General features: G+C 43.0%; 15 protein-coding genes across 28 annotated transcripts; 10 read left to right on the top strand and 5 right to left on the bottom strand.

Moving 5' to 3' along the window:
• The first annotated feature begins 9,571 nt into the window (after nt 1-9,571).
• STEAP3 (STEAP3 metalloreductase) lies at nt 9,572-36,289 on the top strand. 3 transcript variants are annotated; one of them, XM_063400933.1, is made up of 5 exons: nt 9,572-9,714; nt 24,136-24,619; nt 25,076-25,603; nt 27,151-27,315; nt 33,084-36,289. In XM_063400933.1, the coding sequence occupies exons 2-5, from the start codon at nt 24,137-24,139 to the stop codon at nt 33,372-33,374; spliced, it is 1,467 nt and encodes a 488-aa protein (XP_063257003.1). In that variant the 5' UTR covers nt 9,572-9,714; nt 24,136; the 3' UTR covers nt 33,375-36,289. The 3 variants fall into 3 exon arrangements, with proteins under 3 accessions (XP_063257003.1, XP_063257004.1, XP_063257002.1); XM_063400932.1 differs by lacking the exon at nt 9,572-9,714 and adding an exon at nt 12,282-12,664; XM_063400934.1 differs by lacking the exons at nt 9,572-9,714; nt 27,151-27,315 and adding an exon at nt 12,250-12,664.
• Nucleotides 36,290-41,698: 5,409 nt separating this feature from the next.
• C6H2orf76 (chromosome 6 C2orf76 homolog) lies at nt 41,699-55,121 on the bottom strand. Of its 3 annotated transcripts, none has more exons than XM_063400931.1 (6): nt 54,990-55,121; nt 52,785-52,937; nt 51,029-51,079; nt 47,525-47,562; nt 47,311-47,392; nt 41,699-44,288 (listed from the first exon to the last, which is right to left on the bottom strand). In XM_063400931.1, exons 2-6 carry the CDS (start codon nt 52,915-52,917, stop codon nt 44,212-44,214), a joined length of 381 nt encoding a protein of 126 aa, XP_063257001.1. In that variant the 5' UTR covers nt 52,918-52,937; nt 54,990-55,121; the 3' UTR covers nt 41,699-44,211. The 3 variants fall into 3 exon arrangements, with proteins under 3 accessions (XP_063257001.1, XP_063256999.1, XP_063257000.1); XM_063400929.1 differs by lacking the exon at nt 54,990-55,121 and adding an exon at nt 54,551-54,614; XM_063400930.1 differs by lacking the exon at nt 54,990-55,121 and adding an exon at nt 54,161-54,376.
• On the top strand, nt 54,764-57,881 carry DBI (diazepam binding inhibitor, acyl-CoA binding protein). The gene is made up of 4 exons (XM_063400928.1): nt 54,764-54,916; nt 55,011-55,128; nt 56,821-56,883; nt 57,584-57,881. Exons 1-4 carry the CDS (start codon nt 54,908-54,910, stop codon nt 57,655-57,657), a joined length of 264 nt encoding a protein of 87 aa, XP_063256998.1. The 5' UTR covers nt 54,764-54,907; the 3' UTR covers nt 57,658-57,881.
• Nucleotides 57,882-65,514: 7,633 nt separating this feature from the next.
• TMEM37 (transmembrane protein 37) lies at nt 65,515-70,412 on the top strand. The gene is made up of 2 exons (XM_063400927.1): nt 65,515-66,185; nt 67,025-70,412. The coding sequence occupies exons 1-2, from the start codon at nt 66,165-66,167 to the stop codon at nt 67,595-67,597; spliced, it is 594 nt and encodes a 197-aa protein (XP_063256997.1). The 5' UTR covers nt 65,515-66,164; the 3' UTR covers nt 67,598-70,412.
• Nucleotides 70,413-72,610: 2,198 nt separating this feature from the next.
• SCTR (secretin receptor) lies at nt 72,611-92,994 on the bottom strand. Its single transcript, XM_063400925.1, is given in 15 exon segments — nt 72,611-75,009; nt 76,011-76,052; nt 76,231-76,369; nt 76,459-76,550; nt 79,148-79,217; nt 79,753-79,813; nt 79,904-80,057; nt 80,861-80,993; nt 81,981-82,078; nt 82,362-82,465; nt 86,348-86,458; nt 89,183-89,309; nt 92,770-92,868; nt 92,871-92,927; nt 92,929-92,994. Coding segments are annotated over 15 exon segments (1,530 nt in total). The 3' UTR covers nt 72,611-74,832.
• Nucleotides 92,995-96,289: 3,295 nt separating this feature from the next.
• CFAP221 (cilia and flagella associated protein 221) lies at nt 96,290-116,777 on the top strand. Of its 4 annotated transcripts, none has more exons than XM_063400911.1 (24): nt 96,290-96,432; nt 98,120-98,304; nt 98,653-98,753; nt 99,747-99,833; nt 99,939-100,034; nt 100,738-100,838; nt 102,540-102,643; nt 103,576-103,735; nt 104,149-104,269; nt 104,356-104,467; nt 104,687-104,795; nt 105,521-105,608; nt 106,700-106,789; nt 107,647-107,742; nt 108,956-109,046; nt 110,438-110,565; nt 111,010-111,090; nt 111,504-111,611; nt 111,729-111,884; nt 113,335-113,493; nt 113,884-113,978; nt 114,496-114,585; nt 114,790-114,900; nt 116,452-116,777. In XM_063400911.1, the coding sequence occupies exons 2-24, from the start codon at nt 98,166-98,168 to the stop codon at nt 116,579-116,581; spliced, it is 2,553 nt and encodes an 850-aa protein (XP_063256981.1). In that variant the 5' UTR covers nt 96,290-96,432; nt 98,120-98,165; the 3' UTR covers nt 116,582-116,777. The 4 variants fall into 4 exon arrangements, with proteins under 4 accessions (XP_063256981.1, XP_063256982.1, XP_063256980.1 ...); XM_063400912.1 differs by having other exon boundaries at nt 96,291-96,704; XM_063400910.1 differs by having other exon boundaries at nt 96,292-96,604.
• Nucleotides 116,778-125,523: 8,746 nt separating this feature from the next.
• Nucleotides 125,524-164,275, top strand: ESYT3 (extended synaptotagmin 3). 2 transcript variants are annotated; one of them, XM_063400915.1, is made up of 24 exons: nt 125,524-127,219; nt 129,964-130,123; nt 140,502-140,543; nt 141,364-141,498; nt 141,979-142,055; nt 145,298-145,364; nt 145,952-146,041; nt 147,056-147,111; nt 149,580-149,700; nt 150,657-150,830; nt 151,344-151,426; nt 151,829-151,877; nt 152,506-152,595; nt 153,442-153,504; nt 153,599-153,667; nt 154,891-154,956; nt 156,312-156,398; nt 157,215-157,364; nt 157,884-158,320; nt 159,355-159,444; nt 159,965-160,096; nt 161,534-161,639; nt 162,192-162,241; nt 163,127-164,275. In XM_063400915.1, exons 4-24 carry the CDS (start codon nt 141,400-141,402, stop codon nt 163,161-163,163), a joined length of 2,193 nt encoding a protein of 730 aa, XP_063256985.1. In that variant the 5' UTR covers nt 125,524-127,219; nt 129,964-130,123; nt 140,502-140,543; nt 141,364-141,399; the 3' UTR covers nt 163,164-164,275. The 2 variants fall into 2 exon arrangements, with proteins under 2 accessions (XP_063256985.1, XP_063256984.1); XM_063400914.1 differs by lacking the exons at nt 125,524-127,219; nt 129,964-130,123 and adding an exon at nt 134,366-134,743.
• A 134-nt stretch (nt 164,276-164,409) lies between these two features.
• CEP70 (centrosomal protein 70) lies at nt 164,410-175,374 on the bottom strand. 4 transcript variants are annotated; one of them, XM_063400919.1, is made up of 16 exons: nt 175,239-175,374; nt 174,697-174,796; nt 174,423-174,546; nt 173,923-174,103; nt 173,448-173,617; nt 172,326-172,385; nt 171,543-171,642; nt 171,072-171,160; nt 170,654-170,731; nt 169,516-169,618; nt 168,722-168,892; nt 168,023-168,169; nt 167,343-167,511; nt 166,009-166,123; nt 164,997-165,076; nt 164,410-164,619 (listed from the first exon to the last, which is right to left on the bottom strand). In XM_063400919.1, exons 1-16 carry the CDS (start codon nt 175,245-175,247, stop codon nt 164,552-164,554), a joined length of 1,764 nt encoding a protein of 587 aa, XP_063256989.1. In that variant the 5' UTR covers nt 175,248-175,374; the 3' UTR covers nt 164,410-164,551. The 4 variants fall into 4 exon arrangements, with proteins under 4 accessions (XP_063256989.1, XP_063256990.1, XP_063256991.1 ...); XM_063400920.1 differs by having other exon boundaries at nt 170,654-170,728; XM_063400921.1 differs by having other exon boundaries at nt 174,697-174,793; nt 175,239-175,330.
• On the top strand, nt 175,321-183,017 carry FAIM (Fas apoptotic inhibitory molecule). 2 transcript variants are annotated; one of them, XM_063400924.1, is made up of 5 exons: nt 175,321-175,402; nt 177,559-177,694; nt 178,055-178,283; nt 179,713-179,762; nt 181,165-183,017. In XM_063400924.1, exons 2-5 carry the CDS (start codon nt 177,584-177,586, stop codon nt 181,312-181,314), a joined length of 540 nt encoding a protein of 179 aa, XP_063256994.1. In that variant the 5' UTR covers nt 175,321-175,402; nt 177,559-177,583; the 3' UTR covers nt 181,315-183,017. The 2 variants fall into 2 exon arrangements, with proteins under 2 accessions (XP_063256994.1, XP_063256993.1); XM_063400923.1 differs by lacking the exon at nt 175,321-175,402 and adding an exon at nt 175,403-175,542.
• PARP9 (poly(ADP-ribose) polymerase family member 9) lies at nt 182,944-192,424 on the bottom strand. The gene is made up of 10 exons (XM_063400916.1): nt 192,305-192,424; nt 191,885-191,924; nt 190,336-191,171; nt 188,800-189,018; nt 188,507-188,719; nt 187,687-187,747; nt 186,887-187,261; nt 185,946-186,094; nt 185,051-185,216; nt 182,944-183,850 (listed from the first exon to the last, which is right to left on the bottom strand). Exons 1-10 carry the CDS (start codon nt 192,317-192,319, stop codon nt 183,531-183,533), a joined length of 2,394 nt encoding a protein of 797 aa, XP_063256986.1. The 5' UTR covers nt 192,320-192,424; the 3' UTR covers nt 182,944-183,530.
• DTX3L (deltex E3 ubiquitin ligase 3L) lies at nt 192,393-200,117 on the top strand. The gene is made up of 5 exons (XM_063400918.1): nt 192,393-192,637; nt 193,068-193,294; nt 195,194-196,729; nt 197,416-197,633; nt 198,903-200,117. Exons 1-5 carry the CDS (start codon nt 192,460-192,462, stop codon nt 198,970-198,972), a joined length of 2,229 nt encoding a protein of 742 aa, XP_063256988.1. The 5' UTR covers nt 192,393-192,459; the 3' UTR covers nt 198,973-200,117.
• A 210-nt stretch (nt 200,118-200,327) lies between these two features.
• Nucleotides 200,328-217,562, top strand: LOC134552326 (protein mono-ADP-ribosyltransferase PARP14-like). Its single transcript, XM_063400909.1, has 19 exons — nt 200,328-201,070; nt 201,174-201,280; nt 201,369-201,402; nt 202,340-202,414; nt 203,113-203,310; nt 203,487-203,771; nt 204,682-204,918; nt 205,787-208,035; nt 208,892-209,125; nt 209,398-209,619; nt 210,594-210,675; nt 211,570-211,719; nt 212,257-212,319; nt 213,323-213,490; nt 214,348-214,566; nt 214,666-215,253; nt 215,749-215,894; nt 216,446-216,620; nt 216,851-217,562. The coding sequence occupies exons 1-19, from the start codon at nt 200,758-200,760 to the stop codon at nt 217,138-217,140; spliced, it is 5,835 nt and encodes a 1,944-aa protein (XP_063256979.1). The 5' UTR covers nt 200,328-200,757; the 3' UTR covers nt 217,141-217,562.
• A 2,768-nt stretch (nt 217,563-220,330) lies between these two features.
• Nucleotides 220,331-239,402, top strand: LOC134552325 (protein mono-ADP-ribosyltransferase PARP14-like). Of its 2 annotated transcripts, XM_063400907.1 has the most exons (17): nt 220,331-220,649; nt 222,076-222,215; nt 222,307-222,340; nt 223,418-223,654; nt 224,202-224,438; nt 225,552-227,797; nt 228,290-228,520; nt 228,753-228,974; nt 229,397-229,460; nt 230,413-230,562; nt 231,276-231,338; nt 232,961-233,128; nt 233,247-233,453; nt 233,537-234,145; nt 234,671-234,816; nt 236,225-236,399; nt 237,995-239,402. In XM_063400907.1, the coding sequence occupies exons 1-17, from the start codon at nt 220,427-220,429 to the stop codon at nt 238,279-238,281; spliced, it is 5,439 nt and encodes a 1,812-aa protein (XP_063256977.1). In that variant the 5' UTR covers nt 220,331-220,426; the 3' UTR covers nt 238,282-239,402. The 2 variants fall into 2 exon arrangements, with proteins under 2 accessions (XP_063256977.1, XP_063256978.1); XM_063400908.1 differs by lacking the exons at nt 234,671-234,816; nt 236,225-236,399; nt 237,995-239,402 and having other exon boundaries at nt 233,247-233,461; nt 233,537-233,730.
• A 1,006-nt stretch (nt 239,403-240,408) lies between these two features.
• LMLN (leishmanolysin like peptidase) lies at nt 240,409-255,725 on the top strand. The gene is made up of 17 exons (XM_063400905.1): nt 240,409-240,585; nt 240,911-241,008; nt 241,100-241,130; nt 241,640-241,722; nt 242,164-242,281; nt 243,131-243,309; nt 243,926-244,031; nt 244,277-244,371; nt 245,145-245,262; nt 246,047-246,154; nt 246,856-246,932; nt 247,517-247,627; nt 248,289-248,421; nt 249,025-249,184; nt 249,971-250,101; nt 250,733-250,943; nt 251,532-255,725. Exons 1-17 carry the CDS (start codon nt 240,430-240,432, stop codon nt 251,624-251,626), a joined length of 2,010 nt encoding a protein of 669 aa, XP_063256975.1. The 5' UTR covers nt 240,409-240,429; the 3' UTR covers nt 251,627-255,725.
• Nucleotides 255,726-255,778: 53 nt separating this feature from the next.
• LOC134552324 (glycerol-3-phosphate dehydrogenase 1-like protein) lies at nt 255,779-270,445 on the bottom strand. Its single transcript, XM_063400906.1, has 8 exons — nt 270,292-270,445; nt 266,496-266,673; nt 264,520-264,660; nt 263,184-263,322; nt 261,423-261,535; nt 259,599-259,832; nt 259,342-259,448; nt 255,779-257,934 (listed from the first exon to the last, which is right to left on the bottom strand). Exons 1-8 carry the CDS (start codon nt 270,330-270,332, stop codon nt 257,838-257,840), a joined length of 1,050 nt encoding a protein of 349 aa, XP_063256976.1. The 5' UTR covers nt 270,333-270,445; the 3' UTR covers nt 255,779-257,837.
• Between the last annotated feature and the right edge of the window lie 11,148 nt (nt 270,446-281,593).

Here is a 281,593-nt window from a genome sequence, read left to right as displayed (position 1 = left end):
GCAGATTCTTCTAACACTCAGGGCCTGGCTTAGAGGAGGCTCCTGAACTGATTCTGTCAAAAAGTGTTTGCATTTTCTTCAGGGCAAGTTAGGAAAGGGACAAAACCTAAATGCGTTTTGACATTTGTATTTGGAGTGTTATCTGTCAAATATGCCAGGACCAGAGCACAAATTTCCTCAAGATTGTCGTGGCTCTCCCACCTATCAATAGCAATCTGGAGCTCACACAGGATGCAGGCAGAAAGGCACTCTGATGGAGTGCAGTGAGAGATTTAACATTAGGATGGAGGAGGAACAGGGAGCAGCCAAAGGCATCTTAAAAACTGCACATGGGTCTTCTCAGTAAGTGATGTCTGACAGGACAGTTTGCAAAAACCAGAGAGGGAACAGAAACCAGAAGGCTGCCCAGGGCCAGGGCTGCCCTACCTGGAGCTGATCAGTGGCTGATCACCACATGAGTCCTCATCCCTTTTCATCCCCTGTGTTTTCTGAGGCTCTCGGCAAAATTACTCTGCAGGAAGCCTTGACCCTTCACTTCCTATTTATATGTTATTTTAGAGCAACTCTTCCAGTCCCCTCTACTCTGAAAGCAGCTAGGGACATAGGGACTATGCAGAGAAAGTCAAGCAATGCCACTGGGGCTGAGGGATGCTGAGGAGCAGAGAGGCCCCAGGATGGGCATCCCCACCTCCTTCAGAGCCCCAGTCCTGGGGAGGGCTGCAGCATTGGCCTGGGTACTGCTCTAGCAGCACAAACAGCACCTATGCAGGACATCCAAGAATAGCTTTGGATGTGCCTGTTCAAAATCAGTGGCAGCAGAGGAGAGAGGCTGCTTAGATTTTACATTGCTTCACCCATTTAATCCTGCAGGTTGGTTATTGATTCTGCAGGTGACATTACACAAAAGCCCCCATGGACTATATGAGCATTCAGGACAATTTCTGGTACTCCAGCACATCAAGTTAGACCTTTTCAAGGTGATCTGCCAGCTCTGCCCCTCCATCACACAGCTCACGGCTGTTTCCAAACACCCTATTCTAATATTCCAGTTTAATACCATACGGAGAAGAGATCTGCAGGTCCCATTATCATATGAAATTAAAATTCACTCTGTGCTGGTTGTATTCTTAGGTTTAATGTATTTGCACTGTTAGCAAAACTGAGGTACCACGTGTTATATCAGCTACACTGATTTGGGGATGAGGAATGCACAAACTGGTGGCACATCATACCCCAACATTAGAGTGAAAATGCCAGTGAAATGTAATGCTGTGTAGAAGATGTGGGCTGTTCCCAGGTGTATTTTTAGTCAGGCTGAACTGAGGGGAAAAGGTGTTGGTCTGTTTGCTGCTGAATGTTTTTGAAATCCCATGTTGTGAAGTGGTGCTGCTCTGTTTGCCCACAGGTGATGTTATCCTTAGCAAGGGCATGCTTGTCCCAAGGTTTCTCAAGGATCATCAATACCCTGAGTTCTGCTACAGTTGCTGTCAATTATTTAATTACGGATGTTTAATCACTGGTGATGAATTAGCCCCTTGTCCTCTCCAAACACCAGCATATACCTGTAGCAGAATCTGATTTTCATCCCAGACAGTGAGCTCACAGGTAGCTTTGATTTTCATAAGGTTGTCCTTGCACCAAGAATTATTTTCAGTCACATCCAGGCAGACAGGCATAGGCTTCAGCAGGTGTTTGCTTCTCACACTGTGAATCCTTCCTCAGAGCCAGGGCAGAGCCCACAGGATATATTTGGCAGTGCACTGCATTTTTCCAGGGTTTGAGATGTTGCTTGCAGTGCAACATTGCAGGAGGCACCATAATCCCCTGTGCCATGGACATGGAGCCTTTTGCATCTTCCTTCTCTCCAGATTTCTGGGGAAGATGCTCTACAAAGCACCAGTTCTTAAAAGTAGTTGATGCTGAGCTCCAGCCTTTCCTTTCCTCCCATTTTCATTCCAGTCTGGTCCTGGTTGCTCCTGTCCCCACAGTTTCTAACTGCACACAAAGTTTTTGTAATTCCTCCTCTCCAGTGGGCCAATATATTAATCCCTGACACTGTGAACAGGAATCACTGGCCATTACAAGATGGATGAAGTCCCTAGAGGCCAGGTGGGACAGCGAGGTGGCACGCAGAACGACTCTTAATATAGCTACCATCTACTTCACAGCATTTCTAGATTTGAATATGCTACCTACCTGAACAATTTACTAAATTTAAGGGAGTTTTAATACCTATGTTTTAGCTATAATTTCACATTTCTATCAAAATCTAATGTCTTCTGAATCCTATATCACTGCTGACATAAACAGCTCCTGTTTCTCCATTCAAAAGAGGAAAAAATAACCCATCAATAATAGGGAATATAAAGGACAGATTTATTTTTTAGCATCACCAGAATTTCAGAGCCAGGATATAGAAATGCAAGGATGCATTTCTAGGATCCAGGATGTAGGATGCAAGTGCTATGGTGTGGCCCCATCACCTGTGCTGCTGGGGAAGCATCATTGCAGAGCAGAATAGAAACAGTTCCTTATTTTGTTTATTTTGGAATCAGCGGGGTTTACAGGCATCATAACCCTTGGGAATAAAATGTCCATGGAGTAAGGGCAGTTTGGAGGCTTAGCAGGAGCAGCTCTGGAGAGGAGCAGGGACACTCACTGAAGTCAGACTGCCCTGGGCAGGAGCAGCCCAAACTCTGGAACTCAGCCCTGGATCTAAACAGTGCTCCTGCTCCACAAAGGCTCTCAGCTCATCCCAGCACAGCCAGAGGCCCCCAGCCAGCCCTGCCCCTCCCAGGACTGCCCCAACATCAGCCCAGCACTGGCCTCCCAGCTCACCCACACAGACCTGTGAGATGTGTGCTGGCCTCCAGAGGGATGTGTCAGTGGTGGGGAGTGCACACCAGCCTAAAAGAAAAGCCAAGGCCAGGGCTGCACATTTTAGGACTCCTCACAGTCACTGAACCCAAATACCATCCCCTCCTGGCTGCAGCAATGGCCCCATGCCCGAGATCCCAGGGTGCAAACTCTGAGGAGCAGGACTGATCCTGTAACTTCAGGAGCTCCTTTCCACAGAGCATCAATCAGGCTGAAAACGATGCTGACCACCGCGAATGCTCCATGTGTCCTTCTGTCCACCTGCAAACAAACACAGTACAGGTTCCCTTCAATTATTAAATAATGTGAATGAGACAACTCCAGAAAACCTCAGCAAGATCATGCCAGGACATGCCATAACTACTGCCTTATTAATGGGTCAGAAAAATATTTAAATCATGTATCAGATTTTTCAGTAGCTACTCACAAAGCACCCAGATCAGTGGGAAACCTGGGCTCTGCAGCCCCTCAGGGGGATACCAAAAAGCACAGAGCTTTTTCCTGAAAATGAAGAGGTGGAAAAGACACCAAAGGGGATGTCACCACTGAGCTGAGCTGGGGACTCACAGAGGTACTTCAGCATCTGCTCAGAAATACATTAAAGCCCTTCCTCTTGATGGACACATTTGCAGTATAAATAGTTGTGTCCTCTTTATTTCACTCTGAGGTTTAATTAATATATAAATCAAACGCTTATAAAACTCACAAATGCTTGGGAAGATGTAAAATTTAATTAGTTTGCCCACACAACTCCATATGTCAACTGTTAGCTCAATTACTCTTTGCCATGAAATACTGACTGCACTTTCCCATATTACTAATTTCCCTCTATCTCAAGTCATGCTTAATCAACACCCTGAACTCAACGCACACACACTGGTGCTAAATTAAATATTGAGCACAAGGAGCAGGAGCCTCTTTAATGAAACCACAGCTGGATTTTGCTCAGAAATGAGATCCTCATGCAATATTGGGGCAGAGGATATCTGGGGTAATCCCTGGGGTGTGGGGCAGGTTATCACCTGCTCTGGGATGTGCTCCCAGACCAGCTTGCAGGATGTGCACCACCCTGATTGTGTTCTTCCATGGAGCACTGGAGGAAATACATGGCTGTCTGTGTTTTCTTTGGAGGAAATACATGGCTGTCTGTGTTTTCTTGGGATGGAGCAGGTGCTGGTGGGGCAGGGGCTGGGAATGGAGCACACAGCAGGGATGGGTGAGGAGGGGCAGGCAGTGGATGCCCTGTGATCAGCTCAGGTGTGTGGTGTCAAAGTGCAGGTGTGAGCTGCTAAAGATGGGGATGAGTGACCCCTGTACCATTAAATATGCATTAAAAGCACGCTCAGGTCAGCCCCCAGTCTAGCAGTGACAGTCAGTACAAACGAGCACTGACGCTGCATTTATTCCTATTTCAAACCCCTCAAGAGACAACAAAATGTCAAAATTATCATCTGGAAAGAGTCCAACAAATTCTCCATCCTCCTGAAGCCCCTCCCTCTCCCCCATCCCCATCCCCACTGCCAGGATGAGGCTCTGATAGCCCCTTGGCCGGGCTCTGTGCCCTGCTGTTGTGCCTGCAGCTCTCTCCTGGCCAGCCGTGCCACAGGGGGACATGGAAGTGACCTCTGCTGGCTCCTCCACAGTGCCCAGCACGCCCAGCTGCTCCCAGCACAGAGCCAGGCTGTGCCTCCACTGGGTTCCCAGAGGAGCCAAACCGCAGAGGATGGACCCTGCCTGCCTGTGAGGAGCAGGGGGACATGGCCATGATGGTGTCACCGTGGCCAAGGGGACTGTTCAGTGAGGAGGAGGATGCTGGTGGCTGGAAACGCTGTGGCAGAGGGTGCAGAAGCCAAGTGGAAATTAAAAAAGCTGCAGGGGGATGCATTAAACCATTTTGCCACTTTGAGGAGAACTCCCTTGGAATAAAGATGCTTATAACTCTACAAAAATACTGTAAATTAAGCTCTTATTTTTCCCATTTGTGCTACTTGCTGGTATATAATCTTCTTGTTTGTGCTGTGAATACAGGCTATTCATTTTCCCTCAAACTATTTCCTCAGGAGCTGGTGTGGGAGCAGAGCCTGGATATGACCACTGCACATGAGCTGCCAGCCCTGCCTGCCCCTGGGGCTTCTGCTCAGAGCCACTTGCCCCAGGCTTTGACACTCCTGGAAATGTTCCTTCCACTGTCCTTCCCAAGGCAAGAGTCCACCTGTGACTGGCCCCTGGTTTGCTCCCAGGGTTTGTGTTTTGTTCCCCTCCCTGTAAGGTGGGAGCTGTAAGCCTTGCTACCAGACCTGAGGTGATGCTGGGGAACTCTAAGTCTTGGATCAAGTTCTCCCATTTACCATCCATAGCTCAAATCTCCCCTAAGCCCATGAGATCAAGTAAGAGCCCCATTTCCCTGTGACCATCTCAAAAAAATTGCAATTTCAGTGGTAAAACCACTTTGAGGGTGGAGTTGGGGATTTTTTATGAGCTATCCTATATAAGCAGAGCTGGAATCCATTATACTGGAACCCATATTATACAAAATAATTTTAATCCTCCAACTTCTTTCTTCAGGCAATCAGCTTGTTTCTTTAATTCAAATTAGATCTTCATATTCAAGTCTCATTCTAGTTAATCATATTTTTCAATTAAATTCAATTGTCTGTGATCTCCCTAACTTCCAGTGCTTCCCTGCATCTCTAATACAGCCAAATTTTGCATTTGTTCCTTTTACTTTCCTTTTTTTCTTTTTTTTCTTTTTTTTTTTTTTTAAGCTAGTAACATTTTGCTTAACAAGACCAATTTCCAGCAATGGGATCAGAGCAGAGCCATGGTTTGGTCTGATCATATTTCCATTGCCCATACACAAGTGATGGCTACTAAAACAACACTGCTGGGAGGGAAAACCTGTTTTTTACAGGCCACCTGCCTCTGCTGGATGTCAGGATGCTCATGCTCCCCATGGTCAGGGAGGAAACTCAGTCACAGGGCAGCAAGCCTGGGACAGGCTCCTGCATCAGCAGGTGGAAAACCTTGTGGTTAGAGGTCAAGGAACATCCCTCTGCTTTTTTAAGTATGCCTTCAAAACACAGCCTTTATGCATTTACCCCTTCTAAAGGGAGAAAAGGAAGTGTTCCTTGGGAAGCATGATGCTAAACATGGGTTACAAGCACCTGGAGAGCTCAGAGCAAGTCAGACTGCTGATTTTGTGTCTGACATTCAGTGCCTTGCAGCTCAGCACTGCAGACACACGAGCACAGCTCACTGCCTGATGCTGGACCCAAACCCAGCCCTCCTGCAAGCCACGGACCAACTCTGAAATCCCACAAGGCCTCTGCAGTCAGGCAGTACCTCCTGGACAGGATGGGGAGACCTGGGCAAAACCAGGGCCATTCAACAGACAGGGAAAGCAGCTGACAAAAGGAAGGAGAATTTTCAGGACACTTTCATTCACAGCTGTAAAGCACCCAGGGAGCAGAAGAGCCACATTGGTGGTGAAGTTGACACTTCAAGAAAACTGCTGGCACTGGGCAGACTTCAGACAACACTTAGTAAAGAGGTCATGGAAGAGAAAATCACAGAATGGTTTGGGTTGGATGGGCCTTTAAGGATCATCTTGTTTCAAACTCCCTCTCATGGGCAGCGACACCTTCCACTAGACCAGTTGGCTCAGAGCCCCATCCAGCCTGGCCTTGAACACTTCCAGAGATGGAGCATCTACAGCTCCTCCAGGAAATCTGTTCCAGTGCCTCAGCACACTCACAGTAAAGAATTTCTTCCTAATATCTGATCTAAACCTACCCCATTTCAGGGCAAAGACAGGAAAGCCACAGCAGCCCAAGGATAAACCTCTGCACGTGGAGGTGATGTGTATTATCAGCTACATCTTTACCTGGCCAGTTCTCTGGCACAAGAGTGCAAAAGGCAGCTGGGGACACCCTGTCCTGCCCAGTAGCACGAGACCTGGCATTTGCAGGGAAAATGCTCCTGTAGGATTTACTCAGTTATTGCATCAGGGGTGTTTTGCTGCTTTCATGCTATAGCAAAGTCTGGCTGTTTCACCATCAGTGTCATCATGATGCTTCCAGTGTTTCTGGAAAGGTTACAGGAACCAGAGGACCAGAGATCAGGTGAGAAAATCAGTTTCCCTTGCCTTTTTTAAATACTAATAAATGCTGGTTATGGTAAAAAAGCCAGAAACAGCCCCCAAGTGTATTTTGAAGATGGAAAGACCAGCAGGCAAAGAAAAAAAGGCCCCCAGTTTTATTATTTTGTATAATCAGACTATAATTGGAGGGCAGACGCTGTCTGTAGCACACTGCCATTGGGGACTCTGGTTTTCTAATAAGAAATCCATGAGGGAATTAGATGCAGTTTCAGTGGTGTTCTGGCTGATTTAAGTGAAGCACCTGGAGCCAGAATTCATGCCTTCAGTTGCTGTGCTTCACCAAAAGCAAAAAATGTAGGTGCCACTTGTAAATCCCTGCAAAAATTGGGTCTGCAGTGGCAACAGTGAGAGCCCCTTAATTATAGCAGTGCTTTTGGGAGCTGGGATAATTAGGAGTTTCCGGTGTTCTGGAAATCAAAGTGGTTTCTATTCTCTTCTTTAATTAATCCAGGCTCTTATCTATGAAAGTGGAGATGAATTAAGGTTCTGCTCTAGGCAAAGGGCAATGATGTTTGTGCAGTCCCTGGCAGGGTGAAGCCACTGGACCTCCAGGAGCTGGGTGACATCCCTCACACTGCAGCATCCCTGGCCTCCAGTTCTTCATATTTTGGGGGATGAAGGGGAAAGACCAGAGGGTGGCATGCCTCAAGCAGGACTCACCACAGCATGCACATATCATGAGAAGCCTGCTGCACAGGGGTGTGCAGCCGTGTATCCATGGCAGGGGACACACTGCCTGCCTGCAGGAATTCAGCAGATAACAGACACCCAGCATTTATCAGCTCCCCACAGGGGAAAGGGTGAGCCAAGCTGCGCAAAAATCGCAAGATTGGTCTGAAATCGTGGGTTTATTCTTTCTGTTCAAAGGAAATTATTGTTACAGGCCCCTTTTGTTCCACCCTGGGAAGGGTTGATTTGGGGAGGTTTTCTAAGGCTGGTAAATCACACTGAAAATCCATGTGACTCTTAGAAGGTGACAACAGCAGTATGGGATTTGTGGTAAAACATGCAATATGAGCAAAGTGAATGCCTCCATGATGTGAACTGTACATGCAGGGATGGCAGAGAGAGGTCTCCAGCTGTAAGTAAAGCCTCCAGCTGATGGGATGACCTCAGTGCTCAAAACAGGAGCATCTGTCACCCACCAGGGCAGAAGGCAGCATAATGCAATTAACCCATACAGCTAATTAATCAATCCCAGCCCCGACAATGTTATCAAGGAGCTGCCTGGAAATGATTCTTTATGTCAAATTCTATTTTTAGATCAAATAAATCCAGACCCATCCTGCACAAGCTGTGCTCCAGTTTGGGGCATCTCCACACTTCATCATTTCCCGGCAGTGAATTCTGCTGCACGTACCCAAACCACGGGCTCAGCCCTAGAGCCCTGCCCTAGAGCAGCTTTGTGTTGGATTAAACAGCTTTCCCAGAGACAAACTGAATTTCCCCATCCACCTCCCTTGACTTTTGGGCTGTTTTCTCCTTTCCCTACTAGATGGCGCCTGCATGACAGGCGGAGACGAGCCCCGGCGGGGAGCATCTCCACCAGGTCTCCTCGGTGAAGGGCCGATAAATGACATTTTTCCCCGAAAAGGCAGGCAGTTGAGAAAGAGAGAACCTGCCGGGAGCTGATTAGCAGCAGGAAGCTGTTTTCTGGTAGCGCCACGTTAACTGTGCTTCCCGGGGGATGCTGCCAGACCCCCGGGAGGGAGGGGGATAAGAGGAGCCATCCAGAAGCTGTACCCAGCCTAGCCCAGGTGTGCATTTTGAGCCCAGACATCCTGCTGAGCACCCTGGCAAGCACGATCGTGGCAAGGAGGATGCTGGGGCTGAAGTGTCTGGCACGGCTGTGCAGTCACCCACACTCACAGCTCACCTCAAAAGCCCAGTCAAAAAAGCAGGCATTTAATTGGCATTTCTGGATCACCAGTAGGAGACATGCAACCCATGGCATGATTGGTGTGGCTACAGACCAGACTCTTAGTGCCACACAACCACCATTGCCCCCACACAGCTCTCAGGTGGGAGAAGGGCTTTGGGGCATCCCTTCCCACCTGGGATACCCTGGGAGGGACAGAACAGTGCTTTGTCATGCCTGAAAACTGCCCGAGGCTGCTTCCCCCTGTCTGCTCCCTCCTGGCAGTTCCATGAGGATTCAGTCAGAGCTGTCAGGTGTCAGCATCACTCCCAGTCCTTCCAGATAAACCAAGGTCGAGTGACAGCATGAGCTACCACTTTTTCACCCAACAAAGACACTGTGTGCCCAGCTCTCACTTCACAGAGCCATCACATCTCCCCACATCCCACCTTTGCAGTCCCCAGCTCATTCCCCTACACGCGCTCTGTTTTACAACTGTGCCAAACCAACTCCTGGCCTCTGCTCGCTGGCAATAATTAACCACACATTATCTCCACACTCCACCTCTGTTGTACATGTATATTGTACGTGCTCCAGCCTCTCAGCTCCTCTCTGAGCTTGTGGCATTTTCGGCAGCCCTGGGCCATGTGCCAGTCCGGAGCAGAGAGAACCCTGTTGTGCTGATAACCCAATTTCCCAACCCAAACGGTGCCACCGGGCCTCAAGAAAGCAGATTTCAGCCCAAAACACAGCTTTGGGACAGCCAGAGGAGGAGCTGCATTTACTGACTGCCCTGCCAAATAGGTTTGGTGTTCCAGTGGTAAGTTTGCCATTTACTACCCCTGGATTTCGGGGGGGAGCTGAGCCATTCCCTTGCTGTGACACTGCGAGTGGCAGGGCAAGGAGGTGTCCCCAAACTTTGCTCTTGTCAAGGCATCTGCTCAGGGGCAGCCACTGCTGCCCAGAACTTCTGCATCCTCAGTGGCCTCTGGGTGCACAGCAGCCCTTGGAGAGGGCTCATCATCACACGATGAGCCCAAGGGAGCTGGCAAGGGAGAAGGGGCACAGGGGGGCTCAGGGACCTATGTGTCTTAGTACAGCAAAGCCTGGCCATGCCCTGGACCCCCCTTATTGATTGGGTGTGGGGCAGGAGCTGAGCTGGCCTGGTGCACCCCTCCATACTGTCACCTTGGATGGCTCCAGCCCCAAAAAACAGTGGGGACTCCCCATGGCAGCCAGGAGCTGTCCGGGTTCACCTGCTCACCAGTGCCACGCTGTGCCAGCACACATTGGGTGAGCCTGGCAGCCCCAGCCCTGAGCAGATCCAAGGCAACTCCCTGTCCCCATGGAGGGGAAGGACAGGGAGGGGGGTGCAGGTGCCAATGCAGCTGAGGGGACAGCAGGACACTGCCAGGTGTGCACAGGGACACAGATGGTGCTGCCAGAGAGCTGCAGCTCTGACCAGCAAGTGATGGGCCAGGAAAGAGGATTGCTGGGAGAAGAACAGTCCAGATGACACAGAGAAAAGCCCTTGCTCAGGACCAGCAAGGAAGGAGAAAAAAAAAACCAGAAATACACCCAGAAACAATGGCCAAGTTCAGCACAATGCTGGCACATTGGGTCTCTCTGGGTAGAAGAGAAATTAACCCAACTTGCAAGCCCACACCAGATCTCTCATCAGAAACACAGTTCCCAAGAGAATCTTTTGAGCAACCAAGAAAGCCAGTCACGGGCTGGGAGCTGGGGAAGCCTTAGCTGCCTACTGAGATGGCTGAAGAAAAAATGGAGCTGCAGGGCTCAAACTGTCCAGCAAACAGGACAGGGCTAGGCACAGGTTTGAGAAGAGGAAAACAGGCATAAAATTTGTGTTCATTCTGAGGCACTTCTCTGTGACATAAATGTGGAAAAACAGAGGGTGTTTCAGTGAAAAGTTTGCTAATTTACAAAAAAGGAAGTGCAATCTAAAAAAGGAGAAGTTGATTTCAGTGCTTCCAGAGGGTTGGTCATTGCTCACAGGAGTGATCATACCTCCATGGCAGCAGCCTTGCCCCATGCAGGAAAACAGGCACAGGGGGAGACCCACACAGTGCAGAGAGCTGAGAGAGCAAAGAGGAATCTGTAAGATGAATTGCAGTGGCCAAGGCAATGACGACGGATTTTGTCAACAAATTTAAAAGCAAAATTTGTCCTTTACATAATGTGGGGGTGCAGGTAACAAGATACAGCAGGTGCAGGACAGTTCAACGATTTCTGTCCTTCAGTCTCCACAAAGAGCTGATTGTGGCATATAAATTATCACCAAGATAGGCATGAGGAGGCTGGGGCCACTACAGGCAAGAAGGGGCTAAGGAGTAATCTCATTCTTCCACATGCATTTAGTCACAGATGGCCTGTGCAGAGGTGTGATGAAGTACAGCTATCCCAATGATCCTCCTTCTCCTAACCATGTCAATAGATTTTCACACCTCTCCAATATTGTCCAGTACCCAGGGAACTCACAGCATCTCGAAGTTTGCAGCCTGAACATCCCAAGCCTCTGGAGCTCTCTTATCCCGAGTCCAGCCACTGGGAGTCCCCTACAGGAACTTTCCCTAGCAACCCCACATCTTTGCTGAAGCCTCCCCACATCTGCAGGTTTCTGTATCTCCCACCCCATGGATGTGAGAGGTGACGAGTACCCTTGCAAGCTGCGACAGTCCTGGCTGGCATCTGGGCCTGTTCGCAGGCAGCACAGAAACTGCAGAAGGGGGATATCTGCATAGGAGAGTGGTGAGAATGGGCTGAGATAGTTAAAATCACAGCCTGCCCGAGAGAGGAAAAAAAGCGGGGCTTGTTTCATCCACGGAAGACATATCCTGTGTGCAAGGAGGACACAGAGGAGATGGCAGCTGGCAAAGATTAGGAAAATCCTCCTGAGTGCAGGGGCGGTGAAGCACGTAGGGCTGGGTTCAGAGGGGCTGCACATCCCCCTGCCCAGGCTTCAACACACACAGCAACCGCGTCCCCACGCTTCTGGTGGATGAGACAATCCCTTCAGGTGTCTTCCCTCCGTGCTCCTCTCCTCTGCTGAGTGAGCAAACCAAAGCTCCAGAGGGATTTGTTTTCAAGTCCCTGTGGGTTTGCCCCGCTGCTTTTGCCTGGGGATTCTCCCTTTGGTGCCAGCTCCGGCAGCTTTGGGAGCGCTGCCTGCGGTCTGTGGCAGCGGGGCCGTGCGGCAGGGTTGGGTGTTTGCGGCAGGACAGCCTTTGGCAGCGCGGGGGGAGAACTATTATCTGCTCCACGCCTGGCGGCACAGCTTTTCACAGCGAGTGCACGGCCCCTGATAGCAGGGGCAGAGGCGCACCCGCCCATTCAAATGAGACACCGGCTGGCTTTGAAATGAGTTTATAAACAGAGAATTAAGGGCTGCCTTCGACTCCTGTCTGTAATGGGCACGGCGGGGCTGCCCTGGCAGCGATGCCCTCCTGCCCGCTCGTGTTTAAGCTGGGCACGGCAGTGACGCCCGGGCAGCACTGCGGGGACGGGGCTGGGGGTCCCAGCGCCCCCGCGCCCTCACCCTGAGCCGGGCCGGGCCGGGCTGGGCGCTGAGCCGGGCCGTGCCGAGCCGTGCCGAGCCGTGCCGGGCCGTGCCGTGCCGGGCTGTGCCGAGCCCGGCGCTGCCTGCGGCCCCGGCGGGCACATGGGCAGGAGGGCGGGGCCCGCGGCCTGACATCACGGCTCCGCTCGCCGCTCCCGGACGGCGCCGCTCGCCCTCCCGCCGCCGCGCAGAGGTGAGGAGCGGGGGACGGGCACGGCGGGGCACGGGCAGCGCCGAGGGACCGCCACCGGGCTGGCACCGCCACCGGGCTGGCAGCGCCACCGGGCTGGCACCGCCCGCGCCGGACGTGCAGGGAGGGGAGGCTCGGCTCGGCTCGGTTCGGCTCGGTTCGGCTCGGCTCGGTTCGGCTCGGCGCCGCCGGGGCTGTCCTGCCCGGGGGAACGTCCCGGGTCAGCGGGGCTTCCCCGCCGCCGAGCCCCGGCCCGGGGTCCCCGCAGTCCCCGGCTGGCCCGCTCAGCCCCGGGGCTCGGGCAGGGGCTCCGGCCCCCAGGGCGCTTTCGGACGCGGCCGCCTCGGTGCGAGGGTTGATGTTGGGGCTGGGGCCGGGTCCCGGGCGGAGATTTCTGCCGGGGCCGGTGTGTCTCGGTCCGGGTGGTCACTGTGGGGAGGTCGGTGGGATGCTCGGCCCCGGCAGGTCCGCTGGGCTGCGGTGCGGGGTGCCCGCGGGAAGCGCTTTCCTTCCCATGCCTGCTGGACACATCCGTGCGGGGACTCCGGGCACAAACCCCCGGAACGGATCGGGCTCGCTGTGCCGAATGATGCGGTCCCCGTGAGCACAGCAGGGACGGATGATGGATGGATGGATGGATGGATGGATGGATGGATGGATGGATGGATGGATGGACGGACAGTCGGATGTTCAGGCTGTGCTCCTCAGGGAGCAGCACTTGGCGCTTAGGTTTCACTTTTCATTCTCAGCTCGCTGAATGCTTTCAGGAGATGAGTGGCTTCTTCCAGCCAGGGAGAAATCAGCACCGAGATATAAAAAAAAAAAAAAAACTTGGGGAAAATCTTGGCCAGGGCCCAGGATCCCTCAGAGGCGAGCAGGGAGCGGCTGTGGGGTTTCTGAACCGATGTAGGGACTTTTAAAAGCTACAAAGGTTGAATGCTTTTGGGGAGGGGGCTTCAGCATTTGATCCGTGTAAGAGTAACGAGGGATGAAAGCTGTGAAGGAATTGTAGAGGTGACTTTGTAGCAGGGACATCCCACAGGTGATGGAAGCGGGGATGGGACTGTCCCTGTCCTGTGGCCCTGTGCAGGGTGTGACATCTGCCCATGATGGATGGACACCGGGGAGCTTGGGGGAGAGTTTGTGTTCATAGTGCCTGAGCTGGGCAGAGGGGTGTAGAGGACCCCAGATCATTTCCATCAGAGCAGTCGAAATAAAACTAACACACAGAGAATTCTCCTGTGGCAAGAAACCAAACAGAGAGACAGCAGGAGAGGAAGGCTGTCGCCTACAGCATCAATACTCCTGTGGGCTGAGGAAATACAGGACTAATAAGGTTTAAATGCTGCATCAAGCTTTTGATTTTTCTTCTTCTAAAATCACATTTGCTATGAAACAAATTTACAGTAATATAAGATGCACTTATATACATGTGCAGTTACTGCACATATTTGATTTTCCCTGTGATTGTAAAGGAGAAAATGTTGATGACTCAACAAGTCTGTGTTTAACAAAACCACATCAAACCCCAGGAAAACATGCTCTTTGACAGCATAATAATTTTTTTTCGTTTATTTTGCTTTTTATTTTTGTTTGGGGATTGTTTTGCTTTTTATTGTTAAGAACTATGCTTTGACTGTGATCTTGTAACATCACACCCATAAATAGAAGTAGGTTTAGATTCAGGGGAAACACATTTTTTCCGATGATGGAAGAAGTAGGCCAGCCATGCCAGCTCTCTTGAGAGGTGGGAAAGGCAGTGGCAGTTGTGATAAGAAATATCACACACCAGGAATTAAAACACACCAATTTGTTATCTATAAGTTTACCATCACTGATTAGAGTTAGCTTTTTTTCAACATCATAATGGAAAAAAATGACATTCGAATTTAATGCTTCTTCATAGATTTTTCTATGCAGACCTACAGTGGATTAAGCAGCTTCCCATCTTCATTTAAGTGAACTGTCACTTAACTGAAAGTAAAAAGCTTCTGAAAGTATGTCAGTGATGTGGGAGCTCCCAACACATTTCCAAAAGCCTTTACATACTCTGGGGCCTAAACAGTTTGAAAATTTTCCTGGGGTTTAAGGTACTGAGACAGAAATTCCTCCTATCCTTTTTGCAGGTTCTCAGATTTTCAGTGAGTCTCTTTAAAGCCTTGGTTGTGGCAACACATGGATTTCCATTTAGTATGAATACACCTCTGTAGTCTTTGGAAAAAATGTCCTAAGAGCTACCCATGGGATGTAGGGTTCAAGAATTGGGGTCTGTAGATAACATGTCCACCACTGAAGGAGGCTGGTACCAACTGCTGATCATGTGCAAGCACTAACAGGTCATAGAGCTGCAGAGTGGTTTGGGTTGGAAGGGACCTTGAAGATCATCTTATTCCAACTCCCACCATGGTCAGGGGCACCTTCCACTAGACCATGTTGCCCTAAACTCAGTCCAGCCTGATCCTGAACACTTCCAGGGATGGGTGATCCAAAGCTTCTCTGGGCAATCTGTGCCAGCACCTCAGCACCCTCATAGTGAAGAATTTCTTCCTTATATCTTATATAAACCTGCCCTCCTTCACTGTAAGGACGTTCCCTGTTATCCTGCCACTACAGCCCTTGTAAAAAGTCCCTCTCCAGCTCTCTTCAGGTACTGAAAGTTGCTCTAAGGTCTTACTGGTGCCTTCTCATCTCCAGGCTGAACAACTCCAACTCTCTCAGCCTGTCTTAATAGGAGAGGGGCTCCAGCCTTCAGAGCATCTCTGTGACCCTTCTCTGGATTCACTCCAGCAGGTCCACATCCTTCTTATGTTGGGGTTAGATACAGGACAGAACCTGTGCCAGTGCAGCTTGGCACAGTGGTGACATCCATGGTGTTTGTACTTGTCCAGTACACGGGGGTCTCGCTAAGTCCTGGGGGCCCTGAGGGAAGCATTTTGTTCACACTGCACCTATTTGTCTCTCTGGGCTGACCTGCAGGACCCCTGCCAGCACAGGGGAAAAGGTGAAGCAAGCTGGATCTGCTGTGCAGGATGCTGGACTGAAGGGAAATTGTGTGAGAGGAAGGGGAAGGCTGTGGGGTCCTGGCACCTCAGGGCAGCGAGTTGATCTCTCTCCCACCCATCTGGATCCCCAAAGATGAACTACCTGGTCAGCCAGTTGTGTTTGCCTCTCTCCCAGGAGCTTCCCAGGAGCTGCTGGGAAAATCAGAAGAGGCAGTACATGGCCCTACATTCCTTGCCTTTCCTGTTCTCACCACTGTGCTTATTCAGGGCTGGCTCAGAGCTACCTCTGTACTGTGTGTCATGCCTGTGCTCCGTGAAGGGGGAAAAACAGATCAGCAGGAGATGAGCTGGCCCTCTGCCATGGGCTGTGGCTTCACCCCACACTGCCTCCCAGGCCATCCTCTCCCCGTGTGGTCCTGTGCATCTTCTGAGTGACTGGGTGAAGCAAAATCAGAGAGGCAAGAGAGTGCTGATCTTGGAGACCCTTCTGACAGGCGCTGCGGCACGGGAAGAGCCAACACAAATATTTCCATGCACACGAAGCACAATTCCTCCATGTCTTTCCTGGAAAGAAACAAAGATGTTTTAAAGAGGCTGCAGCCTGCCAGCTCCCTGTGGTGACTGCTGAAGTCAGGTCCTGCCATCTCTGTAGGCCTGGAGAAGGGTGGAAGCCCCAGCTCATTTTAGGCAGGAACACCTCATCATGTCTGCCTGCAGGGAATTACTAGATCTACCTGAGAAGCTTCCACCATCCAGGCTTTGGGTTGCTTTCCTGCTCTTCTCACACTTGAGAAAGAGAAGGCCCAGAAATGGGTGAGTCACTGAGTTGTTAACTTGGTAAGAGCAGCAAGAAAATGAAGACCCCAAAAGGAAGCAAGAGAGGCCATATAAGACTTAAGTACAGTGCCTCAAGTTGTTGTAAACCACCCCTTTATGTCACTTAACAACTGTGAGATGCTAAGCTGAGAAAATAACCTTCTCATTCAGAGTCACTTCAGCCAGATCAGCTCCTGTGTGCTGTGTCAGCATCAGCACTGCTCCAGCAAATTCCATCTTGCTTCAGGTCTGTGCCTTCCACGGTCTTACAGTGAAACCTCAGGATTTCCCAGACTTTCACATTCCTGTTTCATGATGTTTTATTACAGGGTAGGTCTTTCTCAGGCTTCTCATTACTCTACCAACACAGTGGGCACAGGCAGCAAGATGTTTTTGCAGAAGAGCAGAGGAAGTTCTTCAGACAAGGATTTGCTGCAGAGAAGTGGTACTGCAAATGGAGGCAAACTTGGGGACAAAAGTTTGAGGATGTCTGTGGCAGAACCTGTTGGTAACTGTGCTTTAAAGTACATCATATTGATGAAAACAGGCCAAAGGTTTGTTTTTCAATTGTTTATCATAGATAGGTACTTTTCCTGCACAGCATTAAAATGGAGGGTTAATCCTTGGGGATAGGATAAACTGCAAAGTGATCACGGGCTGGTGCTGTTCTATAGGAGAACTGTAGCCAAAATGTCTGAGCTTGTGTGGGAAAAAGTGGTTATTTTGTCCCTGTAGGAAATTCTGGTAGCTCTTTCTCCTCTACTTTCCCCCATTCTAAAAGATATTTTTGAATTTTGGTCCTGGTGAAGACCATCTTGTGGTCAGGGACATGGACATGCCTTAGGCTTCACTGCTGGCTTCCAAAAACAACATTCTCAATATTTTTCAGTGTATAAACCAGAGGGTGTATGGAGTTGGGAGGGTCAGTGCTTGTCAGGCCGTGTTTTCATTAGTGTATGATGGAGCAGGGAGGCACATACTGAATTTGTAGGTGACACTGAGCTAGGGGGGACTGGAAACTCTTTAGAGATAAGACAAAGAATTGAAGGTTGTGGAGAGCTGGTTTAAAAAAGCAGGGCACATGTTCTGTCCTCTGTGGTAGGACTGAGTGACCGCCTGGACACCGGGTGAGCGACCAGGCAGACAGTGGTCACGGGCAGCCAGGGGACAGGGACACTGTGCCCCATGAGTCAACAGGGGCACACGGTTGTGCAAAAGCAAACAATCTTCTTGGGCTGAAAAAAGAGAAGTGGTGCTGTGGGGAAGCAGCCGCTCTGCTCCAGGTGGTGCCTTTTAGGGGCTCAGTTGGAAAATGCAGTTCTGGGCATCCTCCAAGAAAAATGAGAGCAAGGAACAGAGGCTGGGTTGTTGGGCATTCGGTAAATAACAGCTCTGATGAAAGAGTTGGGTTTCACTTGTGCAGGAAAAATTGAAGGGAGATGTGAAACCTGTCTTCCAAATACAGAATGTGTCTGCAGAGGAGAAGGCAAATCATTTGCCATGTCCTTTGGGGGTAAAAGAGGACGGGATAAAGTTAACTGGATTGAGAGATAAAGAGGAGAGAAAGCAAGGCTCTGCAGGAGCTTATGGAAGTGGTTTTAGCAGATAAATACCTGATAAATGAGGTAATCAGATAAAGAGCTGCCCTGGGGCAGGAGGAGGGATGAGGACCTGTGAATGCAGAGTGCATCAGGGTGGAGAACAGTTGCAGGGGGGCCGTGTGGCAACTCCTGGAGACCCCCAGCAGGTCTGGGGTCAGAGCAGCCGTGCAGGTCCCCTGGCAGGTGTGGGGTCACAGCAGCCCTGCAGGTCCCCTGGCAGGCGTGGGGTCACAGCAGCCCTGCAGGTCCCCTGGCAGGTGTGGGGTCAGAGCAGTCCTCGGAGCCCACAGCAGCTCTGTCCCCGCTGCATGGCAGTGCACACAGCCAGCACCCCGTGATGCCAGTCAGGGCAGGACCAGCTGCTGCAGGTCCCTGTCCCACCTCCCCACCCCAGCACCCTGGGGTGCACAGCCCCCCGATCCCTGTCCCCTGTGCCTGTGGGTGAACGGGCTGGAGGGCAGCAGCGGGGACAGCCCAGCTCCCAGCATTTCCTCATTCTCACGCCCTGGCTGGCAGCCCAGGTGGGTTTGCAACATGGCTTTTCTGGAAGGGTGAATTGCATCCTCTGCCAGTTCCTGGTTTGCGCCATTCGGGAGATAACTCTGCTTTGAAAAGAGAAAGAAAAGGGGCAAGCAAAAGGGCAGCAAGTGTGGTTTCCCTGACTCTCTTCTGGGTAGAGCCGGGGAAGTCATTTCCAGTCAGCCTGGGCAGGACTGAAAGGGCTCCAGAAATGTGCACCAGAGCTGAGATTAAAGCAGCTTTGGATAAGCTCTTTTATTACTTAAATCTGTTCCAGTTCCAACAGGTTCAGGTTCATGGCACTTGCTGTGCTCCTGGGAGGGATGCTCTGTGTGTGAGAAAGAGGCTTAAACATTTGATTTTCCCTGGAAATAAAATGGTGGTAGGAGGAAAAAAAAAAAACAAAAAAAAAGTATTTCTGCCCACAGCAAGACCTGAGTGGAACACTTCAGGTGCTGAATGCTCCTCTCCAGCTGGGGCTTTTGGAGGGTTAACACAGCAAGGGGTGCTCTGCAAACAGAGGCTGGAGGGCTTTGGCTTCATGGTTCAAAGGTCTCCCCATGTAGCCTGGAAGTCCCCTGGGGACAGAGATCAGCCCTGTCCCTGGAGTGTGTGTGTTTGTGGGACCATGGCTGGCAGGGCCCAAAGGGCCCTTCCCAGTGCAGAAATCACAACATTCCTCTGCAGAGCCCTGACCAAAGGCTCTGCTGCATCACCCGATTCCTCATGTGCCTTGCTGGTCTTTCAGCCCTTGTGCTCGTTAAGGAAAATGTCTAATAATCATGTGCTTTATCTCGAGTAGCACCCAAGCAGAAGCTGAAGCACAGAGACGCTCTTTGATGACCTGCACGGGTTGAGTCCACAGCTTGTGCAGACTCAGTTGTGGTCAGTCCAAACAAACACTGACTTTGGGGGAAGACACAAAAGCAGTTGTTTTAGCCAAGGTGGTGCAGACTGAGTATGTGAGGCTGAGCTCAAAGATGAGTTTCTGTGCAAACAGGAACCGGTTTGGTTTCACTGGACAGGGCATTCATTGGAGCTCTGTATGAGATTGCTGCCATATTCTTCAGCAGTTTAAAACACTGCCTTTTTATTAGAGTTATGGTGAAACTAAGTTGTGTTTTATCTGATAAATCTGAATACCAGGGCATTGAAATGAAGCTTGATTTTTTTTGTCCAGAACTGAACCAAAGCTCACGCCTTGCCACCACAGGTCCATCCTTCTTCAGGGTGTGCAGCTCCAAAACCTCTGGACTGTGAATTACAGGAACTAGCTAAGCTATCCTCCTGCACCAGAGGATGTGAAAGGGGCCCCAAAAGATGGTCTCATTGTTAAAGACGTGGTCAAAGATATCTGAGTCACCCCAGACAAACTTGCTGGAGTCCCATCATTGTTAGTATCTCCTTCCCCCACGTCTGTTGAAAGAGGATAACAAATGTGCCCATTCCCCTGTAGCTGCAGGGGATGATCTGCTCTGCAGATTGACTCTGCTGTGAGCCCAGGGACACCTGAGTGGGCTCCTGCAGCCCAGCTCCATCCAGAGCAGTTGTCCTGCTGCAGAACCTGAGTGAGGCCTCTCAGTGTGGGCAGAGAGGCAGTAAAACCTTGTTTGCCTGGCACCGAGCCTAAGCTAACAGCCTCTGCCAAGCCTCAGGTGCAAAATGCGTAGAATTATCCCTGGTTTTCTTCTGTGAGAACCCCTCCCTCCCTCTGCCTGGGCAACAAAGACTTGACTGCTTCATTTCATGCAGCTGCTGTCTGTCTGATCCCAGTTCTTGGGGCAGAAGTTGCCTTCTGGACAGTTTCTGTAGCATGCCCAGCTGAGGGGAGCTCCCCATCTTGCTCACTGCCTATCCCTGCTATTGCCCTGCAATTAATAGCAGTAATGGCAATGCAGTCACTGAGCTGCACATGGGAACAAGTGTGCTGCAGCTGGACACAGCACTGATGTAATGAACGGACCAGCTGAAGGGCAGCTGTGCATTGCATTCAGTATTTTAGTTAGGGAACTGCTGCCCAGTTAGAATTGGAGCTTGTTTGTTCCCACTGGGCTGTGCTTTAAATCATCTTGTAGCTTCCTTGGTAAGAAACCGATCTCATTGGATTACACGTGCTGTAACTCAGCAGGGATGCAGTTTGCTTGGTAAGGAAGATCAATAAATGGGGTTTATCTAAGTCTGGAGATGCTAAAGATGTGTCCAAGCACCATGATATTCACTCATCGCCTCCTCTGCCTCTGAGTGACTCTGCAGCATCCTGGCCATGGTACTTTGTACCAGCTCTGGATGGGTTGACCTTGCTGTGGTGAATTAGCTTTGGGAAGGAAAGTTTCAAGCAGGTGACATGTTGTCCACAGGTGCAGAAAAAGCAGCGTAGACACAGTAAGTCAGGGGTGGTGGCAGGGGGTCTGTGTGCTCCCCAGAGATACAGAAGTGAAAAAAAAGCTGTTGCCTAATCAGACAGTCGATTGCCAGGCATCTGTCAGGCAGAGACCACAGTGTTTGTGTCAGTGAAATGTGTTTGTGGTGAAAGAGGGACGTTCCCCTCCTTTCTCAGGAGGATTTCAGTGCATGGCAATGAAGCAATGCAACCCACAGGCAGCAGCCAGCACCAGGGACCATCCCACCAAGGGCTTGCAGCAGGGATGAGTCCTGCTCCAAAGCCCCACCAGTCAGAGCATGACTGAAATAATCACACCAAAATTCACAGAAAAGATTTTGAGTCTTCCTACTTTGTAACTATCTTGCTGACTTCAAAGGCTGTTTAATTCTGTCATCCCTTTTAATCAAAATAACTGGAGACAGCAAAGATGTTTATCTCCAAACGTTGCCAACATCTCTCTACATGTTCAGTGGCAGCTGCAGGACAGGGGAAACACATTGTAAAAAAAACTGCTTGCAGCAACATTTATATCCCAGTGGGACCACAGAGAAAACTTTTGAGGTGCCTTAAATCGATTATGAATTGAGTCTGTGGGTAACAATCACTTTGTCACCCTGAATGCTGATTTCTCCACCCATGGCTGAGAGCCAGAGATATGTTTCTTTATTTTGGGCTAATATTTTGTGTGCACAGGTGGTGAAAAAGGGGAGGGGGGTATGGGAGAACAAGCTAATTATTCTGAACAATAGCATTGGCCTTAGAACAAATAGTTCTGGACATGAATAAATTTAGATGAAGCAAGGTTTCTACAAAGTAAAGCAGTGAGTGTGTGATAAAGCTTCTGTTAAGAAGAGACAAGGAAAAAAAAATCTTTGCAGACAGAGATCTGAGTGTCATCCTTCTCACTTTTTCCCTTTTCTATGTTTATTTCACCTTTTTTTTTTTTTTTTTTTTTTTTTTTTAGTGGAATAAGCAGAACTGCAGTGTGCTGTTTGATCTCTGTATTTATACAGCGGATATGTGTTTTTATGGGGCACCATGCACTTCTTTGCACTTGTTTGCACTTCTTCCATGAGCACACCTTTTAGTCTCTGGGACAAGGTGGTGCTTGGTGAGAGGCAAGGAGATCAGGCAGACCTCTGCCATAAAAACAGTATTGTCACTGAAACCATGGTGGGTTTCTACGAGGACAGTGAATTACAGTTTCAAAGTCCATCTGCTGAAGGTGATTTGCAGGCATTCAGTGAGGAGCAGGATTGAGATCATGGTTGCTGTGTGAGAGATCTCCTCCAGTAACTTGGCTGTGCTTGATGTTTGTCTGCTAGGGGGCACCAGGCTGGTGTTTTCATACTAATGTGACCCTTTGATCATTTTTCTGAGTGCTTTTAACAAATTTACAGCTCATTAAGTGTATATATGGTATGGGGAGTTTATGCCCACAGGCAGCTCTTGCCATGTCTCTCCAGTGTCTGTAGTGAACTTTGGTGTGCAGGCACTTAGAATGAGGAGATCCTTTTGCAGATTCTTCACAAGAAAGATTGACTGTCTTAAATGATTTTGAGTCAATATTAGGAAGAAATTCTTGAGTATAAGAGTGGTGAGGCACAGGAACAGGTTGCAAAGAGATCCTGTGGATGCCACATCCCTGGAGGTGTTCAGGACCAGGTTGGATGGGGCTTTGACCAGCCTGGTCTAGTAGAAGGTGTCCCTGCCCATGGCAAGGGGTTGGAAGTAGATGATCTTTAAGTCCCTTCCAGCCTGAGCCATTTTATGATTCTGTGATCACTATGCATGAGTTCCATCTCCTCAATATTCACTCCCTTTCCCAGATCACTTATGAGCATGTTGAACAGCATAAATCCTCAGGGAAATCCCTTGGCAACCTATTCCCATTATGAAAATCATTTATTTCTTCCCAGCCTTTGTTTCCCATTGGTAACTATTCATGCAGAAGCACCCTTCCCCTTTGCACCACTACTGTGCCAATCCCAGAAGAGCCTGGGGTGAAGGATGTTTCCAAAAGCCTATGAAAAACACACGTGCACCAGGGATCAGGCCACCCCATCCAAATGGTCACCTTCACTTTGAAAGAACTTGACCAGGTACAAGGCAAGACTGCACTCCACCAAAGCCAATTTGTCTCCACCCCCAGTATGCCACAAGTCTGTTAATTATGGTCTCTATTTTAATCTCTAGCAGTGTGCCAATACGAAGCCAAATGTCCTGGTGTGTAAGTTCCGTGTGCCGCCTTCTGAACCCTTTAAAAATCTCACCCTTGGGAATTTGCTATTCCTTTAGGGTAAATTTGCTGTTCCTTAAATTGGGAGGCAGATTTGAGCCACTGACAAAGCCCATGAGCAGTCTGGCTGTTCCCTGCCTGAGTTTCTTCTGACCTCCAGGTTCAGCTGCTGTGCTGCCTGTGAATTTATTGATCTGCTTAAACCCTCTCCATGCCCTCAATATCTAATCTGTTACAGGGCAAAATTCATTAACGTTTGTAAAGCTCATCAAGATCTTTCATGAGCAAATCCCATCATGTTTTAATATATTTTTTAAATGTCACGAGTAAGGTCTCATTACTCATTAAAGAGCTGAAGCAAACAGCGCTTGCCAGACCCAAATATTGGAACAGGCAAGGGCTGCAACTCTCTTCGTTTACCACTTTTAGGACACTTTCATTTCAGTTGACTTCCTACCTTGATTCTGCTCTGGCAAATCAGAAGCACCCCTCCAGCTTTTCCAAATGTAGTCTCAGGGATCTTCATGGACCCCTTCTTTAGGAGACATCTGGTAGCTCCATGGGAATCTCAGAGTTTCTGGTCCTGATAGCTGTTAGTGTTGGCCTGGCTTTGCAGTGTGAGATGCCAGCATGAAGGACAGCAGAGGATGGATGAGTACATCCAGCAGGAGTTGGATCACACAACCCTGGGAAACCTCTGTAAAACCCTTCACCTTCCAACCCAGCGTGGTGTTTTGTGCCCCTCCAGTGGTGCCTGTACATTACTGCACATTGGCAAATAGGTTTGGCTAGTGGGACCAAAAACATATGTTTAAGTGGCCTAAGTGGCATTTTCCCCTGTGACCTCACATGTGGTCTGGGTCTCAGCGAGACCTCTGTGGTGAATTTGCATTTCTCCTTGTTTTCCCTGCCAGGATGTCCAGAGGAGACATGGCCAAGCCTCTGCTGGGCCATGGGAGCACGGAGGGTGAGTGCAGCCCCCCGGCGCCGGCCGGCCGCACCGTGGGCGTGCTGGGCAGCGGGGACTTTGCGCGCTCCCTGGCCGTGCGCCTGGTGTGCTCCGGCTTCAAGGTGGTGGTCGGCAGCCGCAACCCCAAGCGCAAAGCCAGCCTCTTCCCTGCTGCAGCAGAGGTCACCTTCCAGGCCGAGGCCGTGAAGAAGGCGGACGTCATCTTCGTGGCCGTTTTCAGGGAACATTACTCCACCCTGTGTGACCTGGCTGATGTGCTGGTGGGCAAGATCCTGGTGGATGTCAGTAACAACACCGAGATCAACCATCGCAAGGAGTCCAACGCGGAGTACTTGGCCTCCCTGTTCCCAGCCTGCACCGTGGTGAAGGGCTTCAATGTGGTTTCTGCGTGGACGCTGCAGTCAGGTGCCAGGGATGGAAATAAGCAGGTATTGTTTTCTTCCAGCAAGGGCTGAATCCCAACTGTTTCAGCAGCTGAGGTCTGGCAGCATCAGCAAATGGCCTTGGGCTCCAGAAGGAGTCTTGAGTGCTGACATCCAGAGATCACCCCTTAGCTTCTGCATTTGTTTGTCCAGAAATGAAGTACCTTCACTCAGTTCACACTTTGTAGTCTTTGGAGCATTTGCCTAAGTGAAAAGTATTATTCAGGTGTCTGTTTATCTACACAGAGCCAGTAAAACAATATGGCAGTGCATGCATGAAAGGAAACCTGTCCAGGAGAGAGGTTTTTTTCAGCCATGGTAAATCCCTGTCAAAAAGCCTGCCAGGAATTGTGATGCTCAGTGGAATAACGTAGGCTCCCTGTGACACAGAATCCCTCCCAATGCACTCGATCCCAGCCGCCTGATTTCTTTGCCCTGTGTGTGTATTTCTGTTCTTTGCAGGTTCTGATCTGCTCAAATAACCAAGAAGCCAAGCGCACCGTAGCAGAAATTGCCCAAATCATGGGATTCACCCCTGTGGACATGGGCTGCATGTCCTCAGCCCGTGAGATCGAGAACATTCCCCTGCGCCTCTTGCCAGCCTGGAAAATCCCCGTCTTTTTGGCTCTGGGGCTTTTTCTTTGCTTCTTCACCTACAACCTGATCCGGCAGGTCATCCACCCTTACATCAGGGAGCAGAAGAACAAGCTGTACAAGATCCCCATCGAGGTGATGAACACCACGCTGCCCTGCGTGTCCTACGTCATGCTGTCTCTGGTCTACCTGCCCGGGGTGCTGGCAGCCTGCTCCCAGCTCTACTACGGCACCAAGTACAGGCGCTTCCCGGACTGGCTGGACCAGTGGCTGCAGCACCGAAAGCAGATCGGTCTCCTGAGCTTCCTGTGCGCAGCCCTGCACGCCGTGTACAGCCTGTGCCTGCCCATGCGCCGCTCCCACCGCTACCTGCTGATCGAGACGGCCGTCAAGCAGGTAACGGGGCTGCTCAGCACCTCCAGGGATCTCCTCAGCTCATGCAGATGTTGGGTGGGGGGCTTAATAGCTTGGTTTTTTCGTCTGTCTTCCAAAGCAGGTGTGGGGCAGTGGGAAGAAGGTGTTAGCTCTACGAGCACTTCCCCCACAGGTCAGCCACACGCCACGGACTGAGCACTGACCTGTCTGTGCTGAGGACCTGCCATCTCCCTGGATGCACAGCTCCCTCTGCATTTACAGCCAGGGATAGGGTCAACCCCCATGCCACTGCTCCCCAGAAACCCTGGCAAGCCTTGGAAAACAGCCTTGCCTGAATCTGGTGTGTCTGAGACTAGGTCGGAGGCAGGAAAAATGCTAGGAGAGGGGAAATCCAGTGGTAAGAAGAGCAGAGATCCCTCCAGCTTCCAAAATCGTGGGAGAGCCCTGTTTGTTCACACTGATGTTCATAATCATGCCTGCTGGAGTAACCAAATCATAACCCAGAGTGTGTTCCGTGTCCCCATGACCGTGTGCCTGCAGGAGTTTAACAAAATGGTGGTGAAGAACTGGTTATATAGGAACAAGGAAATGGAGAAAGACTTTATTGCTTTATGGACACTCTCAGCAGTGTTTATCCAGTGTGAGATTGCTGCCTTCAGGCAGTTCAGCCAGCTCTGTAACTCGGCAGTACCATGGGAAGATGGGATTTGCTCTTTCCTGCCCCTGACTTCTCACTGCTCCACACTGCTCCCTCCTGGGATGGCAGAGGCTTCCTGCAGCTGAGGGGGGAATGGGGTCAAGGAATTACCCCACAACCACTCTGCTTTCTGTGCTGGGGCATATGTGTGAGTGACTCCAAATATTTGCCCCAAAAAGGAGGGAAGGGGCTCTGTGGGGGCAGAGCAGAGCAGGATGGCTGGTTTTGGCAGCCGTGGCTGTTCAGAGCATCCATCAAACACCATTCCCAGCCTCTCAGCTCCAGCCTTGAGCAGGTTCTTCTCAATTGCCACAGTTGCACATTAATCCCAGGCAAGCATCCTGTGTTCATTTCCCCTCCACCTCCTGTTTTCTAGCAACATCTTTGTTTAGTAAATTAAACCCATTTAATGGGCTAAAGAGGACAGTTCTAAATGTTCCTCTTTGCCATGCAGTATAAAACCCATCTTCCCTTCCATTAGCATGAACAATTTCCCCCCTAAATGCACTTAAAACAAAGGTTATTAGGAGACTACTGCATATTCAAGCATCTGTATTTGTTTTCATGGCTTTAAACTGAGTTCTCATTGTAATTATCCTTCCAAATGTGACTTTGGGGCTTGCTGCTGTGGTTACAGGCATGAGAGCATTCAGCAGTTCTTCCCAGCAGGCTTCAGATCAGGTCTAGCTTTGGCCAAATGGCTCTGGGATAAGACAGCATTTCCAAATCTCCCAAACAGGCAAATAATGCTGGAGGTGTGACTAGGACCCAGTGCTCATCCAGGAAACCTGCTTCCAAAACCAAAACAGATAAAATTCAGTTCCTCTGTCCCTAAGCGCCCCGTTTTAACAAACCTTCATTGTCATGCCAGGCTGTGGAGAAGAAGATGACAATCTGGGTAGAGGAGGAAGTCTGGAGGATGGAGATTTATATCTCTGTTGGAATAATTGCCCTGGGCTTGCTGTCGTTACTTGCCATCACTTCACTTCCATCCATCGCAAACTCTCTCAACTGGAGGGAATTCAGTTTCATCCAGGTAAAGTTGACATTTGCTGGTGCCAGAGAGTTCTGCAGGATCAGAGTCAGGCCCTCACACAGCAGGGCAGGGGCTGACCTGCTTTCCCAGCACATCCTGCTCTGGCATGGCAGCTGTAGGCTGTGCCCTGGTGTCAGCACAAAACTCCCCTGCACCCCAGAGCCACAGAGGTGAGACCCAGGGGCAGAGAGGGGCAGAGGGCTGTGGTGTGTCCTGGGGTTGTGCTGCTCTCACACAGGGCTTGTCCTAGCTAAGGAAGGTGCTTTTTCAGGAGAATGGAGAATGCAAGGTGTCATGGGCATCCACAAGGGGATCAGCAGCAGCAGAGCTGCTGCAGGGAGCTCCAGGCTGTGGAGGGCAGGCAGGGAACTCGCTGTGGACACAGCTGGCTGCAGGACACAGATCTGCCCTTACTTCAGGGACAGTGAGCTGCTGAAAAGGAGAGCACCAGGGAGGACAGTGCAGGGGAAAGGCAGGTTTGGCAGAGCTGGCATGCACCCATGTGTTCAACAGACAAGTTTAAAAAGGCTTACAGCAGTCTGTAAACTGACAGAGGCCACACAGTACAGAGAACTGGGTATGGTTTCAGTGAAAAGGCCATGTCTGATTCTAAAAACTGAATTAGTAATGTAGTTTTTCCCCAGTGGTTTAGGAGCCTTCCTCACTTGCAGTGATGGCCAAGCTCCCAAGGGCCAAATTCCCTTGGTGACCTGAGTCTGCCCCATGGGATGTTCACAGACACCATGTTGAGTGGCTGCAGCTTTTCCAGGGATGCATTTGGAGCCAGGCTCAGTACTAATTAATGGAGATAGCAGAGAATGAACCTTTCAAGTATCCCCTGCACAGTAGAGCTGATTTTGAGGCCAGCTCCCACTCACTATGTCATATCCCACAGCCCTAAAAACCCCTGGTTACTTGTGCTTCCCTCACCAGGGCTGCTCAGCATGCACCAGGCTTTGTGTCCCACTGCAGTAACCCCTGTGGCACCCAGCATGTGTGAGCCCCCCAGACCCCATTCCCCTGCAGCTCCCCTGTCCTTTGCACCACCCTGGCACACACCTAACCCTTCCAAAGGGGAGGGCAGGGTTCAGGGATGCAGAGGTGAATATCTATCATCCAGCCTCTCTTAAGCTCTGCTGAAGCTCTTCAGTGGTATATAAATAATTCAATATTCATTAGAGCAGGAGTTTGAAGTCTGCTCCCCTGCTTCTCCCACGAGTGCTCCGACCACCAAACGAGCAATCCAGTTTGTCTTCTTTCCCCTCTTGCTGTGGGCTAGCCAGTAATTATTTACAGAGTAGAGGAGCTGCAGCAGGAGAGCTTGACCCCAAGAGATCATCCCTTGAGGAGAAGGGAGAGCTGGCTTTAAACCTCTCTTTCGGAGTGGACAGTAGGAGCATAGGAATTCTCACCACCATGTCTCAGGGGAGGGCTGCAGCTGCTGGGACAGTGGATAAATCAGTCCTGACTTACACATCTCATACCAGGAATCCCAAACGAAGGGAAGTATCTCCTTGCAGCCTGGAAGGAGGCTTTGAAACCTCCTGCACTTCCCTTTGGCTGCCCAGGCAGCCTGGCAGCTGTCCTGGAGGGTGCTGCTGTTGTGTCCTGTAACACAAACACTGTTGTGGCAGGCAGTGCGTGGAACACAACTGTCCCATCTGCCCTTTGGGACCCCTTCCCGAGCCTTTCCAAGGGTATATCAGCACTGGGACCAGACAATTCCGTGATGGTCGGTTCCAAAATAGCTCTTGGCTGCCCCACATGGGAACTGGCTGGCTTAGTTCATGGAAAGATACTTGCACCTATTTCTGTCTGCATGGAATGAAGCATGACAGCGTGACACGAGCTCCCAGCTGATCACATGCAGGAGAGGCACGGCTGGTATTGTGCCTTACTGTGGAAATACCATGTAAAAAGAGCAGGTTACAGATCTCCTGGCATGTTAGAGCCCATGTTATTTTTTTTTTCAAACGAGGGATCTTTTAAATTATTTACTCCTCAATAAGTCAGTGGTGCCTTCCTTGAGGAAATTAAAAGAGCAGCTACAGCTACTGCTTCCAGGCTCCAGAGGTTACACTCACATAGGTCAGCATGAGCCTCCCTGAATTAATGCACAGTGGCACAGTGTAAATATGAGAGGTGAAGCATGAGGCTGCTTTCTCAAATATTTGGGATTTCTAGCATTCCACAGCATAAAAGAGGTGAAATGCAGAGTGCAGACGCCCCAGCCAGATGCCTTCCAGAAAATGCAAATTGTTCTCATCTCAGCTGAACTGGATGGTGTTTGAGAGATGCTGTACCAAAAGCCACATGTGAGGCAAATCCAGGAGTCATTTTAATCCCCTCCTTACCCAGAACTTCCCAAGTGTGACATTTTCCAGCAGCCAGTGTGTACACCTGTACTAGTGCCATATACTGCCACAGTATTAAAATACACATCTGTTGCCTGACAGGTGGAAAATCCCATTTGTATTGTTGCCAGAGTTATAGGAAAAAAGGTTAATTTTCACAGTAGCTCCTGCACATGCACAAATTTCAATTAAATATAGTTAGACTGGATACACAGTTCCCCTGTGTGTCCACTTTTAACAGAAAATGTACAGGATCGAAACACTGGCTAACAGGAATGATTTGTATGTAATTCAACTTATAGGAGACATTTTTAATGTTCCCCAGTGATTTACAAATCAACTCTAATTGCCTGAGAAGTAAAAATGTGTATGATTGCCTTTCCCTTCCTATCCTGAGAAGCCCTCCTGGAATCTGAAGGTTGAATTGACCTGATTTCTTTCATAGTTCGTGTAGCATAAGATGTAAAGAATCTGTAATCAGACCTTTCCTAACCCTCCTGTTGAGGCAGTGTGAGGGGCCAGAGCTCCTTCCATTGAGTTTATAATTTCATAGTACTGATGGCTGCACAAGTCAGAATATCTGGGTCAGGAAGGGACTCTTTGCTTTCAGTGCTGCCTAAGCATTTCTAAATGAGCCACATGTGACTGGATCACCTTTGCTGATGCATTACAGGGAACCAAGGAAATGGGGGAGGTAGAAGAGTTAATGCAGAATAGAAAATACATGCAAAGCCTACATCAGGAAGATACTGTCTTCATAGAGCATCTTTCAGAGAGGTTTAACACCCTACAGGGCTGCTGGCCCCACACTCCCCATGTTGTGACAGTACAAAAAAAAAAAAAAACCTCTGTTTAAAAGAAAACCCAGAAATATTTCTTAGCCAGAAACTGCACAGAGAGGATCAATGAGAGCAAAGGAGTGGTATCAGGGCTAAAAGCACGTTGGCAAATTGGCCTCCTGGGGTGCTCAGCAGGCTCTGCATTGTACTGCACTGAGTGTATATTGAGCTGTAAATACTGAGCCAAGCTGCAATCAGCAAAACTTTGGAGTTTGTGCATTTACAGACCTGCCTGTGTGCAGCGGGTGCAGCCATGGCTCCTTCAGCCAGCAGCAGCACTGGGAGCCTCTCTGCTGGCCCCAGTCACTCCTGGTTAGTGCTAGAAGTGCATCAGCCCATTGCTGCTGTCAGAGGAGCTGCCAGCCCTGTCTCCAGCCACCAGCAGCTCAGCCATGTGTTTGCTGCAGTGTTTGTTGCCCATTGGGCTTTTTGTTTCATCCCCGCCATCCACACACAAAGGTGGGTCAGTCACAGAGTGTCTGTGCTGGTTTGTCACCTTTTGTCCTATTAATTTCCTCTTCTGCTCTCCCCCAGTATCAGCAGCTGTTTAAAGATAAACTGTAGAGGAACAAGGTCATTATCTGCAGTTCTGACATCTCTGCCATGCAGAGCCCTGCTCAGGCTGTGAATGCACCCTCTGCCCAGGGCAGACAGCATCTGCTCCTGGATTCACCCTGTCCCCTTTTCCCTTCCCTGCTTTGCCAGACGAGTCCTAATCTGGTACTTCAAAACTTTTGCCACCCTGGGTTTTTTTTGCCTGTTGGAGAGAATGTTAACCTATAAATGATGGATGATCTACGGTCAGGTCCTGCTGTAAGGTTCAACTGTGACCACGGCATATTTCAGCAAACTCCTCCCTAATTTTCCAAATGCAGCTAGTCTTGACCCTGGTGGGTTTGCTGCTTGTTACCACCTTGGTTTAGGGCATGGACACGGCTTCTGGTAAGAAGGACATCTATGCCTGAAAGAAAGGAAAAGTGTGGGGTTGCACACAGGACTGAGCTTCAGTTCCCAGTTCTGTTCCCAGCTCCTGGCATGACCTTGAGTAATATTCAGCTGTAACACAGAGAAGAGTTCTTCCCTGCCTTGGCAGGACTCAGCAACACCCACATGACTGCCTGATAGATACTGTAAAAGTGAAGTACCTAGTTCTGGTAGCTCATTTTAGAGCTCCCCTTCCCTCCCTTGCCCAGTCCCCTCAGCTGCTTAAAAGATTAGCTCAGAAGTTTAGAGGAGTCTTGGTCTGGTTTTGGTAACAACATGGTACATTCTTAAAAGTTGTCTGGGTTTTTTAATTGTTTCTCAGCAATCAAAAATAGAAGGGGAAGCAATGAATTAAGTAGTTCTTCAGCTGAAACTGTTTTTTCAAAAGACAATGAGTCCTTCCTCCCATCTTGCCCTGGTTCCTTATTTCCCTGCCACGTCCCCTTTCCTGGACATATCTTCAGGAAGACTGCGTTTCTTGCTGATCTCTGCACCAAGACAGGTATTTTGGCTTGTAAAGGCTTTCTTCCCTAAGTTAGGGACATAAGCACCAAAATTTTCCCTGTCTAGGCATCTTGAAATTTGGTTATTTCAGGCTTAGACCAAGCATTCAAAGTAGGGCAGCAGAGCAAGATGCTACATGTGTGCTTTTCTCTGCAAACACAGCAGCAAAGGCTGTACAAAGGGAAACACAGCGAGTGCCCAGTGCTGCTGAGAGCAGCAGGCAGTGGGAGCTGGCAAGCTCAGGAGCCACCACCTCTGGTGCTGGCAGGAAGCCATCAGTGAGGGAAAACAGTTTGAAACCTATCTTTGACAGCAACCCTCAGAGGGAGCTGGAAATACTCAGGAGGAGATGTCTTGGTGGGTGCTTGAGAGCGTGATCTCAGCTGAAAATGGGGGAAGTTCTTGCCCATAGAACAAGGTCTGGGTTCTTGCTGCCTCCCTGAGTGGATAAAGGGCTCTTGACTCCCCATTCCAAGGGTTTAGCCTATCACACAGCCTTTGAACCAATACAAATCTCTCAGACAGAGGAGGAAACCCTTGAGCGCTGTTGCTCACTTCAGAACAGAGCACTTCTGCCTGCACAAGCTCCTTTTCCTGTAGATGACACCAGTCACCTGAAGATGTCTTTGCTCTGTGTGGAGCTGTGGCTTCACCCACTCCCAGCAGTGCCAGCTGTGGTCCAGAGCCACAGGACTGATGCTTCATCCTGCTGGTCAGAAGCCTCAGCCAGCCCTGGCAGGAGCAGACCTTGGGAGGAGCCCTTGGGAGCTGCCTGTGCCCACCTGCTCAGCAGGGGCTGGGGGCTCCTGCTGCTTCACAGGATGCAGGAACCCTCCCCTCTGCTGAGCTGGCAGCACTTTCTGGGAAATTCCTGCTAATGTCAAACTTAACCTCTGATTAGACAAAGAAAAACGCAGTCTGGCACACTACCCAGGAAAGGTTTCCACCCATGTTTTATTCTGCCCAGGAAATGCAGGAGTACCCGTTTCTCTGTGTCATGTACACTTAGAAAATAATGTCAAAAATACAGGAAGACAGCCAGGCACAAGGTCCTCTGCTAACTGGTGTGTGTTTCTTTTCCTTTCAGTCCTCCCTGGGATTTATTGCCTTGGTGCTCAGCACTCTGCACACACTCACCTACGGCTGGTCGAGGGCCTTCGATGAGAACCAGTACAAATTCTACCTGCCCCCAACCTACACCCTCACACTGCTGGTCCCATGCACTGTCATCATTGCAAAAGTCATCTTCAGTTTGCCCTGCATCCAGCACAGACTTCTGCGAATCAGGAGGGGCTGGGAGAAGAGCAGATACGTCAAATTTGTTCTGCCCAGTGCAACGGGGGAATTTTCAAGTGGGGAGACCTCCAGTAATGTCTAACAGCCCCAGCTGGGAGGATTTCGAAGCACTATCAACATTTCTATAAAGGTGTTTCTTTTTCTTAAATGTATGTATGTTTTGGTATAATGGTATTATGGATAAAAAAATAAAATTTGGTGACTCTAGAAAATGGATGACCCTCAAACTAGGTTAGACAGTAGTAGTTAAATTATATTGCTGATTTGCTAGGACAATTGTTGCCTTAAAAATGACTGTGAGGGCCGAGCTAGCAGCACGTGGGAGACTGATGGACTCTGTTAGATCAGTCACTTGAGGTGCTGGCTGGCAGCTCCCCAAACCAGTACTTCTCAGTTGCTTTCCTAGCTGCTCTCATAAATTTCAATGCCTTTGTTTTTTTAATACGAGGTTGCACAGATTTTCTGGGGTTTATGACAGCAAAGATACCCTGCCTCTTGAATGTATGGATCAATCAAGGCAGTGAGGTTTAGAAAGATCAATTGCATCTGGTTTTGTTCTCCTCAGTGAACTCTGTGGACAAGTCAGAACAGCTATATTCATGTTATTGTGACAGCAGATTTTACTAAAATCATCAAATCTGACAGCAAGCCCAGTATCCCTGTTCTCTCAATATATCTTCTCTGGTCCTGGAAGTAGTGCCTGATGCATGTTTATAAGCTGAGGAAATAAAGCACTTTTTCCAGCAGTATAAAAGCATTTGAGAGAGAGACATCCCCAATACCAGACGTCTGGTCTGCACTGCTGGCCCTGAGATGACAGCTACTGCTGCATGTTCTCTGTTACACTGAGCCAAAGTTTCAAGCAGTATTTGATTGAAATAGAGCGAGGATAATTACTGGAAAGGCCTGCTGCTCCACAAAATTACATGGAGAAAACCAAGGCCTTCCAGCTGGCCTTACATCAAATAATAGGGTGAAGCTTTTAGAAATCACTGTCACCTGAACATTCCCATTTAAGCAAACAAAACAGCAGCTCTAAACCCACTGGTTTCATAGCAATAATGAGATCTTTGAACAGTCCTGCAAAGGGATCATCAAGTCTTTACCACAACATGAAAACATGGCAGTTGTACATTTTGGGCACAGTCCTTCATTGCCTTACACCTTAAAGAGTCACTTGCTAGATCACAAAGCAGGTATAAAATGTTCTTCTGACTTCACACCCACTGTGGACAAGGCACAGGGCAAAGAAGATTTCTGCCCCAAGTTCATGTTTCACCTGTCACTTTCTATGAAGTTCCTACTCTTTATCACAATAACTCTTTAGGTTTTGGACATCCAAATCACCAGAGAATGGACAGCCATTCACTAAAGCTCATTTAAAAGCAAGCAATCAGGATGACACGAGAAGACTACCTCATCAGGGTCAGGTACAAGGACATGCCTGGAAGAGCCTCATTCTCCTACAGTAAAGGAAAAGACACCCAGTGTTTAATATTGCTCTGAGAAACAAGAGCTGGCAGCCCCAAATGAGGCACAGCTTGTGGGACAAGGAATTACTCCTTACCAGACCAGTTCATAGAAGGGGCAGGAGGAATTTTCAGCTTTGGGGCACAGAAGTCCTTCTACAAGCCAATGTTGCTCCCATAACCTGCAAGAGTTCTACACACAGAGACTCATAAGAATTAGCCTGTTTAGCCTCAAGTAACTACAGTGAGGAATATTCTCCAAATATTGCTCATGTGGCCAGTGGTGATATTGAGTATTAGTTCTTGCCTAACACATACAGTAAAGTCTCCAAGTGCTGCTTCTTGTTGCTGAATAAAAATACACTGGCTTGAGGGGAAAGCCTAGATTTCATAATCAGGTGATTTTTTAGTTGTTGTTTTGATGGGGTTTGGACAATATGGTGGATGTACCATTCTTTACCACTGTCCCCCTCAGCAAGCTGAGTTTATTAGGTTTACCCATCCACCTCCAGCATTTAGCCCCAGATTGGCACCTGACCAAATCACTCTCCAAGCAGACTGATGACCCAACACTATTTATTTCTGGTTTAGGTGATAGGTTAAGTTTCTACAAGGATTTGAGGCAGTTTCACCTGAATATAATTCCACCCACTCCAGTTAAACCCATCCTTGAGGGAAGACTGGATTCATCAAGCCTAGTTTTTCAGTTGTCTTTTCCATTTAATCATCAGGCAAAGACAACATAAAAGCACCAGTTTACACGCTTTATGGTGTATTTGAATGCCTTTTTTTCCCATCTAGGTTTCTTTTCACATCCTTAGTTTAGGCAAGACTACTGTCTGGCAGCCAAAAAAGATTAGGAAGCACGGAAAGAGCATTACACAGGCTCGCAGGATTTGTCTTCAAGGGGAAAAAATAATGGTTTCTTTTGAGTCACAGCAAGGTTAAAGACTCACCTTTCTGCCTAACAGAAAGTTTGCACCCTTGCTTTGTTTACATGTCTTCCATGCCTGCAAACCCTTTCCCATGGCAAAGGGACAATTCCCATGAGCAGAAGGGGAGTCAGTGAATCAGCAAGGTGCTTTTCAGATGGACTCAAGCCCAAAGGGACAGACAAGCCAGCTCAAAATCCCCACAGCTACTGCAGCTCTACAGCATCTGAAAAAAAAAGCTGGTCTAGTGTCTCCAGGTATTGCCTGTGCCAACAGACTGGCCAGCCAGCCACCATCCCTCTTGGAAACCTAAACCAATTCGTGCAAAGCCCTCTGTATGTATCTGGTCCTTACATGTGACACAACAGTTTGAGTCGTTTCTTCTGATTTTGGAATGCTGAAAATGAGACTAAGGAATTTTTCAATTATCTTTTCCCTAAGCATTTTTGATGTGCATAGGACATTCAGTGAGATTGGCTTAAAATTTACCATTTAACTAGTTTTGTACTTGAAGTTTTTTTTTCTCTCTGTATATATGTACACACACACATAAATATATGTATCTTATTGCAGAATATATACCTTGAATGTAAAAATCTTTGTATTTTTATTTTCTGTACTGCCTATGTGCCTCTGGGATATATGAGAACCAAATGAAAAGCTGTAAGAGCAAGGCCAGTTTTAATCACTGGCCTCTGTAGTTATATAAAGATATTCTGAACAGGTCTACATAATTATATCAGAACTCATGTGTGTCTTTTTTCCCACCTCCCCCCAAACAAAACCATTACTTTAATGGCAGCAGTAGAGGAGTGTGATTATCTAGAATTTAAACACTAAGAAATAAAACCACTACAGCCAGCAGCTTGTAGAATCTCATTATCAAGGTAATAAAATGATCATTGCAGTGACCCATGGTGCCAGGGCTCAATTACAGAGTTCCTATGTGTGTGAGAGGGCACAAGTGTGTACAGACATATATTTCATTACATTATATTACATTACTGATATTACACAGCACTTGTAGCACAGGATCAAACAAGCTTAATTCACTAAATAGAAAGTGCAGTTCAAGGAAGAAGGAGTTCCAGATGGGGGACTGCAAAGAAAGATGGAGTTTTAATATTATAAATTTGTTCTCTGCTTCTTAAGTCACTTTTTCATACAAGTGGCATGCCAGATCAACCAACTTCTGTATCTGCGGCATTGCATTTTAATGAGCTAATTTGTAAGTTGATTTTAATGAGTTCATTTAAATTCCTGAGCTGAAGATTAACCTCTGCAGGTACAGTTCTCTCACTCCTTCAGTTTTGTAATACAAGGCTTTAAACAGTGCAATTGGTTTCTTGCTCTTGAGGGATTTACTCACAAAGTATCAAAGTATAGTTTAATCTTTTGGGGGATGCACTTGCTTCAGCACCTCTGTGCAATATATTTCCTCCAGTCTCTCCACGATGGCCAGCACAGCTACAATCAGCAACAAAACCTGGTGTTATTCTTGAGCTCTAAATTTCACACACTGAGCTAGTGGGATTTGCAGTCTGTGCCTTGGGTTTGAGGAACGAGATTTGTTACACTAGGACAGTTTTCTTTCATCTATTTATTGTGCCTTAATAAGCAGTGTCAGTTTTGCAGAATTTCTGCACAAGTTTTTTTGTGTGTGTGAGAACCACACACATATTAAAGCTGAGCACAGAATACACAGATACCATCTATGATTAGAGACAGTTCTTGTTAGCAGAGCATGTACAGGACGTTCATAATCAAAGACTAAAAATAAGCATTGTCTGGGGCCACTCAGGGGGATCACATATCACAAGCCACAGTATTACTGAAACCTTTCAAAGACTTAAAGTGGCACAAGCTCATCCTCCTAGAAAGATAATCTGCTTCAGATTTAGAAATCTCAACACTGGAGGATGCACTACAGCTGCTGTTCAGCTGGTTACTTACTCTTGTTACCTGTTTCCCATATCTGATCTGCAATTAGCTGCCTTCAGCTGCTGCATGCCAGCCTGCTGCCTTAAGGAGCTGTCTGCAGCCAGATGTCTGCTTTCAAGTAGCTGTCTCCTTCAGCAGTCCAAAAAACAACGTTGCTGTGCAAGATTCAAGTCTGTGTTCTGCAAAACCAGTTGTATTTGATTTGGGAGGGATGGGGCAGGGGAATAGCTGTGAAGAAATGGCCATGATGGCAACTGCTGGGATATAAAGCTATCATGGCTGGATTGCTCTTTGACTCCCAAGCCAGCTGATGCCCTCCAATTGGGTGGACATAATCACAGAAGTACAGAAAAAGACCTTTAAGATCACTGAGTCCAATTGTTATCCCAGCACTGCCAAGCCCATCACTCAACCATGTCCCCAAGTGCTACACCTACACGTCTTGTGAATCCCCCCAGGGCTGGTGACTCCATTTCCCTGGGCAGCCTGTTGCAAGGCTTCACAACTCTTTTGGTGAATAAATCTTTCCAAATATCCAATCTAAAGCCTCCTCTGGCACAACTTGAGGACATTCTTCTTGTCCTGTCACTGGTAACTTGAAGAAAGACACCAACACCCAAAAACGAGCAGAGAGGCAAAGATGGGACTTCAAAGTAGTGTAGAAATCAGACCAACACTATGCCTTCCATTTTAAAAATCCTGGTTCACTGAAGAAAAGGGGCTTCCCAAACTGTTCTTAAAGCATATGTTCCATGGGTTTTATGTTAGAAAGCAGAATTAAACCTTCTCAGGTGTGCAGTGAGAGCAGACAGCTACAGTTCTTACAGTACTCACTGACATTCCTGATAAAACATCACAAGTCACCTGCCAGAGAGCAGGAATAGACAAAGGTAAATTCTCACATTAATCTGTCACACTGAGCCCTTTAATGTATTCACTACCAACTCAAACTCCCACTCTCTGGCTAGCTGCTTCTGTCCCATACAAAGGACTGAATCTATTGGTATCAGAGGGAGAGGATGATAACAAAGAGAAGTTACAATCCATATCTGATCAAAAATACTACAGCTACAGGGACATAAAAGCACAGTGCCCCATCCTCTCCTCCACTGGATCACCATCCTAAACACCCACCTCTCATCTCATCTATCTGCAATGTGTGCAAAACTTCCAGACAAGGTCCTGGTCCCCAACAAAGCAGAACTTCGTGCTGTGCAGAAGGGACAGAAGCAAGAATAACACCTCCCAAACAACCTGCACACCACCCTGGCTGCACCCATGCACACCACAGTCTTCCCCTGCACACAGCCCAAGACTGCACAGCTGCAATTTCTCTTGCATCACCTCCAGAGTGTGAACAGTGTTTGAGGGTTCTAGTGATAGTCTGGAATTGAGAAGCAGTTCCCATACACAGCAAGCTGTGGCACAGCCCTAATATGACACCAGTGTGATGAGGCTAGAAGAAAGGAACTAAACAAGCAGCCCAAAACAGGAGGAAGGAATATTTACATCACCCAGGCTCTACCTGCCACTTTAACATCTCTCTCTCTGACACCTCCCTGGCACTTGCAAGCTGCTGCAAGAAAAGTGATGGGAATCTGAGCAGAAAGCTCTCTCACACCTTGTCCCTGTGCAAAAATTCAAATTTAGCCTTTTAACCAGGCAGCCTCTATGCATGCTGTAATCACTGACAGCATAAAGCTGTGCACAGTGCTTGGATTTGGGCTGCAAAACTCAAATCCCACCTCAGCTCATCCCAGCTCAGGAAGCACGGCCCAGAGAATGCAGTACCAGGTTTTCCTTCAAGGAGGAAATTTAGTGGGAGCTTAGGGTCAGAAGCATGGAGGATACATTTGTTGTGTGTTTAAGCTGTATTGCTGAAGATGTTTTGCTCTGCTTTGCATGTGTGTCTGTTCCAGATGGCTTTCCTTGTGTTTAAAAGAAATAGGCATACTTAAAATCTACTTTACAAAACCTCAGCAAATTAACACTGATCTTTTCCAGACAATTCTTCAAATGAATGTTCTGCAAATGCCTCCTCACAGCGTGCAAAGATTTAGATAAGCTGGGAACCGGCTCCACAAAGGATGCTCTTTAACAAGAGGAATTTAAGCACTGAAACCAGTTCAATTTGCCGCTTTTTGATTTTAATATAAAAAGAAATACTTTCTGCAAGGAAAGACTCGGCTTTCATCACCAGAACCCTAGCACAGACTTCACAGGCTAAACCAGTTCACAGCTAAGCACTTTTCATAAACATGACACATCTCTTGGCTTACAGAGGTTCTGGAGAAGCAAAGAACAGGCTGTGCTGACATCTGGTGGCTTTTTCTGCAGGCAGAGTTCATGGCAAGAGGTCTTGGCTTTTCACTGCCTTTTGTTTTTTTGCTTTCCTGATGTAACTCCTTCATTTCCTTACAAGATTCCAAGCATTATGATAAAAACATTTTTGTTTCCACTGACTGGTGGACAGTGCTGTCCTGTGCAACTCTTCCTGCAAAGCAAGAAAAGAGCCTTTGTTGTGCACTTGAAAAAGTCTCTATTTCAAAGCATATTTTTAATGAAAAAAAAAATTTAAATGTACATTCACTGTCACAGGAAACACTGCTATTGCATATCAGATGAGGTGCAAACCTCTCCATTAAAGCACTGCAAATCAGCAGAAGTGCAGCAAGAAGCAAAGGGAAGTGGTTGGGGAAATGTCTAAAGCTGTGTCTGTTTCTCTGACTCAATAGGAAATGGGGAGTAGAGAAAAGTCAATATCCTAATAAAATGAAAAGCAACAAAAGTTGTCTGCTGGGCGTTTCTTGACTCATGAATCACTTGTAAATCTGTGCCAAGTAGTGCCATGGAAAGGAAGCAGTGGAAAGGGGATCAGGTGCCAGCCAGGGAGCCTGAGCTCAGTCCAAGCTGTTCAATGAACAAAAGTGTGCATTTGCCTTGAGCATTTGTAGTGCCTCCAGTCATCTGCCCTGCTCTGTATCTGGGATCCTATCAGTCACAGGAGACCAAGAATGAGTATCCTGTGTTCTGGTTTTAGCTCCTTGACCTTTGGGCACTCAGGATTTCTGTGGCTATTAGCTTCCAAGGACAAGGCCCATGGATGTCCTGTCATGGCTGTGGGAACTCTTGGACTGCTACCTGCAGGCTCATTTTTAAATAAGTGATCTGTCAGGGGATGTTAAATACTGCCAGGGAGTAAAAGAGGAACACCACAGCTTACAATGTATTTCTGAATCACATTAAAGTCACAATGTTTACATCAGATAAAGCAGTTAACTGTAAAAGTGGTGCTTATCAGATCTTTGAGTTTTCCTTTATGCCACTGGTCAAATCAGCTGTCCATGTCAGCAGATTTTTCTAAACTCTTGCTTCTTCAAAAGGCAACACAGCTACCTCTGGACGGAAAAAGAATTAAAACTGTTGGATGCAGAAAGCATAATGTGACAAAGCCAAAAAAAACCCAGGATGCCTGCTGGAGCAGTTAATTAATTCAATTCCAAAATTATGAAAAAGCACCATTTTTATACATTTAGTTGTGTGGAAAGCAGCACTGCTCTGCTATCTCTGCATCAAGAGTGTTGCACAACAAAGTTACCTCTTCTTCCTATTTATGATAATTCCTTTCCAAATTTACTCTCTTCTTCTTCAGCAGCAATGCTTTCACACCTCCTAATCAAAACTCCAGTCTCTCTGAAGTGATTTTTTTTCTCCAACAAACAGCCAAGCCTGACACACCACCCCAGGGTTCCAGTTTGACTGCCTTTCCCTGCTACAGTGTTATAACCCAGGATAAATTCTATCTTATTTCAGAGTCCTCTCTGGATATTGTTCTTTTGTTTAACAAGAAAATGGTCAATGATTCCCAGAACATCCCACTGTTACAAGAATCCTTATTAACCCCACAATGCCTAAGACCACTGGCAAAGGAGTATGACTTACCCCACTACACCTTCAATTAAAAGCAGCTGCAAACAAATGTAGTTTGTGATTTCTGCCAGGATAACAAACCACAGTACCAGCTCTGTGATTTCCTTCAACAGAAAGAGGATTTCAAAACAACATGGGCAAAGACATCTCAGTTTTTATTAATTTATTAGCCGGTGTTCAGAGATTTCATACAGTACTCAACAATCCTGGAAACAAACCTATTTTGGTACAAGGCTGTACCATATCCCACCAGAAAAATGTTGGAACATCTTTCCAAACAAGTTTTCCGTTATTTTCTGTAGTTTTGTGGGGTTTACTTGAAAGAAGCATTACTGGAATTCCCACTTAAAAAAAAAAATTTAAAAATTAATAATAAAAAAACCCCACAGTAGAAAAACCCTTCAGGAAGAAACCAGTTTACAAGTATGGCCATTGAGAGCATTACAAAAGGCTCCACTGTACTGCTGGAGAAAGAAGCCAATGAAGTGCCATTGCCAGAGCAAAGTGAGCTCACAAAGCAGTAGTTTAACTCTTCCCTTAGAAAGAGAAGTTAATCTGGAGTGCCAGTCACACCATTCTTGAATATTTGCAGTAGAATATTCACAGTTTTTCTCACTGATGCTGTAGAATTGCTCTTCCACTGTACCACACTTGATGTGACACTGCAAGTTTGGAACCGTACAAGCTCAGAAAGGACAATTGTTAAAATGTGGTTACTCTTTCAAACACAAATGCTTTAGAGAAAAGGGATCACAAAAGTAATCCAAATCTGTCTGAAAGGGCTGGAAACCAAATTCAAATCCCCAAAACAGGAGGAAAAGAATGGATCTCAGTCTGAGAGCCTGCATGTGCTGACAGGCACCATTTAGATGCCTTGGCAGGCCAGCCTGAGACACTGATGCCTCTGGTACACTATCTGTTCTTACAAAGTTACCTTCATTATTGTAAATTTGGCTCAACAGAGGTGAGATAGTCTGGAGTGCAATGCATCAGCTTGAACTGTCTGAGAAGATGAGCACAAACTTGCATTAACCACATAAATCTGAACCTGGGCCCATGTTTGGGGAGCAGGTACCAGCAACAGAGAGGCTGCCTGCACAGAAAGAGAAGGCAGGAGGTAAATTCTCTTCCTAAATTCATCAGGGCATGCATAACAGCATCTGCATCCCAGGAGAACATAGGTGACTTCAGTGACACAGGACTCCTCCTTACAAGATCAAGTTACAGTAATTTAATCACAGTGGTAGAGTTCTTTCACTAGAGAATAAAACTCTGAAGCAAAGCTGTTGGTGAGTCAAACAGCCTAAACCAGAGAGTTGTCAGGAAGGATGAGGAAAATGTGGTGGGAACAATACACAGAGGGTTTTTTGACCCTACATCTAAACTAAAGGGAAATTTTACTTAGATACTTTGGACAGCACATGTCAATAAAAACAATAACCAAAGCTCTAGGAAATGGTAGGGTTACTCCTCCAGAAAGTCTCATGGATAGAGCATTGTCAGCTCTCACCCAGAGCTCAGTGTAGATGTGTAGGTCTGAAGCAATTGCACGTGAGGTCTCATTCAATTTAGCAGAGCTTGTGCCAAAAGCCTGCTAAGGCACAGAGCCAGCATCATTCCTACTTCAGTGAAGGAGGCTTAATGGCACACTGTCCCATGCTGGTACCCCCTAAAAAGCATTTCATAAGTGATGTCTACCTAAAGGCACTTTATTTGGTCCATAATTATTTCTATTATTCTTAATTTGGTTCATGTTAGTAGGAAAGCCTGGCATTCCCAAGAACAATCACACAGCAACAGAGTACTTGGCTCATGGAAAGCATAAAGGAATCAATTCCACTCTTGAAGACATGTGGCTCACAGACTGGGCCTCTCCTTGCAAAAAATGCAATCATTCAGGTTTTATTCCTAAAACTGAAACCATGAGCTTTCACTCCACTTGGGAAAATGCCCAGCTCCTACTTAGGCACGCTGATGTCTGGGCAGAACTCGAGCTGCTACCCCTAAGTGAAGGTGTCTCCAGGAAGCAAAGCTAGAAACAGGCGACACAAAAGCCTCCCAAGAGACATTTGTCCCTTTCAGCATGCTAAAGAGGGCTGAAGAGAGGATAATGGAAAGCATTCACCACTGAAAAGCATGAAACACTGGCCAGTCTGCACTATTTAAACAAAAGAGACCAAACAGAAAATGAGAGAATTAAAGCTGTGACTTGAAACACAGAGATTCTCTTCTCAAGTTCTTTAAAATACCCAGTGATTCGGTCATAAAAAACACTTCATTTCATTTGAAGGAGTTTTCACTTAATTTTCATTAGAAGTTAGTACAGTGATGGGATCATCCTGTGCCTTCTCTAATTTCCATATGCAGTTACTGTCTGCTGTGGGATCCCACCAAGAATGTGTGTCACGGGTCAGGGATGGCACTGCCCGAGGCTCAAGAGCCAAGCACAGTAAAAAGTCATTTATGTCCCCCCGTTTTTCTTCTCTCAGCCTTAGCATATCGACAGAAATTAATTTCTATAGGAAGGGAATTGCACCGTTTGCAAAGAAATCCTCTAGGATTTATTGATCTTTAAGAAAAATCTCATTAAGCAGAATCAGGAAAATTTACAACAGGTATGGGAAAACAAAACAATCTCTTGGGATCTTCACCAGGCCGAAACAGGATTAGCTCTGTAGTTTCTGTAATCTTCCTCACAGAAGAATGCTAATTCCGTCTCATTTGCTGGAACGGATAAAAAATTAAATATTTAGCACACCAGTAAATGAACCACCAACAGCCAGCTATTTAGAATCTTAAAAGACAATTAGCAACTTCGTGGTCAAAGACAATTATAAATCACCCCACACTTTTTTTTCTTCCTCGCCGTATTTTTGAAAAAGGCTGCCGGTATTTAAAATGTCATTTAACCCCATTAAAAAACACCCCAAACATACAAAACCACCAAGAACATGATTGTATAGAAATAAATATGTACACAATACCCCTCAAAATTTGTTTAACAGAGTCTTCAGAATTGTTTGTATAAGCATTCAGTAAATTAAGTGATTGCATTTCTAACACCTTCGAATGCTAGGGAAGTAATGAAGTGTGATACACTCTTTTTTGGTGCATTTTTCTGTTAGGAAAGGGAGAAAGAAACTTCTTTCTTCCATTAAATTAGCCTGTAGGTATAATAATTTAATACTTAGAGGATCAGTAGAATATTTTACAGATCACTTTACATTCTCCCTCATGACCCATCAAAATATGTGTCTGAAGAAGTTAATTTTTTGCCCTGCTGATGATTAATTCATGAGGCTTCGACAATATGCAAAGTGAAAGACACAAATTGGCTTCTCCAGCAATACCTTCAAATACCTCTAATTATTCACAGGGGATATGGCAGAGCTAAAGGACCCACAAAGGTTCAGAACAGTCACAATTCTTTCAACCCAGTAGGTCAAGGACTTCTTCTTCTAAAACAATAAGTCAGCAACATTACTAATTCAGAACAGAGACAAATCTGATGGAATGCCTTCACAATTATTAAACATGGAATTCTTTAAGGTGCTGAGCCAATAAATTCCACATTCGTTTTTTAAATTAAACCTCAAGTTAATGAAGTCTGCCTGTCTTGTAAAAAAAAAAAGAAAAAAAAAGAGTAGAAGGGATTTTAGAATCTCAACTAGAAAACAGACAAGACTATTTGTAATGAATACTGAACACTTTATTAACATGCACCCTGCTTTAAAAAAAATATGCAAGCATTAACTTTGCTGACTGGATAATAACTATAATAATAATCACTACTACAGAGGCTTTCCTGAGGATACTTATCTAATGTCCTCATAATTTATAACTCTCTAGCCCAACCCTATATAGTGCCAAGGGCAATCAACTGCAGCTTAGGAAAAATGTTCTGCATGTGTCAAAATTTCTCAGCTTTTCTAACCGTGATCCTGATTGTTTTATTCTAGTAAATCTTATCCAGATGATATGCTGGAAAAAATTCATATCTTAATAGGAGATTTCAAATTTTCTTACTGATTTAAAGAAAGAAAATTATAATTTTGTACAAAATGAGGACCAGTGGTGCATGATACATGATATCACTTCCTTGGCTTACTCTTTTCTGCTTGTTGAAAGAGAAAAGTAAAATCTTCAGGATTTTACTACAAAGACCCCACTTCTAACTTGGCTAATTTTCATGTGAAGATACACTAGAACATATTCAAATTCAAAATGACATAATGGCACATTGCATTTTCCAAAGAATGTGGTTTCCTGTACTATCACGAATATACTCTATATACTACTGACTAATAATTGCTGTTATTCAGAAAAAAACGGGGGGGGGGGGGGGAAAGCAGCTTTAAATTATTTTCTGCCCTAAATAAACCACCCATCCCTTTGTACAGAGACACAGAACAGGCAGCTGCATTGCTGTTTCCTTTCACTGTAACATTTAGTCTGATGTTTTGACACTTTTTCTGAGATCACATCCAACTGTTGCACTGCTGTAGCCACAAACCCAGTTACAAAGACAGATAATATGTACAAATACTTATCCATACCTTTTTGAAAGAAGACAGTTTTGTTGTTTCTAATTCAACATTTGGCACTGTCATCAGTCCCTCTCCTGAACTGCACTGCCCCTTATGCCTTACATAGATAAAGATCATGGTTAAACAAATCTCCTGCTAACTAAATTACAAATCTGTAAGGCTTGGGTACCAGTAATCCTCACTTTTTTTTTTCACCCCTGGAGACAAAAAGACCTGGTGTAGTAAAAACTATGACTCATATTACAAGAACACTCAAAGACCTTTAGGAAAGGTATACTGGGACCAGCTGCAGTTCACACCAGAAAAAAACATTGAAGAGACATCCCAAGTCACTTAAAACCAGAAAATAAATCGCAGGAAACAGGAGAGCCAAGTAAACTACAGGAAAGAAATCCCATTCAGTAGCTGGGGGGCAACCAGTGAGCACCAGGAGCAGGAGGGAGCCTCCTCTGTGAAGCCCCTGCACTTAGAGCACAGGCAGCTAAAGCTCTCCAGGCAGGCAAATCAGATTCAAATGAGCAAACTGGCCATATCAAGGTGGAATGCAACCACATCCCTTAAGTATACTGCTGCCACAAAGTCATTCAGCCACATTTATGAGAAGCCCAAAGGACATCCAGGCACCATCAATTTTATCATGACAGACATTTCTTTACATTATTACCAAAAGACATGCCCTATATGTAGTCTCCTGTCAAAATGTGAGAAATCAGGTCAAGTTTCAACTCTTTGCTATGTTCAGCACATTCTCTAAATGATACTGCTCGAGCTTTCCTGAGCAATCTGCCTATCAGGCACTGTATGCTGCACATTAAACAAATCTAATCTTATTTCATTATTCCATGCTGGTTCCACTACTTACATTTCTAACCAAAACATCAGTTTAAATGTTACTGATAAGACTAAGCAGACACGGTACTAATAACCTATCTGTCAATCATTTAAAATTACTCTCAGCAGAATTATAAGCATACCCTCTAAAAATCACAATTTGCATTCTGAACATTTGGAGTGCAGATACCTGCTGCCCTCAGACCAATGATTTGAATAATTCCTTCCCTGAATAATTATCAAGTCGTGTAAAGAGCATCAGAAATAGCATTTACTTTTCGGCAGCCTGTCCAAACATAATCAGGCTGTTATCAGTTTAATGCTACCACAAGGAACAGCATCTTCAGTCAATACAAATGTACTCCTACCTACTCCAGCTGCTTTCAGCGTGCTGTCTTCCTTCAAAATCAGTTTGTCATCATCTTCCAAACTCACTACCAGCTCACCAGTCTACAAATCAGAGAACCAGAATACAAAGATAAGAATTTACTGATTTCCTCTGCTCCAGTCTTGTTTGACAGTGCAGAGGATCTGCCTTAATCAAAGCATGCAAAAGGGGAAGAACACAGCTAATAATCTTACCTTAGATTTGTGTGCTTGGTGAATAATCTTCATTGTATCTGAAAGAAAACACAGTGTTTTCCTAAAATAAGGATTAATAAACAGACAACGCTGAAAACTGTACTTGGGGAAAAGCAAACAAAGAAAGGGGGAAGCTTCAAAATCTTTTGTTATTAACAATTTTGTGTATTCAACCAGAAAGAGGAGAAAACATCTTAATCTCACAGTCCTGCAGCAGTCAATGCAACATTAAGGTACCACATCCTATTGGGTTTCTGTGTGCTGGCTGAATTACAATAACCAGCTAATGACCATCTCAATTGCCAGTCAAAACACATCAATTTAAATGCCACTTAGGATGTTTTAATAGGTTTTACACATGCAATTGGGGCAGGACCAGCAGCATTTATGCACTGTCAACTGCTGCAGCTAAGTTGATAGGCAGCAAGTGATTAAGACACAGTAACCTGATCACTTCAGATCATCCCTTGAAATTTTTCTTCTCATGAATACAACACCCACCATCCACGGCATAAATTCACTTTACATGAACACCTACAGCCTCTTATCTTTAATGCTATACCTTCTTCAATAATTTTTATCTTACGTTTTTGCAATGTAGTGGCTTTAGAAATTTTTTTTTTTAAAAGTACCTCTTTCTTCTGGCAACATGGGCAGGGCTTTGCTAACAGAAGGGGAAAACAGGGGAAAATACCACAGTCACTAAAGCAACTGGATCAGGGCAAAGATCCAGAGGGAATGGCGTAAGGCCATGCAACACTAAAAAAAAAAAATGAAGATTGAACTCTGATGCCTCTGTGTTTGAACAAATTTGGAGTAACACATCAATAATCCTTTCCCAGCAAAGAAGAAAAACCAGTTCTGCTTGTCTGCTCATTTTCTGTTCTAGTTTAGCTTTGTGCATTGAGTGAACATTACATATTGAAATAGTCTGGTAAGAGAAGGATGTACCAAAGTCAACTATTGGCTAAACCAACTTTCAAATTATAGGAGCAAGTATTCAGATGTTCAGAACAAGAGAGATTACATTCCCACTCACAAGTTTGCTTCCATACCATTCTGGCCCATTTTGAACACTATTTAAAACACTACATAAAATAAGATGTACTCTGTATTCTCACTGCAAAGGTCACTGAGAAGGCAGCCTTGGCATGTTGCAATAACTGTGGTATTAGAAGCAAGACAGACATTAAATTGCAATTACCAGGATCCATCTTGAATAGAAACATTACAAAAAGACCAAGCAATCACAGAAAAAATACATTGCAATCATGAAACCTTTCTACTACAGCAAATAAACCCAGCCTGTGCCTGTTAGTTCTAAGTTCCTCTTTCTATTTTGATGTATTCTCTTTTCTCCAGTCTTTGTCCAGTTGTGCCCTGAAGTATTGTCTGTTTTACTTGCTCAGAACTCCACCACTAGCACCCAGCAGTTTACAATGGGTACATCTGAGCTATTAAATGGCTTCTTTAACTCTGTTACAGAGATGAAACTATAGTCTCTCCTCATAAGCTAACTCCTATGACTAACCTTTGCTATTTCATCCCCATTTGGTCCCACTCAATCATAATGCCAATTTTTTATCTTGCCTTTTCTGATAAGAGGCCTATCATACTGATAAGATACCACTTTCTAAGTGATTTTATGAACTACCTGCCATACTGCTCCACATTCATAGATGAAAGAAATTAAACTGAGAAGCAGCTTATGGAACTGCATCCAGACTGCCAACATCAGTGAAATGATGGTATTAACAAGGTACTAAGATAAGACTGACTCAGAAGAGTTCTAGACCAAGAACAAGAATAATCCAAAAAAGAAATGAAGAGAAACTGGAAGTCAGAAGCTTTGTGATGTGAATTGGAGCACTAATCCAAGAGTAGAAATGTGATGGCACTATATATGATGTTAAAACAAAGTGGCGCTGAATTCTGCAGGGAAGGAAGCTGAAACAGGCAAAGTGAGAAAAAACCCTTCTGAGATTTCTGGCACTGCCAAACAAAACAGGAGGAAAAGTCTGGCTCTTAGTGGCACTATTCATGCAGAAGTCTCACTGCCCTTTCCTCACAAAAACATAAGAAAGGCAGCAGAGCACTGTAGAGACAGCAGAGATGCCAAAAACACGAGCCTGGATGATTCACAGCCTGAGGGGAAGGTGAGGAACCTGGCCTTGATCTTCCTGTGTGAAAATTTTCCTGCAGTTAGCACCAGCACAGTAAGAATAGGCCACCAGTAACTGGTGCAACAGGTTTTAAAGTTATACTCAGTCCTACATGGCACAATCAGGCCCTCAGATATGTCCTGGGAAAAGCTAAACTGATCTCCAAGTGATGAAAGAACTGGGATAGGCAGCACCAGGGATACAACTGAGAGCAGCAGTTGTAGACAGGAACCCCTCAAACCTCCAAAGCCACAGATGGGGTGAAGGGCACCTCCAAATTCAAACTTACACTTACGGATGTTAAGACCTTAAGTAACACATTAAAAATAATAAAAACATTCAAATCTCTGTCACTGATGTAACATCAGTCTTAATCCTTAACTCTTTTTCTGGCTTCAGTTTGCACTCTGTTTCACCATCAGCAACTGCACCATTTTGAATCCTTTGCTTTTTTTTCTAATAGGCAAATAGAGTTTATTACCCTTCACATGCATTAAATAGATCTTCACTCAGTTCTTTGAATCACCACAGAGAAAGGAGTTTGTCAACTACAAGAACATGGGAGGCAGAGGATCACTTGCAGGAAAACTCCAAAGGAACTTTGAGAATTGCCAAGTTCAGGAAAAGAAATGTGACTGACATCCGAGTTTACAAACTCCAAGAAAGGAAGTAATTTAGTCTATTGAAAAAGTTTTCTCTGTCCCAAACAGATGAATTACACATCTGTTCAAGCCAATTTGCACAAAAAGGGAATATACATATAGCTTTACATTAGAGGATAAAGTCAGCTTAAATTTCACATAATGCTATTTCATACCATCAGCTTGTATTTAAGAGCTTTCATATCTACTTGGAGCAAAGTTCCCCTGTTTCTCTTATATTGTGTAAGCTATTTAAGTATATAAGTCTTAAGCATTTTCTACTTCTTGCCTTCAGCTTCTGCTTCACCATCAGTAAATAGATATTGAAGTACATAAGCACACAGAGGACTATCATTTCAAAGTGTTTTCAAGATCACAAGCTGCTCATTAGGGTAAAGACAGAGTTAAAAGGCACTTATAAAAGTAATAAAAAATTAATATCAAAACCCATTAGTTTCTAGTAGCAAATAACGTAAACCATGCAGCCTAATTCAAAGATTAAAACAGATCTTCAAAATAATGGTCAAGTTCTGCAGACAAGATCCCAGTGGCATAACTGGATAGAGCTGCAAACGTAGGCAGGCACTGGCACCAACATTAGTATTGCACAGCAGTTATCTTTTAAGTTGTATAAATGCTGGTGTAAAATATTATGTGGTCATTTGATGGTAACTACAACAAGAAAAATAAAAATCACCTACCATACTTGTAATTTTTAAAAGGAGGAGGAAGTCCTGTTCTTGAAGACACATCTATTAACATAAAAGCACAAAGTTAAAACAAAGTTCTCTTTTTTAATTATTTCCAATACTTCATTTTCCATTATGGTGCAACGTATGCATCCCCTGGGCAGCCTTTACATCAAAATAAATCTACAACACAGGAGACTTGTTTGAGCATCAAATGCTAAAAGACAACCTTTGGCCCAGATTCTATAGTGACTCCATATGTGAATAACTTCATTCCAGCATGAAGTCCCTCTGAACAAAACACCCCACGAGGACAGTCAGTGCAATTAGGGTATGATCATGGGAGTCTGATCCTTCAGAAATCTGCCAGGAATATCCTTTTAGTGGTTTGCACAGCATTTCTCTTTACCTTATACAAACAGCTGACAACTGTCATTCAGAACTGAATCGTTTGGTGAACACACATGAGAACCAGCCACGAAAAGGAAGCCAAACTGTAGAAGATGAACTCTTCAGCTGCTTGCTGGACACAGCCCACATGGAACTGCAGGAACATTGTCACCTTCCCTGGTGCCAGTGCTCCCTGTGACTTAACCAGGACCTCAGAAGGCCCAGCCACCTGGGGGGTGCCCAGCAGCAAAGTGGCTGAAGCCATGATTTCTTTGGTAATTTAACATTTTCTCTCAAACTGCCTCTTCAAAACAGATTGCAGTAAAGGAAGGAACAGGGCTTTTGGACCCCTGTGGAAGGAGGTTCTAAAAAGCCTCATTCAAGACATTGGCTTTGTCTCAACAGCGAGTTGCAATATTGCACACATCAAAAGCAAGTTTCTTAGCATTGTTTATTTTCTTCTTCATAGCAGCAGCTGTGCAATATGTTCTGAAAGTGCTTGCAGTTTTCTAAAACATCCCAAGATCTTGTCATGCCCATCACTGTCTAGAAATGTGGAAATTGCCAAACACAAGACACCCATGAGTCCCAGGGCAATGTCCTAGGAGTTGCTCAAATGTCATCATTTACAACAGCTCAGGACTTGTTAAGCTGACTTCATGCAAAAAAAACAAATTATGTTATTTTGTACCCTTTGAATGTCTCCATTGAGGTATGTGGAAATACACCTGCAGGATTAAGGGTAACACCCTAGTTACCAAGTCACTGTGTGGGCTGGTCTGCAGTACTTAACTTTTACATTCACTGTCACTTTCAACCAGGCTTCTAGAAGAGAAAGCCTGCAGATGAATAAATCTGCACCACAAAGCTCAAGATGGAGACACAAACTCAGAAACAAACATGCACAGTGAGACCACACAGTGTCAAAAATAAATTTTCAACATTCTCTCTTCTCACAAATAGCAAACAGACTTGCGTTCCCACATTCCACATATTTGTGTAGTTAGGATCAAAGACTTTCTAAACTCTATTAATTTATTCCTATTAATTTATGAATATTTGCCTGACAGCACCACTCAAGGAGCCTGAGGCACTGAGCCAAATGCAGTAATGTCCTTGTTTCCTTTAGCCTAAATGTGGGGATGTGGGCAGGAGGAGCAGTCCATCCAAATTCAAGCATGACACACCAACCATGGAATCTCTTATTAACTCCAGACCTTTCATCTAAGGAAGGAAAGCACACAGGGGATGTAAACACAAATACGGCATCTCTATGAAAGCCACAGAATTCCCACTCATTTGCTCTCCCCCACTTTCTTGTGCAGGGACAGCAAGACTTGGGACTGAAGCAAACACAAATGAGACAACCACACCTTACCCTTCTTCACAAAAGCAATGAACTCCCTCACTGTCTGATCCAAGGGAACTCCATGGTACACCACAGGTCTGAAATTCCGGTGTTCAAAGGAGCGCACAAGACGAACGGTGACGGTCGAACTTTCAGCTGACATGAGAATTAATTCTGAATAACCTGGGAAACATCCATGGGAGGAATTATTGCCCTTCCCTCTGCTCATGAGCACAGCTGGAAAACAAGGTGCAAGGGCCTTGTGCAAAGAATAAAACACGGGGAGAAATCCAACAGCATTGTGCCTTTCAGGATTTCACTTCTATGATTCCTACTGGAGCAATAACAGGGTCTCAAAACAAACAGGGCATTACTGATACTGCACACCACACACTCCAGTATCTGTGCTGTAATGCCACACCAGACTCCCTACTGAATATGCACAAGTGCTATGGATAAATGCAAGCGTGTTGTGTGGGATTTAAGTGACTGAAGACTTTACCTGCTGTGCTCTAGAAAAATGTCCTAATATGAACAAACCCAAAGTTTTTTTTAACATACTTATGTTGTAGAGAGTGTAATACTCTGAAAAATGCCTAAGCTGTTACGCAATGCTCATTTTCACCTCCCCAGGGAAAGTGAAAAACCGCCCCCACATACACAGGCAAATAATTTTCCTGGTACACTTATGCATTATTAAGGGATTTAATTTACAATAGGCAGTCTCTAGAATGGCTCTGTGAGCTTAAACTAGAGAGCAGAGCCTAAAACAGAGCGGCCTTGTCAACCCAAACCCCTCTTCAAACAAGTCCACGCATTGTTCCGTTGGGTTTTTTCTCTCCACAGGAAAATAAGCTCTTTTCTACCTTGACAAACTTCTCTATTTTTGGCACTGGGCATCCCTCAGCTTCCTGGCCACGTGGTGCAGTGCCATAGCTGCTGCAGCCCACGTGCTCCAGCATCAGCACGACCTTTGCACCTCCCATCCCTGAGCAGGCATCTCAGTCACCACCTCCAGTCCTGAGAGGGAACCTTTCACCTACTCATCCCCTTATGTTCTTTCTTATAGTCTTCTTCTTTTTTTTTTTTTTTCTTTTTTTTTTTTTTTTTTTTTTTTTTTTTGCTGTGGGGTTATTTAAGTGCCCCACAATCATGTAGGTGCACCGCAGCCTTGGCTGTATTTATCCCAGCCGTAGCCTGGCAAAGCAAACTGCCAATATTTTCATCAAGTGCTATCTTTAGAGTGGAGGGGAACAAAGATCTTCCACAAGGCAACTTGCTTTTACACCGCCTTGGTTAATAACCCCCAGAGTTCAAATTCCATTTTAAATGAGCTGTGTATATCACACACCACACAACAAACACATGCCAATCAAAAAAAAAAAAAAAAAAAGCATGCTTTGCACCTGAAAATAACTCGATTTATACTAAACAGCAAATATGAATGTTTTCTTGGTGCTGTTCCACATGGGCTGGTGACTTGGGGGCTGCGGTAAAGGGCACAGCATTCAACTCGCTGCTAAGCAGCATGGAAAAACACTGTGGGAACACAGAACCGGGAGCTCAATCAGAAATCGCCCATTTTCACATTTACTATTCAAACCGATCACACGTAGGGCTGGGACCGTGTAGTACCCCGCGCCTCCCGGGGACAAGAAGGCAGGTGGGAGGCTCTGGTGGCCCATTCCTCTGGGAGAGAGGGATCTCCCCGGACCCGCAGCAGCAGCAGCACCGGCACCGCCGCCCGCCCCGGCGCCCCGGCCTCGGCCCGCCGCCCGCCCCACCGGGCCCGTTACCGCTCTCCGCCGGCACTTCCGGGTCCCGCCCCGCCCACCCGCTCCGCCAATCGCGTCCTCTCGGTGGCACCCCCGAGACGCGCGATTGGCTGCGAGGGCTCCGTCCCGCGCCCCTCGCGCCGCTGGTGTCTCCTCATGCCCTGGTGAATGGGAGGCACCCGCACCGCCTCCGCATTGGCTCCCTGCCCGCCCTGCGCCCGCCCCCGGCCCACGCTGATTGGTTCTCGCGGGGCCCTCGGCGCTGCGATTGGCCGGCAGCCGGTCTGGCGAGGACTGAGGCGGGCGCGCGGGGGGCGGGCGAGGCAGAAGCGGCCGAGGCAGAAGCGGCGGGGTCGGGACTGCGCTGAGCTCGTCGCAATGACTGAGGTGCGGGGTCTGTGGGGAGCCGGGGGGGCTGGGGGCCTCCAGGGGGAGCTCCGGGTGCCTTCCCCTCGCTCACCCGCTGCCGCCTTCCCCGCAGGCCGCGTTCCAGAAAGCTGCAGAGGAGGTGAAGCAGCTGAAGTCGCAGCCCACGGACCAGGAGATGCTGGACATCTACAGCCACTACAAGCAGGCCACGGTGGGCGACGTGAACACGGGTAGGTGCCGCCCCGGAGACGCTTCGGGAGGCGAAAGCTTTCCCCTGTCTCACTTCCCTCAATCCCGCGGCTCAGCGAAAGTGCCTCAGTGCCGACTTGGCACGGATTTGTGTGCGGGAGGGCACAGGCTGACCCGATAGGGCTTTGTGCAATTCGTGGGTTTTAGATTAACCCGGCTGCCGCCGTCTGTGCCGGGCGGTGAGGGCCTGAGGATGCTCTGTGTTGGTTTTGTGCAGATATCGGGATTGGGATTTTTGGAGACCTCTGTCAGTAAGCAGCTGCTCAGGCCGAGGGGTGCTGCTTTAATGCAAGCACTTCTCGGTTATACGGACTTAAACAGCCAGGCAAACGATACAAGGGGGGAATTGCAGCACTAGAGAGAATGACACGAACAGTTTATTTAGACTGGATTGGCTGCTAAAAATAGTACTGGAAAGCAAAACCAGGGGAATAGGCGAAAACTTTTATAGGAGCTGCAATTAAATACACTTCAGAAAGACTGTACCAAAAATATGACTGCAAGTACACAGTGCAAAGTGTTTCTGGGTACTTCTCTTGCTACAGTGCTGTCCATGGCAGCTCAGCCTTTGGAATAGCATTCAAAGTGAAGTGTGTCTTTCTTGACCTTGTGTAACACTGGAGTAGCTAGAATTAGAAAGGGAAAAGGTCAGTTCTTAGGAGTGCTGGCCTCCTAACCCAGTAGCTGGCAAAGTTTATTGAGTGTCCATTGATTTAAAAGCTGGCAGTGAAGTGTACAGGAAATAGTAAGTAATTTAATCTCGTTTTCTCTGAAGTTGGCAGCGTGAGGGAGAAAAGAAATTACTTTGGGTTTCAGATGTGATCCTTTTGCTGTGGCTGGACCTCAGCATTATTAGTGCTTGCCAGGGTGAAAGGGTGCTCCAGAGCTGTGAATTTGCCACCATTCCTGCAAGTGCCTGCGCTCCTGTGAGGCAGCTGCCCACGTGAGTTGGCTGGAGAGGCAGCCTGTGGGAGGGAGACTGCTGGGGCTGGGCTGGAGAGAAGTGGAGCTGCCAACTGGAGCTGCAGGTCACTGTGCCATGGGAGCTGCACAAGGCTATTTCTGTGGGTACTGCCCAGATCCATTTGTGAGTTCTAAGAATTGTCTTTAAGAAGAGAGAGGAAGTAAAACCACAAAGGGGACTTTACACATGTCGTTCACTTTCTACTTGGCCACACTACAGCCTGCAGTGAAGTGAGTCAGATTTTCAATGTTTCCAAATGCAGATGTAGAAATATACGTTACAAACACACCACTGGCTTGATGATAATGAGTTCCAAGCTGTATGTTACTACAAACAGCTGTCTATTTTCATGTCTCTGCCTGTAATGGTCCTCAGGGTATTTCTGCTTTACTTTAGAGTTCCTTAATTAGATAGCTCTTAAGTGACAGCAGGCTCTTCAAAAAGTACGACTAAAGCAAAGCACAATAGTTGGTGCTCTTCTACTCAAATACTGCTGTATCAAGGGAATTTGAAAGAGTATTTCTGTTGTCACCAACCATGTTGTAAGAATTCCCCTGAGGTGATCTGCTGGCTACAGGTTAGCCAGTAACAGCTGCAGGGATGAGCCATTGGATTTAGTCACAGTTAAGAGCTAACTAAGCCTTCAAGTGGGTATTACCTGTAGCCAGATCACACAAACTAATCCTGCTGTTTATCCTGTCTCTCTCAGAGCGCCCTGGTATGCTGGACTTCAAAGGCAAAGCAAAGTGGGATGCCTGGAGTGCATTGAAAGGTAAGTGTCCAATTAAAGAAATTAATAAAATCACCACTGGCAAACTAGTCAGAAAGACATGTGTAGTTCAGCAAGAAACAGAACAGTGTTGCCTTTTAATACAAGAGTTCTAGAGTAACAAACTTTAATTACCTCTTCCAAGCAGAGGTAATCCTGAAAAATATGACCAGTGTGAAAGAGAATTTAGGGTGCAAAATTCCCAGCTGGCCTGAGATGTTAAAGAAGAACAATAACAGCAGCAGAAATCTAAATTTTGTTTTCCTGATCTCAGTCTAGTACCCCAAAGACTGAGCTCTCCCTCCAGCTGTTGAGTATCCTCCAGTTAGGAAAGCTTTGGAAGAAACAACTGAGTTCCCAGCTCTAAATGAGGAGCCAAACAAAAGTGTTCTAATCGATGACAATGGGTCTTTTTTCTGGTGCTGTGAGGACTAGCTTTCCTGTAATAATTGTCAATGACAGTAATAGAACTAATACACTGCTTAGTTGCTGTCTGTGCAAAAACAACTTTGCCTGGAAACATTGCTTTTTCATGACTGATGGAACACATTAGTTTAAAACTTTAGCAGTGGATTCACAGCCAAGTGACCTTCCTGGCTCCTTTGCTCTCTGGTGGCATGGGCTACAATGAGGAATTGTGGCTTGTAAAAGGCATCTTAATCTGTGAAAGGTATCTGACTGCTTCCCGTGTTCTGTCCTTCAGGAATGTCCAAAGAAGATGCAATGAAAGCTTACATAGCAAAAGTGGAAGAACTAAAGGGCAAATACGGCATCTGAGGACTGGATAAATCAGCTACGTGCACGCCTGAAACCTGCCTTATTTCTAATTATGTGGAAACCTGGTTTCTAAGAGTAACTTTAGATACCTAATATGTCATAGTCGGTTCTCCTCATGCCTGTAGTTCAGGAGAAGTCATGTACCTGCCTAATGTACTGATAACGGTATCAATTCCTCCTGGGAACAAAAATCGGGAACTCATTAAAGTGCGTTTGGTACTTTAGCTGTTGTGCTGGTCATCCCTTGCGGTCACCGTGAGCTCCTCCCTGCCGCGGCCGAGCAGAGCCGCCTGCCCCGGCCTTGTGCCGCTAGAGGGGGTCGGTCACCTGCGCTCGGCACTGCCGGCTCCTTCCAGAGCACTCCTTTCCAGGCAGGTGAGTGGCAACCCGCAAAAGCTGGAGCACCGCGGAGCTTATCTGGAAAGGGTTATCTAATACTGGGTGTGCTAAGAGCAAGGTGCTCGATACTTGCTGCCTGGAGCTTGCAGAGACTTAGTCAACAACTGCCAAATCATCTTTCATAAAACTCTTCTGGGACGTGTTATTTCCCAACAACAATGTTGGGCTTCTAGAGAAAAGGCAAATACTGAACCCCAAGCCTTCCCTGGGAAAAGGCAGTGGAGCTGATTCAGGAGAATCAACTTGTTGCCATGCAATTGGCTGCAGTGAGGGGTGAGTCACATATAGACTGGCTGAACACTGGCAAGACTGCTCAAAGAGAGACTTACAGTGATCATCAGCAAAAGTTCAATTACAAAACACACAGTTGTGATGGTCTCTGGTAGGCTAATTGTTCTGATCTGCCTAGTGTAGTCTCTTGGAGCTGCTGATGATGGAAAGGAAAGATCTTGCTTTTAAAATGTGACATTGAACTATTCCAGCATAGAGCATTTGAGAACGAAATCACAATCTTATATAGGAATAAGGAATATAATTCCTGCTGAACTGGCTAGCATCTGAATAGGTGAGGACTTCAAGCACTCTTCAGATAAACAATTGATTTAGAACTACATAGTGATGAAAACTCATCTGTCTAGGTAAATACAGTTTTGTAGCTAGTCATACATGGTGAGTAGTAGATTTAGAAATTATTTCACACACTTTCAAAAATTTTAACTTCCCCCTTACTACTTTTAATGGGAAATGCTCTTACAGCTGCTTTTAGTCCTTTAAAATGTATTAGGATAAAGAGATAAAAAAAAGGCAATTTGTTCTTTTTCTTGCTTGTTCTTCTGGGTAAGTAAAATAAGCATTTGGAGTTTTTTACCTGCTCTTGTATCCTCTGTTACTTGAGATTGTCTTAATTAAATTCACCTTGCCAAAGAGGGCTAAAAGCAGATGTTCACCACAAGAAATGCTTTTACCTCTTCTCTAGCCCTAAATTCTGCATCTTCCATAGCTCCATCTAGGCAGCTGTATTTTGTGAAGCTGGTTATCCTTGCAGGATTCTGCCAATCTTCGTCAGAACAGAGCTCAAACCAGCAAATGCTCCCATATTGCTCTTGTTTGCCTGGAAGCTGATGCACTGTGAGTATACTGTGCTTTGCCAGCATGCTTTCTGTCAAAACTGGTGTAGTCAGAATTTTTGACTGCTGAACTAGTGGAGTTCAGTCTAAAAGATGAGCTGCGAGTAGCAAATTCTATGTCCCAGTCCTCATTTGCATTAGTTTCCCCTGTGACAATTAATTGCTACAGTGCTGCTCTCCTTTGCTGTACTTCTAGTATTAGGAAAACATCACTTTGTACACAGTGCTTATCCCAAAGAGCTCCTAGCCAGGCTTACAAATAATGCTATTTGTCAAGTAATAGGAGTAACTGAGAATGCTACCTTGTATGTCTTTATTTGGTTACTTAATATTTTACTGTAGTAACACATTTCTGCTTGCAGCTTCACCATCCTTCAGAAAGTAACATAAGTGGTCTTACTATTTAGCTTGCCTTTTGGCAGTCAACTGTGTCTTTCAGGAGCAAGCTGAAAAATCCAAGATGTGGAAATAGCTCTGCAGTAAGTGGCTACAAAAGGCACGAAGGCAAAAGCAAAGGTACTGGTGGTGACTGCACACAGTGTTTGTGACAGGAAGCAGCAACACAAAATTTGGCTGGACGAGTAGTAGCTTGAGTTGAAATAGATTGAGAGTTGAAATAGACTGAGCTAAGGGGCGCGTTGTGGATGTCTAGCAGCAGGATGAATGTCTGTAAATGTGTAAGGGTGCTGGGCTGCCTGAAAGTGTTGCTGGCCTAGTGACCGCCTAGTGCTCACAGGTAAGGTGTGTGAGGCACCTGGGCTGCATAAATAACACTTGAGCAGCAGTGACAGCAGGGCAGTGGTGGTTTAAGGGCATCTGTAGATCTGTAGGTAGAGGTAATTGCTTTTATTAAACTAATAAGGTGGTAAAAATAGGCAACCATTGTTGTATACAGCCTTGAGATCAGAAAGAGAAGCAACAAGCCTCAAACCAAAATGTACTCCAGAGCCATTGCTCTGCATGCAGTAAGGTACTGCTGGTGGAGGTCCTGATGCTTTTGATGGCTGGGCAGTGCTGCAAAACAGGATTGTTCTGACACCCACTCAGGGAGTTGCTGCTATTTCCTCTTTGTTAGATCAAAGAAAGGCCAGCAACATCCTGATCCTGGCAGTGCTCGGGAAGGAGGAGAGACGTGCGCTGAAGCCAGCCCAGCACGCAGGAGGTCAGAGGCCAGCTGGCACACACACTCTCTGCTCTGCTCTGCTGAGCTTGCAGTGTGCAGGACGGAACCTGGACTTTGGATATGGCAATAATAAATGTTAACTCCTGTGTGTGATAAGACAGTGTTCCTTCCATTGCACTTCTGTGATTAGCTCTTGCACAGAGCAGCCCAGCTGATTGGCATCCACTGCAGCTAGAGATAAGAAAGGGGGTGATGTTTTCCTTCGAAATCTCTGATGGGATTTGCTTGCTTTTAACAAACATGTGAAGGTGCAACACTCCTAGCACAGACTTGACAAATCAGTATTGGTGTGTTGCTTAAGGCCCATAGCAGACTTTTCAACCTTGTGAAGTAAATTTTTCAGTATGGTTAAAACGCCCACCAAGGCTGACTGCACTGTGCAACCAACTCAAAATTCTTTAGTACTCGTTTGGAGTGATCCTGTTTCACTAGGAAAGCATTTTAACCTTTGAACTTATTTGACCCTGATGATACTGCTAAAAATAAATGACAATTGCATTTGCTGCTGCTCAAAATATTTGCTCCTCCCCATGAGGGTTCAGAGCAAACAGTATTGGGCAATACAACTTTGGCGTGAATTAGCCATCTAAGCCATCTTGTGAGATTTATTATAAATTTGGAGGACAAAAAAGAAAGTATATTTTGGTTTGGACAGTTTACTAAATACCACAACTGTCGCCTCAGAGGTAGGTTACAGTCTTGCAAGTTGTCAAAGCTGTATAGCAGTAAGAGAAGTTGATACTACATTGATATAAGATATTTGAGTGCATTCACAGTAATAAACTCAGAAGGGTAGAAGTTAATAGAATGAAAATAGAATCTCATTTTTTTCTCCTCCCCACTAGTCTTTGAAGTACCTTCCAATCTATGAATTAGCCAATCTTCAGCTGGTCACTTAAAGTGCAAATAACATCAATCTGTTACATGATCTCATCATTTAGAGAATGAACTTGTATTTCTTCTAGAACCAGAGTATCTGTGAAAGTTATACACAGCTTAGTTGTGTTATCTTTAGAACAGAGAATTCACCTGGAGTTTGACTGCAGTGATGTTTTAACTTTCATTCCCAGTTGCTCCCAGTACACATACATTTATGAGCTGCACCAAAAAAAGCATCACCACATGGTTTCTTTCCACACCTTGGAAAGAAAAACAATTATATTACTTGGCCAACACACCCAGGAGACACCTTGTTTGTCCCCACCAAAATGTGCAAGGGACCAACTTGTATTGTGTTCCCTAGAAGGCTGAGATCATGGTATGTCATCTCCTCCTAACAAACACTACTCCTCTGAGTAAGTTCTGAATCTGAGAGATGGACTCACCAGTTTAATATATTTGTCATTTTTAAATCCACTGATCTAACTTTTTACTGGGAGAAAAATTTGTATGTGACAGATGAGAAACTGAATTATTTCTCCCAACTTATGTAGTAATGAAATATAGACCAAAATTTTTTTAGTAATGCTAAAAGACTTAAAGTTGGGATGGTTTGGGGTTTTCCTCTTGAATGTATATTTCAAAGCAGAATTGTCAGAATGGTCAGACACAAATATTTTGAGCTATATCCTAAGCCAGTGTAACTATTGCCAGAGATCCTTGAAAAAGACTCAATCTGAAGCAGAACAAGTGAGCACCCAGTGTTGGATCTCTACAATGTGATGCTGAGGTAGGTCCAAAAACCCCAATTCTTTCTGGGGTAAAATATCTGCTTAAAATCTCTCTTCTTAGACGTAACTAAGGTGGGGGATAAAATCATTGTCATGGACTCCCATATTATCAGCATGTTTCTAACCCAGCTCTGGGTCCCTCAGCAGGTGCTGTTTGATGTGGGTGCTGTGTGTTACTGGGTACTATTGCCATGGGCAGCAGCCCAGGCCTCTCATGCACAGCAGCAGTGAGTGGCAGAGCCTGGGGCTGCAGGGACATGTGCTAGCCCCTGTCTGGTGGCCAGTCTGCCTTCCTGTGGCACAGCAGAGGTGTCTAGGCAGGAGGCAAAGTGAAACCATCTGGCCCAGGAGCTTTCTCCTCTTTACGTGCTTTTACATGCCAGGATGAGTTTGTCCGCTTGGCTGCAGCAGGATGGGAGGAAAATCCTGAGGTGAAGTAGTTGTGATAAGGGGCTGGTCTGAGCTGTGAGGGCCTTGGCATAACCCAAACCCCCTTTTGTTTGGTGCTGCTGCCTGGGGCACGATTCACCTAGGATGACTGCCTGTGTTCCCAGAAGCTGCTGGGCTTGAGCAGCTTGCCAGCAACTTGCTGACTTTTTGCCCCATTCCAGAAGCTCTGTTTCAGCCCAGCTAGGCTGAGCCCTGGATTTTCAGTCTACTACCAGGAAAAAGAGAAGGCAAGAGAACGGTGACAGGAGCCAGTTATCCTCTTCCTTCTTTCTCTTAACACTTTCTACATGCCCACTGCTTTAGAAGGATACAAAAAAAAATTAGTAACATTTTTCCCCCCATACAAACCTTGAACACCTCCTAAAGTCTCAGTCTGCAAGATACTCAAGATCTATTTGTACTAAGGATTGGATCCAATTCTCTCTGCAGAGACAACTTGAACTACGGACCTGACAAAAATGAGGGTTTAAATGCCTCATCAGGTGTGTGGGGCTATGCCAAGAATTAAAGATGTGATCAGTAAGAATTTTATTAAACAGAAAAATGCATTTATGGAATAACCAGCTTCAAGATCAGATTAAGCTGGATTGGTGGTGCCTCAGTCACTTGTGTTCTGCTTCACCTCTAGGTGATTTCACTTCACTGGGCAACTGTTCCCTAAGCCCCTGGTGCTGCTCAGATTTTGGACCTGAACCTTCTCCAGGCTTCTGCAGGAGAAAAGCTGGAACAGATTCTTCAGTGTTAAACTTTTCATGGTTTTAAATGAACCCAATGAACCTATTTCTGTGTTGTACAAGTCTCTGGTAATTTCCATTATTTGTGAACACATTTCCCCGAAAACTTTCTCTCCAGGGAAAGGATGTGAAATGCCTACTTAAACAATAGAGAAAAGGGACTTTCTAAACAAAATAATGAAACTGGCAGTATACCAAGAACTCTACATTAACACAACCAAAAATACTTCCAAGGTGCTTTAAAGGTCATTTATTCTGTTGTTATTATATAGGTGATGTATTTTTCAGACAAAAAATGGTTTTTCTTTTATGGCCCTGAGCTCTTCTTTATTGTAAAATACCATTTTCACATATGCCTTTCAAAAACAGTACAGAGGCATTTTCCCACCTTTTTTTTTTTTTCCTTTTAAAGTCAGATAATATATTTGGCTTGTTTTGTAATGAGATAATGACTCATTACCTTTGAAAAAGGTAATGAGTTCTCACAGGTTTTCTAAACCCAGACACTACCAGAAAGTATCTGTAGCCAGGCAAGCACAGAAATTAAGCACTCGCTGTTACAACCATCCTCTCTGGGTTGACAAAGAAAGTGACTTTGAAAGTGCCTATTCCATGCTGATTATAATTCCAAATCCACTTTCATTCTCGTTTATATTTGGAGAAACTAAATTAAATACAAAACATTAAGACAAATTCTTGTTTGCAGAAAAAGTACCATCCCCTACCCCCCCTTTTTCCTCAAAGAACAGTCTTGCCACATAACTATATATTTACTAAAGAATCCAAGTATGACAGGGGAATGACTTTGGTTTAAAAGTAACCACTTTAATTTCCTCATTCATCAAGGCTTTTTATGCATGTTTTTACTCATGTGAACCTTACCATGGGCTTTTACAGAAAAAAAATTATCTTGCTCAGCAGAATACCCCTCATCGTTAAAAGTTAAGATTTTTTAACTGCTGGAGTCGTTAGGATGCCTCAGATGTTTTAAATGCAGATCTATGCTTAATGATTTTGCTAATTGTGGGCCAAATTGCCTAATGCTTTGCAGGATTGAGCCAATGTTACAGAAAGCATAACTTAGGTGAGGTTTTTGCCAGATAAGAGTTGGTAATTTTGTCTGGTCCAAGCCTGCATTTGCTCAGCCTGGTTACATGCAAGCAGCATTTATTCAGCTCTTGCTACAAATGAGACAAGACCTGTTTGTGCTTTTCAAGCCAAAATACATATATATATTGTTGAATTTGGAACTTTGAGGTGCAAGGGTATAACAGCAAATGAATGCAATCAGTCTGCGCAATGCAATGCAGAAAAGCTGTTTAACCTGTGGAATAAAGAGCCCAGGATGTTCATAAAGTTCTTCTATCAACTGGTGAATCCCTAAGATGAAAGGGATGTTGCAAGCATCAAGTTTTCTAGCTTGGATAGCACATTCAGAAAACAAAATATGTTGCTGACTACAAACTCACAAAATAAGTTTTAACAACAGACCTTGCAAAAATTTGCCATGGGTTGCGAAAGAAGAAAATCTCAATTCTGTGTCTGATAGAAATATAATCTAACATTGTATACAACGTTGTAGAGAAACATTTAAACAAAAGATTCTGCAGGAGGAGAGAAATAAAAAGGTCAGCATTTATCATTAAAAGTATGAAAACTGAAGTAAATGTTGTTGAGAACACTCACTCTTGCTAGAAATAGTGTTACAGAAAACACCCCCAGACAGATCACAGCAGACATAAATGGTGTTTTAAAGGAAGCACAGTAAACCCTTATGAAATTGCATAGAGATTAAAATAATGAGACAATCTGTATAGACAGATGATTAGTACAGAAATGGAAGCTGCAAGAAGGGTGAAGTAACAATAAATTCTACCACCCTATATTGGAGAAGGAGATCCTTCCAACTCCTCTTTGCTAGAAAGGGAAGGGCCAAATTCTGACCCCTGTGAATATGAGGGAGACCCAGAACAACGACCCGTGGGGCTGTCCACTGGACCTCAGACTCTCTGCTGGAGTCAAAATCAGAATCTGGCAGTAAAACAACAATTTCTGATGACACAGCAACACTCAGCTTTCTTGAGCTTTTTAAAAGCTGTTTCAGACAAAAAAAAATGTAGGACAGTCAGTAATTCATTAGAGGATGGCAAAACATGAGTGAGAAAAAGAGCTAAGGCATAAAACTTTATGAGCAGAGAGGTTTTCGCTGACACACAGGTAGAAATAGGTAAGGTAGAGCAGGCTGGTCACAGATAAGAGCGTGCACACAGCCCAAGGTGCGAGGCCACGGCTGCACCGGAGCCGAACGGCTTGGGGAGCACAAACACCGGCGCAGTCACGGCGGGGAGGGCAGGACGGGGTGTTCCTGTACCCACAGGCGTCTCCGGGGCTGGGTGTCACCGCAGCCCATCACTGCAGCCCCGGAGACGCTCCAGGGGCTCCTGCGGCGTCCCGGGCGAGCGGGCAGGGCTGGGGCAGCCTCCCCGTCCTCCAGCGCTTGGCACCGGCGCTCCACCACAAACTGTTCCCGGCGGCAGGAACACACCTGGAGCCCTCCGGCAGCCGGTGGCACGGCAGGACCCGGGACGGGCCGAGGCTACAGCGCGGCAAGAGGCATCGCCACCGCCCGGGACACCTCCTGCCCGGCAGCCGCGCTCTACAGCGGCTCGGGCGAGTCCGTGCCCCGGGCCAGAGCAGCGCTGCCCCCCTCGCGGTGCCGGGCTGTGGGGGAGCAGCCCAATCCCCTCCTCTCCGCTCGACTCGGTTCGGTTCGGCCCAGCCCGGCTCCGCCCGTCGGGGCCGAGCTGCTGACTCAGCCGCGGGGGGGCCCGGAGGGCGCCCCGGCCCCGCGGGCGTGGCGGGCGGGGGGGGCTGCCCTCCGCCCTCCGGGGAGATAAAGAGCGGCGGCCGCAGCCCGCCCGCGTCTCTCGGCGCCGCCGGCAGCATGACGGCCATCGGGGCGCAGGTACGTCCGCCCTCCCTCCCGCCGCGGGGCCGCTGCCTCAGCCCGGCTCTGCACGGCCGGGGTCGCTCCCACCCTTCCCGGAGCAGCCCCGACCCTTCCCGGAGCGGCGGGGCGCAGCTCCCCGGGGATTCCCTTTCCCGCCTTCTCCGGCCGGCCGCAGCTCCCCGGGGCCGCGGCTCCCCCCGCCCGCCGCACGTGGCGCTCCGAGGGCGCTGGGGGCTCTCGGCTCGACCTTCCATTACACCTCGAGTCACTCGGAGGGTTTCACTGAGGGGGGAAATGCGTTGCCCACGCGGGTCCGCGGGGGCTGCAGCCGAAGATTCCTCCCCAGTCTCCGGGATAGCTGCACCGTGCGACCCCGGGGTGAGGACCGAGGTGCGGGCCGCTGCTGCTGCCGGCCGGAGGAGCAGAGACCGGCTGGCTGCAGCTCAGGAGGGCAGCGCTGGGAACTAGGAGCACCCCCAGCCCGCTGCTGCCGCCTCCCCCGGCCCAGCCACCGGCCTCCATCCTCCCAGGGGCCGGCGGCTTCCTCCAACCCTGCCACAGCAGGAGGCTGTGCTGCAAGACCCTGGGGCAGGGACTTGGTTCAGCCGAGAGCTTTTGTGATCCCGGTCCCAGGCCCTGACGTGGGAGCATTGTTTGTGCAGCCAGGGAACCGGGAGAGCTTCACCCACCCTTCCTTTCTCCTGTGTACAGCCTTCCCCTGCGAGAAGGGGTTTGATGTGCACAAGTAAATATTTTCAAATACAGAATCCCACAGCTTTGTCCCTCTGGCTTCATTTCAGCCTGAAGTAGCACCATTAACTCTGTTACATCTTTTCCTCACGCTCTCCTCTCAGGCGCAGCAGCTGCTGGCACACCGGAGACCGCGGAAATCCTTCTTTGAGACGCTCATCAGGAGCCTGATCATCCTGTGCGTGGCCATTGCCGTGGTCTTGTCGTCCATCTCTGTCTGCGATGGGCGCTGGCTCTTTGCGAGGGGGCAGCTCTTTGGACTGTGGCACTTCTGCACCGTTGGCAATGACAGTGTCCTGAGGTGTGTCACAGACCTCAGCCTAGCCCAGGTGGAGGGACTGAGAGTGGGCGTCATTCCCATCAGGAGCATGGTGGCCTTTGCTGTTGTGGTTGCCATCTTTGGGTTGGAGCTGCTGATGGTGTCCCAAGTCTGCGACGATGCCAATGCGAGGAGGAAATGGGCAATGGGCTCCGTTCTCATCCTCATCTCCTTTTTGCTGTCAGCCACTGGTGTTCTGAGCTTCTCCATCCTGGTGAAGGATCACCTCACCTTCACAGGCTTCACTCTGACATACTGGTGTGAGTTCGTTGCTGCCTTTCTCTTCTTCCTTAACGGAATCAGTGGACTTCACATCAACAGCCTCACACACCTCAGGAGCAGGGTAGGCAAAATCTAGGCACCAAGGATGTACCTCTGCCTTTGTGTAATCAGCTTTGCCAATTAGACTGGAAAAAAAGAGAGTCTAATGAAGTCTGAAAAGGATGCCCTGTCTTAATTTGTGTGCAAGGAGGGGAAGCATGAGTCAGTCTTGATGCCTGTAGAAGACATAAACACCCACTGGTCAGCATGGAGGGCTGTGCAACACCAGCCAAGCAGAGACGGACTGGCTGCTACTGCAATGTGGTTTTCTGGAGGAGTGGATTAAAGCAGAGGGTGTCCTGTTGAACGTGCAGAGATTTGGAATACTGCAATCTATCCCGTATGTTGATCTGAGGCTTGCACAACACCTGTACTGCTGTGGGTTTGGTGTTGCTGTCTTTTCCTCATATTCTGGAGACTGTGAAGAGTGTGATACAACTTCGGTGTGTCTCATGGGTTTGTTCTGGCTCAGGGACAGATGATTTCTGCCTGACCATGCTGACTGGTGTGGAGAATTGAAAATCTTCACGGGATCTTACTCCTTCATTTTTCTTTCAAAAGAGAAGGCACACAGAACTTGATCTGGTCACAGGTTTTGTTTCCTTCTGACACATTCTCTTTATCTGTTCTTTTCTGGGTCAGTTTTTTCGGGGACACTTCAGACAGAGGTGCTGACCTGGGGCCAGGGGTAGGTGTTGGGTGATGTAGGTGTACAGGGAAGGGATGTGATGCTTTCCTCAGGCAGCAGTGCATATCCCTGTGTTTGTGGCCTCTCCCCAGTGTCACCACTCTCCTGCCATCCCTGAAGGACATGTGCCAACTGGTCAACCAAACTGGCTCCCTCACAACCCTTGCAAAGTTTACAGTAACAGGGCATTGCTTTTGGTGGGGTTTTTTTGGGTTTGTTTTTGTTTTTGTTTTCTTTGTTTATTTGGGGCAAGAGGGACAAGTTCTGCAAAGGCTTTGTGGGGTGTTGTGGCTGGGCAGACCATGCAGAGACCACCATAGCTTCTGAGATGTGTTTTGGTTATCACGACTTCCACTGGGTCAGTGGAAAATCTGCTTATCCTGTAGTTGAGTCTCCTGTAGCATTTCTTATGGGAGGAGAAAGCCCTAGATCCTCCTGAGCTCCTTTTCTTCCTCTGACTAACAGCGAGCCTGGGAGGAGAAGCAGCCCATGATTGCCTAAGGAGGGGCTGATGGGTGCAGCTCTAATCTGTCACCACCAGTAGAAATGTTGAGAGACCTGGCCAAAATTATTATACTAAGGCAGGTCTTCCTTCTGCTAATGTCTTATTAAAGTCAGTTATTTAGAGTCAGGATCTCTAAAATTGCTACAGCTTCGAAGTTCTCCATGGTGTCTTATGTAAAAGGAGAGAAAACCTCATTTGTAGAGTAGATTGCCCTACATGTGTTCTCCCTGTCCAACACACAGCACACGATTGCTCACAGTTTAAAATGTCTTTGGAGTGTTTCAGGGTTTGTGGTTTACTGTTTGCTTTGTATCCACTGGTAAAGCCACTTATATCCTTGTTCTAGAACAAATGTTTCTACATGTTTTATCCCTATACCTTGTCTTTTGAGCAAGGTTTTAGTTTCCTGTGCAACAAGTTTGAAACAGTTTTTCACCTGAAACAATTGCATCCTAGCACGGAGGCCAAAAAGCCTGTGTAGGTGAGTCACAAATAAACAGTTTTGTCTTTAAGAGGTAAGGATCTTAAGCTGTGCCTGAGCTGAATGTGCCACACTTTGATGAATGTGCTCCTGTGGACTGGCTTGCTTTCAGGACGGTCTCCATTCCTTCTTGGACTTCTGTAACTTCTTAAGACAACACTCCTAGGCCCGTTTTGCAATGCAGGTTCAGACTTGGCTTGTTCTGGACAGTGCCAGTTGTACATCTGCATGTGAATCTGCTCATCTTTCTGTCAAGATGATGCTGAGCTGTGCTACCCAGACAGCTCCTGAAGCTCTTGTAATGTTTGGGGCTTTGTTGGGGTTTCTTGGCTCATTCTCAATGACAAGGAGTTGTGCCCTTAACTTGTCTCTGGAAAACTGCACTGTGACTGTCTGTGAAGGTGCTTTTGATTTGCTGAACAGCACTGTTGAAGACATCCTGCTGGGCTGAACTTGCAGATGCTTGTGTGAGCTGTTGACTTTAGCAGAGCCAACTAGGCAAAGAGACCCTGCAAGGTCTGGTCCCAAACTGTTGCATTTTGGTGTGACCAGGCATACCAGGAGTATCGTAACTAAGCAATGATGAAGTTGTGGTGCCCATGGATGCCTATGCCAGGCAGGACAGTTCCCCTAAGGGTGTCTGTGGCTTGTTTAGAAACATGAATGTAACTTCAGAGTGACACTTTGGTGACATCCAGACTTTGAAATCACTTCAGTGTGTACACTCCCTCATGCTCATGGGAGGCTGTGCCTCCATCCCTTTCCTTGGAAGGCAGCCATAGCCAGCCTGGGTTCCAGGCTGGTGCCTCCTGCTCGGCTCAGAGGGAGGCTGGACAATTGGCCATTCAGTTCACCCTAGACATGGTGCAATTGTGAATGATTTTAGGATGCCCTCTGCTAGCTGAAGAAGAGGCCTTTTGTTGGGGGTAGGGAATCCTCTGGGGAAAATAGAGTAACTTTTTTTTCCAAATGGTTTTGTGTAGTACTGCTCAACGTAATTACGCTGGGGAAAGAAGCATTTTGACAGCTAAATATTACAAAACAGAGTTGATTGTCTTGGAGACGTCCTTATATAGAGCAACCTTTGTGGCAGTGGGTCACTGTTAATTTTCTGAAGCCTGTGGAAGTGTTAAGCAATATTCCTGAAGTTTGTTAAATAAATTGATTTGAAATAAGAACTGTAATTCACTCTTTTTATCTTTAGATTTAAGGGGATGAGTGGGGTTTTACATAATCTCCCAGGCACCATTCCGTGTGTTTACCCAGCTAAACTGATGAAGAAATGACTTCTTGGTGTTCTGCCAAGCTCTGACCAAGGGAACTGAGGCCACTACATGCTCCCTTCTCCTTTTCCCTCCAGTGTGTCTGCACCAGCCCAAGAAGCCAGCACTGCTTTCTTGTCTTGCAAAACAAGAGGGGCAGTCAGCTGTGTTGCTTCGTGGGAATTTGAGATAACCTTGTAGGCGCTTTAATGATTTCCTGCTGCTGCATGTGCTCTGTTTACCAGCTAAAGAGCTCTTTCCTGTGTCCTTCACCTTCCTGTTCCCACACTGCACCCCGTGTCAGAAGCATCCTTGCTCTTTAACTCAGCTCTCATTGTTTGGCTTGCAAGAAGTGGTATCTCAATACAAAGGTATTATGTATTTTTTTCAGAGCTCACTGTATTAGCAGGTTTAGTTAAATGTCAGGAAAATAGCTGCCCAGCTACATCACTGAATTAGTTTATGTAATCTCAAGTTAATTAGCACCTGGTGTTCTCTTTCCAACAGGAGAGGTCATTGGCCTGTCTCAGTTTAGCGTCTCTTAAAAGAAGGGTAATGAGCATCGCTTCTTGTTAATGAGCCGTTTAGACTTAGTAACTAACTTTAATTGGACACTTGCACACAAGCCATTGCCTGTGGATAAGAATAAGGAAATGTTGATACAGGGCATGCTAGCGAGGGAAATATCCTGCCTGGACTGTATTTTTCCAGAATCTCAGAATGCTTAAGGTTGGAAGGGTGCACTGGAGGTCATCTAGTCCAACCTCCCTGCTCCAGCAGGGTCCCCTAGAGCATGTTATTTTGATTTTAAGTCTCCGGTACATTCATCAGTTGTGCTTGTAGGGACACCAGGAATGGGGTTTAGCCTTTCATGCTTTTGTAAGCTACAGAAAGCTGATTACAGAGATAGATTACTTGAGTGTCCTCACCTGCTTTCTCTTTCCCTCTGCTGGGGCCTATGGTAAGCTGATAATGGCCCTTCTCAACATTCTAAGTCAGCTGGCACCTGCAAGAAGGGCTTCATTTCTGGAGGAAAACAAGGTCTGCCCCAGGCAGTGTCCTGGAAGGGGTGTTGCCTGAATTCCTGAAGCCTCTCACCGTCACTGGCCCCAACCCTTCTGAAACAGCCCATTTCGGCTCCCCTGCACTCAGCCATTGCACAATGTAATTATTCACGGCACAACTATTGGTTTTTACTTCTGACAGTTTTGCTAGGAACTTCCTCGTTGCCGTGTTGGAGACAAAATCCATTAATGACTCCCTCTTAAATTCATTAGCTCTTAGGCTGCTGATGCTCAGCTGCTGGAGCTGCTGCCTGCTGTGCAGGCTTGCAGAAGGACAAGTGGCTCCTCAGGGCACCCGGAGTGAATAGCCACAGGCTGTCACCAGTGTCCCTGGACAATGAAAACTGCTTGTGTGAAAGGTGGTGCTCAGGTCCTATTGACTGGTAAAACCACCTGCTTTACATTGAATACCCAGCAGCGAGTGCACTGAAAGGGAAATAGGTGGGCTCTGTGAATATGGAGTTTGTGTTCACCCTCTGGGCCTCCATCTCCTGCTTTTGCATTGCTCGCTGAGATGTGCTTTCCTGTTCCTCTTCATCTGCTTATAAACATGTCAATGTCCCCAGAGCTAAGCAGCTCTTTTCTCTGGTATCCTTCAGCACAGCTAAACAAGCAAGATCCCCAGCAGTGCAGGGAGCCCTTGCAGTGCCTGCCCAGGAGATGGGGGAGGTAAGAACCCATTCCCCTGTGGTGCCCAGCAAGAAACCAGGACGAGGTCACAGCATCGGAACTCCAGGGGCTGCCTGCTTCTGGTATCTTCCCAAGTGGATGTGTTCTTCCCGAAGAGCTGAGGAGTCCAAATTCCAGCGGATAGCCAGGAGTTTTCATGGAGCCTCAGCTCTTCATACAAGCAAGGCTTGTGCTTGACGCCTGAAGTGAACATGTTATGCAGAATCTGGGTGTAATTCCTTTTTCTGGGTTGTTTCAGGCAAAACAAATAAAACAAAAATGGCCCTGTAAAACAATAATTTATGATAGATCTGGGGGGTTTTAAATATAAAAACCAGCAGCATTTTTTTCTCTGACCTGTGGCATGCTCCTGTACAAACAGGTACCGTGCTTAGCCTGGGCTCCTACCAGTCTTGTACTGGTCCTAACTATGCACTGCAGGGGTGAGCTCTTACATTGGCTCGTGTAAGAGCCAATAATTGCATCAGATCTAATTAATTACATGTTATTGTATCTCTGAATCTGTATTTCTTCATTTATACTGGAAGGAGGCACTTGCATTTAAAACAAACATCTGCTTTGGCTTGAAGGATGAATGTTTAATTCTCGAGAGAGGGAGCATACAAGTTGTTTCACCCTTCTTGGTCTCATTCATAGGCCAGAGAGAAAATTAAGGTTACATTTTTTCAGAAGTATCTGACTTGCTAAATGCATTGGGACAAAGTGAACCCTCGAGAAGTTCAGAGGCTCTGCTTGGCCTGGGTGAGTCAGCAAGAAGTGAGGTCTTTCATTCCAGCCTTCATGGAGGGACTTTCACTTCTCCTTTGGTCATGGGACTGATCCTGCTTCTGTTCCTCCTTCCACTTGTTTTGGCTGATTTTTAAAGGACAAAACCATCTTGAAATATTGCTTCTTCCAAAAATGTAAGTTTAAAGTAATACCTTGAAACACTTGCCAGTTTACAGCATTACATCTCACAGTTTTTCCCCCTGGTCCTAAAGAGGTTCAACTCTCCTACTGCTGGGTGACCTGCATGAGCCAAGAAAGCCAAGCAGGGCAGGCTGGAGCAACCACGAAGCTCTCCCTGCTGCTGAGTGCCCTTCCTCCCCTCCTGGCTGCTCTCTGTGTGCTGCTGCCTGCAGCACCTGCTGCACCAGGGAGGGTGTGGGATAGCTGTCAGCACTGCCAGTAAAAAAAAAGACCTTTTTCCTGAATCTCAGAGTTTCAGACAGAGCTAACAGCACTCAAAAACCTGCTTTGGTACAGGTAATTTAAGCTTGAATGTACCCTTTGAACTTCTCTGCGTGTTTGTCTCCTGATAAAATGGCAGAAGCCTACCATATAGGCATTTGGTGTGACTAAAAGCTTGTTTTGGCAGAGGGGGTTGGGGAATGCTGCTCAGGCAGCATTTGACATGCCATGCATGTTTTGCCAATGTCTTGTAAGTGATCGGCAGGAGGGAGAAGTGATAAACACCATTTGCTTTCGGTTCAATCATCTTTGCCCTTGAAGAAATCCAGCCAAAAATCATCCCAACTAGGGAAATGTGGATACAAAACCAAGTAGGAGATTTGATTTCCTTTGTCAGATGAATTATTTTATCCCTTTCCCATTCAAAACAGGGAAATTTGCTTAACTATGTCCTTAAGAGCATAAAGCTGTGATAGCTCAGATACTTTTTGACAAACTATTACAGTGCACAGCCTTGCAGATTTCAGTACACTGAGGAACTGTAGACTCTAAAGAGATTTTTGGAAGCCGCTATGGTATTGTTTTTTCACCAGATACCTTCTACTGTCCAGTTCAATTGAGCTTTTGATGTCTCAAGAGCTTTCATTTCTTCCTTTCAAATACAAGCTGGTCAAGTCTCAGAGGTGCAGACACAACAGGGATGAGCTATCTTACTGAAGATATTTTGGTCACCCTTAGAATATGTTGTAATAGCTTTGTTACCATTTCAAAATGATAGAAATATGCAAATTGGACCACTGTTGTTTCCAAGGTATCCACTGTTGAAAGAAGCAAAGGCAAAAACCTGCCTGAACCTGTCACTGTCACTGGAGCAATGGATATGCACTCAGAGAAGGAACTGGAGCTCAGCTGTGCCTTGTGTTCCCAGTGTCCATATCCATCACCACAACAAAAAGGCTTTGAACCTTGATAAATTCTAGGGATTAATTAATTTGGCATTTCAAACCCACGGAGGACGGCATGTAACCTTCATCATATAAAATTCAATGTCCTCCCAGTTTCTGCAGCAGAAGAAATAAAGAACGTCAAACAATCACCAGCCCGACTTAGTCTGGAACATGTTGGAGAGCCACATGGAAAATGGAAGGTCACATTTAAGGTAGAACTAGCAGCAGGTGTGGAAAGAAACACAAATCACCGTGGCCAGAAACTCAAGGAAGAGCATAATACTTTAGCCCCTTTTGCTTTGCAAAATAACCATGGTGCTGCACAGGATATACACGAACAGATGTGCTCCAAGAACTGCTGATCTACGGCCAAGTCCCGCTTTGGATGCGGACACAGGGCTCCAGCTCAGTCCATGGACTCAGCCATGTGTATCTGAGCATGGAGGCACCCTCAGGTGCACGGGGCTAAAGCACACTTGACCTTTGGAGGGTTCCTCTCCTGTGCTCTGGTGGGCTGGACCTCACCACCTGCATCTCTTGAGTCAAGCCGCTTCCTCCGTTACTCGCTGAGGTGCTGAGATGCTGACGCCAGTGTTTGCTTAAATGCCACTGCCTCCATTTTCTCTGAACTTCCAGCTGAACCTAGGGAGAAAGGTCACAAAACACTTAGTCCAGCTGGTTTATGTGGGAACCCTGCACTGCAGAGAGCAGTGTAACAGGAAAATGAGAGCGGGTTACCTTTGTCAAGGCTTGGATTTATTTATTTATACCCCATTTTAAGCGGCTAAGGTAGGGCCTGTTTCTTGACACTTCTAGTGATATTGTTGTTGCAGCCACACAACTTTCTATTTATTTGCAGGTGAAACTGTTCACAGAATCTAGCTGGCTTTAGGAAATATTTGGTTTAGATTTTCCAGATTTTTAATTTTATATATAAAACCAGGACATTTTGGAACTCTAAGGTTAAAAAAAATGCAGATTTTCTTTTCAAAACCATTTTTTCTGAACCCTGTTGAAAGATCAGAGTATTTCAAAACCCTCCTTCTCTTCAAAGTGACTTTTTCGTAGGCACTTGTTTGCTTTTTTTTTTCCTTCTAATTAGTTCTAGATCTTTCAGGTTTCTATGTTTCCCCCCACCTCTACCAGCAGCAGCATTTCAGAGTGCAAGTTCTAGCTCAGAAGCCTGGAAGTTGTTGTGCAACTACAAAGGAAATGGTCTCTCTACCAAAAGCTTTACCTTATAAGAATCCTAATAAACTTGGACTGGGTATAGTTTTTGATAAATTCCCTCCTAAGGATTGAGTAAATAAAACGGCCAAGGATGGGATGGCAGATAATGGTATCATAGGTCAGAACCAGTCAGCTGTCAGTGTGACTGTGTGAGGGATCGTGCTCACCCTCACTTCCCAGACAGTAATAATGTTATCTGATTTATGAAAGGGTTGCAGTACTTGAGAGGTGAAGTTTGCATCTGGCATACAATTACCTAGGCTTGCCAGGTCTAGGAGGAATTTCACCGGTGATGTTAGGTAGCTGGGAGGAAAATCCTCAGACAAAACATCTAATTCATTGGGGGATGTATCCCACTGATTAATGAGGCATGCATCGGCAATAAAAAAGAATGTTATACACACAAAACTCACCTCACCATTAAGAAAACAATAAAGCACAGCCACAACAAAGCCCTAAAAGATAAAAGAACCGTGGTCACAGGACAGCAGTTTCAGCTTTTGAATGGGGATGAGGCATCTCAAGGGAAATTAGACATCTTGGCTCTGCCATTGGAAACTCAAGCCTGTTTCAGAGTTATATGTTCTACCTCTTCTTCTTATTTTAAAGAAATAATAGCTTGTCAAATATTACCTGGAATGATCCAAGAGCTAATTCAAAAAACAGCTGAATTTCCATTGTGCCGCTGCTTGCATCCTCAGGGAAAAAAGCAAAGATGATATAGTGGACCCCAAAAAGAGGAATGAGGAGGAGTGTTGACTTTGCAAGTCTCCTGAGAATGAAAAGAGGGGGGAAAGCTAGTGTAGAAGGAGCAAGAAATGGGTGGCCTTGAATGTCTTATAAGGGATGTGAGGCACATACTTGTATTGGTTGAAATCACTGCTCCGTTTTTCAGGGGATCTGAGCTTCCTCACCAGGATTCTTAAAATGTTGACAAAGAGAATGAAATTAATCTGAAAAAAAAAAACAAAAAACAAAAAACAAACAAAACAAAGTAAGAATGCAAAAGCAACCCATCAAACAGCAAACCCAGTATCCACTTATGTAACTGGCCAGTGTCAGCAGGGCTATTTTGGGGGGTTTGGACCAAGCAGAAAGAATAGAGGGGTTGGGGCTGGCCTGCCTGTGTCCATGTTCCCATCCCAGTCCCTGTTCCTGCTTCTCCAGCAGAGAAACCAGGAGCATGGGTTTGGTCCCGTCTGGCTGTGGGGTTCTGACAGCCTCTGCACAGTCTGGCCCCACTTTGGATGCCAGCAAAGGGGCAGCTCTGGAGCTGTCATTGCTAACTGAGACTACAAGTGCTCCTTGTTCCCTGCTGAAAACACTCCGTGTGGTTTGGGACCACGAGGCTGAGTAGTTAAAAATGGGGAAAAGAGAGAGTCAGAGTTGGCACTGGAGTCCTCCTGCCTTTCGCATTTCCCCCCTCTCGATGGGTGCATATCAGATTAAAATGCTGATCTGCTTAGTTTGGGTGCAGATGAAGCAATAGCTGTTCCTGCTCGTTTGACCCTCAGGCAAAGAGAGGGAGTTGCAGGGGAGGTAGAGCCGCCTGAGCTTGTCTGTCTGTCTGTCTGTCTGTCTGTCTGTCTGTCTGTCCCGCGGCCCGTGGGGAGCAACCCCGGGCCGATCTGCCCTTGGCTTGCCCAGCCTGCAGGCGTGGTACCCCTTTTGCAACACCCTGCACCGTGGCAGGCCCTTAACCCTTCCCTGAGCCGGGAAACACCACGGCAGAGCTGCATCCTCTTCACGGCGGGTGTGTGTGCCTGCCCTGGGGCAGGGCTCTGGGGTGATGGGTGCCCCTAAAAGAACCGGGTCTCCTGGAGATGGGACAGACACAGCGAGTCCCTGAGTTCTTTAAAGTTACTGGATGGAAAGGGAGCAGCTGCGGCTGCTGAGGGAGTCTGGAAGTTTGGGGAAGCTGGGGAGGGAGGAGGAAAGGAGTAGAGTTGGGAGAAGATAGAGGTGGAGAGCATGAAGGAAAGAAATACTTCAGGGGTGATGGGGAGCAAAGGAGGCTCAGATCTGGGTATTCTGGGATTTTTAACCCATTAGGCCAGGGAGGAGTCGTGTAGGCTGAGCAGGACTTTTCACTGATAAAAGCCACAGGGGAAGGGAGAGCAGTGGGATTCCTGCCCAGAGCAGCGCAGGAATGAGCGAGCCTGCGAGCACGAAAGTGTTTATCAGTGCTGATGTTCTGCCCTTTGAACTGCTGAAGGCTGCGAGGAATACAGAGATTAGATCTGGGTCCTTAAGATCTGTCTGTTTGTTTGGTTATGAGCTTGAGTAAAACCTCTTTTGGGGAAAACCTCCAGAGTCATGCAGGCGGCTTCTGTCTTCAGGAGCTAAACAAGGCAGGATCAGCATTCTGAGGACACTTGGAAGGTGATAGCGGGTGGGGGCCACCAAAAGATAAACTAAGGTTGTGCTTTTTGTCTTGCAGAATGCCTGGGTTTTGTTGGCTTTTTTATATTGCTGAGGGGCTTCTAGCATGAGGGTTGTTTCATAAAGAAAAATAAAGGCCATGGCCTGGTTAAGTTGATCCCAAATCTTTTTTTTTGCTCTGGTGAGAGCACACTCTCTTCACACTTGTCTTGTGAAGAGGCAGGATTGCTCACTGGTCAATAGGAGCAGAACTTTAACCCACCATCTCTGCTGCCTGGGTTTCCGAGCAGTGTGCAAGTGTTGCACTTTGTGCTTTGCAAACACAACAGCTCTTACTGGAAATCTGAAAACCTCAACCAGCCCTTGGGGTCTGGCTTGGAGTGTCAGCAGGGTACTTGAGAGTAACCAGCAGCTCACATTTCTGGGCTAGGATTTCAGACCATTGCAGCATGGTCTGACCCAGAGCATCTTCATCGGGCAGAACAACCACCCCAAGCAGCAGCTCCAGGTACCTAAGGCTCTGAAGAAGAGTACCAGCAAATGCTCAAAACACAGGTGCTGAGTATGATACCCACCAAACTGCTCTTGTCATCACTACTGCCTTGCACTGGGCAGGCTCACGCTGGGTTTCAATGCCTCTGCCTTAATTCACGGAGCAGTGCCTCAGTGCTGTCCACTAATATGGGGTGCGTGCAACCTGTGAGCTGTTTTCATTACTGAAAGAAAATGCCAGTGGTCATGTAAGGCAAGTTGGTTTTGGTTTTGCTGAGAGAGGCGTTGACCAGCAGACACAAAAGTAACTGTACTGAAATGTACAGCCACTCGTCTCTCCTCAGGAGCTTTCCTTGAAACAGTCCAAAACAAGCTTCCACAAAACAGCCAAGTTCATGTGAAATCAACAGGATGTGGAAACATGATCTTTTTCAGGCTCTTGCTTCTTGGGAGGACACTCTAGCTTTTCTTGTGAACTTAGCTTTGGGACGTTAGTTACTGACTAAGTCCTGCTGAGCAGAAGTTGCTTCAGCAGTAACTCATGGGTCACACCAGTTCAGACACATGCCTAAGATCAGTTCATTAATACACTTCTAAAGCATCTTGAGTAGATGAGCTCTGACATCACAGTATTTGAAAATACAGTTTGAATCTGCTTGTCCCAGAAAAGACTTACAAAAATAGACAAAACTATGGGGCCTCGAATGATCCACCAGGTATTGGCATCAGTGTTAATGTCCCAACACCTGTAAAAATAGAAGAGAAGGTGCAGTCAGTGATCAAAACATTGGTATGTTTTAAAACAGATTTAATCTGGTTTGCATCTTAGATGGGCTCCTATTCTCTATAAAACTAATTTCATGTTCTCACTGAGTGGTACAATGTGTCCAACAGAAAACTGCCCACCTGCACTGGACAGAAATAGGTCCTTCCCTAAAGTACAAACACTGTTCAAAATTTTGAAAGGGAGAAGAAAAAGAAAAAAGTTTAATTGTTCAGAAAGTTAAATACAGATACTGAAAATGTTGTGGTCTGAATTCATACCTGAAGTCTACCTCCTTCCCTTGAAAATGCTCAAATGGACTTGGAAGCTTTTTCTCGTGTTGCTCAGCTGTAACTCTACTCACACCCACACTAGGAGCCAGACTCACACCACAGCAGGATGTTGATTGATTTACTTGCTTCCAGCAATTAGAAATGAGCAGGACCCCGTGGAACAGCCTGCACAGGGACTGCATGCTCCCCCTGGCATGCCAGCTTCCCCCACTCCATACCACTTACCCAATATTTTCATGGAGTTGCCTAGCAGTTGCCCATGCAGCCACAAACACCATTGGGGCACCTGCAATTGGAAAAACCAATTACTGCTTCTTAAGTGCATCCCAAAGGTAGAAAAAAACCCAGTTATTCTTACTGAAGGGAGAATCAGTACCCCATCCAAGGGCAATGAACCACCAGAGGAACTTCCTTTCCGAGAAGAAAGAAATCACCAGGAGAGTGTGGAGGTACAGCCCTTCCACCAGGAGCCAGCTGTAGTTAGACATGATGCAATACTGAAAGAAGACCATGGTGAGCTTACAGCCAGCCTGAGGAAAGAGAGGATAATTAGCTCCTGCCTGAGTTTGTGCCTACCTTCTAACAGAGAGAGAGAGCTGTAAATTAATCTTGGCAAATAGAGATTTTACAGCAATTAGGGGACTAAATGGGTGTCCTCGAGACAGGGGCTCACATGACAAGAAAGCAGAACTGCACTCCTAAATGCATTAATCAACTGCCTCACTAGAAGAACTGAATGTGTCATGGACACTTGGATTCAGGTTACTCTCTCAGGGGAATTTCACTGCTACTACCTTCTTCGTACCAATAACACTAATATCACCTTAGAGAAGCACATGAACGTATTTTCAATCCTTTTTTTCCCCAACAAAAGCAGTTGATAAAGACAAACTAAAATGCTCTCAAAATGTTATTTTTCTGCAGCAAAAATCCAGCAAAATCAATTGGATAAAACAAAACAAAACAAGCTTATTTTTGTTCCTCTCTCTAATTCTTATCTTTTAATTTAAAGCATTGACCATCATCTCCAGTGTTGCTCACCCCTCCTCACACCCAAATTTTTAAAATAGTTTGCTGCCAATAAAAAGAAAAAGGCAAAAACATTTCAAAATCTCTGAGTGCAAGCCCTTATCTTACTTTCAGGTCTCACACTGCAGTGTAAGTTAGCAATTTTTAATGTGTTCTCAGAGAATAATTCTCTTCTCCCATAACCCCTCATGATGAATATAAAGCTGGGATGGAGATTTCCTTCCCTGTTAACCCTAACACTAAACCCTGCTAGGATCCTGCTGGGAAACTGAGAGCTGGAGCAAGCTGGAGAGCAGAGGGTTACCGTGTATGCCCCACAGTAATTTGTGTCTTCAGAGGAAAACAAGACAGCATCCTTGATGAAGTTGGAGGAGGCTCGCAAAATGAACGATGTGAAGAGATGCATGTGGATGTAGTTCCTTGTGCAGCGAAGTCTTCTGCAAAAAAAAAAAAGGGAGAGAGATCCAGTGAAGCGACCTTCCCCACCAATGTAAGGAGCCTGTGGTTGTAAACAGGTTTAACTGCTGATAAACTGACAGGTGATAAACTGGCAAAGGAAGAACAATGTTGTTCTGTCTGTGAAAGGAGGACTAATGCATCTCCCAAGAGGGGTATCCTAGAGAAGACCTTAAAAAGCTACAGTCATATCTGCTCCACTGAGGTACTAAAACAAGCTGAACATTGCCAGGAAAATTGTGATTTCATGCCAATATGCTTGTTCTAGCATCCCTCCCTCCCTCCTTTCTGGAGTTACATGAACCCAAGGTGTTTATTCACAACTGGATGAATTTATTTTTTCTGCCAGCACAGTGCACTTGTGCCTGCAGTGTTTTCTGTATTAAATCTCCACATAGTCTATGTCCAGAGGCCATGCAGCCTGAATATAAATTTTCAAAGTAGTTGGATTTCCTTTTGCCCAGTGGTGCCGCCCTGACATTTACTGTAAGGGAAATTAATTTCACTGAATAAGCAGCACAGTACAAATTCCAGGTTACAGGGATGAGTGAAGATAAGGATGAGTGTCAGATTGCTAATAGAAACCTGAAGCACCCTGCCAGAAGTCAGTGCAGTTGCAATTAGAACAAAGTTTTGGCCACAGTCTCAAGTAGGGAAGAGAGCAGCACGGGGAAAGACACTCTGCCCAAGGGACACTGAAATTACAGGAAGACCTCAGCAGAGAGTTGGTGCAAATGCCATTTGCAACGTGCATCAGCTACGTTTTGGAAAGGAGGGCACAATATAATTAGCAGCCCTGACATTTTCTGGGAGACAAGATCCAGAGATAAATTTTGTCACTGACTTCTGTGAAGGTTTTCAGATATACTTCAATATTTAGTTCACCCAGAAAGTCAAAAGAAGGGTTTGTGTCAGCTGAGATGACCAGAAGTCCTGGCCAAACACAAACCAGAGATGCTTCTCCTCACCTGAAGGAGGCCAGGACCACTAATGCTATCATCAGAGTCACGAGGGAGGTGCAGTATCCAATGGTGTACATGGTCTTCAGGGTCATGAAATAGGAACGCTGTAGGGGAACATAATCACACTTTTACCTTGCCTGCCTGGCAGAGATCAGCCCACACCAAAAGAAAGATCTAGATCCTTCTTCCTATTTAATTAATAAAATTTCATGTAAAATCAGCTACTGAAATTTCACCCAGAGCAACCACTTCCAATCATTTGCCAGAAACCACCAATAGCAATAGCCCCACCTGGATTAAACCACAACATCAGTCAGTCTCTCCTGAAAGTGTTTCTCCCCATGGCCCCAGAGCAGCTTATCTGTGGTCATGGGCACTCGGACTCACTCTGGCCTCGTTGGTTGTGTCGTTGACATTGTAGCCACAAGCGATGTCAGGTCTTGGGTACGGGTCTGACCAGCCCTCACTTGTACAGTTTCGGTACACAAAACCTGTGTGGTAACAATAAAAAAAGGACAGAATGGGGTATGACCATTTCCAGTTGTATCTTTGTCATCCTCGGGGTTCAGTCACCACTTAGGGTTGCTCCAGGAGGCAGGAGAGCATGCTGCCCCAGGCAATGCACTCTGCATAGCTGGAGGCGAAGTGCAGCTGAGCTGATTCTGTTGATACTTGCCCAGTGCACTTGTGTGGGTCATAATATTGTTTACCCACTCAGGGATGACTGTGATGGATGTGTTTTTATTAATTGCAACATAAATAATACTGCTCAGTACATCTAGTGTTTCTTGGCCACTGTTCCAAGATCAGCAAACACATGACTTGTTCAATCACAAATTCAAACTCCATGCAAACCTGATACTCTGCTGAATGCTCCCACCTCCTCAGTGTGGTTTGTCATGCTCTAAATAGAATGCAAAATTGTAGATGGTCACAGATTTTCAGTAAGATTTAAATGAATACTAAAAGTCTTTTCCCCACACTGGGCATTATTTTACACTGTTGATTTTCTTGCTTACTTGCAAATTAAAGGTTAGGAAGAAATTCCCCTCACTTAAGCTCAGCTTCTGGAAAGCTGAGTACTTGGGTCCAACTCTGTCCCTTGTGGCTGTCTTTGGAGAAAAATAGACATTTGCAGAATTCAACTCATTTTTCAGACTAGTATCTGCAGAGGGCAGTTTGTCTGACCCTCATCTGCTGGGATGTCTGATTTTCAGACTCCTAATGCTGAGTGAGATGAATGCCCAGCAAGTTGCACATGGCTGAATAGGATAGTTTTGAATTTGTCCATATTAATGTTTGGCCCTAAAGTGGAAGTGGGAAGTCATGCCCAACACCACTTACAATGTCACTGGAAGAAAGTAGCCCTAGCAGGCATATATGTTATGTGCTAAAGAGAAACTTTTACAAAGAACTAAAACCACTGTCCACTGTCCTAATCACATTAATCTGTCTGGTAAGAATCATACTTTAGAAACACGGAGTGAAATCCTGGCTTTGTTGCAGTGATGGCAATGCTAGCAGGTATTTAAAGGGGACATGAAAGCAGCAGTCCTTAGTACAAGCCTTGCCAGAGGGCACCATAAAAGCCTGTTTTCCCCCAACACGTTTAGCCATGAGGACTTTAGGATGTCTGGCTCTTGCAAAACATCCCTGCAGTGCTGAGGGAACTGAGGGAGATGCATATGCAGCAGTGTTTGGCAATGGTTTATCCTCTTTGGAGCCCTGCTGGAATTGGCAGGACAGAGTCAGGACTCCTGCTACCTCTGGGCTAGTGCTGGTGACCTGACAGCATGCCTGCACTTGATTTGAACTCACCTCTGTAAACCTGCAAGGCAAGCAAACATGGGTAGAACCCTGAGTAGGAAGAGCTCTGGGTGTGTCCTTATCAGACTATTATTCTGATGCTTTTTCGAACATCTTGTTCCAGCTTAGTATCTTTGAAAGAGCCAGGCTTGCTTTATAAGCCAGGTTTTCTATATTTTGCTGCAGTGCAGCACCAACAGAAAAGAAACAGCTCTCCCAAAAGGTTCTCTTCAGCCTGTCTTGGCACCCAGCAAGGGGGTGGTGTGGTGGCAGATTCTCTACTTCAGCATCAACTATTAAGACACACTTACTTAACTTGGAGCAAAGCCCTGTGCTTGTAAACATGTCTGTGACTGTTTTGTGCTCGAGGCTGTCAAAGCAGATCAGACAAGAGGAGGTGGAGTCCTGTATTGGTGTGCACATGCTATTGCATTATATGCAAAGCACAGGAGATTATGCCAGGCACATCATATGGATGGACACAAGGGAAATTTTAACAGTGCTCCTTGGTTATGGGTGACACACACACTGGACAAACTGCAGCATGCCCCACCAGAGCACACTGGGGGTCTGCAGTTAGTCTAAGGATTTGGCTTGGTGTTTACTGGTACTCTGGAACTGCCTTTGCACAAAGGAACTCTGGCTGAAGGGATGGCTGTGGAACTGGGGCCAGCTGATGTGGCCTTTGTCTCTGGATCCTCACAATTGTCACAGGTTCCTTCATTCCTTGCCTAAGACACCATGCTCAGTTCTGTTCCTTGGTTCCAGATAATTTTGTTTCTTTGGTCTGTTATGTAGAAAGGGACCAGACAGTCTGGGCTGCAAATGCAAGTCTAGATGTGAGCACAGAGACAGTGTTTGGGCAGAACACAGAGCCATCCACAGGGTTTAACATATGGGCCTTTGGTGTTTGTGGCTGCCCATGTGGTGTTTGTTGCTTTGTAAGTGGTAAGGAGGGTAAACCTTTGCTTTTCCTTTGAAGAAAGCAAATCTTTGTTTTTCTTTTTCAAAATTGTTTCAAACAGGGCAATGACTGTAGCAGTAAATAAACTCTGGAGTCACAAGCTAACCACAGTATAAAATCAAAGAACATGGCCATGAGAATGAGGTTAAACTATTGCTGACCTTTACCCAAAATGCCACATGCAGAGACTGAAATAAGATGCTAACGATGATGGATCAGGTCTTGGGGTTCTGTCTTGAACACTGTCACTCTGATTACTGTTTATCAGTTTCTTGATAAGGAGGGCAACCAAAGTTTAAGCTGACTACCTCGAAGATAGGGCAGAGAACATCTGAGATGTAATTATGACCTTCGGATGTACAAATTCCTGCTTTCTTCCCCGGTGAGAAGGCCAGAGGCAGGGAGCAGTTCCCTCTAGTGGCTGTACCAGCAGGGATTTCAGTGACTGCATTTAAGGGCCGGGATCACTATGCTAAAGATGTGGGTGCCAGACAGATGGTTTCTTCAGCGATCTATGCCTTTGTGTAGTTTATCCTTTGGCTTTAAACCAGATTAAAGGGCTCAAAGGGCAGATAATGTTCGTGTGTACAGAAAGTAGCAAGGTTTCTATTTTAATCTGAGTGGCTCATGTCTGATTTCATTTAAAGAGCACTAAGTGCTTCTCCTCTGAGTTGTGTAATCTTTATTAGACGATCTAATACTTTGTCTCCTGTTCCTCCCTTCATAAAATGAATCTGTCTGCTTTTCTGTAAGTACTGGACCTCATTAATCTGTGCCCTATAACTGAAAAATGCAAAACCCTCTTCTCATTTGAATCATTAACTCCTTAAAGAGAAATGTAAACACATTTCTTAGGCATTACTGAAAAGCAGCAATGAACAGAAAGCAGGCTTACTTAATAGCTCATGATTACTGCAGCCTACTGGGAGTAAATTGCACTTCATTTCTAGTTTAGATATTCCAGAAAAAGGGCAAAAAATTCAATTGCTTGAGCTTGCCTCTGAGTGAATTGTTTGGTGAGCCATGAAACCTGAATTTCCATGAGATTGTGCCACTTGTATGGATCCTGTCACAGGCAAGAGACAAATCCCCAGTGCAGATTTCTTCTTAATTAAGATAAAAAAGGAGATATTTTCTGCCTGCCTAGCTGGATGTTTTGCCAAAACTCCCATGAACCTAATGCTGTGTGAAGTTTTGTCCCCATCAAGCTCCTCTGTGACCAGCCATGGGCTCTAGGAGTTATTGAAAGGGAAATACAGAAATAAACACAAAACCTGAGCAGAGAAAACCCTTTTCCTTAAGAAACCACGTTAGAAACCTGCTTTTCAAGATAGTATTTAGTTCCTGCATTTTTTTCCATCTGGCTAGAAAAGACAAACACTTAAAAGGTCTTGCTACCTTAATTCCAGACTTTTTCATATTTAGCTTACTGTTGGAAGCAGAGCTGCTAGGTAACTATCATTCTTTAAAAGGAGGGAAAAAATTTCATTTCAAATTCAGACCTGAGTGTGGCGTCTTTGTAAATAAATAAAAAATAAAGTCTTTAATAAATAAGTGCTTAATAAAAAACACCTGGGCAAGAAAAGCGTCATTTTAACATTACCTTTTTTCCCAGTCAGCATCTGGAAGAATTCAGGGCAGTGAGCATTGACAATCTGTCCCACAGTGGATGAAGGCCAGCAGCTCATGTTATCCCACATTCCAGCACATCTGCCTGGGAGGGCAACAAGGAAATTCCATACAGCATCTCCCAGTGACATAACACCATGAAAATTCCTCCAACAATGAAACACTGGGAGACATCTCCAAGCAGCACAACACCATGCAACATCTCCCACAGACCAAGGCAGCTACAGGAACAAAGATGCTCAGTGCTCTGAAAAGCGAGCTGGATGAGACAGAGCAAGTCCTGCCAAGACCTGGATAGGGCAGAGCAGGTCCTGATTGCTTCAAAGCAGCCCCAGCAATCTCCCAGACCTGTCCCATTCTTGTCATTGATCCCACTGGTCTCTACTAGACGCACAAATAGCAATTAGGGTCATTCTGAACTTCACATCAGCCCTTTTGCTATTTAACCATTTGCTGGTGACTATTGAACGGCCTTGGAAAGATGAAGGAAATCAGATAGTAATTTTTAAACTTATTTTCAGTCTTTCTAAAGCTTTCACTTTGAATCATCCTAATGTTTCCTATATAATATTTTTGTAAATAGGAGAAAATGCAACTAGATAACCCTTCTTGAGCAGGGAGGTTGGACCAGATGATCCATTGGTCCCTTCCAGCCTCACCCATTCTGTGATTCTGTGACTAGGAGTTTAAACAGCTTCAGGGTGGTACTTAAACCACAGATCACTTAAATCACAGACTATTCTGAGTTGCAAGGGAGAGTACAACTCTTAAGTGCATGGCCCATTTGGGGATCACACCCACAACCTGGACATTATCAGCACTATGCTCTAACCAGCTACGCTAATCTCATCATACTGGGGAAAGGATAGAGAAGAATAGTATCAATGTCTTCCTTTTATCACCATAAATACTTCTCTCTTTCACTGTGTTCAGGCTGTGGTGAAGTGAAAAATGCCAACAGACCACTCACACCGTTTCCCTCAGTTAGGTGCAAGGGCTGCTTATTTTAGGGATGGGTTTTATGGAACCCTGTCACAGTCAGGAAGGGAGGGAGACTTTTCCAGCTGCACCCTCAGCTTGACTGTATTGCCTTTTGGCAGGGCTGGTAGAGCTGCATCAGGGAGCTCCCATGGTGGCCAGTGGAGCAGAGTATGATGGTGATCTCTACTTAGACATCTTGCTTAGGTGCTGGATGCTGGCATAGATTAATTTTGGCCTGAGGTGCAGAGTGTTAGTGGAGAAGACCTACATTTGATGCTCTTTGTACCAAAGGGAAACTGGAATCCTACCATTTCTTCCTTTGCTCTTCTCCAGATGCATGTTGAAATCATTCAGACTCATTCTCTTTTGCCTCTACTCCCTGTCAAAGATTTTAGCACAGCCTTCTTTGAGGTTTCTGCAACATAACAGGGGAAAAAAAGGCCACTGGGGTGTGTCAGGACTACCCTGTGCCTGCTGCATCAGGACGCATGGGGAGGAAGTGCTGACCAAGCACACTCCTCAAACATTTCATGCTTTATAAGGCCAACCTCCATTAGCCTGACAAAAATATTTACATTCCTAGAAATGTATTGATTTCCTCCTGTGCAACAGTCCCAGTGCCTGAAAATACAGAGCTGTTCACAGCCAGGGCAGCACTCAGCCCTGGCGTCCTCCCTGTGCCAATGTTTATAAGTCTTGGAAAGGATTTACTTCAAAGCAAAGGTTCAAAGGCAAGCAAAACTTCACCTTGGGTAATATTTATGACTTAATGTGCTGCATTATTTGGTTTATCGAACCTTCATGCCAACACCACAGGCATAAAACCCCCAAATCAGACCCAATGCACAGAAACACCCAGCAAAATTATGATGTTGAGGAAGAGAAAACAAAAAACCAGCTGAGCTATTCCTCCTGCAGGTGGGCTTCTTGCCACTCCTCATGGATGAAAGCCAGTGTCTCCCACCCCCAGCTAGATAAAGAGCCTCTGGTTGGAGACAAAGCACAGCAATATCTCCCTCACACAGCCCTGTGGTCTTTGAGATCTCCCTCAAGCAGCACTCAGCATTCTCCCAGGAGCAATACACGGTGTCACCATGATCAGGGGTTCCAGGTCTCCAGTAGCTTCCCTGCCCTGCTCCTTGCTCCCAAGAGAATTTTCTTGTCTTCACTCATGCACAAAAAGAGCGTAACTGTAGCTTGGGTTATGTTAATATTACACTGCTCGCTTTCCCAAGCTAATGTTATCATAAGGGCAGAGTCTTGCACATGACCCCAGTTGCTCAGCTGTGAAAGCAAAGCTGTCTACATGATGAAGACTCAGTACCACAACTTTCCCAGGCCAAAAAACTCCTTCATATGATGATAAATCCTCTCTGAAATTCAAGAATTCTCTTGGGTGACAGTAACTTGGAACAAGGAGGAAGCAATGAGGACATTTAAGTCACGTGATTTAAACGTTGGCTGCTGGTCTTCATTGATTTTTAAGGTAAATATAGTTAAGTAAATTTACACTTGCTGGGGTGACTTTTTAAATTATGCTTGTCCAAGAAGAGATGATTGCAATTTGCAATATTTTTTTTTGCTGGTGTGCTCCCTAGTTGTGAGGATTGCAGTCAAGCAACTGGATTAGAAGGTTCCCACAACTCTTCCTGTCACAAAATCTTCCTCTCAAAGCCTTGTAACAGATCTTACCTGTTTTTCTGCTTCTAAAGGAGAGATGTATACTAAGTGCATACCTCCTATGGGAAGGGATATTGGGGTCTCTGAGTTTGAGTTACTCAGTTCATGTGAGAGCAGCTTTTATCATGTGCATTTGTTCAGCCTTTACCTGAGCTCAGGAGTAGATCATTTTCTGTCGTTCTGTTCCTTGCCTCCAGGGAAAGAATCTCCATACACTTTTCTTCCTCTCTTTTCAGGACGCTCAGAAGATCACAGATGGGTGGAACAGCTTTGGTCTACAAATTTTAAAAGCAGTAGAATCACTTTTCCTCTTAAACCTCATAAAATCTCAACAGAATTTACCCTTTCTATGCTCATATTCCCCATGCAAATCTATCACTTGATTGTAGGCAATATTTCCTTGAAATACAGACAATTTTCTCAGTTAAGTCTGCATTTTTGTGGTAGCAGCAGGCAAACACAGACTGAGTTTATGTCTTCTCCCTTTTGCTGACATTACTGACATTCAGAAAAATGTGTTATTCTGCTAAATTAAATACATGAACAGGATGCTCTTTGAAAGACTGCAGAAACATCCAGGACACTGCTGGAGTCTGCTAGAGTAACAGAGAATTAATCACTCACCCATGGCAGTGTTAAACCATACACCTGGCAGGTCATTTTCCTGGGCACAAGTGATCCAAATATGCCCACTGGTTGCAGACCACCCAAGCCTGTTTCACTGCTACCATCTGGTAGCTGCAGGAGCCCACCTGAAAGCAGAATCTCACCCAGATTTTTGAGAGAATCTAGATGGTAATTTGTCCTAAGGTCATTTTCTCGTCTTCCCATCCTCCTTTCTCATAAAACCATGTGGAAATGTTAGTGTTCACTCAATCCTGATGTAGCACTTAAATGTGTGTTTATGTATTATGCAGCTGGACCAAAATGAGTAAAAAACCCAAACAGCTTCAGACCATTAAAAAGACAAGAAAATCATTGCAAAATTATTTCCAGGACAAGGTCTTAACAGTTATGTCATTCAGAAAAAAGTACTTTTACCTTTTCTGTTATTTTACCAGTGTCTATTCTTTTTGACACAAGAAATCTGAATATAAGAGGATGCCCATTATAATGAATTATATGATTTCTCTCTAATGGATAAACCCAAAATCTCTATAGATTCTCACTATGGAACTTCTATGTACCTATATATAAATGTATATGTATGTATACACATACTGAAGAGATTAAAAGCCAGTCATCAGGCTCTATTAGTTGAAAAGTATCAGATAGAATTTGTTTATGTTCTTTGTTCAAGACAGTTGACCCCGCAGCATCACATTACTGCTCAACCTAATAAATCTTGTAGCACTGCTGATCATTTTCAGATTAGATTTGGGAGAAAGAACAATCCCTGAAAAGCTTGTAATGAAGACTATTACTTTTCTACAATTAAATTTTAGCATACCAGACAATAGAGGCTATATTCCCACTATTGTGGCTGGAATTTTTTTGAGTATTGTATTTCTGAACAAAGTTTGATCTTTTCAGCAGTGTATCATGCCTCATCTAATTAGTCTGGTGTGTTTAACTTCAGTATCTTTCTCCTTTGTCTTTGTCTGTCATGAAATAAAGGAACTAGAAACCACCAGGTTTTGCACAATGTAATGAATTTTCTAAAATCACACATGCAAAGACTTTATATGAAAGAAACTTTCTTCTGATGCCAGGATTTGAATGCTGAGCATTTGAGGTGGCCAACATAACCAGTCTGGTTTGCATGCGGGTTGTTAAGATGATACTGAACACATGCAAAAATAAATGTTAGGAATCATGTTAACAGTGATCTCAGGAACAGGGGAGTACTCCATCTTAAAAAATCCTCTACATTGTGTGGGCACTGTTTTCCTTTAAGGAATGTGGGTCTTAAGAAAGTTTTTGTTTTAGAGAGATTTAAATTCTGTGTTATTTGTTTATGGCTAGAGTGAGGCCACACACTTTTGGCACACCCAGTTGTGAAGATCACCCTGATGACCTGACACAGCATTACTTTCTTACACTAAATGTGTTGTTCAAGCAGGAATCCAGTGTAGATAGTGCGTTACAATTACTGTTTTACCCCCCAAAGTGATACCCACCCTATTCTTCTAATCAACTGGATACCACTTCCTGGTAATAGATGTGCAACTAACAGGATTTTAAGCCCAGGGAGAGCCTCCAGGTGCAGGTTTAAGACCTTGCTTTCCACCAACACTGTCGCTGAGCCGATCTTTGCCAACACTGGCATCCGAGGGGGCAGGCTGGGTGTGAGTGCTCGGATGTTTGCGGAGCGATGCGAAATCCGCCGTGGCCGGATAACCCCACTCTGCTACCAGCTGTGCTCAGTCTCACTTGTGTTTACCATGCACAAGTGGGAGCAAACAGCCTGCCCCCGCTGCTTGAGAACCAGCAGGAAAAGGGGCTCCTCTACGTGCGGTTTCTATGTCTCCTCCTAAACAGCTCCCTGAAACAGTTTGGGTCTCCTTGACACTTCACCAGCTGTTAAAAGGATAATTAACTCTATCCCAACTGAAACCACGACAGAGAGAAAGACATCCTCAGATTTTATTTAAAGACAAGATACCAAACCCCTTCCAAACAGAGATAACTGTGATAAATAGATCTCCAGAATGGGCAAAAAGCTGCAGTATTGATAGCAACAGACAACACAGTTTTCAAAGTGTGAAATTAATGGATCTAAACATTATTCAGAATTCACAGCCATTTAATTTTAAAATAAGTCGATTTAGTATAATAAGAGGATTTAAGGAGCAAAAGTTGCCTGGCAACATCAAAATAGGTATTTTGAAAGATTAGAAGAACCAATAGGAGGTGCCCTTGGGGACACCCTGAGCAATGGCATCTATTTGCAGAATCCTTTAAGTAGTACTAAGAATAAGAAACCAAAATTACAAGAAAACCATCACAGTCAAATTTTTGTTGCAGAAGATGATCAAAAGGAAAAAGGTTTGAAGATTGCATCCACTCTGCAATTAAAATGTCTAGGCAGAGCTCAGGTTTTCTCACATTTGGAACCAAATCCCCTGCTGGGACAAATAAATTGATTTTTCCATTTGTTTCAATGAAACAGTGATTTGATTCTTTCCCAACTTCTCACACCCAAGCTGGACATATTTCACCCCTTGTTTTATATGTATTCATAATCTGAATAAACTGAGCAGCACTTGGAGATCACAACCCAGGTTCCACTCTCCTTTCTGACTGATCCAAGTGCCTGGAGCTCAGCAGGGACAATCTGCCACATAAATCTCAGTAAAGTGATAAAGCTAAAAAAAAGGGAAACCAAACTTTGTGGTATAAACATCACTTTACATTCCTTTAATCTGAGTCCAGGCAGGCACTGCTAGACGTGGGCATTACCCCTCAAAGGATTGATTGCTGGTGTAAATCAGTAAAGCTTCTCTGAATGGCGTCAAATCTTTTCTCCTACATCACAGCACCTGCTGTGTATGTCAAAGTGAGTTAGTAACACTGCTGTCTTTATAAAGGTGGGGGAAACTGAGGCATCCAGCATCTAGTCACTGTCAATTAGTGAAGGAAGCAGCAGAAGCAAAAATAAAATTTAAAAATCCCAGGTTCTATGCAGATATTTTTAAACAGAGGCACCACAACTTCATGGAATAGAGGTGCTCAGAATTACTCAGATAACATGTGATTCCATGCAAATGGGAACAAACAGATCTGAGCACCTACCGGGACAGCTGAAATCCAGAAGATCACCCAGATGGTCCACATAGTCAAACACAGTCTGTTTTCTTCATCCCTCATGCATCAGAGGTCAGCAGGCTGTTTGTATGCTCTCCAGCGTGGCTCGTAGCTCTTTTTACTTCATCCTTTTCCCTCCTTGCTTTTTTCCCTTCCCAGCTTTGACCATCCTTAGCCAATGTTTCTCTCCAGCTGCTGAGCTCTAGAGAGCATCAACAGTGACAGGACCCCCCCCCTCCCCAACCCACCCTGCAAACTCTCCTCCTCCTCTGCAGAAGCGTCCTGTCCCAAGAATTACAGCACCTCTCTTGAGCATGTTCCTACTGTTGTCTGCCTCCCTTCCTGGCTATTATTCACTGTTATCGACGGGTGTCGCTGGGGAATGATCATTCCTCATGGTCCCACGATAAAGGACCAAGCAGGACTCCCCTGTAAGATGTCAGCCCCACAACGACAGGGGCAATCAATCACGGGGAAGTACAGCCCTGGAATAAGTGCTCTGCTGAGAAGCCGAGTTGGAGGAATGTGATTCAGGCTGCCTGCACTGCTTCTGCTCTCAACAGCTCTGCACATGCTTCCCACAGGGAGCACACACCCCCGAGAGTCAGAAATCAGGAAGCTGGCAGATCCTGCTGCAGGTGAGCCTGCTGCCTGCATGTCCCACCAAGCCCAGGTGAGCACAGCTGCCAGAGCCAAAGACAACTTCTAGTCTGGGATTAACAGGGAATCTGTTCTTCCCTTCCAAAGTGGACTCCAAATACTCCCTAGGCTTCATCCTCTTATCCAGCATCTGAAGAAACAACCAGTCTGCATTTCATCCCAATGCTATAGGCTGCAAGATGTCATTGCATTTGGATCCTGCTGGTACCTTGTTGTTGGGATGTAGATTCCAGACATCCTGGGTTTCCTAAAAACAGTTCCTTGGCAGTCCCCTCGCCTGTCAGCAGAGCACACTTTGTTGTTCCTGGTTTTGTTCTGTGGCAAAACTGTTGTTAAGGGCTATGTGCTTAGCTGGGCATGAGCTTCCAGCTGCCAAGGCAGAAACTCCAAACCCTTGCTTGTCACATTCACTTCTAGCACAATACAGAATATGGCTTCAAAAAAGAGCCAAAGTTTGCACTGTGTACCAGTGCTCTTTCTCAAAGCACGTCAGTCCTCAGCTTGTCTCACAACATCTTTTACCACCTATTCCAATTTACCATCCTCAGACAGGTCAAATTTAATGAAGGGCTGCCCAGAAGACAGATGTTCTCCAGGTTTACCAGTAAAGTCAATGACTAGGAAAAATATATGGCTAATTGCCTATGCACTGAAAATCCTGCCACTGGATTAAACAAGTCATCCGCTGAGCAGCACTATGAAGGAATTTGGATTTCCTAGCAAATGCTGCCTTTCCTATGTCCATTCTGACTTCAGCTCATCTCTGTATGTGTTTATGAAGATGGCTGAGTTGCAATGCTCCCTCTTTCCCTGCACACCGCCCTCATCCCTCCCCACAATCCCACAGCAGCAGTCAGGCAAGTGCCAGCATTTGCTTAACCCCACACTAACTCTTTGCTGATCACCCTCCACACTCACACAGCATCCTTTCCCCCAAAAATAGCAAATGCTTCGGTCTTCCTTGCCCCAGTCCACACTAAACTTATAGTGGTTTTCATTTCTTAATGACATCTGCTTCCCCACAGAGTTTGGTTGAAAATATCAAAGGGTTAAACAAACTGTTGAAAGGGGGTCTGAGAGGCAGCCAGACAATGTCACTGTAGTAGTCTGAAGAAACCACACTGACAATGCTGCATCATCTCGGTGGGGTGCCAAGACTTTCTCTTCCTTTGGCTGAAGGAATATTTTATTATTCTATTTGTATTGCAGCATCTTCCCCTGAAAGCCAGCACTCTTTCTTGCATTTATGTAATTGAGAGAGCTTTGTTTCTGAATGTACTTTGGAGTGTGGGGCTTTTTCCAAAATAGGCCCAGGAGCCTGGAGAGTCAATGTTGGATTTAAACACCAACAGTGTGAACTAATATTTTGTGATCCTTCCATTTTATTTATGTGCAGGCTGAGGGTTTGAAAGAAGATGGATGCAAAAAAAGCCCTGGGAAATTCTCACCTGTGCAAACCATTGCTTGACTCACAGCAGATGTCAGCCCAGTGGGACACACAGGGAGAGCTGGGAAACCTAACAGCAGCAGCAGACTACAAAGAATTATTACCAAGAATTCACAGAACCCCAAATGAGATGTTTGTTTAATTAAACAAGAGCTGCAAACAAATGTGCATTTGCTTTTATATCTACTCAGTACGCCCCCTGTAAATTTGTCACAGCTGGAATTTTTTTTAAGCCTGATATCTAAACCAGGAAAGAAAGCTCTGAATTTGTTCACACAGTTTTGAAAAACTTTTCACTTTAATTTTAGAAAGTAAATAAAAGAAATTACGTTGCTTTGTATTATTCTGATTGTAGGATTGTTTACTTATCAAACACTAACCAACTTAAATTGTAAATATTTATTTATCAATACTTAAAAATTCCATTAGTCCTTGAAACAACTAAATTTTCTCCTCCCTTTGCTAAATAATTAAATTGTTTGCAATGCTTTTATTACAGCTTGACTATCAGGCCACACATTTTTCATTTGACATTTGGAATACAGAGATGGAACTGAGGCAAGAATCACCTAATTGAAACACTGGTTAACATTCTTTATTTATGTCAGCCTTCCCATGGAACATATAAGGGGAGGATGGAGGGGAAAGACAAAAAGATTAGGTTTTTAAAATATATATTTTTAAATAGTGTAATAAAACTTTCAAAATCTGTTTTAAACCAAGTAAGAACAATTTAGGTGTCAACAGATGAGAGTTTTTAAAGGGAAAGAAGTGTCTCTGCTCTGTCTGCGGCCACACTGAAAACGACACTTACTGAAGATGGAAGAAAAAAAAACAAAAAGAAAGGAAAAAAAAATAAAAGAAAAAGTTTTTTTTCTCTTTTTTTTTTTGGCCTTTCGCCATCAGAGGAGCTGGAGTGCCGCTGTGGGGATCCCGCCCAGCCCGGCCGCGAGCGGCGCGGCCCAGCGCGGCTGCCCCGTTGCCGAGAGACCGCCGCGGGGCCGCCGTGAGGGCCGGGCCGGGCCGGGCTGGGCCGCGGGGCCGCCGTGAGGGCCGGGCCGGGCCGGGCTGGGCCGCGGGGCCGCCGTGAGGGCAGGGCCGGCGGGCTGGGCCGCGGGGCTCCGAAAGAGCTGACGGGGGGAACCGGGCTGTGCCGGGACTCCGGCGGGGCTGAGAGAGGGAACCGGACTGTGGCGGGGCTCCGGGAGGGCTGAGAGAGGGAACCGGACTGTGGCGGGGCTCTGGGAGGGCTGAGAGAGGGAACCGGGCTGTGCCGGGGCTCCGGGAGGGCTGACAGAGGCACCGGGCTGTGCCGGGGCTCCGGGAGGGCTGACAGGGGAACCCGGGCTGTTCCGGAGCTCCGGGAGGGCTGACAGAGGCACCGGGCTGTGCCGGGGCTCTCTCGGGCTGACAGAGGCACCGGGCTGTGCCGGGGCTCTCTCGGGCTGACAGAGGCACCGGGCTGTGCCGGGGCTCCCTCGGGCTGACAGAGGCACCGGGCTGTGCCGGGGCTCTCTCGGGCTGCGGGGCTGTGGCAGCGGCAGGTACGTGCTGTGTGTACAGCGATGCCCTCTCCAGCCTGGCGCAGCTGTAATGGCTTTGCACCGCATCCTTTGGTGCGGTGAGGTGTGAGCTCCGAGACACACGAAGGGATTAATTAGAAAGGCCAGGAGCTGACAAGGAGAGGGGCGATAACCTGGTCTAAGGACGTTTGGGGTGAGTTTTGCCAGGGTTTCATAGCTCTGTTGGTGGCTTCACCCACACTGAAAAAAAGTCTCGATAGACACAGCTGTCCTGGAAAATTTAAGAACCTCAGGTATTCAGACATTCCAGGACCTTAAGGTTTGCCCTGTGTTAGCCCTTTGAGCAACACGCAGTGTTATTGAAGTTGGTGAGCCATGATGGCATCATCACTGTAAATTATCAAAAAGGTTACACCAGGAATCCTTTGAGCAGGCTTATGTCTGCCTACACCTTTTCCTCCCTTGCATTTCCACTGTGGAATGCTTACCAGGAGAAGGAGGGGGGCAGTGGTATAAATTAAAGTTGAAGAACACAAGTGGAAAAAATGTAAGCCTTAGGCTTATGTTTAGAAATCTTTTGCAGTGGTTTTTTTTTTTTTTTCCTGAGTTTGGTTGGTCTCACTACCTCAGAAGAAATTTACTGTTGTGCTGTACAATAAAGCAGGTCCTCTTACAGGTTTTCTGTTGGGAGTGGAAAATTTGTCCTTGGAGTTATTGAGTGGAAAATATTATGAAGGCCAGGGTCCTGGTTGCACATTATTTTAAGCTTCTTGCTTATTTATTATTTAATACTGCACAAAGCCATAAATCAAAACAGCACTTTATGAGCTTGAAGCACCTCTCAAATTGTGCCTGAAAGATCTAAAGCAGAGTGGAAAATCAGACAAATACCAGAGATGAGACCATAAAATGTAATGGGGGAGGTGGAGTAATGATTCAGCTTTGAAACTGTTGAGTGCTGCCTGCTTGAGTGCTGAAAATCCCAGCATGGCTTTTGAATTCAGTACTTGTTCCAAAAGTATTGTGTCTTTTTCTGCATGCAGTTCTCCAGTTCATACCAGAGCCAAGGGCTTTGCGTGCTGTATTTATGAAGATAATTTCTGGTGGATGGACCATGTCTGGTGTCTTTATTATACAAAATTTACACTTGTCATTAGAGAAGTTTGTATTGTGATAACTGTGCATACTTAACAGAGGATCTGTAATGCCCGTGGCTTTCTGTGTTTACAGTTATCTTCACTGAACAAATAACCCAGATGTTGTTATCGAAACGAAAGATTCAAATGCCAGTTTTCTTATCCTTCATATTAATATTTAAAAAATAAAAATTAATCTGCAAGTTAACAACTCAAACAGGAGAGATTAAAAGAACATCTCTGCAGACATCAGATAGTGAAATTAACAGAATCTGCTCTCTTCCTCTCTGCTGGAAGAGATGTTATGAAGGAAGAGAGAGATTTTTTACGTAGATCTGAAAGGCAAATGTCTCCAGCAAGCCTTAGAACAGATTCCCAAAGTGCTAGACCTTGCACTGGGAGCAAGATCAGTCTGGAATTGTTCTCTCCTTATACTTTGCACACATAATCTACTTTAGCAGGGAAAAAAAGTAGCTCTCTCTCCTAAATGCTTTTAAGCAGCTTTAGACAATGGATATTACCAGTGTGAGAGAAGATACTTTGATCATTATTTTGTTTTCGTTTGACCTCAGGCACTGAGGAATTTTAGTGCCACTGGGAGCCTGTGTCTGTCCTAACATGGATCTGGTTCAGTCAGCCTCCCCAGACATCACGGTCGCTCGGGGGTCCTTCAAGAAAGTGCCCAGTGTCCTGAGCAGCCTTGTGGAGGAACCTGAAAAAAGACATGCTTATGTCCCCAATCACCTGCTGGAATCAAGTAAGTTCCTGCTCTCTGACTGTTCCCAGCCTTGTGGCAATTCTAGGACACACATGGCTGTTATTTCTTTTTTTGCAACTCCCATCCTGTTGGTTAAATTGCAGCTTCCTGAGAGCCCAAATAATGGGAGGGGTAGTCAGGAAAGAAATAGTGGCTATGCTGATCCTGGCTGACCCTGAAGTTTTGGAGTGGCTGTGTATAAATTCATGCCTACTTAAAAGGAGAAATAATATATTTTTTTTTCTTCCTTAACAATAAATCAGTGTAGCATAAGTGGACTGCATCAGTGTAAGTACCACTCATCATGTGTGTTTGTGGTCTCTTTTCTCCCTGTTTTGTGATCTATAGAGATTTATTCAGAACGTCAGAGGAGCAGGGTTGTACAGGCTGAGCCTGCAGTGTTACACTATGGAGGGTATGAAGTTGGAAAACATCACAAACAAATGCTGGTAAGTTTTGGAGCAGGGATTCCCTTGGGGCTCATAGAAGGACAGCAGAATCTGAGTTGACTTCTTGTGGTCATGAGACCTTTGCCCTAAAGTTCTCTAAAAAGCAGCACTTAAATTCAATGGTCCTGCAGTAGCAAAAGAGATGAGTGCCAGGCTGTGAGCATCACCCTCCTTTATATTCCCTGATTCCCATGTCTGCATCAGTACTTGTGATATGTGACTTACACATCATGGATGAAGGATTTGGGCTTTAACTCCACAAGACACTTGTTTTCAAATGTCCTTGGACTGTCACTGTGTCTGCAAACATGTTCACTGGTGGGAAAGTTCTGAAAGCACCTCTGGTCTTTTGCCAAGAACAATTTATTCTGAGAAAGGAAATTCTGTGCATAGGTTTGATTGCCTTTCCTTGTGAATGGTTTGGGTGTTTCCTTTTCTACTCTCTGCTTTCTCTTTGCCTGCCTTTGTTATTGGTGTTTTAAGTGTGTTGAGACAGAGGTTGGTAGTTATGTTGGGCTGGGTTCCCTGAATATAATGAAAGTAAACAAATGCAGGAGGCTTTGCAGGCTGAACTATCACTATCCCAAAGTTTGTTGGTTGTACAACAAAACAGAACCATGAAGTATTATGTAATTCCTGTTGTTTCAGATGTCACTAAAAATGATCAATAAATTGTTTCTTCCAAATAAAATATTTGTTCCTTTTGCACATAAGCAAAACAGCATTAACATTTCATTCATTAGTAGCATCTTTCAAGCAAGACTGTTATTCCTTGGTTAAAAACTGTAACTTGTTTCCAAAGAATAAAAATGCAGGATGTAAGTTTTGCATAATTTTCTTTTAAATTCAGAGTATATTTAGAATTATTTCTGCGAAAGTAAAAATTATTACTTCTTTGCTATGGAAGATTTTACAAAAAGTACAGTTGGTATTCTTAAGTGACGTCTTATATTGTAAAGTGTTTTGTGGTTTTTGTGTTCTTTTGTTCTCCAGAAGCTGATAAATATTTCTACCAATGCAGTAAACCTTCACATAATACCACCCCAGACAGTGTATTTTCAGATCAAATACAACAAAACAGTAAGTCTCAGAAAGTCTTCACACTGCTCTTTGCATGCAGCACAGGTTTTGTGCCATATAAGCAGCTTTTACATGGCTTCTATCTTGTTTTGGGTGATTTTCTAGCACCGGCTTGTCCCTGGTCTGTCCCTTGTGGCTACTGTTGATTTTTGCCCCGATGAATGGCGGTATTACTATGACTGCATTCGAATTCACTGTGAGGTGAGGATTCATTGCAAAACATAGTTAGAGTTGTAATGGAATGAAACAAGTATTAGAGCATGATTATAATGATAAAGGTATAGTTAATCTTCTAGAGACACATAGATTTATTCCCAGTGAGTCTTGGAGTATTTAACTTAAAGCATTATTGTTTTTTCTGCAAAGATCCCGGAGCTGTAAGTAAGGTTGTAGAACACACTCTGCTATTCTTTGCCAGTAGATCAGTCTTTGTGCCACACTGATGGGGTTATGTGTCTTAGCTGAGCAGCTCTGAGGGGCTCTAGAGAGTTCCATAAAGTATGGAAAGAAGGCTACTGAAAGCAGGTAGACTATTAATATTCTGAGGTACAACACAGTGATATCTTGAAGATGTTTTAGGCCTGCTTACTGGCCAACTACTAGAGAAACTTTCTACTTCCACAACAGGCTGAGAGAGTTGGGGCTGGGGAAGAGGAGGGTGCATGGAGGCCTCATAGCAACCTTCCAATATCTGAAAGGAGCTACAAGGAAGCTGGAGAGGGACTCTTCATTAGGAGCTCTAGTGATAGAACAAAGAGTAATGGGTGCAAATTGAAAGACAGGAAATTTAGGTTAGATATTAGGAAGAAATTCTTTAAGGTTCCTTCCAACCCTTAACATTATATGATTCTATGATTTACTAGTTGTGAGATATAAATATTTGCACTTGTTTGTTTGTTTGCAGGGAGATGATACATTAGTTGTTCCCATGCATGCTTATCCTACTGTGAATGCTGTAGAATTTCCATCATTTATAAATCTGTCTGATGTATCAATTGGTCAGAGGTGAGTTAAAGACACACATTAGTCTACATTTTGCGAGACATGCCCAAATCCTGAAAAATCCCATTTTCCTCTATTTATACAACATAATGTCTTGAAAGCCTTAAGAACTCTTTCAGGTGCACATTCACCGTGAAGTAAATGCTGTGCAAGATAAACATATATAAAGATGAAGCTGGTTTTGTTTTCTTCTTGTATTTAAAAGTACTTAATGAGCTGGTCATTTATGGTCATTATGGTCATTTGTGTTAGTGTAAAGATCTGAGTGAATTCTAGGAAGTGAAAGTCTTAGCAGGTGGTTTTGTCTTAGGCTATGAGTTGAAAGTAACTCATTAATTTTACTGATGCACAGAAATATGAATAGGCTAGGCACATACAAGAAACATACAAAAATCTGGGGTACAAATGAGCCCAGCCTGGCAGAGTAACTTTTGTGTCTGTTTGTTTGTTTGCTTGTTTTTCTAATGCCCTTTAGTCTGTTAAACTTTAGTGAATCATAACACTGTGAGTTTTTCACAGAACTGAACATAACTCCTGACATTCTGGGGGCCTTTAGGTATGAAGTGATCCTGTTATTTGCTCTGTTTTAGTGCTGGAGTATTTTCATATTCTCAGAATACAGAGAAGATATTAGAAAGAGAACAAAATATGATTTTAAATAATGGGATTTTTTTTTCAATGCAGCAGGGATGCTCAAAGATACTCCTGAGGAAATTTGGAAGAATTCCTGAAGACAAAAATTGTGGTTTCAAATCTTAATTTTTACCAGTATTTTTCAGCATTAAACTATTAAAATGTATCTAAAAGTGAAAGCTTTCTGAGATAGCTGGTACTTTACAGAATCTGAGAGAATTTGGGCTCAATCCATAGCCCATGAAGTCAGTGGAAAAACTGATTTTTACTTCCATAAATGTAGGATAAAATCTATATTCTACCACCCACCATTCTCCTTAGGTACAGAAGGTCCATCAGGCAACAGGTGGCATATTTGTCTTGCTTTTAAGGCACTTTGGTTGCTGTTCAAGCTGCACTATACCCTAAAACCAATTGCCTGCCCAGTCTGCATCTTCTTTGTGAACAGGCCATAGTAAGGCAGAGAAAAAAAGAACTTGGCTATGATGGCTTATTTTTTTAAGCATTTTAAAATGTACTTACCAGAGGAACACTCCTCACACAACCTGCATGAGACATAAAGGGCTATTCTGAAAATTAGACCTCAGCATCATTATTTCTACAGTGGTTCAGTCATTCTGATGTGTTGGAGTTTTCAACACTTTCTTTTCTTATAGTCTTTCACAAGCAGGGCCATGGGAAAAGGCTGAATTCTGGTTCTGTACTTGTTGCTCCAGTTTGCATTGTTTGTACTTCCTACATATTACAGTCTGTAAGAATTTGAGGATGCGCATAAATAACTTCCAAAAAGGTTTTTTTCAGATTTTTCCATAATCAAATTCTGTATGGGTAGAAAAAAGTAATGTCCAGCATTCAAATCAAGATTTAGCTCTTATTTCCTGGGGGGATGAAAGATCTGAAGTATTTTGCTATTTTGGAAAAATGACAAATTATGATTTTCACATTAATAAGTAACTCACCCCTCTGAATGCAGGTAATTTAGTGCATGGTGTGTATAATACAGTTTCCCAGCTTGTAATTGATGAACAACTGTGCTTTGATTAATTTAATTTTTCCTTTGTCTCTTTTCAGTAAGGAGTATGTTATCCCATTGCAGTGCAGCTGTCCCATCGATTTTGAATTCCACATTGATATTATTCAGCCTCACAGAGCCTTCACTGTCCAGCCAACATTTGGTAGACTGACTTCTTTAAAATTCTAAATGTTAAATCTGTATTTATTAAGTGTTGTTACTTATGACAGTGTATTCAGTGCTGTACAGAAAAAACCTTTGCCTCAGGCAAAGCTTTTGCAGGTAAATGCTGCCAGTCATTTGCAACCTCATGGCCAAAAGCCATCTTGGCTGTAAGTTTCTTTAGACAGTCCCCAGCTATGACAAAATGCCAGCTCTGACAAAATACAGGGTGTTCCAAATGGTCCATACAGTCTTTATCTTCTCAGAAGAACGTCCCTGAAAAAAGGGTCATCCCAGTAGAACTTAAGTCAGAAATTTTGGTAGCCTGGAACTATGGCTGAAGGCCTTCTGAAAAGCACAAAAAAGTTACAGCTCCTACTCAAAGCCTTTGTAGTCAGAGTAGTCATAGTGTCATAGAATCACTTAGGTTGGGAAAGGCCCTGAATGTTCAGGGATATGAATGGTGGTTAAAGTGGCTGAGAAAATAATGGAATAGGTAGTAAGGAAATAAGATCAAGCAGAGACGGGTAATGCATCAAATCCATATGAGTCCCCTAGCTTGGAAGAGCTTGGAAGAGCACGGAGGAATATGTTTATAAATGCTTTGCCCGTGAAAGCAGAAAGTGCCAAAGACTTAAGACTAGCCAATGCAAGAGAAGAATTTCTACATATAAACAGGCAGTCATTTTCACAGTAGTATGAAATATTATAGCCCTACTGCCAAATCTCTCCCCTATTGCAAAGTATCTTCTATTATCTGGCAGCAGACATAGTTTTTGAAAGGTGTTTTTAGAGCTGAAAGATTTTCCGTGCCTTCTGCCATCCACTCAAACAATTAGGTTGTTTAAAGAAAAGTAGCCCAGAATCAATTCCAACACACTTAAGTGGGTTCATGTTATATGGACTCTTACTGTTTTTCTCCTCCAACCACAGGAATCATTCCAGGCAATGGGAAAACCAAAGTAACTGTGAAGTATTCTCCACTTGAATATGGAACAGCACAAATGGCAATGCAGTTACGGATTGCAGAGTTCCACTCAAAACCCTACGTGTGTGTATTCACAGGAACATCAATACCACATCTGGCCCTGATGTATGTGTGGCTGACTGATCTTTGAGTGGTTTTGCCCAGTTCTAAAAGATATTCATGTGACAGGATTTCATACCATTTTGCTATGATCATTTTAAGCATTGGTTTCTTTGGAGATTTACAGTGCACTGATGTATTTCTACTGTTGATACATGTACCTGCTATTTTACTCTGTTTGTTTAGAACATCTTTAATCTTTAAACAAAATAAATATAATGAGAAATTACATATCATTAAAGAAATGTTGAGCATCCTCAGCTTCTATCTTTCCCACCATTACTCTTATTGTTGAGGCCTTGCAAGTTCCAGGGGGTTTTGAGCTTTTGGGTTGTACTTAATTTTTTTGTAAAAAATTTGGACTTATATGCCATTTAGAGAGTACTTATGAAAAGAATATGTGTACTTCTGACATCTAGAAAAGAACATTTTGATGAACAGCAAAGTTATCCAGAGAAAAAAGCTGTGTCTGGAAAACCCGTGTTGTGGAGAAGAGACCAGTTCAGCCAACTGCAGATGAAGCCTATTCAAAAACTAAAGGTGTGAAAAGATAATCATTACAAGTACCTTTCTGAGCTGGAAATCTTCCATGTTTCTGTTTCTTCCTATTCATTTATATTTTATAGGAAATTGAATACCAGAACCTCAGATTCCCCACAGACTTGTCAAATCCGTATGCTGTAGCTACTGTTTTGATTCAGGAACCAGGCAAATTGAAGTTAAAGGCCATGAAAGAAGGTAAAGTAATTAAGCAGCATAAACTTGGTCGTAGCATTATTTGTAGTTCTGATGAGGAGCTTGGCTTCAGAATTGCTGAGGTGATGTGACTGTTGTTTCTGTAAGAACTCTCACCTTAGCTTTATGTATTAATGAGGACAGTTATCTTAATGGATGATTTTCACAATTAAAAATCAAATCTAGACTGAGGTGTGGTATGGCTTTCTGATGTTCCTGCAGCCCTTTCCCAAGGCAAAGAAGGAAAAAAAACCAGACAGATGAAGGATGCAATATTTCAACTAAAAGTCAAACAGAATGTTCAGGAAGACAAAGCAAATAATCTAAAGTGGTAAGTGTTATTTATTCATATTAGTTAACAAGACTGGGATTTGTTTAACCAAAGCCTCTATGAATGATGTATGTAATATCCACTAGTGCAGAATGCTGCCATTTTTCATCCCAATACATTTGGTTTAAGCCTAAATTACTGTTGCTTTATTTAATTTTTTTCTCTCCTGCTTAGAGCCGACTCAGTAGTAATCCATAATAGTACCCAATGAGGACTTTGATTGCCTTATTGTTCCACTCAAAAAGAAACCTACTGAAAACCTGGTTTGCCTAACCTTGTTCTCAGGCATCTCATCTTGTACCCTTAAGGGCAAAGGAAGATTTCATCATGGCTGTCAATAAATAGAGGCTAAAATGGCTAATGGAGTAAAAGCAGAATTACACTTGAAAGTGTTCAAAAAACATATAGATGTAGTGCTGATAGATGTGGACATAATTAGTGGAGTGTTAGGCAGTGTCAGGTTAATGGCTGGACTCAATGATTTTGGAAGATTTTTCTAACCTAAATGATTTCATGATTCTATTGTAAATTAAATGGTGCAAAGCAGAACACAGTTGGATCTGTAAGCACATCATGGTTTCATTTCAAATCCACAGATCAGCTCATACACTGAATGTCATGGACACCTAGGCATCTCAGGAAGCTGAGAGTAAATCTGTTAGCCTTTGAATAAAACAAACTGTGCATTAAGTAAAGCAGTTTTCTTGTCTTCACTGTAAATGCAGGCAAGTTCATAAGGGAAGTGATCCAATCTCTGTGGAGTTTAAAAAAGAGATTATTGAAAGCCGGCAAAGGGAAGAAGAACAATATAAGGTTAGTCTTTGATGTTTTTTCTGTGAATTTAAAATCAAACTTATGCTTTCAGAGTTTACAGTGCACTAGTGAATTGTATCAAGCTCTCTATTTGAGAGCTTGATCAGTTTTTCTTCATTAATCAGTGCAAACCTGTGCTGGTTGTGCTTGTTACTGCAGTCATACCTTTATTGTGCCTGTGCATCACTGTTTCAGGGGTAGTTTCATCTTGAAGGTAGACAGAGAGAAGGGTAAGGTATTACCAGAAATGTGACAATATTTGCCCAAATGAGCAGATTTTCACCCAGCCACCCAATCTCATCAGAGTGCCACATTCCTATCAGCATCAGGGTTATATCCAACATTCTGTTTGTATTGTACCTCCGAGGAGCTGCTGTCCTCACATTCAAAGAGCTATATGTAGTCAGTACTCCCACACAGAGCCATGGGGTGATAACTCATCACATTGCACTTCTGCATCTTCACCCCCTCCCTCTTTGGTTTCTTTCAGTCACTGCAGATTGCTGGTCCTCTTCCACAGAGGTGACAACAGCAATAAGGAGTATTTGGTGGTAGGAAGTTTTTCCCAGTGTGACACAGCCCTCAGGGACAGGTGGACCCTGTCCCTCTAGTTCTGCCTCCTGGGTATTCAAGTAGCTTCTGTCATCCCACTGACTTCCAACCATTTGTGGAAGTGAAATTATTTATACATAGAGTAAAGGCTTGATTTATACATTGAATTAGGCAATATAAAACATTATATTTAATACTAAAAAGAAGGAAATGGGTGAAAAAAGGATCAAAATTGTGAGATTGATGTATCACAGAATTAGATGTAGATTAACTTTGTCTAGAAGCACATCTTTCCTAACCTGCTGATTTGGCTATGCAAAGCAAACCATGTTTCATTAGGACAGAGATTTGATTGAAATTCAGACCTGAAAAGACTTTTTTTTACTTTTTTTGACTTGCTTAAGGCTTGCAATAATCACACCCTAAAAGGGAACAAAGTCTGTGCTTTGTTAAATACCTCTAGAGTGTTACACTGTAATTATAATGGGGAAAAGAATTCACTGGACGCTTTGTGCTAATGTGATTTTTCTTTGAATTAGCTCCAAAGAGGAGATCCTGTCATAGAACAGGAGTTTCAGAGGGAGGAAGTAAAAGTTTCCTTCAGACGTGTTACCCGGCATGTTGACCAGGTTTGTTCATATGTTTTTATAGCCTGCTGTATGCATGCTAAATTACCTCCCTAGCTAACAAATAGCCATAGGTGTTTGACACTGAATACTTTTCCTCCTGATATTCCTATTTCTGTGTCAGTGCCTTATTTCCCATTTTACTTTTAGGTAGGACAAGCACCATGCTACATGCACAACTCTTCTTCTAATGTTCTGATCTAATATGAGAGTCAAGTGCAAATCTGCAGGCCTGACCTGAGATTTATATTTCTTGTTTCTGAAAGATCTCTTAGGAGAAGCTTTCTCATGCCTCATTGTAAGGTTAAGCATATCACAAGATTTCTAACCTTTACCTGTAGGTCAGATTGACAGGAACTTTCTGGTACTTTGGTTTTTTTTGCCCTTCTCTTTGGTGTCTTTCACTCTTCTTTGGGTATGTGCCATTATTGGAGAAAAGATACTGGTTTTGCTGGGCACCTGTTTTGAGTCCTTACGGGTATTTCAGCTTCATATCTGTGCAAAATAAAATGTGTGTTTGGTAGAGCCCCTGTCCATTCTCTCTGCTGTCCAACTGGAGTGCACTGAAGTCTGTGTTGCTCATTTGTGTGGATGCAGACCATGCCACTTTATCTCTGCATTCCCCATGCTACATCTGCAAATACTTGGTGATTACCTCCCACTAAGCTCTGCAGTGATGGCTTCTGGTTAAATGCCAATGCTGCAAATATTTTCACTAGACCTAATTTCAGTATTTAGAAATAACACACAGATTCAGGCCAAAGAATGGCTTGGGATGGAGAAAATTTCTCCTTTATCTAGTTGTAAAAAGGGTTGTCCTTTTTCTTTTCTGTTTCCTTTTTTAAAAATACACCATGCAGCAACCAAGTGTCCATCCCACATTTGACTTGCTCCAAAATGACCCTTGGGACAGAAGAAAGAGGATGTTCAGGAAATTCCAACAAGCAGCATACAAGGTAAAGTGAATAACCAGAATACAGTGTGAGGGCATGGCACCTGGGGAACAGCACAAAAGAACACTCAACCAGCACGTAAGGAGCGTTCACAGCTAGCTAAGGATTTGGAATTTTGGTAAATAAGCCCCTACCTCACCAGGAAATAAGGATCTGGAGTAAGTTTTGTATTCAACTCATCTTTCATATTGCAATTCATACTCAACAAATGCAGATAAATTCAGATTTTTCTAAAAGTAAAAAATATTCCTGTACAAAAAAGAGGATTTGAAAATGCACATAGAGTACTGCATCCAGTTTTGGGCCCCTACTACAAGAAAGACTTTAATAAGCTGGAGTGAGTTCAGTGTAGAGCTACCAAGATGTTCAGGGCTTGGAGCACTTACTCTGTAAGGAGACACTTAATCTGGAGAGGGAAAGTAGAGGGAGAGAGCAGCACCTTCCAGCTCCTCTGAGGTCATGGATGATGGAGGATCTTTGCAATGGTACATGAGGAGCATGGGAAACAACAGGTAGAAATTCAAATAAGGGAGGTATAGACCTAGAAACTAAAGATCAATCAGTAAAATCACCTTATTTCATTTGGTTTAAATATTATCTTGCATCACCACTGCTCTTTCCCCAGTAAATTTTAATGTAGCAAGCAAGATGGAAATCTCCTGCTCTTTTAGTGTCTAGTTTGGATATTCTTCAATCTATTCATAATACTGAGGTATTGAAATTAAATGCTCTTTTCTGTATTGTACAAATAAAGAGGTGACCAAATGGTCCCATCTGGTATTAAAACCTAGGACTCTTCATTTTTACCGTGTAGGGTATGAGCAAAAACATGGTGCAGGTTGCTGTTTACTCTCCTCAGTCTCAGAGCCACAAATATTCAAATGGCCCTGGCTGACTGTTCACCCTCTGTTTAATCTGCAGATGCCAGTAAACACAGCTGAAGGATTAGGACCTAGCCAAAAAAAAAAAGTCTGATTAACTCATAAGACTAAATTAAAAATTTTAAATGTATTTATTGTGTAATGTCATTATAGAATTGAGATCCATTCTACATCTTTCCTTCCCATTTTCTCCTGAACAGAAAACTATATTAAAAATTCTCAAATAGAGATGTCTGAGTGAGCTCTGGAGAATAAACACAGGTGTAACATATACAGTATTTCTATGGCTGTAAATCTTAGGGTGTTTAACTTAAATTTAAAAATCATTCTCTCAGATTTTGGTTCAGATTCGTCTAAATCGTTTATTGCTTCTGTTCCGTGGACTGACCAGGGAGGCTGGAGGTCTGGAGGAAGGGTCTGTGACTGGTAAGGATTAGAAGAACGAGTTGATCTTTTGGCCATGGGCTATGATAATTCAGGTTGTGCTGCAGTGTGTCAGATGCATTACATATAAAGATAAAGACAGAGTCCTTCAAAAGAAGTCTTCCAGAAAAAAATAGAAGTGTGGGATGGTAGAGGCATAGAGTGATTTGGGTTGGATGGCCTTTAAAGGCCATCAAGTTTAACCTCCCTGCAACGAGCAGGGACATCTTCAGCCAGATAAGGTTGCTCAGAACCCTGTCCAGCCTGATTTTAAATGTTTTCAGGGATGGAACATTCACCACCTCTTTGGGCTACTTGTTCCGGTGTCTTGCCATCCTTGTTGCAAAAAAGAAAAAACAGCTCTTCCTTACATCTAGTCTAAAACTATCTTCTTTTAGTTCAAAACCATTGCCACTTGTCCTATGGCAACAGGCCCTGCTAAAAGGTGGAAATTCCTTCAAGATACATCTATTTTCCATACACATTATTTACCATGTTTAAGAGATGTGATTAACTACTCTTAGGAACCTTTATTTACTTAATAACAGGGCAGAAGCTGTGGATACTCCATCACTGGAACTGTTCAAGGCCAGGCTGAGTAGGGCTTTGGGCAACCTCATGTAGTGATTGATGTCCCTGGCCCTGGCAGAGGGGTTGGACTTGGTGATCTTAGGCAAGATGTCTGAACTCAGTGAAATGAGATAGCAGGAACCATGAGACACATGGCCAGTACTGGCTTGAGTTTTTGTCCTCATTGTTTTCTCATGGAAGTGTTTTTAATCAATTGCTGTTGTTGTTGTTTTGTTGGGTTTTTTTTAACTGAAATGAAAGTGCTGGTCTGGAAAAAATGGCTGGTTATTTAACATCATAGAAGAAAACTGGCTTTGGGTGGGAGTCACAGTTGGGTAAACGGGAGACAGAGAAGAATTTGAGTCTCTTATTTTCCACTCCCTTGTAGACACACACAGTTTGACAACTCCTGAGACACATGGTTCCATATCAGGCCTTTTCCTGCTTCTGCAGATAGGCACTTTTAATTCCAAGGATGCAGGAGATGTGGCAATGCTGCAAATAGAAGGTGTAATGACATTTAATGTAAGAGAGGCCTCTGAATTGTCTCAGCCTGGCTGAGAACCATGCTGGAAAGAGTAGGCTGTAATGTCTTTTTAGAAAAGGGGAAAATAAATCTGTCTGCTATTCAAGGTATTGTACTCATATCTTGTAGATGTGACATTTAAAGTCTTTAGGAAGTATTAACTTACTTTTTATATTAAAAATACTAGACATCCTGGTTTAGGAAAATGTTAAATACATTTTGTGACTTGATTCTATTTCTGAAACCGTGTATTAAGATGTATTACAAAATCTTAATATTTGGTTTCCACTCATGACAGAAAGCAGGAGTTTCAGCAAAGCAGAGAAGAGTGAAGAACATAAGGACTTTTCTTCCAGCATATCTGAAGATCGTATATTGCCTTTTGAATTCCCCTATTACAGTTCCCATGAACTACACAGTTGTTTGGTGGGTACAGTAACTCAAAGGTTAGCCAGCACTCTAGATAAATTTTTGTTGAAGACATTGGCCTCAGGGCTGATAGTCCTTTTATTAATATTTCACACTGTCACTGGTATTCTGGGGTTCTGACAAATTAATTCAGGACTTCAGGTTTACTAAGGGTTCTGCGGAAAACAATAAAAAAATCTTTTCATTCTCTTAGTTGTATCCTAAAGTTGTGAGCAATACATTAATGCTCAGAGTTAGTTAACATCTATTTTTCAGAGGAAAAGAAAAAAAATAACTGAGATGCTGGAGTCCAGGGAAGAAGAGCAGAAATATCAAACTATATAAAATAAATATTTGCATAATTATTTCCATGTATTTTCAATTAGCTGTTCTCATGGATTGCTGCCAATACAAAACAAAATGCCCACCATATTACTGGTTTTAAATACTGTTCTATTTCAGGCACCTGATGCTCTTGGCCTAGTTCCTATTGAATCTGTAGACGTGCAAGTCGAACACATTCTTCCTTTTTATGACTTGAAGGTGAGTCAGTACAGCTCCCTCATGTTTCTCTTACCTGTCCAGTTAAATGTTTCCAGCCTGATTCAGTGGCCTCTGCACAGCCCAGTAAAATGTTGCCTTAATAAGGCTGTATGATTAGCATGCTTTTATTAAAACCAAATCTCACCAGTTTCCATAAGTAACCAGCTTATAGCCAGCGATAGTCCCCTCTCTCCAGACAGAGATGAATCACCTCAGCTGAATTTATTGTATCTCAAAAATCAAAATCCTGGTGAAGTATGACTTCTCAAAGTTTTGGTTATACACCATGTTCTGGGAGACTGTTCCAGGTGTCTTTTACCATGGAGATGTGATGTGTCCACATCTCCATTTATGAGTTAACTGGAAGTTATTATTGTCATTTCCTGCAGCACATCTTTTTTCTTTGCACTCAGGTTCCTCAGCACTGCAACATTATGAAGTATCAGCCATTTTGTACACACTATGCAGCTACAAATTACAAACCTGTGAAACTTTCCCGCCCACTGAGGCAGGGAGCCCAGGTAACTAAGTCACTCCCAATGCTACATTTCCACCGTTATTTGATTAATTTTGCCTCAATATTTTATACCAAAAGATTTACTACACTCTGAAAATTTTTGATGTCTGTGTTTTTCAAGGATGAATTGACTCAAATAGTTCCTTCTCCTGAGAGGCGGTTCTCTCAGAGGACAGATTTTGACAAAGAAAAAGCAGAAGGGGATATCAGCCTGTTAAACCTGGTTCCTCCCCAGGCTTTAGTCCACCCAACAGAGGGCAACCCACTTCGCATTTTTGTAAGTAGGAGTTGGCTTCCATAAGAACCTAGGAAAGGAGCAGAAATGTGCTTGTTTCATCAGAAGCCTGATGTGGAATTTGTGGGCGTTTTTCTTACTCAGACTGGTTATGAAACTATCCACAGTGAGAGTAATCCTTCATGGTGCAAGCTCTGATAGATGAGTCACAGAGTTCATCCCACTGAGGGGAGCACCATTTCAGTTTAGGGTGGGTTTTGATCAGGTGTGGGGAGGGACAATAAGACAAAACTGCAGTGAAAGCAGAGAACTGGAGGCTCTTCCAGTCTGACCCTCCACAAATGATCAATGATCATGGGATTTCTGGGAACACCATGGAACCCCTCCTTCTTCTCCATTTTTTTTGCCATTTGAATGTTAGAGGAAAAGCCATGATTTTAGCATCTCAGTCCTTCTGTAACCTCACATTCTTGCCCAGATAGGTAGGACAGGTGCAGTCTTTCCCTGCAGTTCAGCTGGGTGACTGCAGATCTGCATAATCCTTGGGTAAACTGAGAAAAATGAAGTCAAGCTCTGCTCACGTTGCATTCTGCTGCCTTACAGTTTCTAAGAGTTCTCACAGCATCCCAAACCACATTTCCAAGTTATTAGGCACAGAAATTCAAAAAAATCACTACCACTTATATGGGAGGGTTTTCTGTTACCGTTGTCATGTAGATTGTGCTGCTTGTGCTGCAGGAGGCATTTCCCACAGTGCAGCACAGCCTGGAGGTCCCCGAGGTGCCTGTGGGCAGGCAGAGACAGCTGTAGGGCTCAGTGCAGGGCTGTGCATGGGCACAGGCAGGGCTCCCAGCCAGCATGGCACTGTGCCTGCCTTGGGTGGCTCTGGCTCCCAGCCCTCCCTAGCTGCCAGGGGCCAGAGCCCACTGTGCTAGTCTGGTGACCTTGGCATAACATCTATGGTGTAGACTTGTCCCCCTTGCATGCAGCCAGGACTCCAGTGGAGGTGCTGATGGGATCCTCTGTGCATCTCTTTGATCCCTCTGTCATATCAGTGTAAGAGCCAGGCACAGCTTGATCCCACCCTACCCAGCACTGGGCTTTATCCAGAAATAGATGCTAGTGCAGGGAAATGGATGGCAAAATGTTCACTGGCTTCCACCACAGCAAGTCCATTTTCCCTTCTTAGGTTCTGAACTATTCAGAGAAGTAGCAATGGATTTCAGAGTACTTAGGCAATAGTTTTTTCTTCTTGGAGACAACAGCTAAATTGCTGTATTTTAGACAGTAGGGATCATGAATAAATCAGACAAAATTGTAGGATGAGGGGAAGAGACAGAAAATGAAGGATCATACCAAACAGAACAGTCACAGTGGGACAAAGCTGGGAATCTGGGCATACTACATTAGTTGTAAGATCTAAATTTTCATTAATTTGATTTGATATGGTACTCAGAACAATTTATTTAAATAATCTCTTCATTGTTTTTAGAACCCCATTCCAGGATTAGTTCCATTTTTACGTCCTTTGGCCTATTGTGAATCAAATACTGAATATCATCTTTGTCCTCATCCAAAATATACCGTTACCAAGGAATGTTCCAAAGGATCCAGTATTCCAGCCACACAAAAGAAATTTCTGGATCACAAGGTATGGCCTTTGGGGTTGATTGTATGAGTGCCTATCTTGGGTGTGTTCTTCCTGAGAACTTGCTCCAAGGAATAAAAATGGAAGGTGGAGTCATTCTAGATAGAAGATATTTTCAAATATAAATTATTTATGCACCTAAATAGTCAGTACATGGGTCAGAATAACTAGTTCTAGTTAGGCTTTATCCATGTATCTTATTTATGCCTAAGTATTTCTTTGCTCTTCCCATGTGTTCACTGTTGTTTTTTCACATCCTTACAGTGATGGAAGGATCTTTGAAATATTCAGCTCCCCAAATTCAATTCTCAGCCAAGATATTCTGTCCTGCAAGTCTCTCTCCCCACAGCATTATGTATTAGAGGCTGATTGTTGTATCACTTGTCATTTCAGGAGGTGATTTGTGGAGTAATGGAATGGAGAAAATTCTCACCACTGCAGTATTCCACTTTTTCTAACATTCCCACATTGACAAATACAGCTCTTAGGTAAGAAAGTATTTTGAGTATACAGTGCCTCTATCCTGCACTAGTTTCTGCTGCCTGTAACTATTGATCAGTCACTAGTCCCACAAATGAAAGTGGGCCTACAGGTGAAATTAACTGCTGCTCAGAAATCCAAAACCAACAGAAAAATCTTTTATAGAATTCCTAGAAGGGTGGGTTAAGAACAATATCATTAGAAGAAATGCCTAGCCCAGGAAGAAGAATTCCAGTCTTGGCTTCGGATAACATCTCTCCTGAAAGCTTGTTGATTCAGTCCTGGAAAACCCCAGGAGGTACAAAGTGTCTGTAAAACCTTTCCTTTAGGAACACCTGCACCCAGTGGTAGCCAACATCTCTCAGGCTCACATTCCCTCATATCACAGCAGTTTCTGGTGCAGCCAGATTTTCCACAAAGATTTAAAAATACATCATCTTTGTTGTAACTGCAACTGCTGTGAAGCTTCAAAATATGAAAATACCATTAGTATTAATACCTAAAGTAATACCATTTCCACCACAGGGATCCTTACAGTTTAGATATGCTTCCAAGAGATGTACCACCAGTGCTGCATGACTTACCTGAGAGAGACAAAGAGAACATAACTGACCAGTAAGTTTCTCCTCTATTCTGTATATGGTGTTATTGATTATGTCTAAACCTCTTGTATGGATGTGTCAAAACCTGTCCCAAGAGATCCTCAAAGGCAAAGGCACAAAGTCTCTTTTGCATAAAACATACTTTTGTTCTTGTTGGCTAAAAAAAAAAACTTTCAAAAGGACAAAGGCAAATTGTTCATCATCTTTTACTTTTTAGTGAGAGAGATGAAGCTGAGTTCAACATGATTCTTACTCCAGAGATGGTGAAAGCTGAATTTCCACAGGTTGAGGGGACACTCTCAGTAGAAGAATTAATAAAAAGAGAAAGGTAAGTATATTTTGAAATTAGGAGAGAGAAATGGAATCTGAGGTCAAGCATGCCTTTCAGAATTGCATAGAAAGTAATACTGAGATGCTCTAGGGGCTCCATCACAAGTGGGATGCAGGTCCAGTACTTTGAGCAAATTTGCACTGCAAATTCAGTCTCTGGATTTTACTTCAGAAAGCAGCTGTGAACATGATGCATTGGCCTGGACCTCTCTGACCATGGTTATATCAGTGTGATCTAACACTTGAGGCAGTTTGTTTGCTTTCTCAGAGATGTTCAACATTCTTGGACCAGTGACTTTTGCTTTTCGTTGACCCTTTTGGTTGGCTATTTATTAATGCTGGCAGAGAAAAGGACCCTTGTATTTCCCCCTGGCATGGTGCTTTTTTCTCTGGCTTTTCTTAGGAGTGTTTCATGTTTGCTCTGCCCAAGCTCCACACTCCCCCAACACACATCTCGGCAGGCAGTGTGGGTGACAAGCGACTGCAGAGCAATGCAGGTGAAAGTGCTGAGTTCTAACCTTGGAGCAAATAAATTCATTTCTGTCCAGCAGTTGTCCCCTCTTTAAAGTGGTCATGATATGGCTTAGATCCCAGGATGTGCAAGATAACCTGAAGCTTTCAGAGCTATCAAGAAATTTGAATGTCTACTTTACTTTTAGAGGGGAATAATTTGATTGTCATTGAAATCACATTCAGCTGTCAGCCATTAAACTTTAAAAGAGTGCTTGATATTGTGAGGTCTCTGACAAAACACTGATTGCTGTCTAGTGATTACTGCAGCACAGATTGAAAAGAATTTGCTGTAAAAATACAGATGTGTTGCACTCAGTGCTGGTTTTTACATTTTATGATACTGGTTGTCAGAACATGGGGATTTGGGACAGCTTGTGTAACTAAAGAGTGAGCTTTTTCCTCCACAGTGATTCAGAGCTGCATGGTGCTTCTCCTGGATGAGTCACTTTATAACCTCAAGTTTCTTTCTTTCTTAAATCTTAGATGTTTTCAGAAAAAAAATTAAAATAATTTTCAATATTCGACAACTCTGGGTATTGATTTTCACTTGTTGAAATCTTCCCTATTATTTTGTGTTGTGAAGAGGGAAGCAAAAATTTCTTAGCAAACAATGAAGTCCCAATCCTTTATGTTGTCACTGAAAGGTTCTTTGTTGTTATTGAGGAGATGGTGTTTCACTAGATGACAGAGAACATATTGCTTCTCTACAGCAGTTTCAACATTTTTGTCTTTAAGGCAAATCAGGTTTTCATGTGGCTGCTCTCCTTCTGGCAATCACAGCATGTCTTCCTACATGGATAAAATGTAATACTCAGTTTGTGTTTGCCTGTCAGATGGCTAACCTTCCTAACTGGCCAAGCCAAGAGTTAAGTGTTCTTTCCACAGTTTCACTACTTTTCCAATTCTGCATAAGTAATGGAATATCCTCTGTGATCATGATGAAAAAAGAAATCGCTATGGCCTCTTTGGATTTTGAACACATTCCTAAGTAGTTTCCCTGATTGTTATAAATACAAATGATGCTCTCTTCTTGCAGATACCCACACAATGGCCCAGATGGACATTTTCAACTCCAGAAACACGGGCTCAGAGAGAAAGTTCGGAAACACATGGAGACATTGAAGGAGAAAGCACTTAATAAAACCCTTATTCTGGGATATGAGTAATTTTACAAAGTCCATGGCTTGTTCTGCTTATCCTGTTAATGTGTGAGGCCTTCCCTGTCCCAGCTACGTTTACTTTTGTTAAGTGAGGTCAGCAACTTTTTATGCAAAGAGAAGAGAACCACCAGTATTGCCACCTCTGTCAAGGACTCTCACTGTGCCCACTACCCCAAATGCAATAAATACTCCAGTGAGAAAACTCAGCCTTGCACCTGCTTATTTTGTTGTGGTGTAAAAGATGAGAAAACTCAGTACTACCATGTAAATAGTTTGATAATTAATTTACAGCCCACAGTTTTCAAATAAAATGTGAAAAGACCTCATGACAAAAATCTCCTGATTTTGTTTTTTTTTTTTTAGTTATGACTTTGAATTTTTGCAGGTAAGTTGCTAAATATCAGACTTGACTTTACCCATACATTTGATATTTTAAAGGAAAAGGAAGCCTTGAACACCATTACTGTCTGCAAAGACAATGTCCAAACAAGTCTCATTAGCTGTTCAGGGATTTAATTCAGTGCACAGGTCTCGGCAAAAGCGTGCATTAACTGAGTGAATGAACTGCAGAGCCTCATGAGAAACCTGTAATGCTCTGGGTGTATTTTCTAGGAAAGGAGATTGCTCAGCATATAATTTTGCAGCTGAGATGTCTCCTACTTTCTTTTCAGCAAGCTGGACTTCAGACAAAATTGGTTTTATCCATAGTGAATTGATTGTTCATTTTACAGAGTGGTCCAGGCTGTTTGTGCTGAAAAGCACAAATCTTCTGTACTAAAAGGCATGGAAATTGTAGCAATACACACTACATTCCTAGGAGCCTCACTTCTTCTCCAGGCATACTTAAAGCCCCTAAGAAATGAAGTTAATTTCAGAGTGATCAGTGTAGTCAAGCTGTAAAAAGCCCAGAGAGATATAAAATGGGAAAGCGGGGTGAAAAAGCTGCAGAATAGCCTGTATTATCCTAGCTACATACCATCTCTGCTCGCTTCAAAGAAATAAAATCTGTTAAGTTTCTGCTAACTGTCTAATTGACAAGGGATTGTTCAGAATGCAGGTCTGGATATCTGCAGATTTCTCTGACTACAAACAACTGCTTAAACTTGTACACATTGCTTTTTTTCTTCTACAAGTCCTGAGGGAAACAGCTGATCTTTTAAGAGATGAGCTAAGAGTTGAGAATGTTTCTTAACATGACCATGACAAGAACATTATCACAGTTTACAGTAAAAGCATTCGCAGTTCATAATTCACTCTTTAGGTAAATCAAGCATAGATAATTCCTTGGAACTGTTATCTATCAGCTAAATATCTAGTCTAGTAAAGATGGAATAAGTGTCCAGAAGCCATAGTGATTAAACAAAGTTAATCTCTTTTTCTTACAGCTATCACCCTGCCTCCCTTCTCCAGAACAGTTTCCTGGTCATCCCAATGGAAATTAATCCTGCTTCTCCATTCTCCAGCAGTAGACACCAGCCTTCAAAGAAATGAACCCTCTTTCTGTAGAAGTCATCCTCCTTTCTGTGTTTTTAAGGTTTTTAGGGGCCAGGTTTCAGTGTGCAGAGAAGGTAAGAAAATACTATTACCTTGCACTAAAATCTTCCTAAAATTCAAATGATTCATGGTAGTGTGCAGATGTCTGTGCTTTATATCCCTCCAGGATATGGTGATAAGCCACCAGAGCCAGTCCAGCTGTGTCTAAGAACATGAAATTTGGCTAAGTAATCTGAAGTCTTAGGTTTTCATGAGACCACTTAAGTCAACCCCTGGTTGACTACTCAACACTTGCAGAAATGAGATATAAACCTTAAGAATGATAACCTGCAGTTGGTGGCTTTTCACAGTTGTGTGTTCAGTGTTTGATTCAAAGGACTGAGATGTTAGAGAAAATTAATTGCAAGAAAAAGGAGTGATATAATGTGAAAATGTGCCTTATTTGGGAAATCGTAGGGCTGCATTTTTACTGATGCAAGCGAGAAAGTCAGAATGTGTAAATTGATGTGCAGAATGTGCAGACAAGTTTATTTCCATTCACTGCAAGTAAAATTGCTACTGCTTCCCTTGTTTGGAAAGGATTAATTGGCTAAATGACAATGCAACCGTCTTACTAATTAGGATATATCCATTTTGCCTGAAAAGGCCTGTCCTATTTGCAAGGTTAATAAGCACTGACTCACTCTTCAGCTTCTGTCCCTCTTATTACATAAATTAGCACTCACCTCTAAATCAAATAAAAGGTGCATTTTAAAAATTAAGAAAATGTTACTGTGGAAATGATCCATGACCTTAAGTGCTCAGTAACAGGATTATTAATCTCACTTACTGTTGCATGATGAGAATACCCATCAAGGTCTTTAAAATGTAAATTAACTCTATTTTATAAGAAGGCTAGGAGAAAAACAGCAGTGTGTCTGATGTGAAGAAATGGGTGAAATTATATTCTCAGCTCAGAAGAGTATTTCATAAACTAAAGAAACCTTGTTACCTTTGAATTTGTAATGCAAGGTTCAGTTATTCCAAGGTCCAGTGGAAGGTTTTTTTGTCATCAGGTCTTTTTTCCCACAGGTCTATGCTCACACTGCATCCTTTGCCTTATGGAAACACCTCAAATGCTTCTCTCCAGCTGTTTAACCATGGAGAATTTTAGCTCTTGCTGAGCCCTCTCCTGCTCTTTCTGTTTAGTTGAAAACAGCAGGCAGGTTTCTAATTTATTGGGTGATATGCAGATGGTGTCATTTCCTTAGGAGGCTGGATAAAGGTAGAGAATAAGGACATCTCTGTGCACAAGTGTGGGTAAATTTCTTCTCTGAAATCTGTGACTGCGTAATTCTTATGGTTCCTTTAGAGAGACTAAACAGCCCATATGGGGGCTTCTATGATCTTTGAAAATCACAGCTGTCACTGATGTACCTAGGTTTTGTATAGAAGTTATTTTAAGGCAGAATTGGTTTTAAAAATGAAGTTTTTCTCCTCTGTTTTCTGCTTCTCCTGCTGTCAGTCTGTGTGTGCACTGAGTACCAGCACTGGTTGTTTGGAATAAGTCCTTTTCTTTAAGCAAATGCAACTCAACAAGACAGCCTTCTCAAAATATTTTTGTTGGTTTGGGGATTTTTTCCTGAAGTATAAAAAGCCTTCAGAGAGGAATCCTAAGCAGTTACCAGTGCCTGCAACTGTTTGGTCTGGTATGGCACCAGCTCTTCCAGCCTGAGCAAGCTTCCTTGGCTTCCTGCAGCTCTGCCTGCTGCCAAAGTGTGGTTAGAGGTAGCTGCTTTTGTGTAGGGCCTGGAGAACCATCAGGAGTACAGCACTACAGTCACACAATCTTTTCTGGAACTTGTGGTTTGGGATATTGTCAGTAGCAGGGTCTCTTGAGTTGGTCAGAAGGACTTCTTGTCATTCCCAGGAATGCGCTTCCATTCATACTCCCACAGACTGAAGGACTCAGTAAAAATTGTCTTCTGACTCTTCACTTTTATGGACCTCTCAAATAATGTGTCATTTCTCCAAAGCTGGAATTGGTCAGAGGTCTGCCATGAATCTTGCTGTACTGAGCCATCCTTTCATTGGCTGTGTTCCTCTGTGTCCTCCAAGAAAGCTGAATTTGGCCAAAAAAGAAGGCAGGCACATCTGACAGGGCTATCTTTACCACTTAACACCTGCAGAAGGTAATTGGTCGTGAGGGACCTACCAGATTATGTCTGTATGACCACAGCAGGGACTTGAAAATTAAATCAAGCAGCTCCTGAAGAACTCCAGGTGATTTCAGAACACCTGCAGGAAGTATTTTTCCAAAGCACTGGTACATCAGAAAACATCTTCTGATGAGCTTCTCGCTTGTGCCAGGCACTGTTTAGTTGCAGCATGTTCATGTTTTACCATCCAAAGGTTAAACTGTGTTTAAGTGAGTGAGAGCTCTCCAAGGTGAAAAGCAATACCATGTCCTTCAGCCTTTAAAGAAATAAAATTTCCTGTTCAGGACCCAAAGCTATTGTTACCTGAGCACATTTTTAAATGATTACAGCTTTTCCTTATGTTTCTAAATACTTCAGTCAGTTTCTCTGAGTTTTTAATTGCACAGGAGACCAAGTTAACAGTGCATTATTTTTAATCAGTTCATTTTATCTGGCTTCAGAATTCTGAACCAAATTATCACCAACTAATTACTGGTTTATAATAATTTCACAGTGTGGAGTCTCTGGTAATCCAATATGCATTGCCTTCAAAACAACAATGCCCTGTGTCACCTCAGGGATTTTGGCTCTATGTGTTACTGGCTGAATTTCAGAGCACCAGATGAAGAAACCAAGGCTTATTTCCCTTGAGTTTGGATTTGCATGATTAGTTCTCTGTATGTTATCCTGAAAATGGACATCCAGTATCAAGAGAGAACTGCTTTCAAACAATTCTCTTTTTGCTTCCCTGCCTCTGAAGTACCTTTCCCTGCAGGCAGCATCACATTTCAACCTCCTTCCTGTTTCTGGTGACACAGCAGGAACAGATGTCCCTGTGCAGGTGCTGTCAGCAATCTCAGATAGTTGTTTTCCACATTGGTTACAGGGAAGCTCAGGATGCTGCAAAATGCTGGTGAACTATGCTCACCACCAGAGCTAGTGACTGAAAAGCTTCTGATTCCTTATGTAGGATACAGACCCAAGAATTTCAGATTTCTGAAGGTTGGTTCTTCCTGCTAATAACCCCTCCATGTCAATGTGAGGAGTATTCCCATTCCCTGCTGGACCAGCATCATTTGCAGTAGCTGTTTAGTAACTCTGTAGAACAGCTGAAAGGGAACAAAGTAGCTGTGTCTGCCATGACAGCAAAATCCACCTTGGTCATTCATTTATCCCTTCTGCAAGGACCTGTCTGGCTGCTTGGATGAACTCTTCTTCTGTGGATCCTGCCTCTTGGAAAATGCTGATGATCCTACTGATGAATTGTCTTTCAAACTTGCCCCATAGTGCTGAGGTCCTAATCCAGCAGGGTTTTCCTCTCTGCAGCTTCCCTTTTAATCTGTGCCACTGGAAATAGTGGTTTGTGGAACCAGGGCAATTTCAGTGCTGTCTCCAGTGCACCAGCCATCATTTTACTATCACTTAAATTAGTATAGTCATATTCTTGCCTTGCTAAAAGCAGGTGATGTAGAGGCTGTGAGCTTCTACTCATGGTAGTGATATTCACACACTTGCTGAGAGGAATGATCCAAGCTAACTGAACAGTTCCAATCCTGGCAGTAACAAAGACAGGCTTCAGTGCAGACTGGCCATGAACATCAGTGTCCAGCATCCAAAATGTCTCTCGGTGCTTACATTTAAATCAACTTTGGCTGAAACTAGCAGGGACAGCTTTTTTGTGCTGCAATCAGACCTCCCACCTTAGAAGAGACATACTTGAAGACTCCTGCATTTTGGAGTGCAACTCTGGCTCTTCAGAATTAAAAGTTAACAGTGGCTAACAACATACATGATGAGTGATCCTGATTACTTGATTAACCAGCAGGAAAAAAAGAGTGGAGATCTGAAAGAGCACCCCTGGGTATCACCATGAAGGTTCAGCTGATGCAAACTGATCCAGCCCTCTGGAGAATACATAGATTTTCAGTGTGTTGGTGTAGTTCACATTTAGAAAGTGAGGCAAGAAGAAGTTCACATGATTTCAGCGCTAGGAATGAGTGTCAAAAGGCAAAACTGCTGTCCAGATCTTAGCCAAATGTGCTCAGTAATGCCAAACACAGACATTTAAAGCTCAGGACAGATATCCAGAAAGTCAGAATTATACTTAACCAATCTGTACTTCTTTCTCTTTTACTTCTGGTTTCTGAGCTGCAGGTTCTGCTCCAAGTATGTTTTAAAGCCTTTTCTGAAACTGTGAAAGCTAGAACCTTGATTTAATTTATATTAAAGATGCATTGGTTAATCATCTGCAAACCAGTTATTTATAACAGCACCAGACACTGTTACTGTTACTGCTGATATCCTAAAATGGGTGTTTCTCTAGTATCAGTAAAGATGAAGCTTCAGCCAAGGACTGGTTTAGGATCAGATCCCATTTTTATGGGAATAAATGAGCCTCTGAAGAGCAATCATGTTTACATATATAGATTCTTTTTGTCTGTCAATATTGTTTGAGAATACTGGCTGTCATCTTCAGTGTTTTCTGGTCCAAAGAAGGTGCAGTAAGGGAGTAGGAGCCCTCAAGGAAACTTCAGCAGAACACCTCTGTAAGAAATAAACTGTAAACAGCATGAGCTCTATTAACATTAAAACTAATTTTCTGCCATTTCCTGTGGAGACTGTAACACTGTGTTGGTCACAAGTTCCTGGTCACGTCTTGATAATTGTGGCTATTTCTAGTCATTATTGGATACATTATCCTGATGTATTATTTAGAAGACTGTTTATACCAACAGACAGATAAAAGGAAAGTTAGCTTTGCAAAAGCCACATATTGAAGTGTCTTCAGAATTCTGAGTTTCAGTTCTGATATGTCTTGGCTGAAAACAAAAGGCATTGTGGCACTAGTATCGATGCCATTAGCATTAGCCCTTTCAGATCTGGATGATTCTCACTGCATTAAACATTTGCCATGGACACAGTCCTGTGTTTAAGGCATACTTTGGAACTTTGTTCCTGAGAGATCACTTCATCCTGCTAGGCTGGAATTACACAGAAGAGGCCTGACAATAGCCTGCTTCCCTTGGAAAGCCTTCGCTTTGTTCTGCTGTTAAATGCTGCTAAATATCCTCTGTTAAATCTTGTGTGTTTATGATGGCATCGGATGCTGCTTCAAATCACTGAGGGAGCAGATAGCAAAGAACTCAAGTCCTATCTCCCTCTGATGCTCCTGGCAATGAAGTATCTAAATATCTTCATAGATCTGAATGTGAGAGCTGTGCCAAAATAAAAACAAAGGAATCTTTAATCTCAGGCATTACAGCAGCTTGCTGATTGTGGACAATCCTCCTTTCAGTCTCTCAGACCCCACAGGTTGTTTGCTCTTATTGCTCTGGAGTGTTCTAGACTCCCAAAGGGACAGAGCAGCATTGCTAATTTATACTAATCACTCTAAAAATAACCAAAAAGCTGTGGAAAAATGTCAGGGAGGAGACAGTGGAAAAGCACAACTATCCTATCTGCTCCTCTGTAAATACAGCACATCACAGTGAAAATCTTCTTTTTAGCAAAACATGGTGACAGAATTTTGTAAGTACCCTAAAAGACATCAAAATTCCTCACTCTGTGTACTGCTGACATCTCACATGGGAGAAGTAAAACTATGCTTGTACTCTGAGGAAAGAAGTAATAAATTACTGCTGTGCTTATGATAATTATTTAAGTGAATGTCTGTTGCATGAGTTGGAGATTGATGTACAATTGAATGTCACTGCTGAGGTGGAGTTTATGTATTAGATTAAAGCAAATGTTCAAGGTAAGGGGGATGGATAGTGGAAGAAAGTTCTTTCCAAAAGGATGAAGTGAAAATAAAGACCACAGGATTGGCCCACATGAAAAATATATTCCCAAAGGGTCTCTTAATCAAATCAGAACAATCCAAGTCTGATAAAATGTTCATAAAGAAAACCAAAATGGAGCATCTGTGATGGAAAAAAGTGCCTGTGTTTGATCACAGGATTTTTTGGCTCAATGCAGAAGTTACTGGATAAGACTAAACACATTGACCATGCAAGAGGTTGTGACAGCCTCTTATCATTTAGACAAGGGAATATATACAAGTCTCTCTCTGTTAAAATATGCAAATGTGAGGAGGTGATGTTTGCAATCTGAGTTCAGGCCTCTGAAATTAAAGAAATCCAGACACAATGACACAGAGGCAAAAATAGCTATTTACGTGAACTGTTATTATTTAATCTGCAGGCAGAACTCAGGTCAACCTAAGATCATTTCTACATAGCTTAGCACTGGAAAGTCTTGCATATGTCCAGACTCTAGTTTGTTTTTGTAATTTTAACATTTGCCTATCTCTTACCTTGTTCCCTTTGAGTATTTGTTGCATTTGCAATATTTAGCAGAAACAGTGTCATAAATACAAATATTCCTTGGCATGGAACACTCTTGGAAGGCCTATTTGCAGGTAATATACCTGAGGTAAATTCTCACACTACCAACACTAGGGCAATCTTGGAGTTTCATAGAGAAGACCCTAATAATAGTTTTTTAATTACTTGATGTAATATTGGAATTACTGATCCTTTGATTTGGTAGTCAGATCTCAGAGAGCTTCTTGAACTGTCCTTCAGCTAGAAAGATTCCTGGTCACTTGTAACACTTGCACCTCTGAATGCTTTAAGGAGTGTTGCCTTTGACAAATATTCTCCAGAAGAGTCTTTTTCAAATACACTATTTTTCTGACTGACATGTAACATGCTGGTTTTGCATTTTCTTGTGTTATACTACACACTGCCAGGGAGATATTTGGTATTTTTATAAAAGCTCTCTCTTTTATCTTTGTTTAAAAATATTTTTATACTTCTGGTTTTCTTCTGTGTGGAAAGTCTGACTTTCTCAGACCCATGCCTTCAAGATAACATACTTTCAACTGTTTATTTGGGGATTTAACTCTTTGTTTGAGGAATTATTTGATGTGTTTTCTTTGATGAAATTGGCTCAACTCTAAACACGTCCATAGTTATTACTAATGAAAACACCTATATCATCACTTTATTCACATCTCCAGGTAAGACTTTAATTCACATTACAGTAAACAGATTCTGATATGTGTAACAACTGCAGCTGTTGACTTGAACGGATGTCTCACTGGCTTTTAGCAATCTCAGACTGGAGTTGTTCTGATTTATATCCTGATTCTGATTCAAATAGACTCTAAATATTTTGTGTGACCACTATTAAATACTATGAGACGTCTATGAACTTAGAGACTCCATGGGTTGTAAAGTGTCTCCAGCCAGGCCCCAAGAATTTCTAGTTGGTTTTAATATTTGGCTTGATTGATTTCATTAAAGGGCAGCAATTACATCAGAAAACTACTTGAAATAAAGCTGACTGTCTCTGAGCTATGTTTCTAATGCATTTTGAAATCTTTTAACTTAATGTATTTTAGTTTGTCTGCAGCTACTTGAGTAATGTAAGAGGGAACAGTTTGTTTCCTTCAGAATGGAGATACTATTTGTGAAATAGCCTTTCCAGGAGTGAGTCACTGATGAAAGGAGGAAGTTCATTTAATGTGCTCCCATGAAAACTGCAAAAAGAAAACTGAGTTTTCAGTTTGTCTGAAAGAAAACTGAGGGTTGATAAAGTCAGGCAGCATTAAATATGGGATCTTCAGCTGAAATAAACTCTTTCCTTTTGTTATGATTTTGATAGCACTCGAAGTCAAGAATTATGTCTGGAGTGTCAAAGATTTAACATCTCAAACTGCTGAGCCAAACTGAGTCCTTGCTAGAAGCAAGTACTGCAGGAAGTGCTTGGTCCAGTCACATGTAATGAACTCTGAGGCACAGCCACCTCCGTGGAGGCAGGGGACCTGGCAGCAAAGAGGGCACAGATTGCACGTCCAGAGTGAACATCAGTGCCCACCCAGAGCAGCTCTTTCCTGGGCATGACCAGGGGCTGCTCTGGCTGTGAGCACGAGGTGCAGCCAGACACCACTTCTGCCTTGTGCATCCCGTGTGCCTCTGGATTGCCTGCACAGCACAGAAAGGACTCCCAGGAGGCACCTTTCACCCCAGAGAGCTCCCAGCACAAGTCCTGCTGGAGGGTGGTGCTGCCATGGAACACAGGGAGCCTATGGGCCAAGGTCAGGCCTGGAATTCAGCTCCACTGATTGCAGCTGGTGGTGTCTGATCAGCACCACGTGGATCAGTTGGGATTGGCTGACTTCAACTAATAGTAGTCATTTTAGATTTATTTTAATTGTACTCAATGTCAGAAGCTTCATCCAGGGCCCTTCTTATTAGATATGAGCTCTTACTGGAGCCTGTTTTATAGGCTATAAATTTGTAGTCATTAATCCATTCAGAAAAAAAGGCCATCTCTTAGTTCCTCACTGTCCAGTCCTGATGGATTCACGACAGCTTTCATTCAGCAAAATGAAACTTTGTTACCTTTCCTTCTAGGCCTTTTCAGCACATTCTGCCAGATTCAGGCCTGCCCTCCAGTGGATGTATTGTCTGCACTTTGGTCTGGCTTGAATTCCCTGTAGGAAAAAACATTCTTGAAAAAAGCCAATCCAAATCACATAGAACTACGGGAAAAGCTGAACAGTTTTGAAGGAGACAATTAAGGCCTTTTCCCTGCTCATCTCAACAAAATATTTAGTAGTAAGAAACACATTAGAAATAAATACAGGAACTGGGGGGAAAAAAGGACTTTCTAGGCTAATTTATAAGCTCATTTGCAAGAAGAAGAAACAATGTAAGAAAACAGAGAGAAGGATTAGTCATACTGTTCTATTTCCAGTTTGGAATCAATAATGACTTTATTGGGTTTTATTTATAGCATATGAAACCCAAATTATGTAGGAATTCTCTTGAGCAGAAGAGGAGGTTTTTATTATCATTATTTTTTAACAAAATAATTAACCTTTCTCTTTTCTGTATCAACAGGCTTTTCCATAAGCAACTATGGAGAGTGGAGTTAGGCCCATAAAAGAATGCAAACTGATTGGAAGGTAAGTAAAAAACCTGGAGCTATGATACCTCTGAAAGATAAATCCTTCAGTGAAAGACCACCAAACTCCCACAGAGAAACAAAGAGAAAAATGCCTGTTTATAATGATAACCTTATATTCCTCTAGGTGCAGTGAATTTATACTCTCTAGAAAAGTAAAATAGAGGCTGGAAAACTGGTTTTTCACTAAGGAGGAACACCAGGAAGCAGCTCTATTTTTCTGATGTTCAGACAACAGCAGACATATCCTTTTTTTTTTTTTTTTTTTTTTTTTTTTGCTGAGTAACCAGAATTATATTTTCCATATCTTTTGAGAGCACTTCTGTTCACACTTTTACCATAAAAATACCATTCTTGGAAAAGTAGATCACTCTCAGCCATGCACACTCCCAGTTTGTCTCCTTTTGGGCTATTCCTTCAACACCACATAAGCTGAAGGTTTAGCAGATGACTCGGTTTCAAATCCAAAGGCAGCAGTCACATCCAAAGTTTGTCTTCAGTTTTTTCATTTGTGCCCATCAAGACTTTTTTTAGCCATAAGTATTTCACTGCTTGTCTAAAACAAGCAGCTGTAGTGGAACAGTGGTCTCCAGTGAGAACTTTCTGCTGATGATTAATACAGTCCTGGTGATGTTGTCTCTATTGCTGTCACCAATACAATATCTATGTAAATCTTAGCTGGATTCGGGACTGCTGACACTTTAGCAGATGCCGGGATCTCAGTCCTGGCCAGCAGAGGCCACTAGAAGATCGTAGGAACAGCTGTACAAGACCCTGGAGGCCTTGTAGTTCAGCATGTTCACTGCTCGAGAGATAGTATCTGGGATGTGGATCAGGATTTTCCCAAAAAGAAGGAAATTTTGGGAGGTTTTTCAAACTTTCCAAGATTTTTAAAATAACCTTTGGATGAATATTGCCTGTGCTGCTGGTCTGTTCTCTATGTGGGCTGGTACTTGCCAGCAATGAGCTGGAGCAGGTGCAGAGGGAAAAACTCTTTATAAAATGAGGTTCAAGATACTCTTTTACTTGTCCCCAGTGCTGTGGGGGACTTTGTAACTGCACCGTGCAGTTTGGTACAGTCAGCTGAAAAGGCTAAACTCACGAAGCAGAAACTCAGCAGGAGCTGGGAGGTGCAGCCTCACAGAGAGACAAGATGCTGTCACTGCTCTTCTGCAGTAAGTTGGCTCAGGAAAGGAGGCTTTTGAGTGGATTCCCAGCCCTGTGCCAGCCTGGTGTGCTATTCCAAACTGTGCCTGTGCTGTCCTTGGCAGCCCACACTCCAAGTGGGAGATGGCAGGCAGGATGTTCCTGTGTCAGGATCCATTACGATGAAGGGATGTTGAGCAGGCAAAACTGGGAGCAGCATTCCTCACAGTTTCACATGCACTGCTCCTGTTGTTACTCTGCAGGTCTGAATGTGACCTGTGTCCTTTGCCAAGTCAAGCACAGACTACACACATGGAGAGTCCTCTGACAAATCTGAACTTTCCATGCACTTCAATGGTGCTGTTATGTCTGAATCCTGCAGAACACAGAGAGGAGCAGAAAGTGTCAGGTTTTACCTCTCTCCTTTCAATCTGGGGAGCAAAAGTAGCAGATAATGTATCCATTACTTCTTCAAAGCCTAAGTGTAAAAAACACTAATGGAAGAGGGATGATGTTATTAGGTAAAGCATAGAATCATAAAATTATTTTTGATTGGAAAAGACCTCTAGGATCATCAAGTCTAATCAGTAACCCAACGCTGCTGAGCCCACCACTAACCATGCCACATCTACACATCTTTTAAACTCCTCCAGGGATGGTGACTCAGCCACTTCCCTGGGCAGCCTGTTGCTGTGCTTGAGATCCCTTTCAGTGAAGAAAATTTTCTTAAAATATGATTTAAAGCACCCCTGGCACAACTTGTCCTTTCCTCTCGTCACTTATTGTAAGAGACAAATACCACTTTGCTACAACCTCCTTTCAAGTAGGTGTGAAGAGCCAATAAACTGGACCTTATATTTAGAAACATCCTTGTTTTGTGGCACTTCAAGTGGAAGGTCCCAGCTAAACAAGATACACTTTCAATGTGTTTCATGAAGGCTGAGCACTCAAATTCCTTGGAGATGTTTCTGTCAGCTCAGTCAAGTACTTTAGGCATTTGAAACAGCAGGATCTAAATTGTGCAGATTAGAGACTAAGCTGTAGATTATTAATAACATTGTTCTGGAAATTCATCATGCACTTGAAAAGCAATTTTTATAGTCTAATATCTGTAAGTAGCCTGTACTAGCAAGCTCTTTCACTCAGCAGAATCAAGAAGGATTTAAAAGGATAGGAAGCCAATTTTTTCCTAGGGTTTTCTTGCTTGCCTTTCACTAGCTGACAACAAAATCTATAAAATGTTTTATCCTCCAAGAAATGTGTTGTGCTAATTTTAGACCAAAGACAGTGTATATTGTGCTCACAAATCCTGTTGCAGAAACAATTGTTCCAACAGAAAAATTGGATGAATTAATGTTATAACAATGGCAAAATTTAAACCAAACAGATTTAACAGGCTTTGCTCCTAAGATTGAAATATATGGTACAATAATAGAAGTTGTACTTGGCAAAGACTTTAAAAAATACACTGAATTATCTCATTGCAGCTCTCTGCTGATTCTTCTGTGTGTAAAATACAGTCTAATTTCCGCAAGATTTTACTTCTCTGGTGGGAATTTGTTTTTCCTCAATCCAGATTATAAATGTTGTAATGTTCAGCAGGTGGCACCAGCTGCCTGTGGCCAGTGCTGGCTCCAGAATGACACCAAGGAGTGCTCATGTGCCGTATGTGAAAATCTGAGTGGTACCCAGAGCCAGGGAAGTGACAGCTCCAGCTTGAAGATCACCTCCAGCAGCACAGGATAATGCCCTCCTCACTGTAAGGGAAGTTTATTTTTTCCTCTCTCTGATGCCATTATATCTTGTGCTTGTATACTTTCACATTTTTGTGCCCCACCTCTGCAGTTACATAATTTGTGTGTATACAAGGCAGAGCTTTTCTCAGTGTTTTGCTAACCCTGCTGCCCAGTGCCACGGCAGTGTGGCATTGCTGGCAGGAGGGGCAGGGCTGGGCCAGGGGCCACACTCTTATGTCCTGTGATGGACACTCTGCATCCTCCTGCACAGCCCTTGCATTAATGACTCTGCTGTAAAAAAAAAATGGATATGTGAAATAAATTGCTGTTACTGGCTTTGTTATCTTGCCAAAAGTCCCAGCTCTTCAGTGCCTCTCACTGCCCTCTGTACAAAAGCAGTGAGGAGCCATCAGCCAGGCAGGCATGAGGCACAGTGTGGGGAGTGAGCACAGTGGAGCAGAGCCCTTAAAGCAGGGTCATGTACTCACAGACTTTGCACATATTCCCAATGAAAGCCCAGGGCTTGCAGTCTTCTGATTATTTTTCTCAGGAGAAGACATCCATTAACTTTACCAGTCCAGACCATATTTACAGGTAATGCCAGTTAGTCCTAGATTTGTATTTTTTATGACAATGATTCCCATAACAAGACATATATACATAATTATTTTCATGACCAAATTACAAACGTCCAGCCAGAATAATGTCTCTGGCTGAGCAACATAACCCAGACTCTTTTGAGTTGCCTAGCTTAGCTCATATCTAATTTCTGGTCAGAAAAAGCCAGTTTTCTCTGGAGGAATGCACTCCAGATTTGCCTGAGCACAGACAGCAGGAGTAGATACAAGGCTTGTGCCCTATGATAGGCAGGGTCTGGATTTGGCTCTGCTTGGTGGGGTGAACACTGCACAGATGAAGAGTATGAAACCAGAGGAAGCTAAACAAAACTGCTTTGTCAAGTGACTGGGGAGTATCAAAAAGGGCAATAGCTTTAATCAGGTCTTGATACAGAAGTAATTCTGTTAACACAGGGAGTAAGATTTTAGTCTTACATAAGTGATTTATATTTTGCTGTGGAGGCACAGAAAAAAACATACTGCACCTCTAACATTTGCTAACATTAAAGAGGGAATTTCACAATGGTTGCAAACCCTGACGCCACAAGAAAGTTAAGTTAGAAAGTTATCTCCAGTAAACCCTTTGATAGCTTCTTGGTATGTGTTTCAGTTGATTCTTCAGGTTAATTCCTTTGCATGTTCTCTGCAGTTAAAAAGCATTGGCATTTTCTCATAACTCCCCACCTTTAAAATGGGTTGCCTTAGTTACCGTGGCCAGCTTGAGAGACAGCAGATTTAGTACTAATACATTTTCAAATCTCTGCAGTTTCTGTAAAATCTCTGTGTCATAATCAGCTACAAGATATAGTTTTATCATAGTGTTAATAAGCATAGTGGCGATGCCTGATCAAATTTAAAAAGGAGAGAAGATTGTCACAGGCCAGAACAATAGCCTTGGGTCATTACCTTAGTGACTGTCCTGTGAATATTAGGTGAAACAGCTTGTGGAGTTCCCCTGTAACTGGAAATAAAGTTGGCTTCATGTGGTTCAGATGTCTGGTGCTTGGAACCAACCTGCTGCAGTCAAGGTCATGCTTTCCCCAGAAGGAAATTGTTAAGTCTTAAGTTGTCTTATTGATTAGTGATTCAGTATTTCCTGTGACACTTCAGAAAATCAGAGATTTATAATAAAATTAGTATTTTAAAGGTTATTTTTTAAAGAGTAACTACTATCCACGATAAACAGAGTTAACAGTGGTCTCAAAGGTTATTGATTTATCTTGGTTTCATCAGCATAGTATTTGGTTTGAAAACACTTCTCTGTGTAACCTGATATGATAAAAGTAATTTTTTACTTCTGTTCCTTTTGGTTTGTTCATATTTTAAATTTTTAAGTAGGGTGAGCTAAAGTTTAATGACATTTTATATTACTTGTGTAATTGTTTAAAGTTCCTAAAACCCCTTTAATTACAGAAATACACTTTCTCTTCTTAAGATAAAGGAGTTGGCAGTAAAGGAACAAGCAGTGCCTGAGAAAGTCTAGCTATTTCCAATCTCAGGGTCTTAGGGGACAGTGGAGAAAGGAACTTGCAGTTCTGCTTTCATAGAAGCATCTCCTTCTCTAAAGAGCAGCTGTGGGCTGTGCTGCAGGACTGGAAATGCTCTGGTCATTTGTACAAAGGGTAGTGCTTTTGTTGTCCTTAAACCTCAGCCTAGGTTGTTGTGATCAGCTGAGTGAAGAATAAGAACCCAAAAACTGTGGCTTTATTTATTTATGAAATTTAATTTATGGAATTAGCCAATATGTATCTCACTGCAGCCCCACTGTTTTTCTGCTCAATAAACTGATACTTGTTGATGCTTCTCAACTGCATGGCTCTCTGAGTTTGAGATAAATATCTCAAACTCAGTAAAAGTAATAATATGAAGGAGGAATACACTAAATCTAGCTTTTATAGCTTCTCCTAGTAGCAAAAGCAACCTTCCAAGTCTTCAAATCACTAAAAGAGCCTTTTTCTTAGAAGCTTCTGTTTTTCAGAAAGGTGAGGCTGAGTCTATCCTTCTGTAGTTTCAGATGGCTGAAATGAATTAATGAGTATATTTTACAAAGCTTTATGTGACAGTGGGAAAAAATAAGCAATGAGTTAGCCTCAGTCTTTTGCCACAGGACAAAACCAAGTGGTTTTATGCACATAGATTTATCTCCTGGTTATTGTGCAAACTAACCACCGTGGGTTTTTAATACATGGTATCAGGAGAGCAGGTACTACTTCAGCTTCTGGCAGTTTCTGGACTTTCCTTCACAGCTTTACAAACAGAAATGCCCTCTGGGGTCAGCCCACTGGTCCACTTGCTCTTGTGGTGTTACTCATTAGGGGGAGGGCATGAGCCCAGGCATTTCCTGCAGTCCTTTCTCCCCAGCCTCTGCAGCTGTTGTGTCTATGATATTAGGGAACACATTTATTGGCCCTTTCCTTGTCAATGTACCTAATCCCTTTTTGAACCTGTTGACACCATCTGCCTTTCGGGTCTTGCAGGTTCTAGAGATTTACTGCCCAATGTGTACTAAAGTACTTCCTTAAGTGTGTTTTATAACGATTTATCTTTGCAACATCGCCAGGAAGAAGAGCATAGTCATCCTCATTTGACAGTAGGGAAAGATTAGGAGGGTTGTTTCCAAAAGCACCTGTTAATAGATGTCTCATGCATGAGTTTCTCTAACATGAGGCATTTGAGTTTTCAGATGCCTGAACTGATTTCTAGTCGAGAGCAGTCATGTGCAATGATTAACAAACAGATGAGGATCACTTGTGGTGTTGTTTGATTTACTGACTGACCCATAATTAAATACCAATTCCAAAGCAGAGACCAAACTTCATTCTCCAGTCATGGTCAGCTTCTTTTTCTTGAAGGTTTTTATCTGGCTCATCATCTGTTATCTTGCGCAGCCAATATCAAAAAGGGGCCACAATAAAAGCTGGCATTATTCACTGATGTTCCAGACTTATCCACTGAACAAAGAGTGGCATTTGCCTGATGCAGGGAAAGCTGCAGTGGAAAACACAGTGTAGAACTGTACAATCACAGCCTGTCTGTTAAGGCATGTATATAAAGGTATAGAATTAATATCACTAGGGGGGAAATCATCTCAAAAAGTGTCTTTTGGAAAACATGTCTTACAATGGCTGAGGGAGCTGGGCTTATTGAGTTTAGAGGACATTTAAGGGGGACATAATTGCTCTCTACAATTACCTGACAGGAGTTGTAGTGAGGTGGGGATCATTCTCTTCTCCTATGCCTGCAGTGAGAAGCCTAGAGGACAATGGCCTCAAACTGAGGCAAGTGAGATTCAGATTACACGTCAGAAAAAAATTTCCCTGTGGTCTAGGGGTGAGAGTGCTGGATTGATGGCTGGACTTGATCTTAAAGGTCTCCTCCGACCTTGATGATTCTGTGATTCTGTGATGATCAGTATTTCAGAATCTAAACTCCCACAACATCCCTATCAAATTCAAAAGAGGACGAGAAGAAAGCGCCAAAGAAGAAGGAAAGCAGCAAGTGTCCAGCTCCAACAGGTGTTGTGTGCCCCGTGTCATTCCACATCCAGCCGTGACGATGGGTCACAGGGTGTGGGAGAGCCGAGCGCCCCGGGGTACCGGGCCGGCCGGGAGGGCGGCGCGGCGGGGCGGGGCGGCGGCGGGGCCGGGCCGGGCGGGCGGAGGAGCCGCGGCAGCGGCAGCGCGGGGCGAGCGCACTCGGCAGGGGCCACCGCGGCTCGGCTGTGGCGACCGTGGCGACCGCGGCTCGGCTGTGGCCATGCACTGCGCGGCCGCCCCGCGCCCCGCCGCGCTGCCGCGCCTGCTGCTCTCATCCGCGGCGCGGGCGCTGCTCTGGCTCGGCCCCGTGTACCTGGCGGGGTACCTGGGGCTGAGCGGCAGCTGGGTGCTGCTGGCGCTGGCGCTGTGGCTCTGCTGGGGACTCATCCGGCGGGGGAAGCGAGACCGCCTGGCCGCCGCCTTGGCGCTGCTGGAGGACGAGCGGGAGGCGGTGTGCCGGGGCCTGGCCGCCCGGCACCTGCCGGCGTGGGTGAGTGAGGAGCTCGCGTTCCGCCCCGCATCCCGCGGCACCGGGGATGCTGCGGGGCCCCGCGGCTCCGGGCGGCGGGAGCAGGACAGGGAGTGAGGTGTCCCGGAGCGAGCCGCCGAAGGGGTGGCAGTGATGCCTTTCGCCGAGCAATAGCGTCTTGGATTTTGAAGTCTTCCTTAGGAAAGCGAGGATTAAACTAGAAGTTGTTTTAGCCAGGAGATGTGCTGTAAGTGGGTGTGTAAAACAGACTGATGTATCGCCAGACTTCAAATATATGTTGTTGCATTGCAGGTATTTTGCTGTTGAGGATACTTAATTTAGGCTTTCTCATCCAGCAGATTTTCTTCCCTTTAGTGTCATTTGAAAACAAACCAAACTATATAATATTCTCTTCCTGCTAAAAATCCAAACATTTAATTTTAAGGAGTCATCTGTGGATGGTATAGAAGGCAAACCCCTGTCTGTTGTTCACATTTGTTTCTAGTCACTCTACGTTTTAAAGTGAAGAAACTAGAATTTCTGCATGCACATTTTATTCTGTCTTGGGTCATCTATTGGGCAGCCGTGGTTGGCTAATGGAAAGGATGATGAGGTGTTTAGGTCTTTTTGCTTTTATCATTATTTACTTAACATTTAAAAATCTCTCAGCGACTGGTAAGGAAATGCTTTTCTTGTAGAGTGTTGCATGGAGGCATTTATAGTGAGCAAACTTTTATATAGCCTACAGCACTTGGCTCTTCTTAATTCTGTGGGAAATGAAGGCAGCTGGCAGTTCTGAGGAGCGAGGCCAGGGTCTCCTGCCAGGGCTGATGCAGCTCTCTGCACACATTCCCTCCTGCCAGGCACAGAAGTCTGTCTCTGAATGAGGTTTCTGCTTGTTTGTATTGACTGAGCATAAAAAAAACCTATTCAGGGCATTAATGAATGTGGTGGTGTCAGCTCTTGCCCTGATGCTGTGAGAGCAGTGTTGTGTTTTATCCTCAAGTGCCCTGAATCATTGTAACCAGAAATTGAGCCTCTTAGTCACTGTTGAAAAATCAGGCTTGCCCCCACAGTGCACAAAAATTCAAAAAGTTCCATTAGGTTTTATGGTTGAAAGTTTTGAGCTTCAGTAGTGTGGGAGCAGGTGGTCCATTACTGATTGCCCTGTACTTGGCCTTCACAAGGCTGCAGGGAGAGCACTCTGTGCCTCAACCCAGGAGAGGTTTGGGCAAATGGGGAAACTGCAGCAGAGGCCACTGAGATGGTCAGGGGCTGGGGCACCTGGTGTCTGACAGCACTGGGGCTGTTCAGCCTCCTTCAGGAGAAGGGAAGGTTTAGGGGGTGCCTCATTTCCATCTCCCACTGCCCAGCATGTGCTCAGAGAGACGTAGAGTCAGATTCTTTCCAGAGGTCTGATTCGTGACTTGTGAATTCTTACTCCTGGAAGGCAGGATGTAGGACCTAATGATTAAGGGGCTGCACAGTGTGTTTTTAGTTTTATCTCTATTGACACTTCCTTTCGTGTGTGGGTAACTTTTGTTCTTCAGTTGGGTGTTTGCTTCCACACCACACTTGTCTTTGACGCTTTTTAGCTTCTCAGTTTTAATTTTCCTTCCATCCCCATCCTCTGATCTACTTCTTCCATGTGCCCATCTTGGAGGCTGATTCTCACCTGATTCTCACCTGATGCCTATTCAGTTTATTCTCTGTGGTGTTGTCTTTTTTATCTTTTGTTTTTGCCTTTCAGTGTTCATGGACCTTCAGTTGGGAGCTCTAAAACTGTCCACTGAGTTCTCTCCTGTCACACAGAGGTGGCAGTAGGAATACAGTCCAAAGGGAACATGGCTTGGATTTCCAGTGCTGTAATCTTAGGAAAGGTTCTGAAGGTGTGAAATGATGGCAGTGTCTTGGGATTCATGAATCTTTGTCTCTTCATGCGGTCTGTGATAAAATGAGGGGAATCCATCCAGTGAAGAGTTAAGGGCAATCATTGATTGTGCTGTTGGTTACAAATTGTTCTCCCTAGGAAGTGGCTTCTTTAAATTGGCTGGAGTTCTGCTCAGTCCTGGTATCAGTTCTTAGGAGATAGACAGAGTGCAGCCTTTCCTTTAGGGGGGATGCTGGAAGGGTTTCCCTAATCTACTCAACCATCTGTTTTGGGGAATTTGCAGGATTGTTTTGCAGTACCAATTTCTTGGCTGAAACCAGCCAATGAGTTTGGAATAGACACATTCCTGTGCTAGACAGTGTATGTGGGCAGGCTGTGCTTCCTCAGGAAACCAGGCTGGAAATCTGCTCATGACAGGCACAGTCAGATCCATGTCCTGGGGAGTTGAAACCTTCTGACTTCAGCCTTTGCAGCCTTTAGCATGACTTCTCTACAAGCAGGCAGTGCTCAGGGCAGAGGCAGCCAGGCTTCCACCTTCATTCCATCTCCTGGGATTGTAGTGACTGCTCTGTGTTGCTTTTGCCACTGGTTATCTGGTTGCACATGGCAGAATCCAAGTATGCTGCATTTCTTCCTACCTTAAACTCCTATTACCAGGCAAAATACTACTGGGTACAGAACTGTCCTTTTTAAACAGTTGTCCTTTTGCCTTTTAAGTCCTTCTTCATGCAATAAGTCTTGTTTACATTTCTTTTTTTCCTCCTGTATGAATAGCTAAAAATCTTGGTTTTTTGTAAAAAGAAACAAACAAAACACCAAAATCCCCAACAAAATCTGAAAAAACCAAACAAGCAGAAAACCAAACCAAACCCCAATGGATAGATTGCTGTGTTTGAACAGAATGGTGCCCGTTGTGTTAACAAGACATGGGTTTTGTTGTTGCTGTGATCCTTGGTGTGGCTTGCTCCAGGGCAAGGTGGAGTCATGCAGAATTTACACATTTTCTTTACTTGCTAGTAATTGCCCCTTACCTAGTGTTTTTGATCTTCAAAGCTCTTTTCAAATGCTAAGTAATTTTTGCTGCATTCCTTAAACTTTGGCAAGAAGTATGCCTGCTTTTGTAGATGGGTAAAACTGATTCTGATAGTGAGACTTGCCCAAGGCTACAGGATTAAATCTTACTCTGTGTCAGTATTAACTTTGGCAGCTCATGGTGTCTGGTTCTGGCCTTAGTAGGAGTGTTTTGGGCTCCTCATACCTGTGCTGTACTGATGACAAACTCGGGGCAAGACCTTGCTGGTGGGGCTCTCACCAGCAGCAAGGGCCAGAACTGAGTCTGAAATCCAGAGCACATGGTTCAGAAGTATGGAACTGCACATGGTATTATTTTCAAAACATGTTAGGATACGTTAAATTCTTGGAATAAATGGTTGGGTCAAGAAGAGAGCTTGGTGGTGTCACTGGGCTGAACCAGCCATGTGACAGGGTAGCTACCATGCATGTTATGGGGATACCCTGTGGGTAGGAAAGGACTTGCTCAGAGCTTATGCCTTACCACACAGTGGATAATGCAGTTGCAACACCTGGATACCAAGCTGTGCTTCCTCACAGAACTGCTCATTTAGTTCATACCACTGAGTGGAGCTGAACTTTGGTATGGAGAACCCACTGAAGTTTGGTGGCCTGTTATAAAAGGCATAAAGCTGGTTTTCACCAGAGTCATGTAATCAGCCAGTTTCTGTGGTGTTCTCTGCAAGCCCAGTTGTGTCAGCCCAGGAGCCCCTTGGTGGTCTTTGCTGGAGCCTTTGAGCTCCAGCAGTGCCATTCCTTCTGTCTGTCAGAGGAAACTGAGGCACCAAGTGCCTGGGTAGGAGCTGGGTTGCAGACACCTGAATGAGGGGGTGTCAGGTGGGTGGGAATGTACCACAAATATCTGCTATCACAGCATCTGAGGTGTGACACAGTGCAGTGTGATTCACTGCAGTTGCTTCAGGAGTTTGCTGTGGGCCATCGGTGGTTCAGGTGTCTGTGGCACAAATAATAAATTCAGTTTTACTTTTTCTTCAGGTGGGTCTACCTACAGCCTCATTCTCGTGGGTTTTGCCTCTTTCCTGATGCACCTTTGTGCTGTTTCAAGTCTCTAGGAGCCTTGCCTCTAGTGAATAATCCCAGACAATTTTAATGGTTTATAATGGCCCACATTTTCCTCTGTACATATGGGCTGTGACTTTCTCAGTGGGAAGAGGTAGCCGAAGAGTTGTCCTGTCCTTTCTTCTGGGTCACATCCCTCTCCTGTCTGGAAGATGTTTGGCAGAACAAGCTCACCATGCTACTTCCATCCCTGCTCTATCCTTCCTACATCTGGTCCCAAGCTGTGGCCCAAGTGCTGCAAGATGTTGGCACTTGGCAATTACATTGCAGCTGAGAACCTGGGATTTATGTGCCCTGGTGAAGAACCTTTAGGTGGAAGATGAAAGGCTGGCAGGTGAAGTGGAGGTCCCCTGATTCACATAATCTTCCTCCCTGTAAAATGTCAGCAGCAGTTTGTCTGTGTTGATTGTTCCTTCTGGTGTTGAGTTCTCGCTTCATCGTGCAAATAGACCTGTGCAGACTGACATTTCAGTGAACTTCTATTGTCTTAATGGAAAAATTGCTATTTAGAGCATCAAAAGAAACTTCTTACAAAGAATATGGTAATATTACTTTGGGATTTTTTAATGAGATCATTTGAAGCATTATTTGAGCAAGGAAAATGGGCTCTTCAATCATATATGAAGCTGTACTAAAAACAGACTACTGTCCATTCCATCCAAACATCTCTGAGCACCTCTCTGAAAGCTGATGATCAGTAAGCCTGTGCCTGAAAAGTGTAATTCACAGCTCTCTAAGAGGAGGTATTGTCCTACCCAATTACTATTATCAGGCTAGATGACAGTCAGGTTTCCTTCATATTCAGGCACTCTAACATCTATTCTGAGAAGATGCTGCAGTGTCCCTCCCTTCTGCAGTAACCTGTTACCAGCTTGTAACACCACTGCAAACACGACATCCATAAGGCTTTAATATGTGATTGTGGTGAGGTGATTGTAACTCTTCACTCAGCAGCTTCTTGCTGGGCTCTGAGAAATCAGTTACTTGAGAGTGGTCCCAGACCCAGTTGTGGTGACTAAGCAAGCCATCACTTCAGGGAACTGGCAGGATTTTGTAATGGCCATATACACTTCTTGTTGGCATTTGGACTTGGAAACATGGTGTATAAGTGACTATTTAATTTTAATTTGTTCTTACCGTCTTAAAAAGCTCTGTGAGGTGAAAACACTGGACTGTTACACATGATATTGTATGCTAATAGGCTTGAACTCTTACAGGGCTTATTTTCCCTGAAGCCATTGGCACCATGTTGATATTAGTGGAGAAATGCTGCCACAACCATCACCTGAGTTTCCAAAGCAGGTTCTTGTTTTCCAAAGTGTGACGTCCTGGTTGAGGTGAGCGAGTACAGGAAACAGGTCCTGCACAGCTCATGATCTTAAGGAGAAGTAGGTTCTTGTGGCTTCCCCAGGCATGACAAAGAGAAGGATGAGAAATCTAATGCTGCTTACATCATGAACAGGATGTGACACTGGCTTTAATCATGTAAATGTGCCCAGAGGCATACTGATACCTCAGTGCACATGGGTTCTTTTGTCTTTTACTAGTCTTTACTGGCTTATTTGCATTTTACAATTTTTCAAGAAGGTAGTAAATTATAAAGGATGTATGTATGAAGGCAGAAGGATCTCAGCTTACTCTAACACTTGTTCCACACTCCATGCTACCTTTTGCATGTGTTGCAGTGTGCTCAAACAGATGACACGTGGCACTGACTTTATTTTTCTTTGCATCCAGGTTCACTTCCCTGATGTTGAACGAGTGGAGTGGCTGAACAAGGTGAGAAGCTCTGAACTCCAGCTGGTGAGGCCGCCTGCTCTGAGCTGCATCCCTCCCATCCAAATTCTGTGGGACAAGTCTGAGAAAGTTATTAAATTACTACAGTGTAGCTCAATTGTATCAGTGCCTGTACTGAAGTATGGAGTCACTTAAGTGTGAGGTTGCCACTGAGGTTGAGAGCCCAGTGTGAGCCTGGTTGACAGAAGTTTGATAGAATCAACAACACTTCATTCTGAGACTAAAAAGAAAAAGCAAGTGTTTGTCTGTATATATGGATACATACATGTGTATGTTATTATTATTATTTTAGCAAACTTGATGGTATCTCCTCTTACCAGGAGGGTTCCCAGAGAGCACTGAGGCAAATGCTCCCATCAGCAGGTGCGATCAACCTCTCAAAGCAAAACAGCTGGACTTGCAAATTAGCATCCAGTGACTATCCTCTTTTTTGATTTTTTTTTAGCAATTTTTCTTTTTTATTTAAAAACTCATCTCAGTCCTCTCTAAATAAACCTAACTTCAGGGAACATTGTGACACTTTAGAGTAATTAGGGGCTATTGTGCTTTAGAAATTTAACCCTGGGCTTTATTGGCTCTCTATGGTGATGAAAACTCACCCTTCAGTTCCTATAACAAATTCCAGTTCTGAGGAACAGAGATGGATTCTTCCAAAAGGATAACCTAAGTGCACAAAGTTAACTTGGTATTTTAAAGGGACAGATATTAATAGCCAGGTTCTGCAATGGGTGTGTCTGTTTCTCAACAAAATGTTTCTTATTCAAAGAATCTTCAGTGTGTTCCTGCTTTTGCCATTCTTTAGGTCCTTGTACAGGCTTGGCCATACTTTGGAACAGTCATGGAAAAAACATTTAAAGAAGTTCTTGAACCAAAAATCAGAGCAAAGAGTGTACATCTGAAAACATGCACCTTCACCAAGATCCACTTTGGCGAGAAGGTAGTGGGAATCTTTTATACTGCTTGTGGTTCACCCTTTTCTGAGAAGTTCAAGTGCAAGGGGAGTGAAATGTTCAGCTCTGTAGTATCTTTAGCATCTTCACCATGAAGAAAGGATCATACAGGAAAGACACACATCTCTTCCCACTTGCTGTCAGTATCCTGGGACTGGAGATAGAAAAAAAAAGGACCATAGCCATGTTTATTTCTGTTGTACCCTTCCAACAGGAGTTTTCAGTGTTCTCTAAGGCTTGCAGGATGGTCTAGGGTTGCTTGCAACTAGCCCTGTGTTTGAGGACTACCAAGGCTGTTCTGTCTTTAAAAAAAAACCTAGTATGGTATACCCATATTTTACATGCAGTTTTGCAAAGTATTTAATTAATGCTTCTATACTCAAATTCATCAAAGTGAGTAGGACTTTTCCCTTGTGCTTAGCTTGATACATGTTGACTATGTTGTATCTTGCTTGTCACTATTTCAGTGCCCTAGAATTAATGGAATAAAAGCCTACACCAAAGAAATTGATAGAAGACAAGTTACCCTGGACCTGCAGATCTGGTAATGTTGCATCATTGATTATGTTGGTGGTTCTTAATTTACTGCCTGTGTGTCATGCTGGACTGGGCATGGTGCACTCAGACGAGCCTAGAATGACGTGAGATAATCTGTCTCCCAGCTGGATGTGCTCAGTAGTGACAAAAGTGAAATGTGCATCAGTCTCTAGACCAGAAATAACCTGCACAGCTCTGAGTGTTACCTGCTCTGGCTTATCACAGCTGCCATGGGTATAAGAATGTTTCCCTTGAGAACCCAAGTTTTCAAACTGTCTTTGCTGTCCTCAGGAAAGCTCTCAAGTCTGGAGGTGCTCGGTCTGTCTTGCCCACTGTGGTTTCTCATTAGTCCAACCTCTCCAGTTCTTCCAGAACTACTTGTACTATTTATTTTTAATTCCTTCCTCTAGATTAATCCTCTGTTTTAGTCTACATTTTTTCTGTGTGCCATCCAACACATTTGGGTTTTTTTGATTACAGCTGTTCTCTGAGCAGAATACTGCCTCTAGCTCTATTAATAACAACAACAACAAAATTAGATAAAACATTTAATACCTCCCAGGCTGTTCTGAATGAGCTTGTATGTTTTGTTTACATCAGAGCCATTGCAGAGCTAAACTCTCTCCTGGTTTAGCCCTGAAGAGTGGAATTGCTAGGGGAATTACCACTTGCATGCTGCTGTAGCTCTGTAAGTTTAGTGAGTGACTGAGCTGCCTAATATAAATGGCTTTTCGTGGTAGTGCCAGGAAAAAGCTGTGAAATTACTGACTCTCTTGGCAACAGCACAGAGCTCCTCAGAACTGTGCCTGCTGCTTACTGTGGCAGTGGTGTGGCAGCATCCCCAGCCCTGGCAGAGCATCATTACTCCCTGTAAATTCACATGCTTGGTTTTCAGTCAGGAGTTTCAGTGCTGTTGGCAAAGTGCTCTTTGTAATACCTAGGTCAGTGTTAGGGCCTTTGGCAAATCATTTGTGCTTTCCATGTTGAGTCTGAGAGATCTGATGCCTTTTAAGCCTCGCAGAAGGTTGCTGCTGTTCTCTGCTAAACTGCTTCTCCCACATGCTCATTTTCACTGTCTTTTGACAATCCTCTGCAGAGGGATTCCCTCACCTCTGCATTCCAATCCCTCTGGCAGACCCATCAACATCTCCAAACTGGCCAACCTCTTCTGTTCCTGGTGCTGATAACCTAACCAAGCTGATGTCATCTGATAGCCCCAGTATTTTCTCTATTCACACAGAAGTGTGCTGTGTGCTTTGCCTCTCTGGTGGGGGTTTCTTCTCTAGGGCTGCATCAAGGCCTCAGCTTCACTTGTTCATGTGTTAACATCAGTGTCTGCAGCTAAGCTGTGCTGTACATCCTGCAGTGTCTGCAGGAGATTGTGTTGCAAATCTATGATCAGTGCTATTATTTTTCCACCCTCCACAAGTGGGTAAAGCACAGTCCTGTGTGGGGTGGAGGGGCTCAGCCTTTTAAGTGTCAAGGCTGGAGTTTGGCTCAGGTGTGCTCTGGGGCAGGACAGCAGAGAGCACAGCAGGGCTATGCTGCACAGAGGAGCAGATGGAAGCACGAGCAGCTGGGACTGGAAATGAGGAATAAACTAGTGAACAAAGTTCATCCTTCCTACCAAGCACCCTGGCAGGGGGATGATACCTGTATGAGGCAGACATAAGGCTAATTAAAGGCTCAGGCTCTGGTAAGACTCCTCTGACATCTTTACTGGAGAAAAGAGACATCTGAGGCTGAGTGGAAAGAGTTTTTGACTGTGTGGAAAGGTAGAAAGGCTATAAATTGAAACACCACAGCTCTTACTTGTTGTGTTAGACATTTGCAAAAGCTGAATTAAATCCTCTTGGATTAATTACTACAAATTGAGGAACTAATTTTAGCTTCTCATTTAGAATTTCATTGTAACAATGCTCTATTAGCACCCAGTATAATGACCTGTAAGATAATGTCAAAATTGTAGGAGTTAACAAACATAAAATAAGTTTAATTATGCCACTAGCTTTTAAGAAAGATTGTGTTAATTTTGGCATGGTTTGTGAGGTTGGAAATAAGAAATGAGAATGTTCTAACATTTAAAGGCACTTTATTCTGTGTGTTATGAGCTCCTAAAATTCTGTTAGGTGACTGTCTGTATACAAATATACAAAGAACTTTGCTTGCAAAAATGGAGGCAAATTCACTGGGGTTGCACAGTCTTGGCACATTTTTTGGGGGGGAGGGAATCTTTATTTGCAAATTACAGTTTGAATATGTGGCAACTGCAGCACTATTTGCCTATATACATGTGGTCAGAGCAGAACTCTCCTGCCTTTTTCCTTTGATTATGAAGTTATGCATGCAGGCAGCAAGCACAGCACATTCACTGCTGCAGTACCTTTACACCCTGCTTTACCTGCAGGGTGTTTGTGTATCTGCATCCAAAGCTATTTCTCAGAGGGCTGAAAGGGAACTTGGTAGCTCCCATCAATTGTTTTCTGCCAGAGGCATCAACAGATCTTACAGGTTCTGCTCCCTGGGGAGTCTCTATTGGTTTCTGCATAAGGTGATATTTGTACTTTAATAAAAGTCTAAGATGCTTTCCAAATTGCCAAAGTACTGCATTCAGCATTTGCTTTATTTAAAGCCTGATGTTCTCCATGGCAACTGACCAAAACCTGATCTAAGTCCTTGTCTTTGAATTCAGCCTCAAGAAAACCGAGTTATTTGTAGTGATAAATTTGTCCTTCAAGTGGGCTTTTGGGTTGTGGTTAAGGGTGATCTGTGGGCTTTTTGGGTGTGGGCAAGGTGGGAACCCCATAAGTAATGGCAGGATGGCTCTGCACCAGCTTGGGATCTGGGTGGGCAGAATGTGGGATGGGATCAGGTTTTTGACAGAGAAGGGAGCAAGAGGGCAATTGGGCAATTGCTCTGACCTTGAATTTTAAATGAGCATCTTGGTCCCATTCTTGGAGCAAGCTTGTTTCAGCCAACCACCAGTCTTAAAAATGGAAAAGTAACTTGGAAATACAGATGCTGCTTCAGTGTTTTACAGGTACATCAATATCCCAGCTGACTGCAAGGTTTTTCTTGTGAAAGATCTGACCTTTGTTCAGCTTCCCTTTTTCAGTCACTTGAAAATCCATCTCTGCCTGTGGGATCATGTTGTCAATCCTTAAACCAATTACATTTGTGCTCTGCACAGCCCCAAATTTCTCATGGGACTATTGCAAACTGTGGAATAATGTGAGACTTTTCTTTCAGTTACATAGGGGACTGTGAGATTCACATGGATATATCGAAATTTAACCTTGGCGTGAAAGGTGTACAGGTGCGTGCATTGTCTGTTCAAGGCTGTGTGGGGCAGGAGGCAGCACCTCCCAGTGGGGAGGTCATGACACTTAACTGGGAAACCAAAAAGTGTCAGGCTTGGAATGATGGGCTTTATCTCTGTGCTCTTGGCTGGGGAAATGAGGCCTTCCATGGAAAGCACTTAAATTCCACTTCTAAACGTCATAGTGTGGCTCTTAAACAGGGTTGGTGCTGGAGCACTGAGTATGTGTGGGCCAGCAGCTGCCATTGGAGTTCAGAAGAGCTCAGAGTGTTGTTAGAGAACTTCAGAAGAACCAAGATGTTCATAAACTGGTGTAGTTTAAAGCTGTTCCTGGAATGTTGAAAGCTAGTAGACAAATGCTCCATTGTATGGCAGGATTGCAGAGAGACTCCACAAACACAGAAAGCATTGCCTGATACCAACAGCAATGGTTTAGGGGAAAAAGTTTTTTCCCCAAAATGTTAAATTCTGAATAAAGTTACCTCAGGTAGAATTTCTGAAATTATCCCCATGACTGAAAAGCACAGTTTTGAAGCTGCATTGTGACAGTACCTTAACACTGAGCTTTCCTGTTCTGTTTGCAGTTGTACGGGACATTGAGGGTGATCCTGGAACCTCTCCTAACTGATGCACCTTTTGTTGGAGCAGTGACCTTGTTTTTCATGCAGAAACCGGTGAGTCAGGAGTGAGCTGCTCTCTGCAGGCTTCTTGCTTCTTGGTCTTTGAGTGATACAAGCTGTCCATCACTGATAATCTAAACTGCATAACTGTGAATACCTCACAGTTCAGGTGCTTAAATGACAAATTCCTGATTGTTCAGTGTCCCTCTTGAACTCCTTAAGGATGTGAATTAATTCATTCCATACTTTTGGAGAAGTGCCTGAACAGTTACTTGCTTTACTCTAAGAATGAGAGGACTGTCCTATGGTGGCAGCACAGGAGCTGTTTCTGCAAGGTTTCTGCCTGGTGGATCTTCCCATTCATAGATTTTAAATGCATTCATTTTGGAGACCATTCAGTCATGGCTGCCTTTTGAAAGCTTGCCTGTTTAAGGTCATGTCCCTTGTACTCAATTGTGGTTTAATAAAATATGAGAAACCTTCTAGTCTTGTAAGAATCAGTTATCCTACAGCACACAGCTTTGCTTGTGGTTCATGCTCTGCTTGAATTCATGAAAGTCGTGTGTTTTTGATCTTCAATGAGGTGTTTTTGTGTTTAGATGTAGCAGCATTATTTTGGCACATGAAAGAGCCTCTTTTTATTTATTGTATGAACAGGAATAGACTCCTGACACTGGTGGTATTTGTAAATCCCCCTGCCTCAGGGCATAGGCCAAACCCTAAGTGAAAGGATGAGAAAACAACTCGAAAGTCTTACCAGAGTTGCTGAATTTCCTTCATGACCCCAAGGCATCTGTCAGTGGACATTGCTAAGGGCTGAATGCTGACTTTCCTTCTGCTTACAGGTTAAGTTCCAGTGATATCCTCAATTCAGGATGGCAGATAAAATAGATAAGGGAATTGATACCAGCTGTTGATTCTAATGTACAGATGCAATTGGTGGTGCAGGTTTTCCTTTCTTTAGACATCTGTCTTTGTTCTAGAAGCATTTTACTTTTAAATTCTACACTTATTTTGAAATAAATTTTAATAGACTGGTATAATATTTTCTCCCTGATCTTGTCGTAGCATTTGGAAATCAACTGGGCAGGCATGAGCAACCTTCTGGATGTCCCAGGGATTAAGTGAGTGTCTGCTTTGCTTTACTTTATTCTTTGAAAAACCTCTGGAAGTTGGGATGCAGTTCTTAAGTAACCATCAAAGCTGTTGTTGAGAGCACTGTGTGCAAGGTGTTGTGCTGATGTTCATCCCTTTGTATCTGGCTGTGCAAAACCCGAGGAGAGTTCTTTTTATGTTCTGTCAAAACTGTTTTAATCACTTCATTGCATTTAGGATGGAAATAGTAAATCCCCCAAACAACAATGACTTATAAATTAAAAAACCAGCCCTTTCTGTTTCCCATGTGCCAGTTATTTGCAAAGGTAAATGAAGTAGTTTAGACTGGCAGTTTGCTTATTTTTATTTACAGTAAAGTGTAAAAATGCAAGGTATCACAGAGTTGCAATGCCTCAGACAAACTCAAGTACAATCCATGATAAAGAGGAGTGCACCAGGTTTATAAGGAGAAAAGTTCTTTTCTTTCTGTGTAATCTGCTCACCTTTTAGGTGTTGCTCTTCTCCAGTGCCTCTTGGGTTAGTATTACATACATACAATTTGCACAGCAACGATGAAAATCTTAGTGAGTTTCAAACTGTTTCACCAGACTGGGGACTCAGTTTGTCCTTGCTCTTTGGTGTAAGGAGAAAATTCTGTTGCACAAGAAGAAAATACATGGGGTTACACAGCCATTGCCTTTCTCCCTTTCACTGCAAATGCAGACACTTCTGTTCCTCTCTGCTCCCCTGCAGCTCATGGTTTGCAGACTCATAGGAAGTGTCTGGCCACTTTAGGTGCCAGTTTATGCCTTAAAGATCCTCTGAAGGCTTTTGATGTTGAATGAGAGGAGCCTTCCTTTTTCTCTTAATTTGAGGCCTGAGAGGCCTTTTGCCCTGAAGTTTAGCCTGAGAGCTCCAGTTTTTATCAGAGGAATTAATCTGTTCTTTTCTGACTTGGTTTCCCTAATCCTTGCAGGGAGAAGGCATGTAGGTGTTCCAGCCTACAGCCTCTCATATAATTAAGTGCAAATTTGGTGTCCTAAATTTTTACTGCCTAGTTCTCCCACAGGGATTTGCAAGCAGAAACCTTTGCTTGTTCCTCAGCAGTGCAATGAAAGCTGGGAGCAAAACATGCCTGACCATGAATGGGCTGAAGTACAGGTTGAACAAGAGCCCTTCCTGTCAAATGAATTTGGCTCACTTAAGATAGCAAATAAACTGGATGCAGTCATCTGTCCTCACATATAAGCTGTGTTTAGTTGGGTGTACCCTGAGACTTGAGAGAGGGGACAATTCTGTGACATTCCTGTGGGGTTTTTTATTTACAGGAAAGCCAAGAGCCTGACCAAGGTTCCTGGTTTACCATTTGGAGTAGAAGTCTTTCCTTATGTTCTTTGTGTGTGAATCCAGCCTTCTCTGTGAACTGGAACAATTTTGTTACAGTCTTACCCTTATAACCGCTACATCTATCAAGAGGATGTCTTTCAGATACTTGGTGCTCTTGAGTTTTCCTCTTAATATTGGGTTTGCTCATGCCAGGTTGTACTGGTGTGTTCTAATCCTCTCATTAATCATATGGAGAGTACTTGAACATCTGTGATAGCTGGATGCTTCTTACACCTGCCATACAAAAAGAGCAACAGTAAAGAAAAGATTTGAACTGAAAAGCTAAAAATGTGCAAGTTGTAATTAGGCTGGAAAGTTCCTTGAACCTCAAGATAGTGCCCTCAATTCAAGTGTGGTCTCCAGTTATTTCAAATGAAATTTTCCTTCTTAGTGCAAAATCTGCCAAGATCCAGAACTTTATCTAAGAAATGAGCCTTTCTTTTTTTTCCATGTGTCTGGCCTCTTCAGTTTCGTGAAAAGGTCTCAGCAAGTGGCCAAGAGTAGGCATCAGTGTGTGCTGTGGCCATTTCTAAGTCTAAAAACAAACTACCTCGGGGTCCTTAGCCCCCTGTGAAATGCTGAAACTTCCTGATTTCCTTCTCCCCATGTCCATCTCTGGTGTCACTCCTAAGGAAACCCAGAAGGCACTTGAGTTTGACGTGTTTGGGTGTGTGCATGAAGATTTCTCACAGCCTAAGCTCCCAGTTATCTTTACAATGATGAGCCAAATTCACACCCTGCAACACAGCTGCTCCATATTGCAAACCAGCACCACTAAATTGAAGTTGAACGGCCGCTCTGCAGCTCTTTCATAGAGTCTTAAACTTTGGAAAAGATCTTTATAGATCACCAAGTCCAACCATTAACCTAATACTGCCAAGCCCATCACTAAACTATTTGTCTAAGCCTTTTTACAAGTCTTTTAAATGCTTCCAGGGATGATGACTCATCCCTTTCCCTGGATATCCTGTTCTAATACTTGACACTACTTTAGGGGGACCTAGACTGCACCACTCACTTTGCAATGCCCCTTTCTTCCACCATGCCTCATTTTCTCGTTCTGATTTGACTGATTGAGGAGACTGAGGTTGCCTTTTTCCCCCACCTGCAGTGTAATGTCAGACTCACTCATTCAAGACTTCATTGCTGCCCGGCTGGTTCTACCGAACAGGATCACAGTGCCTCTGAAAAAGAACATGAACATTGCCCACTTGAGGTTCCCTGTCCCCCAGGTGAGTTGTTTCTTCAGTGACAGAGTGTTTATCTACCTGAGTGTGCAGCTGCCACCATGTGGATGCATCCAAGCTTAGTGTCTTTGGATGCTGCATCAGATCTTTCAACCTGAATTGTGGACTTTTGGTAGTGTTTCAGAAACATAAAAGCAATGTTGGATAGTTCATAATTTGGGAGGGAGAGACATGTGCACTGGGAGCTCCTACCCTCTCTACATGTCATAAGGAGTCTGTTTGTACTCTGAGCTCGTTTACCAATTAAAGCTTTAATCTGTAACTGCAGATCTGTGGTATATGCAAATGAGAGGATAAATACATAAGCAATGAGTGTCAGGCTATTTAATATTTTTGCTAATGCTGTGAAGAGGTGTAAGTAGGGAACCTGGAGGATAACATGTATTTCTTACAGAAAAAAATCTCCTAAATATTCAACATATCCAGGTCTTCAATCTCCTTCATCCATCAAATACCTAATACACCTACTAATGAGGATAAATATAAATCAGTGACAAAGACATTCTCCCTGTTGCAAACTTGCATCACTAAATTGAAGTGGAATGGCACCCGTGCAATAAAATCAGAACTTGCCAATGAGTGCTTAGTTCCTCCTTCAGTCAGTGGGAGTTGATCTTTACACTTGATTTGACTGTGGCTGTAATGCCATGTGCATATGTATATTTCGATTTAAAAATAAATTGAATAATATTTCCTACACAGTTATCTAGACTGAATTGTGCATTTGTTTAAGGGGGCTTTTCCCCCCCTCTAGTTAAATGGCGGAAAGAGTGTTTTATTACAGCTGTCATTGGAAATGTACTGCATGAAACTGCATGTCTTAGCAGAACTGTCATGGTGACTACCCTTGCTGCCTGAAATAAACAGTTTAAGGAGGCAGCATATTATAATTACCCAAATATTGCATTTTCATGACCAGTTCTGTATCTCATTTTTTCCAGGGAGTAATAAGGGTTCATCTGTTAGAAGCTGAGAACCTTGTCCAGAAAGACAATTTCCTTGGTGCCATCAGGGGGAAGTCTGATCCGTACGCTCTCCTCCGCGTTGGCACCATGCAGCATAGAAGCAAGACAGTGTCCCGAGATCTTAATCCCATCTGGAATGAGACATTTGAGGTACTGAACCTTTTGATCTTTCCATCTGTAGGATACACAGCCATTCACATCTCTGTGCTTGCAGGACCTTCTCCTAGCTGACTGCACTGGGACTTCCTTGTTTCTTGGTTGAGGCATTTGTGTCCCTTAGCCAAGTTCAAATTTACATTGTAAACTTGAAATGTCATTCAGGTTGATCTGATTTACATGTGTGGGTTTTTGGAGGAGGTGAAAAGCACTGCTTTAAATATCAATCAATGCATCAGCTGCAGGCTGCTCTAGCATTGGTTCCTCTCTGTTTATTAGGGATGCCAGTTTGAGGGGTTTAACTTGGAGCTCAAAAACAAGCAAACAATACGGAATATTTTCACCTATAATCAATTGTATTTGTTATGCATTTAACTATAAGAAAGAATAGGGAATGTCCTTGATGTGTTAGACAGCTGTCAAGTGTCATGCTCTTGTCAACAGCCTAAGCCTGAATATGTATATGTGAATGCTTTTTATTTTAATCCATACCTCTTTCTCCTCCAGTTTGTTGTTCATGAAGTGCCTGGTCAGGACTTAGAAGTGGATTTGTACGATGAAGATCCAGATAAAGATGACTTTATGGGCAGGTAAATTAGCAAGACCTTTGATCAGGGTCCAGTAGCCTCTGCTGTGGGACACCTGAGTTACTCAGACTGGAAATTTAATACTGTTGGAAGCAATTCCCTTTGCCCAGATATTGATACCACGTAGTTAGTTCCTAGTGCAACTAATGTTGAACAAGGTTACACTCCTGCAGGGAATCCTAGGAAGTTATTAAAAGTGATAGTTACCTGAGATTTACTTCAAGTTTATTTCAGTTTTGGAAATACTTGAAGGAGGAGATTTCAGGAGTATAAGTGTGTTCCTGCACATGTGTACACAGGTAATGTGGAGAAGCTGTTATTTGGAACAGACTTAAGAGTGGGCTTTTAGGGTGGTTTATGCTGTATGCCTCAATATACATTGAAATGTTGCTTTTTGCCTTTCAGCTTGCTGATAGGCCTAGTGGATGTAATGAATGACAGAACTGTTGATGAGGTAAAGATCACAGCTCATTTCTAAATGTGCCTGGTGGTGTATGCCTATATGCACTCATTTGTGCTACTCCTCTGCTACTAGGCTGTTTCTTTGTACTTAAAGCTTCCTTGCACACTGGCACTGTGGTATTTTCACAAAAATATAATACCAAAGTAGCCATTACATTAATTTTTATGATCAGGCTGGTAACCCCAGAGAGCCCTGAGGTTATGCTGAGCCAGCAGTGGGGTATCTTGTTGATACCTTGTGTCCCATGTGTACGAAATGTTTTGTACAAAGCTGCAGATAAAGTTTGGTGAAGCAGCCTGTTTGCTGAGGGAAGAAATGATCTGACCTTACTGTGGTTCATCCTGCAACCCAGCACTCTACAAACAATGCGTGTCTTATGCTGCTGTTGGTTGGAAATATCCACATGCTTTGCCTGTATATGGGCATCTTATTTTTATTTTCTTATGCTTTGTACCTAAGTAGATGGACATGCTACAATTTAAGTGTCAAAAATGCAAACTAAGGTGCTCAGACTGAAGTTCATGTTGTCTAGTGTGTGTAAGTCTCAGAGTCTGCAACACAAATATAAAAGCTACTCTGCCTCTCAGTTCTCAAGCTGCTCTTTGTTATCTCCATGCAGTGGTTTCCCTTAAGTAAGACGACAAGCGGACACTTGCATTTAAAACTGGAGTGGCTTTCACTAGTAAACGACCAAGAAAAGCTACATGAGGTGAGTGTATTTGCATAAAGGATTCAGGTACTCTGATCCCTGTCCAGTCATCAACAAAGGAGTGTGTAAAATTAGAAACCCCAGGCAAATTCATGGGAGTTTATTTTTGTCTGGCAAAGTTTTGATGTGATTCCCTCCCTGCCACTCCTGCAGAGGAAAGGCGTTTGCTTGCCCCAGGTCTCTTGGTAATTCAGGAGTAACTCAAATCTGGCAGCTCTTTTTGCTTGGATTAGCAAACCTTTGTTTGACTCACTGCAAAGTGGCTTCTCTGGGGTTTTTTCTTTCACATTTTTTCTCCTCCCTCTTCATCTAGGATTTGTGTTGGACCCTGGACCCCTGAAATAATCTGTACTAGTCATAGGCAAATACCCAGCACTGGTGCTTGGTAGGGCCATGTTTCCAAATAGTGTGTTGTTTGTCCAGCAGAATTGCTTGGATAAAACCCATCTCCCAAAGGGGCTGTTTCATCATAACCAAGCAAAACCATTTGAGTTCCACTGAAGTGAATAAAATTGTTCCCAGGCTTTGTTCTGCTGACACTGGATTCATGTTGATGTATGTGGTTGAACATGTTTTCAGGTGTCGTGCTGCAGTGGGGAACCCAACCAGTTCTGCACTGAGAGATTGACAAACATTAAAGGCAGTGAATTGAAGAGAGTTACACATTATCTTACTGGTCTGCTGTACTGACTTTGGCTTCTCTAAATTGCAAGTTTTAAGAGAAAGGCAGAGAGCTGCTTAGCCTTCAGAAGCTGCCCTTGGAATTTTGCTGTGTTTTCCATTGTCCTTGGTGGATGATCATGACTACTTTGTGTTTGATTTGTTTTATCTTTCCCTGCCTTTAAGGATAAGAAGGGTTTGTCTACAGCAATTCTGATTGTCTACTTAGACAGCGCCTTCAACCTTCCTGTAAGTACAAACCCCATGCAGCAGCCTTGACTCCTAACCTCCTCTTTTTAAATACAACAAATTAATTGTTTTAAATACTCTTTCACTAACTCAGAAAAACCACTTTGAGTATTCGAATGGTGAATGTGGAGCAAAGAAGATCAAAAACAACAAGTACCTCAAGGTAAAACTTATATTCTTCTCCCATGCTTGCAAAACAATGTTCTGGATTGTGTGGTATCATAGGAACTGAAACTGGCAGTGGTTAAAAAGAAATAATCTCTCCACTGTCAGAATCTAAGTGAGCAGGGGTTCAAAACAGTGACTGAAAGTCACCCCAGTGAAAGTGGGAATGCAATATGGAAACATTTAATTGTGTGTGTGGTTGTTTGTCTTTCTTACGCAAAAGAGAGCCTCCAGACATCAGACTTACTCATAATATCCTTTCTGCTGCTGCTACTCTTTCTTCCCTTGCTGAGCTGTTCCAGCTTGACATTGAGCAGGGAGGAATATGCTCATTTGTGGTAACTTTCCTGTCCACTGGAGACCTGGCCACCAGATTCCTCCCTGCTTGGCTTTAGAGGGATTCAGAGGCCCCTCTGTCTTTCATACCTTCTCTCTCATAGCTTCTGTTTACTTTTCCCCCCCAAATACTGCATTTTGCTACTGAGATGTAAATGGCAAATATAGGGAAGAATGTCTTTCTCCCTTCTTTCTTGAACAGGCTACTCACAAGTACAGCTGTGAGCTATGGAGTAAGCTTCCCATTCTCTCCAAGCAGCTCCTCTCCTAAATACCATCTTTACAATTTAGATGAGTTACCAGCACTGTGATACACATCACATTCAATAATCCTTAATTCTGGACCGCACTGTGTGCTCTTTGTATGTAGTGTTGTGCCAAAACCAGATCTTCAGCCTTAACTTCTATAACATTTGTGCAAAGAGGTTCCAGAGGTTCAGTATTGTTTCTTCCAGACAGGAATTGTTATTTGATGCCAAAGAGATGCCAATCTCCACTTCCAGCTGCTTTGGAGCAAGTCCTGAGCCTTGGAAATCAGTTCTGAGAGTCCTGGTTCAGACAGGAAAGATCAAGATTTCCCACTGAGCCTTCAGCTCTCTTCTCTGTTTCCTCCCAGCTTCTGACAAATTTTTAGCTGCTCACCTGTTGAAACCTAAATACATAAAACTTTGGCTTAAATGTGTACTCTTGATGGTGGAGAGTAAGACTGTGCTGTGTTACAGCTGGAGGCTTTCCTGTGTGCTACACTCCTCAGATGTCCCACATCCAGAAAATACTGTCAGTTTTCCAGCAGCTTACTTCAAGTGGTTTGATATTGCTTCCTGAAAACTATAAATTTTGTAATTTTTTTCTGCCTTCTTCTTTCTTCCTTGTATTAAATGACAGAAGATGGAACGAGAACCTTCCTCCTTTGTCCTGCTCACAGTTGGGAACAAGACTCAGAAGAGTAAGGTGAGGCTGTTTAATTCTTCTGCTTTCATTGGATACTTTTCATCTTATGGGTGACTGTTTCCAAGTACCTCCTAGGAAGGGAAGGATTTCTTGTGAAGCTGATGTGAGGAGCAGTAGCTGGGGTGACAGCTGCAGAGCCTGGGAGTGGAGCCACTGTGTCACTGAGTTGTGGTGACGGAGAGTGTCTGATCAGCTGCTGTACACATGTGTAGTTCCGTGCCTGTGTCCAAGAGTTCATGTTGGCCCAGACACTCTAGTTCTATAAATCTCCAATCCAGCTCATGGTTTCTCAGAACAGGGTGTCATTTACATCAAGCTGGCCTTTATTCATTTCTCAGAGTCTTTCCTGGCTCCTGTGTATCACAGTTTTACTGTTTTGGTTTTGTGTGGGTTTTTTGGTTTTTTTTTTTTTGTTTGTTTTGTTTTGTTTTGTTTTTAACCCAGACAAGATGGATCTGCATCTCCTTCACTTAACTTTCAGTTCATTTTTCATTATTTAAAAATTACTTTTGCCTCATGAGTATGAGCAACAGCCGAGCTCTGCCCTCCCAGTAGTGTTCACTGTCCTGCAGCTGGATGAGCCCGTTGTTCTTTTGGACTCCCAGCAAATAGGAATGAATCCTGCTGGCTACATATGAGCATACAGTACTAGCACCTATTTTCCTTTGTTTCTTCCACCTGCTCCACCCAGAAATTGGGTTTTGCTTGCATTTTTACCTTTTCTGGCTTTCTCTTTCCCTGCCTCATCACCTGCCTCTCCTAAGCTGGGTCAGGCTTCCAGGCGTTCCCTGCTCCTTTCCACTTGCTGCAGCACTCATGGCCTGGCAGGGACAGCTGGTTTACACAGCACCCACAGTCTCCATGGGTGCTTTCCATGCTCTTTCATCTTTGAAGTGGATGGTGCTGAAGCTGTGCCCTCCTACTCTTCCCATGAGAGTACTACACCCCTGAAACTGCCCCTCCAGCTTTCCTGCCCTTCCCTGTCAGCTCCCTGCAGCTTTGGGAACTGGCTCAGAGTGCTGCAGGCTGGAGGCAGCGCTCGGGCTCTCCCTGGGTGGGAAGGTGGGAGGGAGGGAGCGGTGCCTTGCTGCAGGTGAGGCAGGCTGCTGGTCCAGGCAGCGCTGGTGGGGCCAACTGCAGCTCACCAGACTTGTTCTTTGGCATTTCCACGCCCCAAAGAACTTGTTCTGGTTTTGCCAGAGACTTTGCTTCCATATGCTTCTGACCTGGAATTTCCACTCTCTCCATACAGCTGGGGTGTAGCATCACTCAGGGTCACCATGGCCCTCTCTGGTGATCAGTGTCATGGATTTTTTGCTTCTCAGAGGCTAAGCTAATGTATGTTCTTGTTGCAGACCTGCAATTTCAGCAAAGATCCCACGTGGGGCCAGGCTTTCACCTTCTTTGTTCACAGTGCTCATTCCCAGTCACTCCACATTGAGGTGAGAGAAAAGCCTTTCCTTTGAAGACCAATTGCACATCTGTAGGAAGAAAACTCTTCTGTGGAGCTCAGTGCTGGTTGCTTCTCTGTGGAATTGTCACATACTGGGTTCCTCCTGCTAAAAGGTGGAAGAAGCACCTGTTGCACAGACAATTCTGTATTAGGTGGTGGTGGTATCTACCTTTTTTGCTATTTACCTTTGTTCTAGCATCATGTAATGTGCAGTATCTTAGTTCAAAATGTGGGATATTTCTAGCTGCAAAGTCCAAAGGACGTTTCATACAGGTTTGTGTGTAGTAAAAGCATCAATATTTTGCTGTCAGAAATTGCAGCCTTCATGATTCTCAACCAGAGCCCTACCTCTCCACCTCTGTGTTCTGGCTCATTAAGGCCACCCTGTCTCTCATTAGCAGCATTGCAGCCACAGCCAGTTCTGTGCCTGGTCACTTGGATACAGAAAGGAATTGAACTTGAAAGGTGTTTACCTAAAACATGTAGAAATTTAGATCAATTGCTATCTCAGCTGCTTAGGACATTGTCTCCAAAGCAAGCAAGGAAAATCAAGTAAATCTCAGGAGGGCATGTTTCTTCTGCTAAAGCAGTTCTTTCTCTGCATAGTTAGAGATGGGATTTTTACTCCAAATGTACTAACTTGTCACACTCCTGAAATAATGGCATCACCCATTTGGATGTAACCTAACTGAAGCAATAAGCTAATTTTAGTTTCTGTCTGGAATACCTTCTTGCTTTGCTGCTCCCAGTGGTAGCTTCCCATTTTGCCAGCTAATAAAAACTTCTGTTTTCTTCCATCCCCCAGATAAAAGACAAGGAGAGGGATAGTGCCTTGGGAACTTCAGTGATATGTCTCTCCCACTTACTTAAGGACCCAAACATGACTCTGGATCAGAGATTCCAGCTGGACCATTCCAGCTCAGACAGCTTCATTAAGATGAAACTTGTATTGCGGGTAAGTTGTTCTTTCCCTTATTCACCCGGTTTCCCCTGCAGAAGCATCCAGTTGTAACCAGGCAAAAGAGATGAAAGGTGGGTGTGGAGAAAGGCAGCTTTGCCTCACAGTTGAGTAGAAAGTAGAAGTGTGATAAGGTATTTAAGTGAAATTAGGAATGTATGGTGGAGTTGAGAGGTATCCCTGGGGCTTCCTAAAACTTAATGCAGTGCCATGGCTGAAAATTTTCTCACAACAATAAAGAATTGGACTGAGAAAATCTAAGCTGGGGAAATCAGCACTGATGCTTAGGAGTTGTTTCCTCACCGTGCTCTGGATCAGTGCTTAGACACTGCTGAGTACAAACACAGTAGGATGAGATGAGAGAACACCACAGTGAGTCCCAGGGGCCCCTTTCATCTCTAATGGAAGATTCCCACTGTTAGAGTTTTGTGGTGAAATTTCCTCCTGGGTGGTAATGCTGGCATTCACCCCAGTGCTACAGGAGCAGCACTCACTGTCTTCCCTTGTGATTTTTAGGCATTGAAAGTTGAAGAACCTGATCCACAGAGAGTCAAGGCTGGTGTCAATAACTCAAAGCCAGGTCCTGTTCGTGTCACAGAGAAAGCTGGAAACCAGCAGAAGTTTTCCTCTCCACCACAAGTCTCGAAAGTACCTCCCATGAGCAAAGACTCTGCAGCACTTGAATCCCTGCCAAAAAAGGACAGTGGAGAAGACCTGGACACTAAAGACAGTTCAGGAGCCCCTGTACCAAGTGAAACTGTGTCTGGCCTTGATGAAGCAGAGGGCAAGCAAAATCCAGAGCATGGCCCACCATCAGCATTGCCCAGCGGAGCAGTGGCCATGGCCACCCTGCCTGTCCTGCAGGAAATGAGGGTGGCACCCAGTGTCACTTCACTGGGGTCCCTGCCTTCTTCCTGCTTTGAATTAAGCAGCAGCAACCTGGACATTCATAAGTAGGTGTTCTTCCAGCTGAATTGTTCTTCTCTTGGGAAAGTTTAAGTGTTACTGTTGCATAGAGGTGAACTCAAGGCTGCTAAGTCATTTGCAGTCTTGGGTCTCAAGTCACCTTACAAAGAATTGATCCAAATATTCCAGTCAACAGTGAAGTAAATTACAGGGCACTGTCAGAGCAGGTGTAAAGGGAAAGCATTCACTCTATGGCTCTCCTAAGAGTGCTGCATGTGTTGGCTTTATATTGTTGAAGAGCTTCTCAGCACTCATTTAGCAACAGGATATTGGAAGTCTGAACATCTCAATTCTGTAAAAACTTAAACGCTTGATAGGCACCTCTGGCTTCTTAAAGCTCTGAACGTGTTTATTCAACATATTTTAAGACTGATAATGCTGTGAACACAGTTTTTGTGGATATGTGTGCTTGTGTGTGTCCTTCCCAAACTGCTCTGTCAGGCAGGATGGAGAGAAGGATTTGTCTCTCCTGGAGCACAGAATGGAGCTTCTGGAATCCTTAATCAACAGAAGTTACAAAGGCCCATCTCACTTAAGAGAGCATCAGAGTAGTTGGAAACCTGAACATTAAACTCAGCTCCAGCTGCAATTTGGTGAATTGGTGACTGGTGAATTCTCTAGCTCTGAACAAGGCTTAATTTATAAACTATTTTTAAACATTTTTTAAGCAATGTTTTGGGTTTTAAGTCACTTTAATTACATGCAGAATGAAATACGAAAAGGGTCCCATTTTGCATATACAGACATTCCTGGGGGAATGTGTAACACACTAATCTGTATTTTGCTGCTCCATCCACAGTGGGCCACGTAGGGGCTGTTCTGGCAATTTGTGTTGTGGGACTGAAGTCGGGTACCTGTAGAGAAGGCAAGGACAGGGCTTCTGTGGAACCTCTGTGATCCAGCTGCTTCCTAGACAGCAAACCTTAGGATGCCAGGAGGAAGGATGGTGCCCTGAAAGCTGGTTTTAGTCTGCTTGTTCAGTGGCTGTGTTTAAAAGCCGTGACTGTGCAATGTCTTGCAGCGGGACTGAGATGCCTCTGGGGGAGATCCAGCTGACGGTGCGTTACGCTTCCATCCGGCAGAGCCTCGTGGTGCTGGTCAATGGCTGCAGGTAATGCTTGTGATGGCTCACAGAGCTCTCTGAGCTGTGTCAGTCACCCAGCAAAGCTGGAGCAGAGCCACAAGCAGCAGGAGATGCCTTAGCACTGGCTAGCTTCCAACTGGGCAGCCTCTCTGTGCCCAGCTCTGCTCAGTGCCAGCAGCAGGTCAGGGAGAGAGCCCAGTGAGTTGTGCTCAGTGAAGCAGAGATACTTCAACAGTCATCCACCCAAAATCTCCTCTGAGCAGCACTGACAACTGCTGTGTGTCTGGGGGTGTTGGGATAGTCTTTGTGACAAGGATTGATGCCTATGACTGAATATGTAATTGTTAATTTAGGAGCCACAATAAGTGGCCACACCCTCAGGAGTAAAAATTTTAATTAAACAAACTTAAAGTTTTATTTGCTTATGTTCCAATTCGTGAGATGAATGTTTTTGGCCAGTGAAGAGTTGGTCTGATTCCAAGAGAGCCAAGATATTAAAACACCCAATGGGAGAACCTGCCTTGCTTGTCTGTATTTCTTTTAACAGAAACTTGGTACCCTCTTCCAATCGTGGAGTCGATCCATATGTCCGTATATACCTGCTTCCAGACCGAAGATGGACAAGCAGGAAGAAGACTTCTGTTAAGAAAAAAACTCTGAACCCCCAATACGATGAGAAGTAAGAAAATGTAAATTATGATTGTGGTTGGAATAGTTATGATCTCTGTGTAATGACAGGGCTCCCTAAGGTGTGCTGCTGTAGCTCCTAAGGACTCTCTTGCGAATATTTGCAGGTTTTCTGAAACAAATGGCACTTGACTGTGATTTACAAGTATTCGGGGCTGGCCTTGCCTGTGGTGTTGTCAGTCGTCCAGAAGAAGGGTGCACCTTCTTCCCTGCCCCTTCCCTGCCCCAGGCTGCATTTCCTTCTTTGCAAACTGACATTCTCCTGTGGTGTTTAACTCCCTGCCTCTGCCCGTTCAGATATTCCCAGAGCCTATGCTCTGTTCACACTGCTTTGCCTGATGATTATTCTGACATCTTTCCAAGATGCAAGGCAATATCCAAGGCAGAGGTACAGAGCCTTTTGGGACTGGAGCACTCTTTGGGCACACAGCTGAATGTTGTCATCGAGGCCTGGTGGGAGCAGGGTAAAATGCTCCCACCTCTTTGCTGACAGTGTCAGCTCTGCCACTGAAATGAAATGTGTTTTGCATGAACCCAAACACAGTAATGCTAAGAAATAGAGCTGCTTTGAGAGGTGGTTTTAATCCCATCATTAGAGGAAGGTACATATAAAAATATGTGAATATTGTGCCATCCTGGGTAGCTTATATTTTTCCTGTGTTGTGTCCTTTCTGTGTAAGTCAGAAATGGAGAAAAGATTTTAAAACATTCTTCTTAACACTCAAAACACAAAGTTGAGGATTCTGCTTATGTCTATTCTTAAGTAACTCCACTGATTTAGTGCCATCCCAGCAGCTGAACAGCATATCCTTTTCCTCATCCTCAGTACTGACATATCCTGTACATCCTCAATTCAGGATAATGCTTAGTTCCAAAACACATTACCTGTTTCACAGCTCTGACTTGAGGAAAAGCTATTCAGGTGAGCAGAACTGGGGTGATTTAGCATGGACAAAACTCACTTGACATTAGCCATGTGTGCCAGAGGCTTGAGTCAGAGCCATTAAGAATTTAATTGCCACAGGTTTTGGCCTTTGTCTATTCTTGGTGTGGTGCAAGGCTGCTCGATGATCTTAGGGGGTTGGCTCATGACTGTTTCCTCTTGAGTAATGAACATTGCATGGAAAACAGCTGATCTTCCGTGGAGGGGGGAAAATGATGTTAAATGGCATTTCATCATGGATGCATGTTTTCCTCCTTCCCACTGGCACGGTGGATAGTCTGAACAGAGTGTTGTCATCTGTCATGAGGCCTGGAAGAGTTTCCTGCAATATGAATAAAACCTCACTTCAAAATTACCTTTTCTGTATGTTCCTTCCCTGTTAAAGTCCTGGCCATTGATGCTGTACTCTGTCACTATATTCTGCCCCTGCTGCTCACAGGATTTGCTTTTTGCCTTAAGTCTCTTCTTTTTAAACTTTAATTCAAGGTTTGAATTTTTCGAATCTTTGGAAAATGTCAAGAAAAGGACACTGGACATTGCAGTGAAGAACAGCAGGCCATTCATTTCACAGGAGAGGAAGGAGCTGGGGAAAGTAAGTTTAAAAAAATCTCCACTGCAGATATAACAGAGCTGAAAACACTGGGCTATTCCTGACATCCTGAAATGTGGCTCGAGTAACTGATTCTCAGTAATAGGACTGGCAATCTGGAAACAACTTTTTGTGCCAGATTTTCATCTGAAATGAGGCTGTATCCATGTGGAGCTGCTGAAGTAAGCCCTGGTTCCTGGGCCCTCGTGCTGCCCATGTGGGGAACGGCTCCAAGAGTGCAAACACGGAGCAGAGAAAGGTGTGGGACTAAACCCCACAATTTGCCAACAGTGCTTTGAGCTTTCTGTGAACAACTTTGATTCTGTGAAAAGTAAACTGCAATTGCTTCTTTGGTGACAGATAAATTTCCAAGTAGTTCTATAGGAAACTGAGCTGGTTCATGCCTGCACCAGAATGTGGGAAGCTCCATTTTTCCTCAAGCCTGAGCTGCAGCCCCACAGCTGGAAAGTGGGTCTGACTTGGGAGGAGTGGTAGCTTAGCTAATCAATCTATATGCTGAATAACCTACAAACAAATAAAATTTGCTTTTTAAAGGTGCGCATTGACTTGTCCCAGGAGGATTTAATAAAAGGTTTTGCACAATGGTAAGTGCTCATCTCCCTACTTGCAAACCCTGCCCATTGCTTTGCATGACTGCTGTGGGAGTGAGTGCTGGTAACTGTGCTGTGTTTGGGTGAGCCAGGAGAGAATTTGACCTGCAAAGGCAGGATAGCTTGAGCTAATCTGGTAGCTCTATCTAAATTGTGTGTTAATCCATTGGCTGTGCAGTGCCTGCCCTGTGAGACAGCTTTAATGAGATGCCTGTGTCAATTACAGTCTTCAGCATATTTTAAGTTGCCATAAAAGCCACAGGGGCACCTAAGTAAAAGAATTTTGTTTATTAAAGTGACCTTGCAACAAATTTTAACTTGAATAAAGATCTTAACTAAATATTCTGATCAGCAATATAGATGTACGATAAAACTTTAATTACAAAGCATTTATAGAAACTATTATAATGACCCACTTACAGTTTTGCTTATACGTTCATTGTGGTTCTGAGGTTTGTATGTTCCTGGTCTGAGGCAGAACAGAAAACCAGGCTTGGGTGTTTTTTTTACTTCTGTGTCTTTAGTTAATGGCAGGAGCTCTTCCTTCTTTCTCCTTCAGGGGAGCCCAAGGAATGTAGTGAGGGTAGTCCAGGAGATTGCCATCTGCACAGGCAGAGAGCCAATATTCCAACAGGAAAACCACATTTCCCTGGCCAGCTTGTGTGTGTGTGTCTCCAGGCAATTATGGGAAGGGGAAAAAAGGATGCACCCAAAGTTCCTGGTGAAGAGCTGAAGTTTCAGTCCCTCTCTGGAGCCTCTTTTGCTGTGCTGCCTGTGAAGCACAAGCAATAGAGCAGCCCAAGTTCTCTCTACTGTGCCAGTTAAAACTTTTAAGAAAGTTTTCAACTACTGTAATTACATATTGTGTCTGTCTTGCAGGTATGAGCTGACAAGGAGCAGACGCAGGAAAATCTGATTTCTTCTCATGTACAGAAGTTACTAATTTTTCACCTTTATGTGAATGTACATATTTCTTGTAATTAACATGTTTTGCACAGTCATTGCAAATTTGAAGCAGGCTCCAGCTCAGGACATGCAAATGTAATGATCCTGTTCAGGGATTAGTTCTCACTGAAGTTAAACATATTTTCCCCCACAGGGAATAATTTGTCCTTAAAGAATAAGTCCTTTATTTTTGCTATTTCTGGCAAACCCCCTCTCAAAGGACCTCTAAGTGTGAAAGCTCTCTTAAAGAAGGGTTGTACCTGGGGAGATTTTAGACTGTCAGCCAAGTGTCATTACTTTCCTTGGCAGTCTGATGGCCCTAGGAGCTTGTTCCTGTTGTTCTGACATGGAAGTGGTGTACTTTTAAAAGAATATATTTTCAAACAGTATTTTTCAGCTGTAGGGCTACAGAACCTGGTAAAAGAGAAAATCTTTAATAGCTTTTTTTTTTTTTGAAAAACAAAGAAGTTAGCAGTCCACTGTTCAGAAGTACCTTAGCAGACTGTGGCTGCAGGTATGTAAATAATGAGCTTCCAAAAGCAGGAAGATGACTTGACCAAGATGTCATTAAGGTTTTAGTTTGTGACGCCTTAACTGGTTTTGTCCTTTGTTACAGTGCATTTCAAAATCTTGTAAACCCAGATTCTGTCTGAGGAACAGCAAAGTTTTGTAAACTAAGCTTTAATAATATTGAGGCAAAATATTTTTGGAAGCTTGGTGTACTTGTTTCTGTACAATAAACTTCTAATTGTCTTGCATAGAAGACTTGATCTATTCCTTTCTAAAACAGACTTCTGAAACACAATGATGGTAACTTCAAACCATCACCTGAAGCAAATTTCAAGTATTTTTGGCCTAGATTACATTAATCCAGTCTGCTTCAGTCTGTAATCAGAGAGAATACTTGCTGAGTAACAATGTGTTCCCATCTCAAAGTGATCTGGAAATGTGAACAACATTTTAAAAAAGGTTCTCAGAAAACCAAGACTGAGCATTTGTGTAAGTGTGATGGCTATGGCAATAAGGGCATCTTTACCTCATACTTACTGTGTCAGCAACACCAAAAATGCTCAGTGGTTGGAGTTTGACTGGTGTTGTGCTGGGTTCAGTTTCCTGGACTGATACAGACCATATTGGTTCTCTCTCTGGGATTGAGTAGACCAGTTGATAGCAGTTAAAGTTTTTCTTAAATTGACCAAGAATTAAAAAAAAAAAAATTTAAAAATGCAGCAACTTTTATTTATGTTAAAAAATCTGGAATTCTTGCTTAGGATAACAGTCCTTGGAGGTAGCTGCAATGTCATGTGCACCAACAGGTACATTCACAGGTAAGAGAAATCTTGCTCAGGAAGAGGAGAGTCACCCATACCCAGCTTCCCATTTCAGGTTTTGCACTGCAGGTAAAATATCATCCACGTTACTGATCTCTGCAACAGAATGGAAAGCAAAAGGGCAAGGTTTATGAACCCAGAATACCTTTGAGTTCAAGCAAAATTTTAACTTAAACAGCTGGTGAATTAAATAAACTCCTCAGACATTTTAATGCTTTCAGAAAAAAAAATTAAATTGAGTTTATAAGTAATATGCTTAAGTAAATACAGCTTCATGTTCAATGAAAATAAAGTGTTTTGGTCACTTCCTGAGGAAAGGTGGAAAGCAGGAGAGTGAGGCAAGAGCCAGCACCTTTCCTTATATCCTCCTCCTGTTTTAGCACAGCAGGAGTAAACAAAACACTTGTTAACTGTTTGGAGTTCTGTGAGAAAGTGTTGGCGTGAAGACAATTACTGTTGCAAATCCTACTCACCTAGAAGACACAGCAAATCTTGAATGAGAGCTTGAAAGGGTGGAAAGAAGCACTCGTGTTCTTCCAGCTTATTGATGATACTGGAATGGACAGTGAGACTATCAGGTAAGAGGTGCAAGCACATGGCAAGTTCATCCCTTTGGCCATTCTGTTGTTCTGTGCCATGGCTTTGTGGAAATACTGCTACTTAGTATATAAAACCATGGACACCAATGTTCTGTTCTCCAGTTCTGAACCCTGCAGCCACCAAGGGTGCTGTCACAAGGATGTCTGATTTCACTACTAATGTTATATACACATCCTTCCTTTCCCCCTCAAATGGCACCAGGTAGTCTAGGGCCTGGAACATTTGTCTGTGTATGCTAAATATACTGCCTGGGGGTGGCTGCTATAACTGCCTTGGAAGTGGAGCAAGAAATGCTTTGTAAGCAGATGTTCTCCAGTTAAAACTGAGAAATGAGTGCAGAAAGGCTGAGGGAGTGAGTATTGTTAACTCAGCATGTGTCAGACTGGCTGCTTGCTCCCTTTTTAGTCTGTCTGTAAAGCACATGCCAAACGCAAGCTCTTAGGGTCTGCTACCACCTAGATGTGGCTGTCATCTGTTGAACATATAACTGGATTTGTCCAGTTTCTAAAGTATTTGTAAGCAGCTTGAGGCAAACCCTGCAAGCAGAACACTTCAATATTACGTCTGAGACTTGCATCACTTTCTCCTCCCCACCCAGGTGCAGGATTTGTCTCCTGATGAAACACATATCCCATTAAGGCTTGTTTGATCACATTATCCATGCAAACCAGAGGGTGTTTTGGAACCTTCTGGCCTCAATTTTCCCCTCTGTCAGCTTACTCCTTTTGACAAGACTCAAGATTTGTTTCAAGCAGGACAGCAGTAACTAACACCTGTGCTGTCACAGCTCACTGACTTTGTAACAAACAATGAAAGTTTTTGCCAGTTCTCAACAACTCCATTTGATGTTTGAAGAATGGTCAGCAATGGAACAGCCCCACATACCTGTGGATGTCTTGGGTGCCCAGAAGCTGCTGTACCTGCTCAGTCACGTTCTTATTAATGATGTCACACAGTTTCCCAACAGTATCCACTACCACAGTGGGTGGAGCTGAACTGTCTGTGGAAAAACAAACACCTCATGATTCTTGTAACAGTAATAACAGGGGAGTATTTTAGACACAGTTGATTTCTTGCAGGTGCACAGATTTTATTTGGTTTTCATAGATCCAGGCATACACATTCCATCATTCACAGAAAACACAGTGTCCGTGGTCCGAAAGAAACAAATGTTAGCTAGGAATGGGGATTCTCTCACTAATCCTTTAGTGGCTAAAAAATTTTTGGCAGAGCTGTGTATTCCCAGCAGAGTGTGTACTAAAGTGCACCCTTACAATGTCAGTGGAAATCAGCCAACTGTAATTATATATAGAGAAGGGGTTATTCATTAGGTCCTTGTGACACAGCAGACACACTATAGGGACTAAGCCAATAAGGAACCTGCTTAACAAACGTTTTGTTAACACCTTGTTTAACTTGTTTTGGTACTAATATAAACCTGTCTGCAGTGCTGTCACTGAAGGTAGCAGCCTCCTTGTCCTTTGCTCCCTCAATTTCAGAAGAATGAGGCTTGGACAAGGCATCTTCTGAGCTGCAGTTATTAGTGGGAGGTGAGGTTTCCTCATCCCCCATGCTGGCCCTCAGCAGGAACACTGCTTCCCTCCTGGAATGAGGCTCAGCAGCCCAGGAGCCCTGCTCTGGGGCTGGACATCCTCCAGCCCAGCCCAGCCTTTTAACACAGGAGCAGCAGCAGCTGCTGCTCTACAGAAGTTCCCACCAGAGGGGAAATAACCAACTACATCCCTGAGTACTGACAGGTTTTGACATTCAACAACTTGTTTTGGTTTTTAAGTTTAGCAGCATAAGAGGACTGAACCCAATTACACTTGAAACAATTACTGAGGAGAAATCTACAGCCAAGGCTGAGTTATTTTCTTCCTTAAACTTGTTATCTTTCAAGTGGAGAATGAACAACAATTATGAAGTCAGCTCACTGAAGAAAAAGCTTTGTTGAAAAAATAAAAATTCTATTTCCCCTGTTACTCCCTTCTTCTGTCTCCCTGTTATTCCTCAGCAGCTGCTAAAGGCTTACAAATAATGGGAACTTGCTATTTTAACTGTAAATTGATGGGAATGTATTTTTATCTTCCCAGTGAATAAAATGCCAAGTTAATTCATTTCTCAATAGCTCAACATTATTTTCTACGAAGGAGGTCAGCTTTTTACCTATCTCATTTCTTTGGACTGGTGTGAACAAGCAGCAGGTTGCAAATCTTTACCTACTTCCAGGAGCTCATGGAGATTCTTCATGGCATTGGTCATTTCCCCCAGCTTTGTGTAAACCTCATTCATCCGTGGATAAACACCACTCAGAGAATTCACATCAAACAACTTCTGGAAGTGGGAGACGATGCCAGAGAGGGTTTGCAAGGACTGTGTCTGGCAGTTCTGGAGCAAGCAGGAAGAACCCATCAATGGTACTGCTTTACAAGGCAAGGGTGCTTTTAGCTGTGAAACATTCTCAAAACCAGTCTGAAGAACAGCTGTAACTTCCCTTATGAAATCTCAGCATTTCAAGTATTTTTAAATCTGAAGACAGAGTTTCAATAGCTTTCAGGCACAAACATACACCAAATTCAAAATACTGTTTTGAAAGCTTTCTTCTCTGTTGCTGAGAGAAGCATTTATGTATTCTCAGCCCTGAGAGACAGAACAGGATAATTCCTGAGACTACAGGGCAATGCAAATTCACTGCTGGTCAAGTGCCTTTGATTAAGGCAGTCTTCCCCAGGGTGAATTTATCAATTACATTAAAACAACCTTTGACTATTGAATGTCTTCAAACAGGTATTTATTAAACGCTGAAAGGCTTTCAAATGCACCAATCTAATCACTGTGTGAAAAATGCATTTAAGAATTCCACAGTAACTGGTGATTATAAACCTCTGGTGAAAATTACCTTTTCCTTATGCTCTAATTCTTCCAAAATTGCATCTACTATCTGCTGGAGATCTTCAACTCGTATGGAGTCTCTGTTATCATGTGGATCTTTGGTGTTCCAAGGCAGTAATTCCAGAGACAGTTTTCTCAAGGATTTGTGCAAATCCTTTTAAAAGAAGGGAGGGGAGACAATTTATTTTAGAAACTGATTAAAGTGGTTTTTATTATAGAAACAGGCGTTTTTCTGTTTTTCATATGCAGTAACACTCCAGCACTGGATAGGTTAAAGTTTTCATTTTCATGAATTTAAGGACAGTGTGTTGCTGAAATTCTTTGATTTGAAAAGAACAGAGTAAAAAATATTATATTTGCTATGTATTACAGTTTCAGTGAAATAGGAAGTATTGGTGACAAAGAGTTTGGCTTTAAACAAAACTATTTCACTTGTATTTGGATCAAACGAAGTCCAGACTCTAAAGCTTAATTTTCTTCTCAGGGACTCAGACAGTTAATAAAATGAAATAAAAGATTTACAAAGAGAACTATCTCTGGTACGTATTTCACACAGACAGCAGATTATTTGTAAAATTTAACAGCAAATCAGGCAGTAACAAAAGCTACACACAAAAGCCTCCACAACTACACAGAGGGAGGGATGGAGGAGTGGAGAGCAGATGAAAGGAAGGCCAAGAAACAGAGTACAACAACATGCTGTTACCTTTAGGGCTATGAGCTGATCTGCCCACGTCTCTATAGTGAGGGGAAGGTGCTCAAATCCACACCCCTGTCCATTCTCTTTAATGGAATTTTGCATTGGCCCTTTGCTGGGCCGGAATATTAATGGAGGAGCTCTTGGGCTTCGCAAAATAGAATCAATACGGGACAAAACCTTCAACAACAAATAACAAATGTTATTGCTCAAATACGTATGATGTTTTGTAATAAAATCCCTCTCTAGCAGTCATGATTGCCTAAAATTAAGTCATAAATACCTCCAGTATTTCTATTGACAAATTTTGCACATGCATTCAACATGAAATAGACTCAAAAATTACAACACATACTAGCTAAAAGATATGTAAAAGAGATGCAAGTATATATTTCCCTTTGAGAGATAGTTAACTTTTATCTACTTGAGGCACTATAACTTCTATAGTTTACAGTTTGCTGAGTTATATTATATTTAGGCTTTTTAATTACAAGAAAAATACAATCCACTACTGCCAAAGATCTTGAACAAATCCCCTGTCCTGAACAGACTTCAGCTAAATCATATTTAGCAGCCTAGTGTCTGCTTCCTTGCTGTGTTTTCAGGTAGTTTACACTGAGACAGAACAAGAACCAGCCTACACTGAGAGCCAAATCCAGAACATGACTCATCTTGCATAGAGGATTTGACAGGCACTCTTAGCCTCAAACCAGCACACTCCAGTTGACACAGCTAAACAGAACAGGTCTAATGTTTCATTGTAACAGTGCTAAAAACACTCAGAGCAGATACAATTTGGGTACCTGCAAGTGTTGCTGGCAAGCTGCCTGCAGCTGATCCACTCCACCAACTCTCCCAGAGTCTTTCTTTTCTTCTCTTTTTTCTGCAGTCCTGCTCTCTGAAAATCTGCACAAAAATACACACAGGGTGTCACACAAGCAGCCCTAGCAGGAGATGCTACCTTTTAACTTGATGGAACAACCAGGTGTGTAGCACTTAAACATACAAAGTAAATATCTTTGTTATGATGCTGGTCAACAGAATTCCATCAGACCCAGGCCGCACAGACTGACAATACCTAATGAGAATATCATTAATTTATCACAAGTCTCCAGGCTGAGGCTATGCCAGACTGCTTGCTGATTTAGAAGGGACACCACCAGTGTTTCTGTTGCCAGAGTTCTACTATGGCTGAAGATTTAAAATCCAGAATTTTACTCTAAAGGTTCAAATTCCAAGCTCAGTTGTTATCTGCTTCTGCTGGAACATCTTTCCTGGCTTATTATACAGAGCTCACTACTTCTCTTCATCTAAATCATACCTACTGCATGAGAGAATAGACCATTTAAATATACACAATCTGTATATTTATTTTAAAGTTTAAGTGATGTCTTTTTCAGGCTATAGAATATTTAGCATTCACTATAGATTAACAACTAAGTGAAATTACAGATAAAAACACTTTGTTAGTACTGGATCTTTTGTATCTTCCATGTATTTTCTTAGCAATATTTCAGAAGAAAACCAATCAATTTCTAAGAATAATATGGACATAACTTCAGTAGCTGCAACATTTTGCCAACTCACACTTCCACATTCATAACCCATAATGCAACCAGTAGCTTCCTTTACAGCTTATGGAAGCAGCAAACACCATATATGGCCCTGTACATATTGTCAGCAAAAGAACTCAAATCAAAACCAGAAAGAAAAAATGAAACAAAGCCCCACACTGCTGTGCCCCCATTTGGAGACCCTGCCATCATTTCAGAAATACAGAGGGCTTTAGAGGTCCAGCAGCACTTGCTGCCCATAACCAGGCTCCAAAAATGCTGATAAGGCACGTGCTCTATAAGCTACTCTCTACATTACAGGTTGCAAAGTAACTTTGCCTTTAGAAGACCAGACGTTTCATGAAAGTCCCTGGAAGAATATACTTACTGGGTAGTTTTCTTTAAAGCTTTCTGTAGTTTCCTCACTTGGTGTTTGTAAAATTTTAATTCCTGTGCAGTTGGCCTGCTAGAAAGAAAAAGTACCATGTTACATGTCTTGCATTGGAAGGTATTGGTATTTGGAAGTACAAAATTTGTTCAAGCAAAACAGTAACAAAACTTTGCCATTGCCTAAACATCATTCTGGAAATGAAATTCTGCCACATTTCTACATGACAATAGCAAGAAAGAGCAAACTAACCATTAGCAGCTGTTATTAACAGTGTAGGGAGAAGAGTGTGGCTGTTGCTGCCACATCTCATTTCTTTGATCACAGATTTCACACTTCACTTTTCCAATTGCTGGTGGTTTGTAAAGTAAAGTCTACTGAAATGGCCTTACAAAGGATGATACTTATCCTTTCTCACCTTATTTCCAAATCTTTCTTGAGATTTATATTTTCAAGCAAAAGCTGGTCCCTCTTGGCTTTTGTTTCAATAAGTTGTTTCTGGAAAGACTGGGACATAGACTGGGTTATTTATTTTATTGCACTCATTTCACAGTGAACAAGCTTCAACACTTTAAAACATGTACATGTTAAGAAGGATTCTCAATTGTCTGGACAGCAAAACAGCATGGATGAGGAATCAGAGGATTGAGATTGGTGCATCAGACCCCAGGTGGAGCACTGGGACCAAGGAGGTCAATGCAATCCTCAGCAGAATCCAAACATTTTGCTGAATCTTTGCACAAGGACAGGGAACTCTGCCCACAGAGATTATAAGTTCAGAAGACATGACAAGAACAAGGAACAGAAATCAAACGTTTATGTTTCTATGTGGCTCTTGAAGGGTTACCATTGAGAGATCTGGACTGATTTATTCTTGGCAGTTCCATACCGTGAGCAGTGCTTTGTAATTAGGAGTAGCATCTAGATTTAAGAACTCTTCTTTGTTTTTTACTTCTCTCTGCACCTCCTCTTCATCTTTTTTATATTGCCTATTGGGAAAAATAAATTGGCTCAGCTTACTGCAGTTCCATTAGCTCAAAAATTCAAGCTGGTTTAGTTAGCAGTTATGTATAATAATGTTTCCATAAACTATATAAAGTAAACAGGATAGAAATTGTGCCCTAGGATCCATGCTCTCATTTCTGGGAAAGCTGTTACATATGCTAATGAAGTGCACTTATCCACAAGAGAAACTCCAGTACAAGCAAATCCCATTTCAGTTTTCTTGATAGTAATCTCAAGCTATAGGAATGTCTCAGGTATGTGTTTGTTGCTTTGTGCCATGCAGACACTGGGATGGAGCTGAAAACTTTTAGTTTTGGGAGTTCAATCAACTGAGCACAGCTAATGCAGTAATTCTGCCTCTGAACCATGGCAAAAGAGACAGGGAAAGGGAAAGAAAAAAGAAAGAAAGAAAGAAAGACTTTCAGATTAAGTATCTGAATACCCCAAACCTCCTAATTGTCCAGGTCTCCTGACTGAGAAGTTGCTTAGCCTGACTGCCAGTTATTCTCTGGAAATATCCAAATTTCCACAATCACTATAACCCTTTGCTGTTTCTTACATGCTAGTGATACCTGGAGCACAGAATATTTACCACTATAAAATTTAAGAAAAGTAAGGGCTAAGAAAATTTTGAACAGTAGAACTACAAGGCATCAATGAGACCTACCTCAGCTCCTTTTTAATCTGACTAATTTGAGATTCATAATAATCAATTAGACAAAGGTACCTGAAGAAAGGAAAAATGGTAATTTTGAATTTCTGATATTCTCACAAAATCCATACTGTGACCAACCCAGAGGAACAGGTCAGCTTTCACAGCTGCACATTGGAAGTGGCTGCTCCAAACACTGGAGCTCCTCTCATACCAGACAAACATGGTCACACTTTGCCAAAATGGAAAAGTAGACACGTTGAATCTGTACAAGTTTAGAAGCAGCAAAATATTCAAGAGAAAAAAAGTTAAATCTGCCCACCAGCCTCCTCATCTTATGCCTGTGGTTACCCAGGTTACCTGGTTGATCACAGTCAAAATAAAGTGTCTTGAGCACTCTGAGATTGTCTGGTTTGGAGAGACAGATGAGAGAGGACTGGGAATCAAATTCAGTGATCCTTCCTCTCATACAGTGAGGGCTCAAGGAAAAAGCTGAGCATACACAATCCCTCTTAAAAGCTTTCCAGGTAAACATTGCTGGCCAGGCCTAGAAAGCCAGGTGATATCAGCACAACAAAGCAATGGCTACCTGAGGCCTAGGAATTGGCAAATGTCTGATTGTAGCAGAGCTCTGGAAATCCTGCTAGCAAGAGACACAGCCTTGTGATTATTGGGAACTTACTGAAAAGTACTTGGAAGCTCACAACAAGCCTGCAGTCAGCAGTTGCAAACATCACTTCCCAAAACTGGAAAGGCTCTTTTTGGGGGAGCTAAGGATGGTGTTTGGTGTTTGTTTAACTTACATTTTTAAATGTTAGAATCCCAGGATGAGCTCATCCTAGCCAACATTGCAGCTACAGAGCAGAGTGAGTCATTCGCTTCCCTTTGCTGACATCTAGTGTGGGCAATGGATGGCAATTTTTAAATTTCTGCCAGGGATTTATCTGGCTTACAATTTCACAAAAGAAAAATATCACTGCACTGAGGTACCTTCAGAAGAATTCATATTTCTTCCTGTACTCCTAAAGTCTCCAGATTACTTTTTTTTCCCCATGTAAATATCAAGAAGCTTTACTTTAAAATCTGTTTCTTCATTTAATGTTACAGGTGGTTCAGCAGCAGAAGAGAATCGCTTACCCCTGATCCAGGAGAGACTTGGGGGCTCTTTTGCAAAACTGACAAAACATTTTGTTTTGGGTGGAAACTCGCTGCTGCTCCTCCCTCCCAACTCTGCTCAGCTCCTTCTGCAGGTGGGCAATAATCTCTTCCTGTTCTTGCAGCCTTTCCTGCTGCTGCTGGTATTTTACCTGTGAACAGGCAGTGGGAGCGTTACTGAATTGTTCTGACCCACAAGCTGACTGTACAAGCCCAGGTACAGTCCTAAGGAAAAGGAGCACTTGGGTTTTAGCTGTGCTGAAGAGACAGTGGTAGAGGGATACAGATATTTTTCTAAATATTTTCTAGAAAATTCTGCATAGTTTGAAAAAACTTAGCCATAAACAGAGTACTAACCCTACAACCCAAGACTCATGTTTATTTAGATCAATGTAAATATTTTGAGACCTTTCATAAGTCAAAAGTTTGAATCCTCAGGCAGCACTATCTAAATTACCTGTGAAGCCTGTTGCTCTTTTTGAAGTTCCTTGACTTGGCTCTGTTGCTGGCATGCTTTAGCTATTGTTTCATCTTCCAGCTGACAAATTTTGGCCTTAATGTTTTTCACCACATTTTCCAAGTCATTAGCCCGTTGCTCTTGTCGGGATGCCCGACCTTGTTCCAGTCGTACCACATTTCTGAAAAAAGAAGTAAATCTTTGATTTTAAATTAATTAATTTCACTATATACAGTGCAGGAAGCACACGTCTGACATTATGTGATGACCTTTGATAACATCCTGTGGCAGCAGGTATGGGAAATACACTGATATGAGAAGAAGCAGCAGATGAAATAACAGAAGAGCTTGAATGGAATTGAGACAACATCACTGCACATTGAATAATAACCTCAGGAAAAAGGACTTAGACCTCTGGGGAGATAAGATCTCCACGAGGCTGGAGATGCAAACTGTTAATACTTTTACTCTGCAGGTACATTCCTTCCACTGCATCTTACCTAAGACATTGATTTGCCTCCATGAGTCCCTGCATCACCTTCTGCTGCCGCTCAGTGTCTTCCACCAGCGTTTTTAAAGCAAGTCTTATTTCTAGAGAAGACTGACGGTCTAGGACAATCATATCTGGAGATACAAAACATAAGCAAAGTCACAGGGAAAGAGTTTTAACAGCCAAAGAAGATTGCCACTTGGAAGTGACACCTTTGGAGGTGCCTTACAAACTTAGGGTTACTATTTCCAAATACAAAAAGGGGCAAAATTATATTTCCTTACCTGATGTATCTCTGCAGCTTTGGGGGGCAGCAAGGCTCACAGGTTTCAATCCATGACGCATTAATACCTTATTTAGGCTTTCCCACTCTGCCTTCTCCTGCTTCATTGGGAGAAAGGGAAAAGGGGCAGAAATCTGAGTTTTTCACATCAGCTGTGCAGCAGAAGGTACCAAATGCTCACAAATTAAAGCAAACCAACTCCAAACCCCCAAGAGGCCGCTACAGAAAGGCTTGTGAGAAGCTCCAATAGTATCGGCAAAGCACATTGCTGGGGAAAAGCGTAACTTAACAACACACAGCGTGATCAGTTTTCCTGATCCCTATTTTAAAGCAAAATACGCGCAATGAGTTAAATTCGCCTCTTTAGGAAACCCAAACCACCGGCCCTCGGGTCCCTCCAACGCTCCCGGGGCACAGCAGCGGCCGCGCCGCGAGCGGAGCCCTCAGGGAGGCGGCGGCGGCTCTGGGGGTCCATGGGCTGTTCCCTCGCGGTTTTGTCCCGCTCCAACCCCCCAGCAGCGACAGCCGGGGCCAGCGGAATACCTCAGTCATGGCGAGGGCCGCCGGGCGGGAGAGGGCCGCTCCTCAGGCCGCGGAGCCGCTCGGGCGGGAGCGGAGCGGCGGCTGCGGGCGGGCGGGCGGGGGCGGCGCTGCGCGGGCGCCGCCATTTTGCGGCGCGGGAGGCGAGGGGAGGAGACCGGGCGGAGGTAGGAGCGGGGCCACGGTGGGAGCTGCGGCGGGGTGCGGGGCTAGTAAAAAATAAAGACAGGAAAAAATGGAAAAAAGCTCCTTGCGGGCGGTGACGGTGGGGGCAGATCTGCTGTCCTCGGAGTTCATGCGCTTCCCGGTACGTTGCCCCGCGATGAGCGCTGCCGGGATTAGGTGGATGGTCTGGGAGCCGTAATCCCAGCCTAGTTTTGAGAACGAGTAAAGGAGTAAATATAGCCTTGGCCTGCAGCGTTGGTCAGTGAGAAGGGGCGGTGGGCGTAGCGCTGATGTGTGTCCCCGGTTCGGAGCAGCGGGGGCCGGAGGCGCCGCGCCCGCTCCCTCCTGGAGCAGCGCACGGCTTTCCCTGGGGACGCGGTGGGATCAGCTGCACCCCTGGCCTCGAGTCTGCTGTCGGGTTTGGTGTAAAATAAACGTGTGTTGCTTCATTGCCCTGATTTGAGGGGAAAAAAGAATTTGTGTGTTCTGCGATGCCCCCTAACCCTTTCAGCATTGATCCTAAATGATTCCTAAAATGCACGGCGCAGGACCGCGGCCTGCCCGGGCTGATGGAGGCTCTGGGCTGGCCGGGACATCTCTGGCATCCCCTGCGTGCCCCGGGCCGCTCCCTGCGCTGATCCCTGCCCGGGACACGCGGGTCTGTGCCGAGCCTGCTCCCTGGAGCAGCGGAGGGAAATGCTCCCTGCCTGACTCCCCGTGTGCCCGGGGATGCCGCCTTCGCGGGAACCACAAACTTCAGGAACGGCCAAAACAATCTCCTCGGCATTTATCAGCACGTGTTATTATCTGTTTGTTTATTGAGAGGCACAGACGAGGCATATGATGATGAAATTAATGAGTGAAAATAATACATTAAAAACCAGTGGTTGTAAAACACCGTTGTGGTCTAAAACCCTCTTAAGTAAGAAATTAGTTCTTTGTGGCTCATATAGATTTTGTAACTGAATTGCCAGGTCTGACTTACTAATGTGTTTGGTTGAAAGTGGTTTAGAAAAGGGAGGAGGTGAAATTACTGTCTGTGCTATTTCCCAGTCCCAAATTCACTATGGTCTGGGACTGAGATGGGCAGCTCTGGATTGGGTTCCTGCTTTGATCAAGATGTTCATTTCTAAGCTTTGTCTCACAAATCAGGCAACCCATTTTTTCCATCTAGTAATTGATAAAGTTATGAGGAGCTAGTAAAGTTAGGACAATCTGCACTTACTTGGTTTTGTAAAATATAATATTTTTAAAAATATACTTGCCTTTCTGTCTTAGAGAAAGATGGTTGTACTTTAAGTGTTTTTATTTCATCATATATGCAACAGTACTGCATGTTAGTTAATGATGCTTTTAAAAATGTCCTTTATCTTAGCTGGAGAAAAATGACGAAACTTTAGACCTCAGCACTTCTCTGCTACTATTCCGCTTTTCTATTTTTTCTTGCTGCTAATTGGATTAAAAGCTCTTTTGGCTTCTATGGCATCCGGTGAGGAGATTACTGTCTGTGACGATGAAATAAGGTAAAAAATCAGAACTGTGATATGAACAGATCTGGAAACATATCCACAGTTCCAGTGGTCACTTATGACTGTGTCTAAACTTGAAAAATTACTTAAATAAAAGGATATCTTGCCAGATCCCTTCCCCTGTGTCTGTGTGTGCAGAGTTGCATATGCGAATGATGTAGGTAGTGTTTATGAGATTACAGACAAATCTGTTAGCACAGGAATAGCTACATTGGTCATACTATTTTTTCAAGTCTAAAAAGCTGAAACACTTTCTTTGAGACCAACCAAATAACATATTTTAATGCCTACCAAGAAATAGCAGAACTGTTCAGGAGTATCTTAAAACTAAATGTAATTTTGTTACCTATTGTCACCTGAAATGGGAGTTTTAGAGGTTAGATGGGTAGCTGTGTCTTTGTACTGTTGGTCAAAGTGAGTCTGTTTAACTGTTTGTATTTTGTGATGTTGGGTCATATTTGAATGTCTGAAAAACATGAAAATATAAGCAGTTCTATAAGCTCATTCTTTCAAGTCTCATTTTTTATTTGCAAAAACTGACTTGCCCAGAAGCAGTAAAGCTTTGAACTGCAGACATCAGGACTTGAACTTTCAATGGCAATTAATTTACTTTGTTGGTTTCTCCTTAGGTCTCGGTACAGCCACCTAGAGAAGATGACAGATTTGGTGGCTGTTTGGGAAGTAGCTTTAAGTGATGGTGTTCATAAGATTGAATTTGAACATGGGACCACTTCAGGAAAGCGTGTTGTCTATGTTGATGGAAAGGTGAAATTGCTATGTGCTCAAAATTCACTGTGATACAGATTATATAAGTGCACTTCCATGCAACACACATCACAACAAACAAAAGACTAATAAATGCAAGTGAGGTACATTCACTTAATTACCTATTTTAATAAACTGCATCATTCTTTTTTTCAGTTCCAGTTAAGGTGTGAGTATTCATGAACTGCTTTGCTGTCCTTGGGCAGAGGCACTCTGTGCATACAAAGCACTGTGTATGAATTCATTCACAAACAATAGTTCAGTACTGAGCTGTCTCCTGAGTTCCAGTTCAATTTTTTAATACTAAAACATGTACTTGGGTTTTTCAATTAATACCACTGTCTTTGTTATTTTCTACAGGAAGAAATAAGAAGAGAATGGATGTTTAAATTAGTGGGTAAAGAAACATTCACTGTTGGAGCTACTAAAACTAAAGCTGCTATTAACATTGATGCAGTCAGTGGCTTTGCATATGAATATACTTTGGAGATCAATGGAAAGAGTCTCAAGCAGTATATAGAGAACAGGTTAAAAACAACCAATACTTGGATATTGAACTTGAGAGGTACAGACTATAGAATTGTTCTAGGTAAGTAAACATTGAGTGACTACATGTTGCTGCCTTTGAATAAACCTGTGTGTGTTTAAAAACTGTTAATTAAGAGAAAGCACAGTTCTGTGGGTAGCTCTGATGCAGTATAAAATCCTGGGGGAAGTTTGGAATGAGATGCCAAAGACAGTCTGAAAAATAATGGTCTTGTTATACTCATGTGAGCCTACAGCAGCTAAGGTGGTCTAGATTTGGGGAGGAAAAAAAATAGGGAGGCATTGCTGCTGCTGCATCCATAGAGCTGCCCTAGCAAGGCAGTTCTCCAGGTGAAGCCTGTTACAGAAGTTTTACCTGCATTGTGATCAAACCTCATGTGTGTCTAGGTTTGTTCAGCATGTAACCAGGCTTTCCTTCCAAAAATCATCAGCCATGGTCAAGAAGTCTTTATCTGAAGTGCAACAATGTTATTCCACATTTTTCATTGATGAGCATCCTTTTTTCTGCATCACTTCTTATCTACAAACTTTAACTAAAACCTTCCAATGATGTTCTTTCCCTTTCTTAATAGCAAGGCAATACATTGCTTCTCTTCTGACCCCCTTTCCCAGTTACATTATAGGCAGGTGGGAGGAAGGGATTCCTTGAGGAATTTGTCCATGGCATCTAGTGAGAGAACTTCCACCTGGGCATTGCTGTATGGTTAGAGCTGGAGACAAGAGATCTCAGACTATGATTTCTTCTTAAACCTCAGGACAGAATGAACTGCCCTGAGATGAAGGGGAGCAATGAAGACAGTTTTAGTGCCAGAAACTCTTCACAGAATTTTAATCTCCCTCTGCTTACTGGAAAGGCAAGCAGGAAAGGCAATTCTCTGCTGATGTTGTGTGATTGACAGTGTCAGTAAAGGGATTCTAGAGCAAAGTAATTTAAGGAAGATGTGCTGGGATAAGTAAAAGAATATTCTGTTTCAAATGCAAAAAAAAAAGTTTAAGATTGATATTTAAAGTGGTACTTGGAGCTTTTGAAATGCTAAGAATACAAACAGTTTGATGGATGTTAAATAATGCTGCTTTTGAATTAAACTGAGCTGGAAAAAGAGTTAGAGCTTTATTGCATAAACAGGACTCAAATAATTAACAGAAATTATTTCCCGTTTCTGTCTTTTAATTTTTTCAGTTTAAGACTGTCAGAGTACCTCTGGCACTATTCAGAACAACACAGTCAGTATTAATAGCCAGGTCTAGGGAGGGGTGAAAATGGATCTTCAAAGCAAAAGTTGATAACAGAGCCTCCTCTCTCTCCAGTGTGAGAACAAACCCTTTAGCCTCTGGTATTATGGCTACTTAGGAACTGCTTTTGGGAATTGAAAGTAAAATTAAACAGTAGACTTTTAAAATCCCTAGATCCTTGTTTGTTGGGAGAACAAAATACCTCGTTCTTTCTACCTTGTTTTCTTCTTCTTTCACAGAAAAGGACACTATGGATGTGTGGTGCAATGGTCAAAAAATGGAAACAGCGGTATGTGATCCTTTCAAAGGCTCTTCCAAGGCTATGGATGTGTAACCAAAGCTTGGCAGAATAAGGCCCAGAGGGGCACATCTCCCTTTACCAAAGAGGCCAAGGCAGCCAGGGTGCTCCTGGTCTGTTCCAAATGAACTTCACAGGATTTTATAATGGGCAGTATTGCAGTTCAGATGCCAAATATCTGCTTGTTTAAGGATAAATTATGCTTTTCTTTACCCATTTTAGACAAACAAAAGGAATTTGAGTCAGTTGTGCAGGTTTTTAAGGGAGAAAACTTTCTGGGGATTGGGAAGGATTTGAGTTTGATGCAGAGTGTAGAGCCACTGCATCCAAGCCTGCTTGTAATAATTGTCATTGCAAGCTGAACACATGTAGTTGTTATGATTCATGCTTTTTTCCATCTAGAGATGTTCCTAATACATAGAGCTCAAGAGCCTCATTGGAACAAGTCAAATTTTTTGATCAGATCTGCTTTAATTTTCAGAGCAGGCTGACAGCTAGGTGGTTTAATCTGTTTGATGTTTTTCTGCTTATGATAGCTCTCAATATGCACACTAGGTAGGCTTCCCCATCCTTGAAGGATGTGATTTCTCACCAGGGGGGTATCAAAGTTGCTACTGCTGCCACAAGGATGAGTACAAATTCAAAAATCAACATTTCTGCTATACCTGAGAGTAGAATGAAAAGATTCACCAAATGTTTGCTTAGTGATCAGTGGAAGAAACCTCCTCTCTCAGTAAATCAGGACTTCTGCTCCTGATGGCTCAGCCTTTTCTATAATGTCTGAAAGCACTCAGAGGTGTTCTTGCAAGCTGTGTGTGCAGGTTTAGTGCCAAACTGTGCTTTCATTAGAGCAGCACAGATTGTTCTGCTGTTACAAACGTCATGACAAAAACACAGCCATGCCTGGCACAATCTGTAACAGGAAATTACAGAACTGCAGCAGGAGATGTGTGTCTAAGATACACAACTGTTGTACTCCATTCAGGGATGTGCTGGGGAAGGCATCCTAAATACTTCACCTTTCACTGCCACTTGAGCATAGGTTTGTGTGGCACCTACTGGCTGTGCAGAACAACTCAGCAGGATGCTGCCTTTTCTGGTTTTGTTTACTGACACGAATCAGTACTATGGATTCACAAACTCCAACTTTGCCATTTCTGATTGTGTGCAATTTTCATCATCATCTGATACCCACAAATCTTTAACTGGGCACCTTGACAGAGCCCTGCCTGGCAGTCAGCTGCACTGTTCAGCTTTCAGGCAGTGTTTGTCACAGGTACCTAAAGCTGCTGTAACTGTGGGAACTGCAAGTGATCTTGACATTTATGCACTTGAGCTTTTAATTGATTAAAATATCACGTGTCTGTTTTTATTCTTGTCTCTTTTCTCCCAGGGTGAATTTGTGGAAGATGGGACTGAGACTCACTTCACTGTTGCTGATCACAGCTGTTGCATTAAGGCTGTCAGTAGTGGGAAACGAAAGGAAGGAATTATTCATACCCTTATTGTGGACAACAGAGAAATTCCAGAGGCTGTGGAATAGCCTCTGCTTAACTGATTATGGTGGGACTAAGATCAGGACTTTTCAATTACTGTGGTAATTATTTTAATATGTACTACTTGGTACATCTAGTTTGTGCTGGGTTTATTTTCTAGTTTCTGTAAATGAAATTATTCTTTTTGAGGACCAGATGAAAACAATTATGTACAACCTCTTACATTACCAGTTTTTAAAAAAGATATAGATATATATCTATTTAGAATATATAGCATATCACTACATGTGGAGAACACTGGTGAAATAGAAATTATGCATCAGGAAAAAATCATGCTATAAAATAAAATGAAAGATAAATATTCAGTAACACTGAATCCTTAACTGCAGGTGTATGTGGAGGGAAGAGAAAGCCTGTACTGGGCACAGGAGTAAAGTGTTAAAAGCTTTCTCTACAGCTATTTTCTCTATTAAGCTGACTAGAGACCTTTTCACATGCAGTTATGGGGAGTTACATGGTTAATAAAAAGGTTAATAATGAAATACATAGTTCCCAATGCTTGTGTTACAGTATTAAATTAATACTGAGTTATGAAAGCAGTTCTCTATTCCCACTAGGAGCAAGATGTTACATTGTGCCAAAAATAACATTCCTTTAGGTGTTCTCTGATGCTGTAGTGCAGAAACTCTTTACTGAGTTTTTTCACAAAAGAAAATAGAAGAAAAAAAATCCTGCCATGAAACCCCTTTAAAAATTATCTCTCGTGAAGAATGCTGACACAAGAACTTACCTTTGTTCAGTGCTAACAAATCTTAAATCTACAATTATGTGTTTTCATGGCAGTAATGTGTGAATCAAGAAATATGAGAAAAAGGGGACAGAAATGGAAAACAATTGGTTACTTTAATGGAATAGTTAGAATAGGAATAGACTAATTCTGTTTTCAGAATTGCAGCATAATATCTAAGAGCAACCTTTGGATTTCTTGAGAGCAAAACTCTTGTGTTAGAGATTTACACTACAGAACTACCCTTTGCAACTGCAAGCATAGCTAATCTTAAAAAGAATTTCTAAAAACCCCCAAATATGAATATATTGATCTAAAAGTTTCTTTTGTAGTAGTTAAAAAAAATCTACTTGAAACCTCAGAATTCAGAATTAAACTTTTATAACTCAATTTCTTTTGGACTTGTGAATGGTTCCTAGCACTACAACTATTAGCTCAGGAGTTGCAGGTGCAGTGCAAGCATCCTGGGAATCCATTAAGAAATTCTTTTGAAAAGTTTTATTAAAAGCTAATTTCATCTGTGTTTTAGAGATCAGACTGCTCCCCATCAGCAGGCTTTACTAGAGGAAGTTTCCATGTACCCAAGTGCTGGACTGAATTCCCTTTTACACAGGAATTACTGTAACAGCTCTTGGGCTTTTCTGTGTATTTGCTTCAGGTCACTGCAGAAGCAATGTGGGTATACCTGGCTACAAGGCTGACAATGTAATCTTTAAAAGATGTTGGTAAAGCTAGATTAATTGAAAAATAATTTCAAGCTGTAGCTTGAACCAGTTCTCTACTATTTTGTAGCCTTTCAAAGAGATTGAATGTTGATGAGAAATCTGAAGCCCGTGTACAGTACAAATCACATTCTTAAGACTACAGAATAATACAAGTTAACAGATAGTGACATTCATACTTTTTATTTTGAATATATGTATCTACAATGCTTGAAGTAACTAATAAAAACTGTACAGCAACCACTGTAAGAAATTATTAAGTATTGCCTAGTGTTTGTTGTAACTGTATATGCATGTCCCTAAGCAGAAAACAGCTCTTGTCTGCTACATTCTCCTTTCTTAAGTCAAAAGAAAACTTAAGGATCAAAAGGCACAACCAAGATTTCTTGTGTTTCCCTGACATACGCAATATCTCAGATTAAGAAAATGCAGTGGAAGAATGACAGCCTATACAAACATCAAGTGTATAGTCACAAGCTGAGTTGACCTTAAGGAATAAAGTAAATGACCAGGTATGTTAAATGTTATGTATTTTGGGATGCTTTCTGTTCTCCTTCCATTCACAGGCAATTTTGTCCTAATCTCCCTAAGGTATTAACTTACTCTTTTGTTCACAAATATTTCAGAGTACTTTTCAGGAAGCACTCTGACCACAGCACACTACCAAGCAGAGCATTATCTTAAATCTAACCTCTAGATTTTGTTCTCAGAGCTTCACCTTAGCTACAGTTCTGCTTGATTCCCACTGAGGATCCTACTTCTTTCCTCCAGGAGCTACATACCTCTCAGTTACTGGGGAACAAGTCAGCAAATACTGAGGAAGGGCTGCAAAACCATTGAAAATGACAAAGATCTCAGGACTGCGCAAACTATCTACTAAACTGTCATATAATGGCAGAGCACTGCCCTCCAGTGGCGGTGGCAGAATGCACGATGGCCGGCCTGTAGTGTATGAGCCAGTTACTACCTCAGCCTCAAACACGTACAGTTTAGAATCTTTTCCCCAAGTAGCTTTACCCTTGGTCAGGTACCTCAGGTTCCTTGTAAAGTAGATGCCAGCTCCATATTTTTGTTCTGGAAAGAGAAAGAAAAATTTTCAGAAGACAAAGCATTTAGCAGTTGGCTCTTTCAAGGGTGGTGGTTCCAAGAGATGCTGCTTGATTCAGGGTTGGAAATGATGTGAATGCTCAATGCGTGCCATCCTTTTAGAAATTAATTTGCATGGAGTGTCTCTGGTGCTTGCACTGACCTCCCACTGAAACCACAAGCAATGACAGCTGATGGCCATGGCAATTAACTCCTACTCCAGTGATAACTGTTCAGATTTATCTGTTAATCCAGTGATTGAATCATCAAGGTCTAAAGAATTTATATAAAATAAACATATGACTCACATTTCAGTCATCATGTATGAGGGACTCTGATAAACAACAAAGGCAGCAAGATTTTAATAATGCAAACTACAAAAAAAGGCTTTGAAATTTATATGAAATATGTCACATGAAGTGCTGTTACAGTATCAAATGGAAGAGTGCAATGAAATCAGACCATCATCTTATTGCTTTTAAAGTGTGGAAATGTGCCATTTAAATTGCACAGACAAAGAAAGGCAAATCTCCACTTTTTAACAGTTTATTGCTTGAAATCCCATTCTGCAGTTGACATGCAAAATATCACACACTTCACCTAGTGCAGGATGAAGCACTAAATGATTATTCTTTACCTTTCCAAAAGCATCTGTCTACTACACTCTCTACTACAATATTTCATGGATTCAAAACTTTCCTCCAAGAGTACTCTGCTCTGAATGGCAGCCCAAGCAATGATTATCTGCTGTCTCTGACCACACCTGACCTGAGCAGGGGCCTGGGCCAGGTGACCCTCAGAGCCCCTTCCAGCCTCAGCATTCTGTGATGCCCTTGAACATGCTTTAAAGCACCAAGCTGCTGAATGCATGTCTGCAGCAGCTACATAAAGACATTGACTTTCTTTACAGTGATGCAATAAAATAAAATTTGGACATGGAATTATGTGTATAGTAACAATTCTGTCCAGTGATTGGGCTAGGCTTGAATTCAGGCTTATCTTCCTGGAGCCTTGCTGGCTCTATAGTATCAGGAAGGGAAATCTTACTGTATATAATAAAGTAAGCTCATACAAATCTAAATACAAGACACACGTTTTGTTTAGGAATGCCATTTTTTCTAATTTTAACCTGAGTTTAGTAGTCAGTCACTGTTCATTTTGATTAAAGACACCAAAGGAAGTTATTACCTTTTGGTGGAGAATACATCCTGTGAAATCCAGTTTGGCAAACTGAGTAACAGAAATTGGCAGGAACATCCTGGTACAACCTGTGAGTTGTTTTGGAGGTACCATCTACATTTTTCCTCATTTGTTGGAATGCAACAGATAGAAGTGGATTGTGTATCTTTTCAATCTGTAACATAAAGTAAGAGCATAGCATAAGCAGATGGAGACCAATTATGAAATGTGTAAGTGCTTTTATTCAGGCTATGTTCTTCAATGCAAGAACCTTTGCTTTAGCCTGTATGCATTGACCACGTAGTGGACAAAGTATGTGAAGTGTGCAATGATCCAAAGAAAAGAACCATACCACTATCCCATGCCTCCCCTTGAAATCACTGGGAATACTTCCCAGTGTACTGAATTCCAGTACTTGAGTTGTGCTGAAGAGATTGAGTCCTGTTCAGTAAAGCAGTGATACCCAAGTATGATTCTAGCTTTAACACATAAGCAGATCAGAACTCTGGCAAATTCAGGTAGTAATTTTTGGTGTCAAGCTCACAAAAAAAAAATAGACACTCAATTAGTGTCCTGGATTATTGTACTTAATCTACCCTACCAATCTCATATTTCTCTAGAGTCTTATAAAGGGACATTCGAAGCATGAAGTATGAGAACATACAGTACAATTAAAAAGACTTCTCAGAATTTAATAACTGTTTGAGTCATTATTTCCATTATGTTTAAAATAGTTTTCATTAGAATTAAAGACTGGATCTGTTTTAAGGATGAGGTTGATTTGATCTTAATTTTTAAATGCAATGCATTGAAATAGTTCATCTGAATTTTTTAAGCTTACGTTAAATATGTTAGTTCAAATATGTGAGCTGAGATTCAGTTTTTCCATGAATATCCTTTTTACCCTGAGAACACGAAGTCCAGCTTTTTCAAACTCTTTCTGTCTGTCTTTAAACTCCTGGAGGTGACATTCTACTGGTGAAATCGGGATGTAGTCAGCGGTACTTTTCTTGTGAAAGTCTCCTTCTGAAAGCTGTCCTGCTTCTAGTTGGCCTGGATATGAATGAAGAAGTAAAATTTTCATATAATGTCTGAAGCAGAGGCAAGGGAGGCAGATCCACTACTTCAGCTGGTGGATTAGTTAAAAACAAAGAATGTTAAGTACTCTCTGAAGTAATGTCAGAGGCTAATATTGAGAGGGACTAGTATATATATAGAAAAATGTATATAACTGTATTCTATTATAAAGAAACAAGAGAGAGAAGAAACCAAAGAAAAGCAATTTATGTTCTCAACTACACCTCTCCACAGCTGAGCTTTCATATAAAGGTATATTGCGTGACTATCTAAGCATGAATTAAAATTGATCACTCTGTAGTTTTCTGTAATTAGTTGCATCAATTGTTCATGACAGCCAAGGACTCTGCAGAACAAGTCCACTGCTGAGCCCTACAACATTGGTCCAGCTGTAGCCAGCAAGAGTTCAGCAAAGATGTGTGTTCATTAAGTGCAAATTTTGTAAATCTCCAGTGGCCAGGCTTTAAAGTGAAGGTATCTCGGAGGGAGCTTCACTACAGCTGGATATACATCATGGCCAGCCTCTGTACAAACTGTGCCCTACTGGGAATACTGCCAGGTGAGTAACCACAGCTAATAAAGGGTCTTCCAGGGGCTCACATGATAAAAGTACAGGGATATCAGTGATAAAAGCAATACTCAGTATGTGTGTGTGAACTGGATGTCTGTCCACTCTCAGCAATACAGAGATATATGTTGCTTCATACTTGACCTTGTTTAGGCACTTATTTACTTAATTAGTGTTTAGGTACTATTTACTTTACATACACATTGAGTAGAGCAGTTTCTCTTGTTCAGCTATCGTCTTCTCTTGCACACGAAGCAGTAATTCTTCAGTTGCAAGCACTGCATCAATCAAAACATCAGGAGGGCCCTGAAATTTCAGTCTTGCTCGTCCATTTCTCACTTCTTCTGACACACATACACTAGAAGACTGCTCCTGAGAGAGTTCTGCAAACTCCTCTTTACCAAGGCAAAAAATGTAGTTGTTTTCAATCACAGCACTGTGACTTTCCTGAATTTGCATTACATTTTGGAGCCATGATTCTGCTGCTCCCAGAGCTGTGGGTGTGCTCCCTCTAAGTTCAATCATGGGTTCACTGCTTGCAGTTTCTTTTGCAGTCTGACTGGCTGACTCTGTACCTGGAAGATAGATTTTCTTTAATACAAGTGCATTGGAAGAGTGAGGAGCTTTCACGGGCTGACACAAGTTCCTGCTTGTAATCCCAGCTGTACAGTGCAAGAAACACACTACTCTTCTTGTATGCTCAAAAAAGAGATTAGCTACAAGGAGGTAAGGTTTCCAAATACACACACACATATGGAGAATTTATCTGCTTTTCACGAAATGACTGCCAACAATGGCAATGGGTTTTAAGTCTTAAAAGGGATTCTGAAGTTCCATTCCTATAAATGTAAAAATACAAAGTGCCCACGAGTTTTTGCTTCCTCCTCTCCTCAAGACACATATGTAAACACTAAGTTCCCTATTTTAAAGGAACGTGACCACAGATTCTCAAATTGGGAGTACTTATTTACTGGAAATGCCCCTTCTGTTCATTACTTACTCAAAGGATCTCCTTTGTTTTCCAGTTTGCATTCTGCTGAAAAAAATTTTCTCTTGAAAACCTTGAAAGATAAAAGTTTAGGAGAAGTTTGCAATCTCTTATCAAATATGCAATTAATCTCTTCAAAACTCTGTTAGACAAGCAGTTTACACCCCCACCCCCAATTCTGAAATTGTTAACACTGGCATTTGTCAGCTTTCCCCAGAATGTTATTCCTGACAATATCAAACGCATTCCTGTTCTTCTGCATCTCCTAAGGTAACACACCTTACACACTGAATGGCACCTTTCCCAGCTCCTTGTGGTTGTGGCATATCTCATGCAATCACGTAATTCATTGCTTGCAGTTTAATGCTGATGCATCCCTACTCAGTTTAAAAATCCAGACTATTCTCTGGCCTGTCCACTTGAAATCCTTCTATTATGTTCGCTCATATAATCTGTCGATAGTGTTTTGCCTTAGGAGCTCCATACAAAAAACCAAAACTGACTGAAAGTATTTCCCGAGGAGGAATGTTTGTTCCTTAATGAGTTAATAGTAGACTCTTTCTTATACATTTACTCACTGACAGACATGTGAATTTTAAAGCTCTCTCCCCTTTTTCTCAGACTACAGGCTGAAGACCTCTAGTTTACTGAAGAGAAAGGAAGTATTTGCAAAGATTGAGTATCTGCTAATGAGAGTAATAGTTTCATAAAGGGACCTGCTGCTCACAATCGTTGTTAGTACAGAACAGACTGTCTTTATTCTTAGTCATCTATGGAAATATTTTTACAGTTTTGTGTTTCCCTTATGGGTAGTTAACAACAAATTAGTTACCTCATAGGTATCAAGGTCATCTGGGCAAATGACAAACTGCACTTCTCTGTTCTTTGTAGGATGTGCCCTGGCAAAATTTAAAACTGCTTCAATCATGGTCTCAGCCACTATGTCAACAGGCAGCACTGGTGACCAATTAACTGGAAAAGAAACTGAGGGAGGTGAGCGGTCTTGAAAGTAACCCAGGCATCTTTTCACCACATCCTTCAATTCCTGCAGGAAAAACAAAATCTTTCAGTCCTCACATCACTCAACACGAAAATCCATTAAAATCCAAAGTAAGCGATCATCACCTCACACAGTAACACCGGATGCTTCCATTGCAGTGCCACGTGCAGTACAAATGTAGAGGGCTGCCTTTTGGTTACTATGAGCTCCCTAAAACGTGTTGCATATCTAAGACGATCCTGAAGTTCCTTCTGAAAAGTTGGACCCTCTTTTTTCAGCAGTTTTCCTGAAGATTGAGAGTAAGGCTCACCCTTTGCATTCAGGGGGTTAACAATAGCTGTATTCTGCAAGGAAAGAGTGCAAATTTCATTGTATTTCAAACTGACCATTTGTAAGCTTTGCTATTATAGAGAGCATTCTTTCTAAGCACAATTCCTGTACAAAGGCCTGACTGCCACAGATCAGCTGCTTGAATTTTCTTACTACTTACAACTACAGCACTGGAACACATCAAAGCACGCACCTTGCAGTGGCAGTTCAGAAACCAACAGCGTGCACAAAGCTGTTCCAGTCATCAAGAGTGTCTTGAACAGAATTATTACTCTCACTAAGTGACCCACATGCCCATTATCAGCAGGGGAGAGCTATGGATATGTCTTATCCCAGCCTTAGGGTAGCAAGGACACATCACCAAATCAGCAGTGTCAGCACACACAAGGGAACTGCAAAGCTATGATTGTTTCCAATACTCAGTGGAAAAAGCAGATTCCCATTGTAGGTGCCCTGTATTTCAAATATGGAAAATGCAAAAAACTTATTGCCAGAATGCTGATAACAACAGTAATTGTTCTAACCTTAATTGATGAATATTATCTAAAGACATAAGAACATGTTTTCCTCATGGTCTTGAGGGTATGTGGATCTTTCAGTGCTGTAGAATTTGTTAATAAAATTCCCTACAAGATCAACTTTGCGATCCTTTGTTCTTACACCAAAAATCAAACTTCTTTTTCAATTATCATGCTTCTTTAAAAACAAATTGGTTTCTTTTTTAAGATATAGTATTTGCTAAAAGTAAATGTCATTCCTGTGATGTACCTTGCAGTCTAAGAGCTCTGCCGAATTCCTATGACTGAGGTCATACATTTTGCATCAGATGTCCTAGCTAAAACGTTAATCAGTTTAAGTAATGCCCTATTTAAAGGTAAGTTTAACTTACAGCTGTGTAAGTTATTTCCTGCTGTTTCAGTGTTTGCTGAATAATTCCAGTAATGGAGTTATGAGAACATAAGTAATAGGAAAAAAAGCAAGGCAGAAAATAAGAGGATACTTCTACAGAGTGCATGATAAAATGTGAATTCATACATAATAAGAAGATAACCCTTAACAGAGAGATGTATTATTAAATCATTCAATCTTCAGCTGTTTCCTATTATAACAGCATGCATACAAAAATTAAATAAAAACATTCTAAAGTTCAATACCCTTTTAGACAAAAACCAACTCCTTGCTACTATGATTTACCATGTGTAAATTCTCATCAAACTGAGAAGAAAACCATTTAGTGGACTGATACAAAATGTGTTCTGAACTCTTGAGCTCCAAATCCTGTGAAGACTTGGAGGCAACACCATGTTCCACAAATTACAGGACAGACTTACCTTCAGATTTTCAGGGTGTTGTTTTATGACGCGCAAGCGAATGCTTCCATATTTGAGGTGAGTTGGAGACTGGTTTGGGGAAGCTGGCACAGTGTCTTCAAGAGAACTGGTATCACCCAGAAACTTTTCACAAGCCTTCTTTATTTCTGAAACTGTAGACTCATCAATGTTCACCAGGCGGATTTCCCTGAGACACGTTGGTGGGCTTGCCTCAACAAATTGCTTTACAGCCATTACAATCACTTGAGAACACAAATCAACTGGGAAGCCATAGATACCTGAACTCACTGCTGGGATAGCCACAGACTTTAAAGCATTTCCTGGAGCACTGACATAATGCAGAACATTTGAAATAGCTGCCTCAAGTAGGTAACAACATCTTTCTTTTTCATGAGGATTCCACCTTGGACCAACTGCATGAATAATTTCCTTACAAGGAAGCTTCCCTCCACCTGTCACTGCTATATCACCAACTTTGACTTTTCCATACATTTGAATATAACGATTGCTTTGCTCTGTTATTTCTGGCCCTCCAGTTTTTACAAGGGCAAAAGCAAGACCTCCTCCATGCTCAAGGCTCTCATTGGCTGCATTCACAATAGCATCGACCTCGTGTCTTGTGAGATCATCCTTATAAACACAAACGTCAATGCCCGACTTTACTTCTTTCCTGTATACTTCAGCAGTGCTTTTTGTTGCTTTTCTGAAGGCCAAGGTACAAGCAAACTTTTTGGAAATGAGATTATTTAGACAGTTTTCTCTTCTCTTAAGAGCTTCATAGGCATCTTTACTGATGGGCATCATCAAATTGACCTCATCCATTACCATGCTTGACCCTAGGATACAGAATATAAAGTGAAATAGAAGGTATTACTATAAAAAAATTTATTTTTATCTAGAAGTGTGGTTTATAGCTCTCAATTTTATCCTACAGTCATTGCTAAAATTTTTTTTTACATATTCTAATATTTTCTCTCCCCTTTTCAGAGGTTTAGAAAACCTGAAAAGGTTCATTTAACTGTGCCACAGAGATGTTATACTGAGTTTTAATTCTGTAACTCTCTTTGGTCTGCACTTAAAGCCCACAAGCAAGTTCTTTCTTTGTGTGGAACTTTGTATGAACTCAGAAAGACTTTTTAAACAACTTTTTTTTAAGGAACAGTTTTTACATTATTACTATGGCTATACAGCCCTCTCCTGGCAGATGTCAGTAGTACTATAAGGCAGTAGTTATGTTAATTAGTTTAAATCAATTCGTGTGAGTTTAATCGAACTTTCCTCCGGGGTATGCTCCCTGCTCGTAAAACGTCTGACATTTTTGCACTTATAAAATATACATGACACTCATCAAAACATTCCTGAGCTGTTGTTTTTAAAAGAGAAATGCAAGCAAGTCCTGTTGAAGTAATTAATAATGTTGATTCATAACTGTGTCTATTTCACATTAATTATGAATTTCAGGTTGCTTTCGATTTTATTTTCCCGTTTGCTGGCTCTAGCTGGCAGTTTTCAACTTACATACAAGCAGACAGCTAAATCAGAGGCTTACCTAAAGCGAACTTCCCTCTGAGGAAACCTGAAACGTAACTCTATTGTAATAAAAAGAGAAAAAAGGAAAAGAGAAAGTAAATGTTACAAGCAACAAAGTACGTGGGCTACCTTCCTACAGGAGAAGAACCCTACAGGCTGCAAATCAAACCGGCAGCACCAGCTTTTCAAACACTTGTACAAGTTTTCTAGTTTTTAAAATGCTGCCCGGAGCTGCGGGAGCTCTGTGAGTGAAGTTATGCACAGCCTCCTCTGGCTCCGGTAACAGGCAGGAGCGAGAGGCCGGCAAGGGTCACTCCCGAGCGCCAGGCCAGAGGACGGGACTGCTCTGTTCCCCCCACCCCGCCGGGAGTTCCCGCCGCACCCACAGCCCCTGAGGCAGCCGCCCCGGGTCCCCCACCCCTCAGCCCCGCTCCGCTACCTGGACGATCCCCATGAGGCGGCTCAGGACGGATCCTCAGCGCTCGGAGCTGCAGCGGAGTCCGAGGCGGGGAGCTGCGGGCGGAGCGGGGAGCGAAAGCGAAAGCGTGCGGCGGAGCAGGAAGCGAAAGCGAAAGCGGGAGGCGGCGCGGGATCATGGCGGCGGTGCCGCCGCTGCTGGTGCGGCTGAGCCCGGCGCCCGCCCGCGCCGAGAAGGCGATCCTCAAGCTCCATGCGTACTTCCAGTCGGGAAAGCGGTCGGGGGGCGGCGAGTGCAACGTGCGCCTGGGCCCCGAGCCCGGCACCTACTGGGTGGACTTCTCTGAGGAGCAAGGTACGGGCGCCGCCGCTGTGAGGGGGCTGGAAATGGCCGCCGAGGCACCGCTTGGAGTCCCCTGGGCAGGGCGGCTCTAGGGCCGCTGTAGCTGTCACGTTTCCGGGTAACTTTATCAGCCTTATCCCAATTTAGAGGGCATCTCATTAATGAACATAAATATCTCAAAGGCGTGCCAGACTTTTCGGTCTGGGAAAGGCACAGGGCATTAAGTAAAACACAAGAAGTTTCACCTTAACATGCGGAAAAATTTCTTGACATTGAGGGTGGCAGAGCAGTGGAACAGGCTACCCAGGAAGGTCGTGGAGTCTCTGTCTCTGGAGACACTCCAGGTGACCCTGCCTTGGCACTGGGATTGGGAGGGAGGATCTCCAGAGGTTCCTTCCAGCCATAACCGTTCTGTGATTCTGTCATTCTAAAATTACCGCAGATAGGAAGAGTGTGGAATCCCGCAGGAAACACACCTTGGAACTGGATGCAAAGTGCCTGGACATAGTCATCCTGTCGGAAGAAGGGAACCCGGGCAAGAGCCAGGTGACAGAGCAGGCTTCTGCCAGCTACAACAACGTCGCTGCCAGCCCTTCCCTGCCCCAGCAGGAGCAGAGGGACAACGGTGGCTGTGGGGCCACAGCAAAGGAAGAAGACCTTACCAAAAAGGTACATCAGGAAGAGCAATGTCACAACCTGCCCTGCTTGTAGTTCCATGAGTCATTTATGTTGCCCTTCAATATTTCATACCAAAAAAGAGTCAGTTATGTGATCTTAGTCAATAAAATGAGGGCCAGGAGTGACACTGGAGTGCTGGACCAGAGGTCAGTCTACACACGTTTCCAGGCAGTGTGTTTTGCAGTCTCACTGGCAGGTGCCAACCGCTGTTCCCCAAAGCAGCACTCTGGCAGGTTTCAAGGGGTAGTATGCACCAAGGGCTGCTCCCAAAAGGTAAAAGAATTGTGTGAGATTTGGATCCTTTCCACCTACACAGACGTCTCACGCTCTTTCAACATGGTTTGCACCTTGAGGCAACCCTAATTATCTCTGTCCCTTACTTCAGCATTAAAATTTCTGCTTTGATGTGATGTAGCACTGCAAACATGATTTGAGACACTTTGAACTAAAAGTTACACAGAAAAGATCAGCTGTGTTTAGGGACATGGGATAGGGCTACATGGTGTGGATGTGGCTCTACCAAGACACTGATGTCTGGCTCTGAGGGTTTTACCCTGTTTTGCATGGTAACATAGATGTAGCTTTTGAGGTATAGCATGTGCTAACATAGTGTTTACCTGGCATCTATACTGCAAATTTCCCTATCCTTCTGTCTGTGTAAAGTAGAGAAGTCAACATATTTGTTATTATTTTTCAGAATCCTGTTTTCTGCCCTAATTCTTGGAGTTATTAAAGCATGACTTCTGGGAAAGTTTTAAAGAAAGATAATAAGTGAAAACTAGAAAGTAATATTAATAAGAACAATGAAATATAACTTAGAGGTGGTGTTAAAACACGTTGTGTCTGTGTTACCCGGCTCTGAGGAGATAGATTCTTTTGGGGATCCTTGGCAGAATAATGATGGCATTAAGATGTAGTTACAATTAAAGCTTTTTGCTTTTTAAAAAGGGTTTTATCATTAGCATATCATAGAGTTAATGATCAGAATACCACAGGATTTCTACTAGCAGAATCAGTGTAGGACAGTTGTGTAAGTAGTGTAGCACTGTGTGATAGCACAGCTTAGTTTATGGTTTCTAGTCACCTGGACCCTCTGCAAATCATATCAAATCTTAATACTTGGGTTGCTGTATTGATAGAACAGTCACAATCTAGGCTTGAAAACACATAAAAGCATATGGGTCATCCAGCCAGTCCCCAAATGAAGCAGAGGGCAGTGGGGGTCACCCTGACCACCAAGGGGCCCCATGGGTTTCACTGTCCAGCCACAGTTGTGATCTGAATTCCCGGTCAGGACGTGTGACTGACTGATGTTGCAGGCAGTGCCATTAAACCTGCCTGCTCTGTGGTGGGGTCAGCAGCACCTGATGGGAGGAGTACTTGGGACCCTCAGGGCAGTCAGGAGGGCACCGCCCAGCCTGGGGCCCAGAAACCTTGAGGACCATAGGGAGGGAAAGAAAAAATCTGTTTGCTTTGTCTGCTTGGTGCGCAGGACTTTTAGGGCCTGGTAATGATGGGAAAAGGGCCTAACACACAGTGAGCCCAGCCACAGAGGTTGCCTGCCTTTAGTTATGCTAACTATCCCTGTTGTCAGAGGTTGGGAAGTGCTGGTTACGGGCTCAGCCTAAGTAGCAGAGTTACTGTCTTTCCTCCTGCAATGCTGGTGACATTAAGACATTTCATTTTGCTGCTGTCTTAGAAGCAGATTGTGTTACCTGCCTGTTTGTACTGTCAGTATATATGACATAAAAGAAATACGCTGGGCAATCTTGTTTGTAGTAATCTGTCACTACTGGGATGGCCAGAGCTTCTCCTTGCTGAAAATACAGAAGTAGCAAGCAGAGAACCTTAGAGAAAACTAATGTTGATGTATTCTTGTCTTTTCTTTAGATATTTCTTACAGTATCTGCTACTTTGAATGCCAGTATGTTCACCGAAGACCAAAGGGAGAAAATTACCATTATGTGTCCAAACTTAAAGAGAGAAGGAAACCCTGGCATGGATGGCTCTGAGAAATTGACGGGCGATTTTACAGATATCGAAAAAGCTTATCACTACTTTGAGGATATCCTTGCAGGCAAAGACCCAAACCATGATTTTTCACATTCTGAATATAAGAATGGTTTGAAAGATGAAAATGGTCTGAATACTGAAGAAATGGATGAGTTCACGGTAGTGACAGCTCTCTATGAGTATTTTAGTCATACTCGCAAAGAAGAAATCAAAGAACTATACAAAAGGTTTGGAGCACATATAAGAATTAAAGGTCATGACAAGGAAAACACATTAATATACCTATCTTCTGATAAAAGTCCTGCATTTTTACAAGCAGCTAGTGATTTTTTTATCAAAACTTTTCAGGAAGCTACAAAAGATCTGACACAGGAAAAAGTTCCCATAACAAACAGTTACACACTAAAAGAGACAATAATGAAATTAAATGAAAGGTTTAGAAATCTTCTTGCTAAAGAGGAAGGGAATGAGTTGTTACTCCGTGGTCCAGGGAGTGAGATTTTAGCTGCTCAGAAGTTTCTAGCAGAGGAAGGTGAGAACAGCCAAGCTGAAAAGAATATGAAAATATTGTCTGAATGGTATGAATACAGAAATGGAATTGAAGTTGATGCTTCTATGTTTAAATTGCTGGAAACCATATTAAGCAAAGAAATTGAAGACATAAATGGCAAATTTGATACACTGGTAGAAATAAAAGATAAGTCATATGGCAAGAAGATCATAATATTCAGCCCTAAACCCAAAACATTTGATATGTCATCACATGCTACTGAAAGTTTCATCAATGCATTTCAGAATGCCTCCGCAATGTTAAGAGAAAAAACAGTCAGCATAAAGCTTTCAGAAGATCAGAAGAAAACTCTAAATATGCCCCTTAATGCTAAGAAATTTGAAGATCCTAATGTAAAACCTAAGAAGAAAGAAGATAAGTTAAGTATAAGTGGTTTGCCAGACAATCTTTATGCTCCTGAAAAGTACACTAAGGCCCCTCTTAACACTGAAGACTCAACACAAACTAAAAATAGGGCACCACTGTTCTCTGACCTCAGCCCTCAAAAAGCTACAGGAGCATCTAAGAAGTCCAGTATTAGACAAAAGAATAATGTTTCTTCTGAGGGACAGGCTCAGGCAAAGACAGAAGTAAACGAAGAAGATGAATGTCCAATTTGCAAGGACAGAATTAAAAATAAAAAAACACTAGAAAAGTGCAAACACGCATTTTGCAAAATTTGCATTGACAAAGCCATGACTTATAAGCAAGCTTGTCCTGTTTGTAATACCATCTGTGGAGTCCTGACAGGAAACCAACCAGAGGGATCAATGTCCAGTAAAATATTGAGTTTCCCTCTTCCTGGTTATCCCAATTGTGACACTATTCAAATTGAGTATATTATGGATGGTGGTATTCAAACTGTAAGTATACTTAAATATTTCTTAAAGGTATTTTTCCCACAACAAAACCAAAGTTGAATATAAAATTGACTCCTTTGCCGTTATTTTAATGTATGTTCAGGCAAGATATTTCTTTGTTTTGTACAAATCTGCAAGTGTTTAATTCAATTTTTTTGGGTGTTAATAAGTAAATGCAGTAGGAATGAAATGGTCAGATGGTCAGCCTCCATTTTATATGCACCAGGACAGAGGTACCTGTCTTTAATTTGTACATTGGGAATAACAGAACTGAAATCTATGCAGTGATTTCATATAAGCAAGGTTTTGCAAGTATAATGAGCATTTCTGGGGTATTCTTTTTGCTGTGAACACCAAAGGACAAAAGAAAATATTGGGCTGGCTTGGTGAGAGCTTTCCAGGTGAGAAGTCTTCTTGTATTATGTGCTTGGGTTTGTGACTAGGACTGAGAATGGAGTAAATGAAAAGATCACAGGTGCATCGCCATGCATTTGGGAGAGAAAAGAGGGGAAAAAAAATTTAAAAGTAACAATGGATGCATGAGCAATGACAAGAAAGTGTGAATGAAACTTGTATGAAAGAAAGTATCTAACGAGAAAAAACCTCAGAATCAGTTATCAGTCATGCTATGTCCTTCTGAAGGATTTATGATCTACAATTTGTGTTTGTTTTGCTTTTCTACAAAACAGAGCAGCCATCCAAACCCAGGGCAGCGTTACGGGCCAGCTCACCGAACAGCATATTTACCTGACAATGAGGAAGGGCGAGAAATTCTGAAGCTCCTGAGAAGGGCCTTTGACCAAAAATTGATTTTCACAGTAGGGCAGTCACGTACTACTGGTGAAAAAAATGTTATCACATGGAATGATATTCACCACAAAACTGCTATTACAGGAGGACCTACCCAGTAAGTAGTCTTCTCTTTATGCAGTACTGTTGTTACTTGGATGTGTCAGGAAGGCTGCCTTGAATATTTTCCACGTTTAGAGCTTTCAGATTTGTCACTAACAGAGTGATTGTAGAATTCCCTATGGATCCAGACATTAATCAGCTTCCCTTTTTGGACAGTTGGAACAAGGATGAGCTTAGTGTTCTGCTGCCCCTCAGGATACTCATTCACCAGTGAGTTTGTAAGGCACTTGGTTAATAACTGCTTTGATTAGAACCTACAGAGCAACAAGCTCTTGATGACACCTAAGGTTGGACTCCTAATCTATGGCTGTCCTGTTACCTGCTGTTCTGCACCAGGAGGTGCTGCTCCATTATGATCCTGGTAAAGATGGCACTCGGACTTTGTAAAACATGACTGGAAATTCTGCTTAACAGAGCTGACAGCAGGAAGTGAGATTGTGGTACAGATGTGGTCATGTCTTCTTAGATGCTAGGAACCATGAGTTGTGCAGCACTAAGTGGGTCAGAGCACAGGACACATTGCTAGCCCCATCCATAAAAAAGGTTACCCTATTTGGGCTGTTCAAGCTGTCAGAGGATTTTCTGAGTAGATGACAGCCCTATCCAGTATTCCTTGAGGACTTGCTGCACTTAAATGAAAGGAGCAGTCGCCAGTACTGAGTGTGAGCTGCCTGCAGCAGAGACAAGAGGGAATCTTGGACCAGTCCTTCCAAGCTTGTTGCGGCCTCTAAGGGGCAGGTGGTGTCCTGCAAGCTCTAAAGGCTTGAGTCTAGATCCTCGTGACTGGGCTAGTATCATTAAAAGAGCAAAAAGGATCAGTTTTACTTTATCCAGTGTGTGCAAATTCTCTCTCTTGTTTATCACTTGCTTCGTAGACAGTTCTGATGTTGCACTGCTTCAAGTCCAGAGGTGCCATTATGTTTCTGATTTGAAAGCTTGCTTGGATATGCTTCAGGTCTGATTTTCTTTTTAAAAAGATGTATACCCAAACACCGTATCATTTTGAAGTGAGACCCCAGGCAGCTTTGAAAATCGAGTTCTTAGTGTCAATTTGGACAACAAAATGTAGCAGCTCCCTAAGTTTTTAGCTTTATGCCATCTGTATCACCTCTGTGACTGGCAATATGGGTCTGTTTTCTCTCTAGGGCAAGAACTGCATTAAATTTGTAAAAAGATTTCTAAAAAGATTTTGATGAGATGGTTCTGTAGAATTGTCAAGTGCTTCATTGCATAAACAGCCCAAACAATTCTTCTCTTTTCCTAGGTTTGGTTACCCGGATTCCTCTTATCTGCAGCGCGTTCGATCAGAATTGAAAGAGAAAGGAATTGAATAAGGAAATTATGAACTCTCAACTCTTAAGTGCAGTGACTGAACATACAGCAGTTAATGTACTGTTCAAGCTCTGAGGGAAGTTACTTTGTTTAACTGCCATACTTAAATTACTTGTTAGCTAAGAAAAGTAATCTTTTCTCATAAAATGTATATTCTTTTCACAAATTATTTACTTCCCTGTAGATGTAGCCTTTACAGAATTTGGTTCTTGTGCATGTGGTATCAATACTGTTTGCACTTTGTATATCTTGCTTTTCCAGCAAATCCCATCTGCACTTTTCCTCACAGCTCTCCAGTCTGATTTCCAAAACCCTTAGATCCACTACTGGCTTTTATTAGATGAAACACTTCTCTTAGCTTTGTGTTATGATGTCTGCCAGCATGGCTAGCATCATGTAACCCATCAAATCGAAAATTCTTACGCAGCTGTGACAGTGTTAGCTGTGATAAGGCTATGGACTTTTGCTTCTTTTCCTGGTACAAATGGCCTTAGTGGTTTGGGTTTTGCTTGTGAAATTAGCCATGGATCATGTGCAAGTGGGTGGTACATGGATGCTACTGCATTTTTAGCTCTGTAGAAGTGCTGAGTGCTGAGAGCTGCGTTGGACCAAATGGGAAGTAACCGTGTCTGTGGCCATATCTGACAGTGGGCTCCTTGGTTCTGTGCCTGCCATTGTGCTTAAACTTAAATACAACTTTTAAATCAGTTTTTCAACTATAAAATTGTATTCTTTCAATTGCATCCAATATAGGTTTAAATTGTATCATAAAGCTACTCTGCAGTGCCTAAATAATCTTCTGAGTACCTGTGTGGTGGTGTGTCACACACACAGACATAATTTTTAGTGAGTTGAACCATTTCTCTAAGGCTAATAAAGCACAATTCTTAAAGAAGATATAAAAATGTCACATGTTTCTGCATTCTTCTGTACAGGTTTTTCCTCCTTTTTTGCAATACATATAGCTGTGTAATTTTTTTTAATTTAGGAGCTTTCCTACAACACCATGTTTTGGCGCAGTTTGAACTCATGCCACCTCCCTTTTTAAGAATGTATTATTAAAAAAAAAAAAAAAAAGATTCCCATATGGTGAATAGGCAGTACAACTTTGCCACCTTGACTTTCAGGTTTAGTAGTAGTGTGCACTATTAGGTTTCAGTGTGGGTTGGGATGTCTTTCCAGCTCCGTTTTTGTTTGTTACTGTATTTTTTAAAATATTTTACATTATTCCATGTCCCCCTTCCCTTTTCCATGCAGTAAAATACAAACACTCTAGCTGGATGCTTATAGTTTTTAATGACATTTAGTTATTTATCCATTTCTTCAATGAATGTTCAGTGAAGTTTGGGGGGGAAACTTTATTTATCTGCTATTTTAGTGTCCCATATTTGGCCACAAGGGTAAAATATACAGCACAAAATAGCTAAAAACTAACTTTTGCAAGGGAAAGTCCTGAGCACTCAGTTGAAAACCTCACAGCTAGCTGACAAGTTAGTCTGAAGTAAACACGCATTGCAACCTTACATTGTTGTGGAAGCACCTCTGGCAAAGAATTGATGAAAATGGTAATTTTACTTTGCATCGTGACTTCATTTGAAAGGCTAAGGCAGGGAGAGCGAGTGTTAGCCGGTGGTTAATCATTATAAGTTCAGAGGCTGAAAACGCTGTGACATTTGGTTCGTGTGGAGGCACGGGGGGGGCTGTGCAGCCCGGGCGCGCCCCGAGGGCGGTGAGGAGCCGCGCCCTGTGGAGGAGGCGCGGCGGGGCCCGGGGCTCCGGCCGCCCCGATGGGCCCGGAGGAGGAGGTCTGTTCCCGGCATTGGGCGGAGCCTCGGGCACCTCGGCTTTCGCCGCCGAGAAGTGAAACTGAAAGCGGCGGGGAGAGGAGCGGTGGGGCGGCCATGGACGGGCAGCGCCCGTGCTCCTTCCCGCTGCTGGTGCGAGGGGACTGGGGCCCCGCCGAGCCGTCGCCCGCGCTCAGGAAGAAGCTGCTCTGCTACTTCCAGAGCCAGAAGCGCTCGGGCGGCGGCGAGTGCGAGCTGCGGACCGGGACCGACACCGGGACCGGGCACATCCTCCTTTGCTTTGCCTGCCCCGAGGGTGAGCGGCCGGGCCGGGGCGGGGGGTGCTGATGGCCATGCCCGCGGCTCAGACGGGCGGGGGGCGGCCGCATCCCCCTGACCGGTGCCTGTTGTGTTGGCAGTGAGGGAGCGGGTGCTGCGCCGGCCGCTCCACGAGCTGGTGTGGGGGTCCCGAGAGCGGCTGTCGCTGCAGGTCACCGCGCTGCCCGCGGACGGCGGCCCCGCGCAGGTGAGGCGGGCGCGGTGAGGCGGGCGGGGGTCCGGGCGGGCGGGGGAGACGGACCGCGGGTGATCGCTCTCCTCTCGTTCCCTTGCAGGACGCGGGACCGGCCGGCGGCACCGAGGCGCCAGGTAGGAGCTGCGGCAGGAGCGGCAGGGGGCTCCGGGGCAGGCTAGGCACGGGCCCCGGGAGCCCTGAGAAGGAGCGGGGACGGGGAAGCGGGCGGAGCCGCCCGCTTGGCTGGGCCGGGCGAACGGCTCTGTAGCACTTTTGCTTCTCCTCCCCAGCGCTCCCTTTCACTTCCCGAATCCCAAACACGATGTAATTCCTAAAGTGCAGCCCCTGAGCTATATCCCAGATACCCGACAGACCGACCACGCTATCACGGCTAATAGACACACACACACAGAGCTAATCAGTACATGCACAGCTACTCGATACACATCTGGCTAATACACACACGTAGCACTGATCAATACGCACACAAATCCATATACACAGAGCTAATACAGCTCACTGAGCGCTGCTTTCAAAGTACCTGCTTGTGCACAGCGGGGTGATTGCGCAAGTGAGGGCTGAGGGCGCAGGCTGGAAAAGCAGTTTGGTCAATCTTACCATTGCTTTTCGTTTTCTGCTGTAGCTGCATTTCCTCTTGTTCTAAACTAGGAAGTTGAACAATCGTGCTGAATCAAACGCATCCGGACAGAGGCTCTGCCAGAGGTCTCAGGTTTCAAGGGCACTTCTAAGGGCGGATGTCCTCAGCACTTCTCATGTTGAGTGCAGCTTTTTGTGCGAGGAAAGTGCTGTAGTGTGTGGCAGGACCTGCTCGTGGTGCTTCATGCAGCATGACTCTGTGCTAATATTATGCCCGAGGGTTCTTGAGCTCAGAGTATTCCTGTAACCAAGTCAATATATGGTTTAAAAAGAGGAATCTGTGGAAGCCTGTCATTCTGACAGTGTCAAATGAAACTTAATTCAAGCTGTGTTAGCTCCTGGGTGTACATTAATGTGTTTGTTTTATTCTTGAAGTACCCAGCAACTGAGAAACTATTTGTCATTTATCTCTAGTTAATGAACTCCAGGTGTCTCTTCCGATCTGCCAGGATAAGGAAACTCCTGTGTGTTCTCAGCAGGAGAAGACAGGTACGTGTCACATGTGTGTCACATGCCCAGTGGTGACCACCATTGTATTCTTGCTCCTTTGGTTTTCTGGACCTTTCTGCTGCAGCAGTGCCCTGGTCACCCTTGTGGCTTGTGTCTAATACAGTGTAGGAATTGTGATCCCAGACCAAAAGAAATAAATGTATTTCTTTCTTTCTGTGAGTCCCTTTGGAGCCCCCACTTCACTGGCTGCCTCAGACAGGTCAGTTCTTTAGGGGACAGCAGTGGATGCTGGCCTTTGTTCTGGCTACCCAGACCTTCCCAGCTGCTGCCAGCCTTGCTGGGGCAACCTTGTGCAGGAGCATTGGGAGCTGTGTACCCCAGGTACACCTGAGCAGCTGTGGCAGTCAGCAGGAATAGACCCCAGGTGACCCACAGCAATGTCTGGAACTGTGGATGGGGAGCACTGGTTCCCCTCATTGTGTGTTTGTGAAGAAGCTTTTGTGTCTTTTATTTCTGCTGTCGTCGTCTGGTGATGAACAGAAACATTTCCTCCCTACATGTTGATACAGCAACTCCTGCTAGTGATATGCTTAACTTGTTTGGGATTCTTACCCTGTTCTCTTGCCTGACCTTCAGTGTGATCTGAACAAAAAGTGGTGTGAAAGTTCAGAAGCTATGAAGCTTGTTTTTTTTCTTAACTTTTGCCTAAGGCATTAGAGTGTGATTATTTATTTCAGAACCATGTGAGAAATTGGAAGCAGAGAAAGCAACCTCTAAGAATTCTGCTGTAGTAGTAACGACTGCCTTTGGGGAGGAAATAGAAGATGAGATTTTGGAAATGTACTTTGAAAATAAAAAAAAATCTGGTGGGGGGCCCATTGAGTCCTGTGTCAAAAAGGACCAGCAAGTGATCATCACCTTTCAGGATGAGCAAGGTATGTTATGGGTATTACACTCCTTAAGCTCCCTTTTAAAAATAGACCTTTGCTCATGCAAGAGATCCTCCAAGAGAGGCTCTCTCTTGGGCATTGCTCCAAGCAGAAATGGTGTATTACTGTTATTTTTTAACATGCTAGTCTGCTGTGACATCTCTGTTTTTCTGTGGGACCAGATGCCCAAGAAGTTTTGCAAAGAAAGCATCGCTTAAGTAAAATCGATCTGGTTGTGAAGCCGTGGCAAGTGGAGACTTCCCAGGAGTCTTGCAAAGTGGAGAACTCTGAAGGATCCCTGCTGCCCACAGCAGTTGTGCTGGAAAATGTGAAAGAGACAACAAAAGATTGCATGTTAATTATGCTGGTAGAGAATATCAGTGGCTTGTCAGAGGATGATGGTGACTTCAGTGTGGAAATGATACCCGAGTTATGTGCTGCTGTGGTCACTTTTACTGGAAATACTGGTAAAAAGGAGTCAAAGTTGAAGCTCTTTCTTGTTAGCTACATGTTTGCATGCATGTGTGTGAGTGAGATTAAGCTGGAAGTATTTTCTCTCATATTTTTAAGGTTTGATGTGATATTATGTCCTTTTAAAGGAGGATTTACTCTATTAAAGTTAATGCCATAACCTTTATCTGTGAGGTATAGAGGCCAGTGCAAGTGAGAAAGGGAGCTAGCTCTGGTTTGGATAGAAAACACAACAGGTAGGACTAAAACCAAACTATAACTTAAAACAAGCAATGAAGGATGTACTTGGTCTGAGAACAAATGGATGGTAAAAGCTGTCCTTGCCAAAAACTGTCCTTAAGAGAAGATGCAGGTTTTTCTGCCTTACAAATTATTTGTCTCTCAAATTATGCTCCAGTCCTAAATTTTTGGAGTAGCCTTTAGGAAATAAGTATATCTTTAAGAAACTTAATTGTTTTTCCTTGACAGATGGAAAAGTGATCTGACTGTCTTTTATTGTGAGGATAACAGGGAAGAAATAGCCAAAATGATAATGTATTTATCATAAAACTGAGAGAATTTCAACTGTTAACTTGTGTCTTCTTAGTTGTGTACAAAGCTGTAGCCCAGAAATGAACCTGATCTTGTTTTCTGCTGGGCTTAAAGAAACCCAGTGAGAGTCAGTAGGAAAACTAGTGGCAAATTCTGGCTGCAGTCATTGTAGTCAACAATAGCGATCAACCATGAGGAGAATAGTAAGTGGCAGATACTGAATATGTGGAAAGAAGTAGCTTTGTGGGCAGCTCTGAGCTGGTTTTGTAATTCAGTGCTTTGATCAGTGCACACAGTGATAGTCTGCTAACATCATGGTAGAAAAACAAATTCCGAGTTTGATCTCTTATTTTTTCTTCTCCTTTCTCTTTCTAGATGCAGAGGAATTTGCTAAAAAGCTTAATGAAAACCCCAGAGCAAGGAAACAAAACATTACTGCACGGTGCCTGGAGCAAACAAAAAGTGTTCGGGCTGAAAATATCCCACCCAACACCCCCAGTCACTACATCACCGTCTACTTTGAAAATGAGAAGTACGGAGGTGCTCAAACAGTGGATGTTCAGCAGCTGCCTGATGAAGATGCAGCTATCATTACATTTGGTGACCAAAAAGGTAATGCAGAAATGCAGAGCCCTTGTTTCTTTGAGAACCTCTCATTTAAAGACCAAAATGTGGATTTTCTAGAGAAATGCCTCCTTTGCCCTTGTAAAATGGCAGATCTGGTGCTATAGCTGCAGGTTTCATGCTAACTGGAGTGCAAGCTTCACTTTTGGACCAGCTGGGCATAAGGCATAGAATTTTTTCATTTCTAGACAGTTTATTTCACCCAGGCCTTGATCCTTACAGCGTTCAGGTTGCAGTTTGGGTTCCATGAAGAGTTCACAGCTCTGTGGGCACAGGGGACTTCCCCCCACGTGCCATCTTGACCACAGCAACATGTCCTGTCTGGCTCATCTCAGGACAATTTCTTAGGCAGATCTTTGGCTGGAGAGCAGATGCTATGGGTTGTCCAGCCAGTGGCAGAAAGATGAGTGACTGCAGAAAGTGTAGGACAAGGGAGAAGCTGGAGGCATTGCAGTGAAGAGAAGGGATGAAGAGGAGTTGAAGGAAAGAGATTGTCTTTTGGGGGAAAACAGAGGAGCTGAGTAATAGCCCAAACAACTGTGGAGCTGGGCACTTCAAGTACAGCATATAAGAGAAATGGGAGCAGAGATTATGCACATCTCCTCCCAGAGCTGGATGCTGTTGTGCTTGACTGTCTCTCTTCAACTTAGTTTCTGGCATTTAAAATAACTAATTCTTAAACAATTTGGAATTATTTCTGTCTGGGAAGGGGAGGAAATTAATCTAAAAATGTTTTTAAAAATGACAAACATTATTATACAGAAAATATAGTTTAAAAACCTCCAAACAATAAAAAAAAAAAGAAGCTCCTAAGTGCTGACATTAATAACTTGGGGGGGTTGTTTGTTTGTTTTAGATGTAACAAATATCCTGGCAAAGGAGCATTCACTCAACAAAACACCAATCTTTGTCTATCCTTACTACACCTCACTGGAAACAGCTCTATATGGAAAGGAAGGGCCACAGATAAAGAAGCCAGATCCAGTTACATTGCCTCTGGATCCCTATATCTGGAATTATTTGCAAAGAAATAGTACCTTAATTGAGGCAATAGATCATGAAATGGCAAAGTGTAATTGTGTGCCAGTGTGGCCTGACTCCCACTGTGCAGATCCAAAAGTTACTTTGCATCCTTCAGCTATTTTTTCTGAGCGGAAGAGATCAGTATCTCGATTGGTCAAGGCATGGAAAGAAAATGTTTCCACAGCATTTTCAAACATCATATCAAAATACGAAGCAATTCAATGTCAAGTAAGCACAGAAGTGTGGGAAGCCATTAGGAACAGCTTTCCCCATGATGAAGTTCTGATGATCCCACATATTTCCGAGGATTTACACATTCTAGTAGGTGAAAAAGAAGTTGTGAAGAAGGTTGAACAAGAACTGTGGCTTCTGATCAAAAAGGCCACCAGAGAAATTGAAAGAGAGAAGCTAAGAACTGAATTGGAAGTCAAGACAGTGAGTCCAGGGGAATATGGACTTTTACAGGATACTGGTCTTGTTGAAAAATTTCATACAGAGTTCCCAGACCTGCAAATAACTTATGATTATTTGCAGAAGAGCATTAACCTATCTGGAGTGCCTGAGGAAGTTTATAAAGTAAAAGGAGAAATACTTGATCATGTACACAAAATGGCAAAGAAAACAATTAATATCCACCCTTACATTTTTCAGTTTTTGCAGCATATTGATAATGAAACCCTGTCACAGAGCCTGTTTATATCAAAACAAATTAGTGCCTTTTATGAGCTTGCTGCAGGAGAGATCATCCTGAAAGGGAACACTCCTGAAGACCTGCTTAAAGCAGAGGAAGAAGTAAAGAAAGAACTGGACTACAAAAGTATTGCTTTGGAGGATGAGTCAATCCTCCAGAAGGAGGAATGGCAGATGCTAGCCAAGAAAAACTGCTGTAATGGAGCTGTAGCAGTCACGCAGGCAGAGACTCAGATCATGATTGCTGGTCTTTCTGAAGCAGTAGCAAAAGCCTTTGAGGAACTTTACACCTTTGTAGATGAAAACACACAAATGCAAAAGGTCATTGAAAAAAAGGCAATGGCACTCGTAAAGTTTTTTGAGAAGGAGAAAGTCGATGACTGGGCTGCCTTACAAAAAAAAGGTGTGAAAATTGACTTTAGCACACAGAAAAACTGTGGAGTTATATCCTTGACTGGGCCGAAGACAAAAGTGCTGGAGGGAGTGAAGTTAGTTGAGCAAATTCTGTCTGGCCTCCATTTTAAGCTTGTGGTAATTGACTTGCCAGGAGCCAAGGCTTATATAAAAGAACAAGAACCCCTTTTGGCCGCCCATATGAAACAAATATTCAACTGTTTAGTCCTACTGGAAGAGCAGCCAGAAGAGCAGCTGCAAGAACAGAAAGAACACGGTAACAGAGGCAAGCTCTATATGCAGGTGACCATGGGTGAAACCGTAATAGCGCTTTATAAAGCTGACTTGTGCACTCATCCTGTTGATGTTGTGGTGAATGCATCTAATGAAGACCTAAAACACATTGGTGGCCTTGCTGCTGCCCTGTCAAGAGCAGCTGGCCCAGCACTGCAGGAGGAGTGTGATGAGCTGGTGAGAAGGAACGGGAATTTGGAGCCCGGCTGCGCGGTGATCACGTGCGCCGGGAAACTGCCCTGCAAGAACGTCATCCATGCCGTGGGGCCCAGGTGGAGCAAGGAGAAATCAGAAATGTGTGTGGACTTGTTGAGGAAGACAGTGAAAAATTGTTTACAGCTAGCTGAAACACACAAGCATCGTTCCATAGCTCTGCCTGCTATAAGTGGAGGGATTTTTGGCTTCCCACTGGAACTGTGTACTTATTCAATTGTATCCTCCATCAAGGAGACCTTGGAAGAATCCAAGGAGAACAGCAGCTTGAAGGAGGTTCGTCTTGTGGGTTTTTCACAGGATAACATTCAGGCCTTCCGCAAGGCATTTAGAGAAGTGTTTTCAGATTCACCTTCCTACAGGTCACCGTATCGTGTCAGTCCAGTTCCTCAGCAGAGGAAAACTTGTAAGCATACGAAGAACTTCCCATCCATAACAACTCAGGAAGGCCTTAACATTGTGGTGCAAACAGGGAGCATTGAAGATGCTACAGTAAGTGTTCTAAATTATCTCCTATTGAAATATCAAGTGTCTTTTTTTAAAACTTAAAAATGTGAAACCAATGTTATTAGTGAACACTGGCATGAAACATGCAGTTGGTATTGCACTTCCTGTGGAGAGCCAGTGTCATTAATTGATTTCTAATTGCCTCCTGCACTGAATTTCTGTTAGCTGGATGATAGATACTTTACTGGGATTGCCAATCCTGGAAGCAACTCCATCCAGGACCCTTCCTGCAATGGCCTACAAACCTCTGAGGAATGGTTGCCTTCCACAGCTTGTGCATGCAGCTTGTCCAGTTGGCCAGGGCAGAATATATGTTAAAATGTGTATAGGAGCCCTTCTTGAGGAGCTGAACATAGGGTGTGACACAATGTTCAGTGCCCTTTGTATTTCTCTCATTCATAAGTTACTGTTTTTCTCACTTCTTTCTCCTTAGATTACCCCCAGTCTTCTTTTTCTTCAGTGTCTGCTTGTCCCCCTAAACCAGCCATGCATGGAAGGCCTTGCCTTGCAGATTTTGGTCTGCAAGCCTCTCTTTGAGAACAAACTTGCACAAATGTTTTTCAAATGGAAGTAGAATGAATAAATGAGGAATGCAGAATTGTTATGTTTCTCCCATTAAGCAGAAATTAATTTAATTGTTAACTCAGTTTTGTGTTTCTTTGAGCAGGCTCATGCTATTAGGATTGAGCATAATTTCTGGTTTATTCCAAAACTTTGTTCACTCTGGTTGCTGTCCCAAAAATTTACTTTGTAAACCACCAGGCAGGCTGTATTTGATTGTCCAATGCAAAATTTAAGTTTGATACTTACAAGCTGGAGGTTTTGCTTGTGTGTTTTTCAGACATCCATTGTTGTTGTCAGTGTTGGCAGAGATCTCCAGCTTGACAAGGGGCCACTCGGTAGAGCTTTGCTGAGCAAGGCAGGGCCAATGCTTCAGGCAGACTTGAAAAAAGAAGGTGGAGGAAGAACAGCTGAGGATGGATCTGTGTTGAAAACTAAAGGCTACAATCTGCCTTGCAATGTTGTGCTTCATGCTGTGGTACCTGCGTGGTCCCAGAAAAACGCACCTTCAAAGGTAATAGGGCTTTTATTTGAGTTTATTCATAGTGTGTTTAATGCCACTGTTCCTTTGAAATGAGGGACAGTGTCATAGAAGATGAGAGAGTTTCACTCATTCTTTTTTGACTGTAGGCCGATCCTTTGTTGACTAAGAAATTCCTTGTGAATCCTTGTGTATGGAATTGGTTGTATTTTAATACCAAGAGATAGCTGAAAGGGCAAGTGTTACATTACACAATCTGGGAAAAAATTACCTCCAGTAATTGAAAAAACAATTGTGTTTTACAGGTCTTGGGTGACATAATCACAAAATGCCTGGAGATTGCTGAAGAACTGGCTTTGAAATCAATTACTTTTCCAGCAATTGGGACAGGAAATTTAGAATTCCCAAGATCTGTTGTTGCTAAATTATTGTTTGACAAAGTATTTGAATTCAGTAGTAAAAACAGAGTAAATTCTCTTGAAGAAGTTCACTTTCTGTTGCACACAAAAGACACAGCTAATATTCAGGTTAGTTACTGTGGTTTCCTCTCTCTATTGTATATTATATCTGAGTCTGTCTCATGATACTTGGCTGTCTGATCTTGAAAGAATCCGCAAGGTTCTTGTTTTTATACTAAAGAAAAAGGTTTGCTGACAGTCTCTCTCACCTATACAGAAAGTTCTCTTTTTGATTCTATCTCCTGTGGTTACCCACATATCGAGTACAGTCTTGCTCCCTTCCCATCCTTTTCTGTTTCCTGGGAATAATACATACAAAAGTGTAATTGCTCTTTATCTCATGAACTCACCTAATTCTTCAGTCTGTAGGCCAGACAAGTTTGCTGCAACTCCTGCTTCAGTGCCCGCAGCCTTGGAAAAAAATTTTAATGGAGTGCTGGTGTCTTTTTAGGAGGAATCATTCTGCTAGGATTGCTGTGCTGGTAAACTTGTCCAGCAGAAATACAGAAGTATTTTCCATTCCCCTCCTTCAGTGTCCCATTAGCATAAATTTTCTATATTCACACTCAAGTTCCTCATTTCACACTGAAAGAGAGCAGACACGCTGTGAATTGATGTCCAGATAAGTGTTTCTAATCTGTTGCCTTCTGTACTTTGTGCAAGAGCTAATACATTTTGAAAGGCTAAACTTGAAGGCTACTGCATCAAAGCCTGAGCTATTGTGCATAGAGAAGGGTGGCATTACCTGTAAGAGCTGAGCTGTGTGAGCCACTCACTCTCTGCAAGGATGCCTTCTGCTGCTGTATCCCTATGGAATGGTGACTAGGGCTCTCAGTTATTTGTGATTCTGTGTCTTGCTCGCACTGAATAGCCTTGCTCTCCAAGAACAACATCTGTCAGGACTTTCCCAGCAGCATTGTGGCAGATGACATGAAGTAATTTGCATTTAGCTCTTTCCAAATGTTTTTTAGCTTTGCTTTTCAAACCTTTATTTCTACTGTGTAAAGACTTCTGCAGGGATTGATTGTAATTGCATTCTCTAGGAATTTTCAGGTGAACTTGAAAACAGGTCTATAGCTGTCAAAGTGCAGAAGCCTTCTCCAAATGACGCCAGCCCAAGCACAGGTAAGATTTATTCACAGAAGCTGCCTACTGATTTTTTTTTCAAGTATTCCAGGGAATGCATTCATTATGGATATTTAGTACTTTCTTGGTGAGCATGTCATTCCCAAAGTCTGAGTGGCTGCTGTAAAGGCAGTATTTTCAGGCCAAGTGTCCAAAATAGTGTTAGAGATGCTAAGAAAAAAAGTGTTCCTGTGATTCCTTATCTGGATAGCGCCCCTGCAAATTGGAACAGCAGAAGCCATAAGGTGTCAAGGGCATAAGTAGTGCTTTTTCTTTTATTGCTACAGTTGATTAAACTGTGAACAAGTCAGTGTCTTCCTCTGTCCTGGGAAGGCAGGTGAGGTCCTGGTTATGTGTGTTAAAGTAGTCTTTGAAATACTCTTAAATCTTTTACATGTTCAGATGAATAGCAGAACCAATTATCCATCTTAATGGAACTGCTGCCTGTAGAAAAATGAGTTACATATTGAAAACTTAATTACGATTTTACAAATAAGACATGGGTAAAAAGTTCCATCTTTTCAAGAGGTAGAGAACCTGCCTGGAAATTCTGTGACACACAGGAGCAAGAGAGTGAGACTTGGCAAGTTTGCTGCTCTTTTACATTGGAGTTTTGCAATGGTAAAACATCACTAAGTAGTGTCTGCATATCAGGTGTGCAGCAAAACATTTTCCCTGCCATCCTGCCATGACAGAAATGACGGGAATGAGTGCAGGTTGAGTACAGACTCCTGTGAGAAGGAATAATTTCAGTTAGCATGGCAGGCAATCCTTTTCACAGGCTGAGTCTGTAGCCAAACTGTGGTCTCTGTAGGCATTGTACCCAAGAAAAAGTCCCTTATCTTTTACATCAACACTCCCTTCTGCTAAGGGTCTGTATTTCTTTCCCTGCAGCTTTTTCTGCTAGCTCCTCAACCTCAGCACACAATGTGTCTGAAATGACCATTGGCTCCGTGGTGTTCCGGGTGGAGGAAGGCGATATTACCAAGGAGGAGGTAGATGCCATTGTAAACATAACAAACCAAACCTTCAACCTCAAAATAGGTATTTTAATTACTATTATGTGTGAAAAAAGTATGTGTGCTTGGAAGGGCTGGAAAAGAAGAGGAACAAGTATTTTTCTTCAATGCTTTAAACTCTTATTTATTTCACAGTGTAGTTTCTGTTTTGCTTCTTAGGGTACAAAAGTTCAATTAGGAAGTGTCTGAAGCTTTATTCATTTGTTAATCTATGTTACAGGATGGCATGTTTAAGACTCCCTTGCAGAAAGGGAAAGGGAAACTAATATATATATATATATATATATATATATATAAAATCTTTTTATAGAACACATCACAGACTAAAGGAGGAGACAAACCTCAATGGCGTTTTTACCTTAGTGAAACTTGTTAGGTACTCAAAACTTCAGTTTGAATTGGAAAGCATATAAGGCTAAAATTTTTGCTATGGTGTTTTTAATTTATAATCTGTAATGATATCAGAATCGAGGTGTTTTAGATGTGATGATGCATACAGTTTTGCCTCAGATAAGACTTTAACAGCAGTAACAGTGGATTCATGTTGCTCTTCTCATTTAAGGTGTTTCCAGAGCAATTCTGAATGGTGCTGGAAAAGCAGTTGAATTCGAGTGTGCTGTGCTAGGTATGGTACAACATTTCTGACTTTTCCAAAGGTGTTAATGCATGGCAGGGAATCTCTTGGAATACTTTCTCAGTACTGACTACTGTAGGTCCATCTGTATTACGCACTGTGTTACAGCAACTAGTTTTTAATCAGTTAATGTGATACTTATAAAACATATAACGAGGGAAGGAAAAGAATAATCTTCAAGAGGAGACAGCTTCTAAGCATACATAAAGATCCAAACCTATTAGTTATTGCATCTTCTTATTCCTGTGAAGATTTCCATGATAAAAACAGAGTCTACATCAAACAGAGCTATAAGCAAGGAGTGATGCTGGCAAAAATGTTAATAGATAAACCATCTCTCACTGGAAACAAGTTTGCTGTTGGCTTAATTAGTAACTCACTAGCACATCTTCTGGATGACTGCTTTTGTGTGAAGCTGGGTTCCTGCCTCAGAAGAGGCATTTATTTGTAGGCCAAATACAGCTGCTGGACAGCAAGTATAATGAAAGAGGAGTATAGATGGATGAGTATGTGGTTTAAAATGCCAGAAAATAAGGGAAGTGAGAAATATGCAGGTGTGCAGGTCAGCTTGGAAGAGCAACCAAAGGAAAAGAATTATGTGGAAGAGATCCAAGGTAAATAAGCTTCTCTTGCACAGGCCAAGAGGGTAATTTGGGCTAGGTGGCCTGCAGGTAGGTGGCATATTTGTGTGTGTGTGTGAGAAGGCAGACTGCCATTCTACATGAAGTTCTCCAAGTTTACTGAGCAAACCTGACAAATAAAGGCACACACTAAATTTATTTGCCAAAGGAGGCAAACATTTTACAAAAATAAAATAAGTTCATGTGCCTTGGAAATGAAAATTGAGTGAAGTGACTGCTCACTTTATGGCAGGAGACACAAAGCTTATCCTGGGGCATATTTGTCACCATTTAATATTTCCTAATGAGGACTAGACTAGTACCCATCTATATTGGGCCTAATTGTTGATTATTTTCTCCTACTTATGTTTCAGCTCAGCAAAATGTCAACAAATACATCATCACCCAGGCAGGAAACCTGCCATGCAAAAAAATAATTCATGTGGTTAACCACGAGGATATCAGGTCCCTGGTTTCCCAGGTGCTCCAGGAGTGTCATCTGCAGCAGTACACCTCTGTCGCCTTCCCAGCAATTGGAACAGGTCTGTGTCTCCCTTTTCTGAAAAGGGTTCAGTGCATGTGATTCTGCTGATCTCAGGGCTCAGCTGATGAGTTTGATTTATCTGGAGAGGTTATTATTTGGTGAAAATTTGTTTGGAAATATGCAATCTTTAAATAGAGGCTTATGAAAGCTAGAAAGCTTTACTCCTTACAGTGATCTAGTACATAAAGAGCATGAGTTTTCTAAAGCCAGCACTTCCTTGCTAACAGGATTCAAAGGTATGTGTGTGCTTGCTGAAGAACCTGCAGCCTGGTATGTGTGGGCAGCTCATGAGAGAATAGCCAGGGACCCACTCCATTGCTGAAATCAGTAGATGATGGAACTGTGTCCAGCAGCTGCACAAGTAGGGTTCATACAGATGGAACATGAACCTGTCAAAAAGCCCAGATTGTCCCTCTTTCTTCTCTTGTTATTTTCAGTTAGCTATGGTAGAAATCCCTGGAGTTGGAGAATCCAGAACTGCACCCCATGTGCGTGGGAACCTCTTGCAAGAATAAAACTAGGCTTGCATTTTGAGCAAGGAATGGACTACTGGGCCACTGAGCAGCAGGCCTGTGGTCTGTTAGTTACCCAAGCCATATCACACACATCATAACCTGATTGGTTGAGAAGCCAGTAAAAGGAAACTCCCATTTTTTCCTTGCTGGAAAAGTGGTCCCCAACTTTCTTTTCCTGATAAACAGAAACCTTTCTTAATTGCCAGCCTGACGTTATTCTCAACCTGTTTATGATCCAGGTGGTTGTGGGTATGTTCATAGCTGTTCTTTTAAAGATGCTTTAATCATCTGTAACAGTTATTAACCCTTCTTAGAGCAAAATATCTGCAACTTTTTTCAGGAGAGGCACGCCGCAATCCAGCTGAGGTGGCTGACAGCATGATAGATGCAGTAACAGATTTTGCAAAAAGGAATTCTGATACGTCTGTGAAAACTATTAAAGTTGTCATCTTTCAGCCACATCTGATGAGTGTGTTCCAAGCAAGCATGCAGAAAAGAGAAAAGTCCACTGCAACACGAATCAAAGCATTTGTTTCTAAGGCATATCACATGAGTAGAGGTAAAAAGATGTCACTTAAATACAGGTTATAGATCAATCTGTTTAGCACCAGCTAATAAAGATTAATATTAATGACAATGTTTATGTATTTCAATGTAGCACTCTGGAGCTCTGAGAAACATTCCCCAAAGGAAAAAACCAAAGTGGTTTCGGAAAAGAAAATCGACCTGGCTGTTGTGCAGATTTGTGGTGAAAATAAAAACAAAGTGGAAGAAGCTGAAAAGTGGCTGAGAAGAGAAATTTCAAAAGAACACTCTGACACAGAAATTGTAGATGAATCTATCTCTCATTTTGGTGAAGAGGAGTGTGAAAAACTAGATGACCTTGAAAAGATGTTAAAAATTAAGCTTGATTTGAAGAATACCTCTATTGAAATTTCAGGGGTTACAAAAGATGTCTGGAAGGCTTCTTCAACTGTTCAGAAAATGATCCTCAGGGTAAAAGCTGCTAAAGAGACCGAGGCAAAACTTTTACAAAATTCAATTGAATGGAAATATTTTGAAAAGGATTCTTATGTGCCCTTCAACAGTCTCACAAATGTGGAGTTGGAAAATGCTTACAAAAGAAAGCAGAAAACTATTGAAGTCACCATTAGTGAGCAAATATACACAGTGGATATGGAATGTAAGACTGCTGTAGATGCCCAAGGAAGACAGATACCCATTATACGTGTTGACAAATCTGAAGGTAAGTAAAAGCAGCTTGACAGACAGATGTTCCCATGTGAAAACCTGGTTACATCCAGTAAGAGAAAGGAGGAGGGAATGATGAGAGTATTTAAAATATATGTTAGGAGCTTTGGGCAGGTGCTTTTCTGGAGAATGTAGAAAGAAACCAAATTGGGAAATAAAAGAGCCTTGCAGCTATTTAAAATATTTTGAAAAGAGAGTAATGCGTTCTCAACAAGCTTAGTTACAATAATTTTTTTTGTAGCAATTGTCGTTCTAGATCTCTTCTAGATCTAGAAGTGATCTAAGTGATCACAGAAGTGATCTAGGCTCACTTCTGTTCTGGAGCCATACCCTCTTCCATTTACTATGGTCCTTTACAATACAAGGGAATACATCTTTCTGAGTCATCCATAAGCAAGATGTATGGATTTCTAGAAGGATTTGTAGCAGGTCGTGTTTAATTCTAAGCAGGGAATTTGGGTGAGTATGATTGATCGTGTTTCTTCTGCAGATCTAAAGTCAACAGTGCTCCCTCCAACGTGGGACCATATGGAAAATGAGCGACTCAAAATAGTGGAACTAAAACCAGACTCCAGAGAGTATATGGATGTGCAAGAAAGGTTTCTGCAGTCCTGTCAGTTTTTCAAAATTGAAAAGGTAAAAGCAAGTCATCATTTCTGAGCATAAATAACTTGATGGCAAGCGATGAAGGATACTGATAATAACAGAAAAAGAAATGTCCCTGGGATTTCTAAAGTTGGACAAGTCTTTCTGGCTGTCACTAACTTTATTCAGCTTTAATCAGTTTAATGTTGCATTTGGGGTATTTGGAGCAGTTCTTAAGCAGTCACTTCTTCAGCTCAAGGGGACAGTGCTCTTCCTTGGAATGGTTTTTGCTGTAGCAGAGCACATCTTTTGCCCACATAAGCCACGTGTGCTGTACAGGCCCTGCAGACATCTACAGCCTGGAAACCTGTGAAAAACTCCTGTATTGTTTCCCAGGAAGTGTTTGTCTCATGGTTTGGGCTGGGTTCTGCTCTATGTCACGGCAAAGTTTGGAAGGATTTGACTAATTTATTTCATCATTTAATGTATGTGCATTGGAGCTAGGAGGGGAATCTTGGAAACAGATTGAATGATTGATAGGATAATTTTTTCATGACAGCAACCTACCTACTTTCTTTCTGTCTTACTTTCAAACTTCACAGATTGAAAGGGTACAGAACCTATATTTCTGGAAAAACTACCAAATTAAAAAGTGTGAAATGGATAAAAAAAATGGCAACAAAAATAATGAGCGGCTTCTGTTTCATGGGACGAGTCAGGAGTCATTAACCTTTATCAACAACTATGGATTTAACCGGAGCTATGCTGGAATGCACGGTAACTTTCAAAACAACTCTTGTTTTCCTGTATAGGGCTAGGACTGATTCCCCATGCTGTTATAGTCCTTGTATGCAAAATTATTTATTTTTATATATTTATTTATTTTGTTGTATCTCCCTATTGCAAATAAAAAGCAGAGTTGTCCAGAGATTCCCAGGCTCTCAAGGTGGCAGATAAGGAATTGCTGCTACTGAAATACTCTCAAACCTTTGCTTTTCTCACTACAGCTGCAAACTTTGGAAACGGAACGTACTTCGCTGTTAATGCCAAATATTCTGCCAACGACCTCTACTCTAAACCAGATGCAAATGGGAAGAAGTACATGTACTTGGCCCGAGTCCTTGTTGGAGAATATTCTCTGGGGAAAAAAGGATCAGTTACTCCAGCACAAAAAAATTCTAGCAACTCTGTAGATCTGTTTGATAGTTCAACTGATAATATGAACCAGCCATCCATGTTCATAATTTTTAATGACATTCAAGCTTACCCAGAATACCTTATCACTTTTACTAAGTAAGTATTTTGATTGCAGCCACAACTGCATGTCTTTCAGCTTTTATGTAGGATAGAAACACCTGCAACAAAACAGACAACAAAAACAATAAAGAATTGTGTCAAATTAAATTCTGTCTTGATTTAAGCAATCTCTGGCAATTTCTGATCCCCCTGAAGCTTTTTTACACTTGGAGCAGCTGAATGTATTAACACTCAAGCACAATACTGTACTGCAATCCTCTTTTAGATTACATAGTGAGCCTTTGTACTGTATCAGCCTTTCTCACAGCCTTAGGGCCTTCCTAACTGCTGGTGAAGAATTGGAAGGGATAATGCAGCCATAGACTTTTCAGTGTTACATTTCTGTGCCTTCTTACACTCTGTGACAATCTTGTAACGAATTATGTTAGCTCAGTTTTCAATAAATAAACCAGTTGTACTTAATGGCTTGTGTTTGTCTAAACCTCTTTGAAGATTTAGCATTGGTTTCTAACACGTGAACTTCAGTGAACTTGACATTACAGGTATGGATTGACTTGTCTTTAATACAATAACCCTGCTACTTTGCAGCACCACCAACTTTGAAAAGCCCTTGGCTCCTCTGAATGTACTGGGTTTGACTTACTTTGTTGTATGATTGAGAAACAAATCTTCCAATGCTTTCTTTGCATAGTTAGTTAGGTTAGTGTTAAAGTTTTACCATGGGTCGGTGTGTGCATATGAGCAATAAGTACTGTAGGGTAACTGTGGCCAAGGAACACCTTTTCTAGGGCAGGTGGTGTGAAATAACATGAATCTGAGTCAAGTATCTCAGTAGAGCCATAAACCTCAGGCTGTACCCATCCCATCACTCCTTCTGTGACAGCGCTGGAACTGCTCCCTTTGGGCTTTTTTGCTTTTTACTATGTCAGTTTTCTAACCACTGAAAATTGCTGACTATTGAAATCAAGTGTGTTGAAATCAATTTAACCTAGAGCTGGAAAAAAATATGGGGGCCAAAAGTAAAGTTTTGCTTGCACAGTGAATAAACCTATTAAATCCCTGTAAGAAATACCTGTGGCCAGTGATTCACCAGTGTGCCAGGAGCCAGAGGAGATGGCTCCAGGTGCTTCATTGCTGCTGATGGGTCACTGGTACTAGTCTGACCATTCTCTCCAGGAGCTTCTATTGCATCAGGTCTCAGCTTCCCCAGCTCTACAAGAAGCTGCGGAAGACACCAAGGTGTTTTTTCACCAGTGCTTGTATTACAGGGGCCTAGGGCATCAAGCCTGGAGCAGAAACCTGTGCCCCTGGCCTTTGCAGGCCATGAGAGTGACACATGCTACTTTTCCAAATGGTTTATTCTAACAGGCAAAGGCCAGAGGCAGGAATGTACAAAGGGTCCAAGAATCATTGAATAGCCTGAATTGGAAGGGACCCACAAGGATCATCAAGTCCAGCCCCTGGCCCTGCACAGGACATCCTCCAGAGTCACACCATGTACCTGACAGCATTGTCCAAATGCTTTTTGAATGCTGTCTGGCTTGGTGCTATGACCGCTTCCCTGGGGAGCCTGTTCCAGTGTACAACCACCCTCTGAGTGAAGAACTTTTTCCTGATACCCAATTTAAATCTCCCCTGACACAACTTGTTCCACCCTGATCTTGTCCCTCTGGCAGCAGTGATGCAAAATGTGGAATATGTAAAATCTTCCTTAAGGAACCATGTTCTTTGCTGTTTGATCTTTGTATACTTTCAAGTTTAATCAACAAAAAAGGAGATTTCATCCAATAAACAGGTAGCTGGCAAGTAAGCTCATACTGATGTCCTGGTGTTAGGAAAACAAATTACTTGTTAGTAGAATTGCCTTGTTAAGATTTAGGGCTTAACATATTTCAATGATTTGAGACTTAGGAGGAGGTTAACAAAGCTTGGGAAGAAAGATTTACCCGATAGTGGGCACAAAGAATGCAGAATTTACAGACCACAAAGGCATTTGGCAGAAGCCCCAAGATACGGAAGAAACAAAGACAACACAGCAAGTGTGCTGAATCATCTGGGTTAAGGTAATTCCAGCAAGGAGAGATCGTGACCACCAACTCATGGCCCACTGACCCAAAAGAAGAGAAAGACTGAGCATATGAACTAATTGGCATGAGAAGCAAGACAATCATCAACCAACAGAAGATAGAATACTAATTAATAAGAGAACTAAGTAACTTGTAGCCAATGAACATTTTTATAAATGCCAATCCAAAAGTCCAATTGAAAATATGATTTGGTTTATTGAAAAATCAAATTACAGAATTTCGGTAAAAACCCCAGCAGAGTTACATTGACAATATACCCGGGATCGCCAACGGGTGAACTGGGACACAGTATCTGGCACACTGCTGCCCCCCCAAAGTTCACAAATTTGCCTTGTTAGGGGCTCAGGTTTTATACACTTTATTCTGCCCCTGGCACAAGATTTCCCCACAGTCTCTTTGTTCCCGGGACCGGTTATTCGAATTCATAGTGGTCGTTGGTCTGTTAAAAAGATTTTCCTTCGGTAGTGGAGGTGCCAATTTCGGGCTTCCTGTGGGTGAATGGAAACCGAGGTTTGTGAATGGAAGGATGTTCTTCTCCAGAGATCCTGGCGATGATGGTGCTCTGACGGCTCTGCTGTCCACGGGAGGAAGGACTGATTGCTTATCGTAACGCATCCTCCTTTCTGATGCCAACCAGATTCCCCGACAATTCTTTGTCTTTTCCTAAATGGTAATTCTTGGGTGGTGTCTGCCTCAGGATCAGTGAATTCCAAGGCGGGCTGGAACTAAGGTTACATTTTCATATAATATATTTACAGTGGTTACTTATGATTTTTAACATACCATAACCCATAAGAACATGCATTAACATTCCATGTTTTACAAACATCAATGCCATTTTTTGCTAAAAAGTACAAAGACTGAAAAGTTTTGGTAGTCACCGTGCTGGCTTTGTGGATTTGCCACCCAGCCCCCTTCTCTATGCAGAACTGTAGATGAATCAAATCCTCGACTGTGTGTGGATTGGCTTCTTGCACGGCGCGGGGAAGAACTTCTCTTGGGACAACAGCGAGAGGGGCAAGCAGGGCATTAGATAAGGCGAGGGAGCGCTTTGGATGTTCTAGGGGGAAAGGAGCGCAAGGGCGCAGGTGTGCGGTTGTGCCCGGGGGGACGAGGAGGCGGCCCGGGTGGGGCTATCGCGGAACGGCGCAGGCACAGCAGGAAGGTGCCTGCCGGGAAAAGCCGCACCCGGCTGCGGGAACCGAAAGCGATAGCGGGGAGAGGAGCGGTGGGGCGGCCATGGACGGGCAGCGCCCGTGCTCCTTCCCGCTGCTGGTGCGAGGGGACTGGGGCCCCGCCGAGCCGCCGCCCGCGCTCAGGAAAAAGCTGCTCTGCTACTTCCAGAGTCAGAAGCGCTCGGGCGGCGGCGAGTGCGAGCTGCGGACCGGGACCGGGACCGGGACCGGGACCGGGACCGGGACCGGGACCGGGCACATCCTCGTCTGCTTTGCCTCCCCCGAGGGTGAGCGGCCGGGCCGGGCGGATCCGGGGAAGGGACCCGGCGGGACATGGATTAGTGTGTGGGCTCCCTGCGGAGGTCTTTGGGGTCGTAACTCACAAGTCTAAACTCTCTGCAAGTTAAAAGATACGTACTAATTTAGTTAGTAATACGATGTGATAATATATCCCGTCTGGTACGTGCTGTGCAGTATCTGTAGTATAGAATATGTCGTATACACCCTCTACTATGTAATACAGAATAGACTGTATGTAAACATGGTGTGATTCTTGCAGATGTCCTGTGCAGGTCCAAAAGTTGGACTCGATGATCTTTGTGAGTCACTTCTAACTCAGAATATGACATTTCCTTCTATATATGCTTAGATGGTGCTTAGTATTAGCCTCTGGATTGTGTTTGGCATAAAGGCTGTAAGAAAATAAATATATCCTAGGAGGAATATATACATACATACTCATCTTGATGCACAGTAGTAGTCTCTAAACTGCACTCAGAATAATAAATCTTATGTTTATCTAACTATTAGATTAGCTACACATATATATTTAAAATATGACATCTGTAACATGCACATGTTTTTATAAACTTGCAGCAAGCTGGAAAGGATTTAGCTGCAGTTGAATTAAATGTATACATACACAAGCACGTATGTGCAGAAACACACAGATACCTGTACACATACCTATATACAATTTTTCCTTTTCTTGCTTTAACATGCTTCCCAATTGCTGGCTCTCCTGGCTGGTAAGTTCAGGACATACAGCCCAAGCCATTTCAGCCCTGTCTGGAAGAGGATGTTTAAGGCATGGGAGGACTCTCCAGGTACCACCATGAAACCCATGATAGAGCCGCGTTTTGCATCTCTGACAGTTTTTCGCAAGAGTAATTTCCTCTGCTGTCCTTCCCGAGTTGTTTTCTAAGGAGGAAGGCCTTGTGCATACTGCGTCAGTGTTATGAGCCATTTTGTGGGACAGTATATGTGTATATCCTTGTCCCAGCTAAGGCGAGGTTAACTTTTCTAGGAGCCAGGAGGGGCACAGCCAGCTCCGTGGGGATATTCAATCCCACCTTAGCCGTAGGCTGCACGTGAGCAACGGTGTTCACCTGTCTTGTACACTCTGTTATCAGTATTGGTGTTCTTCCTGCTCGTTTTTCTTACTTCATTGCTGTTTGTAGCCTGTTGTTCTCATCTCGTCCTATAATCCTTGACGTTTTTGTGCCTTCAGTTCTCTCCATTCTGCCACAGCGTGGGGAGGGGGGAAGGAGGGGAAGTGAGCGAGCAGCGAGGTCTGGCGCGTTTCAGTGGAAACAATAAATTGCAGAATGCCATTCCTAAACCGCAGCAGTGTCGTAACGGTGGGAAAATGCCATGCAATGTAAAGCTGTGTTTCCATTCAGATATTCACAGGGCTTTTTTTGTTTCATTTAGTCAAGCAACGAGTTCTTGAGAGATTGTCTCATCAGTTGCATTTGGAAGGAGAAGGAGAATTGAAGTTGATTGTCACAGAGCCTGAAACAGCACTAGCTACTAAAGAGGAGACATTTGAAGAAAAATCAGTTCCCACAAAGGTGAATAAAAGTTGTAATCCTAACCAGAGCTTTGAAATAGTGGTGAGAGTGTCTAATCCGTCACTGATATTTCACTTTCATTTTATTTTAGGCTTTGGATGCCATAAGCAGCCTTCAAACAAAAGGTAAAATGTTATCCATCACTCTGTGTGCTGATTATTCATAAAACAAAAATGTTGGTGTTTTTCTCCACACATGAGTTCCAGTTCTCCAAGTTGTCATCTATTTTTTAGTTATACTAGAGAAGAACCTGGAAATCTTCAGATGCTGCTCTCAATTGCTTCATTGGCTCAGCCTGGCTTTCAGTTTTGGCTTTTTGGTATTTTCTTCATTGGACAGAGTGGAGGAGATGACTCCTTCAAGCAGTCTAGAAATTAGTAAATAGCATCTGAAGAACTGTTGCTTCTTATTCCTTTAGTTTTCTTGTTTATGGTGGTAGGCCTTCAAAAGCAGCTGTCTTCTGGAAATGTTATGGGTTTGGTATCAGTAGTTTTTGTACCTCGGTGAGCAGGCAGAGGCATCCTGTTGGTCATTCCAGTTTGGAGGTTCTCTCACACCTCCACCCTCATCTGTCTGCAAAGCTGGAGACGTGCTTGCCTCTGTGTCTTGGTTTGGAAAGAGCAGACACTGGATTTCTGGCATACTCAGTGGGCACCTCTGTTACATTTTCTGTTTGCAAAATGTTGATGCATCCCTGCCAGCCCTTTGTGCTGGTCCCTCCAGTGCTGTCACGCTGCACTGATGGCAGGCACAGTGGTCATCAGGAGGCTTTACATCAAGTCACACAATGCTGCGTGTGGCCCATGGTGCCTGTGGATGTCCTGAGCTATGTTCAGGTTTGTTTTGCCTGCATGTTGGCTAAGAAACAGATGCAGAGGCTGCAAGGTCTCTCAACCCTTACCAGCATCTGAGGCCTATTACGCCGGTGGACTTCAGTTTAATCTCTGACTCAGAGACGTACCAGTGACCTTGGACAGGTTTACTCAGGTATGGTTTTGTGCCACCAAAGAAGCTGCCTGCAACCCTGCGGAATATTGCATCTGGGCTGTTTTGGATCTCAAAATGTTCATATTTGAACATTTTTGTCGTATTTGTTTGGTTAGCAATCTCTTTTCTTGGGAGAGGAAAGAAAGGGTAAGAAGAATCTGTTTATTCCAAGAAATGTGTACCAGTGTTTTGTGTGGCTTATCTTTCTGCTGCAGATGATACAAAAGCCTTGAAGAAAGCAGAGAGTTTCGCTCCAAACAGTCAACTCCAGGAGAAGGTTGACTCTGCAGAGGCCTCACCTTCAGTGGTATTTGAGAACACAGAGAGATGCAGTCCTAACTGCTTACAGATGCTGTTGGAGAACATCAGTGGCCTGACTGTAGATGCTGACTTTAGTGTTGAACTGATACCTGAAATAAATGCTGCTGTAACTACCTTTATAAAAAGTATTGGTAAGACAGGATGACACCATTATTGATTTCCATGTATAAGCTTGAGTAATAGCTTTCAGAGCTTGATTCTCCTCCCACTAGAGATCCAGACTGTTAAAATAGTACCTGGATTGCAGTCTCTCAAGAAAAATGTCTTATATATAACTCCACAAAAGTGCCTATGATCCAGATGTTACACTGAAAAAAGAAAATTGTGGCATGTTTATTAATTGAAATTGGATAAGAATGTTTTGTTTTTTCTATATTATTTTGGACTAGATGAAGAATTAAAAGTGCACTGAGTGTGGGGATTATATAAAGTCTCCTTTAGAGAAGACAGTATACTTATGAGATGGGAACAGATACATAATAGTAGTGAATAGCAGAGAGTAACATGGTTATGTGCTTTTCCCCTTTTTTATTGCAACGCAGAGTTATTTGGCACCAGAGACAGTTTTGTTCCAAGTACAGGGAGTAGACTGTGCTCATTTCTCTGCCTGAAGTGATAGCCAGGGCTGATAATGACACAGCAAAATACAGACAGTTCATATTGCTCTTCCATTTCCAGATACTAAAAAATTTGTCGAAAAATGTTCACAACACAAGCGAGTCAGAGAATTCAAAATGACTGCCAGGCTTCTTGAATTGACACGGACCATCAAGGCTGAAAACCTGCCAAAGCACATTTCCACAGACTACCTCACAGTGTACTTTGAGAGCGCACGCAACGGAGGGGGCCCCGTGTCGGATGTGCAGCTCTTGCCCGAGGAGGACTCAGCCCTCATTACTTTCTGTGACCACAAAGGTAACACTGCCCTTGGCCTGACCAAGGTACTCACAGGCACATGATCTGAAAGAAAATTACTGCAAGTGTGGGCATTAGGAGAAACCTGGCTTTCTGTTGCTGAAGTCAATGTACACTGCCCTGTTCCTAGGTAGTGCTCTGGATGTAGAAATACTGCTGCATGTCTAGAGTTTCAGTATATATTGGGTGTTTTTTTGTTTGTTTTGTTTTTTGTTACCAGAGATTTATTTAAATACCTGCCTTGTGCATGGGGTTTTCTCACTGGTGTTTTTTACTCCATTTGCAGAAGTTTTTTTATGCAATATAAAACCAGTTTTACTTACAGGTAGAGGGACAGAGCAGAATCTGTCAACGACTTGAGCTTGCACAGTTAGCTTTCAGAAACAAAATAAGGTCAAATATCCTCATTTCACGCTAATTAAGTCAATATCTTCATTATCAGGGAAGAACAGAGCTAAAGAAAAATCTTGTTACTATTTCTGGCATTCCTCGAAGCACTGTCCCTTTTTTTGGCCAGTGCAATTCTGGTAAATATCTGTTAGGCAACTCTTGGCTTCATAAACTTACTTTCAGAAAAAGGTTTATCTGCCAGGTGATTTTCTTATGACTCAGGATTTTCTGGAGGATATTTTGTACATTAAATTAAAATGTAATTTGGAACATTGTAATGGGGTGTTAAGTTCCTGCAAACATTTACATTTCTTTGCTTAGTCCATTCCAACAAAAATGGCAAAAAAAAAAAAGAAAAAAAAAAAGAAAAGAAAAAAAAATGCACTGGCACTAAGAGTTTTATTTTAAGTTGAGGGTAAAAAGTATTTCATAGTAGTATGTTGATAAGACCCTGCTCTGTGGTGGAGCTTTCTTGGGAAATGAGCAGGGTGTAGCTCATTCATGGGAATGAGACATGAGTATATTTACCAGACAAGTTGGAATCAGGCCTTTTATCTTGTCCCCTGCAGAGTAGTTTAGAAATCAGAAAGACATAAAAACAGCTCTTTGAAATGAAAGAGAAAGAAAAGAAAAATCAGTGTAACAGCTCTAAGAACAGAGACATTTGCCTGATTTGAAGTTAATGATAAGTGTTTGTTTGTACATATGTGCACTAACTTTTAGATCTAACCACGGTCTTGGAAAAGCAACATTTACTGGATCAGACGCTGATTTCTGTGCATCCATATTACCACTCCCTGGGAACAGCTCTCTATGGAGAAGAAAGACCAGCTGTCAAGATGCCAGACCCCATTGGGATGCCACTAGACCCGTATGTATGGCAGTTTTTACAAAGGCATGCCAATCTGACCCAAGACATAAACCAGGAAATGGCAGTTTGCCATTCTGAGCTCCAATGGCCCCAAGCAGACTGTGCAAACCCAGAAGTTACACTGTGCCCATCACTATCTCTCTGCAAGCAGAAAAAGCCAATGATTAAGTTTCTTAAGACATGGCAGCAAGATGCTTCCACTGAGTTCTCGCGTATCATGGCACGTTACACAGCTATAAAATGTGAAGTCAATTCATCAGGTTGGGAAGATGTGAAAAACAGATTGTCAAAAGATGTTGCTCTGATCATAACTGATATTTCTGAGAAGATGGTGGTGATTGCAGGCAACAGAGCAGCAGTGGACAATGCAGAGAAAGAAGTGAGGGAGTGCATGAAGCAAAGTGAAAGGAAAAAACAGAGCATAGAAATTTCTGTGTCAGTGATCCCAGGGAAGTATGCTGTGCTGCACAATGCTGGCTTAGAAGAGAATATTCAGAAGGAATATCCATGCCTAAAGCTCTTCTATGATGACAAAAAAAAGGCTGTTCAATTGTGTGGATTACCTGCAGAAGTATATAAAATCAAAGCTGACTTACTGGAAAAGGTATTGAGTATGCCATGTACATCAGTTACCATTCATCCCCATATTTTCCACTATCTACGGTGTGTAGATAATAAAAAAACTTCAGATATGTTATTCATTAGGGAAAAAATTAATACTTTTTATGAACTTCAGGATAATACTGTGTTGCTATATGGAAACACTCCCAAAGATCTTCTAGAAGCAGAAAAGCAAATAAAAACAGCTTTAGAATACAAGTGCATCAGTGTGGAGGATGGTGAAGTCATTAAAAAGGATCAGTGGAAGAACCTTCCTCTCTCCTTGCTCAAGACCTATAATTCTTCCCAGGAAATTGTCATTACTTGGCAGTCTGTTGGAAAAGAAAATGAAATTATTATTGCTGGCTTTTCTAAGGCTGTAACAGAGGTTTATCAGAGACTTAATGATTTTTTAGATAGAAACACACTCATTGAAAAAGTGATCCCAGCTAATTCAGGGCTGGTAGTGCAGTTTGTAGAGAATAAGAAGTCTGGTGTTTGTGAAGAATTGAAGAAGAAAGGTGTGACAGTACATTTTGACAGCAAGATACCATGTATTTCCCTTAGGGGCCCAAGGTCAGAAGTGCCAAAAGCATTCATCATGTTTGAAAAATTTATCTCATCTCTTTACTCAAAAAATGTGCCAATTGATAAACCAGGGGCAAAGGAGTTCTTCACTGAGAGGAAAGATTTATGTGTTTTAGAAGCAAAGCAGAAATTTAGCTGTTTCATTAGGATTAAGGAAGAAAAAGAAGAAGAACAGAAGGGTGGAAGAGCTGGTGATGAAGTGGAAAGAAAGGTCTACTATGAAAGAAACCTGCCAGGTGGAATTGTGGTAGGAGTGTATAAAGGTAACTTGTGTGACTACCCTGTTGATGTTGTGGTGAATGCATCTAATGAAGACCTAAAACACATTGGTGGCCTTGCTGCTGCCCTGTCAAGAGCAGCTGGCCCAGCACTGCAGGAGGAGTGTGATGAGCTGGTGAGAAGGAACGGGAATTTGCAGCCCGGCTGCGCGGTGATCACACGTGCTGGGAAACTGCCCTGCAAGAACGTCATCCACGCCGTGGGGCCCAGGTGGAACCAGAAGGAATCACAAAGGTGTATGTGGGTGTTAAAAAAGACAGTGAAAAAATGTCTACAGCTGGCTGAAATATACAATCATTGTTCCATAGCTCTGCCTGCTATAAGTGGAGGGATTGCTGGCTTTCCAGCACAGATATGGGCAGATTCAGTTGTATCCTCCATCAAGGAGACCTTGGAAGAATTAAAGGAGGACAGCAGCTTGAAGGAGGTCCATCTTGTGAGTAATTCAGAAGAAATCATTCAGGTTCTGAGTGAGACAGTAAGAAAAGTATTTTCAGCTGAATCATTCTCTACAAAATGCCTGATGCTGAAGAAGAGCCAGAAGGAGAATAGAAAAGGGGTTTTGAAGATGGTTACAACAAATGAAAGACTTTGCATACGAGTGGAGAAGAAAAATATTCAGGAAGCTATGGTAAGTCCTTTTCTGACTCCTTTCTGACTTCATGGTAAGATCTTTAATTAAAAAGAAAAGACAGTAGGTTTTACAAGCACTTGCTACACAAGGAAAGAACAGCTGTGTGCTAGCTAAACAAGGATGGAAGCTTGCAAAACTTGAGTGTAGGTTGAGATCTGTGACTGCAGCCAGTTCTAGAGAGTAGCTGTGAATTTCAGGATGTTTCAATTCCCAGCTAGATCTTGTTCCTTTTCCAGATCTAAGGCCAACATTTAAAAGAGTTTGTTTTTGTCTTTTTTTTTCCTAAAGTGGAATTACTAAAGTACTTTGTAAAAGTAGCTATCTTGGTTGGATATTAGGGGAAATAGGTACCTGCCTGGGCTGCTGGTTTGGGTGTTCACTGGTATCTTATTTCTTTTGCCGTGTGTTGCATTGGTAGGGCTTTTAATCTTCATGCATATTTTTGCTCAAATTCTGGCTGTAGCTATTTTTGTTGTAATTTTGTTGCAGACAGATGTTGTCGTCAACAGTGTTGGCACAGATCTGAAGTTTGGTGTGGGGCCTCTTTGCAAAGCCTTGCTGGAAAGAGCTGGACCAGCTCTCCAAGATGAGTTTGACAACAAAAAACAAAATCAGTTTGCTGGTCCTGGGAGTGTCCTCTGCACCAGTGGATGTGCTATGACCTGCAAACACATCTTTCATGTCATACTACCCAACTGGGTTAGAGGACAGACAGAGAAGGTATATTTTAATTATTAACCCCCCCATCCACCCCAGCTACATATTTATTTGGGATCTGTCCTGAAATGTCAGGTTTAAACAGTTAATTTAGATGATTTGACTCAGTTTTCTTCTGTTGGAGTGGCCTTAAAGATGCCTTGATGCACTCAGAGCTGCTTGTCATACCAGTTTCTTTGGAACTAATAATAAATGATACCTTTAGAAAAAAAAGTACCTTTGCTGTGTTTTACAGGTCCTAGAAAATGTAATCAGTTTCTGCTTGAAGAAAACTGAAGAACTTGGACTGAAATCAATCACTTTCCCAGCTATTGGAACTGGAGGATTTGGATTTCCTAAAACCACTGTTTCTAAGTTAATGTTTGATGTGGTATTTAGGTTCAGTAGTAGTCACCCTCGGGTGAATCTCCAGGAAGTTATATTTCTCTTGAATCCACCAGATATTGAGAACATTCAGGTAATTCTTCTTAGGACAAAGGTGTCTTTGTAACATACTGCTCTAGTTGCACTTTAATAATCTGTTTTACTTACACTGCTTTCTAAGGGAATAATTTGGCACTTTCTTACTGGTATGGGCCAGTGACAATGAGATGTCTTTCCAGTGTCTCTGAAATACCAACTCTCAGCAAGCTGAAGCTGCAGACAAAATTGGCACCGTAAATGCCTGTAGGTGCTCCCTCATCTTTTTACAGAGGAGTTCTGGCAATGCAGAGCTCTCTCTTATCACACTGTCCACACTGGGTCTTCCGCTGCTATTAACAGTTAAATGTGACTATAAAATGTGTGAGGTGCCTTAGCAAGAGCTGCATGACTGTTAATTACAGAAACATTCAGTGTATATTTTGTGAAATACTATCTTGCATACTTTTTTCCTCTTAGGCTTTTACGACTGAACTAGAACTTAGGGCAGATGAAAGTTGCAATGCCGCAGCAGCACAGCCAAGTAAGTTGTATAGGGGTGGGACAGAATGTAAATACTGTTAAGTGGTTTTATGTGTGTCAGGAAATAGAAAAAATATCATCAGGACAGAGGGCATTTTTTTCCTCCTAATGGACTTGCATTCTTAAATGTAATTTGTAAAATTCTTAGGGAGGAATTTCTTTTGTTGAGGGCATGCTGAACGCTCAGTGAGGCCAGTCTTACCAAAACAAAGAGGGTGTTCTGATAGGAGACACACTAGTTTGTCCTGCTCAAAGGATATAAGACCTTGCAATCTCTTGGCCAAACGAGCCATAAATAAAATGTATTTCTGTAGCTTTAATCTCCTACATGTATATACATTTATGTAGAAAGAGTGAATAATTTCATTTCCATTTATTAATTGACAATAGTGGGACACAACAGCCAAAACATGAGTGCACTGCGTTAAGGGCAGAGGCTTATTCGTAAAAATATAAAGCTCTTCCTCCTCAGCTGCTGAATATCAGAGAGATGAAGTTAAGAGTGGGCAGATGAAATGTGAGTTAGATAAGTTTAGACTAGAAGAAAGGAACAGTTTTATATCCATGAAGGTAAATAGAAAATAACTTACAAAAGAGATGTGATCTGATCTCCATTACTGGCAACACTTAAGCTGGATGCTCCATTGTTGTAAGAATTAATTCAGGAAACTCTGAGCTGGTCAGATCAGATAAACCCTGAAGCCATTTTCTGAATTCATATTGCATAAATTTACAGGAATAGAAATGGTTTCGCTTTCATAGCATTTAAACAGGAAGAATACTGTGCCTCCCAGCTTTCAGAAATGAAGAGTAAAACAGAGACACTCTACATCCATCAAACTTAATCTAGACCATATTCCTTAAAAGGATAAGTAAAAGGTTCAATCAGTGGAAGAGAATAATACTCCAAACTAAAGGAGAAGTGATTTAATGTATTTTTCTTTCCCTTGCAGGTTTCATTAGGCCTGTTTCTGATGAACAATTAGGAGTGCATGAAATGAAGATTGGTTCCATCACACTCCAAATAGTTAGTGGAGATATCACCAAGGAAAATACAGAGGTTATTGTAAACATATCAAATCCATCATTTGATGCCAAAGCAGGTATTATATTGAATATGTAGTTCCTTAGCAATAAATCTAGGCTAGTTTTAAGAAGGTGGTACAGGAAGGAATTATCCACAAGGGAAACTTCTATGAAGCATTTTTCAGAGGAGAGATAAAGGGTTATGATTAGTCAGGAAATAGATCTAAACTAGGTTTTTTACACGTCCTGAATATTTGATTTAGTTTCCAAACAGAAGGTATCTGACCTATTTTTCTTGCTTAAAATCAAAAATGTTTAAATGGAATTTTTAGATCAAGTGTAATTCTGAATAAATGCTCTTAATGCTTTTTAATTCTCTGTTTCTAAACGCTCCTAAAATGTTTCACTGTAAGACAAAGCCCTGGTTAAGTAAATTGTCCTGTAAGAAGCAGAGGGTTTGAACATAGTGAATTATAATCATGAAAGATATCAAATGATGTAGTTCAAAGGCATTGGAGAGTTTGGTGAGGGGCATTTGGGTTTGGTGAGTGAAACAATGGAACAGGAGTTGTTCTTAATGACTTCTAATCAGCAGAGAAGGGAACGTTCTCTCTGCAGCCTGTGCAGTGTGTCATGGACAGTACTTAGGGAAACTGTCAAGGTTTTGAACTTTGTGGTATCTTGCCATACAGGAATTTATGTATGTAGAGTACAGGGGTTGGGTAGAGTTTTGAGTAGAGATAGTTAAAGAGACTTAATGACTGTGTGTGCTTTTCTTGTGTGATTTAAGGGGTCTTCAAAGCAATTATGGATGCTGCTGGTTCCCAGGTAGCACACGAATGTGCTCAATATGGTATGTTAAAAAATACTAATTTCTTTGATAATTCTTTTTTTGTTGTTGTCATTCTCTCTGAAAACTTAAAGTTTGTTTATAATTCTCTACTGACATAATTATTTTATCTGAATAATAGAGCTTTCACTTTTAAGAGCTTTGAGAAGTCCCCTTCTTGTTTTGATATATACGTGAGAAATTTTCTTTTCGTAGTTGTTTAGCATCAACTAAAACATCAGTGTGTTACACACTTTATTCTCATACTGAATCCAAAACACAGCCCTGTACTGGCTACTAAGAGGAAAATTAACTCTATACCAGCTGAGTTCAGGACAACCCTGATCATAAGTTCCTCCATAGTCTGCATTCTGCCAGACCAGTAGAGCAGTAAAATTCCAGCTCACTATGCTTGGCCTCTGCAAGCACAGAAAGGGACATTTTAGATGCATAACCAAAATGTGCCTGCTCAGAGTCTGGAAACTGACTTTCAGAATGGATTTTTCTGGATTTTTTTCCCAGCCTTTGGCTCTGTAGGAACATTTGTACAAACACACATACATCATTAACTTCAAATCAGGCAAATGTCTCTGTTCTTAGAGCTGTTACACTGATTCTTCTTTTCTTTCTCTTTCATTTCAAAGAGCTGTTTTTATGTCTTTCTGATTTCTAAACTACTCTGTAGGAGACAAGATAAAAGGCTTGATTCCAACTTGTCTGGTAAATATACTCATGTCTGCATTCCCATGCAGAGCTACACCCTGCTTATATCCCACGGAAGCTCCACCACAGAGCAGGGCCTTATCAACATACTACTATGAAATACTTCTTACCCTCAACTTAAAATAAAACTCTTAGTGCAGTTTTACTTTTTTGTTGGAATGGACAAAGTAAAGAAATGATGATGTTTGCAGGAACTTAAAACCCCATTACAATATTCCAAATTACATTTTAACTTAATGTACAAAATATCCTTTAGAAACTCTTGAGAGTCATAAGAAAATCACCTGGCAAATAAACCTTTTTCTGAAAGTAAATTTATCAGCCTGATCTCAGTGCTTGCAGAGCATCTTACAGTCGTTACCTTTGTGATCTGTGAGGTGGTCTGGACTCTGTGCACATCAGTCCGCTCATCCTCACAATATGACTCCATTTTGTAAGCAATCGTGAGTGCTCTGAGATATCACAAACATCTTTTTAAAAATTCCATACCGTTCTCAGATCAGCTGGTCACAATGATATTATTTTAACTACGGTTCTGCAGAGTAAGAATTCAGGCTTTTAAGGAGTAAGTGGCATAAGAAAGGTTCTCTCATATAAATTAATTTGGCATGCTTTTATATAGAAGAGAGATGTATTCAAAGTCATCATACATTCTTATATTGTACTTAATAGGAAAATACTTTGTAGCAGAGATCTTAGGAAATTAGAAGAAACACATTTACTTCAATTATTTTCTCAAAGAAATTGCCCAGAGTATTTACAAAGAAAACCAGAATCAAGTAAACCCACAATAAAATAGTTCACTGTGGATTTCTTTCTACTTTTTCCACTTCTCTTGTAGCACCAATATAACAATCAATATTACCAAAAGAGATTGCCACTTTGTAAATATTATGTCTCCTTCTTTATCTTCTCTCTTCCAGCCGGGCAGTATCAAAATGGCTTTATTACTACATGTGGTGGGAACCTGCTGTGCAGTAAAATCATCCATTTGATTACTGATAATCAGGTGAAGAGTCAGGTCTCCAAAGTGCTTCACGAGTGTGAACGAAGGATGTACAAATCTGTTGCCTTCCCAGCTATTGGAACAGGTTTGTGTTTTCTTGGGAATGTGTAATGGGGTAGTTCAGAAACAGAAAAATTTTATATGGGTATCAGCAGACTTGCACAAAACCTGTGCACTGATATGTGCCCTTTATTTTTGTTTAGGTCAAGCAGGACAGAGTTCAGCCAAAGTAGCTGATGAAATGTTGGATGCTGTAGTGGAATTTGCAAGACAAAAATCAGTACAGCATTTACAGACAGTTAAGATCGTGATCTTCCAGACAAATATGCTCACAGACTTTTATGAAAGCATGAAGAAAAGAGAAGATTCAGATTCATCTACAACAGAATCATGCTCATCTATGTTTAAACGTAAGTTGGTATGTTTTCTGTGAACGTGGGCAATAAAACAAGTTGTTTTATTTACAACTAATAATTCACATATTTATCCACAGCCTGTGTTGGGAGCAGAAAACAATCTTCTGAGAAGAAAAAGTTCATGATTTTGGAGAAGAAAGTTGATTTAGTAACATTTCAAATTTGTGGAAAAAGCCAAGAAAAGGTGGATGCAACTGAGTCCTGGTTAAAGGATTTAATTTTAAAGGAACAGTTTGAAAAGATTATTTCAGATGAGGCAATTGAAAGTTTTGATGAGACACAATTTGCCATTTTGGAAGATCTCCAGAGAAGAAAACAAGTCACCATTCAGCTTTTAAATAAGCGTACTCCCTCTCAAATTAAAATTTCTGGTATTAGCAGAGATGTCTGTTCCGTTTCTCTAGAAGTTCAAGAAATGGTCCAGCAAATTAAGTCTACTGAAGAAGAGCAATCCAAGGCAGAACTTTATCATGAAGTGGTAGAATGGAGGTATCCAGGAAGCAACGGTAGCTTTGTTGCTTTTGATAAACTGACAAATATGCAGCTGGAGTGTGCCAAGAGGGCTGAAAAACAACATCTGAATGTCCAAATTAAAAAGAAAAACTACAGGGTGGATCTGAATACTCTAAAGGCTACTAATGACCAAGGAAAAACTATAAACCTTCAACGTGTGATAAAGAATGAAGGTAAATGACACTTCTGTTAAATAAAAAAACTTGGATAGTTATTATTGAATGATGATTTGGATAAATGGAAGCTGAGGTATTCCAAAGAAGTAAGGTGTTCCTTAGCTTTTTTCCCTTTTTTTTTTTCCTCAGCCAGCAGTTTTGAGTTTCATAATCAGTGGGAAGTATGAGTGAAATCAGAACATCAGTTTGAATTGCAAATATTATCTGCATATATGTGACGGCTGAGTATAGATTGCATGCTTAAGTCTGACAAAGGAAGTGGTGTATGAAGAATACGTAAAATTCTTCTGGGGTTTTAAAGCTTGTTTTAGTTAGATATTGGTATGGGGATAACTGGACAAAATGTAAAGCCTTTACAGTGTATTACAGAGCCACTGATGTTTGGAAGAGCAAGAGTACTTGTTGAATGAAATATTGCAGAAGGTGCTGTCCTCTTGGTCCTCTCTATGCAGGTGGATTGTAAGATGTGCCTATGGAGCTGAGCTAGTTGTCTTTCATAATAATGCACCCTCTGTTTTGTAGATTCACAGTCAATAGAGCTCCCTAAGGAGTGGACAGACATGCAAAATGAAGAGGTCAAAGTGGTGAAGCTCGAGCCGTCACATCCTGAATATACAACAGTTGAGAAGATGTTTAACAAAACATGTGCCAACTTTACCATAAAGAAGGTGATAGCATATGGGGTGGGGAAGGGGGAAAATGTTGATGCTTGGGCAAGAAACGTTAATATACTTCCTAAATATTTGCTTATAAAGTGTCTGCAACCCAATACACCTTTTGTATGTCAATCTCCCCAGCACTGTACAGGGTGAACATAAATCAGAGCAAGTTTCCTAAAAGCTGTTCTGCCATTTCTGCCATCTAATGGTGCAAAACCAGTGACCATCAGTCTTCAGGCTGACTCTTTGTTCAATTGATGTGGTACTCACTAGTTGAGATGGTATTTCCAATTTGGAAATTCTATATTGAAGCGGAGGCATGAGCCAATGCATACAGAATACAAATAAAAATACAAAGTCCTTGCAGACTGACATAAAGCTTTGGACTCATTCACAACTCCCCTGTCATCCCAGAGCTTTTCAGGCTTGGCTGTCAGTTTTAACCAGTGTCAATATTTGATCCTGCTTATTTAGAAGTCTGCAACACCATGCACAAAGATTTAATTGCCAGGGAGAAGATGGAATTGTTCTGAATTAAGAGAAGAGATAAACAGTAGAAAATACAATCATATTAGGAGTGAGAGCAATGTGTTTAAAAAAAATTCTTCCATCATGACCTTCAATGAGCATGGTCACGAAAACACATGAAGAGAACAAAATATTAGTGTACTATAGAAAAAAATCAAGTAATGACATTATGTCTTTTTCTGTTAAAAATGGAAAGCTGTTACAGAAATGCCTTTAAGACTATACTTTTGTGCAGAGAGACTGCTTCCCCTTAAGCTATATTCACATTGTTGGCATAGACAGCCAGCGACATCCGTCCTCCCACCAAGTGATTTTTATATAGTAGTTTCTTAAGAGTTGCTAAGCTACACATTAGAGGAAGCAATTTTGACTTGCAAGCTTAGATCTAGAAGAGAAACTTAAACTCAACCTAATGCTATTGCTACAGTCTGTTCTTTAATGAGAAAATCCTCAGTAAAGATGATTAGGATGTATAGAAGGCATCTTACATCATTGCCTCTAGCAGTGGTAGAGCAGCCTGTTTCTGGAAATGACAAAGCACAGCTACTATGACTGCTGGGTACCTGGTCATACATATACTAGGTATAGAATACCTAGGTATACTATAGGTATACTAGGTATACCAGTATACTGTACTGCTATACCAGGCAAGACAAATATATACCCAAAATTACTGAGCTTGAAACTCTCTTATGAGCTGCTTTGGTTTGTGATTTTTCAGGGTTACGTATTCAGTTCCTCTACCCAAACCTCATGCGAACAGGACATAGTGAAAATGGCTGTAATTCTTTCAGTTTGATTTCATTTTAATGCTTTTCTGCTATGATAAGTATTCATCCCTACCCTACTTATCCCCAGTATAAATATAGTTAATTTTATAATTTTGCAGATTGAAAGAATACAAAATCGCATCCTCTGGCAGACATACCAATTAAAAAAAAATTTCATCTGTAAAAAGAATAAAAGTCAAAATAATGAGAAGATGCTGTTTCATGGGACAGCCCCATCCTCACTGAGGTTGATTAACTCCTATGGATTTAATCGTGGATATGCTGGAAAGAATGGTGAGTCATTATTCAAATCAGTTAATTTCCTAGGCATATATGTGAGCTATAGGATGTCAACCTTATAGTGCTGTCAGCACAACATGAAAGCTGAATGAAATTAGAGAGCACAATAATAAACAACTTCTGAGATTAGTCTGTATGGACAGAGGAATTATCCTGTTCAGTTAATCACTTGTTGCTTGATGCCACCATGTAAAGGGTATCAGAAAGAGTTGACCTACCATGAAATGAAGCCTGGGCAGCTTTTGGGAATTGTTTTGAATCATTTACCTAGAGAAAAGAACAAGGAACCTTGTTTAGCATCCTCAGCTGAGGTAACAGCTACTAGCTGATGGTATCTCCTGTCCTCTTAGACAAAGACAGGTGACAAAGTAGAAGTGAAGTACTTCTCCTGTTACCTCCAAAGATTAGTTCAGCACAAGATCCTACATCCATACCCATTTTGTGCTCACAAATCTGTGAGATCCATTAGTTAATTCTTAGCCTTTAATAATTCTAAGAGACAAATATTTAGCATAAAGATATTCTGCATTAGTTCAAAGCTTGTTTTGTCCACTACCTCTAGTATAGTCATGTTATGTGTATTATTTGGCAGCATTCAAAGATGGACAGGATCCAAACAAGTGGAACGTGGACTGAATTGAGGAGCTAGTTCATTTTAGCAGCCATGTAACCTCACTTCAAAAGTCCTCAGTTTTTGTTCTTAATGTGTTCTTCCTTAAGACAGAATTGTACATGCTTAGGGCTGATTTGATCTTGAGAGAGGTGGGGGGCTTAACTCAGATCTAGTTGACATTTCAGTGTGGTCTGGATCTAAAAGTAGACCTTTCTCTGCCTGGTTCCTCTGGTGGTACTTTGAGATTTTCGTGAACAAATGAAGCCGAGCATACACAAAATATATCAGGTTGTGCACAGGTAGGAATGGCAGCCACCACTTCTTTTTAAAACATGACCAGAAGAGATGTAGTTTCACTTTCCTGCTCTTTAATAGTGTCAGGAGGTTGGATTTATTCAGGAAGCAAGAACCCTAGATCCCCATGTCCTCTCTGCTTGTGGGTATTGACATCCACCTTTTCATCTCAGCTGTGATTAATGATTGAGAAGGTACACTTGCCTTCTGTCAGGCTGGTAGCCAAGCAAAAGTATCCAAAGATCACTGCAGCCAGATAGGAAGGACCTGTCTGGCTTGAACAGCGTTTCACCAATGTCAGAAAAAAGAAATCTGTCTTCAACAAAGATGTGATTACTTGAACTTGCTGGGAAATGTGACTAGAAAACTATAATTACAATTATATAGTCATTTAAAGTCCAAAAGTCTTTGAAGAATTGTAGTTTGATGGATTGCAGGCTAAACCATGCTAAACAGAGGAGCATTTTCTCCATAGGAAAGGGAAGTCAAAACCTGGGTGTTGATACTTGCCTGGTATCTGTGTGGGTTCATATTTGATTCTGATACAAGGGATTAGTACTAGAATTTTGTGTTTGAGCTCTAACCACATTTATAACTTCTGCAGAGTTTTAAAAAAAGTTTTAGACATTCTAAGGAGAATAAGAAAACTAACTATATTTGAAAATGTTGTCTCTTCTAACAGCTGCAGCCTTTGGAATTGGAACCTACTTTGCTCTTGAAGCACGTTACTCTGCTCAGAATATTTATTCCATTCCAGATGTGAATGGCAAAAAACACATGTACCTGGCTCGGGTCCTAACTGGGCTGTACTGTGCTGGGAGAGTAGGACTAAGGACTCCACCACCAAAGAGCCACACAGATCCTTCTGACCTGTATGACAGCGTGGTTGATGATGAGAATTTTCCAACAGTGTTTGTCATATTTAATGACATTCATGCATATCCACAATACCTTATTACTTTCGAATAATCTTAATAGTCTAGAAAATTTTTGTGCCTTTTACATGTAAGAATTTACAGGGCAATTTTTTATTCTTTTTACATCTAGGTTTATTCTTTATGGATCTACCCATGTGTTGAACTATGTCTTCAAATTTTCAACAGAAGGACTAACAAAAGCAAATATTTTAGAGCATGCTATTTCAGTACTCACATTTCAAGTTCTGTCATACAGAGATGCAGGCAAAAACTGTGAGAACAGCTCTGACTTCTTCCTATGCAAGGCAGAGGGAAGTGAGTGGTGGGAGACAAAGCTGCTCTGCCTTACCTGGTCAGCAGTAAGAGGTGTGGGGTAGGTCAGAGCACCTCTGCATGTCCCTGTTTCCAGTAGTCACTATAAAGCACCTTATTGTGAGGATTTATTTAAAATGTTCTGCGCTGAGGGAATCTGGAAGGTCTCTTCCAATTAAAGCAGTGCTGTGGTTCTAATAACCTCACCCGCCAGCAGAGTTTTTAGAGTTTTTAGGGGATCCTTAGGTATCCACTCAGCCTTGTTGGTGCTAAAACTCTGAAAGAAAAATAATTCCAATATGAACATGTACTTTGAATTTATTGTTTCAGCCTCCTTACCTATATCTCTGTTACCCTGGCATACTTCAGTTATTCCTTAGGTCTAAATTACTGTATTCATACCCATTTCTTAGGGGAATTCTCTATAGTCCCCCTCTGTTACTTCCAGCTTCCACAAAGTCATTGCTTTTGCAACTTTCAAGACTGTAAAGAGGGACTTTTAGTTTTTTTCTTTTCAATACTGAAGCATTAACCCTTTTGTAGAGTCACCAATTTACAGAGTCAGCTGTAGAGGCATAACTCATGCTTAAACAATTCCGATTGCTGAATTTTTCTGATGGCTGAAAATTTTTAAAGTTCTCTAAAAGATGTAAATAACGGCATTTTTACATCTTTGCCAGCGGTACTTTTAATCACATCTTAAAATGTGTATTCATCTTAAAACTGCCAATCAAAAGCCATATATATATGTTTTTATTAAAAGTAATTTCAAATAGTACGTGTTGCTGAGCTGCAACAGCAACACACTTCACTTAGAAGTGTTGCTTCTCATTTTAATGTAACAGTAATGCAATAAAGACTTTGAAGAAAAAATGGTGTTCTTGTATTGTCTGAGTGATGTGACTTGTGCGTACAAATTCCAGGTGCAATTATTCTGCCTTAGTTGAAAAAAGACCTGTGCTGCAAATAGCTGCTACGATGGCTTAAAACTTCATCATCTTCTCATTTCCTGCAAAGAGGAAAAGGGTTTACAGTATCTGAAGTTTGCAATATAAAAAAATTCTGCTTTTCATAGCACAAAAGGAACTGGGTGTGCTCTTTGATATCCAGATGGCTAAATGTAAACCAGCACATGCCCAGATGGCCAAGAAGGCTGGTGACATCCTAGCTTATCTCAGCAATAGTGTGGCCACCAGGGCAGTCCCTTGTGCTGGGCATCGATGAAGCATCTCAAGCCCTGTGCTGATTTTTGAGCCTATCATGTCAATAAAGGCATGGAAGTGCTGGAGCGTGTCCAGAGAAGGGAACAGAGCTGCGGAGACGCAGCCTGGACAAAAGGAGGCTGGAGTGGACCTTATTGCTCTCTAGAACGCCTTGACAGGAGGGTATAGCCTGGGGGTTGGGTTTTTCTCCCAGGTTACAAGTGATAAGAAGAAACGGCCTTAGGGGGTTTAGGTTGAACATCAGGAAAAATTCCTTCACAGAAAGGGTGGTCGAGCATTGGAATGGGCTGCCCGGGGAGGTGGTGGAAGCCCTCAAAAACCGTGCAAATGTGGCCTTGGCAGTGCTGGGTCAGCGCGGCGGTGCAGGAGCTCCTGTCCCCCATCCGTGCTCTGTGACTCGGGGCCGCACCCCCCACGGCCCCGCCACCTCCCCTCAGCGCCTGACCCCGCCCCCTCGGCCGCGTCCAATCAGCAGCGCCTCTTGCTCCCGTCCCGCCCCCTCGGCCGCGTCCAATCAGCAGCGCCTCTTGCTCCCGTCCCGCCCCCTCGGCCGCGTCCAATCAGCAGCGCCTCTTGCTCCCGTCCCGCCCTCTCCGCCCGCCTATTGGCGGAGGCCGCTCCCCCGGCGCTGCCTCCATGGCGACGCGGCGCACGGGCACTCCAAGATGGCCGCCGAGCCGGGCGGCGGGCGCGCCCGGCCCACCCGCTGCTGCCGCCCGTCGCTCGCCGCCTTCGCCGCCGGGCTCCTGCTGCTCCTAACGCTGCCTCCCTCCACCTCCGCCTCCTCCTCCTGTGACCACCGCGTACCCAGCGGCGACCAGGTGGGATGGCCGGGGGTCTTCAGGCGGCCGCGAGGGGTGTTGGGGGGCAGAGGCTGCCTTGTTGGCCGTTCCCGCTGTTGGATCTGGCCCTTCTCGGCTTTCCCGGGCCCGGCTGTGGCGGGTCCGGCCCCGCCGCCTTGGCTGTGGGCGCTAAGGGCGGCGGGCGGGCGCGGAGCATCCTATTGCCGGTGAGGGAAGGGCCGGGCAGGGGGGGAAGGGGCTGACTCCGGGCCGTGCTGCCGGGCGAGAAGGAGCCGCGGGCCCGGGGCCGCGGGTGCTGTGTCAGCCCGGGTGAGCTGCCTCATCCAGCGCCTCTCCCTGCCAGGTTGTCTATCAAGTTCCTCTAAAGGAAAATCACGTCTCGAAGAGAAACGTGGATCAACAGCTAAGAATTAAGATTGTATATGACAGAAGCGTTGAGGAGTGAGTATAATGTTGTGGAAGATTTTTTTTCCATGTCTGAGAATGGAAACCTTGTTAACTAAAGCTCGTTTGTTTTGTTTTTTAAATATAGTTTGTTGCCTGAGAAAAGACACCTTATAAAGGTATGTTGTATTTGCTTCCCCTTTTTGTTTGTATATAGTTTGTTACATAGATGAAGTTAAGTTTAAGGCTGGTTTAACTAAAACCTTGAATGCCAGCAATTTAGTATTCCTCTAGTCCAGGAAGGCAAAGCTTGTGTATAGATATACCTCCATAACAAATAATTCCACAGTTTTGCTGCATGTTGTTTGACAGGTGTTTGCTATATCCCAAGGTGCAAAGGTATCAGTGAGAAATGTGTATAGTTTTTAAAAGCCTCTTTGAAGCTGTACATTCTAATTAATACTGGTTTCCTTCCCATTTTGTCATTCCAATTACAACCTATGGGAATAATGAAATAAAGTATTTCCTAAATATGTTGATAATAATTGAACTTCTTAGAGAGTCAAGCTTTCCCCTATTCTGCTATACCACAATATCTAGCAGGTTTTATGTAACGTTCTGGATGTAATGCCTTTGGGGTGAGTTGTGTCTGCACTACTACTGGGTGACTGATTTTTGTTCTTTTCAGAACAAACTCTTCCCACAGGCTATATCTTATTTGGAGAAGACATTTCAAGTGCGCAAATCTGCCGGTGCTATATTGCTAAGCAGGTATGTGAAAGCCTGTTGGAAATCACTTGCTATATTTGATATTTAACGCTGTGCTGCATAGCCTTTGAAAGAAGATTAGAGTGTAAGAAATGCCCTGCTGAATCAGATCAGTGACGCATCTGAACCAGTGGCAGTGGCAGATGTTCTACAAATCTGCCAGTCTTCCATGAGCGATACCTGCATTTGTTGTAGCAGAGATATTCAAAGCTATAAATGCTGCCAGTACTCTTTTATGTGTACCCCCATTTATGAACCTGGTCCTAATCTCTCTTTGAACCTGTGGATGCTCCATTAACAACTGGAGGCATTATGTCTTCCCTGGTAAGGTAATTAACAGTTTTCACTGTGAAAATTATGTCAAGTACCAACATAGTGCTGTAAAACTATTCTGTAGTTCTCCTTTAATAATAAAAGCATTGACTGTCTCATGTTTCATTGAAGGCAATGTGTGACAAACCAATATTTAAGGAGGAAAGCTGACCCTCACAGATATTGCCAAAAAGCCTGTGCAGACCATACAAGGTGTGGGCCGGTTATAGTTCCTGAGAAACACCTCCAGGTAAGCTCAGCTGTCCAAGTGTTTCCTAATCTTTGAAATATTACTGTTTATGGTAATTAATGAAAAAGCAAATATTGGTAATTGTGCATAAGTGACCTGTTTGCTGGAGATCACTGAGTCTGAATGAAAGAACAGAAAAACTTGAATTAGTGTGAGTTCCTGTTGTTTATGTTCTTGAATCAAAACTCAAATTAAAAAAAATGGAACTGGTTGCTATCTTCTGAGCCTGTGTTCTAATGGCCTGTATGGAGAGGATGAGATCTGGAGTTTACTAAATTGCTGCTAGTCACTTTGTTATTCTCCTTGGTCAATGAGTTGGAATTTCACAGAGTTAATAGTTGATTTTTGAAGCCCTTGTTTGAAGTGGTTATCTGCTGACTCAGGTGCATGGTGCAAGAAATGCTTCAGACTTGTTTTCTTGATTCGACTCCAGTATGTGATCAGTAGATTTCTGGTTTTCTTTCTTTAACTTAAAAGTTTCAACTGGATTATTAAAAAGATAGATTATATGAAAAATGCTGTTCCTACTTATGTATACTAGTTTTGTGAACCAAGATTTTTTTTTTTTAAGTTATAGGAAATACAGGGTGCTGATTCTGGGAAGTTTGACAGGCTGGTTTGGTTTGGTTTTTTGTTTGCCACCTTCCTTGTGTCTAATAAATCAAAAGGGCTAGTCATTTGAAAGTTATTCCTTGGCTCTGGTTTTGTTTACTGTTCTTCACAGGGCGTTTTCTTATCTTCTGCTGTCTTACAGAAGGATTTATTCTTGGGTTCAAGCCAATTGAATTGTCATGCAAAATTCTGGTCATAAGTAAAGTATTTTAATTGTTCCCTCTGAACGTTGTAAAGCAATGCAGGGTGTACAATGACAGTGACTGGCACCGCAGGCCCACGGGCTCACCTGAGCAGGAAGGGGTTCGAGATGCTGACTTTGTGCTCTACGTCAGTGCTCTCACTACTGACAGGTGTGGCCATGAAAATATCATTGCATATGCAGCCTACTGCCAACTGGAAGCTGAAATGGACAGGCAAGTATTCCCTCTGTTGCAAACTCTTTTTTTTTGATTAAACTTTCAAGTTTTCTGATTGTTTAGATGTGGAATTTGATTTACCTTCGTTGTGTAACAAAAGAGGAGTCATTATTGAGATAGACAAGCACTGCATTTATGTAAAATCACAAACCCATCAAATAGTGCTTAACCTGCAGAGTTGAGGCACAGGACTCGAAGCTGATCCTCCACTGTTAATGCCTAAACTTTATCTCAAGGTCCTGTTTGTGTTGAGGTGAATGTCATGATTTCACAAACTTAAGAAATGCAAGTTCCTACTTACATTGCTTTTGTTTCCATTTCACTTGTAGTCACTGTCACAGACTTTGTACCTCCCTAGGATCTTACCTAAATTTCAGGTCCCTTGCACTGTTGTCACTGACACATGTGCAGAATTCTGAATATAGAGACTGATTGACTCCATCCCAGCAGTAAACAAGTCACTGTGTTGTTAACAGATTTTTAGAAATTATTGGGAAGGACATATTTTTGTATTAGTCTGTATCTTCTTTAAATCTTCTGCTGCTTCAAGTGAATAATGATTTGAATTTAGTATTTTACCAAAAATCATTTAAATTAAAAAACTGTCTTCCAGGCCAATAGCAGGATATGCTAACCTGTGTCCAAACATGATTTCAACGCAAGCTCAGGAATTTGTTGGCATGTTGTCTACAGTGAAACACGAGATAATCCATGCACTGGTAAGGGTTGATAAAACATTACCCTAAAATGGGTGCCTGCTTTCTCACATGCCTCCAGCTTGTTGCCAAGAGAAAGATGTTTGGTGGAGGAAAGCTCTTGCTTTTCCTCCTTCAATTTGTTAATTGCCTTGGAGTGTTGTACTTGCAGTGTGTCTCTGGTGGGCGTGGGCACTCTTTCATGGTGTTTGACTTTGTATATGAATATCTTACCAAAGCTTTCCATGTGCTTGTTTTTTGATTTGAAGGGTTTCTCTGCTGGACTGTTTGCATTTTATCGTGATGACGATGGAAAACCTTTGACACCAAGATATGCAGATGGACTTCCTCCTTTTAATGAAAGGTATTACATATTCTTTGGACCTCTTAGTACTCTCACTGAAGGATGTTTTCATGTTGCTTTTTTAGGATGTGCTCTTGCTTGTCGAAAATCCAACTTCATTCCATTATTAGAGTGATTTTCCTTTATAATGTTCAAACAGTGGTGTGTGGTGACTCTCTAGTCTTTCTTTACATTGCCATTAAGCAGTTATATTATGCACATATACTATAAACTAAGACAGGATTTCATTTGTCAGAAGGCTAGAAGTTAAGCCTTATACTTACCTATGCTGTCTAATGTCAGTGCAGTTCATCTTTAAGATCTATGTCAGTGAAGATTTATGGTTATGGAGAACAGACAATGTGTGTAATCTGCTGTGTGAATTTTCTGATTTGTTACATAATGAGCAGTTTGCATTATTTTTTCTTTCTTTTAGTTGGTATTGAAGATATTCTTCTAGGAGATGGAAGGGTAGAGAGCTTTTGGGGTTTTTTTTTATAATAGCAATACTGAGGGGTATCATTTAATTTTTTACATTTTTGGTAACTGTAGAAAATGTGGCTTGAGTCTATAGGCTATATTTTTAAAAATCTTACTTTGCCTTGTTAAGTCAGTTGTGGGTGTATAATAAACACATCTTAAAAAGAAGAAATGCTGCATAATAAAATTTGTAAATTTAGAAAGCATTAAGGGACTATAGAGATTATCCACGTTTCTGTTTGTTATAGACAGAGATCTTTGCACAGTAACCTGTCTTTGTGGGAAGGATTTGTAACCAACCCTTCTCCTTCCAGCCTAGGTTTGTATCAGTGGAGCAATAAAGTTGTTCATAAAGCAGTGAGGCTGTGGGACACCCGTGGTGGCAAAATGCTGCGCCATGCTGTTCATCTTCTGGTGACACCCCGGGTAGTCGTAAGTCTGCATTACCTTTCAAGCTTGTATGCCAAGGTTGCCAGGACATTCCTGGGTCATAAATATTTCTTTTCCTTGAAGAAGTAATAGTCTAACACTGAATTCCCTCCCCTGAAAGTATGGCCCAGAGCCTGTGCCATAAACATTGTGAAAATGAGAGGATGTAGCTAAAGTAAAGTAGAAAATGGGTGACACACAGTATGGAATAATTAAATTGTCATGGTAAGAGAAAATGAAGGGACTGGAAGGTAAATTATAAAAGGTTAAGCAAAACTGATGTTGAAGAAATTCCTTAATCCTACTCTCTAGATGTTTTCCTACAGACTTAAGACACCTCCCGCTCCTTTAATATTAATATTTTGTCATGTTTAAAAAGAAATTCCTTGAGGCTTTTTGGAAATCTTTCTTGCTTCCCACGCCTCAGACTCTCTCTTTGTGCCCCCAACAGAACATATGCTCAAGTGTAACAAATTGGATTTGGAAATAAGTCACAGTGTTAATCATATATTGGCCACAAATAATCTTTTTGTTTTAAATCTAAGACAGTATATAGAGCAAACATGGATTAATTACCCCTGGTTTTGCTCATTTATTTCAAGGAAATGAGGAGATAGTGTGATAGGCTTGCTGTTGGGTTGCTTGCTTAGTCAGCCTCTGAATAGAAAACAAAATGGTAGAAAAAGAAATGCTGAAATACTTTTAGTAGATTATTATAGAGCACTAGGACTGCATGTGGGTATCCACTCAGTATTTTGAGAGTTGTGTTGAAATCTTTTCTTTCTAGGAAGAAGCTCGAAAACATTTTAATTGTCCAATTCTAGAAGGAATGGAGCTTGAAAATCAAGGTGGCATGGGTACTGAGCTCAATCACTGGGAGAAGAGATTGTTGGAGGTTTGTGCTGATACAAGGAATGCAAGGGGATGTGGCAATATCTGCTCCCTGTGCCTTGATTTTTAGGTTTATTATGGTACCTACTGAAGCCTTGAAAGTGCAGGAGTATCAAACCTCATTGAAAAACTTCACAAATAGTACTTGACACTTAAATACTTAAATGTCCAATTTCTACATACATCTTTTAGCCTTCTTGCTAAGTCTCAGGGTATGAGATCAAGTGTTACTGAAAAACTAAATGTCTCTTATTCCTGTCTGCCATCTACCCTTTTGAGCAGGTTTGCTCCCATTTTAGGGCAAGGGGAATATTCCACTGGGTCAATTGAGTTTTGTTGCCCTCTGCCTCTTAAATACTTCATCATTCTATTTATTACCTTGACGTCATCTTTATTCATGTTTTGCCATGCCTCCTCCAGAACCTTGTCTGATAAGGGAAACACTTCCCTCTTAACATTTAAGCTAATTTTTATTTGTAAATTAGTGCTGTGAGATATTTTTGGCACAGGTACATTCTCTAGTCATTGTTTTATGCAGTGAAGTAAACAAGAAGGGAAATGCTTCAGTACAGTCTTTTTATGAGGGAGTATGGGATTTAATTGTCAATAGTAAAAGAGACCAGAAATAAAATGCTTTTTCATAAGAAGCATTTTCTGACAATAATGATTTTGAGTGGCTTACCAATCAAAGCTGGTAACTTTCAGAATGAAGCAATGACTGGATCCCACACTCAGAATCGAGTCTTTTCCAGGATCACCTTAGCATTAATGGAAGACACAGGGTAAGAATTAAGAATGGGAGGGTGGGTTTTGGTTCATTTGTGTTTGGTTTTCATTGTACATGCTTTTATTTCAAACTGATACACTTGTACTTATCCCTCTGCAGCAGAGTAGATGATCAGCATAATTAGCTTTACATTAGACAAAGAGTCGTACCTTGTATGTTACTTTCTCTTCATGTGTTTCAAAACCCATTAAATTAGCCTTAAAAAGCCAGGCATTGCAATGCAAAGTGCTGTTTGTAGCATCTCTTTACTTTTTGTCTTAATGTAAGTCTTCTTTCAATTGCATGCAATACATATTGATTATTTTTCAGCTCTTGCAGATAGAAAACCAAAATTGCCTAAGGTTTCATCTTTCTGTAGGCATTGTTCCTTTGCAGATCACAAAATTTTCTTGTACTTCATTATGACTTGAAAAATAGTGAAATCATAATGTATTTTCTTATAGGCAAAAGGAGACTTTTTCCCTTTTTCTTAATTTGAAAGCCTTAAGGCATAATATGAAATTCTTTGAACTGCTGTTTTATTAATCAGAACAGTAATTCTTGGAGTAACTCTATTCTCATTTCAAAATACCTTTACAGGTGGTATAAAGCAAATTACAGCATGGCAGAGAAATTAGACTGGGGACGTAATAAAGGCTGTGACTTTGTAATGAAGAGCTGCAAATTCTGGATTGACCAGAAGAGACAAAAGTAAGAATACAGTCTTTTAAAAATATATAAAAATAAAGAGGAAACCCTCATGCTTGTTTACATTTGTCCTTCAAATGTAACACAGTAAAAGTAAGTAGAGGTTGATAGAAATGAAAGAGATGCTGTCCTGCATCCCACCCAATTACAATGAACACAGAGGCAAACATCTTAGGGTGTAGAATGCATTTACACTGTGAGAAGGCTGTGCTTTAGAGAGGGTGGATGGGACTTAATCTAAAAATGTTTGCCTTTTTATTTCTCCCTTTTAATTGGGAATGCAGCCTGTGCCATTTTGCATTTCTGGACTGTACTTAGAGCATCTGAAGGAGATGATAGTCATCTTCAAAACACAGCCTGCCTTGTTTGTTCCTTACAACCTTGTTTATTCTTTACAGTCCTCATACGTTTCTAGGATACAGCTGCATAGTGGGCCTGTTTTGACTGGATGTTTTTTTAATTTAAGGTTTAAATCAGAAAGGTCATAACCAGACAAATACAAAAAACTGGCCTCCAGAGAAGAAGTTGGTGCTTCTTTGTGTGATTGACTGAGTCTAGGGGAGAATGGGAGCAAACAGTCTTGACAGGCTGCTTATGTAAAGCAGTTTAATTGTTCTGATGTGATTTTTATTCTGGTTTTGTTTGTTTGCTTTTTGTTTTTGAGGAAGCAATTAATCAGTCCATACTGCGACACTTTGAGGAGTAATCCTTTGCAGTTAACCTGCAGACAGGACCAAAGAGCAGTAGCAGTGTGCAACTTGCAGAAATTTCCAAAGCAGTTACCTCAGGAATATCAGGTATAATGGATCCTACTTGACAAATAACTGAAGTGTTTTCATTGTTGAGCTTTGCAGCCTGATGATTATATTTGTTTTCAGGTTTTTTTCTTCTGAGCTATCAGATGATAGTAGATATTGCAAAAAATGTCTACATAGTTTATTACAAGAAGTCTGAAGACTGATAAAAACCTCTTATGATCTTAATAAAAGAAAACTATGTTGCTTGGCTATCTAGCCAAATACCAGATGGAAATGTTGCTGTGTAACAGAAATCCCCCCAAATGTCTTGTTTGAGGGATTTCTTCCCCCAGTCTTCTGTCTTTTGTCACTGCACACTAAGAAATCTGTTCTGTTTACATCTCAAAGAATGAAATTATTACAAAGAGGGGAATCAGGAGCAGAAGTTGGGAGTGATACATGCAGATATGAATCTCTGCATTATTTATATATTCTTAAATACCTCTGGCTCATCTGGTGTATGGATATTGTAAGGTGCTGTTAGTAGCATTCCTGAGTAGTAACAGCTGATGTCCTTGTAGCTGTAGTGATTTGGTCTATTTAAGAAACAGCTGTACACTTGCCTTTGTACAAACTGTTTCACTACTGTATTTTGTTTTGCAGTACTTTGACAATCTTAATGGAGTACCAGCAGAAGAATTGCCTTACTATGGTGGCTCAGTAGAAATTGCTGACTATTGTCCCTTTAGTCAAGAATTCAGCTGGCATTTAAGTGGTGAATTTCAACGCAGTTCAGACTGTAGAATAATTGAAAACCAGCCAGGTCAGTATTCAGGACTTCAGGGTGGTATTGCAGAGATTGCATTTGTTAACTTGAAATGGACTTGCTGCACATTCAAATGAATTGCCTGTGAATTTTGTCACTCGTGGAGTCTCACACCAGCAGCTGCATTAACACTGTGCTGTGGTAAGAAGCATAGCACAACTATTCTCTACACCTGAGGGAAAGTCACATATCTAATGCAGGAATTGCATAGGGGATGGACAGATACTTACCCCAAATAATCCAAATACAAGACAAAGGATGGAGGGTGGGGGGGAGGTTTTTTACTGAGTCTCTGAAACAAAATTGCACTTTTCACCTCTGTAGTTTTTTTGTTCAAGGCCAGGATCTTTGCAAGTTGTCAGAACATGGGCTTGTCTCCTAGTGTAATGCATGGATGTTCAGTATTGCAGAGCTCCAGAATGCTGTAGGATACTACCTGTCTGTGCAGTTGTCTCAAAAACAAACACTCTCTGCCCTCAAGCCAGCAATCACAGCTGGCGTTCCCTGAGGGCAAACATAACCACATAGCTCTGATGGAAAGTGCTTGATTGTTGGGGTTTTTTTGTGGTTAGGTGATTATTTTGTTTGTTTCTTAAATCTTGTGTTTCTTCCCATGTTATTTTCAAGATGGTATAATTCCCAGCTATAATTCAGAATCTGAAATATTCCAAAAGTAAACCTTGAATTACATGTGGGGTACATTGATTAGATAGCCTTTTAAATTGATGTGGGCTTTCTCTTCCTCTGGTTAACTTGTAATTCAGTATGTTCCTTACACCTTAGATCCTAACAAAAACTATGGTGCAGAGAAATACGGACCAAACTCTGTATGTCTTATTCAGAAATCTGCTTTTGTTATGGAACAGTGCAGGAGGAAACTCAGTTACCCTGACTGGGGTAGTGGATGTTATCAAGTAAGTATTTGTTGGGTTTTTGGTGAGTTTTGCTTTTTAATAATGCTGAAGGGAAAATTCAGGCTTAAAATGTAGGTTGTGACTGTTAGAACTTTGCACCTGCACACTGGACGTTGTAATCTATAGATCATACAACATACTTTGAAAACAATCTTCCAACCATAAGCCTGTAATTTAGGTAAGTTAAGTGTGTGACTGCTGGGATGGCTTCCAGTCTCATTAAGAACATCATTTGTCTTACCCCATGACACTTTTTCCTCAGGTAAGAAGGCATACTTCCATGAAATATTCTGTTGTTGAAGCTTAATATTAATTAGACACTCTGATTTTTCAGAGGTGGAAAGCACTCTGCATATGTCATTTATTTCTCATTATCCTCATTTTCTTTGGGACTGTCTCACTAAGGGTGTCACAGTAACTGCACAACTCTACAAAAGTAGTTATTAGCAGAAGCCAAGTTTTACTTATTCTCAGCTGGTGATCTGCATAATTGCACAAAAAGAGCTTTAAAAGCAGTGCTTTAAAGCTTCCTGACTCTTGTAGTTGCTCAGATTGCATTAAAATACTTGCAGTTAATCTGTACTTCTGATAAATCATCATACAGGTTTGACTCTTACTCTTTCATTTTAAGGTTTCCTGTTCTCCACAAGGGCTGCATGTGTGGGTCAAGGACACTGTGTACTTGTGCAGCCGCTCAGGCCAGGTGCTGACTGTGAGCATTCAGATGAATGGCTGGATTCACGTGGGCAATCTGATTTGCCCAGCCTGTTCAGACTTCTGTGACTCCTGTCCCCCAGAGAGGGATCCTCCAGCTTCTAACTTCACAAGAATTGCACCCATTGGTAGGTTGCCCTTTTTGCTGAAGTGAAACTTGTGTGTTAAATATCTGAAAACGTCAAAGATTTGTGTCAGCTCTGACTGTCAGGAACAGGAGAGGAAGGCTATGGCTATTTTAAGATCCCAAGTGTAGGAGGTAAAGGAAAATAGCAAAGGTGCCCTGCTTTTTGCTGTGCAGTCGTGCAGAATAGTGACTAACATAGGAGAAATGTGTCCGAAACATAAGGCCTTCATTTCATGTCTCCTTCTGGTAATCATCCCAGAAATCTAGCTTTAGCCTGGGAACTTCCCAGGAAATCTGAGCTGTGTTTTGAAGGCCACATCATTATTATAATCTTAAAAATTATCACCTTGGTGGAAAGTGAGTTCTCACTTGTATAACCTCCTATTGATAATGTTCCTGTTGTAATGCAGAAAGATCAGAATCAGTTTTCTTTCTGAGGAAGGTAAAAAGTTTAATTCACTAGATACCAGTTAATGTTTTGTCAAGAAGTTTGTTTTAATTCTTTGGTGTTTTTCAGTGTTTTCTTTGTTATTTTATCTTGTCTTTAAATGTAAGATTTATGGCCTTTTTTTTAATTTTTAAATTTTAGACTTATGCTCCTGCTCGTCCAGCCTGGTTGTAACCCTTTGGCTGTTGGTGGCCAACTTAGTTCCTCTGCTAACAGGATTGTTTCTCTGCGCATAGACTTGAGCTTGGGGCAAGAAGAAGTTCTGAGATAATACCCATCCTACTGCCCTCCTTACTGTGGAGCACAGGGGTTTTGTCTCTCAAGCAGCTCTCTCCTGCTGACCCTCATCTCCCTGGGCAAGTATTGCTGCACACAGTATTCAGGGAGGTGCTGAAGAAAGCAGGCAGAGTTTTGAGAGGAGGAAGATTTACCTTGTCATCTCAATAAGTGCCAGTATTTTCCTGAATTGCAACCTGTGGGTTTTTTTGACGCAGTAACAAGATCCACTTTGCCAACTGTGTTAGAATATCTGGCAGCTCAGTCAAGATCTGAAATGAGAACTTTTCTGTAATAGAACTGAGTGCTGGTTTTTTTGTTATGTCTGTTATGTGATTGGTAGCAAAGCATCCTCTAACTGGAAATATACCTCAGTGGTTTAGTCAAAAGCCATGTAAAAATCAGTTGTCATCACTGCTAACCCAGGCCTAAAGAGGCTGGTCATTGGTTTGTTTTCTCAATTCCTACAATTTATGGGGGAGGAAAGAAACGTAATGGGATAGAGCAGTGGTTGGCAGTTGCCTCCACAACTGGATTCTGCATCTTTGAGCCCCCTCAGAATTCATGCTAGGTAAAGCAGCTGATTCTTGGGGTTCAATACATCTTCCTACATGCACAAAATGGAATTTCAGACTAGTAACCAGGACAACTGTCTAGAAATCCCATTTTCATTTAGCATGTGCCCCTTCTACTGTGAAGTATAATACATCGCATTTGAAAAATCTCAAGAGCTTGCTAGACAAATGCATTTAAGTACTGATACTCAGACTGTTAAATTTGGGATATGATTTATATTTATTTTTAATTTTGTTGGTTTGTTTCTCAAATAATGAATAATGGCATTATTGTTTCAAAACTAGTGGGAACTTTACTGCAGATGTTCTCACTTCTTTTTGAAGAGCAAACCAGTAGCAATGGCAGCTATAATTTTACAGGATCATGCTGATGTCTCTAAACCAAAAACTACATTGAATGTGTAAGGAAAGCCTAATCAGTTCATTTTTTTCTTTCCTCTACTTTTTCCTGGACATGTAAATATTATAGATTGTTTGAGTGTTTGTAATAAGTTGAGAATCAGATGGTTTGAGCCACATGAGGGCACACCTTGCTACAAAATTAATCACTTGATGAAAAAATATATGAGGAAGGAAATGAGTAAAATCTGTCAAGGTAAGGACAGCTGCTCTATAGGAACCTTGTAAGGATGTTATTATTTATTTCTGACTATAATGTGTAAGAAATAATCCTGTTCAGAGGTGAAGAAACTCTTTGTGGTTCAATCCACTGTCTGTCCTTTTAGGACAGTTTTCACTTCTGGAAAAATGTTAAATTTAAGGGAGCAGACATGCTCAGTGCACTAAAAGATGCAGATATAGGGAGAAGGATGATGTTACTCTGTTTCTTAAATGTCCTGTGATATAATAATTGTCATTGACTGAATCCCTTTCCTAAATGGAAGGTAAGTAGATGGAGTAAAACTTTAGCTACAATTATACTGTAATAATAGGACTTCCATCATGATTGTAAGAAAATCTTTGTGCCTACTGGACTTGATTTTTTTGGTTTTTTTATTTAAGGAAACTCTTACGACATTGCTGAGGCAAGTAAGGTGCAACCTTAAACTGTCCCAGTTGAGAGCACCTTGCACTGGGCTAGATCTCCTTAACTGCAGGTTAAGCTTGCTGTGAGTTACACAAGGCCTAGGCTAGCCTTAAATCAGTGTCTTGGGGAAGCAATACAAGTCAGGACTCAGATGCTTTAAAGTTGTACAAATGGAATTATGACACACTCAGATCGATTAGGGAACACTATTTTAATATATCCACAAAACAGTCAATGTAAACTGATACCTGGAAAACATAAAGGTTTGAGAATAAGTCTTAGGTCCTGGAGGTTGATATTGTATTTTTGTCTGTTGTGCAATAATACAGTTGAAATGGTATCACTCAACAACAATGCTTTTGATACTTGAAAAGAAATTACTAGTTATTTTTTCTTACTGTGAAATGTTTGCACTGTCTGAACTTTCTGGTTAACTTTATAACTGTTAAACTTTTTAACTGGTGTTAATTTATTGTGCTCAGTATTTGATATGCTGGTCTCCTGTCTGTCTAAGTGTGAGATTTGTCATACTTAATTGAATATTTTTATCTTCTACACAGTTGTTTATCTTGAGGGCTTTTCTTCTTTTAATCTCTCTTCCTGAGAATTAACTGAAAGATGGCTTAGAAAGTTGATGCTTACCTACTTCTGAATTGTATGCATTAATTAAAGAAAGGGAATGTAGTGCTTTGTATTGACAGGGAAAAATCTATTGGCCTGTTGGAGCTCTTGTGGTCAGGTTCACCAGTACCTGCTAAGTAGCTGCATCAGTGAATCTAGTGAAGTAAAACTGCTACTGCCTTAATAATCTGAGATTTCAGTTGTAATTTCTTTGTTGTGCAGCCCTTCAGCTGCCTGTGGACTGCAGAACTGGACGTGACTTTGGGGGGGGTCGGGCACAGAAGGTACTTTAGTCAGAAAAATGCAACATCTTCTATCCCACCAGTGGGTTAGCAGCTGCTAGCAGCTGCAGCCTTGTTGGAACTGCCAAGGAATGTGTCAACTTACAGTGGCAATGAATTGGTAACTGTCATAAAGAATATTTCAGTAAAGCTGACTACCTCAGTTCTGTTTGTCTTTGCGTTCAGCTTTTAGCCTGCTGTGAACTTCCAGATCTTAACATGAATTAAGTAAAATCATGTCTCAGGTTTTTAAGAGTAAAATTACTACCGTAGGAAGCATAAGCCATTTTTGAGTATAGAACACAGCTAAAGTTGTAGCTTAAGCAGATCAGCTATGTAGCCTTAAGTGTAGTTTCTGCCATAAAATTCAGAATTCTTTTAAATAAATGCAAAGTTTGCTGTGTTAGGTGTCCTGACCACACGTGACCAGCCCCTCCTATTGCATCTCTGAAGTGTGAAAACTTGGAAATACAACCCATTTAAACATTTGTGTTTCCACCAGAGAAGACTGGGCAGCAGAAGCCCTGGAAGTTGTGGTGAGATGCATGAGTTTGCTCATCTATAACAGAATCATTTTCAGTGTATAGTGTCCACAGTTTTAACTTTATAATTTTTAAAAAATATTCCATGTTTGCTTAAGGAAGTAAATTAGTCTTGCAATCTTTTTTTGATCCCAGTAGTTCAAATAGTTTCAATTAGAAGTTGAAGCAAGTCATATTTTAGGAACACATTTTTCCTGGTGTTGCAATTACAAGGAGGAAGAATAGCATTTGGCTGCAGAATGCAGTAAGTAAAATCACATTGAAAAGAAGCAATTCATTCCTCCTGAAATGAGTTGAGGTCTTGGGATACTGTCATGGCCCTCGATATAGGTTAATTACTGAAAGAGAATCACATCCCCCATTACTTGATTGTCAGTCCAATGCAGCTCATTCTTTCTGCTGAGCACTAATAAACTGGGGAGACTGATGTCTGAGAGCAGACATATCCACAATCCCTTAGGAGGGCCAGTTGTTTTTAAATCTTCCTGTCCTGTAAATCTTTCTGCTTGATGATATTCAGCAGAGAGGGAGGTGTACCTCCTTCCTTCCCCACATTTCCAAGGAGTGACTTTCAGCCAGCTGAGCAGCTCAAGGTGTTTTCCCTGCAAGACTGACCCCCTGTTTTTAGCTTGTCTGGGTGTGTGGGTGCCTGCTTGCATGTGTGTACTGCTCTTCAGGATCTGGGGCTGTTTGTGCACTGGGTAATGTGATCTTACACTACCAGACTTCCAAAGTGCAAATGTTGCTTTTTTAACGTGAAGCTTACCTTGGAGATAAAACAACTGTTTTGAGAGAACTGGCTGACCTTGAACATGTGTTTCTTATTTTGGTACAGAATGTAAATATAAAACTATTTTACACAGATTTTGGCTGGACTGAGATATAAGGGCTAATTTGTGTTATTTATGGAGTAAAAATTTCAATATTTTACTGTTTAAAGATGGTATGTCATGCAACAGAAGAAAAAGCTGTTCTTCAATAAAATATCTGTAGACTATTAATTCTTCTTGTTCTTTTCTTTGAGAGCTGACAATGATTAACTGCAAGAGTAAGTGCAATAAAGGACCACTATTACAACAGTCATTTATTTTATGAGAATGTTGAAAAATTAAATTACATCAAGTCTGCATATTGATCACTTTATTAAACTGTTATTTGATACACTTTGAATGTAAAATATTCTATGTTATTATTAGTTCATACATGACTTATCAGAAATTCAGCCTGATGGTGAAGGAAGGAGGTTCCTGAATTCTCTATCCCATCCTCATGTGTTTGATACTTCAAACCTGTGCAACGTGTAAGTATTTTTCCACTTGAAATTGAAGATCATAAATTCCCTGCTTTGTGTGAAGGATTTGGCCACGTGATTCCCGTTTCAGTGGCAGGAATGTTGGTGTTGCTCTGCAGAGCCCCGAGTTGTTGGGAGTGACTGGAGGCAGAGCAGGAGGAGCTGAGCTGCCCTTGCTGCTGTTCAGCAGGATCAGGGATGCTGCAGCCACTGCTTTTGGTACCCGAGCTAGCTTTGCTAGCTGTGAGGCTGAGATTTTTACAATATATTTCTAATTACAATACATTATTATATATATATATTACTCTGGTAGATGTGAAAGACCTATCATTCCTCTAAAATGAGTTGAAATTATTTTATAATTAGCTCATTTTTTTTGTCTAAGCAATATGACAGTGAGTACATAGGTTTAAAAAACTTCCCTTCCTCTCTGCTATTTCAGAAAATCTGATAAAGCACAGCAAAAGTAGGTTACTCTTCCTTTTTGTTTGCCTTCTCTCAAAATAGGAGTATTTCAAAAGGGGATTAAAGCTTATAAAATGCGCCACTGTTCATTTTGTAGGTGATTTTAACTCTGAAAAACATCAGGTATGTAAAGTTACCCAAGTACAGCTATAAGGTTTAAAAACATCAATGTTTCTAAAATTTACGCCACTGGTAGCACAATAAAAAAAACCCTTGGTCTTGAACCCAGTTTGTGTGTAAAATTCAGAAGCAGATGGAGAACTTTCTCCTGGAGTGTCAGATGTGCTGCTTGAGCAGGATCAGGACACGCCTGTGCAGTCTGGAAAGGTGCAGGGAGCTGCACTGGTGTCACAGCAGTGCAGTTTCCCAGTGCAGCTGAAATGCAGCCCGGTGTGAAATGCCAGTTACAGGAGGTCTGTGCGTCTGGAGCGGTCCTTTCCATACACGTATAAAAAGTCAAGTATCACAGAGGGTTTGTCACTGTTACTGCCCCCTCAAAATATCAGCAAGTACACAAGCTCTGCAAGCTGAGCCCTGGGTACAAATCCCTGCCTCCATTTCCCCTTTCAGCTGGTAGCAGTTAATGATGAGGACTTGCTGAGAAAATCTGATGCTAACAAAATTTCCTTTCATTATTCCAGATTTTTTTTTTCTGTATTTTAAAGAAATGCAGTATATTTAATCAAGGTCAGATTACTACTGGGGATTCCTAGTGTCCCAGATTTGAAACAAACAATATGCCCATCCCAAACCCCTTCTCCTTTCCCCACCCCTTAAACTGATGAACATTCAGGTGTGTCTGTGCACAGAAATAGTACCTATTTTTCCAAAGGAGCTTATACTGGGAAACAAAAATCAAGGAAGGCCTGAATGTCCCAAGATACAAAATGTTATTTGTGTTTCAGGGGAATTATGGAAATCCAGCATTTGCCCATGTGATTGCATCTAACTGCTTTTGGAATTTTTTAAACTATAATTTATCTGTTTGAATGAGTTATTTGATTTTTCTACATTCTATGCCATTCTGTAAATAGCTGTAGGCAAAATGTTGTGTTTTATGTGAGCTATTTAGCTCGGTTGTAGAAATTACAAGGGGAACTGTTTTCAGTCAACAAGAAAATACAGGGAAATACCCACATTACTAACTCAAATCAAATACTGTTAAGTTTTACATTTTTTCCCATTCCTTAGGTATAATGTTGAAATTAAAGGCAGATTTTTTTTTTTTTTTTACCCCCAGGACAAGGGGAATGAAATACATTCTTTGCTGCTTTTACAGCAAGTGCCACACAACCTGTTCCTCTACTTCAATTGCATGGACAGAAGTCCCAGGAAGGTGAGAATTCAGCCAGGTGAGGAGAAGGGATCTCTACATGTGCTCTGGGTGGTTCTGCAGGCACATGATGAAATCCTGGATTGATCGACCCTCATAGCAGATCTTGTAGATGGTTGTAAATAATGGAAACCTGAAAGAAGCATGTAGGAGTTAAAATGGTTTTTAAAGTTTATATTTTAACAGAAATAATTGTTTTGTTCTGTTGAAAGTGCAAACATTTTGTCTCTCTTTACAATATCATTTTAGCTAGGGGCTGCCTTTATTGGAAGACTACTGGGCAAAGAAGAGGAGCTAAAGAGGGGCAAATCATGACAGTGACAGCAGAGAAAAGCTGTTTTGGAAACAAAATACCTATCCAGTATTTTTATTTAAGAACAATTTTGAATTGCATATCCTCTCTACCTGCTGTGTGCAAAATGGATATATTATTTGCAGTCATTACTGGTATCCAAAGGACTAAAAAGAATGAAAATGTCTAACAATTTTCTTTTCTTGGCTTAAAGGATTCTTTTCCTTTTACAAGCTGTCGTAGTCATTATGTGGTAAAAAATGGGTCCACTGAATGACTCGGAGCTGAGCCTGTAACAAAGTGCAATTATAGGATAATTATTAGATCAAGCTGTGATTTAAAGCTGCTGTCAAAATGAGCTTTCCTTTTCTCTCTCATTTTTGAAAGATAATGCCACTTGAATCTTCTGTATCTGTTCCAATTCTAATAAGTTTTTAAGGATTCATTTAGCAGTGTTTGACTTCTCAGTACTGCTAGCGTATGAGAGGAAATGGGATGGAGGGAAGTTTAGCTCTGTTGTCTAAGTTGAGGCAAAGGTTTCAAATTATAAATAATCTTACATCATCCCAAAGAATTAGAGGTACCTTTTACCTCAGCAGTATTTGTGGCACTAAATCATTGACATCAGCACACATTACCTGTTCAATGCATGTAAAAGTCTCTGATTAGGAATATGATCCTGAAATTTGTACTGAGATAATCAATTTGCACTGAGAGCAGGACTGCTGCAAGCTGCAATGGTGGTATACTGAGAGTAAGAAAAACTTTGACCCATAAATCATGTCTGCAAGATTGACCATGTGTATGGTCTTAAATCTTATTTGGGGGATGAGAATGTCCGGGAGGCTTCTTTACATTATATTTTCCTTTGTTTCCTGTGTATGGATCATTCACTGAAGAGTTGGTGGTGATCTCTGTGGGTCCCTTCCAACTCAGAATATTCTGTGATTGTTTTCCCTGCTGTTCAAATATGTGATCTCACATTATTCTGTCTTCTATTAGGCACTAACAGTATCCCCTGAACCCACTCTGTCTGTGACTTGCTTCTTCTAACACTGCTCATCCCTTATCCCATTCGACTGATCCTGGCAATGGGTCAAGCTAGGCTCTAGCAGTGGCCCAAGATGTAGAAAGCTGTTGTTGCAGAAATGAAAAAGATAATTAAACAAAAGTACAGTTAAGGAGATTGTGAATCACTCATAAGTTGTTGTTGATTTTGTTGGGTTTTTTTAAAATCAAAGCACTTACTTATGGACCATATTTTTCTGTTTCAGAATTTTGTAGACTTCAGCTGAGGTCTGAGGACCCTGCAGCTTTTGTCCGTTCAGCATCTCATTTTCCAGCTCCTCAATGGACTAGAAGAGAGAAGACTGATTACTTGGGTCAGAGGGGACACTGCTGTGATACCAGCAGTTATCAAGAAGGTAAACAATTAATGATGCCTTTGTAAAACACAGAAGGACTTCTTCACGCATTAGCATAAAATATGTCAAAATCCTTCTTACTTTTCCTGTGCGAGCAAAGGCTTCCGCTACTTTTCTGTTGCGTCCCCCATAGCAGGTGGTGATGAGATCAGCAACCCCACAGCTTTCCAAAAAGGTGGCTATTGACACTGGTTCCTTGCAGAACATCTTGGCAAATGCCACCATCTCCATGAGGCCCAGGCGTATCACTGCTGCCTTGGTGTTGTCGCCGAAGCTCAGTCCATCGCAGAACCCCGCGCCCACCGCCACGATGTTCTAAAAATGGGCAGCACAAAATACAGGGGAGGGAAGGGAACAGCCAAGGGGTGCAGCTCATCAGCGTGCACTGAGCTCCAGGGAAACCCCACAAATCTGTCTTCATCAGAACAAGGGGCAATTTGCAATGGCCATGAGTTTATATTATGAGGAAACAGGTCAGATCATGTTGAACAAAAGTTGCTGGACTTTTAGAAGATTTTTGTTAAGTATCTGCTGTTACTCCCATGGGCAAAAACCAAAGCAGTGTTTTATACACTAATGTTACAATCACGTAGCATGTATGCAATTAGTGTTTTGTTTTTCCACTACTTCCAAGTTAGATCTCACTGACCTTTCTGCTTAACTATTTAAAATATCCCACACAGTCATACCTTTCTAGGTTTTCTTTGTGGATCTCTGATTTGAGCAGGCATGGATTCTGTGAAAATGCTGCAGTAGATCAAATTTTGGGCTTACCTACAAATATCAGTAGAACTGTGCTTGTCTACAGCTCTAAACAAATTTCTCAGGACCCTAAACATCTTCACAACTCCTCACCATTGTTCAGCATGCTTCCCTTCCCACCTTCCAATTCTCAGCTCCTAAATAAGTCCCTAAATAAATGTAGTTCAATGTATATGAGTAATGTGCCACCTGGTGCTACCATTGGCATGTGTGCTCCAGACATGTATGTACCCCATGTACATGTTTATTTTTTTAGATTTTTTTAGCAGAGGCAAACCCAAACCAATGATTTCAAGAAGTGCAATGATTTATGACAAAACAGAAAAAAAATTCTCTCCCATCTGTTCCTGCCCCCAGTTCTGCTCTTGTGGCCAAAAGCAAAATCTGCAGTGTTTGGTTTTGTATGTCAAGAAATTTTATTTTTGTATGTGAAGTTAAACAGGACCAAGTCTTTCCTCATCAGTCATCCACCTCCTCCATGGAAAGGTGAATTATTGAAGTATAAACGACTAAATATGTAAAGAAGTAAAAAGGATCACAGGCTGAAGTCACTTTCAATTCATATAAAAGCAAACTCTGAATCTCACACAACTGTCCCCTCATTGGAAATTTGGTGACTCTGGTGTCATTTCTGATCCCACCTGGGGTCTTCATCTGGCCATTGCTGAATGACACACAGACATGCTGCCAACCCAGAGCATCGCTTCTGATGTGAATTTTCCAGCAGGTTAGTATTTAAACCATGGATATAATTATTAATGGAGCTACTCTGTGTAGTGAGAGTCTTTGTTTCGTGTGCTCACAACACACAGACAAGAAAACACAGTGGACTAAACTCTGCTCTCAAAACCAGATGTGCCTCTGGTAAAATAAAGATAAAAATACAAATATTTTGAAATGCTTTGCCTGCAGCCAATTTTTAAGTAAATCTCCCCTTTTTGGGGAAATTTATTTCCCAGTCTGGAAAATTCATTTCCCAGGTTTATTTTCCAGGTTGGAAAACTGGCTCATGAATGATGCATCTTGTGTGCACTCATTCACTCACATGGTGACAGGGCTCAAATTAGACCCTGTGGCTTACAGAAAACTCAGGTGAGGTTAGAATTTGGCCCTAATAAAACATAATGGCTTGAAAACACTCACTTTTAAGGCTCCACAAAGCTCCACTGTATCAGAGTCGAGCACCACAGTAATCCTGAAATTGGGGGTCTGCATTAATTCTTTGAAGATTTCCCCTTGTGTTTTGTTTTTGCAGCCTGTAGGAAGGAAGGATGAAAGAGCACTTTTACAATGTTTCAGAGTGCACACAATTAACCTGAAATAATGTTCTAGGGACTTCTGCTTTTGTGATCCCAGTCCCAAGGTATTGCTAAACCAGAGATCTGTGCAACAGCAGTTTCTGGTGCTCGATGCCAGTGTTAAGTGTAGGCAACTCCAGGGCATTGATCAACATTGCTCAATGACACTTTAAAGAGCTTAAAAGTAGATACCCCCTAATGACTCCTTCTGCCTGAGAAAGCTTGTACAACCACAGACCTTACAGAAGACATTATTTACAAACTGTTTCCTGCAGGACAATGGTACAATTTCTGCTTGGAAAATGTAAACCTCTGTCACTGCAAAGTGCTATGATGGGGCACAAATTACTATTGCTCAGTTATAGGGGCAAAGTCCCCCCATTACAGAGGGATCCACAGCTGATGAAATTGAAGGTTGGCACTGCTAAAACCTTCTTCCTACCAATTCTACAGAGGTCATGTATCATGTTGTTACAGTGCTCAGCCTAGGAGAGCCCTTAGGGAACTGAGGTTTGTCTTGACCCAGAGAGCCCATGGCCAGCTGGGCAAAGACCTTTGAACATGGTTTCCCTTGAGTTTTATACAAAGTGTCTTGGTTTCCTTCAGGGGGAGCTCAGCTGTGAGTTTTACTAGCCTAGGGCACCACACTCTGGTAGCTGGGAGGTTTCTCACCATCTCATGAGAGACTTTAGGTTTGCTTCTTGTTCTTCACAATACCAGTTCTCTTTGAGATGGCTGTTTCTGGGTTCATGGCTTTCCATGAGGACAAAAGTAAGGGGAAAAGCTCTTTGCACAGTCATCATCACATCATGGCTTCAAACCGGGCCAGCAGAAGTTAAATTCCCCCCAGGAGAATTAATATAGCTCAACCCTCCTAATCATGTCTAGTCCTATTTGTGCCTAGTTGCTGTTTCAGTAACAAATGCCCAGCTGGGACAGTTTGCACCCTTGCTGTAATATTTGCAAGGGAAAGGAGCATTATTACAACACAATTTATTTTTCTTTTGCCTTTCGTAGCTATGGAAGGATATAATTTTAGTTTTGACTGACTTTAACAATCTCCGAGTTTTATAAACTACTGGATGAACTTTCCAAATCAGGTCAGACTCAGTCTTGGGAGGATCTGAGGCCGTGTCTTGGCAAGCAGTCCAAATGGGAGAGAGGAACAGAATGTTACTGGGTTTTCTTTTCCAAACAAAGGCATTTTAAGATGAAGAAATACACCTCTGGGAGTGTGAGCACATAGGAGCTTCTGATTACACTTCTTTATCTAGACTGTATTGTGTATCAGCTGCTGATGTACTCCACGTTGAGCTCTACAGACGCAAAAAGTGGCTCTTGCCAGCTCCTACAGAAACAGGATTAAGCTGTGATATTTTCCATGGATTAAATTAGCTCTCAGCACTGAAACCCACTGTCAGTTTGAATCTGATTCTTTCAGCACCAAACTCTCTGGAAATAATCCTGGCTCCCTGAAGGAGCTCAGCAGGCACTGCTCCATTTGGGAACCACCTGGGACCAGTCACATCCCCCTGCTCCTTCCAGAGCTTATCCTGCCACAGGTGACTTTAAACCCCAGCTCTAATGGGCTCTTTGCAATAGTTACCAATGGTGGTTTCACAGAACTTCTCATCAGCCACTTCTTTGGCTATGTTGGCCCCCATCAGCACACTCATCTCTATTTTCAGTTGCTCTCGAATGAGGTCAGAGATGAGCTTCAGGCCATCAGGACCCTCATCAATCCCCTGAAAAGTAGTTAAAGCCAGGGTATTAGAATAGGAACAGGACAGCAGCAGAGCACTGGTAAAGCAGAAGGTGTTCTATTGCCTGCAGCTCTCTGGTTTTAATTGGAAAAAAAGGATCTTATAATCACTAGTGTTAGCCATTAATACAAATGCTCTGGGTTTGTGCTTTGGTAACTGCAAATTCAAGGCAAGCTCAGGGAGAAGGGGTGACAGTCAAGGTAATCTTGCAAGAGGCCTCACATCAACTTCTGTTGTCCTGAGGCTTGCCTTCTTTGATGTTGTATTTTTCCTTTCAGTTAACTTTCTGTAGTACAGGATCAGATGTTTAAAATTAGGTCTATCAGAAATGGCTTTTTTTTTGCAACATCTAAGTATTATTTAGAGTGCTTTTTGGGTGTTAAGGAGTATACTGAACTGTCTTGGGGTTTTTTATGCTAAATTTGCAGGAGTTTCCTTCCTCTCCCACCTTCCTCTCTTCTCCTTACTGCTGCTTATGAGATAATTTCTATAGAGGGGAAGAGTTGATACTGAAGTCCGAAAACTTGAATTACATTTCTTTCATTACATTTTAAGTGGGATATTTCCTGTAACGCAATCAAAAAAATAAGTGTTAGGACTACATTCCTATGCTTTGCCTCTGGCTTTTAGTTTGACATTCTCTTAAAATATTAATTCCTTTTAAGATTACAATAATCTGGTACCTCTCTAACCTTAAAAAGAGATTCCTCAGTTCACGCCAGGCTGAAATTGCTTCAGTTTTGCAAAATCATTAGTGTTATGCCATTTTAATGCTGCCAAGAACAGCTTTAGCATGTACTTGGAAGAGGCACTTTGGAGTTCTCAGTTAGGAGTTAACTGAGGCTGTAGTCTCAGAGTATTTTTTCTGGCAGCAGTGCCAGCTTTATGCATCTCTTCCTCTGCCCATTTTCACCTCCATGCTGGTCCAAGTGGGAACTGATCCAGGCTAAACATGACTGGCAAAGACAGATACTCTTAGCCTGGATAGGTTGCCCCATCCTTCCCTCTCCACAACCACAAGAGCAGCAGAAGGGCTGGCAGAGCTGGGCAAGTTTTAATTCTTGCAGAAAGAAATGCTCGTGTTTATGCAGAGCATGCAGCTGAGGGCTGCATCTCCTGCCCTTAAGTTGGAGCTGTTTATTTACTCCATATTGACTGGGTACAGTGGAGACAACTTACCTTGATCAGGGAAATCCCAAATGTCCCAGGTTTTATCTGCCCTGCAATCTGCTCACAGATTCGTCCAATAAATTGATGTGGCAGAACAAACACTAAAATATCTGCTCCATTTGCTGCTTCAGCCACATCTGGTACAGCCACCTGGGACAAGAGTGACAAACAAAACAAGCCTGAGGTGGGAATCCTCAATCCTTGCAAGACACCACCACGCCAAAGCCATGGCAGATGCAGTGCAAATGTCCTTAATTTTAACTGGCCCTGTGGCATAGCTGCCAGTTCTGCACACAAGCAGCTACAAATCTCTTCTGAAATATCCAAAGCAGCTGAACTGTTTTGGTGTTGAATTTTTTTTTTTTTAATGATATAACCCTATGTGGATAATCTGGGGAAGATGATATACTTCATAAATTTGCAGTGTGCTGGGAAGCCCCTTCATCTTCTGGATCTAGTTCCTGAAGTTAGCTGACCAACGCCATATGATTCTTCTGGAATGAGAGGTAGCACTGGGGAGCACAGGAGAAAAATGGGGTGGTGGGACAGAGGCTCTTCTGGAAGTCTTTCATTTCCACAGGTCACCAGCTGAGTTACTGAGGAATAAACTATCAAAAGGCAGAGATTATCATCATCTTTGGGCCGGTATGTGTCTTTGTTTTAAATATATGGTAATTTTCCCAAGAGTTACAAAAACTTACACAACATGCTTAAAAACTACCTAGCTGTATCTTCCTCCAAATGCTGGCATTACTCAGAACAACAATTCAAGCCAGGCTACAGAGGCAAGAGCAGGTGAATTTGAGCCTGCTAGATGCAGCTTGCAGTAGGAGAAAGCATCACTCGTGGATGCAGCCTTGGAGCATGCAGCCTTAAGCAAGTGGGATTCCCAGCAAGAAAACCAGCGCTGCTGCCAGCCAGGCTGCTTCTCTGGGAAAACAGTGAAGTGGGAGCAGGACAAAGGCTGGCAGCACTGCACAGGCTGTGCTCCTGGCCCTCCAAAATGCTGCAGAGCAATGCAAGGAAAAGCTCAGCTTGTTTGTTTGGTTTTTTTCTCAGTTGGAAATAGTCTGAGAGTCCCTTTACTGCAACCAGCTGATTTTTGCTGGTGAAGCCTCAGGCTTTGCTCTAAACTGGGTGAGGCTGGCCTCAAGGGATGATGACAAGCCTGTTGATCTGCTAGAGGGTTGTAAAATAACAGTGACAAGTCAGTTGTAACTCAGGAGAACTGTGTGCCAAGTTCAAACACCAGGAGTATAAATATGCAACCACAGCACAAAACACAGTACTAAATATAACCACTTTCCAAGCAAGGAGACCCACCACATGCAGCATTTTAACTTCCCTTCACAACTGCAACTGTTCCAAAAATGTGGCACTACTCACAAAGCAATGGCATTTGGCAAAACCTTGAACAGCCAACCTCCTCACCTCACTTGCTTCAATAGCAGTAAATTACCTAAGATGATTAATTAGAGATGTGTAACTTGGTATTTTAAATGCCCATGAAAATAAATATCTTGTATTTTTTTGATGGAATTGAGAGCTTTCTTAACTACAGCTGTCCTGAAATCACCCATGAGTTGATAGCTCATTATTCATCTCCTTGTAAGCCTCTGCTTTTGATTTCTTTTTCTGAAGAAAGGAGAACAGTAGCTTTGCCTGTTTTTCCAGAAGATGCTGTGGGTTTGAAATAGCTCTGTGTAGACAGATCTCTGCCTGCCATTTCTAGAGTTGTGCTGATCTCTGCCAGGGAGGAGGATGGTGTGATACCAGCACAGACACAGTTGGTGTTTGAAGTTGTGTGTGACATACAAGACAAGCAGAAATCACAGAACTGAATTATATTCCAGGGAGTTATAGTGGAGTGAGTTATGTGGCAAACTGGAACAAAACAGCGAATTGCTTCCTAGTTTTTTTCAGAGGTTACCTCCCTTATAAGAAAAATAAACAAATTCAATGATTTAAATTTTTTTTAGACTTACCACATTGTGGGGTATCTTGTATCCAGGCAGATATTTAACATTTTCATGTTCCTGGTTGATGATTTCTGAGAGTTTTCTTCCATTAATGATCTCTTCAAACACCCACATCTTGACAGTGGGATCAAATCTGTTGGACTTCTGGACATTTTTGCCAATGATTCTTGCTATGGCTGATCCCCTTTAAAATAAAATAAAAATAACTAAAAGGGGAAAAGTACTTTCATTGTGAATTGGAAACACGAGTTACTTTAAACATCATAACCCATAAAAATCCTGTGCTTGCAACATTTATCAGAAAGCTTTATCCACTACCCTCTATCAAGAGCCCCTCAAGTTTGAAAACAGAGAAAGTAGAATGCGAAAAATATAACTGCAATAATGGAACTGAAGTAGTATCAAAGGTTATAGAGCAGGAGTGTGATGTACCATCAACAGCACTAAAAAATACATTATCTGAGATTAAAATCTTTAAAGTTTTTTGTCAAGATCAATAAATATAAAATAATCCAGATAGTAAATAAGTGCACAGCAATGTTGCTGTGACAGTCTTTGTGCATCTTGTGTAAAATAGCTGCATCCCACTTTCCTATCCATAACCAAACAGTTGCAATAAGGATTTTACGTAAGAGCTAAATGCTCAGAAAAAGACCAAACAACCCTTCAGCCTGGTGGTTTCTCTTTACTTATTGTTCTAATTATCACTGTAACAGGACCTGTAATACTTGCAGCCTGAGGGTATTTTAACCATCCAGTTTACTCATCTTGAGTCATACTGAGCATTTTTAATTTCAGGTCAGACAATAATTTTATTCCCCAATCATCACTGCAGCCTGCAAACACTCCTATGGCAAGGGAGAATTAGAAACCTTGCAGAAAATATTGGAGATATTGTTTAATGAACTTCCAGTTATTTGGGGAAGAGGGATGATTATTATTACTCCTCTCTTCCTTCTCTCCATTTTAATGCTACTTTAATCTCTCAGGTATTGTCCACTTTACTAACACAAGAGAAAGAGAAGCTCCAGTTGCAGCACTATTGTCCTCTGACCCACTTGTAACAAGGAGCATGGATAGGATTTAGCTGTGGTGTGTGTTCTGGAACTGATAAAGTTCTTGGGGATATCAAAGACAAAGTCCAGGTAGGTCTGTGCTGTTAATGATTCAAAGGGAAACCACTTTGTAACTGACCCTCCTTGGGTCACCCATATTTTTCATGTAACACGTTTGCATAAGGTTTAAATTGCTCAATAACTAATAAGGTCTTATTAATAGATAATTAAGGTCTTAATCTTTAATGACAAAGAAATCCTGCCGAGTTCAGGTTTCACTTTGCTCAGTGTTGATTATATGCTATATCCTGAGCTGCTGTAGTGCTTTTTTATTTAGTTATTTCATTTGGGGCTTTTTGGTTCTTTTGGGGGGTTGTTTTATTTTGAAGGGATAATTTGGTTGGTCGTTTACAATATTTAGGGAAGTGTTTTAACGGTGACCTTTACTGTAAGAGTTCTGCTATTTTGAAAGAAATGCATGTAGTTATATCATACATTCATACTATTTATAAAATTGCTTATATTCTTACATGGTTCTCTTGCTCTGCTATCAACAGTGGGCACATTCAAAGCTTGAGCTGAGGATGAATTTTGGCTCCACACAAGAAATGTGTATTAACAAGAAAAAGGTTTGGGTTTTTTTCATAAATATATAAATTCATTGTCTGAGTTGTCCAGCACAACCTGGATGATGAGCTTATATCAAGCCTACCCATAGAAATAACTTTTAGAGCTAAGTACCAAGAACATGATTTGCTGTTGAAAGATGCAGACTCCAGCTTTAATCCCTGAAATCCTGAATGGGACTTGCAACTCTCAGTAGATAAACACAAACCCTCCTGCACCTACTGGCAACCACAAAATGCAGTGCAGCACTTGCTTCGCTCAACCATATCACTCATGAGCCTCCTGGCAGTGTTGACTTAGCAAGTCCCCGTGACCTGCTGAACTTCTGCAGCTGACATGAGCTTTTGCAACATTTCTGTGTCACGTGTCAGCCACGATTCTGAGCTGCAGGAAAGCCTCAAGAGCACGGATCTGAACTGCCGCCCAAATATTTATGAGGAACACAAGAAAAAAAAAATGTTTGCCAAAGGTAAACATTGTATTTCTCTGTAGCACTAAAACAACCTGTTCTGCCACCAAGGCTATGAATAGATGTTATTAATACATCAGAGCACAATGTTTATGTCCTCCCTGAGCATTTTAGAGCTGATGTATATGGTAGGAAGCAAGAGATGGGCCCAGGCAGACACACAGTATGGGTAAATAGATGGTATTGAATGGGCTGGGGTCTCAGTATCTCTGTAGTATAGCTCTTTTCAAGTTTGTAGGTACATGTGGAGAAACAGAGAATTTCCTCAAGTGAAGATCTGAATAGAACTAAGTGACTTTAAATGATGTCTTGTGGGAAGGGAACAGCCTGGGAAAAGCACGAGGTCCCTGCTTGAGGATGCAGCAGGAGAATGATGAAGTTTGTGACTATGAGCTGACCAAAGGTAAAAAAAAATTGCCTTCCAAACATGCAGTCATGACTGTTGAGGGCTTGGAAGAGACAATGAGGTGCCTGCACAGGCAGGTGAGGGAAGAGAAAGTGGCAGGGAAAGGGATGCCTTTGCTGAAAAGACATGTGAAAGCAGCAGTTGAGGAAACAAGTGATGGGGCTTTCGCCAGAAGGGTGACAATGAGGTCCAGAAGACTTGGCTGTGCAGTTCCATGCAAAAGGCTGTATCTGCGAGATGTCATGCACAAAGAGAATGCATTGAGAGCAGTGGACTGTTTTTACAAAGCAGGAAGGCAGAGAGCTGTGCTTTAACTCTGCTGTGCTCTCAGCCGCTCACAAGCAACCACTCCCTTACTGACTCTTCTGTCATTACTTCCACCTAGCTGTCAGATATTTTTAAAATCTTAAGAAGCTTTCTATCCTTGTACAAAAACAATCACCAGAACTACCTGGAGGCTGGGTTTGCTAATCCCAAATGCATGCACATGCATGTTGGTCTGTTTGCTTGTGCTCAGTGTACAGAAAATATAAGAAAAGTAAGATGCTAAGTCCTGTGAGATGGATTTACTGATCTTACTGAGGTCTGGCAGACTCAAGGAGCTCTGGAGACCTGTGCTTTGTCCAGGCTGCAAAGGACCAAGCAGTAGCAAACATATTCTTAAGAATGAGGATAAATGAGAGGCCTGAACACCATGCTGTGTCCGAACCAAGATGCAAAAGGACGTGCTGAGGAGGATGGAAGTGAAAGGTGCTAATACACTGTGGCTTTAAATGAAGCCTGTGCCGCGGTTCCTTCAGAGGAACACAAACATCATCACCACCTTCTCACTGCTGAATGCTTCAACCTGAACTGCTGGGGCCCTGCCGCAGGCACACACAGCGACAGCTGCACCTCCGGGCCTCTCTGGATTCTGTCGCCAGGCTTGAAGCGGCTCACACACCTGGGCTGATGGGGGAGCCTCATGGCTCTCCAGTTCTCTTACATGGTGCATCTCTCGGGGCCGATGGTCCCTGCCCAGGAGCCCCGACCCGCGGCAGGACGGGGCCGGGGTCGCGGTTTCAGGACCATGGAGACGCCCCCGGCCCCGCCGCTCCCCGTACCGCACCTGTTGCGAAGCCCCCGCCTGCCACGGCGGGAGGAAAAACCGAGGAAGGAACGGGGGAGGGAGGAGAAAAGGGAAAAACATGAGGAAAAAAACGGGAGGAGGGCAAAGCGAGAGCCCTCCCGCGCTGCGGCACTCACCAGTTCCCCGAGCCGACGATGCAGACGCGGAGCGGCGACATCCTTGCGGGCTGCGTCCCGCCCGCGGGGCTCGGCTCGGCGGGCTCGGTCCCTCCCGGCCGCCAGCACCGCCCCTGCGCCCGGCCCGGCCCCCGGCGGTGCGGGAGGGACGGGCGGGGCGGGCGGCGGCCTCGGGCCAGCGCAGGGTCCTCCCCGGCCCCGCCTGCGGCCCCGGCGGATGCTCTGCCCGGGTGGGTCCTTGCGCCGAGGGCTGGGAGGATTCAGAGCCCTGGAAGGGGGAATGGGGGAAAATGGTGCCTTCTCCGAATGTACGGCGATAAGGACCTGCGTGGGGAAAACGGGAAGCCCTGCACTTCCCGTGGGGTGGGACCTTCCTGCCCACCGGCAGCCCCCAGGGTTTCGGTAGGGTGGATAACGTGGAAGACTCTGGTGGCAGAGGGACACAGGCTGGGCTCTTCGGGACAGTGAGAGATATTCCAGATCCTACCTGTCCTACCCCACAAAGGGCAATGATTTAAATCCTTCAGTCACATTAGGAACACACCAAGAAAAGCCTATGAGTGCACTAGCAGAGCCAAATTCAGCTGATAAATCCTGATCTATACGACAGCTCTTAATACAGGACATCAAATGTAAGTTGCCTACAAGAGAGAACAAAAAGGAGTGTTGGTCCTTTTCTCCTACATTGTTTAATCATGCATGACACCCTAGGAATTACCACATTTTACCTCTCAGCCCTCTAGTACGTCCTTTCTCCTCTTCAAAGCATCCTTCTCTCATTTTTGAGCCAAAGGACTGCATATGCCACCCTTTCTGCTCTTGCACTCCTGCTTCCCCTATCCTGCCGTGTCCGGGCTCCCATCTCTGCCGGGGGCTGTAGGCTCAGCAGTGACCACATCTGCTGCCCTCACCCCAGAGTTTGTCTCAGTGGGTTCCTGGCTCTGTGGGATGTGGACACCTGACCCTGTGATTCATAGGGAGAGGCTGGCTGCCAGCACTGGAGGAGCCTGTGGGTGTTTCTGGAGGTACACATATGTTCAGCTTGCCTGCTGTCAGCTCCATTGGCTCAATTATCTGGTGCATCCAAATAGTGATGACTGTTTGTGGACTCAACAAAAAGACTGGGGAAAAATCCTGCAAAATAATATTTTGAGAAAATAACCAGGATAGGTTGATGAAAAAGAAGGTATAGCTGGGACCCTGGGCATGTGTGAAGCTGGATGGAGATTCCGCAAAAAGATGCATTACCTGCAAGCAAAGTTTGAGCACAGACAAGGCAAAAGAGCCTTTCTCTGGTTCCAGATATATTTGCAATATCCTGCTTGTTCACCATGGTTTGCTTCTTCCTCTGTGTCCCTTCACTCTCTTCCCCCTTTAACTCACCTTCCTCTTGAGAAGAAGGTCTAAAGTGGAGGTGAAGAGTAGCCATCATCCTCATTGCCCTGTTCCTCTGCTTATTGCAAGCTCTTCTGTCCTCGTGAGTGTCCAGGCCCCAAGGAGGGGACACACTCACTGAAGCACATACTTCTGTAACTGGTGCATGCCACAGAATATGTCCCTGGTCTGTGTAATACTTAAGTATTGCAAACTGTGTAGGTTTTTTTTTCTAAATTAATGTGGAAGCTTTTAATTACAAAGGGAAACTGTAACAGTTTGGTGGCCTCTGGACTGATTTATGTGGCCTCAACATTGTGATTACAATGACCATTTCATAGGTGCAAATAAACTGGCACGGGAGGAGCAGGCAGATGGATACAGCAGCACTTGTGAAGAGCAGAGGACACAGCCTGGGACTGAGTGCACACATTAGCTTATCCATCTGTGACACTAATTGGCTGTGGAAGTATATAACTTGTGCTGCTGCTGAGCTCTCCTCTGGATTTGTGTGCTTACTGCTCCATGGAGATGGATAGGGAACCATTCACTCCACAAGGATGGTTTCAGGTGGTCTGCAGGCAGTTTTATAGGGCAGGTTTGGATGTCAAGGTTATCTCAGTGGCGGTGTTGTGGGAGGCCCTGAGAAATGGGTCCTTTGTTAGATTCCAGAGCCCCGGAGCCACAGAGCACACACTGGCGGGTGCTGACGACTGTTGTTTTATCAGGCAATGGGAAGGATCTGCTCTTTCCCATGGAAGCTCCATGTTTGTTTTTCACATAAGCCCAGGAGCGCTAGCTCTGATGTGTGAGTCATGAGGATACAACAATCATAAAAGCTCAGTCACCATAAAGGGAGGCTAAAGACAACTCTCTCAAGGCCACCCCCATGCAATCTCACCTGATCTTCCACACCTAATGGGTCATGCACACAACCCAGAGATTGCACAGCTGAACCATTTTCCCCTGCAAACAGAAAACCCTCACCATCAGTGCAGCAAAGCCAGGGCAGCGACAAGAGATTTTGCTAAGCCAGCTGTGCCTCTTCCTATGGTGGCAATGCAGTCTTTGAATGTCCCAAAAATGTGACTGAGAAATGCCAAACTCAGTATCCCTCTTAAGACTGGTTAGAGGTTTTGCCCCCTCTTCTCCTGCTGAGAAGCTATTTGAGACCATTACTCCTCTCACAGTGAGAGCCCTTCTTCCTGTTTTATATCCAACTTATGTCCATCGGCTCTAGCATGAGTGCTGTCTATAAATGTGAATGATTCTTCTCCCCTGATGCTTATTCTCCCTCTCTGCCTGACTAAAACCTCTAATGTATTTACAGAGGAATCAGAACCCATCTCACGATTCATTTTGCCAAGCTCAGCAAGACATGCTGTCTTAGCTATTCCTCTGATTATCTGAATGTCACTTCTTTGTACCTGTTCCAGGATGAATTCAGGCTTGCTGAACACTGATAACCTGAATGATGCCCAAAAGTTTTGGCTGAATTTTACTGAGTGTTTTGTATCTATTTGTTTATTGTTCCTGAAAATACAGGCTTGCTACTTGCAAGACTCCATTTATCTTTCTAATAACTACATCACACAAGATTCTTCCTCTTCTGTTGTTCATAGTGGATAAATTCTAATTTAAGGCAGAAATGTTACCAATCTCTCAGTACATGTCCCTGCACTATATGCTGTTACATTTCTTCCCATGCCTGTTATTAGGGCATGCTAATTATATAATTCTTCCTTTAGGATTTCCTCCCTATTGAAAATATCTCCTAGATTTGTTGTTAGCAAATTTCATGACCTCACTCATAATTTTTTGCATCAAGCTAACTAATGAAATTACTTAGACTTACTGACTACTCCAGTCCTGTAATTTTGCTCTCTGTCTCATTAGCAGTTTTCACTCCCAATCCTGTTCCTTCATCATTTTATAGTGTTCATGTTAAATCTCATCCTCCCAAGTTTAACTAATAATTATCTAGGTAATACCAAATCAAATGCTTTACCAAAGTTCAGGTTGATAAGATTTATTATTTTTCCTTTGTTCTAATATGCCATTATCTTATCAAAGAAAGACATTGAGCTGGTCTACTTACAATGTGCCTAATCTACACTTTAACCCATTTTCTGCTTGCATTCATATCTTTTGTTACTCATGGCTAACATTCACTCTAAAAAGCCTGAAGATGTCATTGATGGAGATTATTCAGTATTCAGAAGTGAAGGGTAAAGAGCTCTGAAGTTTTGTGGCTGTGTTACACAATAATTTCCATATGCGTGCCCTTTAGCCTCTTAAGTGTGCTGCCTCTGCTGCCTGGGCTTAGTAACACTTTTTTCCTTATGGAGTCTGAAGCAATATCTTCCTTTAGCTTTTAGAGATCTGCCCTGCTACTATTGTGGTCAGTGCTTCCCTTCATTTCTTTTGCAATCATGCAGTAAACCCTTCATGTCCTTGTTTTCCTTCCCTGTGCAGGTCTGGTTTGTTTTGATTTTGAGTCATACTTTTAATTTTGGATGTTTGAGAGTGACAGTTCTCTCTGCATATCACGCCCTTCTTATTTTCACTAGACTTTCTGCTTATTCCTGAGATATCCTGCACTGTCTGCATCACAGTTCACATCCTATGCAGGTATCTGGAGCTACTGGTAATATTCAGCCTTATTTTGTCTGATCTCTTTGGAGACAAGTAAGACTCAAGGACCTCTTCTGTCTCGTGACTACTTGAAAGCAAAGCAGAATATGAATTTTGTCCTCCCTGGGATGATGATCAGATAGTGTTGCTCCTTGGCATCTTAAGGAATGCAGCCTTTAGAGTTTAGGGAAAGAGGAGCTGAAAATTGAGGTATGTTTTTATATTTTTTCAAGCCTTGTGGGCTGATGTCAGCAGGACTCACACATTCAGTTTTCTTACCTGTGAACCTTTAGGTAGAGTTAAGTTTGGGGTAGCTCTGGAGTTTAGAACAAGGGTTCCCAATGTCAGCCTTGGTATGTGAGAGGAGCCAACCTGTTGGGAGTGTCCAGATAAACCTTCCCCTGGCTGAGGTCTGCAGACTGTGAAAAACCTACTTCAGCTCTACCCAAAATGCAAGTGCAGTGCCCAACCTTCACTTTACACCAGACAGCCTGGTGGACTGCATCAGCATCAGAATGACTCAGATATCATGGGCCTCTTCATTTTCCTCTGGAAAATTTTTGCACATAAGCTCTCCCTGAATTACATCCTAAACAGAAGGTTTGCATGGTTTTAAATGCATATATAAACACTAAATTATTATGCCTAATTACTTTTAATTATAGCTAGTAAATAATAGCCATTTATACTGAGGCAGCATCTAATATCTCAAAAAGACTCTTACAGGATATGAGGTAGAAATAAACAATGTCAGTTTGCATCCCTAAAAGCTGACAGCCCAAATTGTTTACAGTTTTACAGCTTCCACATGGACTTCTTGCAGCCTAATTTTACTTACTCATGGGATCCAGAAAACAAATCAACAGAGAAGCTTTGACTCTACTCATTTAATTTAGTTGAATTTTCTGCAGGTTCTGATCAGATTATATAGGAAGAACTATTTTTTTCACACTTAATTTAGTTCTTCAACAAGGTACTTAGCAGAAAATGAGACTGGATTTTAGCCATACAGAAATCTACATAATTCCAACAATTTAAGGAATTCAAGCAAAACAGAGTGAGAGGCCAATTGTAAACCATCTGTACTCTTCAGAACTTTCTGTAATCCAACAGAGAAAGTTTTCAGGACACGAAATATGACTATAGCAGAACTGAAAAATGCATTTGACAGAAGAAAAATAGTATTGGTAACTTAATTTTCTACAAAACAGATATCAAAACCTAGGCAACAGACTTTCCAGAATCCAAATACACCCACTCTGTACGCAGCACAGGCTGCAACAAAAAGGAAAAATATAATTTGGAAATAAGAAGAAAACCAGGATTAGCTAGAGTGTGCAGGTAGGGGATCTGGTGATGAGAACACCTCAGTATCAGTATCTCTCAAACAGAGCTTAAATGGAAATACAGCAGTCAATTTATTGACTATGAAGGTTTGCCTACAAAAATTACCAAGTGCTTTGGTTTGGCTTCCAAATTGAACTTGTTAACATGATACACCTGGAAATGGCACTTGAGACTGGGATAACAAGCATCTAAATATGATAATGGAGATCTACAGCAGATGGAGAGATACACACGTTGCCATAGAAACCGTGCAGGAAAAGTGTGTAGGAGTAAAGCATGGCACAGAAAAGCATCTGGGAGAAAGGGCTGAAGAGTTGAACTTATTCAGCAGCTCTTAAGGTTAGATGACACATTAATAAAAACACAGATGTTTTTCAGCATATAGAGAATCACAGAGGAAAGGAGTCCTAACAGTGAGCTGCAGAACAACTGAAGGCAGCAGTGCCATGCTATGGCATAGTGCAGGGCAGGAAAAGTCTCCAGAGAAAGGCTGGAGATGGCCATGAGATGGATGAAAAAGCTGGGAAGCCCCTCAACCAGAACCACAGCAGGTGCCCCCCTGTGCCTGCTGAGCACACCTGGGCCCAGGAGGATGATAAGGGCACAGCATTCCTTGGACTCCTCTCCCAGCAGCAAGTCCACGGAGGGTGACCCAGCCCGGCTCATTCAGAGCCTGCAAACTCTCTCCCTGCACAGAACCCCTTGGGTGGTCCCCCTGACTGACTCCTCTGGGATGGACTCACACGTGGCTGCATTTCTTAAAGAAACTAGGCCCTAAGCAGACAAATGTGTGTTTCTTCTAAATTCTGGAATTCCCCATACAAAAAGCTTGAGTAGGGGAATGCCTGGAGGAAGCTCCTGCTTTACTCTGTTGAGGTGACTGATCCAGCAGAAAAGATCTCTCTGAGCTCAGGGAAAGGAGTCACCCAGGGGCTGTTGAGACAAGACAGAAGACAAATCCTCCCATGTTGCAGAAGGATCAGACAGAGGTGACAGGGTCCAGCTGCTGCCCTTTGTGCTAGAACAGCCTGCACTCAGCCACAGTGGCCTGTGAGGCAATACCCCGAGCACCCTCCCTGCTCACAAGTTGGAGAGAAAAGGGCAGGGAGGCATCCCTTTGTGGCTTGAGCAAGCAGAGGTTTGGCACTTGGAAAAGACCCAGGACACACATCCAGCTGTCAGCAGCAGCTCCATCACACGGCCAGATTAAAGCCATGCATGCTGTGAAGAGATGCAAGGGCAGGAAAAGGCATTGAAACATGGGGTTCATCAATGGTGTGGCTGTGGAAGTGTCTGCTGCTGCTGAGCTGCATCTCTAGGACAAGCTTTAGTCTGTGTGGGGAGTGGGAAGTCCCCCAGGACAGATAAGTGCTTTGAGGGTTCCAGGTGGTGGGCAGAAGCAGCAGCTGTTGGGGTCTAAAAGCTAAAAGACACCGTGAACGTGCTGATTGCAGTTTGCCTGTGTGGAGCAGGATGGGGTGGCGTGGGCTTCACTCTTGTGTGGTGGCTGCAGAGCAGTGTTGCTTCTGACACTTTTGCAGCTCCATGGCTGCATGATGAGGATGACAGCTCCAAGCTGTGGAAAGATACTCTGCACACAGAAGTATTAAAGAAAAATTACACAGGCAGCCTCTCCAAAGAAGCCTCTCTGGAGGCAGAAGCAAAGTCCCTCAGTCCTGTTCTTCACTGAGTTCTCAGGGCACAGTCCTTTCCTTAGAGGGTGTCTCTCAGAGGGGAAGCTACTGGGATTACACTCCCAGCTTCCAGCCAGGGTGAGCCTTTGCTGCTGCCCCAATTTCCATTGCCACGTCAGGATTGTGTGGGGTTGAGGTAATGCTGGACCCTGGAGCATGACTCAGTGCAAAGTCACACTGCGTGCTGCTCAAAAAGCAGCCAAATGTGAGTGTGAGGAACGTGAGTGGGTTGTGGATAGGGATGGAAACTTTGTAAGCAATGTAAGCTGGTGTCGTGTGAGTGTGCTGCTTTCAGCTGGACCTGAATTACAGCAGGATATGACACATAGGGACTTATAGAGAAGAGCAAGGAAATTAGGGGATGACTGACAGTGATTGAAAAAAGATTTTGACTCCTTAAGACACAGGAGATCTGATAAATAACTCTTCAAAGCAGGAACCAGTGCTTCATACATGTTAAACAGCAAAACCAGAGACCCAGGGACTCAGTCATACCTCTAAAGCTGTGAAATTAAGACATTCTGTCAAAATATATTCACAGTGTGAAGTACTCTGGTGGGTGAAATAGTTTGTGTTACATTTACCTCATTACATTACCTTACCAGCCATTTTCACCTATGGTCAGGAGAATACAGCCGTGTGTTCAATGTGTTGAAGGAGAAAGGCTTTGTTTTAACCCACTTTCCTTTCTTGTTCTTGTGTCACGGAGCCTACAGTTTTAGTAGGTAGGTATAATTTATATTTAGTAAGAATAGGAAGTTCTTTTGTGTTTATTATCCAGAAGAGACTAGAAGCATTGTTTCCCAGGCTATTAATACAGTATCAGTTGCCTTGAGAACAAATTTAATCTCAAGAACAATTGTATGATTAAAAAGTGCAGATACGAAGCTCCATCAGTGACGTTACTTTTCTGTCATTTTCTCTTCCCCTGGCAGCTTCCCCAGTTCAGTAAAGATTATGAAAAGCTGCACTTTTCATGCAGTAAAGGCAGGCTGCACTTCTGGCTTTCCCAGGACTGATGCCATTCCCCCGTATGCCTGTAGAGGATGTAGTTCCCTCAGCAGATAGGAGCAGTAATCGTTTTGTCTTCTGTGGCCCAGCTACCAAAGGCAGATCCAGATTTAAGACTGTTAAACTTGGTCTCATTCTAAGATACTAAGCCAAGAAAAAAAAAATCCTAAATTAGACCAACAAGAGAGCGATAAAAAATTGTATCATTATATATATATATATTTAAATTGCACTTCTATTTTAAGCATGCAGGTGATGAAAACTATGCTGAAATTCAGAGCTTTTACACTTTGAACCTTGCTGCTCTGAAGACACAATACTCATCTGAAGAAATGCCAAGAATGTTAAGTGGCTTTAAACTGAAAGAGAATAGGTTTAGATATTAGAAAGATATTCTTGACTGAGAGAGTAGTGAGGCACTGGCACAATTTGTCCAGAGAAGATGGGGATGCCCCATCCCCGAAAGTGTCCAAGGCCAGGTTAGATGGAGCTCTGGGCAACCTGATCTAATGGAAAGTGTCCCTGCCATGGCAGTGGGGTGGAATAAGATATCTTTAAGGTTGCTTCTAACCCAAGCCATTCTATGATTCTACACACAGCCAGACTATAACTTTAAAATAAATAAACAAGAGATATTTTAGTGTTGACCAGATCCTGGGCAGTTTCCTGAAATTAACAGAATGATTAGTTGTGGGAAATCTGCTTGAGCTATGATAAAATACAACCTGCTTCATCTAGTAGTCATATTTGGGCCTACAAGGATTCAATTTGACAAATGTCAATAAACATTTGTTATCCTATTCACGTGTTCCTCCTCCAGACCTGCAGCTCTTCCTCACCTCCTCCTCCAGAGCCAGGAATCCCAGGCAGTGGTGGGGCTTGGGCTGGCTGCAGGCAGGGCACAGCTGTGGAGCCCCAGGGCTCATCCCCCTGCTCTCCCACGGGCCAGGGTGGGATCCGGGTCATTCTAAACTGTAACTGGGGAAGGAGACTGAGAGCAGTGAACTGAGCACAAGTTCTAATTAGTAACATCCTAAACTGAAGAGAAAAGGCAGCTCGAATTGTGTAAGCTCTTAGCAAATGGGGTTTAGCTGTCAGCCTTTCTGTGCTATTCAGCATTTTATCAATGCCATCTTACGAGAGCCTCTGGTACTGCACATGCAGCACCTTTTTTAAGACAAAAAAGCAAATGCACAGGGGAAGCAAACCTGAGTTTACCAGGTTCAGGGACCAAATACCGAGGGGCTGCAGAAACAGGCACTAAGGATTGCTGGCCTGTCTGATGTTCGAAATGTTCTGGGTGGAGGAACATCACACTGACCACTTGTGATGGTTGGAAAGGTCAGGCACAGATGAAGCTGTGTCTCTGCTGGGACTGGTTGTCCTTGAGCAGGGGGGAAATAAAACACACAAGTGGAACTCTTGCCTGAGTTGTTTTTGCTTCAAATTTTCCCAGGAAAATTTCAGGGTTATTAGCATACATTATGATACCATGCAATAATATATTTACAATTAAAGTTCCAAGGGATTGGCAGAGCAGGAAGCAATGTGTTTGGAGGGCAAGAGGAGTGCGATTCTGGCCAAAATTTTGTTTGACAGACAATGTTACTCTGCTGCTCTGCCACTTGTAGGTTCCCAAGAAAAAAATGCAGGGAAAAGCCCCATTTTTTTTGCCTGCAAAGATAAACATGGTAAAAGGTAGAAGTGAATTTTATCTCTGTGCACTGGTAGTATCTCCTGTCCCTCTAAGAGACATTCTAGGCATAGATGCAACAGGCAGTCCACACTGGTCTGCTGGAGGAGATTGTGTGTTTGCTTGACAGGGAGGAAGGGATATGTGGTAATTTAGAACCCAATTAAAGTTTATAAATATATTTTAAAGACACATGCTCATAATTTGGCATCATTATTTGGTGGCTAAAGGCAAAGGCATTTTGAATGTCACTTGGAAAATTGAAACATGCTGTAGGATGTAGGAAGGCCAGGGCAGCTTTCATGGGGTAAAAGGCTACTACCAGAGGGGTACTGTAAGTAAATAAACTATTTGTCTGAAATTTTTGCTTCTACATATGATTCTCACATGGGGATTTTTTAGCATCTTTTGCAACATGGTTGTTTACAGTATTGTAAGTGTATAAGAGCTGGAGAGTGCAGGAGGGAGTTTGGATGAGATGAGGATTGGCCTCACTAACCACAGTTATGTCTGGTTCTGCCTTCCTCATTTTCATGTGCAGGTTCGTTAAAGTCCGAATGAGGAACCTCTGCCCCTGATTTTAAGAAATAATGCAGCTGTAGTCAGTGAAGCTCTGGTTGGCCAAAAGCCATGCTCGGCTGAAAGATTTCCAGACCAATCTCTCCCAATTAGGTATGTTGGCATTCCATGAAAGAAAAATGCAGTAATTGGAGGAAGAACAGGAGGAAAAAACGTGTTTCCTCTCTAGGCCATGTTGTGGCATTGCTCAGTGCATGAAGTGCTGGGTTTGACCCCGCTCTGGGTCTCAAGAAAGATTCCAGCTGTCACATCCCTTCTTGTGTATGGCACAGCTTGGATCCCTCACTCCTGTCAGCCCGTTCTTATTTTGCAGGGAGAATTCCTGTAGCTCTTATGTGGGAAGACGACTGGGGGTGAGAAGATAACTGTATGGAAATTATAGTGGAAAATGTGGTTGCTGCTCCCTGGATGGAATGTGGTGAGCATCCCCGACCTCCCACACACAATGCAAGGAGGGTGAAGGGGAGTGGAGACGCTGCAGCAGGCTCTGGCAAAACCCTTAGCAGAGGAGGGAACTTGGTGGTACTTTCTAGTTGATAATCCACACAGCAGCTGAAAACCAGGGGGGATAAAGGAAGATATCCCACTGTTGAATCAGCATGTGTGGCAAAATCACTCTCCTTGGAGTGGAACATATCTCCATCCAAAGGTTATCGCTGGTACTATCGTGATGCCCACCCAAAGGTTTGAGCACCCATCACTGAGATGTATGACTTAAGTCACTCAGGCTCCACCTGAATGTGAAGAAATAGTGTAAAAGTTATATAAGGTAGGAATATAAATATAAGAATATGGAAGTATGTAAGTTGAGAGAAGTTAGGGAAGACTCCATTGTAACTTCTGGGATCAGTCTGTGGGTGAATCTGCCTTCTCCCCCTGAGGGACGCCTATAGGGTAAGAACAGTGAGCGCTGAAAGATTTTCTCGACCTAACTTTTGTTAGGGATTAGAGCTTGTTAGTATGTTCCTTT

Source organism: Prinia subflava, chromosome 6, assembly GCF_021018805.1.
Source record: "Prinia subflava isolate CZ2003 ecotype Zambia chromosome 6, Cam_Psub_1.2, whole genome shotgun sequence".
Taxonomy (NCBI): domain Eukaryota; kingdom Metazoa; phylum Chordata; class Aves; order Passeriformes; family Cisticolidae; genus Prinia; species Prinia subflava.
This window is presented reverse-complemented; position numbering and strand designations above follow the sequence as displayed.

Coding starts and splice junctions, on each gene's coding strand:
- STEAP3 (XM_063400933.1), top strand. CDS start 24,137: ATGTCCAGAGGAGACATGGCCAAGCCTCTGCTGGGCCATGGGAGCACG. Junction 25,604..27,150: donor TCGAGACGGCCGTCAAGCAG/GTAACGGGGCTG, acceptor TTGTCATGCCAG/GCTGTGGAGAAGAAGATGAC. Junction 27,316..33,083: donor GGGAATTCAGTTTCATCCAG/GTAAAGTTGACA, acceptor TTTTCCTTTCAG/TCCTCCCTGGGATTTATTGC.
- C6H2orf76 (XM_063400931.1), bottom strand. CDS start 52,917: ATGTCAGCTGAAAGTTCGACCGTCACCGTTCGTCTTGTGCGCTCCTTT. Junction 51,080..52,784: donor CATTGCTTTTGTGAAGAAGG/GTAAGGTGTGGT, acceptor TTATGTTAATAG/ATGTGTCTTCAAGAACAGGA. Junction 44,289..47,310: donor GCTGAAAGCAGCTGGAGTAG/GTAGGAGTACAT, acceptor TATCCGTTCCAG/CAAATGAGACGGAATTAGCA.
- DBI (XM_063400928.1), top strand. Junction 55,129..56,820: donor GGTGGGCGACGTGAACACGG/GTAGGTGCCGCC, acceptor TGTCTCTCTCAG/AGCGCCCTGGTATGCTGGAC. Junction 56,884..57,583: donor TGCCTGGAGTGCATTGAAAG/GTAAGTGTCCAA, acceptor TCTGTCCTTCAG/GAATGTCCAAAGAAGATGCA.
- TMEM37 (XM_063400927.1), top strand. CDS start 66,165: ATGACGGCCATCGGGGCGCAG. Junction 66,186..67,024: donor TGACGGCCATCGGGGCGCAG/GTACGTCCGCCC, acceptor CTCTCCTCTCAG/GCGCAGCAGCTGCTGGCACA.
- CFAP221 (XM_063400911.1), top strand. CDS start 98,166: ATGGATCTGGTTCAGTCAGCCTCCCCAGACATCACGGTCGCTCGGGGG. Junction 102,644..103,575: donor CACTGTCCAGCCAACATTTG/GTAGACTGACTT, acceptor CTCCAACCACAG/GAATCATTCCAGGCAATGGG. Junction 113,979..114,495: donor TTGACAAATACAGCTCTTAG/GTAAGAAAGTAT, acceptor TTTCCACCACAG/GGATCCTTACAGTTTAGATA.
- ESYT3 (XM_063400914.1), top strand. CDS start 134,474: ATGCACTGCGCGGCCGCCCCGCGCCCCGCCGCGCTGCCGCGCCTGCTG. Junction 141,499..141,978: donor AGATCCACTTTGGCGAGAAG/GTAGTGGGAATC, acceptor TCACTATTTCAG/TGCCCTAGAATTAATGGAAT. Junction 156,399..157,214: donor CCCAGTCACTCCACATTGAG/GTGAGAGAAAAG, acceptor TCCATCCCCCAG/ATAAAAGACAAGGAGAGGGA.
- CEP70 (XM_063400919.1), bottom strand. Junction 174,104..174,422: donor GAGGCAAATCAATGTCTTAG/GTAAGATGCAGT, acceptor TTCTTTTTTCAG/AAATGTGGTACGACTGGAAC. Junction 171,643..172,325: donor CAGATTAAAAAGGAGCTGAG/GTAGGTCTCATT, acceptor TTTTCCCAATAG/GCAATATAAAAAAGATGAAG.
- FAIM (XM_063400924.1), top strand. CDS start 177,584: ATGACAGATTTGGTGGCTGTTTGGGAAGTAGCTTTAAGTGATGGTGTT. Junction 177,695..178,054: donor TTGTCTATGTTGATGGAAAG/GTGAAATTGCTA, acceptor TATTTTCTACAG/GAAGAAATAAGAAGAGAATG. Junction 178,284..179,712: donor AGACTATAGAATTGTTCTAG/GTAAGTAAACAT, acceptor CTTCTTTCACAG/AAAAGGACACTATGGATGTG.
- PARP9 (XM_063400916.1), bottom strand. Junction 188,720..188,799: donor ATCCGGTGTTACTGTGTGAG/GTGATGATCGCT, acceptor TTTTTCCTGCAG/GAATTGAAGGATGTGGTGAA. Junction 185,217..185,945: donor CTGGACTTCGTGTTCTCAGG/GTAAAAAGGATA, acceptor TTTATGTTACAG/ATTGAAAAGATACACAATCC.
- DTX3L (XM_063400918.1), top strand. CDS start 192,460: ATGGCGGCGGTGCCGCCGCTGCTGGTGCGGCTGAGCCCGGCGCCCGCC. Junction 193,295..195,193: donor AAGAAGACCTTACCAAAAAG/GTACATCAGGAA, acceptor TCTTTTCTTTAG/ATATTTCTTACAGTATCTGC. Junction 197,634..198,902: donor ATTACAGGAGGACCTACCCA/GTAAGTAGTCTT, acceptor CTCTTTTCCTAG/GTTTGGTTACCCGGATTCCT.
- LOC134552326 (XM_063400909.1), top strand. CDS start 200,758: ATGGGCCCGGAGGAGGAGGTCTGTTCCCGGCATTGGGCGGAGCCTCGG. Junction 201,071..201,173: donor TTGCTTTGCCTGCCCCGAGG/GTGAGCGGCCGG, acceptor TTGTGTTGGCAG/TGAGGGAGCGGGTGCTGCGC. Junction 204,919..205,786: donor TACATTTGGTGACCAAAAAG/GTAATGCAGAAA, acceptor TGTTTGTTTTAG/ATGTAACAAATATCCTGGCA.
- LOC134552325 (XM_063400907.1), top strand. CDS start 220,427: ATGGACGGGCAGCGCCCGTGCTCCTTCCCGCTGCTGGTGCGAGGGGAC. Junction 224,439..225,551: donor TACTTTCTGTGACCACAAAG/GTAACACTGCCC, acceptor ACTAACTTTTAG/ATCTAACCACGGTCTTGGAA. Junction 234,817..236,224: donor CCAACTTTACCATAAAGAAG/GTGATAGCATAT, acceptor ATAATTTTGCAG/ATTGAAAGAATACAAAATCG.
- LMLN (XM_063400905.1), top strand. CDS start 240,430: ATGGCCGCCGAGCCGGGCGGCGGGCGCGCCCGGCCCACCCGCTGCTGC. Junction 242,282..243,130: donor TTCCTGAGAAACACCTCCAG/GTAAGCTCAGCT, acceptor AACGTTGTAAAG/CAATGCAGGGTGTACAATGA. Junction 244,372..245,144: donor CTTCCTCCTTTTAATGAAAG/GTATTACATATT, acceptor TTCTCCTTCCAG/CCTAGGTTTGTATCAGTGGA.
- LOC134552324 (XM_063400906.1), bottom strand. CDS start 270,332: ATGTCGCCGCTCCGCGTCTGCATCGTCGGCTCGGGGAACTG. Junction 266,674..270,291: donor ATCGTCGGCTCGGGGAACTG/GTGAGTGCCGCA, acceptor TTTATTTTAAAG/GGGATCAGCCATAGCAAGAA. Junction 264,661..266,495: donor ACAAGATACCCCACAATGTG/GTAAGTCTAAAA, acceptor CTCTTGTCCCAG/GTGGCTGTACCAGATGTGGC.